Here is a 288,358-nt window from a genome sequence, read left to right as displayed (position 1 = left end):
CTTGGGCCTCTACTAGGCAAGATACTGCATTAGTCATACCTACGGGGAAGCTTACGTTTTGTGTCATGATTTCCACATAAATCCAGAGTTATAAAAGTAACAGCTGAACAAGTTTTAAGATTTGCCCATTTCGATCATTTTATAAAGTTGATAAAATTAGAGTTTTGAAAACATGTATACCGAGTACGCTTGCTCAAACATTGGGGGCGCCATTGATGTTTATTATTTTTACAAGTTCAAAACCAAACAAAGTCACAATAATATTATTCATTTAGAACAAAGTCTGACTGGATGTGAACTGCAGTTTAAAAGCCCCTTTCACACGAGAGCACTTAAGGGTCCCTTTTGAGTGCCAAATTGTAGCGTGGCTTTTAAATTGTACAACTTGTTCCTTGTGTGTGGAAGGACAACAATTCTGCTTCTATCCTGTCCAAATTCTCTCGCAAAATGTTGTCAATAGCTACCTCCTACAACCATGCTGACACCATTTAAGCAAGGGACCCCAGCTTATCGTGTGAATAGCACTTTAGTGGCGTTAAATTTGTTCATGATTGCGAAGGACATTTCTGATGACAATAATATTGTATAAATCTGTACTGAGGCCGTCGGTGTCGTAAGGAAATCTGTCTTGCTGGCTTTTTGTTATACTTCCTGATTAAATCGTCAATTCTGTATTAAAGCGCTTTAAGTTTCGTAGACGAAATCTAGCGCTATATATTGATAACTGTTATTTTCAATAGATCAGCATTCATAATTAACAATTGCACGACTGGATCAGAGACTATACATTAAAATCCATCTATAATGTGTATGACACATAGAAGTCTACGGGGTTTACTAATAAATGTTGTGATGTCTTGATGCGACAAGTTGCTGATTATTATTTTTATCATAACCTTTAATTAATAATAAGCTATGCACCCACCTTTCCACTTCTCTTGTGACTATATAAATATATCTCGATTGCCATAAAATAATCCTTAAAAACACTTAGGCAACATGTCAACTTATAAAATGACGTCATTTCTCCTAGCAATACGCCGTAGTGACGCCCCCAGTCCTTTCCAATCTGATGAAGATAAACAAGTTAAATATTCAACTTTCATCTAGTGGCTAAAATGTCTTCATCTGTCTGCCAATGGTTATGCGAAGCAAAATGTCATTGGTCTTGTGTTGAGTTGTGTTGATACATGATTTGAGTCATTGCATAGTTTGGTTTCCTGTAACATCATTTACTTTTGTCAGGTACAGTTCGTTGCTACACTCATCGATCGATCAAAGCCGCAACAATTATGTATTAACCCTACATCACTCAATCTACTTTATTCTGGGCTTTATTCGAGTCAGCAGTTTTTATACGGGCTGTATCTGCAGTTAAAGTTCAATCAACGGGGAACTCTAAATCAATTTTCTGGGTGGTGGAATAGATAACAACTCAGTGTTCTGACAATCGGCCGGGTTTCTCACTTTTGGGCTGGGCTAGCCAACAGATTCAGTAACAGTAATTTAATGTCAAATTTCCAAAGGTTGTCACATCCCAGGATGCATTCCCACAGACTGTCGTAAGAAATTGAGTTGCAAATAAAATTGCAAAGTAAAAATTGCATTAGGCAGCGGCTTCACAAGCTTGTAGTCTGTACGGGATTGAGGGCGTCCTTTACAAAGTACGGAGGGTTTCCAGCAACGTTTTTTTCTTTCCGCCGTTCAATTTCGTTGATACATATTTTGAGTCATTGCATAGTTTGGTTTGCGGTAACATCGTTTACTTTTGTCAGGTACAGTTCGTTGATACACTCATCGATCGATCAAAGCCGCAAAAATTATGTCTTAACCCTATATCACTCAATCTACTTTATTCTGGGTTTTAGTGTCAACAGTTTTTATACGGGGCTGCATCTGCTGTTAAAGTTCAATAAACGGGGACCTCTAAATCAATTTTCTGGGGGGAAAATAGATAGCAACTCAGTGTTCTGACAATCGGCAGGGGTTCTCACTTTTGGGCTGGGCTAGCCAACAGATTCAATAACAGTAATTTAATGTCAAATTTCCAAAGGTTGTCCCATGCCAGGATGTATTTCCACAAACTGTTAAAAGAAACTGAGTTGCAAATAAATTGCAAAGTAAAATTAGGCAGCGGCTTCCAAAAGCTTGTAGTCTGTACGGTATTTATATTGAGGGCGTCCTTGATAAAGTACGGAGGGTATCCACAACGATTTTTCCCGTTCCGCAAAATCAATCTATGGCAAAATCTAATAGCGCCACCATTAGTCAAAAAAGAACAACTTACGTATCCCGGCAATGCATCCTTTATAGCGCTTTAGTTCAATCTCAAAACTGTGGCTGGCTAAACATGACAATAAAAGTTTTAAGACATAAAAATTATCATGAAATAAACGTTGATGTTTCATGAAAATGTTTCATGCATTTGGATTGTTTTGCGACCACAAAATACATATTTCTGGCGATCATTGTCTGAGTTTGTGGGCGGATCGTTCCTGTGCTCTATGGATTCTACATCAAAATCCGCAAAAAATTGGGGGTGCTATGATTGTTCAATAGCGAGGCCCCTCTCGTAAACACCACCGGTCGGCCATTTTCTTTGAGGAAGTTCACGAACTGCACGAAACGAATTGGTTGAGTTTTTGTACACAGAAATTGACTGGCGTTAAGTGCGTAATCTATCAGGGCAATTTCCGGGTTTATTTTCTGGCAGACAGTTGACTGTTTTAATGCAACTAGTTTATATGAATTATAATTGTTAGAAAATGTTGAAAACGGGTATACAATTGGACAAGTAGCCTTCGTTGGGAGATATTTAGAGGTAAGTTTATTTTTCTACAAACTGGAATAATTGACTTGAAATTCTTCAAAATTGTTTTAGTTGTTGGGGGGTGTTTTCGTTTCAGATTGGTGACGTAGTGCATGCTGTTTTTGGTGACCGATAACACCTTGCTAAATTTGAGGTCATTATTTGTTGACATTCATGTGTCATGATAAATTTCTCAAGGCACAAGTCCGTCTGAAGTGAAAAATGTGAAAGGGGAAAGATGCCAACGTTAGAAGGAGAGGTCAGACTCGGACGGATGGGTCATAAAAATAAAATAATTACTAATTAGGCCTATGGGCGAGCTGAGTGAATGCACATGCAATGGGCAGGTTGCTTTAAGTCATCAGCCAGCATGGATGGTCAGTCAGTGGTCATGGTGGTTGTGGTTCCGGATAACATTCCGTATGGCGCCACCACTTTTTCACTAATTTTTACAAAAAAGGATATCTCATTGAGGTAAATGAGATACTATTTTATTTCATATCGAATGAAAAAGTGGTGGCGCCATACGGAAACTTTTCCGTGGTTCCTTTCCCTGCCTTCAAATTCATCTCTGACTGAGATGAAAATTGGCTGTCGGTGTGGGCCCCTCTGAGATGCACTAAAATAAATATAGACAACTCACGACCCCTAGGCCTAGCCTCACTCACAACAACTCACGACAACAAATTTTAAAAGCACATATAGAAGAAAATTTGAAGATAAAGTCAACGGTAAGGTAGATGTAGAAAAGTCATATGCATCTAAATATTTTAAATAACATTTTATTTTTATCTGTAAAAAATGTGTTTTTTTTACCGGAATTAGTAACGACCGGTAGCGGTACTATCCGCCATGTTGTCTTTCAACGTACCTGGACAATACCATTAAACCGCAGGGTGAAACATTTCTTTCATTTTATGTGCCCCCTCATGTTAATAAATGTGATAAAAAAATGAGGGTCACCTCTTGATAAATCTGTGATTAAAGATGGGAGGGCAGCTACTTGATCAATCTGATAAAGATGGGAGGAGCACCTACATGTACTTGATCTATCTAATAAAGATGGGTGGGGCACCTACTTGATCAATCTGATAAAGATGGGAGGGGCACCTATTTGATCTATCTAATAAAGATGGGAGGGGCACCTACTTGATCAATCTGATAAAGATGGGAGGGGCACCTACTTGATCAATCTAATAAAGATGGGAGGGGCACCTACTTGATCAATCTTATAAAGATGGGAGGGGCAACTACTTGATCAATCTGTTAAAGACTGGAGGGGCACTCAGTCTACTTGATAAATCGAATAAAGATGGGAGGGGCAACTACTTGATCAATCTAATAAAGATGGGAGGGGCACTCAGTCTACTTGATAAATCTAAGAAAGATTGGAGGGGCAACTACTTGATCAATCCGTTAAAGATGGGAAGGGCACTCGGTCTACTTGATAAATCTACTAAAGATGGGAGGGGCACCTACTTGATCAGTCTAATAAAGATGGGAGGGGCAACTACTTGATCAATCTAATAAAGATGGGAGGGGCACTTAGTCTACTTCATAAATCTAAGAAAGATGGGAGGGGCATTCAGTCTACTTGATCAATCTAATAAAGATGGGAGGGGCACTCAGTCTACTTGATAAATCTAATAAAGACGGGAGTGGCACCTACTTGATCAGTCTAATAAAGATGGGAGGGGCAACTACTTGATCAATCTGATAAAGATGGGAGGGGCAACTACTTGATCAATCTGATAAAGATGGGAGGGGTAGTCAGTCTACTTGATAAATCTGATAAAGATGGGAGGGGCAACTACTTGATCAATCTGATAAAGATGGGAGGGGTAGTCAGTCTACTTGACAAATCTGATAAAGATGGGAGGGGCACCTACTTGATAAATCTAATAAAGATGGGAGGGGCACTCGGTCTACTTGATAAATCTAATAAAGATGGGAGGGGCAACTACTTGATCAATCTTTAAAGATGGGAGGGGCACTCAGTCTACTTGATAAATCGAATAAAGATTGGAGGGGCAACTACTTGATCAATCCGTTAAAGATGGGAAGGGCACTCGGTCTACTTGATAAATCTACTAAAGATGGGAGGGGCACCTACTTGATCAGTCTAATAAAGATGGGAGGGGCAACTACTTGATCAATCTAATAAAGATGGGAGGGGCACTTAGTCTACTTCATAAATCTAAGAAAGATGGGAGGGGCATTTAGTCTACTTGATCAATCTAATAAAGATGGGAGGGGCACTCAGTCTACTTGATAAATCTAATAAAGACGGGAGTGGCACCTACTTGATCAGTCTAATAAAGATGGGAGGGGCAACTACTTGATCAATCTGATAAAGATGGGAGGGGCAACTACTTGATCAATCTGATAAAGATGGGAGGGGTAGTCAGTCTACTTGATAAATCTGATAAAGATGGGAGGGGCAACTACTTGATCAATCTGATAAAGATGGGAGGGGTAGTCAGTCTACTTGACAAATCTGATAAAGATGGGAGGGGCACCTACTTGATAAATCTAATAAAGATGGGAGGGGCACTCGGTCTACTTGATAAATCTAATAAAGATGGGAGGGGCAACTACTTGATCAATCTTTAAAGATGGGAGGGGCACTCAGTCTACTTGATCAATCTAATAAAGATGGGAGGGGCAACTACTTAATCAATCTTTAAAGATGGTAGGGGCAACTACTTGATCAATCTAACAAAGATGGGAGGGGCACTCAGTGTACTTGATCAATCTAATAAAGATGGGAGGGGCAACTACTTAATCAATCTTAAAAGATGGGAGGGGCAACTACTTGATCAATCTAACAAAGATGGGAGGAGCAAGTTCTACTTAATCAACCTGATACAGATAGAGGGGCAACTACTTCATTAATCAATAATAAAAAATAGGGAGGGGCACCTACTTGATCAATCTGATAAAGATGGGAGGGGCACTCAGTCTAATTGATCAATCTGATAAAGATGGGTTGGATGCCTGTTCAATGATTAAAAAGCCAAAGCTGTTTCTCTGCCAATACTTTTACATAACTTTCTCATTCTGAACTGAAAGTGATTGTTGAAGCAGAATACAAGAACACGCAATACATGCATTCATAGGTTTTCATCTATCTGGTGCTGGTTCACATAGCATAGGGATTAAATATGGTCTCAGTCAGGATGCAAGATTTCTTGCATCTTAAAACCTGCATCCTCCTACATCTTCAATCATTTCTTGTCACTACAATTTTTCTGTTCATGTGGTAGACATCACTATCTGTTGTTCCCTATGCGCTTGTGGCTAAAATAGTATAATGACTTCACTAAAAAAATACATAAATTAAAAACCAGGTCTGTCAGTGTCGCAACATGGGTATGAGTACGCTTGAACTCTGTTGCATTGTTTGTTGATACATGTACCATAAATTGCATAATGTACAGTTTTCAGCCCTGGAAATTACACCCCAACCACGGAGACCATGGCCTCTGTTTCAAAGATTGAAATTCCAGGCCTGAGTTTTAGAACTGGAAAGAGTCTCTTCATCACAGTTCTTTTAATTGTAGAGGTTAATCCAATACGATGCACCGTTTTAGCCCTCTCATGTTCCCATTTGTACGCCTGGGTTTAGAGTTCCAAAAGCAATTATGGTTCAAAGTGTAAGGCTAATTAAAGACACTGGACACTATTGGTAATTGTCAAAAACCAAACTTGGTGTATCTCAACATGCATAAAATAACAAACTTGTGAAAATTTGAGCTCAATCGGTCGTCGAAGTTACGAGATAATAATGAAAGAAAAAACACCCTTGTCACACGAAGTCGTGTGCTTTCAGATGCTTGATTTCGAGACCTCAAGTTCAAAATCTGAGGTCTCAAAATCAAATTCGCGGAAAATTACTTCTTTTTCGTAAACTGCGTCACTTCAGAGGGAGCCATTTCTCACAATGTTTTATACTATCAACAGCTCCCAATTGCTCGTTTACCAAGTGAGGTTTTAGGCTAATAATTATTTTGAGTTAGTACCAATCACTGCCTTTAAGTGCCTTGATCCAAGGACACACGTTTCATGATCAGAAACCAAACCCACAGCACAATTATTCAACCACTAGAAATGGGTTTGATACAGTAAACAGCTCAGTCAAGACATACCAAAGCATTCAAGAATTGCTAAAGAATAGAGCAATAAATCTCCTGTGTGTTTGGAAAATACTTGATTGTTATGGGTGTGTTCTTAGATGACTGGCAAGTGATACATGTAGGCGTATAATACATGTACTAGACCTTGACCACTGGTCCAGTGGGTTTTTCAGGCCCCCCATTCGAAGTCAAGCATGAGACCAGACCTCAAGCATGAGACCAGACCGCAGTTATTTACAACCCCTTGGTGGAAATTAGCATATTGCCGGAGGTAATCAAGGCAAACCATCAATGATAATCAGTCAACAATGATCAATGAAGCATTTTGTTTTCTGGAAACAAAAATCTAGTTATTTTGACTGGTCCTGTGGGTACACTTTGTAGGCCCTAAATTATATTTAAATATGTACTCAAAGTTCAGACACTTTATATCATTGTGTCTGAATTTAGTGGCTTGGCTTGGCAGTCATAGCCATGTCATAATTGGAGCATATGATTAGGATGCACATAATATGAAGCAGCAGCACCCAGCTATAGCCACGAGTTAGACACAGATAATCAAATGAAAGGGTTTCATAAATATACAAACATTTCCTGAACTGCAAAATAAAAAAGCACCATAAGAGTATGCTTACCAGAGTAAAAAATGTTACCAAGTCACATATTCATTGTGTGACTGGTGCCCTGCTCATACTGCTGCTCATTATCGTCAAAGCTGGATATTTTAACCGGTAGGCCTATTTTATGCTTTTTAAAAGCGCCTGATCAAATTGGGCTCAGGGTTTGATTTCGTAAAGGCAGTGGACACTATTGGTAACTACATGTACTCAAAATAATTATTAGCATAAAACCTTACTTGGTAACGTGTAATGGGGAGAGGTTGATAGTATAAAACATTGTGAGAAACGGCTCCCTCTGAAGTGATGTAGTTTTCAAGAAAGAATTACACATGTACTTTTCCACGAATTTGATTTTGAGACCTCAGATTTCGAATTTGAGGTATCGAAATCAAGCATCTGAAAGCACAACTTTGTGTGACAAGGGTGTTTTTTCTTTCACATTATTATCTTGCAACTTCGACGACCGATTGAGCTCAAATTTTCACAGGTTTTTTATTTTATGTGTATAAATTTTGAGATATACCAAGGTAGACGACTTGTCTTTGACAATTACCAATAGTGTCCAGTGTGTTTAAAGCCTTTACAATGTATTATAAGCATAAAACAATCAAATTAACTGGTTATCAATCACAATTCCATAAAGTTTACACTGTTGCAACTGATGCCCCACTTAGATTTAGTTTAGTATTTTCTGCTTTTACAGCGAAATGAGATTGAGCCCTGGTTACCATAGCTCTGAGTTCTTGTCAAGACTTTAGTCTTCCCTCAAGCTGTTTAAGTTAAAAGTTATACATAATATCTGTAAACTGGTGAACTCAAATATTGTTGGTGTACCGTCTTGATGTAGTGAGTAACGCTTCAAGGAGTCTAGACATCTCTTTCATATCAAAAGAATATACCCTAGAAATGCAGTTGTGGATTTATTACACATTGTGGGTGACTGTTTCATGTAATAAACAAAAATTGTATAGAATTGGGCAAGGTCAATTTTATGGTTCACTTTGTAGGTGACTCAGTGATCCATATGCAGTGGAGGATTTAAAGTCGTTTTTATTGAGTTTAACTGTATGGGTTTTAATAATTCATACAACATACCAATTCGTTGACTGCATTATTACTGGTTTGTATTTGTACGAGTGTATTCGTTGTTTTTGCATGCCTGACCAATCTGTGGATGCCATGTTCCAATAGAAACTAAACAAGGGAATCTATTTTTAGATTGAGACCATAAAAAGGGGGTACAGAATTGAGTCAATGCTAATGAGAGTGTAGGAATAATGCCCGGAAACATGTTTTAAAGCCTGTCAGATTTGGGGGGGGGGGGGGGAGGTCCATTTTTGTTTTTGTCGTACACTTTAACTTGTTGCAAAACTTACAGTTTGAAATCTTTGCAAGCAGGGTTCAGACTTTAAAATAACCAATGGCACCCACAGTAATTGCTGTTGTGCCCTCTATGCTTCTGCTGTAGTGCACTTTGCAAAGTACCAAAGTTGTCCTCATAGAACTAGAGTCAGTGCCCCTTACCATTGGACAATTGGTTTGCCTCTTCAAGAACGAAATTCAATACTTAGCCTACTCATTGAACTTGTTGAAGAGTGTCATTTGAAATCTTTATGGAGAACGCTGGCTCAATGTTGTCAAAATATTTCTCAAAATGAGTTTTTTTTTTTAAATTAATTGAGTGGATTGGTAATGTATAAATATGTATAGTCCTTGAAATGACTGTTAGCGCTTGTATTTTTTTAAATGAAAATCTTTGGGAATGATTTGTCAGCAATTTTGTAAAGCAAATGATGGAAGATGTTTTATGCTCATTGAATGCAGTATTGAGTGCTCTGCATGATTTTTATATTTATAGTGATCTTTCAGTAGCGATTTGTATTTTGTTTTGAATTTTGCTAAACTGTACACTAGACAAATTTCACAGTCATTTAGATCATTCAAATTTTTGATTCATCATGTTCATTAGTTATTTCAACAAGGTGTGTTAAAAAACAATCGTCTTCACGTGACCATAAAGTTCAGGGCCTGGCCCAGTAAACCTGGTAACAAGTTCATCCTCTTACATAGTAGTGTGTTTGAATTTATGACCATCAAGTTACTAAACAAACAGTTGACATGGTACAATGGAAATGCACTTTGTACCAAGAGATCAACAAGGTACATACATACATGTACAGTACCTCAAGTCAAGGTGTCATTATTTCCTTTGGAGAAAATTTACAATTGGACTTTGATCGTTAAGGGTTTAAACATATTGGCCAAACATTCTGTAGAAGTTTGAATTTTGTTGAAGTATTAAAAATGTTTTCCAATATTGATCATGCTTTGCTGTAGTTCATCGGACTAATTTCCGGGCCATTATATTAACCGATTTAAAAATGGGTAATACGTTTACAATTACATAGTCAACTCTTGCACTCTTACAAAACTGTTATAAGGCAGTTGACACTAAGCGTAATTGTCAAAGACTAGCCTTCACAGTTGGTGTATCTCAACATATGCATAAAATAACAAACCTGTGAAAATTTTAGCTCAATCGTCACACCTTGTCACACGAAGATGTGTGCGTTTAGATGGTTGATTTCGAGACCTCAAGTTCTAAATCTGAGGTCTCGAAATCAAATTAGTGGAAAATCACTTCTTTCTCGAAAACTATGGCACTTCAGAGGGAGCCGTTTTTCACGATGTTTTATACCATCAACCTCTCCCCATTACTCGTCACCAAAAAAGGTTTTATGGCAATAATTATTTTGAGTAATTACTAATAGTGTCCACTGCCTTTAAAGAGTGTATTTCACAAGTCCTTAACGTCATTTCTGCTTTGTTCTGCTGTCCTCTTTAATACGTTCCTGTTATACAAGAGATCGTTTTTGCCAGACCCAATGATGTTGTTATAATGAGAATCGGCTGTTAATTGATCAATGTGAGTTACCTTGAGTCGTCGTGTGACCATAGACTACATATTTGTATACATTGAAGGCATTCTTACTCTTGGTCACATTTTTCTAGCAAGTTGAACGACCATTTGAAGCCATTCAACTGCATTTGTGCTCGTCGCTCGGTGGATCGACTGTGCACTGAATGAATGGTGGATCAACTGTGCACAAAACTGTATGTCACCAAACCATATTATGTACAACATTCAGAACCATAGTTAAAACATATTAAGAGCTTGTTATAAAGAGGTTTGCTCATAGACAGTATTGAATATGACGTCACCATTCAAAAACCTGCCCTACAACATGGCGTCTGTGAGCGTGTGCGTGTATGCTGCGTGATGCGTGCCTCATCGATGTACTTGCTTGGACGCGTATACGGTTTGCCCTACAAGATGACGACTTTCATAGCATCAAAGGGGGGTGTTCAAACAGTCTATTTCTGAAGTCCGGAATCAAATTCTGCTTTGTGTTTCTTTGTTTCGCTATCTTTAAATAACAGGATTGCTGTTGAAGAGGTGATTTGGACAGTCCCTTTTCTTAAAATTGTTGAAAAAAATGGTCAGGCGATCATCAGACATTAAGCGAGTTAAAATTAAAATAACTTACTAAGCACATTTGGTACAGGTGAAAATACATACATTTGTACAGTCACCGATTTCCCTCCAGCATAACATAATGGTACACAAATTGTTTACAGTGAATGAACGATTTCCCTTGTATAGCAGAGCAAAATGCTACACAAATTGTATCAATTGCTACTCGAAAATCATCATTTGTTAGCATTTAGTGTCAAAGAAAATGTTTTGTTAAAATATTTTGCTTTGCAAATTTTCTGGATGAAATCGTTCCCTTCAAAATGTATCAGTTAGTACTCAAAGATCATCGTTTGCTGCTCATAAGCGTTCAGTGTTCTCAAAACAAATTCTGTCTTTGAAATATTTTGCTAAGCAAAATTGCTGGATAAAATCATTCCCTGGCCTATCCATCAAGAACATAAGTCGTAGCTTTGAATTGTTGCCTTCACTCAACATTTATTTTACATTTAGTATTAAAGAAAGCCTTTTAAAAACTGCAAATTCATCACCAAGAATTGATCACCAACTTAAGGGCCCTACATGTAGTAATCACATTGTCTTTTTCAAGTTGGTAGGAGGAACAAAATGTGCATCCAATTTAACTTGCATTTATGTGTGTGTTGTTTGCACACCGTACTTAAAGTCACCTGGAAATATATTTTTTTTCTTTCAAACATAAGAGTATATGCCTACGAACAATAAACCAATTTTTTTAGTAATTGTTTGTCACGATTTATATGTTTAAAAAATATATAAAGTTGTTTGGGGGGCTGACTTCGCCTACCCCTTTTGTGACGTCAATCGAGGCAGACTTTGCCTGCAATGCATATAGTAAACACACGTGCAAAGTACATTTACGTCTAAGTCGTGAGTTGGTACATTTCAAAAAGTGTTTTTCTGCATTCAGCAGCGATACACCTGGTCGGCATTGCCGGAAAAAACAAAATTGTCTTTTTTTTTAAACGTACAAACTCACGACTTGGTCCGTTCATGTACTTTGCAATTGTGTTTACTTTACGCATTACAGGCAAAGTCTGCCTCGATTGACGTCACGAACAGCACCCTCTCGGGTCGGGGTCTACTCTTAAATTTGTAAATAACATAAGAACTGATTTTTTAAAACCTATAGTTAACTGTTTATTCACATTCCACTCATCAAAACACATATATTAGTGACAAAAGCTTTATTTTGAAAAAATACCACTTCCAGGTGACTTTAAATGTTTACGTCTTTAAACAGTTCAATGACCTGCAATTTCTGCCAGAGATTAGGAGATACTTTGACGTAATTCATGCTTTGCTCCCATTCTGTTTATTACCCTCTTTCTTTCTCTCATTGTGTTTAAAATAACCCATGACATCTCAATAAATGGAAACAGGATCGTCTGATATGAAGGAAGTGAAAGTCTTGTATCATGGCCATTGCGTTTCCGCTCACTAAACGCAACTGAATAACAGAACTATGCCGTTTGTTACTAATTGAAGTTATTAGACTGGTGTACCAGTCAATCTTCGATCATCAGCATTTCTGAAGAAATGGGTCTATAGGCTAATTTCATAATGCTGTTAAAGCAGAAAATGTTTATTCAAAAATTTCTTTGCTAAGCAAAGTATTTTTGGGGCACCAGTTGCAACAATGTAACCTTTATGGAATTTTGGCTGGTAACCAGTTTCTGTGTAGCAAGACTCTTCTGTGCTTAGCAAGTTTGCCACTTAAATCAAGCCCTGCTCATTTTTTTGGGTCACATTCAACTCTAATATTAGAAGGTATTATTGAACTGGTGCTAGTCCATTCACTATGATTTTATGCCTGTCGTAGAATTGTGCACGGTTAGATGGTGAATAGGTTAATAGAGGAGTGACTGATGCAAGTCTCTTCCGGGGCTTGCCACAGGAAATCCTGTGTAGAAGTTCTCTTGAAGTCTACATGTAAAGCATCTGATACAATGGGTTATTAAAAAAGAACAATTCAAATCAAAATTAACCCTAACCACCACCAAGTTATCACCAACCGATCGTAATCCAACCGTATGATTTGTTTGATTAGTTGGATTGCCGACTGCACTGATTTACGTTACATTGGATCTGGCATACCCCCAACAATCAGAGTCTGACAGTCTGTGTGTTGATTTAGTACATGTAATTGATGTTGCAGTTTATTAGAGTGAGGAAGAAACCTACAGAGTAAATCGCTTACAAATTATTTCATTCTGAGAAACAATGAACGTACTTCCTTGTACATATTTTTAGCGCAACATGTATGCAAAAAAGAGACAGTAATAGACATTAAATGAACGCTGTCTGCAATAATGTTTCCTTAACTCTTGGGGTAATAGCAACTTAACATAAAAAACAACAGTAAACAAATATCAAAAACATGATACCATGGCCCAATTTCATACAGCCTGTAAGCACAAAAAATTGCTAAGCACAGAAGAAATCTTGCTTAGCAAAATAGGTTACCAGCCAAAACAGCGTACATTTACCATTGTTGTGATTGGTATCCCACTAATTTCTTGCTCAGCAAAGGAATTCGCCAAACCAATTTTCTGCGGCGCCTTGAGCACCCTAATTTGGTAGATATTTGCGTCTTAAAAACTACTCTATGTTATCATTAAACAGCTTTATGAAATTGGGCCCAGGTTAAGTTTGTATTACATTTTTTTAGTAATTTTTGAGAAGTGTGATTCCTAATGACTATCTCATTTTTTCTTGTTTCCTGCAGATTTTACAGTGGGTTGGGAAACCAGTAGCGTCTGTACATCGAAACCCTCCCTCCCACAATGCCTCCCCCACCCCCGCCCGCCCCGGCGCCCCCACCCCCTCCCCCTGCCAATAGTGCTCTTCCACCATCATCCAAAAAAGCGCAGAAAGAACGAGGAGCGTTGCTGACGGACATTCACAAAGGAGCCAGACTAAAAAAGACTGTTACAAATGATAGAAGTGGTCCAACTTTAAGTAAGTAATTGACTGTATACTCTGTTTTTACCGTTCAGCCTGGTTCATACTTCCTGCAAACGTAAATGCGATACGAATTGTTGACGTCACATGGCTGTTTTCGCAGCGAATGTTTCTTAAGATTTGTGCACAAGTCAACTGTTGCAAGTTATTCGTTGCGATTTTGTGATGTCAAAATTTGTATCGCATTCGCATTCAAGTATGAACCAGGCTTTTCGAGGATGTGTACTAAGCACTGGCAAATCACTTGGGTGGTGTTCGAACCCTCGGCCTTTGCATTGCTAGAGCAGGGCCAGCCAATTTCATGGCTCTGCTTATCCCCCAATACTGCACTCACGATCGCTATATTCCGCTAACAGTGCAAGTGCCAAATTTCTGTGCTAGCTGTGTTTAGCAAAAGATGTGGTAACGTGGAATATGCAAGGAAGAGATTGTTCAAATGAAAACAGTTAAGACGATAAAACTGTTCTTATTTTGATTCTAGTCTCTACTCAATTTGATTCTGATCTTATAAATTAAATCTAGTAAAGATTTTGAGCTATAAATAAGTCCTGCAGTCTGGTGAATTTTCCCCCACGATTGGGGCTCTGAACATCTGAGAGGTTCTGGGTATAAAACCCAAGCCTGGAATTTTCCAGGAATGTTCACACTTGTCAAATCTCACCCCTGATTAAAAATAGAAATAGTTGAAAAGTTTTGTCTGGATGTGCAGAATTCACGGACTTGATTTTGCTTACTTGTCATGCTGTTGCTGGAGCCCTACATGTAGTCTAATCTAGACTTTAGATTACTGTTACTCTCTTCCAGGTCTGTATGCTTCATTTATGGGCACCAGTGCATTTTCTCTTTAGTAAGGGGCACTTATATTAGGAAATAGTAAACATCTACTGGAGTATTTCAAGGGCACCAAGGCAATGACCAGGGGGGGCGGATAGAGGCAAATGCCTTTTTGCCTCTGTGAAGTATCAAAACAAATTGTCGCAACTAGTATTGAAGTCACAACTATTAGAGCACGACTGCATGTAGTTGAGGTGTAAGTTTCACTAGTCGCCTAGGCTTATTATAATATGACAGGTTTAAAAAACATGCCCCCTTATTTTGATGGCTTAATCAACTTTAGTTTCTTCCTCAAACTAACTCTTTTGTAAATCAAAATCAAAGATCAGGTTTTTGGGTTCTCCCATAATTCCTATGAATCCAGCTTTCTATAAAAGATACCTCTATGTCCTCGTTCTTTCAGATATTAAAACAAAAGAAGCCGAATCCTCAGAAGTCAATATCGACCCATAATTTAATGAGTGTCACAATTATTATTATTATTTTCTCTCGCAGATACAAAGAAAACTAGTGGAGGTGGAGGCGGAGGTAGGCCAGGAGGAGGGGGCGGAGGAAGTCGGACAGGAGGGGGAGGTGGTGGAGGAGGAGGTGGAGGTGGAGGTGGAGGTGGAGGCGGGGGCGGAGGCGGAGGTGGGATGCCAATGAGTGGAGGTCTCTTTAGCGGAGGTATACCAGCACTCAAGAAAACTGGTAGATTACCAGCGGGTTCAGGTAAGAATCTGCTGAAGCCCCAAAAAGTAGCTAAGCACAACAAAGTTATGCTAACCAGAATAAGGTTACCAGCCAAACTACCCTGCACATGTGCAAGTTGTGGCTGGTATCCTGCTTATTTCTACTCGGCCGAAAATTTAAAAGCACTATTTTCTGTCAAAGCACCTCTATGTTTTTGGGCACTGAAATTGGGCCCTTGGCCCAAACTACTTGAGCTAAAAATATTGCTTAACAATTTTTCACCAGGCGGAAATGAGCAGGATACCAGTCACAAGTCGTACATCTGACATGTTAGTTTGGCTGGTAATCTGTAAATTACTTTGCCCCTTCAAGTTGCCCCCAGTGTTGCTATAGAAATGTGTTAGTGAGAAGGTACTGTCTTTAAAGACAGTGGACTATATTGGTATTTGTCGAAGACTGGTGTACATCTCAACATACATGTATGTATAAAATAACAAACCTGTGAAAATTTGAGCTCAATCGATTATTGAAGTTGCGAGATAATAATGAAAGAAAAAACACCCTTGTCACACAAAGATGCTTGATTTCGAGACCTCTAATGTTAAACCTGAGGTCTCGAAATCAAATCGTGGAAAATTACTTCTTTCTCGAAAACTACATTACTTATACAATGTCTTATACTATCAACCTCTCCCCATAACTCGTTACCAAGTAAGGCTTTGTGCTAATAATTATTTTGAGTAATTGCCAATAGTGTCCACTGCCTTTAAGGAGCTAGGTCTTTTTTATTAGAAGTTGTTAGTGACTTTCATGAATACAACTAAACTCATTTTCTTGTGTTCATCTCCTCAGGTCCCACTCCATCAGCTAACCACAACAGTGCACCCTCGATAGGAAATGCTAAGAAATTTGGTTCACAACCTGCAAGACCCGGAGGCAATAATCAGAGTGCACCTGCTGTAGGACGTCTACCTCCAACTCCCTTTCAGAACTCCGGAAGGCAAGAACCACCTTCCCCGAAGCTTCTAGGTCGTCCCTTTCAAAGTAAACCTGCAGCTTCGGAGGATTCAAATAACTCACAGAGTAAACCGGCGTGGATGAACAATAAAAGCAATTCCAATATTACAAAAGGTTTCAACTCTGGCGGCGGTCAGTCGGGCGGGGCACCGCCTCCACCGCCCCCTCAACAAAATAAACCACGCCCTCCATCGGTTACGTCGATGCCTCCCCCTCCCCCACCAGGTAGAGGGAATCAAAATGGTAGACCAGCTCAAGCTCCTGGTAGACCCAGCTCAGGACGGCCCTCAGCACCACCAGGTCGACCTGTATCACAGGGAAGAATGGCACCGCCCCCGCCGCCCCCCGCAAGAGACCCCCCGCTCCAGCCGCCCCCCGCAAGAGGCCCCCAGCCCCAGCCGCCCCCTCCATCCAGGCAGCCCCCTCCATCCAGGCAGCCCCCTCCTCCTATTCGAGACCCTATGCAGGATTGTTCGCCGCAATCAAATGGACCAACATTTGGTGGAGCACCGCCCCCACCTCCACCCTCGAGGGGTCCTGTAGGTGGTCGACCCCCACCACCCCCAAGGGGGAATGACGGTCCGTCGTCGAGACCATCAGCAATGCCACCCCCTCCTCCCCCGGCAAGAAATACAGCTCGTCCAACGTCTGGTACCATGGCTCCTCCCCCAGTGCCTATATCAAGTAGACCACCTCCGTTACCACCCTCAAGGAACAGTGCACCACCCCCACCACCTCCTATGAGGGATAGACCGCCCTCTATTGTTGGGATGCCGCCCCCTCCCCCTCCAAGTAGAAATGGACGACCTTCGACCTCATCACCACCTGTCATCACTAATAATAATGGATATGGTAAGTCTAAACCTGTAATTCCCTCCTTTCTGCGCTAAGCAAAAATTGAGCAGGGCACCAGTTGCAAGTGTAAATTTTACTGAGTTTGGTCTTCCATTGGTCGTCGAAGTTGCGAGAGAATAATGGAAGAAATAAAAAACCTTGTCACATGAAGTTGTGTGCTTTCAGATACTTGAGTTTGAGACCGTAAAAATCAAATTCTGAGCTCTCGAAATAACTTCTGCATCGAAAAAACGTTTCTTCAGAGGGAGCCGTTTCTCACAATGCTTAACACAAACATCTTTACATTGATCGCTACCGCGTAGGTTTTTATGCTAACAATTATTTTGAGCAAATACCAATATAATCCAGTGCCTTTATGTGAAAAATGCATGTACATGTAAGTTTGAAGAAGGAAACAAATAAAAATACGCAAGTAAATAATTCTCTGAATGTTTCTTTTTGCCAACAATGAACTCCATTCACCTTGGGACCTATGAGGCTTACCACATTCGTGGTTTTAAAGTCTGTTCTTAACTGTGTTAAAGGAACTGGACACTACTGGTAATTACTCCAGATAATTGTTACTGTAGCTCAAAAACTTACTTGGTAACGAGCAATGGAGAGCTGTTGATAGTTTAAAACATTGTGAGAAACGGCACCCTCTGAAGTAACATATTTTTTTTAGAAAAAGGTAATTTCCCACTTAACTATAAAGAATTCAGGCCTGAAGCCCTTTTTAGGTATCTGAAAGAACACAAATTTGTGCAACAAGGGTGTTCTTTCTTTCATTATTCTCTTGCAAATTTGATGACCAATTGAGCCCAAATGTTCACAGGTTTGTTATTTTATGCACACATGTTGTGACACACCATGTGAGAATACTGGTCTTTGATGAGGTGTCTGGTGTCTTTAAATGGCAGGTCAAAATAGAATGCTATATATTTATTTTTGAAGTGTCCGTGCCAGACTTCAATTGTCTGGTTGTCTACTGAATCATATCCTGGAAAGAAAGACCAAATCCTGAGCTGAGACTTAAGTATGTCTTGCAGGCGTGTATGCTTCATTTTTGAAAGGGCAAGGGCACCAAGGCATTCTCACAAGCGTAAACATGGCTTGTTGTCTCCTTGGTAAAGGGCACCCTAATGAGGAAATTGTAAATTTCGACTTGAGAAGTTCAAGGGCACCAAGGCAACGACCAGGGGCGTGAAGGCAAATTTGCCTTTGTTGCCTCCATGAAGTATCACGCCTGTTTTTTTTTTCCTGAACAATCAATTGGGCCCTGTAGCCGATTTGACGAAACATAAGGATTAATGTTATCTTGAGTTAGGACGAGGATGGGTTCAATGTGTTCTAATGTCTATGGAAAGGGAACCGTGGTCACCCTGGTCAAGTGTTCAGACTGCAATCACAAGGTTGTAGGTTCGAATCCCTCAGCTAACAGCTGACTTCACAATGACTATAGAATAATTAGTGTCGTCTTGTTACTGAATCACAATTTCTTGATTTGGGCAGTTCATAATAATAGACATTAAAGCCATTTGACCCTTTCGGTACAGAAAAACAACAAATAAGTTCACAGATTTACAAATAATTTACAGGGTGTACAGAAGGTAATGGTGAAAGACTTCTCTTGAAATATTATTCCATGAAATGCTTTACTTTTTGAGAAAATATCAAAACAATATAAATTCTCGTTGGCGAGAATTACGGATTTATTATAAACACCATGTCATGACATGGCGAAACGTGCGAAAACAAGGGTGGGGTTTTCCCGTCATTTTCTCCCGACTCCGATGACCAACTGAGCCTAAATTTCCACAGGTTTGTTATTTTATATAGAAGTTGTAATACACGAAGTGTGGTCCAATGGCTTTAAACCAATGTTTGTATGAGAGCGATTGGTTGTTGCCAGCTTGGCGTTTATATCCCCCTTTGGGAGTTTGCCGAGTTCCCTTGACGGACGATCATCCAAACAAACAAACAACAAACTTTTCTCAAGTCCTAAGTCCTGAAATTAATCCCAAGTTTAATTTAGGAAGAGTTCGATGAAATCGACAGCTATTCACATACATGGGTGACGGATTTGAATGCTAAGTCATTATTAATCATGTAGAGCTGTAAGGGGACTATGGCTTTAGTTTGTTAACTTTCTGTTTACCTTGAAATGAAATTCTTTGAGTGTGTGACCTTAGACATCATCCTGTGTACAACCGTACCAGGAAATGATGAGTGTAAAAATACAGTGAATTCCTTTTAGCATACATATCACTACATGGAACTATTGTTCATGGGTTTATCATTTAGATAATGTAAGAGGCTGAAGGCACAGTGTACCTGTGGCTTTTGCAAACGTTTGATTGTTTTTATCCAAGAGAAAGTATACTTAAGGAAACCGATCTGCGAAAAATTTCGTTTTTAAAGCGCTCCGATCTTTGTGGGGCGCTATATAGACGATATGACCCATGTTTACATTTAAACCGCCCTCTGTTGAAAAACACACTTTATACGTCATGTTTCGCCGGGCAAAAAGACACGTCGTTATGGTAAGATAGCAGACACTTTCTAGGTGGCTGCCAAAACACAAAGGGTTTGCCCGGCGATATGCGCGTGAATCATGTTATGGTTTTCGTGTGACCTCAGAGGTCACATTGTCTATAAAAGCTTACATTATTAGTATTGTTATTATTATTTCAAAAGGTGGTTGTATTTTTGAGATACCGCCGCAAATCCGGCGTGAATATGTCCACCCAGTAAGAATTATCTTTAAAAGGAATACACGTTTTACTAAATGCAAAAATTGAACCGAAATCAATTTTGAGGTGTTAAAACTTGTGTCTGTTTACATAACTGCATTACTTCTAATTGAAATATTTCTCACAATGCTTATACTATCGAACAAGTCCCCGCTGTTGGGTTTTAACGTGATTACCAAACGCATACTTTCCCTTTAAATAGTGGTCATGTTTGAGACACTTGTGTTACCCAATAAGTGTCCTCTCATGGATGTGTACACATTATTCACAAAAGAACCGGGGTTAGGCTATTGTTAGCTATGACGCTTTCTATAACAACAGATTCAAAGGGTTAAAAAAAAACATTACCTGTTTGTGATCCCCCTTTTAAAACCAACCTTCATACACATGTATTGTTGACACTAACCATTGCTCAACAACGCTCTGCCTTTTCAATGAAAACCATTAAATGTCAGGCATGCAACTCTTCCGCATTTCCGCGTGAAATGTATGGGCACAGATTTTGGGGAAAATCCACAAGCCCTCAGGACTTAGCCGAGCATCTTTACTGGACAGTGTTTTTATTTACAAGACTAGAATCAAAATGAGAAGGGACTTGAATCAAAATGAAAACACAGTTTTATAATCTAAACTGTATTAGTTAAACAGACAATATTCGAAAAGAAGTTTTATCTCTTCTGTCATGTCTGTGGTATTGGTGAGATTCAGCAAGATCGAAAGATATTTGTGAGATTTGAACCCAACACTTGAACGTCATTCTTTTGAGACAAAGATCTAATGATTTAACAGAAAAGAAAAGACGAGTGGACTTGTCCTGTCCTGAGTTTACTGGCCCGACACTGAAACCACTGGCCCGACGCTACCATGGCACTGTACTTGTTGGTTGGTTGGTATTATGTACAGGCCTGTATCTTTCGTTTTTGAAAAAGCAAGGGCACCAAGGCAGTTTCTCCTTGGTAAAGGGAACCGTATGAGGACATTGTAGATTGCTGCTAGAGCATTTCAAGGGCATCAAGGCAATGACCAGGAGACATGGAGGCAATTGTCCTTCTATGTCTCCATGAAGTATCAGGCCGTGATCTCCTGTGTTGATATTTTTATGGTATAATAAAACGTGATAACTTGGTGACTCCCGGATTCTGTACTTCCTCAAAAAATGTTGATGTTTTACTTAAATTTTACTGTGTTTATACTGAGCTGTTGGTATAAAGCTTTTTTCTTTTCTAGAATAAACAAATATACAAATTTAATTGAAGTACATGTACCACTTGACACGAGCTACGTGTTTCCTTTTCTTCTTGGGTTAAAGATGAAGTTGAGTTATCCATAAATTTGAAATTTATGTTTTCATAAATGTTTTGACAACTCTGGACATATTCAAGAAGAAACTGAAAACTCATTTGTTTTGCTAATTATCTTTTTTTCTTCAGCTGTTTTCCTTATGTGTGTAGGCACCTTGATCAGGTTTTCCAGATAAGTGGGCTACATGTATAATAAATCTATATAGGATTCGAACTGCCTCTAGCTACCAGGCAATCTTGGTGGTCTAGTTGGTATGACACTGCTCTAGAATTGGAAGGGTTGTGGGTAAAGTACGGAGATAACAGTGCTAGCACACATTGGCGTATATGAGTCAAAACCAAAATTAATATTCTTTAACCCTGATCAGGCAAATTTACCATCTATTATATATTATTACTGTTATTTCAGATGATTCGTTTGAGAGCCGCTTTAAGTTCCGATCGTCGGATGAGTTTCCACAACCTGCACCTTACACACCGTCAAACAAGACATACCCAAGTAGATCGTTAACAAATAGACAAAGTAAGTATTGTACCCTGACTCTCATACAAAACATCAGAGCCCAATTTCATGGCCCTGTCTACCGCAAGCAAAGACATAACACTTAAGGCCGGTTTATAGTCGGGGTCGCGCGATGGTCTGGCTATGGAAATCTTGACGCGCGATCAAAAAAGACAAACTTTTTAGGCCTAAGCGATGACTATAAACTGCGTTGCGCATCAACATTTCCATCGCGCTTTCATCTTCCAAATGTTATGTTGGCATACAGGCCCCTTAAAATGGGGTAAGTAGATTATTGTTACAAGCTCTTGCCTTGACATATCCGAGGCCATCCAACAGACAGAAAGTTGTTTTCCTTGTATTTTCTATTTCCTTATATTCTTTACTGGCGTTGCAGGCAGTCGCAGGGACCATTATCCTTTCAATTATTTACATACAGGGAAATTAATCATTGTAAACAATATGTTGATACTTCCTAGCGGTTCCATTTATGCCAAGTCAGTTAACATTCATGGATCATAAAATACAAGTCACTATTCCAATAACATGCAATTACAGAGGCCACATCAAAACTATGGTTTGTTTGGAGGGCTAGTTAGGGGACATTCATTATTGTGTGGTTTTTTTCCTGATATTGTTTTACCCACTCACCCAAAATTAAAATTGTTAAATATATTTTATGGCTGCATAATGTTACAAAATGCATTTGTACACTGAAGAAGAAAGTAATGGGGCAAGTGAGCTAGATATATTTTAGATCAAAGGTCTCCTATAACAGTCACTTTCAATTGAATTTTCATATTAAATTCAGTGATTTCTTTTCACTTAGCCACAGTTCCGACAGTTTATTTGTAAACATTTTTGAATATTGTTAACTCTGAATGGCCTTTAGTGTGACTACCCTAGAAAGGTACAGGAAACGTAAAGTTAGCAGAATGAATGAATGACAAAATACCATTGGGCACCATTAACAGACGCAGTGCGCTACTTACCTGTAGACTCAGTTTATTACACAACGGAGCAGTTATCAGAAAACGCACTAATAGAGGATGGTGAGTGTTAAGTGCATGCTGAGGCCCGAGTGCATGGAGACACAAAACAGTCAATATCAGGGCTCCAATTCGGAGGAAAAACTCTCCAGAGTACAAAGCTATACACCTGAAGCTCAAAGCTAAGGTCTGAGTGCACGGAGACAAGACAGTCAAATCAGGGTGTTCTTTTATAATCGAAAGAAGCGCACAAGACTGCAGGGCTGGTAGCTCAAAATCGTTACTGGACTCTACTGGGATTTCAAAGGCTTGGGTGGTCCACACAGAAATTTGTGTACAAAGTCTTTGGGAAACTGTTAAGTGCAAGAACAATGACAATGAAGAACAACAGAATGCTCTTCAAGGAGGTGATTTTGAGACTGTGTCTTTGCTACAGATATGCATCATCAGCATCTTTAAGATTCAAAACATGCATGTTGTAAGATGGTAACTGTGTCTTAAGATGCCTGGGTTCACGGTTTTAGATGTCTTGAGTATTTTGTTCAAAGTATGATCTTTGAAAATTCAACATGATTTTGTCTGCATCTTGGTTGCACATGCTTGCTGGAATGGTAGAAAATCGTAACAAATTATAATAATACTCCTGACGATGACTAGAGCAAGCTAGTCGAAACGTTGAGACCAATTCAGAACTGACTCCGCGGCAGTACAGTTAATTACGATCCTATAAGCTAAAGTAGTAGTCCAGTCTATTTTCTATACCATCCGCCCTGGTAATAGTTAAAAAGCAGGACAGTTCTTTTCAGAACTGAGAAGTCTCCCGAACCTCCGATTATCTACTCCGCAGCAGTAGAATAAAGCAAGACAGTTCTCTAAGAACAACTCTACCTGGCAAGTAGACACACACATGGTGTTACCGCAAACCAAATATACATATAATAATACTATTAGTTAGTTTTTATATCACTTTGCAGCGTCCAAAAGCGCTTCACATTATTACCCCTAGCCACTGGGCAATCAGACAGATTTTCCACATATTAAAGTTAAATTTAATTAAGTAGCCCTTGTTTGTTATCAATAAGCTCCACAATGAAACTATGCCAAATAAGATATTTGTTGGGCTATTTGTTTTGCCAATGTCTGCTGGCTGTATTCTGATTTTGGCATCGTACTTCTTTTGACATTCGATAAATAAATTCATGCACAGTGGCAGTGGTCCGATCTCCAAATGCCAGTTAAAACACCTGAGGATCAGTCAGAAATCTCTCCGAGTGGTCTGGTGTTGAAAAGCATCCCTATTTCTAGCCTTTAGTCTCAAGGCGCACGCGGCACACCGGATAGCACGCACAGCCCCAACGATTTTGGTGGGAGGAAATGTAACGAATTTGCATCAACGGTTCTTGTGACGTCATGCAAGTAATTGTGGCTTCTTATTGGCCAGCAACTCACCACGCTAATGCATTATGCATTACATTTTCTCCCACCAAAATTGTTGGCAAATGTAAAGAAAAACATAAGGCCCCAAAACAAGTTGGTAAAGGCGCTTCGCCGCCCGCGGTGATAGTCTTTTTTCGTGCGTTACATTTTTGGGGTTGTGCGTGCCATCCGGTGTGCCGTGTGCGCCTTGACTAAAGGCTACCCTATTTCTTGAAACTTGGACTAGTTCAAAAACTTATGGAACTAATGAAATGACAAGCTAGTTGGTTCCGCTGGCCAGTCACTAAACAGAAACAAAGTTCATGGCTTGATGTTTTGACCCTAGCCATAGAAATAGAACCCGGAGAACGCTGAGCTCGGCCACCCTCTGTGTCGACTGTGGACGCGGCGTATCGATACCGCGCAATACGTGTGTCTGGCAAAATTGGCAGGATGTCAGCGCACATAGACCGTTTCTAGTGTTTTCATTGGTCAATGATGATGTCATTGTATGGCAAATCTGTATGACAAAATTTTTTGCCATACATGCGTTACAAAAAATGGCGTATGCGCATCCATAAAAATGGTCTCACAACGAAACCGCCTGCACAATGAGACACTCGACGTTTTTCGGGCTCTATTTCTATGACCCTAGCAGAGTCTTTTCTCAATGCATTTATACCATGGGCCATTTTGGTTGCTCAGACATATGCAACAGCTTAAGGGCAAACCCTGAGTGATTTGCAACGTTTCTTCTCAAGTTCCATTTATCTTGCCCAAATAAAAGTTTTCCAATGTGTTATTCTTAATTTCTGTGCAGTTGATATAAATCCCAAGTTGGAGAGACCAGGTAAACCTGACCATGTGTTGTTTGCTGAATTCCTCATTACATGAATCAACACATGTTCAACATCATGATCAAGCATTGCATTCTCGTTAGTATTATAAAACATTGCCTGCACAACAGCCAGTTCAATTCATCCTTTCCCTACCTTAATTGCTCCCAGGGGGGTGTTGGATCTCGCCTTGCTCATCCAAAACCCCTGGGGTACCTAGTCGTAATTAATAACTGGTTCGGTTAGACTTGCCATTGGTTAATCAAAGCAATCATTGGTTATGGCTGCGAAAACACACCCCTGGTATTGGTTCATTGAAGGGACACGTTGCCTTGGATCGGGCGGGTTGGTCACTGAAAAGCGTTTGAAACAGTTTGTTATAAAATGCACATGGTTTGAAAGATGTTTTTAAAGTAATATAACGATCCGCACAAGTATGCCTCGAAATTGCATGGTTTTTCTTAAACGTCGTGAACTAACTCGGCATGCCATTTTGTGAAGTCAAGTTTGTTACTCCATAAAATGGCCGACCATAATTAGTTCTCAAAGTAAAAGGAAAACCACGCAATTTTGAGGCATGTTTGTATGGATCATTATATTCTACTTTTTAATCATCTTTCTAACCATGTCGGTTTCATAACATACGATTTTAAGCGCTTTACATAGACCAACTCGACCGATCCAAGACAAAGTGTCCCTTTAAAGTGTGCTAGAATCTGGCACATTTTAATTTAGCATGTAGCCGATCCACTCTACGCGTCCACTCAAGAATGGTAACCCGCAAAAGAGGCATCAAGTCAAAGAGCAACTGGTCCCCTCTCATTCTTCTTTGATCGTGTGATATGTCTAAACTCTGTTCAGTTAACTGGTTAAGGTTGATTGTGATTCATTGAAATGGAATCGCGCCAAAATACTTTTTCATACGCACATCCATTTTCACACGTACGTACTAAGCATGAAGTGTCTGATGGGCAATGTGATGCATGATTATGCTACCTTGTATATTAATGATGTCGTCATGATGAATACATTGACCTTTGCCAGACAGCATTCTGTAATTGCAGGTTTCCTTCAACCTACATTTGATAATAAACTAAAGTGTCTGCTACTATTGAGCAGACAACATCCCTAAATGTCAAGTCATGTTCAACTTATACAACTGTTGATTTAGTACATAGTTTAAATCCAGTGTTCATGCTGTAACTTTAGTAGGTGGTGTTTCCCTTGACCTCCGCTTCCCTTCTACCCCTGCCCCAACACCCCTACCCCTTCCTCTCTAACCCCTCTACCCACACCCCTCTCTCTCTATGCACAACCCTTTCTCCTCTACCATTCACCCCTGTCCCTCTACTTTACCCTAACCTCTCTACCCCACCCTTATCCCTATCCCTGCCCCTCTACCCACATCCCTTTCCCTCTACCTCTCTACCCAACCTTTACATCTACCATACCCCTCTACTCATCACCCCTCCCCCTCTCCCACCCCTATCTGTACCGTTCCCTTACCTCTGCCCCTCTACCCACATCCCTTTAATAATAATAACTTTCGATTTATATAGTGCCTAATAACTAACACTTAATTCTCTAAGCGCTTTACATTAGTGCCCTGGTCATAGGGCCAATAACATCCCTTTTTAATGTTTCTCAGCTCCCTTGGGAGTATACAACCTGGGCAACAGTTTATATCGCTCCAAATGCTTTTTCATTCACAATGTCAACCTCTACCCTCGCAGGTACCCATTTATTCCCCTGGGTGAAGAGAAGCAATTATAGTAAAGTATCTTGCTCAAGGACACAAGTGTCACGACCGGGATTCGAACCCACACTCCGGTGAAAACGCACCAGAACTTGAATTCGATGCTCTTAACCACTCGGCCATGACACTCTACCTCTCTACCCAACCCCTACATCTACCATACCCCTCTACTCATCACCCCTGCCCCTCTCCCACCCCTATCTGTACCGTTCCCTTACCTCTGCCCCTCTACCCACATCCCTTTCCCTCTACCTCTCTACCCAACCCCTACATCTACCATACCCCTCTACTCATCACCCCTGCCCCTCTCCCACCCCTATCTGTACCGTTCCCTTACCTCTGCCCCTCTACCCACATCCCTTTCCCTCTACCTCTCTACCCAACCCCTACATCTACCATACCCCTCTACTCATCACCCCTGCCCCTCTCCCACCCCTATCTGTACCCTTCCTTTACCTCTGCTCCTCTACCCACACTCCGTTCCCTTTTCCCTGAAACCTACCTCTATCTCACCCTTTGACCCACACCCCTTTCCCTCTATTCCTCACTCCTGCCCCATACCCCTGCCCCTCTACCCATGTCCCTCTACACTACCCTTACCCATCCATCTCACCCCACCCCTCTACCCCATCTACCCCCACCCTGTCCCCAAACCACAGTATTGCATAACACCACACAGTCAAGTCTACATAAAACCACTTCATGGTCAACTGTCCACAATGTTTTTTCCATCAGTTTTCTCCATCAGTACAAAATTAAGTACATTGTTTGAGCTCAAGACATCATTTTCAAAATCCATTTTTATCTTAGACGTGTCAGCATTCGTAAAACTATACATAGTAACTATTTACACTTATTTAATTTTCAAGCATTGTTACACTTCCAGGACTTGAATCATTGGCTTTTCCCAAACCTCACATTTGGCCCCTGTTCCAACTTGGGCTCCTGCTCCAACTTGGGCTCTGTCACAATTGTGGAGCAGTGTGCATACAACTTTACTGCACTGTGTTTCCAACAACAAATGAAGGCTGGAGATGGAGCCCAAGCTGAGGTTTGGAAAAAAGTCCTTGTTTACATTTCCGCAATCTTTAATCTTCTCGTTTTGTTTCATTTATTGTAGGTGGAAAAAGAGCTCCACCCCCTGAACCTCCCCACTAAGGTCATGAAGAGACGGTGAAGAAAGTCTTTTGAGTCTACAAGACGGATGATGGCAAGCAGATTTCCCAGTCAACAGTCCATGACACAGTAACTTCACTTATCAACCACTTCACTTTATCTTACACCTGTTTTAGAAAGGCGCGCCAGGGTTGCTCCGAATCAAATCGATTAGGAGCGACTCTAAGACGACCCAAATGAGTGTTGGTTTCAGACCAACACGCCAGAGTCACGCCGAACGAAATAGATTAGGAGCGACTCTTGGCCGACCGAAATAAGTTTTGGTTTCAGACAAGTGCACCAGAGTCGCGACGAACCAACTAGATTAGGAGCGACTGTGGGTCGACCAAAAACAGGCGAACTACATGTAAACATAACATTTACATTGGCTCCGCTCATGACAAGATCAACGTCTGAAAGCAAGCTGCTCCAGGGTCATTCCGAACGACTTCAACAGTAGATCTTTCGACTTCTAGTCCAGTCGCTCCTAACTGTTACAGATGCAATTCTCATGTACTTATTTCAGAATTTGGTTCGGTGCGACTGTGGAGCGCCTGTCTGAAACAGGTCTAAGCAGCTTAAGATGGATTACCTCCTAACAACTTAAAGACAAAAAGTGGTGCAGTCACTATCACTTCTTGAACTCTTACCCCTATTTTTGGAAATCAAATCAACAACCTCTCCCTTTCCACCCACCCCCTGTGACCCATTCCTGGATTGATCACTGTAATTGATTAGTTGAGGTTTGCACCACGTGCAGGCTAGATACTTCACAGAGGCAATGAAGACGATTGCCTTCATGCCCTCTGGTCAATGCCTTGGTGCCCTTGAAATGCTCCAGTAGAAAGTTACAATTTCCTCATAGGGTGCCCTTTACCAAGGAGAAAATGCCTTTGTGCCCTTGCCCTTTCAGAAACAAAACATACAGGCCTGCACAAGTAAATGTCTTTTGAGTGGTGTTGGTTCTGAAAAGAACCGATGGTTGACAGCTCAACTCTTTGATTAGTATGCTCTGATCGTCTTCATTCTCCGGAAGACAATCGGAGCATTCGATTATCGAAGCGTTGAGAACTTGAGTTTCTTTTCAGAACCGACACTATTGACCCGTTTCACTTGACGTCATCGTCAGAAAAATCTTGAATGCGCCATACTGGTGGGTGGTATGCAATGAAGTGTGCATTTTTGGTGAGCGTGGCATCAGTCGCCACGTGTGAAGCTTGGTAAGGGGTCAATACTCAAAAGAGATTGTCACATTGTGTGACCACACCCTAACCCTCTTATGCTCCCTGTATGCAAAGTTTCAAATCCTTTTTAGTTCAACCTCATTACCAAGCAACGTGAATCACAATTTTTTTTTCAATTTTGTCGTTTTGAGTTCTGTATTTTGTTGGTTGAATTAGAAGTTGTTGACAACAATTTGAGGGATACTTTGAGGTGAAATCACTTCATTCTGTCCTCTTGTTGTCTTTTTGAAACCTTGATTTAAGGCCCGTTTATAGTCGGTCGCACGATGGAAATCTTGACGCGATGTCACAAAAAACACAGTTTATATGCCTCAGCGATGACCATTAAATGTGTTTTTTAGGATCACGCGCCAAGATTTCCATTGTGCGACTGACTATTAAACTGGCCTTTATACAAAAACATTCCAAGCTGATTTATCAAGACACAGGAGTCATTAACTAGTGTCATGAAACGCAGGGTCTCATTTCATGGCTCTGCTTACTGCTGAATTCTACGCATCACTCACCATTCTCTGCCTGCTGTGCAAGCGCTGAATTTCTGCGCTAGTAGTAACGTCAAGTACGCATGCGGACAAACATAAAGACTCTGCTTACCTTCGTGATACGCTTGGCGTAAGCGCGGAATTCCCAGCTTCATTAGTAAGCGCTGATTATTTGCTTGTAAGGTAAGCAGAGCCATGATATTTGGTCCGGATGTGGTTAGATGAATCCTTTAGTTCATAGTGACGCCATCTTGCACTTCCCTCCAATTAAGTTAGTGTGTTCAATGTGAGGCTTGGAGGATAAATAGTCTGGCCCCCTGCAATAAAAGAAGAATCTGTGTGATTGTAAAGACGGGAGACTTGACCAAAGAATCACAGTATAATAAAACATCCATTTAAAGATGAAAGGTCCAATTTTTTGCCGAATTTGACACCCCCCTCCAAAAAAAAAAAAAAAAAATACCCCAAAACGCCCAAACAAACAAAATAGATTAAAATTTTACAAAGCTATTTTTATAGATTCAAGAATGGCACTAGGAAAAAACTCCCTTGAGTAGTGGTAGTTATTTAAATACTAAAAAATTAATTATTGACTGTATAAAAACATCATTAGTCTCATATCCATATGCTAACATAGGGTGAGTTTGATTAACTCCCCCCCTGTCGGTGCTCACTCGGGTGACGATCACTCGCCCTCTCGTGGTGGCATCGTGCACCTGGGGCAAGCCCCAAAGTGACCCACTCTACAAGTAGGGCACATGGAGCTGATCCTGGTGAGCCCCTGGAATGACGTCACAGCTATTCAAACGTACCGGGGGCAGACAGGGGTTGACCCAGGGAAGCTAATCGAACCCACCCACGCATGTTTGGGCAACGTTTTTAGCATATACTTTTATATGCAAAAGTTTTGATTTTGAAAGAAAATACCAAAAGAAAAATTCTCCAAAAATCGGGCCATGTAACTTTGAAGCTAGTTTACCCCAAATACATGCTAAGCAGGTTTCCTTGTTTGGGTACTAAAATTTCATACTAACTGATTAACCCTAGCTGGTAGTATTAAGCCGGCTGGCGTAACGTTTCTACGGAGCCCGACTAAAAATTTGATCCCCGTTTTTGTACAAAATGCACCAATACTTTTAAGAGATAAATTATGAGGGATACAAACTATGATTAAGTAGCAATATTATTTTGATATGATTTCTTTCCAATGTGTAATAACTTAACACTCAATAATTTGTCTTCAGTCCTCCAGAATATTGTAGCTTTAGATTATATTATTAAGTAAGTTAACTCTACATACTCTAAGTATGATATTTTATTTCGGATCTTGGTTGCCCTTTACGTTTCAAGATTCCATATTGAGTGGAGATTGTCCACTTTACAAAAACTTCCCAAGCACAGAAAAATTATGCTTAGCAGAAACAGGTTACCGGCCAACATGCCATAAAATTTACACTGTTGCAACTGGTACCCCACTTTAGTTTTTGCTTAGCATTGTTTTCTGCAAGACAGCTGTATGCAATGGGAGACTTCGCATTGTTTTCTGCGAGACAGCTGTATGCAATGGGAGACTTTTGGGATGCTTAATGGCAGCAGACTTACCAGGTAAAATCCATTGTTCTCGGTCATGTGCGCACGCTCAGAATTACGTAAACAATGGAGACTAAGTCTGCTGCCACCTAGCGTCCCAAAGTCTCCCCTTGAGCCCTGTCCGAAAGCTCTCCTAATATTTAAAGGCATTGATCAGAGGGGGGAGGGTTGGGGTTCTACATTTTCATCACCATATTTTTTACATGTTCCCTATTTTCTATTTTCGAACCCCTCAATCCAAACATTGCTCAGAATTTTGAGTGTAACATTGAGTATAATCAGAATTTGTAAATAACTTTCAACTCAAAATAACCCAGTTTCGTGAAAAAACGTCTGATACGATTTTGAGTTCTGTAACATCACTGCACAGTTAACATAACGTAGATACACAAGTTAAGTGTAGAGGGATGGTATACTTCCTTAACCTGCAAGGTGATTGGTCAGTTCAGATTTGAAGTCAAAGGTTTTGATTGGTCACCGAGTTGATTATGCAACCCTTGTTGCTTAGTTGGTACTCGTGCTTCTTATCAATAATAGGAATGCCCTCACTGGTCCTCATATACATTGTACTCCTTGATGTGGGGAAGAAATTATCCATGAATTTGAAATGAACGGTGGGTGTAGTTTCAGTGAAGAAAATAAAAATACTTAATTATTATTTCCATGTACAAGAAAATAGTGAGGACTTTAAAGTTATTAAGTCAGGAAAATGTGGTATGTGTAACTTTGCCATCGTTTAGTTTGAGTTGAAGTATATGACCTTATGCAATAATTATCAGATAATTGCAGAATTATTTCAGATTATAATCATTTTCTTCCATTACCCGTTAATCATAGTTTTATTTGGTTCTTTATATTTCCTTTTTCAAACAATTCAGTATAGATTACATGTTGTCCTAAAAAATATTCTCGTTTATAAAACTACTAAAAAACAATCATGACAAAAATTATTGGAAACTTTCAAAGGAAAGGGTAATCTGTTTTTTCATTTGTTATTTTTTATTTTCTACTTATGTTTGGTTGTGTTGAATGAAAATTTATCCGAATGTTTCTGGGTGAAAACTTATCCGAGCCACAATACTACAAAGGGAATCCTGTCTGAAAATAGTTTAAAATATTTCCAGCTTCAGTGCTTCTTACTTAGCAACATTCTTACGTCCATTAATGTTGAGAGAAAACAGAATTGCTTTACTTCTGATAAAAATACTCACAGCTGACAGTCCTACAATTCAATCAAATAGTTAATGGCCTGACATTTTTACCCTAGCAGAGTCTTTCTTGAAGTTCAACATTTCAGAAGATCTAGCTTGAAGTAGTACAACCATTAATCAATACCGTACAAGACTTGCATCTGAACCCGCATCTGACGGATTGAAACAAAGGCTACTGGTCCATGAGAATAGACTATACTCCATTAGCTCGTAAGCTGGTAAGCAAAGAATATAGTTCTTAAGCAGAAATAACATGTGATGTCAAGTTCGGTATATCATGCTTACTTTTTTGCTAAGTAAATACAATTACCATATTCTGCTATAGCGGTATGAAATTGGGCCATGATCTGAAATAAGATGCCTAAACTTAAAGGCTCAGTCTTACTGCAGCCATAACGAAACTGATAACGTAACGACGCAAAGATAACGCATTCTATTGGTTGAATGAGCATGTGCGTATTCTGCATGGAGCAATTCAACCAAAATAGTGCGTTCTCTTTGTGTCGTGATCGTTTTTGTTTTTGCTGCAGTGTGACCTGGCCTTAAGACCGTAGCTATCTTAAAGACAGTTTCTAGACTTGACCAAAGTTAACGTGTCTTCCTTTCTTAATTTCAATGGTGATTTTACATATTGTACTGTATGTTTGATAGCTACATCCATGTAGTCTTTTGTTCATGATGTAACTGTAAACTTTTTGAGTTGTAGCTGAGGTGATAGTCAAGCAGGGTTGCATTGGCAGTCCTGACTAATTTCTATTTCGGTTATTAACTTAACCAATCAACAGGGTTCATTGACTGTTCCGGTTGACTTGGCCACTGGCTGGTTAATCACTGGCCAATGACCAGAGGTTACTGGTTATTACCGCCAAAACGCAACTCTGCATTAACCAATCAACAGGACTCAATCACCGTTTGGGTTGAATTGGCCAATGACCGAAACAAACATTGGTTATTGACCAACGTGTTTCAATACTCCCAATAAGGCCAGTGTGTAGTCGGTCGCGCGGTGGGAATCTTGATCTCGCGCGATGGTAATCATAAAAAACACAGTTTGTATGCCTCGGTGATGAACATAAGCTGTGTTTTTTAGGATCATGCGTCAAGATTTCCATCGTGCGACTGCCAATAAACTGGCCTTTAGACCATTGATGTACAATTTTGTTTGACATCATTCAGGACTCGGCAGTTGTCCACTGCCCATTTTAGTGTAAACGTATACTCTTGAAAAGAGACTAATTGTGCCCATTTGTACTGGTCCCCTGCATCATGTGGTTTAGTTGCTTGGCAAAAACGCACACCAGTTTGCATTAGTCTCCATTACAAGCCAACTATTACTGTTATTTATATTTTCTTTTTGATTTGTAGTAATGTATAAATGTGTATATTGTTTGGGATTAAAGGGGCAGTTTGAAGATATTAATTATTGATAATATAAAAAAAGAAAAAAAAGCCTCTAATGAATAATGTCAAGGCAATTGTGTATATTATTGTATGTAATTTTTTCTGATATTTGTAAAGTGATTTGTCTTTGAGAAAATCACATCATTGTATGAAAGGTTTACAGTCGATTTAAAGCAAAACCATTTAAGTGAAAAAATCTGTATTTTTTGCTATGCATATTGCTATTTCAGAACTAAGAGTGGAAATCGTTGGCATAGACAATGGTACACTATAGATATAGGTAAAAAATGTATAATAAAAAAACCCTTTTTTGATTATATTACGATAGTAAAAACTCTTTGTATATGGTCCTGTGACAGTGAAACGAACTGTTGAATAAATAAGGATTGATGCTTTAAGATAATACCTTGGTTCCTTCTGGTGTTGTGGCTATCTCAGGGGCCAGTTTAGTCCCCGAATCTAGTCAGCAGAGTGCGGGTTCGAATCCCCAGCCGTGACATTTGTGTCCTTAGGCAAGATACTTCAGCATTGCTTCGTCCTTCGGATGGGACGTAGAGCCGTTGGTTACATGTGTTGTGTAAGTTAAACGCATGTAAAAGAACCTTGTGCACTTGTCAAAAAGAGAAGGGGTTCGCCCCGGTGTTCCTTGATGTGGCTGCTGTATAAGGTGCTAAATAATTTGGTCTAAAAATTCATCACTGAAATAACCTATCATTCTGAAAGTTTGTGTATACTCAGCGCCTTGAGTACTTTGTTTGGTAGATACGTGAGCTATGTTAGACTTTGATATTATTATAATATTATTAGTCGCTTGTGGCCGGTCGCTGCTGACAGTTAAGAGCATCGGATCAAACACTAGTGTTTCTGAGTGTGGGTTCGAGTCCTAGTCATGGCACTTGTGTCCTTCAGCAAGATACTTAACCATGATAGGGGAGTACTTCGGATGGGATGTAAGCCCTAGGTCCTTGGTAGTGCACATAACAGAACATGTATCATGGAAGGGAAGGGGTTAACCCTGGTGTTTCTGGTTCACATAGCAAGCTCCCTTGTTTACAGGTTTCATCAGCCGTGCATTTTTAAGTTCACTTATGAGGCATCCTTGGATTCATTACCAGAATGTGTAATGACTTTGGCTAAGCTCATAAAATCATAGAATGTATGTATCTGCTTGATCCAACTTGATCATAGAGTTATATATAAGAACTAGAGGGCGCACGAGTGATGCTTCATGCACAAACGCCACGGGACCGCAAGGATACACGCGCGTGCCATTCTGTACGCGTGTTGAATATGAAACATACGTTGGAGGTGTGTGTTAAATGAACGCTACGCGATGCTGTTATGTTCAACTTACAAAATGGCCGCACAAACACATGCTGTGGGATGCCAGTTTTGTCAACTTAAAAAATGGCCGCCTGCGCGCATGCCGGAGCGCATATATAACCCAGTTCGCCCTCTAGTTCTTATATAACCCAGTTCGCCCTCTAGTTCTTATATAAACTCTATGAACTTGATCTACAAATATATTTTGATTGTTACCCGATGGACAAGTATTTTATACTCGATGCTTTCCAATTCCTTTCAAAAATAAATCCACAAACTACTTGAGAATGTACAAGGCTTATGCCATCACCATTTATGTGAACTTATAGTTATCAAAATCCAAGAAAGTCAAAGTCGGATATTGAAACGATGTTAGCTTCAGAACAATTTTATTTACACTACATGATTCACTACAACATTACACTCCTATGGTTGATTTCACAAAGGGGCGAGATTAATCTTAAAGGAACATGATGCTTTGGATCGGGCGAGTTGGTCTTGGACAAGCGTTTGAAACCGTTTGTTATGAAATGCATAATGTTAGAGAGATGTTTAAACACAGTTTAAAAATTTTGACTCCATAAAATGTCCGACCGAATAGTTGGCGACGTCAAAGGAAACCAGGCAATTTCGAGTGATACTTGTGTGGATCATTATATTCTATTTTCAAAATGTCTTCCTAACCATATGCATTTCATAACAAACGGTTTCAAACGCTTTTCAAAGACCAACTCGACCGATCCAAGGCAATGTGTTCCTTTAAGACAACATTGGTTGTGTTTATGTAGCCATTTGCAAGTTAGATTTGTTCAATGACTTGCTTAGTCACAAGTTAAATGGTGAACACCAATGGTGAACACCCAAACACAATTCTGAATGTGTAAGACAATGGTACCAGGGTTGAATCTGGAGGTCGCTATACAAAAGCTTGCCCTGAACCGTTCGACAAAGCAACTGTCTTAAGTCTGAGGAATTCAAATTTAAGCGGTAACGTGTGACTAACTAAGTCATTGTACCAGAACTTGTTGAAACTTAAACTCACAAATAGATTTATAGACTGTGTAAGTCTCACGTGTATTCTAGCATTTTTAGACCACTTTGGTCCCGACAAGGAAACAAACTCACGTTCTTTAACAGGTCCCAAGACTTGCGCATTATTGACAACTCATCTTAGTATGTTTTGAAATGGAGCCCTGGACACATTTTAAATTTCTTGAAAAAAGGAAAACATTTTAACACAGCATTATATAAAAAACATCCACTTATTAAAAAGTCACCGAGTTTTTAATAAGTTTTTTTTCATCTCGATGCTGATGACCCTGAGCTTTGCCTGCCACTACCAAGGGCAGAGGTCGTGCCCTCTGACCTTGGTGTGCCCTCTAACCTTGGGGTCATGTCAAATGATGACCTGGCTGTGTTCATAGCTAGTTGTGATTGGCTGCGGACATCTACCAGCTGTTCCATATGTCTGTAGTGCTCATTTGCATATTCCTTAGATCGGGCTTGGGATTTCCTGATGAGGTCCGAAGACAACTGGAGAACATCTGGTAAGAAAACAAAAATGAGAAGCATCGTAAATTGTTTTTTATTTAAAAACCCATAAGTTCCCACAGGACTATGCTACAAAAAGGTTCAACTAGTTACTGGCTCCTCAGTAAGCAAAAAATTTGATCAGAAGTGGAATCGTGTTGGCAACCTCAGAACCTAGCCCAGGCTGTCGGCCAGACATCTGGGAGCCAGCTATAAAGAACAGACGGCCTCACTTTATCAAAGGTTTAGATCTGGGTAAGTCCATGCAGTTTATCACTCCCTCAAAAAAAACCAAAAAAAATCCACAACTTTAGGACCTGGGGCCGATTTCACAAAGATCTAAGATTGATCGTAGTTGCCAAGTAAATTGTGATGTCACAATACAAATCACTATGGTGATACTGAAAATTTGTCTTGCGATGAATTTTATATTTTAAGAACCCTTGCAACGTGATAGTGGTCATCACACATTCCACAAAAAATGCTTCTTACTAATTTCCTCTTTACCATTAATGTCGTTTTCTGCAGAGTCGCCCTCCGAGATCTCATCCTCATATTCATCTTCATCTGAACTGGAAGAAGACGAAACCTCACATCCTGCCTCTTTCCTCTCGTATCTCATCACAGGGTCGCCATCCAACGTCTTGAGCTTTGGTAAGGATAGAAGGATCCTCTTTCTAAAGAAACGGAAACAAGCTTCAAGTAACGGTTGCTTCAGCCATTCACAGTCTACAGCAAGGCCTTATATTTCATAAAACAGATCTTTCTGCTCAGCAAGAATTGAGTTGGGTACCAGTCGCAGCAGTGTAAACTGTATGGCATTTTGGCTGGTAAACCACTTCTGCTAAGCAATGTCTCTCTGTTGTGCTTAGTAAGTTTTTATGCTTACATGCTTAATAAAATTGGGCACATGAAAAAGGCCTCCGCAGGGGCCAATTGCATGGCTCTGCCTACCGCCAAGTTATGCGCTAACAATATGTACAATCACCATTCTCTGCTTACTGTCTAAGCGCAGATTTTACGTACTAGCTGTGTAGAAGCCAAGAATGCATAGAAATAAGGAGTACACAAGCAGAAATTCCCTGCTTACCCATAACGCTTAGATGGTGTTATATTTTTTTACCTGTAGTCTGGCTGACAGCAACATGGATTATCTTCCAAATTCAGAATCAGCAATGACCTTGGCAGCTCCTCTGAAAACAGCATTTCAAAGGAAAAAATATTATACAAAATAAAGGTAAGCAAACACAAGAAACACACATACGTGTCCAGTGGAAGGAGAGAGGTGGGCCTAATGTCTTTAGCTACTAAGCAAGGAATGAGTTGGGTACCAGTCGCAGGAATGGTAACTATGCAGCACTCTAGCAAGTTTCTTTGTGCTAAAAGCAAGTTTTTATGCTTATGAAATTGTGCTTTATGAAATACACTTTAAATACAGAACATTTGTTTAAAAAAAAAAATAGTAAAGAAATCATTGTTCTGCTGAGAACGGAGCAACATTAACTCTCATGAGTCTATTGCTCAATCAGAGAAACAGGGTTTAACTTTAAACCAACTTGGAGCAAGTTCGAGTGTGCCCAATGGTTAACTAAAGGTTGACCATTTGCTCAAACCCAAGCTGGTTGACCATTGGTTGACTACTGTGGTCGACCACTTGGAACCAACCTCGAGCCCATGGTTTCTTCACTGGTCCCAACAGCATGTTCCATTCTAACATGTGTAAAGCGCAGAGGGGAACCTGTGACACTAAAAAGGCGGAAGGTTGACTAGACTTCCAAATAAGTCGTTCGAGTGACTGGTCACTGCGCAAGTACTTTGTATGTTGCTGGTCAGTAGTCAACAAAGGGTCAACTTAACGTGCCCACTCGAACTTGCTCAAAGAGTATTAAAATTAAACAGTCTTCCAAGACTTGTTCCTAGTCTTACCAGTGTTCAATTCTTGAATTTGATTTGATGACAAATCCAACAGCTTTAGCTCAGATAGCACCGTCAGATTTTCTACATGCTCAATCTGGTTGTTGGCAAGTGTGAGGAAGCGGAGAGACTGAAGCGACTCTAGGTTCTCCATTTTCTTGATACAGTTCTAAGAAGCGAAAAAAAGTCAACTTTTGAATTTATGAATTTAACAAGACCTCAATATCTTGAATAACACAATAGTCCAGGAGCCAAACCCCAAAATTTAGGTAAAAAGCGTAACATTAAGTACAATCCAGCCAGGAACACGGGGCGATCTCCTTCTCTTTTCGATAAGAGCGCTGGGTTCTTTAACGGCATTACACAACATGCAAGGCCAACAGCTTGACGTCCCAACCGAATGCCACAGCAATGAGTGTGGCACATCGGAAAATAACAACTACAGTGACAACTAAATTCAGGCATTAGTTCTCTCCTTACCTGTTGTAAATAGAGATTTGTAACAGGTCCCATCATTTCCAAATCGTCTATCTGTTGGATGTTTTCTCTGTCTAGTCGTACATGAGTCAGTTTACTCAAAGATTCTATTCTGTTAATAAAACAAGAAAACTAGAAATATCATAAACATGTATATGGAAATATTTTAAATGCAGTAAATTTGTTTTATTCTTTAAAGCCAGTGGTCACTATTGATAATTGTCAAAGATCAGTCTTCTCACTTGGTGTATCTTAAAATATGCATAAAATAACAAACCTGTGAAAATTTGAGCTCAATTGGTCGACGAAGTTGCGACCTAATAATAAAAAAAAAAACACCCATTGTCACACGAAGTTGTGTGCTTTCAGATGGTTGATTTCGAGACCCCAAGTTCTAAATCTGAGGTCTCAAAATCAAATTCTGGGAAAACTACTTCTTTCTCGAAAAACTACATCACTTCAGAGGAAGCCGTTTCTCACAATGTTTTATACTATCAACCTCTCCCCATTACTCGTTTCCAAGTGAGGTTTTATGCTGATAATTATTTCGAGTAATTACCAATAGTGTCCACTGCCTTTAAAGCAGTCTTTTTGTTGCTGTGGTGCCCCGTGATTTTGCTATGGTGTGGTGGTGCCCCTTGTCAGAAGAACATTGCTGTGCCCCTCCAAGAGAGAAGTTCAAGGCCTGTCATTACCTTTTTTCAGCTAAACTTTATTTTCAAACTAGCAGCGATGCAAACCAACTATTGATTCTATTCACTTACAATTTTTCTTGTTGTCCATCAGCGATCCCCTTGGGAAGATTTCTTCTTGCAATTAATGGAAGACTTATCTTCACTGGTTTCAATGGAACTAAATTAGAGAAAAGGAAGGGATAGTTATCTCAGAAAGTGTGTAATTTTTACTAGGTGAGATTTTATGGTAGTAGCACCATATGTAAATCTCTTTTGAGTAGTGTTGGTTCTGAAAAGAACTGGTGATCATCATTTCGATCAGTATGCTCCGATCATCTTCGGGAGAAAAACAACAATACATGGAAGGATCAAGCTACAAACCGTATTCACCGTAGGGTGTCGTGTCGAGCAGATAAGAGCATCGAACTCATGCTCTGGTGCTTCTGTTCAGCAGAGTGTGGGTTCGAATCCCGCTCATGACACTTGGGTCCCTGATCAAGCATTTAACTATAATTGCTTCTCTCCACCCAGGGGTAAATGGGTACCTGTGAGGGCAGAGATGGTTCTTAAGATTGATTTAGCTTTATAGTAGTGCATATTAATGTTGCACAGGCTGCATACTCCCCACCGGGGAGCCGAGATGGTTTAAGGAGCGATTTAAGGCCCAGTGACCAGGGGTAATAATGTGTTCCGCTTTGGGACGCCCTCCGGGTGTGAAAAGCGCTATATATAAAATCCCGGGTTATTATTATTATTTTTATTATTCATAAGGTGGTTGGGGCAGGGTAAGTAGGCGAGGTGAGGGATGGGGAGAGGGAATGCATGTTGGAGGACTGGGACTAGGGGGTGTTCTCATTATTACCAGTTGACATCTCTGATTCTTCACACAGTCTCTTGTACGCCTCTTCTCGTGACTGTAAAACCTCGTCTGCATCGGCTGAAGGACCCTTAGGTTCCACTTTCTTCTTTCCATCACCGGAGGGCGCTCTTGTTGGCTTTGATTTGGGTCGGCCAGATGTTGTTTTAGAAAGAGGTGTCTCTTTTGCTCCGGATTTAGGTTTTGCAGCAGTTGACTTTGCCTTCACTGTGGTCGGTGTGGACTTCTTCATTGTGATGTGATTCTAATGTAATAGAAATAGCACAAATGAAAATTCAAATAATTATACTGACAATTAATTAAAGTTTCAGACATTTTCTTGGCCAAAATTCATGGCTCTGCTTTACTGTGATCAAAGAATCAGCGTTTACGGAAGCAGGGAATTCCATGTTTACGTCAAGCGAACGAGTGCATACTCCCTCCACGTTACCCGGCATTCTTCGCTTTCAAACAGCTACCTTTTTGCTCATAAATGTAATTGAGTCTGTACTTATACGGAAGTAGTTGCGATAACGTAACCCTCCTCCCGATTACGTTATGTTATGTTGTCGCAACTAATACGGAAGAAGAAGAAGCTACCTAGTTAGCACAGAAATTTGGCGCTTACTTCACTGCCATGAATGATGACACTGACACCCAGAGCAACCGGTAAATAAAATAGTGAGCGATTGAATCACACTGCACAGAGTTCGCAGGTAAGCAGAGCCAGGAAATTGAGCCCTGATCTTGAATCAAATTAATAGTCAGTATATTATTATGGGAAATGTTGGAAAAGCTTTTAATATACTATGATAAGATAAAAATAAAGGGACTATTAGTAATTAGGCCGAATTCAAATTGTGAAAATTAGATTTACATTTAGATTTAGAAAATTAAAGTTATCCAACAAAAAGAACAAATACATGAAATACGACAATTTATGGCAATAAAACAACGGTTGAAACTTATAACATACTTACTCATGTGTTTCGGTTTTGTACAAATAATATAATCAGGGTTAAATGAAGGACATCAATCATCAGAAAATGTTAAAAATCATCATCCTTGACAACAGGACGCTCGATTGTCAAAATTCTTGAATGTCAATAAGTATCTGAACTCTTGAGGGCGCCCTTCATGAAGGCAAACAAAAAAGATTTACACTAGCACACAATTCTGCCAGCCTTGGTGGTCTGCAGTTCAAGAGTTCATTATTTTTCGTCCATCCAACTTATGTCGATAAACAATTTATGACTCCAATGTAGCCTGAGACAAGACTGCACAATATTGAATGTGAGTTTTCTGTATACAAAAAGTAAGTAAAGAAAATTAGAAATTGGCTCTCTCTCTTTTTATTGTGTTTTTACTTTTTATCATCATGTTTATTTATAATTTCAATTTTGTAATCAAATAAAAATTCGATGAGTAACTGGGAATCTACTCCTAAATTTCCAGGAAAAAATAAAAGTACAATGAATAAGTAGACCTATTTAGAGTGCAACAACCCTTAACGGTGTCAGTTTGTTCCGCTATCGTTTCCACGAGAGAGAATAATAATAGTAGTACATGTACATGTACGTAGTAGGCCTAATACTTATTTATTAGCGGAACGAGCCTCATCGACATCGTATTGTAGGACTAGCTGCATAGAGTACAACAACCCACGCTACATCATGATGTAATAGGATTTGGGAGTTGGCCTGGTATTATGTAGTTATTGAGGAGAGAAATTGTGGGGGGGGGGGGAAGGGAAAAAGCGAGTGAGTTTCGCTGATCTTATGATAAAAGTTATGTTCTATTCAATACTAACTAGGCCTATAAACTGTTCTTGTAAGGAGTGTGTTTTTTCATGATTTTTCTGTACCCTCTAAGTCCCTAGTCCTACATGTAGAACTACATACAAGTTAGACCCAGTGACTGGGGCGCTAGATTCCTTTTTTTTTCTTCGAAATTTTGACATTATCGGTCATAGATTGCTTTTTTCGAAATGTTGACATTAATGTCAACATTATCGGTCATGACCGATAATGTCAACATTTCGAAAAAAGGAACGTAGCGCCCCAGTCACTGGGTCTACGTACTAGTATGAGTATGAGGGTCATTCCAAGGTCGATTCTGATAGCGGATCGCATCTCATACCATGTCATACTATACTAGTTCTTCTAATTTCTAGGCTGTGTTACCCTAACATAACTGGTCCTACTACTTGCCGTCGACTCGCCGACTTGCCGTCAACTCTCCGTCAACTCATTTTCGTGCCGTCAACTCATTAAATTTTACATGAAAAATTTATAAATGTGGCACGGAAGTGTTAAAGGCAGTGGACACTATTGGTAATTACTCAAAATAATTATTAGCATAAAACCTTTCTTGGTAATGAGTAATGGGGAGAGGTTTGTAGTATAAAACATTGTGAGAAACGGCTCCCTCTGAAGTGGAGTAGTTTTCGAGAAAGAAGTAATTTTCCACGAATTTGATTTCGAGACCTCAAGTTTAGAATTGAGGTCCCGAAATCAAGCATCTGAAAGCACACAACTTTGTGAGACAAGGGTGTTTTTTTCTTTCATAGTTATCTCGCAACTCCGACGACCAATCAAGCTCAAATTTTCACAGGTTTGTTATTATATATGTATATGTTGAGATACAGCAAGTGAGAAGACTGGTCTTTTACAATTACCAATGGTGTCCAATGGCTTTAAGTCTGGGCTAAACTACGTATATTTCTCATGGTTTTCGGTAAAAATTCATTCACAAAAACGACTTTGTGTTGATAAAAAAAATTACCAATCATTGACATCTTGGGCCAAAACTAATCAATGTGAAAAAGCAAGATGGCGGCCGACGGTTTTGCTGTTTCGAGATAATTTTTTCACAAGAAAAAAACTCAATTTTTATTCCGAAATATGACCTAAAACTTTCATGAATTCTCTTTGAGCTGATACTTTACAGTTCTATGCTTCTTTTGTGGATTTTAAATGTATATTGGAGGAGTTGACGGCGAGTTGACGGCGCAAGTGAGTTGACGACGAGTTGACGGCAAGTAGTAGGACCCAACATAACTCCATCTCCAACACCCTAATATAAATCTATTCATGATTGATACCATGTATAAAGGGTTCTGATAAACAAATTTCATAATCTTCATGTGTTTTTTGTGTATATTTTCAGGTCCAACTTGGCAGGGGAAATTATTCCATCATGAATTTGATGTGCATGGTGTCCATGATGCTCGGCCTAACGGCTGGCATACTATCAGCTATGATTGTAAGTCAATACCAACATATATTTGACAAAAAAACCAGCGCCACGATTAAATCTCACGTGGTTCAATCGCCCGAAGAGCATATTGAAATTAATGGTGAATATGCAACAGGAGGATCAAGTTTTTACTTCGTGCTACCTGACAGACGCGGAGAAATCCCCAGCAACATTCTTATAGCTGACTCATTTGCAGATAAAGTCAACAGAGACTCCAAAAACAACTTTTTTGATCCTCGATTAAACGGCACGACTCTGTACAACAAGGTTAAAATCTTGTGTTTTATAACTCTACGGAAAAGTGAGATACTCAACTATGGAAAAGCTATTAAAGCAACGTGGGCGAAACATTGTAATAAAATGATCTTCTTAAGCAGTGAGTTTAACTCTGAAGTTGGGGTTATAGATATTGACTTACCAGACGGTCGTACGCAATCGTGGCATCGATCTAAGCTCGCCCTGCAATACGTTTACGATTCCTTCAAGGACCAAGACTTTGATTGGTTCGTCAAGGCTAACTTTGACTCTATTGTCATCTTGGAAAACCTTCGCTATTTTTTGCTGATGCATAAAGCCAACATACCGAACTATATCGGTCATGTTTTTAGTGGACCAAAAACTGGAGGTTCAATTTTCACTCTGAACAAAGAAGCTCTTGAACTGATAGTCCCAACGCTTAAAGACAATAAACCCCTCTTTGGGGGTGTGGCCGATGACTTGGAATTAGAGGGATGCTTCAAGGCGGCAGGGGCGTTATCCAGTAGTCATGGCCGAGATGTAGAAGGCGTTCAGAGGTTCCGTATGATTGTACCTGACCACAAACTACCTGACAATACTAAAGGCTACGCAACTTGGTACTGGCGCTACATTCGTTTGCCTGGTGAAAAGGTAAGAATTTGTCAAATATTTCATTGGTTTTTACTCGTTGATTCACATTGGTTCTACCCTGTACTTGCATTTCTTAATTAGTACATTTTGATGTGTTGAGATTGTAGTTTAAAATTCTGAGAACCAAGGAATGAAGGCTTGAACCTGGTACCAAACCGTTTCTTGTTGTCCAATGTGTATTGTTTAAAACATACTACATGTACAAAGTATAAGCCCTGATACTTCATGGAGGTATCGACTGCCTTTGTGCCCTTGAAATGCTACATTAGAAATGTAGAATTTCATAAGGTGCAGTTAACCAAGGAGTAAATGCCTTGGTGCCCTTGCCCTTTCAAACACCAACCTATTTTCTTCCTCCATGCAAAAACGAAGCATACTACAGCACTGATACTATAATTAAACAGACACGTAAACATCAATAAACACAACACAAAGGGATTGGCGTTATAAAAACAGCAGATGTGTTGAGTTGTCCTACCTCCATAGATGATCTTGCAAGGTTCTTGTTCTGTGGTTTTCAAAAAGCTTTAATCAGGGATTATCACACCTTTTATTCTCTCAAATCCCCATAATGGGGGATCACAAATTCCCATTATAAACATCCTTTGTCTATTTTGTATCATGGTTGTATTTGTTCCCTGTGGTCAGTTTATTATGAATGTTTTAATGTTAAATTTGCATCAGGGATCTAAATGTTGTTGTTCAATTCTAGGAAACAACAATACATAAATCTGTAAACAACCTTCTTGTGCATCACATCAGGGCCCAATTTCATGGAGCTGTTAGAAACTAGAAATTACTGCTTGCAAATATGTTTGATAAACAAACAATGAGTGTGTCACAAGTAATCTTTATGGCTGGTACTCAGTTTCTGCTAAGCATGATTTTTCTGCGCTTATCTCTGCTGTAACTCAACATGCACTAAACAACAAACCTGTGAAAACTTTAACTCAATTTGTTGTTTAAGTTGCGAGATAATGGAAGAATATATAACACCCTTGTCAGACGAAGTTGTGTGCATTCAGATGCTTGATTTTGAGACTTCAAAATCTAATTCTGAGGTCCCGAAATCAAATTCAAATATTATAGTGGAAAATTACTTCTTTCTTGAAAATTACATTACTTCAGAGCATGACAGAGGGAGCCCTTTCTTTAAATGTGTTATACTACATGTATCAACATCTCTCCATTGCTTGTTACCAAGTCAGTTTTTATATAAAGCTAACAATTATGTTGAGTAATTAGTGTCCAGTGCCTTTAAGGTGATTCCCCTGGCTGCCTGTGCCACTTCACAGGTTTAGTGTAACCATGGACCTCCATGGTGTAACATGGGTGTGATATGCATAGTATCCTGACATACATATATGTGGCTCAACAGTGCCGGCACATTGAACCAGATTTTAAAAACCACATTTTTTCTTAGCTTTACTCCAAATTCAAATACTATCACAAGTGTATGATATGGCTATCTCTGTGACTGATTAGTGATTAAAAACATAATTCAAAATTGAGGTTATAGTTTAATTTCAATTTGGTCAACTCTGTATAACAAATATTGATGCTATTTTTCTATTTTGCAGAAGTTTTTAAAAAGCCAATACATTAAAAAAGCAATTGATTAGTTAAACTTTAGATTAATAGTTTTTATGAGAAACAGATGTTTATAAATCGATAATGCTTCATCTCTTTAAATAACGTAAATAATATGGAATGAAACCAGTCGTTTGGAACGCTTGTTTATTGTTCACGCGCGACTGGCCGTTTAGTGATTGCACTACTTGGAGTACACAATCTTTGACGCACCAACAACCAAAATCGATTGGGGAAGTATATTTAAGATGGCGGCCACTTCGAGAGGAAACAGAGGTCAGTTTTTCGGCCCAACACGCTCAACTTTTGTCGCCTTTTTCGTCGCCTTTTTCTGGGGTGGGTTTGTTGTGTACGTCTTTGCTCAGTATTCAAACTTCAGTGAATATATGGTGAATTTTGACGGGAGGAGAAGGGCAGTTTCTGACTTGAATAATCCTTACGGCCACGTTCAAGTTGACAACACAAATCGCGTATCGAAAGAAGAAGTGGCTTCGTTCCAGTCACACACACATGAAAGGCAGTTTGGTAAGTAACGGGGTAATAATTAGACCGAGATCTAACATATTTTTCTTCTTTCTTCGGAGCGTGGTTTATTGAGAGATGTCCGTATCTTGCCACATTTTCTTCATTCATTGTTAAATAAATTAGTGGATAACTTTCCGTATGGCGCCACCACTTTTTCACTCATTTTTACAAAAAGGGATATCTCATTGAGGTAAATAAGATACTATATTATTTCATATCGAATGAAAAAGTGGTGGCGCCATACGGAAACTTTTCCAAATTAGTTTCTAGTGTACACAAAATGAGGCATTCTGATTTGGCTTTTTTTTGTTTTTGTAATTAGCCTTTTTTACCTGTTAATTTTATTCAGGGTAAAAATTTGTGAACAAAATGTGATGGGAAACGAACATGTTTACATTTCTTTCTGGTAAAAGTTAGTTAAAAATTAGTGGCAGGATACAATAGTCGTTACACTAGTTAGTGTAGATTGCAATTTTCACTCTACATAAACTTCCACAATGATTTGGCATGCCTGTATTTGTCCAGGCTTTTGTGTGTGGGAATTTGAAATAGAATATTGAAAGATTGCAATTGCAATTACTTGTGTCCAATATTATGCCATATTGTTTCTTCCAATACAATTTTTTGGGTTTTTGTTGTTTTTGTATTATTGAATTAATACTGTAAATTGTGTTAGTTATTTTATGTATTTTTTATTTGTTTATTTTAGATTTATTATTGTGTTTTCATTATTTTTTGTATTAGGCCCTATTAATTGTTTTTTTTTTTGGTATGGGGAGTTTTTCAATGCAAAGGCAATGTTCATTATTGATTATTTGTTTTCATTTGCATTGATGCATGATAAACCTTTTAAAAAGTAAGTACCTTGATATAAATTATATTCATTATTTGACACAACATTTATGATAATATTAATTTTGGTTTTACCATACACCGATGTGTTAGCACTGTATACTCAGTACTTTCCCAAGTCCTGTGAAAAAATATCACAGGCATGTTACTCGGGTGGGATTCGAATCCACGACCCTTGCAATTCTAGAGCAGTGTCTTACCAACTAGACTACCGAGCTTGCCCGGTAGCTAGAGGCAGTTCGAATTCTATGTTTTGGCAGCGGGTACCGCAACAATACAATAGATGTTAAATTTGCATCATTTATGATGATCTTTTTACCTCAATTTAGGTCAAGACGTGGTGGCCGACAGCCTTTTCAAAGATGTTAGAATCTTGTGCTGGATCTTAAGTTCTCCACAGAATCTTAAAGTAAAAACAATTCACGTTCAAGCAACATGGACTCGTCGTTGCAACAAAGTCATCTTCATCAGCTCAGAAGAAGATCCAAGTTTCCCAACGGTCAAAGTGGACGCTCCAGAAGGTCGTGCTTTCCTCTGGAAGAAAACGCGAGGTGCATTCCAGTACGTCTACGATCACCATCTCAACGATGCAGATTGGTTTCTCAAAGCTGATGACGATACATACGTGATCTTAGAAAATCTACGGTACATGTTAGCCGATAAAGACCCTCAAAAACTTGTGTATTATGGACGCAAGTTTAAACCTTACATAAAGCAGGGATACATGAGCGGAGGCGCTGGATATGTATTGAGTAAAGCAGCCGTGGTCAATGTAGTTGAGAAGGCCTTTAAGGACAATGCACTCTGCAAGAGTGCGTCTCAAGGAGCCGGATCTGCGGAAGATGTTGAGATGGGGAAGTGTTTGGAGAATGTCGGAGTTGTCGCCGGAGATTCACGTGATGATCAAAAGAGGGAACGATTTCATCCATTCATTCCGGAGCATCATTTGATTCCGGGGATTGTGCCGCAGAAATTCTGGTACTGGGATTACGTCTACTATGCAACATCAGCGGTAATTAATCAAAAGTATTTTTTTAAATTTCAAGAAATGTCAAGGAAGTTGTGTTCATTAAACCACAGGGCCCGATTTCATTCTGCTTAAAGGAACACGTTGCCTTTGATCGATCGAGATGGTCTTTGAAAAGCGTTTGTAACTGTTTTTTATAAAATGCATATGGTTAGAAAGATGTTTTAAAAGTAGAATACACTGATCGACACAAATTTGCCTCGAAATTGCTTGGTTTTCCTTTTGCTTTGTGAACTAACACGGTCGGCCATTTATGGGAGTCAAATTTTTGACTCCCATAAGGCCAAGTGAAAAAAGAAACATGTTTAGCATCCGGGTTTCTCAAAAAAAGGAAGGGGGAGGGGCTTTTTATTTTTTATTTCAAGATGGCCGCCATTCTTTTTATAATGTCAAATATCCATTGTTTTTTCTACTGCTCAAACACACAATACATAAATGAAACATTTTGGTCAAGACATTCAGACAACACATTCAAATTGTTTTAGCTGAGATCGTTTAAAATAACCTTTTTCATTATATATATAAAAAATAATTTAAAAAAAAGTAAAAAAAACCCAAAAGGGGCATAAAAAATAAAATAAAAAAGGAGGCGGCCTCTAAAAAGGAAGCCGGCGCAGAAGCTAAACATGTTTCTTTTTTTACTTGGCCTAAAGTGGATTTGCTATCAATGTCATTAAACCGGTTTTACTTTTAGTCAAGGTTGTTTGAAAAAATTGTCTGATGTGAGCATTTACGTTGTTTATCAGACCTTGGATGATAAATTATTTTCTTATTATTAATGTACAATGTACTGTGTGCTTGAATACAGCTACAGCTGTAATATCACAAGAGAAAAATTCCAGGGATGCTGGAAACAATAATAAGCATGTATAATGGGAGTTGAAACTGTGTGAAGAACTACATGTTACACATGCCTAATAACTGCAACCGGACGCGTTTTGATTTTGTCGTTAGAAGTTTGTTTTAATGAAATATACTGTACTTGAGGCAGTGCATAGTGAGTTATCAATGCATAACAAATACTGGAAAAATGCGCTTGATGCTTATTCAATGGGAGGGGGGAAATTGAGCGCGCTAGGAATATTCAACGCTAGAAGTATTCTCCTGTTTTAAGGCGGAAATATTGTTCTGATAAACGGTTTTAAAATGGCTGGAATATCGTCTTCCTCTGTGGCGAGTGTTTGGCAAGTTGTTATGTTGTTCATCTCTGCTTACTTAACGGGATTCGTTTTGACGTACATCTACATAAACCATACTGAGTTGCTTGAATCAGAGGCTTGTCAATGTCATCATGGTGGTGGTGTGGAGGAGAAAAATTACCCAGCAATTAAGAAGCAAGCTGGCATAGAACTTGGTAAGTTGTTAATGTTTTAGCGAAAGTTGTTTATCTGGAATGGTTAACATTTTGGTTTTACATTAAACTTACAGGGTTTGAAGATAATGATAGTGGAAAGCTTCCCTTCGAATATTACTTACTGAGGTGCTGTAGTTTTTGAGAAATGAGTAAAACAATGTCATGAAAATACGTTTGTAAATTATTAAAATAATCTTCGTCTCATGAGAAAAAATTTATTTTCATGAGACTGTTTTTACTCATTTCCCCAAAACTACAGCACCTCAGGGTCCTCAGCACGTAATATTTTCAGGGAAGCTTTCTACTATCATCTAACTGTGTAAGTTTAGTGTAAATCTTTTTTGTCCTACAAAAGTTACATACACCCTTTAAGTCAGACATTATTTGGTTATTACTCAGCATAAAAACTTACTTGGTAAGAGACGGCTCCCTCTGAAGTTTGTTATTTTATGCATGTTGACATACACCAAGTGAGAAGACTGGTCTTTGACAATTACCAAAGGATAGCACACATGTTTAAATAATGTAAGAACACGTTTTTTTAGAAATATTTGTAATTTTGTCACTCAAATATTATAACTCCAATCCACTTTGTTTTCAAAGACTAATTATTGTGTTATTTATTTATTTCTCTTTAGATAAGGATGTGATTGCGGATTTCCTCTACAATAGAGTCCGAGTCTTGTGTATGATAATAACATCGCCACAAAACCTTTACACCAAAACCAGCAGCATCAAAGCAACATGGGGTCGTAGATGCAGTAAAATCATTTACGTCAGCTCCCACTCTGATCCAACCTTCCCAACAGTCAAGGTAGATGTTCCTGAAGGACGTGACTTCTTGTGGCAGAAGGAACGAGGTGCATTCCAGTACGTCTACGATCACCATCTCAAAGATGCTGAGTGGTTTCTTAAAGCAGACGACGATACATACGTTATCTTAGAAAATCTACGCTATTTTCTTGCTGGTTTGAATCCGAACGAACCCGTGTATTTCGGACGCAAGTTCAAACATAGCGTGAAGCAAGGCTATATGAGCGGTGGAGCTGGTTATGTTATGAGTAAATCGGCGTTAGTCTTACTCGTCGAGAAAGCCTTTAAGAACCCGATGATCTGCAGGCTAGAAGGGAAAAGTGAAGATGTTGAGATGGGGTTATGTCTGGAAGGAGTTGGCGTGCTTGCTGGTGATTCCAGAGATGTTCTTCTTCGTGATCGATTTCATCCCTTCAGTCCAAATAAACTTTACCAACCAGGGAGAATACCTGCTGGGTTTTGGTTCTTTGATTATGTCTTTTATCCTACAAGCATGGTATGTTTGGCAAAATTCTGTCATTTGTTTTTGGTACTGTTTGTGACACAAAACACAATGTCCACAGATTTACATTTAACTTACACGGTTTGAAGAAAATGATAACAGAAAGAAAATTATTTCCTGGAATTTTTTTTATTCTTTTCTCAAAAAATACTGCACCTCAGTAAGTTATATTTTAAGGGAAGCTTTCTTCTATCATTATCTTCAAACTCGGTAAGTTTAATGTCAATCTTTGGACATCGTGTTTTGTGTCAACCAACAATTACCAAAACCCTTTAAAGATGGTGGACACGATTGGTAATTGTCAAAGACCAGTCTTCTCAAACAAACCTGTGGAAATTTGAGCTCAATCGGTTATCGAAGTTGCGAGATAAAAATGAAAGAAAAAAACACCATTGTCACACGAAGTTGTGTGCTTTCAGATTGTTGATTTTGAGACCTCAAAATTCTAAATCTGAGGTCTCTAAATCAAATACGTGGAAAATTACTTCTTTCTCGAAAACTACATTACTTGAGAGGGAGCCGTTTCTCACAATGTTTTATATTATCAACCTCTTTGACGTTTATGAAACGTTGTTTAAAAGCTTTTACTACATAAAAGTCAGAAGCTATAAATTCTAATGCTTGAAATAGCCAGTTGATTCTGGCACCAACTAAAGGCACTGGACACTGGTCAATTACTCAAAAGAATTGTTAGCATAAAAACTCATTTTGGTATTAACGAGCAATGGAGAGCTGTTAATACTATAAAACATTGTGAGAAATGGCTCCCTCTGAAGTAACAAAGAGGTAAATTCTCACTCAAATATTAAAAGACTTCCGGCCTGAAGCCGATTTTTTGGCGTCTGAAAGCACACACATAATGTGCAACAAGGGTGTTTTTTTCACAGGACTCGGGAAAGTACCGAGTATACAGTGCTAACACACATCGGTGTATGGGTAAAAAACAAAAATTATTAATCTTTATTCCGATGCAAATTTAACATCTATTATAAGGGTGTTTTTTCTTTTATTATTCTCCAGCAACTCTAACTGTCAAGCAGTGCTATGGATTATTTGTACTGTGGTCTGACAATGTGAAGCTGTGATAGAATATTAATATTGCACACATGTGGGATGCGTTTAATTAAAGTTTGAATAATTTATTTGATAGTTGAGACCAGTACTTTCAAGGCGATAAGTTCCCTAGAGAGTTTATCTGAAATTATATGACCAACCATTCCATCAGCATATGACTCATGAGCAATCAAGCAATAATTGTGAACCGACGACGTTAGACTTTAGACAATGAACTTTTAAAGGCAGTGGACACTATTGGTAATTACTCAAAATAGTTATTAGCATAAAACCTTACTTGTGTCACAATGTGGTTTAAACTGTGCCTTTATTTTCGTTACTTACCTGTAGATAAAATGGATTAGTCCTTATTTTAACTTACCTTCTTACAAACTTAATGGAACAGTCTTATTAGCATAGCCCAAACTAATTTAGATCACCAGCTACTCAGGCCGTGGTTTTTTGCGTGCACTGTCAACTATTGCACAGGTACATTTTGTAATTATTAGGTGTTCGGGCAACAGCCCGAACAACTCATTGTTTTTGTTCGTTTTTTTTTTTTTTTTTTTTTAGGTGTTCGGGCAATAGCCCGAACAACTCATTGATTTTGTTCGGTTTTTTTTGGGGGGGGGGGGGTTTTCTTATTCTTCTCGCTGTCGATTGTCCGCAAGAAAAAGCATAGATGCGAAGCTTGCATTAAGTTGAAACTTTGCACACAGGTAGACAATAACCAGTAGATGATGCAAAAGTTTTTACGTCACGATGACGTCATCAGTTGACGAGATACACTAATTCAAAGTTTATTATTTCAAAAAATCATAACTTTTGATCTACATGAGGGATTTTTACAATCAATAAATCATCGGAAAGGGCATTAACAACTCCGTAAACGCCTCACAGACATAACCACATTTTGATTTTGTCTTCCGGCTCAAAAGAGAGGTTGAAAACTTCAAAATTCACGTCTAAAGAACAACGTAAATCCCCCGTTGGTATGTGCATAAACATTACACTTAGGCATACACACAACGTGTAGTGTATTAGCTGTGCGGGAGAGTCACGCTCCAGTGATCATCCATAGAGCGCGAAAAAGCTTCATGTAGAATAGTCTTCGTTCAAGGCGTTTAACTTTTTGACCTTGTCTTCTGGTTCAAATCGAATTTATTGTATATTATCTACGACCGTACTGCGTTGATATGACCGGTTCCCGTCCGATCACTGAAGTTAAGCAAAATCGGGCTTGGTCAGTACTTTGATGGGAGACCAATTGGCGACCAAATTTTGTATTATTTATTTTTTTATTTTATTTTTTCTTCTCCTATTAGCTTCGTTTTTAGTCTGTTTTCAAGTCGTTTTCAACAAACATTTCTCTTCCGGTTAGTTAGTCTCTTCTCCAGTCGTCATTATGCATAAGTTCCTATGCTTATGCCCTCAACCACAAAAGCTATTTTGACAATCTACATCATATGAAAGGGCTTTACGTACGTAGTCTGTTTTCAAGGCGTTTTCAACAAACATTTCCTTTCCGGTTAGTTAGTCTCTTCTCCAGTTCTCCACAAAAGCTATTTTGACAATCTACATCTTATGAAAGGGCTTTACGTACGTATGTAGTGCCTTTAGAATGCTTTGAATGCTTTGAAAAAGGCGTTAACTAATGGCTTTTAGGCTGAAATGTACACATTAATGCTTGTGTATAGTCGCGTTCAAGGCGTTTTCATAAATACATTTCCCTCTTTTAATAAGTTAGTCTCTTCCACAGTCGTCAGTATTTAATAAGTTCATATTTCCTCAACCACAAAAGCTATTTTGTCAATCTTTACATCATACGAAAGAGCTTTACGTACTTCATAAAAATGGAGATGTTGGTGACCTTCTCTTGACCTTTTGACTTGTCTTAAGCAAGGCTATGAAATGAACAATTTGCTAGGTGCGCCCAGTAAGCACAAAATCGACCGTTAAGCAGCTCTATGAAGTTGGGCCCTGCTCTAGCAGCGGTAAGAGATCTGCTCCAGCAGTGCAAACCTTGTAGGATCAAATCCCACCAATTTTATAAAACACATTGTGTTAGGATTAAAGGGGTTAAGTTTTGATTTAAAAAAAATAGATATGTACACCGAACAAGTGTTTGTAAATATACAACCACTACATGTAAAGTTTTTCTTTATACATCTTTTTCGAAAGAGCCATATACCTGGAGATACTCGTGTAGTGGTTAAGAAATGTCAGTTTTAGATGTGGTAGGCAACCATTATAGAGGGAAACCCCAAACAATCACGTAGGGTCTGAACAATCAATCCACACGATTCAAGCCTTCGTCCCTAGATTTTAACTGGGGTGCACTAAAAGTTCACATGCTAAAATTTTCACCAAGTTTGTATTTGTTAATTATTCGTGTTTGGAGCATTATCAAGGGTTCCAACAGCCGGTGTGGGCGTTTTTTATTGTCATTTATGAGCTAGCAACTATTAGTGCAACTTTTGACATTACAAATAATATTAGCTCCCCGTTTAACTGTTTACATCTGTTTTCATAAATACACAAGTCATCAATACAAACTTAATATTTTTTTTAATGACTTGTATATTTATGAAAACAGATGTAAACAGTTAAGTGGGGAGCTAATAGTTGCTAGCTCATAAATGACAATAAAAAACGTCCACACCGGCTGTTGGAACCTTAACAATGCTCCAAACATGAGTAATTTATAAATACAAACTAAGGTGAACATTTTAATAATATTATCTGCGCAATTATATCAATCTGAAAAGTACAAATCAGTACTTGCAGTAAGTGGAATGGGAGGGGGGAAATTGAGCGCGCTAGGAATATTCAACGCTAGAAGTATTCTCCTGTTTTAAGGCGGAAATATTGTTCTGATAAACGGTTTTAAAATGGCTGGAATATCGTCTTCCTCTGTGGCGAGTGTTTGGCAAGTTGTTATGTTGTTCATCTCTGCTTACTTAACGGGATTCGTTTTGACGTACATCTACATAAGCCATACTGAGTTGCTTGAATCAGAGGCTTGTCAATGTCATCATGGTGGTGGTGTGGAGGAGAAAAATTACCCAGCAATTAAGAAGCAAGCTGGCATAGAACTTGGTAAGTTGTTAATGTTTTAGCGAAAGTTGTTTATCTGGAATGGTTAACATTTTGGTTTTACATTAAACTTACAGGGTTTGAAGATAATGGTAGTGGAAAGCTTCCCTTCGAATATTACTTACTGAGGTGCTGTAGTTTTTGAGAAATGAGTAAAACAATGTCATGAAAATACGTTTGTAAATTATTAAAATAATCTTCGTCTCATGAGAAAAAATTTATTTTCATGAGACTGTTTTTACTCATTTCCCCAAAACTACAGCACCTCAGGGTCCTCAGCACGTAATATTTTCAGGGAAGCTTTCTACTATCATCTAACTGTGTAAGTTTAGTGTAAATCTTTTTTGTCCTACAAAAGTTACATACACCCTTTAAGTCAGACATTATTTGGTTATTACTCAGCATAAAAACTTACTTGGTAAGAGACGGCTCCCTCTGAAGTTTGTTATTTTATGCATGTTGACATACACCAAGTGAGAAGACTGGTCTTTGACAATTACCAAAGGATAGCACACATGTTTAAATAATGTAAGAACACGTTTTTTTAGAAATATTTGTAATTTTGTCACTCAAATATTATAACTCCAATCCACTTTGTTTTCAAAGACTAATTATTGTGTTATTTATTTATTTCTCTTTAGATAAGGATGTGATTGCGGATTTCCTCTACAATAGAGTCCGAGTCTTGTGTATGATAATAACATCGCCACAAAACCTTTACACCAAAACCAGCAGCATCAAAGCAACATGGGGTCGTAGATGCAGTAAAATCATTTACGTCAGCTCCCACTCTGATCCAACCTTCCCAACAGTCAAGGTAGATGTTCCTGAAGGACGTGACTTCTTGTGGCAGAAGGAACGAGGTGCATTCCAGTACGTCTACGATCACCATCTCAAAGATGCTGAGTGGTTTCTTAAAGCAGACGACGATACATACGTTATCTTAGAAAATCTACGCTATTTTCTTGCTGGTTTGAATCCGAACGAACCCGTGTATTTCGGACGCAAGTTCAAACATAGCGTGAAGCAAGGCTATATGAGCGGTGGAGCTGGTTATGTTATGAGTAAATCGGCGTTAGTCTTACTCGTCGAGAAAGCCTTTAAGAACCCGATGATCTGCAGGCTAGAAGGGAAAAGTGAAGATGTTGAGATGGGGTTATGTCTGGAAGGAGTTGGCGTGCTTGCTGGTGATTCCAGAGATGTTCTTCTTCGTGATCGATTTCATCCCTTCAGTCCAAATAAACTTTACCAACCAGGGAGAATACCTGCTGGGTTTTGGTTCTTTGATTATGTCTTTTATCCTACAAGCATGGTATGTTTGGCAAAATTCTGTCATTTGTTTTTGGTACTGTTTGTGACACAAAACACAATGTCCACAGATTTACATTTAACTTACACGGTTTGAAGAAAATGATAACAGAAAGAAAATTATTTCCTGGAATTTTTTTTATTCTTTTCTCAAAAAATACTGCACCTCAGTAAGTTATATTTTAAGGGAAGCTTTCTTCTATCATTATCTTCAAACTCGGTAAGTTTAATGTCAATCTTTGGACATCGTGTTTTGTGTCAACCAACAATTACCAAAACCCTTTAAAGATGGTGGACACGATTGGTAATTGTCAAAGACCAGTCTTCTCAAACAAACCTGTGGAAATTTGAGCTCAATCGGTTATCGAAGTTGCGAGATAAAAATGAAAGAAAAAAACACCATTGTCACACGAAGTTGTGTGCTTTCAGATTGTTGATTTTGAGACCTCAAAATTCTAAATCTGAGGTCTCTAAATCAAATACGTGGAAAATTACTTCTTTCTCGAAAACTACATTACTTGAGAGGGAGCCGTTTCTCACAATGTTTTATATTATCAACCTCTTTGACGTTTATGAAACGTTGTTTAAAAGCTTTTACTACATAAAAGTCAGAAGCTATAAATTCTAATGCTTGAAATAGCCAGTTGATTCTGGCACCAACTAAAGGCACTGGACACTGGTCAATTACTCAAAAGAATTGTTAGCATAAAAACTCATTTTGGTATTAACGAGCAATGGAGAGCTGTTAATACTATAAAACATTGTGAGAAATGGCTCCCTCTGAAGTAACAAAGAGGTAAATTCTCACTCAAATATTAAAAGACTTCCGGCCTGAAGCCGATTTTTTGGCGTCTGAAAGCACACACATAATGTGCAACAAGGGTGTTTTTTTCACAGGACTCGGGAAAGTACCGAGTATACAGTGCTAACACACATCGGTGTATGGGTAAAAAACAAAAATTATTAATCTTTATTCCGATGCAAATTTAACATCTATTATAAGGGTGTTTTTTCTTTTATTATTCTCCAGCAACTCTAACTGTCAAGCAGTGCTATGGATTATTTGTACTGTGGTCTGACAATGTGAAGCTGTGATAGAATATTAATATTGCACACATGTGGGATGCGTTTAATTAAAGTTTGAATAATTTATTTGATAGTTGAGACCAGTACTTTCAAGGCGATAAGTTTACTATTGTTTAGTAAAAACAAATTCCTACGATATTGGCCAAGAGCTAAGCTATTTCTTTATTCCTTACGTTTCCTGACATTTTGTTCAAAGATCATTTCGACAAGCGTAATTACACCGACCGAATTCAAAGGTTAAGGAGTCTCGAAACGGCCTGAATTGTGCACCACTGCATGAAAACGGCTTTGATCTGTACCCATCATTTTTCATCTTTTGGCATCGGCTCGGAAATGCGCCCAACGTTTCCCATACTTTTTGGAAGCGTCTGGGATAAGCACGGACCCTACCACTTCTCAATGCTTACTTTATTGTACAATGCCTGGAAAATTGCTAGAATCATATGAAAGGGCCTCACGTATTCCACAAAAATGGGTATGTTGGTGACCTTCTCTTGACTTTTTGACCTTTTTAAACTGGAAGAGCCTGTAAAATGCTTTGAAAAGGCAGTATTTAAAGGCTTTTAGGTTGAAATGTACACTTTTTGATGCTTTTTTTTCAAAATTATTACACATTGAGAAAACTGTTTGGTTTTGATTTCTTTGTAATTTGACGAGCTATTAACAATACTTGTTTCATTTATTCAAACACTGACCCAACAATAGCCGAACACCTAGTGTTTGTTTCTACAAACACTATATCTATTTAATTTTTTTTTTTTTCCTTCTCCTATAAATAGCTTCGTTTTTAGTCTATTTTCAAGGCGTTTTCAACTAACATTTATTTTCCGGTTAGTTAGTCTCTTCTTCAGTCGTCATTATGCATAAGGCTCCAACCACAAAAGCTATTTTGACAATCTACATCATATGAAAGGGCTTTACGTACGTAGTCTGTTTTCAAGGTGTTTTCAACAAACATTTCCCTTCCGGTTAGTTAGTCTCTTCTCCAGTCGTCATTATTCATCAGTTCACATTTCCTCGACCACAAAAGCTATTTTGACAATCTATACATCATATGAAAGGGCCTCTCGTACTTCACAAAAATGGGTATGTTGGTGACCTTATCTTGACCTTTTTACACCGGAAGTGCCTGTAAAATGCTTTGAAAGGGCATTTAAAGGCTTTTAGGTTGAAATGTACACTTTTTGATGCTTTACCATAAAATTATTACACATCAAGAAAACTGTTTGGTTTTGATTTCTTTGCAATTTGACGAGCTATCAACAACACTTTTGATTCAAACAGTGACCCTACAAATAAGTACACATTTTACTATTTTGTATATTAATTAAAAAGCAGTCGAAAAAGTCAGTACAGCTGACCAGAGATCTGTATAATAATCAATTTGTTCAAGTACTTATAGTAACACCTGGTGATACACACTCTGTCTCATACAAACACCAGCAAGTATTTATTTTACCACAACAGCTGTTTGCCTTTTTATTTAGAACCAACAGCAAACATGTGACATCTGGTTTTGTTTGTCAGTGACCACATTCCCACTTGATCAACAATTGCAAGATCGGGATCCCGCAACAAGATTGGTTGCAGGCGTGAAATCTCGGTCGCGTTCCCACTCGAGTATAAGCCCGCATTGATCCCCCTTTTTGGGAACGGAAGTGGGTTAAAAAAGAACACTGTTTTGCTAGAAAATTGCGGGGTCTGATCACCCTTTGCGTTCCCACAAGACTTTTGATCGCCCATTGATCTAAAAGGGCGATCAGATCCCGCTTTAATCCTACTCCAGAGGAGGATCAAAATTGCATGGTTAGATCCTGATCGCCCTCGCGTTCCCACTGGAGCCTGTTTCTCATTGATCGCCCTTTGATTGCCCTTTCGGGGTCTTGATGGCCCTTTTCTCGAATTGGGAGATCATTGCGGGGTCCAGTGGGAACGGGGTCAGTGACAGAAAGAGCTGGATTGAGAGAAATGGAAACTGTGCTCCTTGTTTGTCAATAGTGATTTGGGAAAGGCTGTGGGTTCGATTCATACCCAAGTATCATGCTTGTAATTTTTGTATACTAATGTTTAGAAAACATTGGTGTGAGGGTTACCAAATGATATTCTTTATCCTGATGCAAATTTAACATTAATGAGTTGGGTAGCAATCTATTGTGTACACATTTGTACAGTTGACTTAAAGTGGCTCTGCTGGGCTTGAATTGTACACTGGACTGAGGCCAGTGGTTATAAAGTCCGGCCAGTAGACTTATGACCAGGGCCCAATTTCTTCAAGCCTGTAAGCACGAAAATTTGCTTAGCATGAAAATGTTTCCTTGATTAAAACAGTCTTACCAACCAAATTTCCACGTGATTGTTAGGATAAGCAAACAGCAGCTGAATACCAGTAACAAGCAATATGCAACAAATTAAAATTTGGTTGGTAATCTTGTTTTTATCAAGGAAGACATTTCATGCTAAGCAAATTTTCATGCTTACAGGCAGTCCAGCAGTCTTGATTTTACAATTGAATAACAATTTGTCACTGTGGTGTAGTATTTTTAACAGAGCTGCGCAGGGCTTGAATTTTACATCGTACAGTAGGCTTGAGGCCAGTGGTTTAAGCGTCCGGCCAGTAGAAGTCCTGCAGTCCTTTTGGTCAGACATGTCTTGCAGCAATGTGTTTTACAACTGAATAACAATACACCTCACTGTGGTGTAGTATTTTTAACAGAGCTAGAGGATCACAATGATCAAATACTCTGATCCTTGATAATAACAATAATAGTGGTTTCTGATATAGCACTCATGTGCGTCACGCAGTGACGCTCATGGTGCTTCAACATTATTACCCCTGGTCACTGGGCTTTTAAAATTATTCCTGAACCCATCTCAGCTTCATGGGGAGCATACTGACTGTGCCGCCAAATATGTAGCGCAATCAAAGCTAATCAATCACAAGAACCAACTCTGCCCTCACAGGTACACATTTACCCCTGTGTGGAGAGAAGCAATTATAGTGAAGTGTCTTGCTCAGAGATACCAATGTCACAACTGGGATTCGAACTCCGCTGAACAGAATGCTCTTATCCGCTCGGCCATGACTCCTTGTATCTTGTCCGTGTACCTTGTAATTCTGATTTACCATTTACGACAATGTTTTTCTTTCCTATCGTAATATTTATGTTTTGCGTTTTCTTAAATTTTTCTTATAGGGCCCAGAATGCTGTTCAGACTACTCCATCTCCTTCCATTACATCAGCCCAAACACGATGTATCTTCTGGAGTACATGATCTACCACATGCGTCCATTCGGCATCGGTCACTACACATGTCCAGCTAATATAGACACCATCTTGAAGAAGACTCAACTCTCTGCAGAGGAGCAACTCAAGGTCCTAAGCGCCGAGGGTAATGATGTAGAGGTAGCCAAGTCAAAGGAGAAACAGGGAGCAGTGAACTTGATGGAATGAAGAAGCTGATGGAATGAAGAGTTGCTGTAGCCTTGCATACAGGTGATGTGTTTATGTAATGGACCAAGTATTGTTTCTTGAGGAACCTGATATTGTTTCTTTTAAATAGATGGATTGCACATTGTGCCATTGACCACGTTGATAATGTGCAAGGCGATCATTAGCAGAGAGCTTAGCCTGTACATGTGTGCACTTTTCCATTGTTAACTATCAACTATGGCAGTCGATGATGCTTTGTGCAATTTATCTATTCCCACCAATAAGTTATGTAGTGGACCAAGTAGTGCTCCCTGTGGAACATTAATTACTACACTTGAAACTCTTAAATTCCCTCCAATTAGAGAAATCAGAAAGTTGTGTCATTAGATTTCCGTCCCATAGGCAGTCTTCTTTAAAAAAAACATGGTACACTTGTCTTATTTCATGTTTGTCCACTGCTCAGTCCATTTTGTTCTATTAAGCCTTTAAGGCAGTGGACACTATTGGTAATTCTCAAAATAATTATTAGCATAAAACCTTACCTGGTAACAAGTAATGGGGAGAGGTTGATGGTATAAAACATTGTGAGAAACGGCTCCCTCTGAAGTGAAGTAGTTTTCGAGAAAGAAGTAATTTTTGACGAATTTGATTTTGAGACCTCAAATTTAGAATTTGAGGTCTCGAAATCAAGCATATGAAAGCACACAACTTTGTGTGACAAGGGTGTTTTTTCTTTCAATATTATCTCGCAACTTCAAAGACCAATTGAGCTCAAATTTTCACAGGTTTGTTATTTTATGCGTATGTTGAGATACAGCAAGTGAGAAGACTGGTCTTTGACAATTACCAATAGTGTCCAGTGTCTTTAAAGCATTGTATTGAGAGTGGCATTTTGATTCGTCCGTATTTGTACTTAATGTGGTTTAATCAGGCGTGTGAGGCTTCTTTTTTCCAGCTGATTTCCTCTGTTTTGGTTTTGATTTTCCTCTTTTCTTCTTCAATTTCTGTGTACAAAAGGATAGGAATATTATCCTTTCCTCTTTTTTTTCTGGCCTGGTTTTCTCTTTTCCTTTTTTTTCATGGGTAGTAACTCACCTGCCTGTTTTATGGAATTTGCCAAATTTAGTAATAGTTGAAATTTTACTAGACCATTTAAGTTGTACATGTAGCTGAAATGTGATGTTTGTGTAGTTGTCGAAATAGTTTAAGGAGATCAAGAACGTGTATCATAGAAAGGGGGTTGAAATTTCACTATCTTTGTAAGGAAATCCTCTAAAGATAAGATAAAATGGGTGCTGTATAAAGTACAATCCTAGATCAGTGTAGGTCGGAAGTTTCAAACACAATCAGGAAAAGAATCCTGATTAATAACAAGGTGCTGAACAGTATGGTGGGAATTTGTCCAGTAGACCATTTCTTACCAGAATTAAGAGCCTTATCACACTTTACATGCCTGGTATTTCACGGAGGCAACGAAGGTCAATTGCCTCCACGCCAACTGGTCATGACATTGGTGCCCCTGAAAAGCTCCAATAGAAATTTACAATTTCCTCATACATGTACTATGTAGGTGCCCTTTACCAAGGAGAAAATGCCTTGGTGACCTTGCCCTTTCCAAAATGAAGCAACTGTATCTCTGCTCTTATCCCAGGTACCCAGCCCTGGGGAGGTCTAGGGGTTTTTGACCCCAAGGCTACCCCAGCGCGCTTTCACACACTATTCCCACCTAGGTTTCTATTCCATTGGGTTCAAGTTGCACAATTCAAATGCAAGAATACCCCAGGGTGGCACGGTTGGCTTGTGCGTAAAGCGCTCGCCTCTCACCAAGGTGACCCCGGTTCGATTCCCGTTCGGGGCCATATGTGAGTTGAGTTGTGCGTTGGTTCTCTGCTGTGCCACGAGGGTTTTCCAGACTATCCGGTTTTCCTCCCTCAGGAAAAAAATCAAACACTTTCGATCTTGGCTGTGCTCCGTGGTCATAATGGGTTGATGTGGCTAGCAGCTGAATGCGCCCTTGCATGCCTGCTTCTCAAACACGTTGTAGCCGCGTCCTTCGCAATTCAGCTCTTAGCTGCGAGTAAGGTAGATTAGCCCCCCAAATTATTGTTATTATTGTTATTTAACTGCTTAACCCTTCTCCAGAAGAGCAGGAGTGGCTAATCCCAGGGGTTTGCCCATTTGCTTGGGGTAGATCAAGGGTAAAGTGAACCAAGTGTGAAAGGGCTGCCCATTAGTCCCTAGGGTTGCCTCTGGGAATAGAGTAGTGTGAAAAGGGCATTTGAACAAATATTTGAGGGGAATGTCTTTACAATGCACTATCAATAGCAAACCAAGACTTCCATTTGTAGCTGGTAATTTGCATTTACCACACAAATCTCATTTCAAGATATATTGTACACAAAATGGCAACTTGGACCTTCCATTAAAGTGCTGCATTAATACACCGCCATTGCTGGGACTCTGGTAGAGCAAGGTTTTGTACACAAAGACTTTAAAAAAAAACTAGGTTATTTACTGAAGCAGCTTGTTTGTATTAAACGGTATTGAACTTATTGAACTTATTACAAATTATGGAAAAAAATACCATGTTTTTGGTGATTTGTGAGGAAATTTTGTCGTTGATGAAATGCTATTTTTCAGTGATCCAGATAAAAATTTAGCAACCCACCTAAACTTGTGTCTGTTTACATTGACATCCGGATCCAAAGGTTGCCAACTGATATCCTACATGTACAAAGTGTACAAATTAATGAACACATAAATGTATTCAGTCCTTTCTGTGTGTGTAGGAGGGGTTTGAACAGGAATACATGTCAGGAACTGTATTTTTTTGATAAAAAATTAGTAGATAAATGTTATATTTGTTATTTAGTAATTAGAGTGATCGTAGCTTAGTTTATGTCATTACCCAAGGATTCACAATTGTCTTTTATTTAATGGAAAGGTACACCTTTGATAACAACTCCTAAAATTAATGGCCATAAACAAGGGAATAAAAGGCCAGCGACGAGTTCTCTAACGGCTGTGAAAACCAGCAGGGGCTTGGTTGTGTGATAAAGGCCGAAGGCGAGGGCCTTTGTCGATGGCCACGACCCTGCAAGGTGTTAACAGTCGAGCAAGTCACTACTCTTTTATTCCCATTCATTAATGCCTTTTTGGTTAAAATGTGTAACAAATTAAGAAACGCTGTAAAACTTATATCCGTTTTCCGACGTCCTTGAGCTCTGTATGTGTGTTGCATTTTTATGACTGAGACAGTTTTCGGATATGCATTCGCGCATAGTCTTGGTGCAAGACGTTTCTCGTTTTCCTGTCACACAAAGCGCGGCCTACTGACCTACTCACCAACAGCGCCCGCATCGCCCGTAATGAGAAACTTCTTGCGCCAAGACTAGCGCGTAGTTTCCGAAAATAACCGGTTATAAACAGAGCTCCAACTGGTCGTTATCAATCGTTTAAACATCCCCACGTGACGCGCTCTCCACCAATAGGAATAGCGAAACTGTGCATGTGTATTTCTATAGCAGGGATTATTCTTCCTGCGTGGACATATATTGGCTCCGGATTTTAAAGGATATCTCAAAAACGCAACCACTTTTTGAAAATGAATTTTGCACATTTGATTGTTTACCTCTTAGGCCTATTATATAGGATTATATAAGCATACTTTGCCTTACTGGGGGAGGGTATAGAGTAAAGACATTGTTTGTTGATTATTATAACTGTTTCGTTATGGTCATTTCATTTGAACAGCTTTGTTTGGTTCATCTTTCACTTCTCACTATTTAGTGTGAGATGTTACTTTGGTACATGAAGGACAATATTTTGTGAAGCTGCCACATTTAATTTAGCTAAAATATTTGTCTAAATAGTTTAAGCAGGGTGCTGTTTACTTGCCTTGGTCGGATTTTATAAAGCATGTAAGCACACTAATATATTGCTTAGCAGAAATAGCTTTACCAGCCAAAATAACATACAGTTTACATTGCTACGACTGGTATCCCCACAAAATTCTCGCTTAAATAAGATATTTGCTAAGCAGTATCTATCTGTGTAACAGCTTTATGAAATTGGGGAATTGTGTCTTGTTGTTGGAATTTTAAAAAATTCAAAGAGTGCAATACATACATGTCCGGCTTCATAATACAATCTCTATAGAATTGGCTTCAAACTCCTTAGATTAGAAACTTTTCAAGTCATTAGGAAATAAAAAGGCCCTCATCCTCCTTTTTTTTATTGGCAAAACCTGGTCAGCCAATTTTAGAAGTTAAAATTTGGACTCAATAAAATGGTTGACCGTGTTAGTTCGCGACGTAAAAGGAAAACCGTGCAATTTTGAGTGATACTTGAGTGGATCATTATATTCTACTTTTAAAATATCTTTCTATGGAACGGTTTCAAATGCTTTTCAAGACCAACTTGATCGATCCAAGGCAACGTGTTCCTTGACCGATCAAAGGCAACGTGTTCCTTTATCTTAAAGGAACACGTTGCCTTGGATTGATCGAGTTGGTCTTTGAAAAGCGTTCTGTAACCGTTTGTTATAAAATGCATATGGGTTAAAAAGATGTTGTAAAAGTAGAATATAATGATCCACACAAGTATCACTCGAAATTGCGTGGTTTTCTTTTTACCTCGTCGACTAACACGGTCAGCAATTTATGGGAGTCAAATTTTAGACTCCCATAAATGGCCAAACGTGTTACAACTGTAGTTCGCAAAGCAAAAGGAAAACTGCGCAATTTCGAAGCAAATTTGTGTGGATCATTGTATTCTACTTTTAAAACATCTTTCCAATCATATGCATTTTATAACAGACGGTTACAAACCTTTTTTATAGACCAACTCGTCCGATCCAAGGCAACGTGTTCCTTTAAACTCATTAGATTAGAAACTTTTCAAGTCATTAGAAAATAAAAAGGCCCTCATCCTCCTATTTTGGGAGCAAAACCCGGTCAGAAAATTTTTTGAGTCAAATTTTGACTCAATAAAATGGCCGACCGTATTAGTTTGGGACGTAAAAGAAAAACCGTGCAATTACGAGTGATACTTACACACATGTATGTGGGTCATTATATTCTAATTTTAAAATATCTTTCTAACCATATAATATAACTTGACCAGACCAAGGCAACGTGTTCCTTTAAGTTGTTTATGATATTTCAGACAAACTATTCAGTTAGCTTGATCGCATTTACATACATGTATGATGTTCCTTGTCAAAATTTTAAACTTTTTTTCCCTTTTTTATCTTAAAGGAACACGTTGCCTTGGATCGGTCGAGATGTTCTTTGAAAAGCGTGTTGTAACCATTTGTTATAAAATGCGTATGATTAAAAAGATGTTGTAAAAGTAGAATATAATGATCCACACAAGTATCACTCGAAATTGTGTAGTTTTCTTTTTACCTCGTCGACTAACACGTTCGGCCATTTATGGGAGTCAAATTTTTTACTCCCATAAATGGCCGAGCGTGTTAGTTCGCGACGTAAAAGGAAAACCGTGCAATTATGAGTGATACGTGTGTAGATCATTATATTCCTACTTTGAAAACATCTTTCTAACGTTTTCAAACGCCTTTTACAGACCAACTTGTCCGATCCAAGGCAACGTGTTCCTTTAACTCCTTGTTTAATGTTCCATGTGATAAGAAAGAGACATTTATTATATTTTGTACAGTTAAGTTTAGTTGTATTACTCAGTCAAGTGTTCCATACATGTGAGGTGCGAGTTTGGTTCTCTCTCAAATTTTAAGTTGAACAAATGTCTACAGTCTTGCATGGTTTATTTTTGACTTTAAAACTTCAGCTTCCTTACAATTGATCGCTTTGGTATTAAACAGTACAGGGCTGTAGGTATGAAACATATTTTGCATGGTGCCATAACTTAAATATTTGTGCTTTAAAATCATTTGATATTATACTAATATATTGTAATATTAACAATTCCTATTTTATTATGGTCAACACCATTCTCCCGAAAAAGTATCCATGGCCCTCTTTCATACAGCTGCTGAAGTACAAGTAGCTAAGCACGACAAATATCTGCTTAGAAAAACAAGGTTACCATATACAAAACACTGGTATCCTGCTCATTTCTGCTAAGCGGTAAATGTTAGACAGTATTTTCTGCTTCAGTAGTCTTGGTGCAAGATGTTTCTACTCCAATTCACCAACAGCGCCCGCTCTTACTCGCCTGACTTAGTCCACTCACTGCCTTCTCGCAAGACAGTGAGTGGACTAAGTTGGTGCGGGCGCTGTCGGTGAATTGGCCGCAGCGTGCGTGAAAGGAAAATGAGAATTGTCTGGCACCAAGACTTCTCCTTCAGCAGTTCTTAGAAACTGGGCCCTGCTGGCTAAAAACCTTGGCCAAATTTCAAAGAGCGGTATAAGCAGAAAATATTGCTTAACAAACTGTACCAGTCACAGATGGTACTTGTGGTTGTAATCATATTTTGATTAGCATATTTGTGTTGTGCTTAGGTACTTAGTGTTTTTAAGCAGCTATTATGCCTAGCTTAATACTTCCAGTGCGGTGCGGCCTAGCCAGTCATGTACTAGTCTTATCACAAGATGATAGTGCTCAATATTGAATAGTGTACTGCGCTCAGTTGTAACTCGCTATAGCACACCCTCCTTTGACTGGAGATCTTGACTGCGAGTATTTGCTCCTCGGACTACACCAGAGACTAAACTGGGCCCCTGTCTGTATCTGCGCTGCCACTAGATCCAGTGATTCCATTGGATACAATGATATCATTGGATACGTGCAGTAACATAGATGCCCAAATAGTCACTGCTCTCAAGTCCGCAATGGAATTTGACTGCGTATCTATATGTGAGATGACCGAGGTCACAGGTTAAACTACCCGCCGGTTTTGCAATTTTTGAGGCTGGTATTTTTGAGGAGTTATTCTTGAGCCTCGAAGAATGACGTCAGACGTTCAGGCTAGCCAGAGACTGGCTTTGCCAGTCAAGTTCTCCAGCAGTCAAATGAGGGTGCGCTTTTAGCGAGTTACAACTGAGGGCAGTATACACTATCCAATATCGAGCGATACAGTCTTGGGCCAAGACTAGTCATGTACTGGTTATACTCTTAAGTTTATCAACAACAAAACATCTTTATAAAATGTTCTGTAGATTTTAGATTTATTATACTTATAATATTTTGCATGCATTATTTAAACTCCACTTTTTAACTTATTGTTACTTGTCAAATTGATAGTTCGTGTATGTACATTGTACTCCACAAAAAATGGTATTTCATGCTTAAAAAACTATTTACCTTTTTCTCTAAGAAAAAAAGGTTAGTCGGTGCAAATTATGTGTTTTAGTCACTTGCCACGTTCCATGTTAATTACAATCTCTGAATCATCTGAGTTTTAAGATCAGTATTTTTTTCAAATTGTTGATTTATTTGTTTGTTAGCAACTCGAGGGCCCAATTTTACAGAGCTGCTTATAATAATAGAAATAATAATAAATGATAATAATAATAACAATAATAATAATAAACATTATTGTATTAACATACATTGTTGCTAAATCCATTAAAATGCTCCTGGGAGCTTTACAACAATAACAACTTTTATTTGAACCACAACAGCTAAATAGTTAAAAGGTCAAATAATAAGATCCACAAAATATGATCATACAACAATATACACGTAAACAAAACTTGCTAAGCACAACAACATTATGCTTACTAGAGAATAAAGTTACCAGTCAAAATATCACATCACTTGTACATTATATATGACTGGTACCCTGCTCTCATATTGGCTTAGCAGGAAAATTGCTAAGCAATATTAACTGCTTTTAAAAGCAGCTCTTTAAAATTGGGCCCATGTTGTTGCATGATTTGTCCCCGCCCCTCCCACCCAAACTTTTTTTGTTTCAATTTAAGATGAATTCTACCAATGAGGTTAATTCCCATTATTCTTTTAGAGGGAAATTTTACTTTGTTATTATTATTACTTATATTTTTCATAACAGTTATATAGTGTAAGCGGTCTGTAATAAAGTGTTATTTAAAAATAAAAATAATTTATTGATATTGTGTCACAGGAAATTAATTTTGGTTTTTCAATTTGATGTCAAATTTAGATATAACTGCTGAATTGCCCCTTGAAATGTTTATAATAATTTTAGGCCCAAATTTGATTCAACTGCTGGATTTACCCCTCGTTATATTCAATTTTAGGCCAAAGATTTGATGAAACTGCTAGATTTATCCCTCGTTATTTTTTCAATTTTAGGCCCAAATTTGATTTAACTGAATGCCTAAATTTGATCAAACTGCTGTACTTCCCTTGAAATGTTTTCAATTTCGGCCCAAATTTGATAAAAACGCTGGATTTTCCCCTCACATTCGGCCCAAATTTAATCAAACTGCCGAGCTTGCCTCTTGTGACCATTGAAGTCCATAGATCTATAAATAGAGATCAGAAGAGGCGACGTTCTGACGTCATGCCATGACGTCATCCCCTGACGTCACGCTGAAGACAGTACACCAGTGCATCCTGACACGCTAAACGACTATTAGGCGTCGGGCACCAGTCATTTCGGTCGCCATTTTACTAGAAGAAAAAACGGATGACGGCAGTACCTCCCCGGCGTTTCAAATAATTTCTGTGCAGACGTTTTTGTACTTTTGGCGGAGAGTTTCGTTGCTATAATTACAGCAAAACTGATCATGGTAAGTTGATTATTATCTTTGTGGGGAAATTGAATTATTATTGAAAGTATTTCTTGGTGAATTTGACTTTTTGGGAGCGGGGCGCAACATTCGAAAAGCACGAGGGTGAACATGTGACTTGTTCGTACATCATACCCATGTACATGTACATTAAAATACACAAGTATCGATAAACCTGAAAAGAAATTTAGGCTCTTTAACGCGAGTAGGGATAATTTACAAATTAAAAGACGGCGCCATACGGAAACTTTTCCCAACATTGTTATGATAGTTGGAACAATGGAGGATGTGATATCTTCATTTAAACAAAATACGCGTTTTTTTAAATATTTTCTTTAGTCCCCCCCCCCCAAAAAAAAAAAATATATATATATTTGCTGGACTTAATAAATAAGGCCTACCTGTCAGCACCCCGATGAATTCCATAACTTAGGAACCCTAAAATCATGACACCGAAATCAAACACTTTCGACTCCTTCTTTAGTTACTATTATTCACATTATATTTACAATCAATCATCAACTTCACATAGAAATAATATGCAATTCCGAACTCAACTCAAAACTTCTCTTAGCATCAAAATGCAATCTCAACTTGTACTTGGCAATAATATGCCACTCCAAATTCCACTTAAAGATATTATAACAATATAATAATAATTTTAAAGATATTATGTCAGTTTTTTTGGCCCCAAACATTAAAAAAAATATTTTTTTGAGTGAATGGTATTTCAAAGAGTATCACCCGCTCTAACAAAAAAAGTTTAACTTTTACTTTTAATGGTCAGGAACTATGAAAACAATTTAAAACGTTTCTTATGAAACACATAAGAATTGGTCACATGATAAAATTATATTATTATTATTGTCGGGATCCCGACAAAAACTAATTTTGAGCACTTTATTTCACTGCTACTAATAATTGGCGGACTTTTACATGCAATGGCTTATCAATAAATGAAAGCTTGTAACATTCTCGACCCCCATCAAAATACCTATTGAATTTTGATTTAAAATTCAATAGGTTGAAAAAACTATTCAAATATCTGGTTAATTTTGGATAGTTTGCCAGCGGTATCCGAATACCAAAATTTCCCTTTTCGCCCAGCACTATTTGTGACACTACCCCTTGTGATTTTTATTATTTTTATTTTAGATCTAATTTTGATCAAACGGACTTGCCCCTTGCGATTTTGTCAATGTTTTATTAAAGTTTGATCAAACTGCTGGACTTACCCGCTTGTGATTATTTTATTTGATGTATTGCAGGGTTGTACTGTTGAGCTGAGATTTAATTGTAGAGAATCACTGCATGTACAAGGGATCGCTGACTTGACCAGGGAGTAAGTGTTAAAACAAACTAAATGCTCACATACACATGGGATATCTTGTTATAACAAAAACATGTGTCTGTGAATATAATAATTAATAATAATAGTCTGCCGGACTTCCCCCTTTTGGATTAATTTTTAACCCAGATTTGATAAAAATGCTAGACCTTACATGTACCTCTTGTGAGTTTGTTAAGTTTAACCAACATTTTATCAAACTGCTGAACTTGCCCCACCCCGTTGTGATTTTTTAAATTTCTTTTTACAAAACTGCTGAACTTACTTACCCCCTTGTTTTTTTTTAACAAAAAATTGATCAAACTGCCCAATTTTGGACCCAAATGATAAAACTTACTCTTTCCAATTTTTAACGAAAACTTGATAAAATTGCTGGACACTATTGGTAATTACTCAAAACAATTATCAGCATAAAACCTCACTTGTTAACGAGTAATGGGGAGAGGTTGATAGAATAAAACATTGTTAGAAACGGCTTCCGCTAAAGTGACGTAGTTTTCTAGAAAGAAGTAATTTTTCACGAATTTAATTTCAAGACCTCAAGTTTAGAATTTGAGGTCCCGAAGTCAAGCATCTGAAAGCACACAACTTCGTGTGACAAGGGTGTTTTGTTCTGTCATAGTTATCTCGCAACTCCGATGACCATCCGAGCTGAAATTTGCACAGGTTTGTTATGTTATGCATATGTTGAGATACACCAAGTGAGAAGACTGGTCTTTGACAATTATCAAAGGTGTCCAGTGCCTTTAACCCTGTGACTTTTCTCAATTTAGATTTTAAAAAGTTATCGAACTGCTGGGTTTACCCCTTGTGATTTTTTCATTTGATGTGTTGCAGGGTTGTACTGTTGAGATGACATTGCAGAGAATCACCACATGAACAAGGGATCACTGTCTTGAAACATGGACTTGTCCTCATGACACCTGGGATGTTGTTATTGTAACAACACATCTGATTTTTTCAGTTTTAACCCAAATGTTATCAAATTGCTGTACTTGCCCCGCCCCTTGTGATTAAAAAAAAAAGTACAACAAATATGTAATCAAACTGCTGGACTTAGATCCCTACCCCTTGTGATTTTTTTAATTTTAAGCAAAAATTTGATAAAACTGCTGGACTTTTACCCCTTGTAATTTTTTTTTAATTTCTACCAAAATTTGATCAAATTGCTGGACCCATTGTGATGTTTCAATTTGGACCCAAATATGATGAAACTTACTTCTTTAATTTTTGTCCGCAACTGCTAGACTAACCCCTTGTGATTTTTTTTTTCAATTTTAGGCCCAAATTTGATAAAACTGCGGGACTTACCCCTTGTGGTTTTTTTCTTCAAATTTAGGCACAAATTTAAAAAATCTTTTTTTAGACTTACCCCTTGGGATATTTCAATTTAAGGCCAAAATTTGACTTACTTACCCGCTTGTGATTTTTTTTAAATTTAGGCACAAATTTGATAAAACTGCTATCAATTTTAGGCAATGTCCAAACTGGCTTAAACTGCCAGACACCCCTGTGTGTTTTTTCCCCCATTTTTAGATGCAAACTTATTTTGTCTTTTAAAATGTTTTTCTTTGTAGTGTTAGTCAGCCATCATCATGAAGATGTCAAGAGATCACCAGTAACAAAGCTCAAAACGGTCTGAATATGATGCAGGCCTATAACTAAAAAGGTAAACACATAATTCTTAACAATTGTTTGAAGGATGAGTATGCAAATCAAATGGAACTAGTGCCCAGATTAAACTCATTTAGCTAAAGGCCAATCACCATGCAACGCCATGCAATTTAAGCTTAAAATAACTACAATTGTTTTTAAATTCACATATAAAGGTTCTATCAACTATGACCAGAGACAATTTGTACACCTAACTATGTCAGAACTGAGGTAGTTTGAAGGTGACACTGAGTGTTGTACCAGCACAAAATGTGTCATAAAAGTTGGGACTGATTAACAAACAATACACCATCCGAAAATCGGGTTGATATACAATAGTGGCTGCATTTCTGATAAAATTTTGACTTGGGGTGGGGGGGGGATGTCTGTATCATCCCCCCCCCCATCCCCAATTATAACCTCTTTAGGTCAGTATTCCACCCAAGTTATCTTGCACATTTAAAACCTTGACTTGACAAAATGAAAGACAGCAAAACATTCTTACACTTGGATTTGTTGTTGTCTTGTGAGAAATATGAGTAAGGCACAGACCATGAATCGCAGAACCTCCGGCGTTAGCCACAGCAGATAAATAGTCTGCCAGGGTATAGTGTAGAAATCCCAGAATGCTTTAATTTCCATTTAGCCAAATACCCAAATACAATGATAAACTATGGTGCAGCCTGCCTTGTCTGCCACGTTTGTATTATTTCTGCTACTTTCTTTCCCTCATTTAATGAGTGAAAAGTGTATCAGCACAGGGGCCTGCCATACACGTGGTTATTCACGTCACCATAAGCTTCTCTCCGCACCCAGTGGTAAATGGGTACCTGTGAGGGCAGAGTTGGTTCTTGTGATTGATTAACTTACATTATTTGGCGACACAGACTAAACTTCTCAGGGAGCTGAGATGGTTTAAGGAATGATTTAAGGCCCTGTGACCAGGGAGAATAATGTGGAATCGCCATGAGCGTCACTGCATTACAGACCTGAGCGCTACAAGAAGCCACCATTATTGTTATTATTATATAAAGAGGTGGTCTAAATTACCCATACAAGAGTTTGGAAAAATAATATTGGCTTACAACTACATAATTCTTACAAAATTTACCCAGTCAGTTTCCCTTGTGGTTTATATTGTTATCTGAAACAAAAAGTTGCATCCCCTTAAGGTGATCCCCTAACTGCCGCTTCCCAGGTTGTATCGTAATTTGGGTGTGATCCCTGGCTACACGGCAGTTAACGGTTGTTTGGCTTCTGACTGGCACCCGAACAAACATATTGACAAAATAGGGACACCGCCAATATAGGGCTAGATAGCTCATTTGGTAGAGCGCCGGCACGTTAATCCGGAGGTCGTTGGTTCGAATCCCACTCTAGTCAATTCTTTGTTCAACCCCCAAAATAACTACAAATTTCTATCTGTTAACTTGTCCTTTCAGGGCCAGTAGTTCAAAGTACGAATGGAGTATCCCCTACCGACACCTTGAAGGCTGCATAAAAAGGAGATCAACTGCCTTGGAAAACATCAGTTTCATCAAGACATCCTAGCAGCTCATCTGTGGATCATGAATGAACAAAAGTAAGAGATTCTATTTAGATGAGTACAGCGCTGTTCATACTTCCTGCGAATACGAATGCAAAGCGAACATTGACGTCACAAATTATCAACGAACAACAATAGCAGTTCAAATCTAATTAACTCACTTATGAATATTGTTGCGAAAAGAGGGTTCAAGCGTCAAATTCGCATTGCATTCGTAGGAAGTATAAACTGGGCTTTACATGTGTTGATATTTGATGCTTTACATGTAGTGGGTTGTTTTGGTGCTGATATTTGATGCTTTACATGTAGCGAGTTGTTTTGATAGCTCACTATACAGTTTGCATCTTGTAAATACGTACACCATTGCAAGCAAGCAAGCATAAACGCGTTTTTTGTTGGCGCTAACTTGGTGGTGCGTGCGGATCGAAAGAAATGGTGGTGCCTGCGGATCAAAATGGTACAGCACGGACGATTTCGAATAAGACTAAAGGGACCTGGACACGTGCACGTGGCATGTGGGGTCCTACTTCCGGCTCGGGCCACTGGGTGGTTGATCTTAAAGGTGCATTCGGGCTCCTCATCTGCTAGGATGGTGCCGGTGTTATCACAAATGGTTGACCAACGGAAGTAGTCCCTAAGTTCTTTCCAACTAGGGACCGCGATAGTACAGTAGGGGACTGTCCCTCCTTTTGGGACGGCGGACCTGACCCATCCGACAGGATGGTGCAAAGGCCCTGATGACTCTGGAAACCGTGTGGGGCAGGTATCCTGGGACCTTCACGTGGTAGCCCTGTTTTAGACGAACCTTACCAGGATGAATAGGCAAAATTTGAAACTGAAATATATTGCTTGTATGGGTGTACTTAGCTACAAGATTGCCCTACAATTGTATTTTGTTCAACCAGATTATTAAAACAAGACTAATGCAAGAATAAATGCTTTGTTTTACATGTGAACCAACTGCGAGGTGGCATAACAACTGCATCTCCTCAGGACTGATTGTCATCCATGAAACAGCACCAAAGTCCAGTTGTAAGCGAGGCCTTAATGAACGAAGCCAGGGAGATTCAAGCTCAACAGAATGGAGGGCTCACACCTCTTGCAGCCTCAGGACTATTTTGCGTATTTATCCAATTTCGCTCAAATTTTGTCCAAGAATTCCACAAGAGCCTTGCATATTTATCAAATTTTGCTCTAATTTTGCCCAAAAATTCCACAAGACTGTAGCCTTGGATTTTTATCAAATTTTGCTCAAATTTCACAAGACTGTAGCCTTGCATTTTTATCAAATTTTGCCCAAATTTTGCCCCAAAAATCCACAAGACTATAGCCGTTCATTTTTATTAAATTTTGCTCAAATTTTTCCCAATAATTCCACAAGACTACAGCCTTGCGTTTTTATCAAATTTTGCTCGAACATTACCCACAAATTCCATTAGACTATAGCCTTGCGTTTTTATCTAACTCTGCCCAAAAATTCCACAAGACTACAGCCTTGCGTTTTTATCCATATTTTCCCCAAAAATTCCACAAGATTATATAGCCTTGCGTATTTATCTAATTCTGCCCAGACATTCCACAAGACTATATAGCCTTGCGTTTCTATCCAAATTTTGCTCAAATTTTGCCTTCAGATTCCACAAGACTATAGCCTTGCGTTTTTATCTTATTCTGCCCAAAAATTCCACAAGACTACAGCCTTGCATTTTTATCAAATTTTGCTCAAATTTCTCCCAAAAATTCCACAAGACTATATAGCCTTGCGTTTTTATCAAATTTTTCGCAAAAATTCCACAAGACTACAGCCTTGCATTTTTATCAAATTTTCCCCACAAATTCCACAAGACTATAGCCTTGCGTTTTTATCTAATTCTGCGCAAAAAATCCACAAGACTATATAGCCTTGCGTTTTTATCCAAATTTTGCTCAAATTTTGCCTTCAAATTCCACAAGACTATAGCCTTGCGTTTTTATCTTATTCTGCCCAAAATTTCCACAAGACTAAAGCCTTGCATTTTTATCCAATTTTGCTCAAATTTTTCCCAAAAATTCCACAAGACTTTATATAGCCTTGCGTTTTTATCAAATTTTTCGCAAAATTCCACAAGACTATAGCCTTGCGTTTTTATCTAATTCTGCGCAAAAAATCCACAAGACTATATAGCTTTGCGTTTTTATCCAAATTTTGCCCAAATTTTGCCTTCAAATTCCACAAGACTATAGCCTTGCGTTTTTATCTTATTCTGCCCCAAAATTCCACAAGACTACAGCCTTGCATTTTTATCAAAATTTTTCCACAAATTTCACAAGACTATAGCCTTGCGTTTTTATCTAATTTTGCGCAAAAATTCCACAAGACTACAGCCTTGCATTTTTATCAAATTTTCCCCAAAAATTCCACAAGACTTGCGTTTTTATCTAATTCTGCCCAAAACCTCCACAAGACTATAGCCTTGCGTTTTTATCCAAATTTTGCTCAAATTTTGCCTTCAAATTCCACAAGACTATAGCCTTGCATTTTTATCTTATTCTGCCCAAAAAATCCACAAGACTCTAGCCTTGCGTTTTTATCCAAATTTTCCCCAAAAATTCCACAAGACTTGCGTTTTTATCTAATTTTGTGCAAAAATTCCACAAGACTACAGCCTTGCATTTTTATCAAATTTTGCTCAAATTTTTCCCAAAAATTCCACAAGACTATAGCCTTGCGTTTTTATCTAGATCTGCCCAAAATATCCACAAGACTATAATTATAGCCTTGCGCTTTTATCCAATATTGCTCAAATCTTGCCAAAAAAATCCACAAGACTTAGCCTTGCGTTTTTATCCAAATTTTTCCCAAAAATTCCACAAGACTATATAAATAGCCTTGCGTTTTTATCCAAATTTTCCCAAAAAATTCCACAAGATTCATAGCCTTGCGTTTTTATTAAATTTTGCTCAATATGATTGTTCAAGAATAAATGCTGATGCTATTTATGGACAAGTCAACTATTAGTTGATTCGTCTGAACTCGTAACTGTTGTCTCATTATTTGTCTCACTGTCTACTTGGCCGCCATGTTCTCCCACAATGCATTAAATTGGGTGTGTATTAATTTAATGGGAGTTTCCTTGCGCAAAATTACTTGCTAAAAGTGACTGATATACACACCCAATTGTACTGTGGGCAAAAATGACAGCCTGAGAGCCCATCGGGATAAGGTGGGCCCTCAATATTTAAGTTGGGGGGGGGGGGGAAGGGTTAAGGCAAATAAAACCGTCGTACTATCCGAAATGAGGCATTATCTCAAAAAGTAGCCATCGTAGACGACTAAAACCAAGATTTTCCTGCTCCTCGCCCTCTATTACATCTAGGTATGAAATTTCAGGCGATTTGGAAGACACAAATTTCGGCCGATTTTTGAAAAAACGACAAGAGGGTAAGCTTGACGTTTTTTCAGCCTCGGAAAAATTTTCTCTCCGAATTGCCTCAAAATTTTACCAAAGGATGTTCGTCATGTGTAAAAGACAGTCTCCAAGTTACAGGTTGCTGGAACAATAGGATGGGTCTCAAATATTCATTTTAATCTGGATTTTAAACCGTCGTACTATCCGAAATGAGGCATTATCTCAAAAAGTAGCCATCGTTGACGACTAAAACCAAGATTTTCCTGCTCCTCGCCCTCTATTACACCTAGGTATGAAGTTTCAGGCGATTTGGAAGACACAAATTTCGGCCGATTTTTGAAAAAACGACAAGGGGGTAGGTAAGCTTGACGTTTTTTCAGCCTCGGAAACATTTTCTCTCCGAATTGCCTCAAAATTTAACCAAAGGAAGTTCGTCATGTGTAAAAGACAGTCTCCAAGTTACAGGTTGCTGGAACAATAGGATGGGTCTCAAATACTCATTTTAACCTTGACTTTAAACCGTCGTACTATCCGAAATGAGGCATTATCTCAAAAAGTAGCCATCGTAGACGACTAAAACCAAGATTTTCCTGCTCCTCGCCCTCTATTACATCTAGGTATGAAATTTCAGGCGATTTGGAAGACACAAATTTCGACCGATTTTTGAAAAAACGACAAGGGGGTAAGCTTTGACGTTTTTTCAGCCTCGGAAAAATTTTCTCTCCGAATTGCCTCAAAATTTAACCAAAGGAAGTTCGTCATGTGTAAAAGACAGTCTCCAAGTTACAGGTTGTTGGAACAATAGGATGGGTCTCAAATATTCATTTTAATCTGGATTTTAAACCGTCGTACTATCCGAAATGAGGCATTATCTCAAAAAGCAGCCATCGTAGACGACTAAAACCAAGATTTTCCTGCTCCTCGCCCTCTATTACACCTAGGTATGAAATTTCAGGCGATTTGGAAGACACAAATTTCGGCCGATTTTTGAAAAAACGACAAGGGTGACGTTTTTTCAGCCTCGGAAAATTTTTCTCTCCGAATTGCCTCAAAATTTAACCAAAGGAAGTTCGTCATGTGTAAAAGACAGTCTCCAAGTTACAGGTTGCTGGAACAATAGGATGGGTCTCAAATATTCATTTTAATCTGGATTTTAAACCGTCGTACTATCCGAAATGAGGCATTATCTCAAAAAGTAGCCATCGTAGACGACTAAAACCAAGATTTTCCTGCTCCTCGCCCTCTATTACATCTAGGTATGAAATTTCAGGCGATTTGGAAGACACAAATTTCAGCCGATTTTTGAAAAAACGACAAGAGGGTAAGCTTGACGTTTTTTTAGCCTCGGAAAAATTTTCTCTCCGAATTGCCTCAAAATTTTACCAAAGGAAGTTCGTCATGTGTAAAAGACAGTCTCCAAGTTACAGGTTGCTGGAACAATAGGATGGGTCTCAAATATTCATTTTAATCTGGATTTTAAACCGTCGTACTATCCGAAATGAGGCATTATCTCAAAAAGTAGCCATCGCAGACGACTAAAACCAAGATTTTCCTGCTCCTCGCCCTCTATTACACCTAGGTATGAAATTTCAGGCGATTTGGAAGACACAAATTTCGGCCGATTTTTGAAAAAACGACAAGGGGGTAAAGCTTGACGTTTTTTCAGCCTCGGAAAAATTTTCTCTCCGAATTGCCTCAAAATTTAACCAAAGGAAGTTCGTCATGTGTAAAAGACAGTCTCCAAGTTACAGGTTGCTGGAACAATAGGATGGGTCTCAAATATTCATTTTAATCTGGATTTTAAACCGTCGTACTATCCGAAATGAGGCATTATCTCAAAAAGCAGCCATCGTAGACGACTAAAACCAAGATTTTCCTGCTCCTCGCCCTCTATTACACCTAGGTATGAAATTTCAGGCGATTTGGAAGACACAAATTTCGGCCGATTTTTGAAAAAACGACAAGGGGGTGTTTTTTTAGCCTCGGAAAAATTTTCTCTCCGAATTGCCTCAAAATTTTACCAAAGGAAGTTCGTCATGTGTAAAAGACAGTCTCCAAGTTACAGGTTGCTGGAACAATAGGATGGGTCTCAAATATTCATTTTAATCTGGATTTTAAACCGTCGTACTATCCGAAATGAGGCATTATCTCAAAAAGTAGCCATCGTAGGCGACTAAAACCAAGATTTTCCTGCTCCTCGCCCTCTATTACACCTAGGTATGAAATTTCAGGCGATTTGGAAGACACAAATTTCGGCCGATTTTTGAAAAAACGACAAGGGGGTAAGCTTGACGTTTTTTCAGCCTCGGAAAATTTTTCTCTCCGAATTGCCTCAAAATTTAACCAAAGGAAGTTCGTCATGTGTAAAAGACAGTCTCCAAGTTACAGGTTGCTGGAACAATAGGATGGGTCTCAAATATTCATTTTAATCTGGATTTTAAACCGTCGTACTATCCAAAATGAGGCATTATCTCAAAAAGTAGCCATCGTAGACGACTAAAACCAAGATTTTCCTGCTCCTCGCCCTCTATTACATCTAGGTATGAAATTTCAGGCGATTTGGAAGACACAAATTTCAGCCGATTTTTGAAAAAACGACAAGGGGGGGTAAGCTTGACGTTTTTTCAGCCTCGGAAAAATTTTCTCTCCGAATTGCCTCAAAATTTAACCAAAGGAAGTTCGTCATGTGTAAAAGACAGTCTCCAAGTTACAGGTTGCTGGAACAATAGGATGGGTCTCAAATATTCATTTTAATCTGGATTTTAAACCGTCGTACTATCCGAAATGAGGCATTATCTCAAAAAGCAGCCATCGTTGACGACTAAAACCAAGATTTTCCTGCTCATCTCCCTCTATTACACCTATGTATGAAATTTCAGGCGATTTGGAAGACACAAATTTCGGCCGATTTTTGAAAAAACGACAAGGGGGGTAAGCTTGACGTTTTTTTAGCCTCGGAAAAATTTTCTCTCCGAATTGCCTCAAAATTTAACCAAAGGAAGTTCGTCATGTGTAAAAGACAGTCTCCAAGTTACAGGTTGCTGGAACAATAGGATGGGTCTCAAATGTTCATTTTAACCTTGATTTTAAACCGTCGTACTATCCGAAATGAGGCATTATCTCAAAAAGTAGCCATCGTAGACGACTAAAACCAAGATTTTCCTGCTCCTCGCCCTCTATTACATCTAGGTATGAAATTTCAGGCGATTTGGAAGACACAAATTTCGGCCGATTTTTGAAAAAACTTCAAGGGGGGTAAGCTTGACGTTTTTTTAGCCTCGGAAAAATTTTCTCTCCGAATTGCCTCAAAATTTAACCGACGGAAGTTCGTCATGTGTAAAAGACAGTCTCCAAGTTACAGGTTGCTGGAACAATCGGATGGGTCTCAAATATTCATTTTAACCTCTCTTTTTGGAGGCACTGCTATATCAACAAGTAAGCGACATTGCGACAAGAACACGAATAGTCGGGTACCCTATAGTTGGTCTTATAACCCATGCTTCGTACCCAGTAATTTACCGCGTACACATGTATTCAAAATGATCTCCAACCATGCAGTTGACTCTGGCTGTCTCCGTGGACGATATTTAGAGCCTTTTTGATGTAGTTTTAATCTTCAGGGAACTGTTCAGGCAAGACTAATGTGTACTCGTTTATTCTGATTCAATATAAAGTCGTTCAAACCCATGGTAAAAGCAATGTTTGTGATTTGTTTGTTTCTATTAGCTATAGGTCTACACTACGTTAGCTGGTATGGGTATGGTGTGTTATTGCTCAATATAATTCTCTGTTATAGTTAGTAGGCCTGTAGGTTGCTGTTTTCCCGTTGATTATTCGGAGATTAAAACAAAACGGCCAGAAATTGGTGGTGAGGTCGTAAAATTGTTCCAATCTAATTATTCACTGCATACAATTGTACAGCCTATCTATGGCAATGCTTTGATGTTGTACCATGGATTTAAAACTTTGCATGGTGGAAATACGATATGGACAGGTTTGCGGTAACACCATGCAATGACTATCATCTCTGGGGTGGTTCTGAAAATAACCGTTGGTTTCAATTGACGTTTCGGTCAGTATTCTCTGATCGCCTTTGGAGAAAAACAAAATTCTTTTACGATGCACAAACACTTGACGTTTAAATTTTAAGTTTAATGATTTTAATTATTTAAATAAATAAAAATAAATAAAAAATTGCTGCTTAAAATAAATTTGAATGTGTATGTCAATTATTGTCTGAATTATTTTTATATTGATTTAAAGAGCAGTCATAATGTGAAATGTAGAAACTCAAACATTAAACAAATATTGAATTAAAACATAAAGAATACTCCGTCCCGTGTCTTATTTAGAGTTCAATTTCCTTAGACTATCAAATATTTATTACATATAATAATAAATGGTTTTGATGGTCACATTGTTACGCCCCCTGTTTGAATATGCCCCCCCCCCCATTCGCCCGATTCGCCCGGCTTCTAGAGACTTTTTCAATCGCTGATATTTTCTCAGTTAGATAGACCCGTTTTAGTCCCGTGCATTTTATTTATCTCAAACACCGTCGAATTTGTGCATGCATCAACTCTGTTGTACCCAGTCCCAATCTTTACATTACCTGGGGTACTATGGCATCGGGAAATCCTTGTAAAACATGCGAGTTGAAGGCACTCGCTATATACGTTTTGATTTAAAGTTGTCTACTCTAAGGTTTATAATTAAACTCGAACCCATTGTTCATAAGAAGAGCGGTGGCCCAGTGGTAGAGCTCCGGATTCTGAGCGCAAAGGTACTGAGTTCGAGCCACGGCGTGTGTCTTTTTCTACGCGTAAGAACATTGGTTTAAGCGGAACCCTATGGCATAGGGAAATCCTTGCTTTATACCTAATAAATAACATGCGAGTGGAAGGCACCCGCTATTACGTTTTGATTTAAAGTTGAATTCATTCTAAGGTTTATCTTTAAACTCGAACCTTTTGTTATGAAGAAGGACAGTGGCACAGTGGTAGGGCTCTGGACTCTGAAGCCAAAGGTGCTTGGTTCGAACCCCGGTGTGTGTGTTCTTTTTCTGCGTTGAAGAACATTGGTTTACGCGGTACCCTACGGCATAGGGAAATCGTTGCTTAACCCCTAATCAATAATGAATGCGAGTGGAAGGCATAAGGTACAATATGTTTTGATAGAAAGTTGTTCACTCTAGGGTATAAAATTAAACTCGAACGCAAATGAAGTAAGAGTAGTAGTGGCCCAATGGAAGGGCTCCGGGCTCTACACCCAATGGTACAGGGTTCGAACCCCGGTCTGTGTTCTTTTTCTACGCTTGAGAACATTGGTTTGCGCGGTTCCCTATGGTATTAGGGAAATCCTTGCTTTACACTTGGTAAATAATTTGCGAGTGGGAGGCAGATAATACGTTTTGATTTAAAATTGTTCATTCTAGGGTATAACATTAAACTCGAACGCAAATGAAGTAAGAGTAGTAGTGGCCTAATGGAAGGGCTCCGGGCTCTACACCCGATGGTACGGGGTACGATTCCCGATCTGTGTTCTTTTTTTTACGCTTGAGAACATTGGTTTGCGCGGTACCATATGGCATAGGGAAATCCTTGCTTTACACTTAATAAATAATTTGCGAGTGGAAGGCATAAGCTAAAATACGTTTTGATTTAAAATTGTTCATTCTAGGGTATAACATTAAACTCGAACGCAAATGAAGTAAGAGTAGTAGTGGCCCAATGGAAGGGCTCCGGGCTCTACACCCAATGGTACGGAGTTCGATTCCCGATCTGTGTTCTTTTAGTATGCTTGAGAACATTGGTTTGCGCGGTACCCTATGGCATAGGGAAATCCTTGCTTTACACTTAATAAATAACTTGCGAGTGGAAGGCATAAGCTATAATACGTTTTGATTTAAAATAAAAATTGTTCATTCTAGGGTATAACATTAAACTCGAACGCAAATGAAGTAAGAGTAGTAGTGGCCTAATGGAAGGGCTCCGGGCTCTACACCCAATGGTACGGGGTTCGATTCCCGATCAGTGTTCTTTTAGTATGCTTGAGAACATTGGTTTGCGCGGTATCCTATGGCATAGGGAAATCCTTGCTTTACACTTGTAAATAATTTGCGAGTGGAAGGCATAAGCTATAATACGTTTTGATTTAAAGTTGTTCATTCTAAGGTATAACATTAAACTCGAACGCAAATGAAGTAAGATGAGTAGTGGCCCAATGGAAGGGCTCCGGGCTCTATACCCAATGGTACGGGGTTCGATTCCCGTGTGTTCTTTTACTACGTTTTGGTTTAAAGTTGTTCATTCTAGGGTATAACATTAAACTCGAACGCAAATGAAGTAAGAGTAGTAGTGGCCCAATGGAAGGGCTCCGGGCTCTACACCCAATGGTACGGAGTTCGATTCCCGATCTGTGTTCTTTTAGTATGCTTGAGAACATTGGTTTGCGCGGTACCCTATGGCATAGGGAAATCCTTGCTTTACACTTAATAAATAATTTGCGAGTGGAAGGCATAAGCTATAATACGTTTTGATTTAAAATAAAAATTGTCCATTCTAGGGTATAACATTAAACTCGAACGCAAATGAAGTAAGCGTAGTAGTGGCCTAATGGAAGGGCTCCGGGCTCTACACCCAATGGTACGGAGTTCGATTCCCGATCTGTGTTCTTTTAGTATGCTTGAGAACATTGGTTTGCGCGGTACCCTATGGCATAGGGAAATCCTTGCTTCACACTTAATAAATAATTTGCGAGTGGAAGGCATAAGCTATAATACGTTTTGATTTAAAGTTGTTCATTCTAAGGTATAACATTAAACTCGAACGCAAATGAAGTAAGATGAGTAGTGGCCTAATGGAAGGGCTCCGGGCTCTACACCCAATGGTACGGGGTTCGATTCCCGGGTGTTCTTTTACTACGTTTTGATTTAAAGTTTGTCATACGAAGGTTTAAAATAAAACTCGAACGCCATAAAAGTAAGAGGAGACGTGGCTCAATGGAAGGGCTCCGGACTCTACACTCAATGGTGCGGAGTTCAATTCCCGGGTGTTCTTTTACTACGTTTTAATTAAAAGTTTGTCATACGAAGGTTTAAAATAAAACTCGAACGCATATTAGTAAGAAGGAGCAGTGGCCCAGTGGAAGGGCTCTGGTCTCTGGACCGGAGGGTCCCGGGATCGAATCCAGCTTCAGAAAAGTTGGAGATGTTTTAAAAATGTTTTATTTCGTATTTTTTTAAACTTATATAAAAAAGAGCATAGGTTCGTTTTAAGTTTTAAGTTTCTTTTCTAAGCGAGTGCTAGCGGTGAGTGCCACTGCGCGGTGTGTGCCACTGTCTGGTGAGTCGAGACTTCTCGGACGGCAACCGCGCTGCCACCACCGGGGTTCGAACCGGGGACCCTTTGCTTGGGAGGCCGACACCTACCCACGACACCCACTTGGGTCCCCCCCAGGATAATTCGCATTTTAGACCTGATAAACCTTCGGTTCATACTTTACACAGAGAGCTATGGCATGGGATTTCAGTGCTTTATACTTAGTATATAATTGAATACTCATCATAGGATACTATGGTATGGGAATATCAATGCTTTATACTTAGTGTATAATTTGCGAGTTGAATACTTTTCATAGGATACTATGGTATGGGAATATCAATGCTTTATACTTAGTATATTATACTTTATACTTGGTATATAATTTGCGAGGGGAACACTTTCCACATGATGCTATGGCATAGTAAAATCAGTGCTTTATACTTAGTAATTTCGAGTGAAATGCACAAGTTGTGGGCTGGTTACATAGGCATGGGAAACTCATTGGTTCGGACTTAAAACATATTTGAGTTAAAATCTACACACTGTATAGTTTAAAATGGGAAAAGGGGTACGCATGGTACTATGGCATAGGGAAATCCTTGCTTTGGACTTGGTAAATAATTTGCGAGTGGAAGGCATAATACGCTTTTACTGACGGGTATTGGTAGTAGATAGGGGACTCTTGTGTTCGGACTTAAAAAGTATTCGACGAGTTGAAGGCACACGCTGTAGGCATAAAGATAGACAATTAGTTTAATTAATGGGGAAATGGTACGCATGGTACAATGGCATAGGGAAATCCTTGCTTTGGACTTGGGTAAATAATTTGAGAGTGGAAGGCATACGCTTTACTGACGGGTAGACAGGGGACTCTCTGTTTGTGATTTAAAAAATTGGTGAGTGAATGGAAGGCACACGCTGTAAGTATGGCGCATTGGTTTACAAGGAAACATAGGCATAATAGGGGACTTACAAAATAATTATTTGAGTCGAAGGCACACGATGTCGGTATAGAAAATTTGTTCCCAGGGGAAGTTGGTCTGGCATTTCGATGGGAATTGGGGATTGTCGGTCGCTGTGGAAAGGGTAGCGGGGTACACGGGGGTTGGGTGGCTGAGTCTTTAGTAGGCTAGCTGGGATCAACATGACGGCGGGAATATAACTTCTTTGAATTTCCACCAGTGTTCTTGGTGGGTACTCGCCGTGATGGTACAATTGGTTCTATTGAGTTTGATACAATAATTATTTGAGACATTGTTATATCGAAAATCAGGCAATAAAAACAATTACATCAAAAAGTTACTAAGGTAGACGACTAAACCCAAGTTTTCAGGCGATTTTGAAAAACACAATTTTTTTCGGCAGATTTTTGAGAAAACGGCATGGGGTATCACTTGACGTTTTTTCACCCTCAAAAAAAAAATTCTCTCAGATTTGCCTCAAAATTTAACCAAAGAAAGTTCTTTATGTGCAAAAGACGCTCTACGGATTACAGATTGCTGGAACAATTGGAAGGGCCTCAAATTAATATTAATTTTAATCTTGATTTGGGGGCATCGAAAACTAGACAATTATCTCAAAAAGTTGCCTACGACTCAGACCAAGGTTTTTCTGTGCACCTCGTCCTTCATTACACATCTGGATGAAATTTCAGACGATTAAAAAAATAAAAAACCCGCCAGTTTTATTCAGACCATGTTCAGACTTTAAAAATTTACATTATCATTTGGCAGTATAGGTGGCAAACCAGTTTTAGATTTACAACTTGATATGAGTAAGGCAATCTGCAAAGGCTTAAACATGATGTATCAATTCTTTTGGATGGTAGGCCTACGACTCCGAATGTCAGAGCACCTGTCATTTTGGTTGGTAAACAGTTTACGACAGCTCAGTGTTACATAACATGTAAACAAAAACTGACATAGAAACACGTAGGAGTGGCCGAAACGAATTGAAGTAGATAATCTATAAGAACTACACAGAAAAGTCGATTGTTTCATCAGATCATGGAGGAATTCTTCATCCAGTATCTGATTGACGGCAAATTGGCAATGACAATGCAATGACCTATGCTGTAACGTTACAGCTACTTCCGGATTGCCGTTGTTTATGTTGAGCATGAAGGTGGAATAAAATTGCGATAAGAATTGCCCGTTTTATTACAAACTAGGTGGTTACACGCCTTCCACGAGGCCTTCATCCTATTCTACATTATGAACTTGAATAAACTACATGATAAAGCTTACCCATAGAGACATTAAATCGCATCAAATCATCCTAAGTATATCCATGGTGTTGATAAAATAAAGCATGGCTGGTGGCCATTTTGAATATCGCGTCACGGCATCAAGCCGTCGAGTACCCAGACCTCTACTACTCTGTTGATGTTTATTTCGCGTAGCGTGGAAATCGGGTACCTGTCGGTTGCTTTAGCTGGTTCCAATCACCGGTGCCTGTCCAAGATCAAAGGGGCAAACTGGCTCCCGGAAGATCTCGCGGAATGATTCGAAATGCGAGAATCGAAGGCTTGAATCATATTAAAAGTGATGAATAAACGCTTACACTGTAACTAATTGTGGTAATTAAACCAAGTAGCCTTACGTTTGTTTAACTTGAAATGATTTAGCGCAAAGTTGAAAGAACTAAAGGTAATATATGAGGTCTATTTTTTGTTCGTTTCTCAGCGTATTATTAATGTAGGAATAAATAACTTGTAGGTAGATTATTAAAAAGTGACCTTATTTCGTTGTTGAAAATATCTCACTCAAATTTGCGCCACCAAATAATCTAACTTTTAAAGCCTTCGGTACACTTCAACCACCCCCCCCCCCCAAAAAAAAAAACCGCAAGGCTTACCATTTGAATTTTTTAAAAAAAAAATTGCAAGGTTTTGAACATCCATTTTTTTGTAGGGTAAACCGTTTTTGTTTACTGAAAAAGTTTAAAGAGATGAGCCTTGTGCCTCAAAATAAATACATTAATATTTTTTTTTTTTTAATACAAACAAAACAAGGGGTAGATGTCCTACAGTTTATCAAATTTTGGGCCATAAATTTAAGAAAACACAAAGAGTTGTTTTTATTCTCTAAAATAATGCGATATAGGTACCTCTGACTCTGATGTGTTTTTAACTTGAGGAATAACTTTTATAAATAATATTTTCAACTTGAGGAATGGTTTTAGATATAGATTGGTCAACATCAAATCTCAATCTTAGAAAAAAATGAAAGGTACATGCCATCACTGAAGAAACCAGCTTCATTTTAATGCATACAAATCGAACTTCAAAAATGTGGTCAAATAATACAAATAAATAAAATCACAAGGCATAAGTCAAGCATTTTTTATCAATGTTTTGTAATTTTGTTTATTGGAATAGTACAATATAACACATTTGGCTTGATCAGAAATGTATAAGGTTAAATCACAATAGTTAAAGGCAGTGGACACTATTGGTAATTACTCAAAATAATTATTAGCATAAAACCTTTCTTGGTGACGAGTAATGGGGAGAGGTTGATGAGCAGAAGGTAGTTGTTGCTTGCTTAAATGAACTGGTGCCCTCAAGGGCCTAAGATTTCACCGATTGTTGTCTCGCAACCAAGCTGCACTGGTGGTGCTAAGAGGTGTCGACGCTTGTTCCAATGGGATCCTAACTTAACAGATGGTGACGACTTCTATCCAGATGATGATGTGCTGGTTGGAGAAACAATTTCTGCAATGGCCACTAATTTCCCCCTTGCTTTTCATGAGGCTGCAATTTTGACGTTCAGATGCAGTCAACGGAAAAAATGGCTACAAGTGAACTTGTTTTTGACCAACTTTGCGTTAAAAACAAAGTTGACAAATGTTTAAAACACTTGATATGAATCAACAAAAAGCTCTGAGAAACGCTTGACGTATCCACACAAACGTCACAATATTTTCAATAGTTTAGTTTAAGTACATGGAGTACGGCGAAAAGTGATGTTTTCCTCACTACACGTTTGCCAATAAATGATAACAAAGATGACATTGGACAAATATAACTTCTACCATCCTTAAAGAGACCAACTTTGACACATTTCAACAAAGGTAATTGTTCAAGACCAGGAACTTATTAGAATTACTTTCTAGACTACAACAAAATACTGCAATACTTTGTTGCATGTTCACCAAATTCAAATAAAACTGTCGACCCCTTGAGTTTTTTATAACCTGATGTGGTGACGTATTGTTAATAGCAAGTCATGCAACAGCAGTTGATTCTGTATATATTTTCGCATGCAAAAGCAGTTGACTGTTTACTTGTGCTTAGATTTTCATGGGCGACGCCATCTTGTTTTTGTGACGTGTGTGCCTGTGGATAGTGGTTTTTGACGCAACAGTTCGCTGCTCCTATCTTAAACTTTTAACTTTATTTATTCTTCACTTATGATTGAAAAAAACTCTGAATATTGTGGTTCCAAAGTGGTTTGGGCTTGTGTTGACATGATGAGAAAAAAAGAGCAACTTAGGATACAACTGTTTCCTAAATTGACATTTAAAATGGGATACTTTTACTTGGTTTTCGCTAACAACTTTTGGTTGTTCAGCAATAACCCTTACAATTTGTGATACTTATTCCTCCTCCAATTATTATCTAATAAAATGAGGGACTAAAGATCTTTCCAATTTAAGGCACAACTGTTTCCTAAATTGAAGTTTCACTTGGTTTGCGCTAAGCATGTTTGGACTAGCAGATAAATGAGTACCCCCACCCCCGGAAAAAAGAACCAAACCGATTGCGAACATGTCATTCCCCCTCAGATTATTATCTAATAAAATGAGGGACTACATTATTAGCAATTAGGGCACAACTGTTTCCCAATTTACAGTCTTGTTTTAAATATTTCATTTTGGTTATACATGTTCATTCAAACATTGTTGGCCACAAACTAGGGAAAAGTGACTTTGCAAATTGGGGAACAACTGTTTCCTAAATTGTAAACTGAAGTTTTTGAAAGGAATATTTAGGTTTGCACTAACTAGCTTTAAAGTACGACCAAACTTGATTTCCCCCTCAAAACATTATCAAACAGCATGAGGGACTCGATGGTTTAAATTTTGTCAAAGATTTACTTAAAATTGATCGCTCATTGCAACAGAAACTAATTTTGATATGTAAGTTTGCACCCCTGTTTGGGGTAACGCATAAGTTTACTCCTTTTTTCTGTGGTGAAATGACTCTTGGCCGCGTGCAATAATAACCCAATGCCAGATATGTGTGCTGTAAATTTACCTACAAAACTTGAGACAAATTGATCCCTTTGAAACCTTGAAATGACTGGTGACCTTTTATGCAATGACCAATTTATGACCTTTGACACAAAATGGAGAGTGAGTTGAACAAGTAAACACCTAACACCCTTAGCTAATACAGATTGAATGCTGACCATTTTTATTAAGTGCCTTGAACTTGAAAAAGCTTTGATTTAGTTCTACCTGGTCCTATTAGAAAAACAAATATCCTCAACAAAGATTTAACTAAAAACGTTTTACCGATTAGTTCTTTTAACCTGATATTTAAACTCAAATCATAATGTAAGATGTAAGTGTGATGTCCCAAGCTACCAACAATGCTTTGGACATTTGTGTTTATAGTAAGGTTTACCTAGTCTTATTGAAAAAAAAAAAGATCTAATATTAGAGTCAAATTTAGTTGTGAATGTCCCAAACTTTTAGAAAAATTTCATCTTTGATAATATTTATTTGTTTATCTGGCCTGATATATATAATACAAAAAAAAACAATACAAAAAAATATTCTCCAAAGATTGAAATGATAACATCGCAAGTGTTTTGATCCACAATTAGTTTGACTTTTAAATTCATACCCTAGAATAGGATTTAGTTGTGGATGTCCTAAACTTTTAGAGAAGTCTAAACTGTTATCATAAACTTTATGTTTAGATGTATTGAGAACTAACTAAGTTCTAAGTCTAAATGGGGGAAGAAATGTGTTCTCCAAAGATATAAATGTTAACCTTGCAAGATCCACATTTATTTTGATTTTAAAATTCCTATCCAAGAATACGATTTAGAATTTAGACTGAGTTGGGAATGTCACAAGTATAAACTTTTATAATAAACTTTTGTTTAGCAGCTGTGTTTAAGATGAACTTAGTTCTAACCTAGTATGATTTTAAAAAGCATGGTCTCAGATAAGATTTAAATGTTCATTTTAGTTGTAAATGTTGAAAAGTTTTAGAGAACTTCTATGATCAAATTTATGTTTGGCATTGCGTGAAACCTTAATTTGTGCTCTCCTGCAGTAATTTGCCCTTGACCATGACCAGACCCTAAGAACCTTGACATAGACCTGACCTTTGACCTCTTCTAAGATCAACCAATTCTAAACCATTACAAGTTATAGGAATCCAATGTCATCTTTGGTATCAAAAGGCAATAAAATTGGTGTTCTTACTAGATATTTTGGATGTGAAGTGGCATGACCAAGCAAAACGTGTTTCTCCAACCCTCATATCGTCAACTGGATAGAAGTCCTCATCGTCCACCGAGTCCAGATTCCATTGGCTCAAACGAAGACATCTCAAGGCACCTTTGATGATCTCAAAAGATCCCCAGTTCAAACCTGTTTACTCAAAAACAAAAGAATGACGTGACCAACAAAAGGCTAAATTATAAGGGGCCCTCATCCCGACGTCTTGAGAGATCTTGCCGACCAGAACGTTTTAGGGACCAACCACTAACTTCCAGCTCAGGCCCTACTACAAACGCATGCTTCTAAAAATGCTCGCTCTAGCTCGTCAAATTTTGTAAACCATTACACCAGTGAAGGAGAACACTAGTTGTGCATCTAATTGAATTTCAGTGAATAGAGAACACACCTTCCATTGCACCCGGGCCCGCAGGACCAACACTTGTTCCAGGTGGCCAAGGGGGTCCACCAACAGGCACAGGTGTTTGCACAACTCTGCATGTTTTTCAGAGGGTTTGGATGAGGCCCTAGCATACATAAAAATGAGCTGCTCATACATAACAAGTCCATAATTTAAAATCTTTAAATTTCATGTAAAAAAACAACCCCCGAACAAAAACAAAATGGAGAAAAGCAAAACAAAAATGTTGTTTCCCCTTAAGATCTGAACAAAAGTACTAACGAAAAAACAAATACTTTGATAAAAATTTTTGGAAAGATTGTAATAGTTTAAATGAAACAAAGTTAATGGCTTCGCTTGCAAGAAAATTCATAACTTTTTTTTAAAAGTTTACAGAGATTTCCATAGTTTTGTTTTTATGTTTGTTCAATGAAACAAGGTAATGGCTTCGCTTGCAAGAAAAGTCATTACTTTGTTTAAGTTTCACTCTTTTAAATGGCCTCATTTGTTAGTATGAGCAACTCGTACATTTAACAACGATATTAATACAAAGTTATATGATTCAGAACTGATTGTTAGTCAAAATAAATAAGAAATGGTTTGTATTTTTTTTTTAATCAAGAGTCAAAAGTTCTGCTTAGTTTTGTTCAAAATATTTTTGAACAGTTTCAATCAGAGTGCCCTCTGACTGTAAAAACTGTTTCCCAAGAAGACAATCAGAGTGCCCTGATTATCTGCAAAGGGAGGTTTCAATTATATTCATCCAAAAGTTCTGCAAAGATTTTGTTTAAAAATTCTTTAAACAGTTTTAGTCAGAGTGCCCTCTGACTGGTAAAACTGTTTCCCAAGAAGACAATCAGAGTGCCCTGATTATCTGCAAGGGAAGGTTTTTTTTTTATTTTGAAGATTTTGTTTTGTGAATTTGACATAAACAAATCTGAATCATTTACATTTGAGTATAACAGGGAAGGATCTTAATTAACTAAAGGGGGAAGATATATGATTCACAAATGATTGATAAGAAATAGTTTGTGTTTTTCAAATCAAGATCCAAATGTTCTGCAAAGTCTTGTAAAAATATCTTTGAACAGTTTCAATCAAAGTGCTCTCCGACTGGCAAAACTTTTTCCCAAGAAGACAATCAGAGTGCCCTGAGTATCTGCAAAGGGAGGTTGAAATTATGTTTATCCAAAAGTTCTGCAAAGAGAGTTGTTTAACATTTCTTTGAACAGTTTCAATCAGAGTGCTCTCTGACTGGTAAAACTGTTTCCCAAGAAGACAATCAGAGTGCCCTGATTATCCGCAAGAGAAGATTTTCTTTGATTTTCAAAGGTTTTGTGAATTTGCCATGTGTACGATTCTGGATCATATACCTTGGAGTGGGAAATGGATGGATCTTAATAACTAAAGGGGAAGTGTGGGCGATTCACTGCACAATGGAAGTGTCAGCAACTCATCACACAAGATTATTCACACACGCTGAAACGTTGACTATTCTACAAAATAAATGCAAAGTCAAATTTTTGTTTGACTCCTAAGAATTTAGACACTAAAGTGTCTTTTATTTCAGGCATGCAACTCTGTATTTTTTTAAATAAGATTTGATCTTTCCATAAATCAAGGCACAGCAAGATTTCGTGCTGTGTTTTTAAACAAAGGAAGTGTGAGTAATTGAAACTATGGGTAACTCACCACACAAGGGAAGTGTGAGTAATTGAAACTATGGGTAACTCACCACACAAGGGAAGTGTGAGTAATTGAAACTATGGGTAATTCACCACACAAAGGAAGTGTGAGCAATTGAAACTATGGGTAATTCACCACACAAAGGAAGTGTGAGCAATTGGAATTGTGGGTAATTCACCACACAAGGGAAGTGTGAGCAGTTAAGTCTAACATTTGATCCTTCTTGAACAATAATCTATAACTAAATACAAACTACAAACAGGTTGAGGCATCGTTGAGGCCAGGAGGCATCGATGAGACATCATTGAGGCATCGTTGAGACATCGGTGCTGAGGCATCGGTGCTGATGGTATGATGGGCAGCAAACGCCTACAGAAGGTCCGACACTCTCTGTCTTGATTGGTCGATATGCAGGCAATGGAAAAAGATTAAGAAAAAGATTAAAGGGATGGTACACGTTTGGTTATTACTCAAAACAATTATTAACTTAAAAACTGACTTGGTAACGAGCATTGGACAGCTGTTGATAGTATAAAACATTGTGAGAAACGGCTCCCTCTGAAGTAGCATAGATTTTCAAAATAGAGGTAATTTCTCACTAAAATAATAAAAGACTTCTAGCTAGAAGTCTTTTATTCCTTTCTTACAACAAGGGTGGTTTTTCTTTCTTCATTTTCTCGCAACTTCGATGACCAATTGAGCTCAAACTTTCACAGGTTTGTTACTTTCTGCATATGTTGAGATACACCAAGTTAGACCACTGGTCTTTGACAATTACCAATAGTGTACCTTCCCTTTAAACAAATTGCGTTGTTATAACAATCACCACTAAACACCGTGAAAAAAATGGTTTGTTGACAAACAATAGTTTCCTGCTAAGATTAACCTGAATCTAAAGACAACATTTCTTTTGAGTTTGTTGTAGGAAACTAAAAACAATAGACTTCTGAGGAATCCCAAGTACAAATCTACAAACCAAGTTGATATGGCAAGTTCTTCTTTATTTATCGCTCGGACAAAATATCTTTTGTTTTAGCCATAATGACCTTTGAATTTGTTTTAGGGTCTAAAATCAATAGACCTCTTGGGGAGTCCACAAACCAAGTTTGGAGTTGATATGCCAAGTCCTTCTTGAGTTATTGCTCAGACAACGTTTCTTTTGTTTTAGCCATAACAACCTTTGAACTGAATTGTTGTAGGGGTTCAAAAACAATAGGCTTCTGGGGATCCCTAGACCAATCCATGAACCAAGTTTGGAGGTGATATGCCAAGTCCTTCTTTTGTTTTAGCCATAACAACCTTTGAACTGAATTGTTGTAGGGGTTCAAAAACAATAGGTTTCTGGGGATCCCTAGACCAATCCATGAACCAAGTTTGGAGGTGATATGCCAAGTTTTACTTGAGTGATTGCTCAGACCACTTTTTAAAATTTTTTTTTTAAGCCATGACGACCTTTGAACCGAATTGTTGTAAGTGTCCAAAAACAATAGGCTTCTGGAGGATCCCTTGACCAATCCATGAACCAAGTTTGGAGCTGATATGCCAAGTCCTTTTTGAGCTATCACTCGGACAATGAATACTAGTACGCACTCGCACACCCCCAAAAAAAGGACAAGTCCAACATGCCCCTTTTGCTTGCCTCGCCGGCCGGGCATAAAAACATACCTGTGAAGTTGATTTGTTGCACAAAGCAAAGGTACTCCCACTGATGATCCGACACTTTCACCTGTCTAGATTAGTTGATCTGAGTAAATGAAAGAAGGTTTGACAAAGTTGAACATACCAACAATATGTACAGCTATAAAAGAGCAAATTCATTTCAATCTAAAGACCATTCTCCGAGTATTCTGGCAGGCAAGATACTACACTGGCCTTATGGGAAAGTTGACATTATGTGTCATAATTTCCACATAAAACCAAGAGTTATGAAAGTAAAAGCTTGGAAAGTTTTGAGATGTGCCCCCTTTCATCATATCAAAAGTTGATAAGAATTAGGCAGTGCAATCTCACTGGTTGTGCTATGAAACTGGCTGTTGATAACTAGCGATGCGACCATGCTCAGTAGGTTGATTCCAACTAGTCATAGACCAATTATCTTTGACTAGACAGAGTTTAGGCAAACTAAATCAAACCATGGTCAACAATAGTGCTTGCGCGTACTTGGCTCACGACAATGTTATTTTTAAATAATAACTCTGGAACCTCCAAAGGTTCTCAAAATCAATACTGCATTAAAGAGGCACAAGAAATTGTTTTGATTACCAGCCTAAAGTAGTATTAAAAAGTCCACATTAATCAAAAATTACCTGCTTGACGAAGTGAAGAAACGTCCAGGCCTTATGCTTCACGGAGGCAACAAAGACGATTGCTTCCATGCCCAATGGTCATTGCCTTGGTGCCATTGAAAAGCTCCAGCAGATATTTACATTATTCTGAAAAGGTGGCCTTTACCGAGGAGAAAATGCCTTGGTGCCCTCGCCCTCTCAAAAATGAAGCATACAGGACTGCTCAGACAGCATGATGATTTTGAGTCTCAGAAATCTACAAGTCGGTGTAAGGGTCAAACCAAAAGTTAATACACTTTTACAGTTTACTCCTTTCAAATTTGGGACAAAACCTTGATGATGCAAATCTCTTCAAATTGCTTTTTGAGCATGAACAATGATAACGGTTTGAAAGAAATTTACCTTTTACCGGAGAGTAAATCTCTTGTTTAGACCCAAGTCCTGGATGAAGGTAATATGCCTCCCTGCAAATAAACAAAATTTACATTCCAATACAATCAAACGATTCTTATAAAGGGAAGTTTAGTATACTTTCAAACTAAAACAATCCAGCTTCAAATGTTAAAAAAGCTCACATTACAATGTACTCTCACAGTGTTGTCTGCTGTCGTGCGTATGCCTATAAATAAATTTGCATGCAAGAGCCAAGACATAAATGTATGTAATTCTTGGTCACCGTATCTTGACTGCACAGCATTAACATGCAAACGCAATGCAAGATATGCGCGTCAAGCTTCTTGCATACGCACGGCAGACTGTTAAAATATGTTCAAAAACAGGGATTTTTTAATTTGGAAGCTGCATTATTTCACAAAAATGACGGAGTGTTGAGGGACATATGACGACCAAAACCCACCGCAGACAAATGTATGCTGCCAAGAAATGTGAATCTGTTGAAATTAGAGGCTTCTTACAGGTAAGATTTGAGTTATGAAGCTTTTAAAATTTTCCGCCCAAGGAATAAATCTTATATCCAGGATGCAGTGTAGTTCAAAACAAACCTGTAAGGCTGCGGTCAGGGCTAGTCTTCGACTCTGCTAAGCACAAATGTCTGCTAAGCACAACTGAGCAGGGAACAAGTCACCAACTGTGCACAAAATATGGCATTTTGGCTGATGGTAACCTCTTTCCACTACAAAGCAAGATTGTTTTGAGCTTAGCTGATATTTGTGTTTGAGCCTTAATGCAGCTCTATCAATAGTGGCCTCCGATCTCCATTTTAAAAAACAAGTTCTTTGTAAATAACCTTACCTGCGGTTAGTGAAGGCATGTTTTGTAAGCTAGACTGCTTGATGAGATTTGGGTCACAGGAATCTACTTGTTGATGGATAGACTCTATGACTTCTTGCATGACCTGGAGGGGTAAACAGAAACAAACCCTGTCACGTTATTGTGAGACACTTATTTAAGCCGAGTGAGCTTAATACTTCCTCAAACATGACAATACTGTTATGAAACTTGCATTTTAATTTCATTCAAGAAACTAATTGGATACTATGTGGTCCCTTGAAAGGTAAACAAGAAATGACTTGTATTTTTGGTTTGCGGTGTAACCTTGCAGGGTATATCAATATGTCCAGGCCTGTGTGCTTCGTTTTGAAAGGGCATTTTCCCCTGCATAAAAGGCACCCTTCATGCATGAGGAAATTGTACAATTCTACTGCCAGAGCATTTCAAGGGCACCAAGGCAATGACCAGGGCAGGGGGAAGGGGGGCAACTGCCTTCATTGCCCCTGTGAAGTATCTTGCCTGTTGATGTATGTCGGTTGTTTTTTGTTACGATGCGTTCTTTTTCTTTTTAAAATAATGCTACACAGGCTTTAATTATCTAGCAACTGCGGCGACCAATTGAGTTCAAATTAAACTACGGCTACGGGATTGTAATTGTGTTTAATTTCCATGAGACCAGGTGTATGCATGACAAACTTAGACTTAGAGATATAGAGTACCTACCGAAATTTGAATAGTTATAGTTATTGAAATTGATCAAGGAACTTAACTAACCCCCAAAAGCCAATAATTTAGGCTTATTTCCATTGGGGTCCCTACAAAAAAAAAAAAAACGGCAAGAAACATCAACAAGAAATGGAAATAACAAAAACAGACAAACCTAGCATTTTTTTAGCAAGCAAGGCCAAGAGCAATAACAAGGAAGTAGAGCAAAAGGGAAGCAAGAAGAGCAAGAAAACACAAACAAAAATAACAAAGTATCCAACATAAATTACCTACATGGATTTTTCGTCAAATTGCGTAGCTTTTGGAAGAGATAATCTTTAGTAATGTAAGAATCCAATACCAAGTCCTCCCTCTCGTCGCAGTTTAACCGCACATGGAGATACATTACAATGTTATGACGTGCTTTTCCTACCCCTGCCGATAGGTGGCGCTCGACCTAATTTCAACTAAACAGACATGTGTTTTTAAAAGTGCCGCCGGGTGCCAAAACATCGCAAATTTCTTCAAACATTGTTTATGAAAATCATTTTCAGCACAATAATTCCTAGGACAAGAACATTTTCAACTTACCACCACACTTTTGGGGGGTTTCATCCTCGGAACTGCGATAAATACCTGACTTTGTTTCAGGAAAATTTATGAGACTTTTATCCGGCGTCCATTTTTCTCCGTAAAAAAGCATGGTTGGCTGTTTTCAACAGCGCTTTTGCGCGGGGGAGCTCGCCCCTGGATATCAAGGGTAGTTCAGATTGCATGAGAAAAAAAACTCTACATTTTTAAACCTGTGACCCCAAGTTCCGGGGCTGTCTAAGCAAAACTAGTTGGTAAGCATAAACATTGAGTGTTGTCCATAGAAAGGAGCTGATTAATTTTATGCGACCAAGATCAAAGAAAACAGTACAATAGCTACAAGATACCATAATGTGTAGCCTACAGTTTGTTATGGCACTGGCGGTGGCATGCTACTCGTTTTTGCATAGCAGAAAATAGGGTGGGCACCCCACGTATTGGACAGAGCATGCGAGAGAGGGGACAGAGCAGAGAGTTTGAGGGGGTGAAAAGAGCTTCCCACACCAGCGACAGATAACACGGCTCTTTATTAAATACAATAATAATATCCCTTTCTAGAGAATGGAAGATCGGACGAATGGGGAGGGGGTCTCGTTGAATTTGCATAATCTTACCTATATAACACGAAAGGGTAATATAAAATAAAGTGTACAATTAGCTCAGTTTTTAGCCGTTTCTAGTGAGTGAAACCCCCACCCACCCTCCAGGTTTGTTTATTGTTTGTGCCCTGAAGGAAAAAAAACATCGTGCCCACTGCATTGTCTACTAAAAAATCTAGAGGGCGCTTTTATTTTTAGAATAATAATCATGATCAGTACCTGTATCGGAAAGAGAAGGTCTTTGTTCTACAAACTGAAGCAAAGGGCACTATTAAAAGTACCGGAAAGTTTACTCCAAACTTTGAAAGACAGTTTGAAAAACGATAATAAACAATGTCTGTTTGTTTCTGTTTTGTTTTTTAGAGCAATAGGTTTTTATTTTAGTGGGGGTAAAAACAACTACCTCAAAGTGAGGGCGAAAAAAAATCCTACAATACCAGGGAAAAATGTTTCTCTAAAAATAGAAAATTCTGTTCAAGGCCGTAGCCCAATTTCATAGAGCTGCTAAGCATTTTGCTAAGCATTTTGCTTGGCATGAAATTTCTTGCTTGATCAGAACAGGATTACCAACCCAATTTCCATGTGTTGCCTGTTGCTTGTTAGGGTCCCTTGTTATTGTAGCATGATTGTACAATTTTATAAAATAAAATGTACCTCGTGTGAAAGGACAACAATAATGTTCCTACTGTCCAAGTTCTCTTGCAAAATGTTAAACATTGCTACATTTTACAACCATGCTAAAATTAAGCAAGGGACCCCAGTTAAATTGCTGTCGTGTGAATAGCACTTAAGTACATGATATTATTGACTGACTACAGATATATACTTGTTTTTACGGAAATCAGAACGTCGATGTAACAGGTTGCAATTTTCCCTGTCCATGGTGTCCATGGTAAGCAAACATTACGCTGTGGCCGGGGTGAGGCATACATTAACTTTAATAAACCAACCCACACCAGCCACGATGACCTAAACAGAAAAAGCTGCAATGTGATTTGTCAATGTGATTTGTGTTTAAAGCCACGGTACATAGATTTTGGTTAAACCGTCCGATTGGTGTAGAGCGCATTATAATATTAGAGTCCCCAGCACCACACACCTGCAATCTAGACACCCAACATTGGGTGATTGCTTGCAGTAGGCTTATTGATGATCCAGATCAGCTCAATGGGTGATAGTGAGTGGTAAGTTTAGGTAGGCCTAAATAGAGGTATGCACACTTTCAGGCTCCTTCGCTACGCTCATACGCATAAAAAACAGTTTTACAACCAAAATAAGCACACAGATAAGCAGTCAAGTATATTCTACGAAATCATTGAAAACATGGGAATAAGGCCGGGATTCGGCCGCTGAGTACAACTTCGATGTTTCTTTTGTTTAACAAAAAGCACTTTTCAACAATCTCGACAATCTCTTCAAACCAATTTTCTCTTTTTCTTACCGATTTCCACAAAGGAAAACAGCCCTTTCGGCGCTTCAGACATCGGTCTGGAAACTAACATATTGAGTAAGCAGTTTATCAGTAAACATAACTCGCAACATCGCTTAAACCTCCATTACTTTGAGGAATTTCCATCCATAACAATCTGAAATCAGAGTCATATTCAGTAATGACCGGTGTTAATAGTATAAACTCAAACTTTTCTTATTTCTCTTTAACCGTCTCATAACCGAAAATGCAATTGAACTTATACATCTACAAAACTCTACTAAACTGCGCCAATAAAGTATCTAAACACTTACAAATGGTCAGATATATCGGAACCTGAAACAGTATGCCAAAAAATAATTATTCATTTCGAGTCACCGTTAATTTCTGCACATTTTGACACATCTTGTGTTGCGCTACGATGTTGTTTGGTGGATTTACGGGCACTTGAGTGGCTTAAGGTCGAATTTCAAAAGTTGCAAAAGCCCCTATTCAAGCTAAATCGTTGTATTGTGACGAGTAAGATCGGCGTTTCTTTTGCTCGCCTTTTATAAATGATGTTTTTTTGGTCGCGTTTTGGATAAATCGGTTGCGATGAACATACTCACCAATAATTGTCAGTAACCAAGCAAAGGGGTCAAAGATGGGAGGCATACAACAATGGTAAGACAGGGAAAGGTGTTTCAAGATAACAGGAAAGATGGCTCAAACGACCAAACAGGAAAGAGGACGGATCGTTGGTTTGATAGAAGCCGGTACGTCGATGCGAGCTGCAGCTCATCAGGTAAAAACGTCACCAGCGACGGTCAGTAAATGGTGGAATCGCTACCAAGCTCAGGGAAATGTGGACGACCTGCCAAGGAGTGGCCGTCCGAGGGTGACTTCTGCAGCAGAAGAAGAAAGTGAACATAAAGTCCATAAAGCCTGACACCACTCTCGAGGGGTTTGCGACGCATCCTGATCAGGAAATGGCAGGGGATTGACCAGGGACAGATCAGAGGTCTCATTGAGAGTATGAGAAGACGACTCCTTGCCGTTCAGGACAATGATGGAGGACACACCAAGAATGGGGGACAGGATAACAGCAGTTTTAGAGTTAAAGATACGGCAATTAATTTCATGGTCATGTAAACGAAACGAGTTTGTGTCTTTTGTCTTGACTTTGTCTGAGTGTGATGCTTATGTGAGTTCCCTTTTGGAATTGGGGTGAATAGGGGCTTTTGCAACTTTTGAAATTCGACCTTAAGCCACTCAAGTGTCCATAAATCCACCAAACAACATCGTATAGCGCAACACAAGATGTGTCAAAACGTGCAGAAATTAACGGTGAATAGAAACGAACAATTAATTTTTTTTATACTATTTCAGGTTCCGATAAATCTGACCATTTGTAAGTGTTTAGATACTTTATTGGCGCAGTTTACTATGTATACACTTCAGCAGTTTGATATTATGCTTCAATGAGTTTGGAATGTAATGGCACGATCAATCTCAGTATGGTGAAAGCGATTGCCAACGCCCTACGCACGTGACCCGGGGTGCTACACACACAATAATTTTGGTGTTCAAACAGACAAAACTAAATTTAAGGACGTAAAACTGTAGTTAATCAATAAATTGTAAGTCGAGTTGTAAGTCGAGATGTTTCGATTTTAACAATTCTATTACTTGGATGGCGGAGAATTATTGTTCATGATTATAGAGATAACACCATTCACATTAAACATGTCTTACTGTCATCACCTATTCGCTATTTTTGTAGTTTTCGTATTTTTTTATAAAAGTCTTTGAACAATAGAACATCAGAATTGAAGTGTCGTGTATAACTCATTCCAACTATTGAACCCTGTGTAAAACCACAATGAACTTAATCCAGTAATTTATAAACGACAATGATGGTTATCTGTTTGTCTTATTTTTTAGATTTTCACGATGATCACCGCAAAGCACCGTGCGTTCATCGCAGCCTGCGCCTTCGTTTTGTTCTCAATTACGGCGTTGTTTCTGCTTCTTCATCGCAACCACCGTTACGTTACTCAAAGTGAGTTTTTTTTCTTCAAAAACGACAGCTCTTATGATATCCTGTTCATGTACTTTCAAATTTCTTTCGGCACATTTTTGACCGATTTGTAATTTTTTTTCATAGGATTATCTACATTCAGCCGCCCGTTTCGTTACCGTCAAATTTTAGCTGAACAACAAGAGGTAAGCCCAATGTACAAAATATTTTGTTGTTTTCGCTTTGCGATAATCCCAATCCTTTATAGGGCTGTCTTTGTATGTTTGTTGAAAACTATAACAAAATGCTTCTAATGTATGCTTGTTAAATTTGCATCGGGGATAAATAATGTTAATTTTGGATTTACTCACACATCGATGTATGTTAGCAATGTATACTCAGAACTTTCCCGAGTCCTGTGAAAAAATATCACAGGGCATACTCGGATGGGAATTACTTCTTTTTCGAGAACTATTGTTATTTCAAAGGGAGCTGTTTCTCACAATGATTTATACAATCACCTCTCCCTATTACTCGTTACCAAGTAATTCCCACCCGAGTATGCCTGTGATATTAATGATGCCATTATTTATTGATTGACTGCTTGTTTGATTAATTAATTAACTTATTATTTATTTTTCACTTATTTGTCTTTTTTGTTTACTCTTAATGTTTTGTAGCGTTGTCGTTTCTGTTATGGGTTTTTTCCCTTTCATTGTTGCCTTGTTTGTATTTTCTGTACTTGTACTGTTGAGGTCAAATAAATAATAAGAAGAAGAAAGGTTTTATGATAGTAATTATTTTGAGTAATCACCAATAGTGTCCACTGCCTTTAAATGCAAGGCTCCGGTCCGGGAATCGAACCGAACCGGGGTCCACAGATTGGTGCAGGCCTGGACAAAAACCACTGAGAGCCAACTTATGCCAATTCAAACTACTGTTTTCTAAAACACAGGTACCAACGCCACCAGTCATCAACACCGATGAAGCAACTTTGACACTGACTCCTACTACCGTGGGACTTGAAGATAGCATGTCCAAGGAACAAGAACGCCGACAGCGAAGGCTGGCGGCAGAATGTCGGCATCTTAACATGTCAGAACCAACAAACAACGGCCTCACACACTTAATCGTCAACGATGATCATAAAATCATCTTCAACTTCATTCCTAAGGTGTCCTGCAAGACGTGGAAGAAAATCTGGGGTACACTTCACCAACGTAACAATACTGGGAAGTTGTCACTAAAATATTACAATAGAGAAGAGCAGAACGACCGGTTGGAAAACTATCGCAAAGTGTTGTTTGTACGAGAACCGATGAGTAGGTTGCTCTCAGCGTACATGAGTAAATTTCGCTGCGGGGTGTTGTATGAGCACGGGGCCCTCCAACGGATATGGGAGAGGTCTTTCGGTAGAGACATTGTCAAGCGTTACCGAGGTGTTGACGTCATTGAAGATGGGAAATGGTTAAATATTACACTAACTGAATTTATCCAATACATAACTGATCTTGGAAGTGGCATCAGACTCACTGCGTTTAACGACCATTGGATGCCACAGTATAAGGTTTCACGGCCTTGTCACATTAAATACGATTTCATCGGCCATTTTGAAAATCTTGAAGTTGAAGGTCCATTCGTACTGCGATGGTTAGGGGTTGACCACATCGTCCAGTTCCCAGAATATAAAAGTCCAAACGCAACAAAACATTTTGTGGATTATTACAAATTGATATCTTTGGATTTGATGCGGAAACTGACAGACTATTACCGTGAGGATTATAAGTTATTTGGATATTCGCCCGATGACGTCATGAGTCGCGTTTTAAGGGGTGTATTTGCTGAGGACAACGCTCCTATCCAATGAATCTTGGAGCGCAACTTGCGTCTTTGACGTATCAACCCCCCCCCCCCACACCACCACCAAAAAGGGGGGGGGGGGTAGTTCTTTGAGGCATGACATGAGCTAGTCTATTTCCTATCAACAATTATTGTGTGCTCTTACTCACCGAGTGAGGGATAAACAATGGTTGCATAGCAATCTCACAGTATTCGAGATTGCAAACTATACAGAGTAACTACAGTAGGCCTATAAAATAACCAACTACCAGCTAAATAGATACATTCAGTTCAACTAATTTAGCATCATGGTATTGTATTATAAAAATGGTAGTTTTAGGTTTTTAGTTCTGAAATTGATTTATTAGTAGTGGAATAATGATATTGAAGAGAGCAAACAATGTCTGGCACGATCTCAGATATCACTGGTTTTTAATAACTTATTTTTAATAACATGACGTATTTAAAGCGTACCATACAAATAATTATGCTACTTTTCATTAATGTTGAGGATGGGAAAGCTGTGTTGGACCAAACGGACTCGATGAAATAAAATGTATTTCCATAAGAAAAATGAGTGCCACTCCCACATCACACACAGAAGTCGTGTCCAGTCAAAGCCCGCCCTCTTGTGATGACAAATTATCAGGCATCGTAATGTCGATCTGCAATAATCCACATTCACGACGAAAAACTACCTCGTTTTTACCATCAAAGATTTAATATATGTAATGGTTAATGGATTCTCTCCAACAGGTAAGTGATGCCATATATCCTCCTTACTAACTATGTTGGAAAAATCTTAAAGTTGGAGTTTTGTCTGTTCCTGAACACAACATTTGATTATATTGTGTTCACACCACTTTCCTCCGGGCTACACCCTCACCAGCCCAGCCAACCGTACCGTGTCATGCACGCTACGGACGGCAGTGACTGCCTGCTCTGTATGCGGTGTTCTCGGAGTCTGTCTGTGGCCAGCCACATCAGCAAGTGTGTGCTATAGTAGTATATGGGGATATGGGACTAACGTGTTGTTAATGTTAGGCAGGGTCGAAAGGTGGTTTTCCCTGGGTGAGAGAGGTCGCTAGTTAGTTGTCTCATTTGTTTCCTTTAATTTAATTAATCATCATATAGCATAAAATATAAATTAATAAAATAATATTGAATATTAATTATTTAGTTGATCCTCCATTATAGTTCTTGCTCTATGGTTTAGAAGGGGTTAGTATGTTAGCCAGCCGAAATCAGTTGTTTGGTAGGCCTACTGTCTGGAAAAAACCCAGCCAACTACAAAACTACATACTGAATGGTCAACTTACATTACAGTTACTGGGGCGCTGTACTCATTTTTTTTATATTAACGGTCGTACTAGCTAGCGATAATGAAAAATTTCGAAAAAAGAAGTACAGCGCCTCAGTTACTGGGTCTAACTTAGACCTACGACCCAGTATTAGTTAACTGAAATTTGTCTATATCGGTCGTACCATGACGGTCCATGCATGGAGGTATTAGCAAGAGAATGACAAATTTTTAAAAGTCTAATTAAAACTAATGGTAGCAATTTACTAACTAAAAAGATTTTTGTCAAGGTGGGACCAGTAGCAGAAGGAATCCGATATGGTGATGTTAGAAAAAAAAAATTAAACAAAGATATTCAGATAAACAAACTGTGTCATCAAAATGTGTTTTTGAAAATACTGGGCCTCGACTTTGGCGCAAATGACAACTAAGTAAGCATTTTTTTTCTTTTATTGATTAAATTAAAATTAACATCATAATTAAATTTAAAATTGTGCTGCGTTATGGTCACTCTTATCTAAGTGCATCTCACTAATTAAAGCAACCATTTCTGTCGTATTATTTCAGTACGCAGGTTTTGATGAACATTTCTGCCAAGCATCATCCAACTTTACGTGGAAGCATCATCTAATAAACATGAACAGGAAATGACTGAATTATTCTGATAAAAAAACTAATAACCTTAAACAGACTGCAATAGTTTTAAAAAGTCCCATGAGCTTCGGAAGGGTTCTGTGGAACCAGATTGTTTATCCGGTCGCTAGGGTCGGAGTTGCCGTCACGTGTGACGTCTTAGCGATTATGGGTTGTAACTGCACGAGGGAGCGGTTGGATTTTGAAGGACGACGGTTCTATGTGCTAAGGAGACTTGGGGAAGGGTAAGTGAAACACAGGGCCCAAGTTCATAAAGCTGCTTAAACACAATAAGTAGCTAAGCAAAAACAACAATATGTTTGTCGAGAACAGCAACCAACATACCATGTCACATTTTCAATTGGTGACTGATATCCTGCACATTTCTGCTGAGCAGTCTTCTGCTTAAAGGCACTGGACACTATTGGTAATTACCAACAATAACTGTTAGCTTGAAGCCTGAAGCCGTTTTTAGACCTGAAACATTACACAAAAAGCAGCTAGGCACTACATTACGCTTGTCCAAAACAGGGTTACATACCAACCAAAATACACAATTGGTGACTGTTACATGTACGTATTCCTACGTAAGTGGAAAGCTGTTCAGCAATTTCTTCTGCTTAAAGCCATTGGACACTTATGGTAAACAGTATTGTCCACAGGATTTACCTTCTGTAAATCCTGTAAATTATTTGCAAATCTGTGAACTTAAAAAAAAAAAATTTGTACCGAAAGTGTCCAATGGCTTTAAGCAGCTATATGAACTTTGGCCCAAGATGGAGAGAAGTTATCTGTATCTCAGACAAAGCATTCCAAGCTTGTTATTGTAGGCTGTCATGGCTGAGTGGTTTAAAGCGCAAAATTTAAGTTATGGTGGTTAAGTCATCCGCTTGTGGGTTCGAATCCTGGTCATGACACTTGGTGTCCTTAAGCAAGACGCTTTACTATAATTGCCATTTTTCACCCAGGGGTATTATAAATGGGTACCTGCGAGAGTAGAGGTTGATATTGTCTATAAAAAAGCAACTGGAGAGCCAAGGAAGCTCAGGGCTGTATACTCCCAAGGGAGCTGAGAAAGATTAAAAGAATGCATGTTATTGTCCCAATGACCAGGGCACTAGTGTAAAGTGCATTGAGACGTTATTGTGAAATGGTATAAGACTAGTTATTATTACTATTAAATACATTTGATTTTCCCAATTTTTACTTGTCCTTTAGGGGTTTTAGTGTGGTGGATCTCCTCGAAGACAATGACACCGGGAAGAAATTTGCTCTGAAACGAATCCAGTGTCACTCAAGAGAGGATGAGCGTCTCGCCAAAGAGGAAGCCGAATACCATCCAAAAGTCAACCATCCCAATCTGATACCATTAGAGGCATGGAAGGTTACCAGGGGTACTGGGGGTGTGACGGAAGTTTTAATCGTCTTACCATTTTTCAGAGTGAGTGTTGACTTTTTGTTCAGGGTCGATGTTGCAAAAACAAACAAATCCGGGAGCAATCTTCTTCGTCCTTTTTATTGCAGCCTTCATGATTGAAGATAAATGCACTGCCATACACACAGAGGCAAACGTCCTCTGTTTGGGATAAGTGTGTCCTTAACATTTTACATGCGTTGATAGTTTTTATAACACTTATAACAACACAGGAACTACAGGTTTGTGTCTTATTTGAAGGATGAGGCAATGGTTAAGTGTACTGCTTAAGGACACAGTGTCACGACCGGGACTCGAACCCACACTCTGCTGATCAGATACATCAAAGCTTAAGTTCAGTGCTCTTAAAACCCTTGACCACGACCAGACATTCGAGTAACTATCCATGAAAAAAAAGGAAAAGAGAAAACCGGGCAAGAAACAAAGAGGAAAAGATTATTCCTATACTTTTGTACACAGAAAGTAAAGTAAGAAAGAGGAAAATCAAAACCCAAAAAGAGGAAATCGGCTGAAAAGAGAAAGTCTCACATGCCTGCACGACACACCACAATCACAAACTGTAGCAATCGTCCGTAATTTCTACTGGTATTTTCTTTTCAGAGAGGCACATTGCAAGATGAACTCGACAGACTAGCTACAAAAGGAGAATTCATATCGGAACACAGACTACTCAGATTGTTCAGAGGAATGTGTGATGGAGTCAGAGCACTACACCAGGCATCCCCGGTACCTCTTGCTCACAGGTAACATGTTCAAGTAAAGTAACTTAATAATTCACTTTTCATTGAAGTTATTACAGATCTTGCAACATCTGTTTATAACAGTTGATAGAATTTGACACAGTGTCCTTATTTAATGATGCTTTGTCCTCCGGATGGGTTGTACAGCCACTGGTGTGTTGTGTAATGCATATAAAATAAAACCAGTGCCCTTTTTGGAAAAGAGAAGGGGTTCGTCCCGGTGTTCCTGGTTTGATTGGCAGCATATTGTGCCACAGTACCTTGTAAAACCATTACAAAGTTGCTATGTTAAAAGAGAAGGTCTCATTAATCAAATGTATAGTCCCACATAATAGGGTGTCGTGGGCGAGCGAATAAGAGCAGCGAATTCAAGCTCTGGTGATTCTGTTCAGCAGAGTGTGGGTTCGAATCCCAGTCGTGACACTAGTGTCCCTGAGCAAGACACTTCACTATCATTGCCAGAGGTAAATGGGTACCTGTGAGGGCAGAGATGGTTCTTGTGATTGATTTAGCCGAGCAGCACATTTGTTGCACAAGGCTGTATACTCCCCAGGGAGCTGAGATGGTTTAAGGAATGATTTAAGGCCCAGTGACCAGGGGTAATAATGTTTGACCGCCATGAGCGTCATGGACCTGAACGCTATATAAGAAGCCATTATTATTATTATTATTATTATTACATACCTTGCAGGAAAATACTGTATGTTTAAGCTCCTTTGAGCGTCACTGAGTGACAAATATGCGTGCTATATGTGTATGCAACAACAAGCCACTATTATTTATTTATTCATGCCTGCTGTCAAACTGTATGTAAATGTTTACTTATTCTCTTCAAAAATAAATTCCCCAATTTGACCAAGTTTAAGAAGGCTGTTAGGATCTTTGTTCTGTTGTGTAATTAAAAGCCTCCACAGCTGTGTGTGTATGCCTACCCAAATTTCAGTGTGTACTTTGTACACGCTAACTGAAGTGGTAAATAAACTGTAATTCTTGTGTTTTAAGACCAAGATTGTGTTTGTCTTTTACCTTGGTGTGTTGACACAGCTGTTGGACTGTGTGACAAATCGGAAGAACCTAAGAACAACAGATGTTCTTAAATCAATGACATAATCGAGTTTGATTTGGTCTCCAACACTCAGTTATTGACACATAAATAATTGAGTGCGTTTGCTCTGATGTTCTGTTGACAGTTGATTTTCATTGACTCAGAAATCATTTCTGACAACTAAATCTGTTTTTGTTTACTTATTATAGAGATATTAAACCAGGAAACGTTCTTTTGTCGGACAATGGCACGCCAGTCATCATGGACTTTGGTTCAATGGCACCTGCACGGTTAGAGGTCAAAGGTCGATCGCAAGCTCTCGCTGTACAAGTGAGTTGTTGTAACGGGGAGAAAAAGCTGTTACTTTTGTGACATGATACTCGCGTCACACCCGAGTAGCAATACATGTTACTAGCCAGATGTTTGAAGTGTTGTGTGTTACACAACACAAGTGTCACGTGTGACAAGCAGTATGAGCACAGGTCACAAGTGTTACATGTCACATACTTAACACATTGTTAAGTGTTACTAACTTAACATTACTAGCATAACACACTATTAGCATTCACTTACTCAGGCACACATGGCCTGAAGGCCTCTGCTGGGCAACAATCTTTTTTTGTCCAGGGGTCGTTGCCACCTACTCATGGGACTGACACAGGGATACCTCCAGGGATACAGTCTAAACGGATATAGGCTTGGGTATCATCCGTCATAAGCCTGACTGGTAGTTTGTCACTTAATACATTAATCTAGTCAATTCTTTGTTCAACCCCCAAAATCATTTCAAAATTTACCCAGTCAGTTTCCCTTGTGGTTTATATTGATATCTGAAACAAAAAGTCACATCCCCTTAAGGTGATCTCCTGGCTGCCGCTTCCCAGGTTGTATCGTAATTTGGGTGTGATCCCCGGAACAAAGATATTGACAAAATAGGGACACCGCCAATAAAGGGCTAGATAGCTCAGTTGGTAGAGCGCCAGCACGTTACTCCGGAGGTCGTTGGTTCGAATCCCATGCTAGTCAATTCTTTGTTCAACCATAAAAATCATTAATACATTATTAGCGGTACACAATAGTGCCACACATTTTAAGCACAAATGTACCAGTTATGGGTTTTACATAGTGTTACAAGTTTGTAGCATTACTCCTTACTATTATTATTTTTATTTTACTAGAGTCAAACAAAAATGGTACCAACTACCATGGATTCAAACTGCCTCTAGCCACCGGGCTAGCTCGTTGGTCTAGTGGTAAGACATCTGCTCTAGCAGTGTAAAGGTTGTGGGTTCAAATCCCACCCAAGTTATTGGCATGTTGATTTCTTTTCCAAGAACTTGGGAAAGTACTGAGTAAACGGTACTTATAATTAATACACATCAGTGTTAAGGTATAATGAAAAAATTATATTGACATTTCTTGCCATTTAAATTTTTAATTTTTTAGGACCTTGCAGCAGAGAAGTGTAGTATGCTGTTCCGAGCCCCAGAACTCTTCCACGTTGAAAGTCATACAATAATTGATGAAAAAGTAGACGTTTGGGTGAGTAAAAAAGGACCTTTGACCTTATCTTTTGTATGACCTTTGAACTTTTACTTTCATGTCAGAAGCTCCAAAAAGTTTGCTTGTCATTTTATAAACTTAATGACTTCTATCAGTGTAATGATCAGGAATGTACCTATTGTGTGTCTTGGATGATGCACCAGACTGAAGTATTTCAATGTTTTGGGTTGTAAGTTAAGTCTGGTGTCCTTTTACATTACGCTTTACTAAACTTGCTACAGCACTCTGATGTCATTTTACAGAACTCGAGCCCTCTATGTTGAACACAAAACTAAACTAAAACTAAACTTGCTCCAGTCCTCTGACATTTAATCCCTTTATACATCTAGTCATTGGGGTGTCTTCTCTACGCGATGGCATTCCTACAATCACCCTTTGAGCCAGTCTACCAGAGAGGTGATAGCCTTCACTTGGCCGTCCTTGGACGTAACTTCAAATTTCCAGACACTACAAGGTAAGCACTCAATCTTATTTTCCAAAATTGGTTTAAACGGTTTTGATTCCTTTTCTAGATAATGTTTTTGTCGGTGACACAAACCCCTTCTCAGTGTGAATGAAGATGTTTGTAATATAATTTACCCGTAAAAGTTTCAACTTTAGCAGGAAAAAAGTTAAAATCACAGAGCAATGTTTTGAGGAGAGTATCGTAAATCCGTTATACATGCTGATACAATGTTTGTCTCGGTGTGTGAAATTGTTCTACTCATTCCTCAAACTATAGCACCTCAGCAAATAATATTTACGGGGAAACTTTGCACCATCAGTATCATAAACCTTGTAAGTTTAATGTAAATCTGTAGACATTTGTGTTTTGAGTCTTACAAAAAGTACCCAACACTTTAAACAAACCCCAGAAACTAATACACCTTCCTGCGACTAATTCTATGAGATCTTACGGTACTTTTGAATGTTGAAGACAACCCCCTCTCCTAAACAAACTTGGTTAAGAAAACTATAAACTTGTTTCCACTATTAGCCCCAGAAAAGCTGTTAATTTGCAAGGTCCTTCACATCAAACAAGCCACTACTACGATCTCAAGTTTCAAGACTCATCTCAAAACATATCTTTTCAAATCTTCATATACTTAACTATTCTTTTGTTTCCCCTAAACGCTTAGAAACTTTCTTTTGGAGGTGTTAGGCGCTATAGAAATGCGGTTGTAATTATTATTATTATTATTATTATTAATTATTAAATAAGCCAAATACTTTGTTTCTTCTTTTTTTTACTACACTTTTTGATGATTGGATGGTAGGTATTCCCCTCTGGTGCGCAACCTTATAACATCAATGTTGATTATTGATCCCAACCTTAGACCCAACATCATCCAGATTCTTTACTCCATACATGGCGTGGATTAGAACCATGGGATTATCTCAAAGCTAAAATGTGAAAATTCAGTTTCTGAGTGAATATCAGGGTTTTTTTGTCATCACTTTGCGACTGGTGGTGCATTTCATACATGAACCGATATGTTATTTCATGTACATGTTATATGCCATACATGGTGTTGGATTAATGATCGCCTCCTGCCACTGATTTCACAAAACTTTTTTTGCGCAAGTTGGGCATCACACTTAAACAAGAAATCTTGCGCGATGGACTTGCACAGCTGTGTACATTTTTGTGGAATCCGAAGGTCTCTTAAATGTCAGTTTCTTTTAAAGACTGTCAGTGTTTACATTGTACCAATTGGTAAATCGCTGGTGATGCTTTTGAGAAGTGTATACATGTATTTTGAATATAGTGGGCATTGGTTCATAGATTTAGAACAGACTCTATGATTGGTTGCACTGCACTTACAGTTTAAACAGTTAATACAAACTCATCCAATGTGTCAGATTTATGTTGTAAATATTATAAGTAGTAGAGCAAAAGTTTAAGTCGAGTTCAAAGCTATTGCTTGCAGGCCTGTTACTTCATGGAGACATCGAAGGCAACTGCCTCCATGCCCCCTGGTCATGTGTTATGTAACTCATGTAAAAGAACCCAGTGCACTTATCGAAAAGAGAAGGGGTTCGCCCCGGTGTTCCTGGTTCGATCTGCAGCAAATCGCGCCACAGTACCTTGTAAAAGCATTACGTGGTGTTATCAGCAGAATTAGGTCTCATAATTCAAACGAAGTCCCACATCTGGCAGGAAATACTAATGTTTCAGCGCCAGGAGCGTCACTGGGTGCAAACAGGTGTTCTATTATACCACAATTATTGCCTTGGTGCCCTTGAAATGCTCCAGAAGACATTTATAATATCCTATTTTTACCTAGAAGAGAATGCCTTGCCCTTTAAAAAACAAAGCATACAGGCATGTGGTTGTTTTGAGAGGAAAGGAAGTTCTACCTTTTTGCTCAAGTTTACTTTGAAAATCTTTTGAACAAAAGTTTTGATTGTGTTATGGTATTTTTCTGTACAGGTACTCGTCTAGTTTGAAAGAACTTGTGTCTTCCATTATCGTGGTGGAGGTTATAGAGAGACCCTCAGTGGCATGGATTGTAGAACAGGTTGATATAATGCTACAAGAGATGGAGCACAAGGTGTAGGGGGGTCATGGGTTAAAGGTCAAACTAATGCATCTAATGGTGTTACACTATGGTAGCACTCTGGTATTTCATAGGATTGCAGGTGATGCTCCACCAGGGTGGATTTCAAAAAGAGTTAAAACTAGTCTTATCTCGAGTTGGGATGAGTTACTGGTCCGAACTTAAGACTATCCTTGAGTTTTTATTAACTCCTGAACAGTCCTAGGACTAGTCCTAAATTGTTGACTATCTTTGTGAAATCGACCCCTGGGGTGGGGTTTAGAGTTACAATAGTGGGAAACTACACTTTAAACTTCTCTCAAGTTGCCATTGTAGGTACAATGCATGCAGAGTGGACAAGTCACTGGGGTTTTAGTCAGTTAATGTTCGAGCTTTTTAAACATGCACCCTGAAGAAAGTGTCAATTGCCAATCCAGTGAGATGGTTATCGCAAACAGAATATACCAAGTTGATTGGCACAATCCTGGTGAGCGAGGGCACACAACAATATTCTGAGCTCAATCTGCAATGTTTTTAGGTGGAGTGCATACAGTTGATATTTATACAAACAAGGACTTGACAAAGTCAGCCTTGAGTTAAGTCTACATTTGGGGTTCAACCTGCCACCTATTGCCCACAAAAGTCACCAATAAGAGTTCACACAAAAACTGTATGGACAAATGCAAGTGCAAAACCCAAAGAACTTTCAAGGTATATAAGAAATAATAACCTCAACATAGTTCTTAAGCTTTAAGCTTAACCGGATGAAAAAGGACTAACCTTTGAATTAGTAGAAAAAAATTCGCCTAAAAAATATCTGCAAAACGCTGCAATGTGAGCCTGTTTTTAAAGCTATGCCATAAAAATTTCTTGGTTGCAAGTTGAACTTTGAACTTGTAAAATATAATTTTGGAGCTAGTTGTTCTTGAAAGACACTGAACACTATTGGTAATTGTCAAAGACCAGTCTTCTCACTTGGTGTATCTCAACATATGCATAAAATAACAAACCTGTGAAATTTGAGCTCAATTGGTTGTTGAAGTTGCGAGATAACTATGAAAGAAAAAACACCTTTGTCACACGAAGTTGTGTGCTTTCAAATGCTTGATTTCGAGACCTCGAATTCTAAACTTGAGGTCTCAAAATCAAACTTATGGAAAATTACAATAATCTTGAAACTACGTCACTTCAGAGGGAGCCATTTCTCAGTGTTTTATACTATCAACCTCTCCCATTGCTCGTTACCAAGTAAGGTTTTATGCTCATAATTATTTTAAATAATTACCAATAGTGTCCACTGCCTTTAAACTAATAAATATTTAAGATGCAAAGCCCTTTGTTGTTTCAACCTCTTCATAAATCTGTTGTTGAAATTGTACATTCTTAAAGAAATTCAAAACTATCAACACAACACAATGTTTTGAAAGCTTACTTTGGGCTGGTGAAAGTGCGTGCAGTCTGAAAGACTCTTCTTGTTTTCTGAATCAAATCTTGTCTTCGGTTCTCTAAGTCAAAACTCTTCTTGAGTTCTCTGATCCCTAAAGAGAATGAATATAACTGGCATAACTTAATTGATCACATGAATGTTCAGATTTCTCAAAAATAGTATGAATAAAATCAGTGATATGTCTTTCTTGCTCCTTAAGTTTAAAACCATCGGTTTAAGCTGGCATATCGCGGCCAACTCAAGCTCTGGTGTTTCTGATCAGCAGAGGGTGGGTTCAAGTCCCAGTCATGACACTCCTCTCTTTAGGCAAGACACTTGCATTTCACCATTATTGCTTTCACTTTGGATGGGACGTAAAGCTGTTGGTCCTGTGTGTTGTGTAATACAGGAAAACCATTATATGGTGCTACAGAATTGGTCTCATACTTCAAGCTCCACAATACCTTGCAGGAAAATACTGAACGTTGAAGAGCTTCGAGCATCACTGAGTGACGGTTTTGAGCGCTAAATAAGAAGCCACTATTATTATTTTTTTCTTCTGAGTAACAATGATGTACCTTGATCAATGCAATATGTAGACCACTTGGTCCGTGGTTCCAATCCTGTTTCAATCCTTCCTCTGCAAAGCAAATTTACATAGCCATTCCTGGTTAGTTAAATAATGTGTTTCAAATATACTTTCTTTTTATGACATTGTATATAATTTATTATATTTACTTCACTTTACAAATTTATTCTTTAATCTTTACTTCCCATCTCTGTAATCCAGCAAGATTAAGTTATATTTTATTGGTGGAATATGAATTGTACATTTATTGTAAAACGTAAAGCTTTTAAGTGAATCTATAAACATCCACATGAAATAAACTTTACTGCTGAATATACCACTTTGTGTGAATAAGCCTCATGAATATTTAAGTAGTCTTATGAATATTCAAGTATTTAAATTCACCGAGTTATTACCTATGAATATGTGGTATTACATAATTGCCTTGAATTTCGGTTGAGTACTTTTGTCATGAATATGCAAACTTCTGTTATCTTATCATGAATATTTAAATAAAATTTCCAATTTTGCCTGAACATTATTCAAAGCAACTAAAGACCTTTTTTTAAATTGTTTTAAATTCAACAATTCCAAATAAACAATTTAATACTCAAAACTTGTTACTCGTAAAATTAAAGGCAATTAATTGCTAGAAACCATTACTCAAATAAATGAATTTAACTCCCTATTGGTTTTTAGTTAAAATTTTAACAAACAATGAACATTTCCATGGCAACCAGCGCCATCTTGTAAATGGGCAAAATATCTTGACAGTGAAGTGCATAAGTTTACGTTATTGTGAAAAGGTCTTATACTAGAGCACATAAGCTTGGGCAAAGAAAGAAAAACAATTCTAACTTTGTTTAAAAAAAAACTTCATGTTGAGTTACCTACAATAATAAGCAAGAAATATTTGTCTTTGAAAACTTGCATTTTAGAAAAAGAAAACAAAATAATGCTGGGAAAAAAAAAGTTGCCATCTGGCAAATTTATGCTAAATATATCACACTTTTATAAGTAGGGTATATTTCTGAGCCCCAATCCATTGAAGTTTCTATTAATCAATTTAAAAATAATCACTTGACTAAAAGTAACATCAACATTTTTACCGTCCCTGTCACCAAGCTTTCCTGTACATTTCTTTCTTACACATATTTAATATATAATTTACAGAACTTCTATACAATATATAAATATTTGTGCTTGGAGCCAAGACAGTTATCCAATGAAATCACATCTGCCTCCATGTTTAATTTAGGATAACTGTCGGGCATGTTATGGTTATAGGTACAATGGAACATTTAAAGTCACCTGGAAGTGGTATTTTTTCAAAATAAAGCTTTTGTCACTAATATATGTGTTTTGATGAGTTGAATGTGAATTAACAGCTATCTAAGGTTTTAAAAAATCAGTTCTTATGTTATTTACAAATTTAAGAGTAGACCCCGACCTGAGAGGGTGCTGTTCGTGACGTAAATCGAGGCAGACTTTGCCTGTAATGCGTAGAGTAAACACAATTGCAAAGTACATGTACGGACCAAGTCGTGAGTTTGTACGTTTCAACCAGCAATGCCGACCAGGTGTATTGCTGCTGAATGCAGAAAAACACTTTTTGAAATGTACCAACTCACGACTTGGACGTTCATGTACTTTGCATGTGTGTTTACTATACGCATTGCAGGCAAAGTCTGCCTCGATTGACGTCACAAAAGGGGTAGGCGGAGTCAGCCCCCAAAACACTTTATATATTTTTTAAACATATAAATCGTGACAAACAATTACTAAAAAAATTGTTTTATTGTTCGTAAGCATATACTCTTATGTTTGAAAGAAAAACAAATTCTATTTCCAGGTGACTTTAACCAATCCAAAATTTGAACTCAATTGGTCGTCAAAGTTGCGCTAGAATAATGGAAGAAAAAACACCCTTGTTGCATAAGTTGTGCGCGTTCAAATGCTTGAATTCGTGACCTCAGCTGAGGTCTCGAATTTAATTCAAATATTTTAGTGAGAAACTACTTCTTTCTCAAAAACTACGTTACTTCAGAGGGAGCCATTTCACACAACAGCTCTCCATTGCTCATCATTACGTAACTTTTTATGATAACAATTCTTTTGAGTTACCAATAGTGTCCAGTGCCTTTAACTTTGTCAAATTGTAACTTTGGACTCAAAGAACATTACTCCTTTTGGATAAAATTTTATCCAAATTATGGAATTACTAAATTGATAATCACAATCTTCTAGCACAACACTTGAGGTCTTGTCACACGAGGTATTTTTCACTGGCAACTTGGAGGCAACCAACTGCAGCGCATGCTACAGGACCACTTTGGTAACACAAGAGTCATTTTTCAAACTTTGTCTTACAATCCACAATAGTTATAAGTGAACATTAAAACGGGAATGCATTCATGGAGATTGCCTGGAACTGGTTGCCTGTAAAGTGCCCGGTGTGACATGGCCCCTTACAATCGTATGTTTTAAATTTGATAACATTTGGCAAATATTAATTGTTGGTTTTACCTATGTAAGCACTTTATACTCTACACCCTCCCAAGTTCCAAGGTGAGATTTGAACCCATGACCTGAAACGTAACATCTATTAAATCGTTGCGGTACCTGCTGCTGAAATATAGGATTCAAACTGCCTCTAGCAACCGTGCAATCTTGGTCACCTGTTGCTAACACCAATAGTGTCCAGTGCCTTGAATCATTAATTTGGCAACTCAACCCTGCAACCTACCTAATGCTCCATCTTCTCCTCTTCCGCCTCCTTCCCTTTCCTCTTCCTGTCCATCACTTTCTCCTCATCATCGTCTGAATCATCCTCACTACTCAGGACATCCTCCTCTGTTACATCACTGTCTGACTCCTCCTGTTTCTTGAGCCAAGATTCATCGAGACCCTCGCCTGGTCCTAAGACGGAGAGAAGCTCCTCAGTGTGAAGTAACACCGGCTCATCATCACATCTCAACTTGAGATACAACTGAGTCAAGAAAGAACAAATATCACTTTGATGATAGAGCAAGAAATATGACAAAGATTGTACCATCTGATTTATTTATTTCTTTTATATATTTTTTGTTTTAAATCTGTACACATTTGACACAACTTACACATTACCGATTGAAAATTTGAATGGTATTAATGGGATTCAATGGAATTGGTGTGGAATTTGGTACATATTCAATTGGATCCAATGGGATTCAATGGGAATTTACCTCGGTAGGCAGAGATTGAAACAGGAATCAATGAGGAGTAAAGCCTGGTTCCTACTTCCTGTGAATGCAAAGCGAATTTGGCGTGAATTAGAACGTCACAACTATCCTTTCGCAGCAATATTCGCAAGTGAGTTGAGCAGAGCTGAACTACTGCGAAATTCATTGCGAATTTTCTGACGTCAACATTCGCTTCGCATTCACATTTGCAGGAAGTATGAACTGGGCTTGAGGGGGAAGGGGTAGGAAGAGGGGGAAGGGGGCAGGAAGAGGGGAGGAGGAATGCATTACCTTCTTGGCCATCGTGAGGAAGAATCTTGCAGGCGCTTTACTTTCCACTGATTTCTTCTCAACGTTCATCAGACCCAGCATGTACCAGACCTGAATAACTTGATCATCTTCCTGCAAGAGGCCTTCCAGAATCTCTTCTGCAATCTGTTAAAAACAACGCCACCATTAAAGTCAAATATCAAGCTTGGACTCATCTGGATTACAGTCTCATTATTGCAGGTAAATGTTAAAGCCACTGGACACTATTGGTATTTGTCAAACACCAGTCTTCTCACTTGGTGTATCTCAACATACATGCATAAAATAACAAACCTGTGAAAATTTGAGCTCAACTGGTCGTCGAAGTTGCGAGATAATAATGAAAGAAAAAACATCCTTGTCACACAAAGTTGTGTGCGTTTAGATCGTTGATTTTGAGACCTCAAATTCTAAATCTGAGGTCTCGAAATCAAATTCATGGAAAATTACTTCTCTCTCGAAAACTTAGTTTCTTCAGTGGGAGCCGTGGCTCACAATGTTTTATACTATCAACCTCTCCCCATTACTCGTTACCAAGAAAGGTTTTATGCTAATAATTATTTTGAGTGATGATCTTCTCATCAAGAGACCTCAACAAACTCCCACAAGGGGATACAAACACCAAGCTGGCAATAGCCAATCTCTCTCATACAAACATTGATTTAACTTCCATGATTATGAATTGCACAAATCAAGAAATTGTGATTCAGTAACTAAATGACAAAACTTATTCTAGTCATTGTGAAATCAGCGATTAGCTTGGTAGGAATTGAACCTACAACCTTGTGACTGCAAGTCCTGCAGTCTAACCACTGGACCATGCTGATGGGTGTTAAGATCTTTCACATTTGCAAGCACCTACACATGAGACCAATCTCTTAGAGATAGACTTCAATGAGGCTCCAAGAAGAGCCTTCAGATTCTCCTTTCTTTGGTTTAAGGAATCCACAAGGTTGTTTCTAAATCTCTCATCTCCAACTTCAAGAAATATTGTCTCAGTTTAAAGTGAGTTTGGTGGGAAATGAACAACTGTAATTTTTGTCATATAAGCTGCAGCGTATACATTGATTTGGGCCCCAAGAAAACTTTCTGCGGCTTATACCCCAGGTGGCTAAGCCGGGTTCATACTTCATGCAAAGCAGATTTGGGTGACGCAATAATTGGTACACACTCACTTTCAAATTGTGACGAAGGAAGGCCACTTCGCACGAAGTATTCGCAAGAAGTACGAATTGCACAAGGCTTTATACAACGACACCTAAATCTTGTTTTGACAATGTCGACGAACGGCTTATTTGCCGAAGATTAAGGTAGTTTTATTGGAAGACAAAGATTTCTTACCTCATTCATCTCCAACTCCATCAGAATCTTGGCTGTACCGATTCTATTCTGATAGGTCATTGAACAAGGGTTCAAGGGGTCAAAGGTCGGTCCTTCTGAGCTCAACTCGTCCTCTTCAATAGCTTTCATCTTGGGTAACCATAGGGATAGACTCTGCTCGATAAACTTCTTGGCTTTCTGGAAGTGTGTAAAAATAAGTATCAAGCTAGGATTATGAAAAATATTGAAATCGGTTCAAAGATCAGAAGTGTCAATCCAAAAATATATTTTAACATGTTGAATTTATATGGGATTTGAGGCATTTGTAACATTCAAAGAGCAGGGCTCAATTTCGTGGCTCTGTTTACTATAAGCACAGAATCGGTGCTTGCGGAAGCAGGAAATTCTATGCTTACGGCAAGTGTATTTCACGGGTTAGCAGGGATTTTTGTCTTCTGCGCATGCATACTTCTCGTTACTAGGCATTCTACGCTTACACAGCTAGCGCAGAAATTCAGCGCTTGCATGTAAGCGGAGAATGGTGATCGTAAGTGCAGTATTCGGCAGTAAGCAGAGCCATCCAATTGGGCCCAGATGTCTTACCATGTGTGTATCTACTCGCTGGGTAGATTAAGTTCGTTTGAGAAATTGTCTTTCTATATTATTCTTCTACCGCAGAGTAGATTGAGGGGAATGTGGGAGACTTCTCAGTTCTGGAAAGAACTATCCTGCTTATTAACTACTAAGTGGGCGGAGAGTGGGAAATCGGCCGGGACCTACTTTCACTTAGTGGATCGAGAGGACTTCTCATTATTAACTTCACTAACTCGGAGTGAGTTCTTATTTGTTCTCAATATTTCAAACCAAATACACATTTTACCTTACTGATTTTAATTCAATACTAGGTGAAGCGCTTACCTCTTTATCGTCTTTGCTCAGCCAGTAGCTAGCCATGATTTGATACGCCTCTGCGCTGTCTTTATCAGTCTCAATGGCCTTCTCCAAACACTCTTTGCAGCGTTCCTCTGCATCTGCCGCAAGACTGAACAAAAAAAGATTGGTCAAGACGGAGTTAGAATTCTACAGGTCTGAGACACCATGAAGGCTGCAAACAACATCACCTCTAAAGCCAATGTCATTTAACATTGTGTGCAAAGCCTTTCCTACGTGAATCCTTTAGGTGGAAAGATGTCAGGCCTGACAAAGGCAATTGCATCAACACCCCCTGGTCATTGCCTTGGTGCCCTTGAAATGCTCCAATAGGAATTTCCAATTTCCTCACAGGGTGCCCTTTATCAAGGAGAAAATGCCTTGGTGCCTCTAGCACAATTGCCACTAGCCCACTAGCCCGAACTACCAGATTTACAGCCGGGCTACTCATTCATCCAGTTTGATAGCCCGGCGGGGCTAGTGGAATTATATTGCAAAAATCAACATCACAAACAATAATGAACTGTGCTGATGGTATTGTAAAATGAAACACTTTTGGTGACCAATTTGTGTTGTGACTCAAGACGTAATGCGTTTTTCGGGCCACCAAAACCTCATCAGCTACTAATAATTCTGGGTGACTAGCCATGCTGACTACCAAGAAAATACACTTAACTTCGACCCCTGATACAGGCCTGAGTTGTGCTTGGTAAATAAGTACAAGAAAAAACACAACTGCGTAGAGCTAATGAGTGTATACATGTAGCTACCGGGCAACCTCGGTAGTCTAGTTGGTAAGACACTGCTCTAGAATTGCATGGGTCGTGGGTTCGAATCCAACCCGAGTAACATGCCTGTGATATTTGTTCACAGGACTCGGGGGGAAAGTACCGAGTATACAGTGCTAACACACATCGGTGTATGGGTAAAAACCAAAATTACTATAATACATGTAGTTGAAGGTTTCACTGCGGTCACCCTTCTTGAATATAGGGGCTAGGTGTGCAATTTGCCAGTCCTGAGGAACCTCGCCGCAATCATAGGATTTAGGTCGACAGTGCTTATACTTACCATGAATCTGTGAGGTAGACTTCCGCCATGGAGCAGTAGGCACTAGCTATATCTCCATTTGTTACAACTGTTGTTTTATTGTCGGCACATGCTGCTTCAGGCTAGGAAAAACAAAAAACATTGAGGTACATTGTAAGTTTAAGCTTTGAATTATTTTGTTTTCCCCTTACACCCTTTGGTGCACAGATTAATAAAAAACAAATTAAAAACATGTTCAATCGTGTTTTTTTTTCAATTTTTTTTAAAATAACAACCCCTGTTGAACATCACACCAAACGAAAGCTCAACAATCTCTCCAAACAACTGAATGAGGGCCATGATGTGTGTTGTTTTTAAATTATGACTTGTTTATTAAAGTCCAATTTCGGTAGTTGTTTTTGGTGGGTGGCCTTGTGCACCAAAGGGTTAAATGTCTCATAGAAACCAAAATTAATAGTCTTTATCCCCGATACAAATTTACACTATTATATCGTTGCGGTACCCGCTGCCAAAACATAGGATTCAAACTGCCTCTAGCTACCAGGCAATCTTGGTAGTCTAGTTAATAAGACACTGCTCTAGAATTGCAAGGGTCGTGGGTTTGAATGCCACCCAAGTAATATGCCTGTGTTATTTTTTCACAGGACTCGGGGAAGTACTGAGTATACAGTGCTTTTACATATCAGTGTATGGGTAAAAACCAAAATTAATATATAGAATCAGTTTTGCCAACATAATCTTGTGGGGTGGTTCAAACTTCATCACAGTGTAAATCAAAAGGAAAGGATTGGAAGAGCTGAAAAAATACTCCCAGTCAGTGTTCATGTTCTGTGTGATCAACCACTCGGATGAAATAACAAACCTGCGATAAAGCATAATGACTTGCAGACGCAACAACTTGTTTTCCTGAAATATGTGTTGTTGTTATTTCGGTTTGGTTTTTTTCAGGGGGGGGGGGAGGGGGGGCTGATGGCAATTGCTGATTAAAGCCATTGGTCACTTTTGGTAAACAGTATTGTCCAAGGCCCACACTTCATGTGCCAGAACTTACTATATAAAATAACAAACCTGTGAAAATTTAGGCTCAATCGGTCAACGAAGTCGGGAGAAAATAACGGGAAAACCCACCCTTGTTTCCGCACGTTCGCCGTGTCATGACATGTGTTTAAAATATATCCGTAATTCTCGATATCGAGAATTGATATTGTTTTAATGTCTTTTCAAGAAGTAAAGCATTTCATGGAATAATATTTCAAGAGAAGTCTTTCACCATTACCTTCTGCAAATTTTGTTATTTGTAAATCTGTGAACTTTCATTTTTTTTTCTGTACCGAAAGTGTCCAATGGCTTTAAACAAAAATAATTACAAGGCTTCAGGAAAACACAATCAAGGAGAAATAAACAGGTTCATTGGCTTCATGGGGATTGAATCTTTGCCCGAGGGATTATCTTAAAGACCTGCTTGAACGAAAATGTCAAGTCGTGAACTTTGCTGAATTCCACTTAAAATGTTTTCGATGAATAAGGAAATCGAGTCATATGATTATAAATAGGTTTCAATTGTGTAAAAAAAACAATCATTTTGTATGCCCTTGTCCAGAGCTTTTCTGTGAGATTTGCGAAAAGCCCCGTTACGTAATCACTCTCAAAACGTCATAAGTAGATAAAGCCGCTTTGTTGCAGCGTGGATGTATAACAAAGCAAACTCCCACAAATGGCGTCAGCGGCATTGTCCTTTGACGCCCGCTCTCAACGGCAGAAGTGTTTTTAGTTTTTCAAAAAACCTTTAGGTAGGGGCCTGATTTTTTACTTGATAATTACGAAAAGTTCAGAAGTGTACACATATCAAAATTACATTAAAATGGTGAACAAGTGCATTATAACCAAGTAAAAATACCATTTCTGTTGAAAACATTCCGCTCAGGTAGCTGTTTAATGTGATACAGTGCTTTAAATAACATCAACGTGTCTACAAAATGCAAATCACAAAACACTCTTCCCTTAAAATAGCTTCAATTTACAACAACAACCTGCCTTTGACAAAACAACACTTGATTTTGCATAAAAACTGTTTATAGAAAGACAAAAAATATTTTACTATTAAAGTTTCGTTGGGCACAAAAATATTGGCTCAACAATATGATCAACACGACTGGGTGGCAGTCTCTGCTTAAATAGTTCTGTGATGAGAAACTTTTTATGCGTATCTGTTTTAAGTCTCTGTACGTGTATATCTTGAAGGTATTATACAGGATTGGTAGCTTTACAGTTTTCTTGGCTAAGCAAGAAATGACCGGGTACCAGTTGCAGCAGTGGTAACTGTATGATGCTCTTGCTGATAACCTGTTTTTGCTAAGCACCAGTATTTTGTGCTTAGCAAGTTTGTGTGCTTACAGGCTTTATGAAACTGCGCACTGATGCTTTTTGGGGAGGTTTTGAAATATAGTTATTAGAAGCAATTATAGTAAAGTATCTTGCTGAAGGACACAAGTGTCACGACCGAGATTCAAATCACACTCCGATGACTTAACCACCAGAACTTGATTTCAAAGTTCTTAAACACTTGGCCATGACACTCTGGTTCCACAGTGGTTCTTGGTAGGAAGGAGAATATCAGACAGTCCTACTTCACTTACCTCCTTCTCTTGTCTCTCCTTCTCTTTCTTCATGAGTTCAATCCCGGTCTTGAAGTACTCCACGGCTTCATCCCCTTCAAATAGTTGACCCATATACATGTACTTAGAGTGACCAGCGTCAGGTGACAGGGTTATTGCACGTCCAAAACAGTAAGATAAATAATTAAGGACAACTTCAATATGTCAACCATATTCAGAATGAGATTAGAGAGTGGTCAAAATTCCTGAAAAAAGTCTTTCGGATCTGGGTCCCTCTAATAGACCGATCCACTAAGCTCCGCCCCATTGCGTATCGACCAATCACAACGCAACAAAGGTCCGACAAATAAGGTCCGACATGCGTGCGCGTATCTTGGCGTGTGCGACAGAGTTGTGCAGAAAGGCATGGAGAGGCTCACGTGTTCTTGCTCACACGTGCGTCGTGGGCAGAGCCTACTGGATCGGTCTATTCTAGGAACCTCACAGATGTTAAAATTCAGGAGGTTTATAGACTCTGGTCTCTGTGCAACACCAATTTTATGGCTCTGCTTACCGCAAGCAGAGAATCATCGCCTACGGAAGCAGGGAAATACGTCAAGCATATTTCATGGGTTACATGTAGCAGGGAATTTTTGATTAAAAGTGCGTGTGCATATCAACGCTACTCCTCATTCGTAAGTGCAAAATTCGACAGTAAGTAGAGCCATGAAATTGGACCCAGATTGGACACATTGACCAGTGACTGCTTTACTTCTTACAAGAAAACCTGAAGCTCAAGGAGGCTTTGAGAAAATCCTGAAATCAGGAACAAATTAATTTTACTTGATGAAAAACATGAGCCCCACCCTGAAAACATTTACTTGAAGAGTTTGTAAAAACTGAGTTGGGTAGCTTGAACTTCTTGTCCCATGACCAAGTCAATTTATTATTAACCGATTGAGCATATTTTCTTACTAACTGAGGGCGCTTTCATTCCTGAAAGTGCGAAAATATGGATTGGTTTTTTGTATGCCACCTTGATTTACTGAAAGGATATTTGTTTTGCCTTCTCTAGTTCGCCAACTTCTATGAGGAGATTGCCGGAACATTCTAGAACCTGAAGATTGTCTGGTTCGACCTCAATGGCCCTCTGGAGGAACTTCTGTGCCAGCTCATAGTTAAATGTGTCCATGCAGTCTGTGGCCTGTAAAATAAAATAAAAATTTAATTCTTAACTGCTCTGACAGTGTGATCCCTCAGTCTGCTCAGTCAACAACCCACTGGACTGGGACAACAGAAATGTATCTTGGCATTAAAAAGAAGACGAAATTAACATATCAAAATTTGTGGTGACAAAATGTAGATAAATTATCTGTTTTGAGTGATGTTGATTCGGAGAAGCGGAAGACTCAACATTTTGGAAAGTACACACTCTGTCGGTTGTCAGAGGAAATTGCTCAGCGAAAACTATCCAAGTTGTTATCCAGTTTCTATGATCAAAAAAATACGGGAAGTCAATCAGCAGATCACCTCATAACCTCATAACCAGCATGTCTGCGATGGGAAAACATCCACTTCAGGTGATCCCTTGGCAGCCGCTCTTAGCTGCCGCTTCCAAGGTTGTATCACAAACTTGGGTGTGATTATGTATATATGGCAGTAACAGTTGTATGGCTTCTGACTGTCACCCCCGACAAAGATATTGACAAAATAGGGAGACCGTCAACATCTTAGGGCATTATTTAGGACCAGTTAGCTCCAGATGTTAGAGCAACCGCACATTAATCTGGAGATCGCAGGATAACTTCCTGCTCTAGTACATGTAGCTACTTTTTTGTTTTTGTCAACCCCCAATTATCAGAAAATTTCACAACACATTGGTACCAGTTGTCCTAATTTTAAACTGCATGCCTGGTAACCCTTTTCTGCTATTTAAATTCTGTGTCATCCATGCATTTGACCTATTGACCTTTCATTATAATTTCTTTGTCTCACCTGTGATAAGAGCTGCCTGACAGAGTAATTAGTTTTAGATTGTGTCTCAGTTTCTTTATCCTGGCTCTTCCGCCTACTTTGCTTGCCCTGTGGATTCTTCTTGGGCTCCTTGGGTAACTCAGTCAGAGCTGTTAAAATAAGATCAATATGAAGCCATCAAAATCTCTGATACAAAGTTCATGTTTCTGAAGTGATTTATTCGTAATCACAAAATCTACACACAGAGTTTTATTTGGGCATCACAAAATGAACCAATGGAAGACAACAAGTTTGCTAAGTGATGTTTTACCTTGAAAATATGTATGGATTGACAGGCTGGCGGGTCACAGTGCTTTTGTAAATCCTGGCTGGCTTTAAATGGGTTGTCTCTGTCCCTAATTCCCTACATGTTCCTTACATGTATGTCAGTCATCTTAGTTGCTATTTAGCCTGTATGCATACAAGTAGTTCTGCTTAACATGTTTATTTTATTTTGTTCCTTTAACTTCAATTTTATTTGCAATTACAAGTATTGTTTGTACATTGTGAAATGGCCGAATAAATATTATTAATAATAACGGCCCGTTCACATTGAGTTTGGGCCTCAAATTTGGGTGGAATTTGGGAGGAAATCCACAATAACGTCGGGTACTTGTAACTCAAAATGTAAACTGGACCAGAATGTTTTGTACAAGACCAATACGGAAAGGGGACATAAACACCAAGTTTGGAGACAATTGCGTTTTGACAGGCAATAATTAATAACTTTACCAACGTCAGCCTTTGACGAAATAGTCTAAAAGTTCCTGTTATTGGAAAGAAGATAATTTCAGTTATACATGTTTGTACTAGACTTAACTTGTAAATGTGGATTTATTAATTGAAAAGTAAACAAATTCCAACAACACTTAGAAAGTTGTGTTTCATGCAATAATTGGTTTTGACTTTAGTATCTCTACAAAGTAAATATTAAATGCATTTTAAGAATGAAACACTCTAAAAAGTACACCAAATCTCCATGGAACCACTTCTGAAATAAGAAATCCTGAAAAATCTTCATAAATTCCATCAATAATATTATCTTTAATTGGAAAGTTGTCATGTATTCCTGCAGAATTCCCCAGGGTTTTGACAGCAGGTTTTAAAACTCACAAACAACTACTTTAGTATTCATGGAACCTAGGCCCCAGGGGTTCAACTCTCAATTAGTGGCCAAGAGATCAGGTGTTTGAAAACATCTCACCCTCCGTTGTGGCTTAATCTACAGATTTATCTCTCATTTGCAACTCTAACACTTGTCATTTCTTCTCATGTATGATTTTGTCAAAATAAAAGTTGTCTCTGAAGATTAAGATATCATTGAGAGTGGACATTTCAGATGGGAATTGTGATGCCTCAATGCCTTCATGCAATGAGTAAACATAGCATTGTGTCAATCCGATGTTGTTACTAATTTGTTCACAACCCTAGCCTTTACTCCATTGGGATATTTACTAAGATCCTCACACTTTTAATACAATTCAACACTACACTGAATATCAACACTATTTAGTGAAAACTTTTCTTAAAGACACTGGACACTATTGGTAATTGTCAAAGACTAGTCTTCTCACTTCGTGTATCTCAATGTATGCATAAAATAGCAAACCTGTGAAAATTTGAGCTCGACAGGTCTTTGAAGTTGCGAGATAATAATGAAAGAAAAAACACCCTTGTATCACGAAGTTGTGTGCTTTCAGATGCTTGATTTCGAGACCTCAAATTCTGAATCCGAGGTCTCAAAATCAAATTCGTGGAACATTACTTACTTCCTCGAAAAACAACGTCACTTCAGAGGGAGTCGTTTCTCACAATGTTTAATACTATCAACCTCTCCCCATTACTTGTTATCAAGTAAGGTTTTATGCTAATAATAATTATTTGGAGTAAGTACCAAAAGTGTCCACTGCCTTTAAAAATGCTACACAAAATGTATCAGTTGCTACTAACATATCATCAGTAATGTCATCAAATGTGCACAAAATAAGTTCACTCTACTATTCAAAAATTGCTGGACGAAATTGTTCTCTGCTATGGTAACTCTTACTCATTATTCAAACTATTGGACTTCACGGTGGTATTCCTGATGCCAATATAAAGAATTAGTCAATTCACAGTCCCAGTGCAGGCCTGTATGCTTCGTTATGAAAAGGGCAAGGGCCCCACAACAATTGAGGCATTTTCTCCTTGGCAGTTCAGGCAAGGGCACCAAGGCAATGAACAGGGGGCAATGAGGCAATTATTTTCTTTCCCTGCCTTTCACCTTTGTGGGTCCCTGTTCAAATCCCACCTCAGACAAAACCCTTGCATTGGATTGGGGTTTCGGTCCCTAATAATAATAATATAACCACAAGACATTATGGCGTCTATAGAACCTGGTGTACGTGTATGTATCATAATCAACAACAGAATTATGTAATACAAAGAAGTATGCATTAAGACTTGTAAACAAATCATAACCCCTACAAGCCCTGTGGTCTTATTCCTCTCAAATTCAACCATGTAAATGTAACCAATACTCTTCTTCACACTCTCAAGTCTGCATACACCAAGAAAGTCAATTAGCAGGTGTCCAGAAAAATCATCTTTTATATCAAAGTTAATACAAGTTGGTGTTGAATTACCAATTACCAGATTGTGTTCATTGTTAAATTAGGGATCCAGGGATCAATTTCCTAAAAATACTGAGGAAAATAAATGTTTTGTGTAGTTCACTGATAACAGTCTGAAAATAAATCCAAGTTGGGAAATAATTGTTTTTTAAATGTTAAACAAAACCTCCACCAAAGGGAAATTGAGTTAATTTATTTATTCTTTTTGCATTGTCAGGGAGGCAAAATTAATCACCATATCAATTGGTTTAAATTATAGCTTCATTGAAAACATTTCAAAAGTCACGGCCAGAGGCTGAATTGAATTTGCAAAAAACCCTAGGAGAGAAGACAGGGGAGGAAGTTTCAGCTTTTGATGTGAGAGAAAACCCCACGAGAATTACTCCTGGGAAAAACCACAAATTCATAGGAACTGAAAGCTCATTCCACATTAGGGGGGGGGGGGGCTATATGTTATACTTTATAGGGCCCCAACAGGATATAAACAGGGGGTCCTAGAGGTGGAAGACACAGACATGAGGGAATGAAACTTTTACTCCAACCCGACTGCCCTGAGAGAACTAAATTCCCAAACTAGGACAACCTGACACTCAACATACTCAAGGATACATACGTACATTGTACATGTACACACTGTAGCAGCCTCCCCCAGTCCCTGCCCCCTGATCATTCAAACAAACAGAGAAGCCTGTCAAAATGACCTGGCAAGATTGATACAATCTGATCAAGAAATTTCCTATGATATTTAGTTCTGTTTTCAGGTTTCTTTCCATGATTTTTCAAGGGCATTGCTGATCCAATATTGTGAAGTTTGACCAAAGAACGTAGGATTGAAATGAGACCTTCAGAATGTTTTCTACTTGGTGTATGTATATCTTGATTTTTGTGTGTGTTAAATTCCCCCCCCCCCAATGTCCTTGTACACGATCTGCTACGTGTACATGGTGTACATGTAGCTCCTAGTTTGTGTATGGGGAGAACTCTGTGGTTTTACACTATCGCAAATACATGAAATACTGTGGTTGACACAGGCTATTCATTCCTAATTGTGTGGATAAAATGTCATGATTGTACATTGTACATGAAAATTATTAGTTGGCCTAATAATGCATTGCATGTCCCTCTCTGGGAAATAAAGGCAAAGCAGGGCAACCAGTTTGTTTAATGTACCAACAAATTCCTGTGTGTTTTCAGCAATTAATTTACACGCAGGTGTGTACAATGTTGGGAATGTGAATGGGGATTTTCACCGATTACCAACTTAACGCAGAACACCTACATGTACATTGTAATGAATGTTTTCCTTCATTTTCAATACATTGTTCGATTTTCACTATTTTTATGTTAAAACTAAAAATATAAAAAAAACTCCAGTTTGAAATAGTGAGATCATTCAGACTAACTTGCATCTTAAAGTTACCTGGAAGTGGTATTTTTTCAAAATAAAGCTTTTGTCACTAATATATGTGTTTTGATGAGTGGAATGTGAATAAACAGTTAACTAAGGTTTTAAAAAATCAGTTCTTATGTTATTTACAAATTTAAGAGTAGACCCCGACCCGAGAGGGCACTGTTCGTGATGTTAATCGAGGCAGACTTTGCCTGTAATGCATAGAGTAAACACAATTGCAAAGTACATGTACAGACCAAGTCGTGAGTTTGTACGTTTAAATGTTGTTGTTTTTTGCGGCAATGCCAACCAGGTGTATTGCTGCTGAATGCAGAAAAACACTTTTTGAAATGTACCAACTCACGACTTGGACGTATATGTACTTTGCACGTGTGTTTACTATACGCATTGCAGGCAAAGTCTGCCTCGATTGACGCCACAAAAGGGGTAGGCGGAGTCAGCCCCCAAACAACTTTATATATTTTTTAAACATATAAATCGTGATAAACAATTACTACAAAAAAAATTGTTTATTGTTCGTAAGCAATATACTCCAGAGATGCCAACATTGAATTTTAAAAAAGAGTAGCATCTCCCAAATGTTAAGGGCGAGCGCAGCTTGGGCCCTAAACCGATCTTTCTATTACTCTCTACAATGCTAACTAGCTCATTTTCAGGCATTGTGAAATAACAATTACCTGTATGTGCATCAACAGAACAGCTACAAATGTTTATAGTGGCCAGTGAAAAAAAAATTGAAAAAAAAAACTGATTTCCCTCATCTTCTGACTATGTTTCAAAAATAAATGTAACATAAAAAAGGGTGGCCTTACTTAAATGTAACATAAAAAAGGGTGGCCTTACTTAAATGTTTTTGTTTTAATGATCAGAAACGCAACAACAAGCTATTGGGAGAGAGAGAAAAAAAAAAAAAAAAAAAAAAAAACGTGTCCGGATTTTGGGCAAAAAATACGTGTCCGTATTTTGGGCATTGTCTGGACATCGGCGCTACAATTACTGGTAGGAAAACATGGAAACTGTCTAGCTTAGATCTCACAGGCCACTCAGTTGAAGGTATTTTTGTTCAGAAGGTCTCCTTTTTTTGTCGCCATTATTTCGTACTTTTTTTGCCAAGCTTCGATGAAGTACATGTACAGCCAGCGTGGGCACAATAATAGTGGATACATGAGGAATGAGGTTACTGTGACGACACGTTAGCTCACACACAACCTCATTCCCCACGCACGTGTGCACTATTCCCCATCGTGTAATAGAGATCAATGGGTACGATCTTGCAGAAATGCACTAGCGTAAAAAATGCACACTCAGCCGGCCAGCCAGCGGGGGAGGGCACGCAACAATCATTACGTCGAGACACGTACATTGTTCGAGTGAATTCGCCGCTATTATTCAACACTGCGTTCTAAAATTAAAAGTGTTTTTTTTTCTTTTCTGTTACAATTGTTTTGATATTTTTCTTAATTTTTATTTCCACTTAATAGTTCATTAGTTGTTTGCATGTTTGTACGATTTAATAAAATTATATTGGGCGGCTTGTTTAGCGTGTTTTATTGAGTATTATCGTAGCGTCGTAGTCACGGCTCGAAATCGTATTTGCTACGCCCAAATCGTGTATGTTGGTATCTCTGTATACTCTTATATTTGAAAGAAAAACAATTATATTTCCAGGTGACTTTAATTTTGTTCGATTAGAAAAAGCAATCATGCAAAATCTCACAATCTGGTTAAAATTACATGTTCAGCTTTTTACTTTCAAAGCATAGAAGCAGTTCAAAGCATTTAGTGTATTATATTAGGTTCAAAATTGCTGCATTTTGGCTAGACCATTGATAGTAAAGAACTGGCCCTGGTAGGCAGTAGGACGTCCGTCAGTGCCACTGCACTGACGTCCTGTGAGTCAGCTTTCTGAGTAACATGTAGGTACAAATATTTTTTTAAATGTTGTAAATTTTTACACAATGGTGCAGGACTCCATCGCATTGCCTGCAACGGAGGAGTCCAACATGGTTTTCGTTGAGAACATGTCTACGATAAGTTGAAAATGCCAATGAAAATTTGCTAAGAAGGGTTAATTAATTTAAAGTCACCTGGAAATAAAATAAAAAATTTCTACAAACAGTAGAGTATACGTTTCTTAACAATAACATATTTTTTTGAGTAATTGTTTTTAACAATTCATACTATGTAAAAAAAAAAAATTGTGTGGGGACTGACTCCGCCTACCCATTTTGTGACGCCAATCGAAGCAGACTTTGCCTCGATCGAACACACGTACGTGCAAGTACATTTAAGTCCTAGTCGTGAGTTTTTACCTTTCAAAAAAGTTTTTTTCTTGCATTTTTCTGGCAATGTCGACCAGGTGTATTACTGCTGGATGCAGCAAAACAACTAAAGATGGGGTCAGTTTGCAAAGTGGTCCGGTCCGACGTCTTTTCCAGCGCTGTGTAGCAAATACTTCAAGCCGTCGTGCTTCGAGAGTTCGGAATACACCACACATTTTGACATGAAGGAAAAGTTCTTTTCTAATACATGACGCCATCCTAACAACTTTTCCAGCTAGTGAGAAGTCGAAGAAGGTACCTGAAAGACGTAACGAACCTAAAGGAGCATTTGCCTAACATGAAAAAATCAGGTATTGTTTCAAGTTTGAGGGCATGTTTTTAGCTTGCGCCAAGCGTCACTATCTTGTGTTGGCACTGCATGTGATTCATTGCGCCTCAATTGACGTCACGAACAGCACCCTCTTTTTTCCCAATAATGTAAATAACATGGAAACTAATTTTTTAGAACCTTAGTTAATTGTTTATTCATATACCACTCATCAAAACACATATTTTAGTGACAAAAGCTTTATTTTGACAAAATACCACTTCCAGGTGACTTTAACTGCAAAGTGCAAAATAAAAAGGATGTTTCTGTCAGCGTCTCACGTCACCACTTCTTTACTCATTTTTATACATAGAAGGGACATCTCACCGAGGTAAATTTATTTAGATACTGTAATTATTTCATATCTAATGAAAAAGTGGTGGTGCCATACGGAAACTTTTCCAATAAAAATGTAAAGTTAAATCGACAGGGTCACGAAAACTAACTAAAGGTTTTTTTTCCCGGTGAATTCTCTTTTAGTAGGTTACTTTGTAGGCCCTACCATAACCATGAGACTTACCTTAGGCATACATGTATTTTAAATTTTTTGTAAAAATACAGCACTCTTTCCCATATATAAATTATAATCATATTTTTTATATATCAACAAAACAAACGGAGTGATAAACCTTTTTACATTAAACCAAAAATACACTTAATTTTGTGAAAATCTTTAAAAATTTGTAAACGAAGTAAATAATGTATCCTACATCCTACTAACAAAGCAAAATGAAAACCTGTACAACACATCTTGCACAACCGCACAGCTTGCAAGAACAATATCTTAAGACAAAACATAAATAATTGCTGTGCATGGTCATGAGGGCTGTGAGTTGCGCGGCGCAGCGCGCGACCAGTACCTCGCAACTCCAAACTCCAAACATAAAATGCCAAATAAAATTTAACTGCACAAGAAAAAAGTCAAAGAAGCGCAACATACGCCAAATGTTTTAAGGAAATATATTTACCTTTTCTGTCTCCTCGTGTGCTCCCTCTCTTTGACCTTCTCCTTCCCTTCACTTTGCTCGTTCCTCCCATTATAATCTAAATCCAAATAACAGACAAGTACAACAAATTAAAACTTTCAAAACTCTCACAGTTTTCAGACAAAAATTTCGACACGTCTGCTCAGCAGCTTAACACGTGTGGAACTGATTGACCTTACGTGACGGTAGATGACCCCATCCTCGTTCAGTACTATTAAATTCCACGTAGTTTTCCCCCAGGCCAAACACAGATGAAACAGATCCCATTGGAACTTTTCTGGTTCAAATTTGTTTAATAGTTATTTTCGAAAGAGTATGTTTGTTTGTATGAAATAAAAATCGTTTAATTTTAGTTTTATTGGAATGAAACGACTCTTTTTATTTTGGACAACTGTCAGGAAGAAACCACTTAAAATAGGGTGAATACATTTCTTTCAACCATTTTGTATTATTTACATTTTTATAAAAATGCAATGACACATCTAGAAATTGTATCTAAAATAAATATTATATAGTACAGGATATATATATTTTTTTAATGCCGATATTATAACAAGTTTTATTTATATTAATCCCCCTCTTTACCTGTTTATACGAATGAAACCGTCCATTTAAAGGCCAAAGTTTGTTTCTATTTTTAGATTCCGGAAACACATTTATGATAGTCTGTCTCCCCTTTGTGTTGAGTGATAACCAGACGAATCAGGATACCATACATTGAAAACAAGTATTTTTTACGGGTGGTATTGTCATGCAGTATTTGTAAACAACTATTTCGTCATCCTACTTCAGAAATACTGCGTTTAGACTGCCATTTTACACAACTTGATGCTACGAAAAGGAAACTATTATTCAGGACCATGACATTACTGCTACGAAACCTGCAAAAGACGGTTGTTTTCGACCTGCCAAAGTTGAAAACGGACATTAACTTGTTGAGGCGGATCTTCCGAACTGAACGGTATGACTTGGGAGTGATTTGCATGGAGGATGGGCAACTACGAGAAATGAACAAAATGTACAGAGGGAGAAACGAACCAACGGATGTACTGTCTTTTCCATCCCATGAAGTAGGATATATTCTTAAAATCTTAATCCTTGTTACTACAATTTGTTTATTTAATTTCAAAATATATGAACTATCTTATTCTTAATAAAATTATAACCCTCATCTTTGTCATTGTATTGCTTTTGTTTTAAGGGCCCAGCAATCTGGACTGTGATCTATTCATCCAAGTTTGTCATTATGCTATAGACCTAATAAAAGACAGTTTAATGTTTGTTTTGTATTCACTGTGTCAGAGCTGAAAGTAAAGCAAAGCAAAGTGAATTTAGAACACTTTGAACTCTTGATGAAATTATGTACATATTCTCCTTCTAGAATTTTAAGTTTTGTTCCACCTCATCACCAGACATCATAGTTCTAGTAGGATGTAACTGACTAGCTGCTTGTATACATGTTGCACGTGACAAAGTCCTAGTGCTAGTGTTGTATATCTTTAGTGTGGAATTACTCTACATATCATTGGGTTAATTTTTAACTACTCATACAATGGTTGGTCGTGTACGAGGTGTAAATAATGACTTTGACCTGAATCAGATAATAGAAACCAACAATCAATTGTAGAATTCTTGACTATGTATTTCTATTGTTTCTCTTTCAGAGTTTAGCCCCTGGCCGCTTACCTGACCCCTGGAGTGACCTCGCTGACCTTGGAGACATCTTCTTAGGGATGCCATATATTCAGAAACAATGTGAGCTGGATGGAACGGATGTCGACACAGTATTGCCTGTAAGTCTTGAAGTGTACGCGGTTGCACAAAACTTAAAGGGAAGGGATACATTTGGTAATCACTCTGAAAATTTATGGCAATAAAAAACTTACTTGATTAGACGTACAGCAGCTTTCAATAGTAAAATCATTCTGAGAAACTTTCGACTTCTAAGTGATGCGACTCTACCCTTAAGAATTCTTGGTACAAGTGAGGACAATTTTATTTTAAAATCTGTAAGGCATGTCATTCTATGGTTTGTAAGGCAGAGGTCGGTCTGAAGCAGTGGTTTGGAATAGCGTCTGTTTGTTTTCTCGTTTGGCTATTCAGAATATCTCAAATGAAGTCTCACTGTGTTGTCAAATTGATGTTTTTTTTTTTAAAGGTACTTGTGACGCATGGAATTTGTCATCTCATCGGCTACAAACACGAATCAGAAGAACAATTCAGACAGGTACAAATTAAGGGAGTCAAATTTTGAAGAGTTTGTCAAAAATGTCACCTCATCAAACAATGATAGGAACCTTGGGAGGACAGTAGTCACAATCGTAAAACATACAAGTTCTATGTGTTACATTTTTCTACGCATTTACCTTGGCCTTATTTCATAGAGCTGTTTAAGCACAAGTAGCTTTTATGCACAACCAAATTGTGCTTACCAGAATAAGGCGACCAGTCAAAAAAACATTTTAGATATACCATTATGTGACTGGTATCCTGCTCATTTTTTGCTTAGCTTAAGCAGCTCTTTGAAATTTGGGGGCTGGAGAGCCTGTTGCAACTAAGAGTAAAGCCCCCATCCTCCTAATAATTTGCAATTTTATTCTTATCCATCCTTTTCTCTGCAATTCAAATCAACACAAAAGACAATTGTTCTACATGTTTTAAAATGTTTTGAATTTCTTCCCAGATGCTGAAGAAGGAATCAGATATCTTGAAGGAGTACAACAAGATAACAAACAGTAACTTGAAGCCACTCACCAAGAATGTGGAAAGTCAGTATCATTGAGTCGCGACAAGATGCAAGAAGGAAACTTCTAACATTCCTCTAATATGCATAAACCGGCCATTAGAGCTTTATCACGTTGTGGCCATCTTGATTTTACTCCATTCCAACTCATTGTAACCAAACTGAGACTGGAGTTAACTCGTCCCAAGTCCTAAGATTAATCTTAAGTTAGAAAGAGTTATGTGAAATCGACGGCAACTCCATTACTACCAATCAAGTTAAAATTCTGAAAGCATTCACAGGGTTTCTTATTGGGACTATAAGACAGTGGCTGAAGAGAACCACTCCCACCCCTTCTGAAATAAATTCATTGATATGAAATATTATTTATCATGTTCTTGCTAATAATCAGCTAGCCTTCAGTTCTTATATTTAGATACTGATAGCTTTTTCATGAAACTCTTCACGTTGTAATTAAATAGCTAGATCACTTGTAATAACTTATAGTTGAGCAATACTAAGATTATTAATTGTACTTTGGAAAGTTGATTGTAAATATTTTTATACAAATACATTTGGTAAATTTCCAAGGGATTGTTTTTAAGTTGGAACTGTTTACTTCAAAATAAATGAGAATTGGTGCAAGAGAAATAAAACACAGTAAAATATAATCTAGCTTTTTTTGAATATTTTATTTCTTGTTTCAGTTTTAACATTTTGTATTTAATATTATTATCCGATCTAACAGTGGATTTTAATACACTGAGAAGTTGATGAATAATCAAGAGATTTTAATTAACAGGATTACACCATGAGTAAACCCCCCTGAAGGAAAAATGGAATCTTCCCAAAAAGGTTCTATAACTTAATTTAGAATACTGTTAAATAATTTGTCTGCCAAACCCTACAAATATTTAGGGTAAAATAATCTACAATCTATAATACAGGACTGAGGGTTCATTTATTTAACACAAATAAAAGTAAGTTTAATTATTACAACCCAAAACAATAAAAGAAATTAATGTAAAAGGACTTGTTTGTATTCCCAGCTGTTTCAAGCGTCACATTTCCAAATCCTTAATAGTTTTAAGAAATAATGCTAAAATAATAGGGATTGTTAAATGCCAATATCTTCAGAATAAGGATTTAGGTAACCCTTTGTAGTGACTACCTAAAGTTATTCCTTTGAACAGTGGTCTGACGTTTCTGTTATGCATCTATGGATAATAATTTGGTTTGCTGCAATAGCGTGTGTGTGTCTACCTGCTGGGTAGATAATGTTCTTGGAGAATTTCGTCTTGCTTTATATTCTACTACAGCGAAGTAGATTGTTCGGAATTTGGAAGACTTCTCTACTACCGCATACTCTCCCCAGAAGACTCCTGAATTCCCAAAAATCTACTCTGCGGTAACAGAATATAAAGCAAGAAGAGTTCTCAAAAGAACATTATCTACCTAGCAAAGAGCTACGCACATGGTGTTACTGGGGTCCTAACTTAGGACCATTCATAGGAGATATTCAAAACTTAAGGCTTGTCCTCTAAAGTTAGACAGGTAACTAGTCTCAACTCGAAATGAGATTAGTCTTAACTCTTCGTGAAATCCACTCCTGCAAACCAAATACATGTAGATTGATACCTCATCATGCAATGCATCTACCCTTACCCCACCCCCTGTTTCAAGGGTTTCTTAACTCAAACGTCCCTGGGCGAGGATAATATGTGGGAGGGTTTTTCTACTCATTTTTGAAATGTTAACCTTCTAACAACTACAATTGATATTCTAGAAATAATTTCAGCAGTGATTTCTGTCGTCATTAAATTGAACATCACTATTTTATTATAGTCTAACTAGAGTATTTGTTTAATATTAAATGCACACATATTACATGCTTCACTGAAACCACAAATATCCACAAGTATTTACTTTTTATATAATATTAATAATTAATATTTAACAACATTATCTTCTTAGTCATATTCAGCATAGTGATCAACACAAAGACCGACCGCAGTTTTACAATTCTAGCCGCCGAATCTTAATTTGTTAAGCTGTACAGACTTAAGATCGACCTAAGATGATTACTGTTCCAAACCTGATTTCCATGACAACACATTTTATTCCACACTAAAGCATTTTTTTTATACACCTAGACATTTGTCCAATTTTACAGCAAGTTCCTTAATAGAATATCTATAAGCCAAAACGCATGGACTTGAAGTATTTATTTAACATCAACACTAATAGAAGGAGTAACTATTGATACGGCAATATATCGATTGTTTCCCACATCTGGACTATCGCACAGCATGAATATTGAGTCGGCATATAGCTATGTACATTAACATTTTCCACAAGTTAAACTTGGCTTTACAACTTGACAACCGTTGAACCATCAAAAATCATTTATAAGTTCAATAAATTTGATAAATTATAATTTACAGTATTATCATATTTAAACACTGATTCTCAAAATCTGACTTCTTCCTACTTGCTATTTCTTTAACACTATTTACCAATTTTTACCAGCATTACAATAAACTTTTGCCGAACAGCGGCCATCTTGTTTTTGGTCCCTCATTGATATATACAGCCAACAGCTATAACTGATAAAAAGACTGGTGCCTTTGACAGTTAACACAGTGACCTATACTAAGTCGTCGAGGTGCCAGACAAAATGGCTGCAATGTTAAAGCATCCATTGATGTTTTAAAGCTTATTCTATTTTTTGTCTCAGCAAACATTTTATATCTCCACTACATTTTGTTTAAAGCTTTCTAGTGTAGGAAAAAACACCATCACACACACACCATTATAAGAAATGAAGATTTAAGTTTTTACAGCCATACAGTAACATTTTGAAGTACAAAAAATCAAAAAGGGATTGTCCAGGGATCGCAAACTAATTTATTTGAGTCGTGGGGTTCCGAGACGAGTCTAAGGTTCTGTGACAGACATTCACTCAAGTCTTTGAATGATTCCAATGTGCACACCACAATCACGAGGTACACATTTTTGTTGTCCATTTTATAACAACAGAAGACGATCAGAGCATACTGATCGAAACGTTGAGTTGAAACCAATGGTTCTGTTTTCAGAACCCCCTCATTGAGAGATATTCATTACATGGCGTTACTGCAAACTTGTCCATATTGTTTTCCCACCATGCAAAGCTTCAAATCCTACTTAGTTTGAAAACCACCGATGGAGCAGTTATCTGAATGTTATTATATATCAATTAACAATCGCTGTGTCAATGTTGACTAAAAAGTGATTGAGTTTGTTGAATACAAGATCAGCAAAGATGTACACAATATTCAGCTGTTGTTCAGTTGGTGTCTTTCTAACAAAAGGTGTACTCATGGTTGTGTATGGCATTGATTCATGATAGGTTTACAATGAAAACTGTTTAAATGCAGTGGACACTATTGGTAATAACTCAAAATAATTTTCAGCATAAAACCTCACTTGGTAACGAGTAACGGGGAGAGGTTGATAGTATAAAACATTGTGAGAAACAACTCCCTATGAAGTGACATAGTTTTTGAGAAAGACGAATTTGATTTCAAGACCTCAAGTTTTGAATTTGAGGTCTCGAAATCAAGCATCTGAAAGCACACAACTTTGTGTGACAAGCATGTTGTTTTCTTTCATAGTTATATCACAACTCCGACGACCAGGTTTATTTTATGCATATATTGAGATACACTGAGTGAGAAGACTGGTCTTTGACAATTACCAATAGTGTCCAGGGTCTTTAAGACATTTTATTGATGGAGTGGAGTGGAGCTGTAAGAAGTTCCTGGTGGAATTTGTTTCCTCAAAATAACATCATACTGGGATCTAATTTACATCTTTGTAAAACAATATTAGGCATTTTTACCTCTACTTGTGGTGTCAGAACCCTACAACAACCAAAGAAAGTCAGAGTAACTCAACACAGTTTCCCTTCCAGAAACCCTTGAGTTTACGCATCACCTCAAAAACATAACACCTTGGTACAAAATTTGAGAAGTTAGACAGTAGCATTATATGAAAAAGCACCAAAAAAGGGACACAATAAGAATTTTTTGGCATTGAAATAGAAATTGAGCGATTATACAGACATGGTTTCTAGAACTAGCTTGAGTTTTCAACTACTTTCATATTGAAAAAAAAATAATAAACAGGTGTGATTATATTTCTGGAGGAAGGTTTACAGAATAATTTGATGAAAAACCAGGACTTGCAACATCAACAAAATAAAATTGGGGGGAAAAATACATCTATATATAAAATTGCCTCTGAAGAAGGTCTGGTTTGGATCATAAGCTAAGGCCATCTACACTACTCATTATATAGAAAATTGTTTATTTTTAAGATTTTACTGATGAATGGGATGTTGAAAATTACTCGAATTTGGGGCAAATATTGAAAAAATGTATTATTTTTCTTCATCCTTGACATCTGCAGGGAAATAAATATTGCCTCACTAAAAAATCTACACGGGCGTGAAGGCGAAAAGTTTAAAACTCTACCCAACCTTTTTACCCATTAAAAATCAACATGATCTCATCGCAATACACAGATGGTCTTTAATTACAAAGCTATCATTCCATCACATTAGTGATTTATTGTTGGTTACTCTAACGAGATGAAAACAAGATTAAGCTGTCCACTTTACTGTACACTTCTTAATCTCTATGACCATCAGATTAAGAGATTAACACCAGATTAAAAGATAGAAAGAGTTCTATGGAAAATCACTGCACGTTTAGTTTCTACTGCGACCAAAGAAAGGGATGGGATATGTCTCATTTCCTGAAGACAGGAAAGTGAATAGTCGTTGTTTTGAACACAAAGTCTTTCATAATGCAGCAGGGGAACCAGTCTACTGATATTCAAATCTTTCAAATGGAGACATCAAGAATTTAGAAGCTATTTCAAAGAATTATTCAGAAAAGGATGAAATATCCTACAAGAGCCAAATCCAACCCCCCCCCCCCAACATCAAAACAAGCATTTGCTCTTACACAGTATTTCGACATGACTAAGCTCACAGAAAATAATTTCTAAGCCACAGACAACAACTTTGCAATGATTTCAAATGCAATGACACAATATTTCATAGGTCAAATGAAAGGTTGGAGGTCAACTAAAAGGTCGACTGGCTCAGGTAAGACATGCATCCAAAACTGGGGCCAAATTCTAAAATTTGATACAGATTACCAGCCACACACAGTGTGTAGATTTTGTACACAAGATAAGCTGGTAACCGATACAATATTTCAAACTGACCAGTACTTTGAATGGAATCGGCCGAGGAAAGCATTTCACCCAAGACCAGTTTCTTCAAGATACAGAGACGATAAAAGACTTCAGGATTCGAACATTTGAAATAAACGTAAAAACGTAAGACAATAGTTGAAAACTCAAGCAGGTTCTAGCACGACACACCTCACATGGTAAGGTATTTCACTTGAACACTGCAAAGGAGCTGGTGAACGAGAGGGGGACGAATTTGGGGTTGGACTCATTAGTTTAGGGGGGGGGTGGGGGTTGAGGTGAAAGGTTAGTGTTAGGGTTAAATGTCAGGGGGAGACATTTGGAATGCGAAGGAAACTAAAAAGGAATATCTGGGAGTAAGCAGACAGCAGAAAATTAACAACATCAAGACTTATTGAATGCAATACACAAACTGGAGCTGGGCTGGCAGGATTAGGGTAGCCTGGTCGAATGCAATACACAAACTGGAGCTGGGCTGGCAGGGTCAGGGTAGCCTGGTCCCCTGTCTGTGGTCTTATAGGCTCAATGAATTCATTGAACACAATAATTCCATTGGATAACCATGCAAGCTTTCTATATCTGTGTTATGATTGATCTGAGGTGATGTAGTGTCAGCTTGCACTTTCGATCGTCTGCATGCAGCAGGTGCATAATGTTTCAACATGCATTTAATATTGTTTTGTTCACTATGTGTACATGTATCCGTGATCTGACTGTGAATCTCCATATGAAAATGGATGCAAGGTCAAAGGTACATCTGGCAGGATCCTGCCAGGTGCTCAAGGCAGGTATCTGGTCTTACATCATGGCTCAATTTCATGGGTCTGCTTACCGCCGAATTCTGCGCTTACAATCACGATTCCCCGTAATACATGCAAGCACCTTATTTTTCTGCATTAGCCTTGAAAGCGTAGAATGCCTAGTAACAAGGAGTACGCATGCACAGAAGCCAAAATTCGCCCCTAACCCTTGAAATACGTTGCTGTAAGCACAGAATTCGCCGATTCTGTGCTTATCGTAAGCAGAGCCATGAAATTGGGCCCAGAGGTTCAGGCTAGGATCAGTGATGAGCTACATAAGTGAGGAACTTTTTGGCTCCAGAGGGCGCTATATTGTGTTAACATTCAAAAACACTATCTGGTCATCCAGAGTCTACTAAAGTTCGCTATATCTACAAAAACTGGAACTCCTTTAGGAAATGCCTGTGCGTTTTTTGACATGTGCGTATTTGACTGACCAATTAACTTTCCCAGTAAAAAGTCGCTGGACAATTTCTCGGAAAGTTAAAACATGTTGCCCTAATCTAAAAGACTTACAATTAAATATACTTTGTTTGTAATCACATTTATAATTTAAAACAGACAAAAAAGTTGTATTTATACAAATATTACTCCTCTCAAGTTTCTATCTTTTCGAAAAAGAAAACAAACTTTTAAAGAGAAATAAGGTAATTTTGAAATTATTTATAAATTAAACTAGTTTACTTTTTTATGATAGATGTAATTAATGATTTGAATCTACACATATCTGCTGCACACATAAAAACTCAATTACTTGAAATATTGAGGTGAATTTTCATTAAACCTGCTAAGCCACAATGCGTCACTAAGCTTTGCATTCGCAGGTTACAGGCTAAAGCTGTGCTTTTTTAGGACTGTCTGCCACTGGTCCCCAATAGAAACTGTTCAGCACATTTTATAAGAATGCTTTGCCACTAAATGGATTTGGACACAGTTCAAAGTATTACAGAGATGTCCAAACAATCGCAGAGTTTGCATTTAATTTTTTAAGTTTGTTTTCTTCCCTTGATTTAAGCATGGCAGTAACAATGGGATACTTTAAAACACTAGATGGCAGCACACTTACCAAGTAAGTTTAAATTGTTTACGTAGTTCTGAGCGTGCACACTTTACCGAGAACAATGGATTTACCTGGTAAGTCTGCTGCCACCAAGAGTCCCAAAAGTCTCCAATTATTTTGGAAATTGTATGTACTTGTTTGTATGTGGAAACAGATTTGAAAGCAGAAACAATTTAAGTGATGTTTGAAGCTTTGCTTGGTGTGGATGACACGTTAGCTATAAAATGTAAACCTGTAGGTAAACTCATGTGCAAAACCTCCTTTCGGAGAAGTGTTGAGAAGAACTGGTGTTGTCTTGACATTTCGAACAGTATACTCTGCTCGTCGTTAAGAGAAACAATTTCTTGAGAGATGAAAATGAAGTATACAGCTCTTGACAATTTCATTTAGCTTTAACTACGACCGATGCATCAATCTTTGTATCAAAAGAATTATTTTTCCAAACTCCACATTTTATATCCCGTCATGATATTGCGAATCCTAACAAATTGTTGAATAGAAAACAAAATATTGTGAACAAGCGGTCAACTTAATGTTTGTTGTGCAGAAACTTTCAAATGTTACTTGTGTCATTTTTGTTGCCCGAAATATTTGAACATTATCAGATACAATGCATACCTTTGTTTATAAGCTACATGTATTCACTTTCTAGTAGACAGTTTTACGTACAAAGAACACTTTTGGACAAAACTGTTATTTTTTTTTTTTACAAAAAACTTATTCCAATACATTTTGTTAGGTAATAATTTAGCGTTGAGTTACACACCAAACAAGACTTCATTATTAACACATGCAGGGAGTTTTGTTGTTATATTTTTAGAGATGTTTTCAGACATCCAAATTGTGTTATTATTATTTATTTTTTTAATCCTACAGGAAGCTTCTATTTATCTTTTAATCTACTTGCCAAAATGTCACTAAGATTAGGCTCAGATTACTTACAAATTTCCCATATTTTATACAATTTCATTGAAATAATGTGAATTGCCATTACACCAAGTTAATGTATCTTACTTATAGAACCAGTTGTACATTTTGCCGTCAGTAAATCTCTTATTTTTGTAGTCGTTAAAACTCATCTAGATTGTGTTTTTTTCTACGCCTGTCTTAACTACCAAGGTTAAGCCAGCGGCCATTTTGAAATAAGCAGTATGGCAAGATTCAGTCTGGTGACAATGATGTCATGTATAGATTCATTGAAATCCAGGATGTGCAGTCTTGGAAAGTGACCAATGTTGTCTTGACTTGAGCAAGGTTGGCTTGAATTGAAAAGTCTGGCGCTGTGATGTACATGTATGAATAAAACTGTACCACCCACAGTCAGGAAGCCAGACCAAATTCATTAAAAGCCTAATATAGTGCACCTTAACTTTACTACATTAGCAGTGAGTTTCAAATTTCATTAACACTAGGTTTTTGTCTATATTTTTTTCCTTACTTTTTTTGTTATCTTTCTTTGTGATTTGTTTGCTGAAATCTACAATCATTAGCTTGCTGGTTCACCGGTGGCTGTAAATAAAAACAGGAAAAAGAGGTTTTAATTTCCAGTCGCAAAGGATTGTTTTTTTCTAATAAATACAGCTTAAATACAAACCTAAAGTATCAACATCAAAATATATAAAAAAGACTCGCAATTAGTAATTCAGCATTCTCCTGAAGAAAGAGTAGTGCAATTTGAAAGTGTTAGGCTTGATATTGTATACAGAGCCGCCATAATGGATTTGGTCAAGACTGGTGCCTTTTCATTATGGCTATTCCTGCATTGGTTTATTTGAATGAGCAGTCTGGGCACCAGATTAATATTACAACCTACCAGTCATGGGCGTCTTGCTTGTGTTATTAGTAGATGTCTTTTGTCGTCCCCTTGCCTTCATTGCTGCAATGTCAGCTGAATCAAGTTTAGCTGAAAAGAAAAAGACACAGAGCTTAAGGATCTATCCAAATTGACTGCTGCGACTTAGGCTGAAAACAAGAGCAACTGAGCAAAAATAATAATAATAAGGCCACATAAAAAAAAAACTGATGATCGTCCCTAGCCGACCGTTCAAACCCCCGCACCCCATTTTATTTATTTTTTTCCCCCATTTCTGGATATCTCTTTATACTTTTACTGCCAAGATATTTCTTTATTTTTGTTTTCATATTTGGCATGTCAACAAAACTATTAAAAAAAATAAAATAAAAAAAAACCTCCGCCCCCCAAAAAATGACGGTCTATGTGGCCTAATAGTGGATTCAGTAGTTTCCTGCAAGGTATTCCGATTTGGCTTACAAGGTGCTGTGGTGCAATATGCTCTCGATCAAGAGAGTTGTGAACACAACTTTGGCTGCAGATTTAGCGAATGTAATTTGTGTCATTTTCACCAATGAATGTCAAAGGTGCCTAGCCTGGTTGTCATACCTCCAGGAAGCTTGGGTAGCCTCTTGGCCTTTCTTTCCATGTTCTCCACATCATTCTGGTTGGAGTTCAGGTTATTATAGCTGCTTGATCTGTATAGGAAACAAACATAAACCAAACTTCATAAATAAAGGATAGCTCAGTTGGTAGAGTGCTGCAGCCGATTTCACGAAACGCTATCTCGAGTTAGGACAAGTAACTCGTCCTTACTTAGGATGGGTTCAATGCGTCCTAACGTCTATGGATAAGGAACTTTTAAAACTCGTCCTAAGTCCTAGGATTAGTCCTAAGTTAGAAGGAGTTTGGTGAAATCGACGGCTGGTCAATTAATCATGGTAATCTGTAGGTCATTGGTTCAAGTCCCAATCAAATCTTCTTTGTTCAACTCCAAATTAAAATAAGAAGTTGTGAAAGTAAAACCATTATTATAAAGAGTGTCACAAAATGTCACAGAAAAAAACCCATATACAAATCCGTTGTCACCCCTTTTTTAAAGACATTGTTTCAGGTTTTAAAAGTAACTGATGGGAAGAATGAAGAATCCAAATTTTAATGTGATTATCAATTCAGGTTTCAAAAATAAAAGTACAGAGCGTTAGAGTTAAAAACAAAATTGATTTTGCAGCATAATATTTCATGCATTTAACGGAAACAACAAAAGAATTTGCATAGCAGGGTTTAAAAACAAAAAAATGATAAAAACAAAAACAGAACCAAAAAAAATACCAACGTTGATAAGGGATCTGATTGCGCCCCCGTAGCCCCCTCTGATGCATCATGGGACACATTGGGTGATGATGCATGCTGGGATTGTCGTTGGTGGTGGGAGGAGTTGGGGTTGTCTTGTTTGGAGTTTGAATGCGAGCGGGCACGATGCTGAGAGTGATGTTTCCTTCGGACGGGTTTGTCACTGGCCGACGGCGACGGGGTACCAGCGGGAAAGTTGAACACATTGCTGTATAAATACGGTTAGATACAACGTTTGACAATACATGCATCATGCAAACACAAATATATGAGACAATGGCGGCCATCTTGGTCATGTCCCAAGAGGTCAATGTGAGTGATACCATCATAGACTATATAAGTCAGTGTCTCACTACAGACCTTTCTTTTGCAACAACGCAGCCAGAGTTTTTGCCAACCCAAATTTATAAAAACTATGGAAAGTGCAAATCAAGAAAAGATTGCTATTTTTTAAAACAATGTAACCAAGTTTGTTGATTTTGTTAAAAACAAAACAACTAATTATTAGAAGTATTTTATTTAATTGAAAGCTTGCAGACCATGCCAACCAAGGCGGTTTGTTTATCAACAAAAGAAAGGTCTATAGGAAAATCTTCTTTTTTAATGTCTGTTGGCTTTGAGGTAATAGTCTCCCCAAATCTAGCCTGGGCCCAATTTCATGAAGCTGTTAAGCAGAAAATACTGCTTAGCAAATTTCTATGCTAAGCAAAAAATGGGTGGGATACCAGTCTTAACAATGCAATCTTCATGGACTTTTCTCTGGTAACCAGTTTCTGCTGAACAGTATTTGTCTGTGCTTAGCAAGTTTTTGTGCTTACAGGCTTTATGAAATTGGTCCGAGATGTATTGGTCTAGAAATAGCCAAACATAGCGGGAGGCAGGCTACAATCCCTGCCATATCTCAATGGGTCCTAGCCCATGTTCAATACTGGCTCTCATTGCACTGTCTGCACTACAGCTGGGGTTAACAACATTGAGCGAGGTAACAGGAGAGGGGCTGTTTAATGTCACATAACCATAGAGTTAACTATAAGACCAAGAGGGCTTACTGGCCTATATACGCGCCCCAGCATGCGCGCAGGCGACCATTTTCTAAGTTGAACAAACAGGCATTGCTTAGCGTGTGTTTTTGTGCGGCCATTTTGTAAGTTGACAAAACAGCATCTCGTCAGTGTTCAATAAAAAAAAACTGAACGTGTATATCATGTTCAACGCGCGTACAGAATGGCGCGCTTGTCATCTAACGGTCCCGTCGCATTTGTGCAAGCAGCATCACCAGTGCGCCCTCTAGTTCTTATGTATAACTCTATGCACATAACCCAATTATTTTGACCGGGATTGCAGCTTCATGCATTATATTCAACTTCATGTTGAAATCCAAGATGGCCGCTACCCACACAACATCAACATATCAACATTTTAAACAATGAACTGAACCAAAACTTCCAACAGCATTTTTAATTCAAAAGCAATACTAACTTCCACAACCTTCCTTTGCAAAACAGACACTAAAGCCAGGTTCATACTTCCTGCAAATGGTGAATTTTTACATCACAAATTCGCAACAAATAGCTTGAATCAGTTAGATGTGCTCAACTCCTGCAAAACATTCCTGTGACATCCAAATTTATATCTCATTTGCATCCGCAGGAAGTATAAACCAGGCTTAATACTTTAAGGAGCAAGACAAGTACTTAACGACAACCTCAGAACTTCAACATTTGTACACACCCCAACCTTGCACCTCCCAAAGAGCGAAAAATCAGTGAAAAGAAACTTACGATTTGTCCAAATTAGCTTGGCCGAACTGTTGATTGTGATTGACGTTACCGTCTGGACTCTGCTGGGGGCTCGACCTGATTGGCCCCTGCCCTCCGCCCCCACGGAGCCCGATGACCTGTCCTCCACCTCTAATGCCCATGTTGCCCGGAGAGAGGGGCGGGTGACCTGCCCGGATGGCCTTGGCTGAAGTAAGAAATCACATTTTTATTTTTATTTAAAATTAATGGTAATAAAAACTGGTTAAAAGTTAGATCGAATAGAAGTACAGCAGCTTCCAACCATAAATCATTTCAAATTGAAGAAATGTAACTATGCAAAAATATTGGAATCTGAAAGATTTTACTGACAGATTGTGTTCTTTTAAGAATTTGTCTTGCTGCTACCCAGAGAGATTTCTCTACTACAGCGAATCATATTTTATGAATTTGGGAGACTTCTTAGTTCTGAAACGAACTATTCTGCGTTTTAACTACTACCTAGGCGGAGAAAAGGAAATCAGCAGGGACTACTACTTTCTCTTAGGAGATAAAGGAACTTCTGGTTATTTACTTCACAACCGTGGAGTGAGTTTTTCATTGATCTAATTTTTTTTCAGCTTCTCCAAGTCATCGTCAGGAAAACTTTATTTATTACAAACCTATCTGTGGGGAGTTGCCTCTTCTTGCACTGTTCCTCTGACGGACTGCTTCCTTGATCCTGTCCACTTCTTGCTGGTACCTAGACTCACACAATAAGAAAAACAATGGTTAGTCTAAAAAGTACCAGTTCACAAAACTGTTCAGCAGAAAAATATTCTGCTAGCGAAATTCTATGCAAAGCAAAAAATTACCAAGGTAATATTCGCAGCACTGGCAACTGTTTGGTGTGTTCTTGCTGGTAAGCTGCTTTTGCTTACAAAAATGTTTTTGTGCTAAGCAAAGGTTTATGCTTAAAGACTTTATGAAATTGGAAAAGGTATCAGGTGCCGATTTCACAGAGCAATAAATTCATGGCAAGACGAATTGTCAGAATTACCATAATGATTTGTATTCTAACATCACACTTTACTCAGCGACTACAATTGATTTGCAGTTAAGATCAATCTTAGCTCTTTGTGAACTTGACCCCTGGTTTGAAAGTTTGGAAAAGTAAATTTTGTGGTCAAAATGTTTCTGCACAATATGAAGTATTTATTCAGCCTTCAACAAGTTTCATTCAAGGACAGTGAATATGAATAAATAATTTGACACCAATTAGTTGAGATTACCTCTTGCGATCACGCATAGCGCCCTCTTTTGTTTCTTTCAGGGCAGCCTCGAGTGACTTGACTCTCTCTGAGGTTGCACGTAGACGTTTCTCAAGCTTCGGCAGCTCACAGCGTAGGTCGGCGTTATCACGGACGAGCTGGTAACGACAAAAGAATAATAGTGAGCATAGATGGTTGAAAATAAAGAGAATAAATGCCAGATTAATTTGTTGCCTGTGTGTTTATACATTTTATATATATTCTTTTGTTTAATATAGAAATGATTTTAATGACTATTTTTGTAAACTGTACATTTCGACTTTTAGCCGCTGTATTGCAGTGTTTTGATAAATAAACCATGCAACCATTATATATCATGTTTAATAAAAAATGAAAAACAAAACTTGAAGCCAATTACATGTTTGTTTGTTAACTCTTTCAGTGCCAAGGTCATAACAAGTATGATTTATTTTATAAATTCCGAAAGTGCCATTATTGTACATGTGTATGTCCATCTTTAGTATGAACTCAATCGTACATGTACTACCAATAATATACATGCTATCACAAGAGGGCATTATCACTCAAGAAACAGCATTATCTTTGTGATGTACATGTACCAAGGCAAATTAAAGCCAGCAAGATTCATTGTAAAGGACATTTTGTTTGGTGAGAACGACATTTACGGTCTCTAATACCGAATTATCGAAAAGCATACACATACATGTAGGTGAGCATTTTAAATTCAAAACACAAAACAAAAGTTGGCACAAGAAGAGTTCAGTGATAGTTTTTTAATGCCCCTTATTTTTGACCGCGCGAGGGCGCTATAAATAGTATTTTGATCACTTCCGGGGGTACACGCGATTCGCCCTGCACAAATTAATAGGCGTTCTGTCACTTTTGTTGCGCCGTAGTTTCAATTTGCTTTAGAGGTGGATTATAACGGCTCCTTTAAAAGTCTTATTGTCTGTGATGGATTAGATGTCTGTGGTTATAATGTGTTCCAATCTTTAAAAACTGTTTTGGGTATGAATGAATATACCCCCGGAAGTGATTGAGAGCGCCCTCACGTGGTCAAAAATATGGCCCATTGAGTTGGACCCTACATACACGATCTCTAGACATCTATCAGCAATACGCTCCATGTTCCTCGAACTCGCCTGGCCAGTTACGGGGACAGGGCTTACTCCAACATAGCACCTAGACTCTGGAACTCACTTCCGGAATACATCAGACAAATACACAACATCACTCTCTTCCAGCAGAAACTCAAAACACACTTGTTCTTGCTTGCTTTCCAACATCTTGAGAAAACTTGACCGGCGCCTTTGAATGTTTCTCTTTTTCAGTAAAGTGCGCCTTATAAATGCTGTAGTTTATTATTATTAATATTATTATTATTATTATTATTATTATTATTATTATTATTATTATTATTATATTCTTGCCATAGAGGGCTCCCTACAAGATGGCTGCCCCCGGTGACTCACCTGCTTGTGTACTTTAGTCAGCTGTTCCAGATTATTCTCCAGGAAGGAGATCTTCTGTTTCTGTGCCTGGCTGCCTCCTGCGTCGTCGTCCCGATCGCTGCCTTCGAGGGCTTTCTTGACTCGGTTCTGCAGATCCTGCACAAAGAGTTTACGCAGGTTGTGCAGCGTCTGAAGCTCCTTGGCCTGATGGGAAAGGTCAAAGGTCATAGATTAGATTGCCGTCAGGGGTGCGTTTTCGCAGCTGTAACCAAAACTGTTTCAGACATTGGCAAGTGATTAACCAATGGCCAAATCAACTGAAACAATTATTGGTTACAGCCGCGAAAAGAATCGTCTGAACAATTACTCCAATTTAAAGGCAGTGGACACTGTTGGTAACAACTCAAAATAATTATTATCATAAAACCGTACTTGGTTACTAGTAATGGGGAGAGGTTGATAGTATAAAACATTGTGAGAAACGGCTCCCTCTGAAGTGACATAGTTTTCCAGAAAGAAGTAATTTTCCGCAAATTTGATTTCCAGACCTCAGATTTAGAATTTGAGGTCTCAAAATCAATCTTCTGAAAGCACACAACTTCGTGTAACAAGGTGTTTTTTTTTTCTTTCATTATCATCTCGCAACTGCAACAACCAATTGAGCTTAAGTTTTCACAGGTTTGTTTTTTTATACATACGTTGAGACACATGAAGTGAGAAGACTGGACTTTGACAATTACCAATAGTGCCCTGTGTCTTTCAGTGCTACAACTACCTTCCTTGTTTCTTATCTAACTTAAAGCAACTTGTGTCAATAATATAATATACTTACCACTGTTTCTTCCAGACCCTTCAAGTCTTGCTTAGCTTGTTCCCTTCGGTCAGCTTGTTGACTGAAAGTAAAAAAAATTAATAATACATCAGATCTAAATATAACTTAACCACAAGAACATGAAATCGATGCTCTAAACCACTTGGCCATGACATCGTACAACAGACATCACAGAGGTACAATATTTGTCCTATACATGTACACACCTGAGTTCATTGAGTTTACGGGATTTTTCTGTTTCTTCTTGCTTCAGTTTCTCGTAATCCAGGTGAAGTTTCTCCTGCTGTAGAGTCAGATTCTGATTCAAGCTAAAAATGAAAGAAAACACAATTTTTTGTTAGCCTTTTACTTGTAACCTTAAGATTCTGTATATATAGAAAGGTTTGCGGTAACACCATTTAATTACATCATGTAATTACACCATCTATTTCCCGCCTTTGTGCATCACCAATCCACCTCCACAGTACTTAAGCAGCATGCAGCATCAGATTCCAGCTTTCTCCAGAAGACGATCAGAGCATACTGATCGAAAACGTCGAGTTGAAACCAACGGTTCTTTTCAGAACCACCCCAACTAATTAGAGATGGTCACTACATGGTGTTACCGCAAACCTTTCTATATCCTATTTCCACCATGCAAAGTTTCATATCCTACCTTAAGATTCTGGTTGACCTTAAGGTTCTGAGCAATCGAATTGAAACCAAAGAATTGATTTAAAACAAGACCGATCTTCATGTAGATAGATTCAGATATATTAAGAAAGCAAACACAATTGTTCTGTTTTTTCTTAACTTGCTTAGTATTTTTAACCTCTGTGAAGCGCCCCCAGAACTTTAATAATAATAAAAAAGAAGAACACTTATAGTGCGCCGGTATCCACCACAAGTGATGCTCATGGCGCAAGGAAGACACACAAAACTAGTGAAAAGCAGCTGTAAAAAAGTTGGTTTTGAGGGCCTCTTTGAACTTATGAATGGAAGACATGTTACGAATATTAAAGGCAGATTATTCCAAAATACACGTAAAGGACCAGCATGAGAAAAAAGCCCTGTCACCCAAATTGTTGTGGGTTTGGGGGAAAACCAGTAACGAAGAAGTTGATGATCTAATATTAATTTTGGTTTTTACCCATGTGTGTTAGCACTGTATACTCAGTACTTTCCCCGAGTCCTGTGATAAAATATCACAGGCATGTTACTCGGGTGGGGTTTCGAACCCACGACTCTTGCAATTCTAGAGCAGTGGATGATCTAAGACATTTAGAAAGATTGGAACGAGTAATTAATTGACAGATCCATGTAAAGAATAAAAAAACAAGCAGAACTTGAAAATGGACTTACTCTTTGAGTTCCTCAATCTGGTGTTCCTTCTCTGAGATTTCCGTTCTGAGACTAGTCAGGAGTTGGTGGTGAGCTTCCCGATGCTTCTCCATCTGAGCTTCCATCTTAGCCTTCAGTTCCTTGGCCGATTCCTCACTCTCCCTAGCCTTGTCTTCCAGAGCCTTCCCTTCCAACGTTTTCTTTTGGGCGGCTGCTAGGAAAACCAAACAAAAGCACAGTTGAACAACTCCTCTGAATAATAATAATAATATTACTAGGTTCTTAAAACACAGAGCTTTATCCCACCCCTGAGTTAATAAAGCGCTCAGAGTTATTACCTGCAAGGTATGTGGAGCTACGTGTTGAAGTATGAGACCTATTCCTTTATAGCAACGTGTAATGGTTTACAAGGTGCTGTGGTGCAATATGCAGCCAATTAAACCAGGAACACCGCGACGAACCCCTTCTCTTTTCAATAAGTACACAGGTTCTTTTTATGAGTGGTACACAACACCCAGGATCAACGGTTTTACGTCCCATCCCAAGGAGAAAGCAATGGTTAAGTGTCTTACCTTCAGACACAAGTGTCAAGACCAAGTTTGTACCCACAGTCTGCTGATCAGAAACACCAGGGCCCAATTTCATACAGCTGCTAAGCATAAAAATTTGCTTAGCATGAAATTTCTTCCTTGATGAAAGATGGATTACCGACCAAATTTCCATTTATTGTATATTGCTTGTTACTGGTATTCAGCTGTTTGCTTATTCTGAAAATCACGTGGAAATTTGGTTGGTAATCTTGTTTTTTTATATGAAGGAAGAAATTTCATGCAAAGCAAATTTGTGTGCGAAGCAGCTCTATGAAATTGGGCCCTGAGCTCCAGTCCAGTGCTGTCAACCGCTAAGCCATGACATACCACAAAAAGACAGTTTGCTCTTCTTCGGAAATCAATATGTCTGGTTTCAGCCTCACCTTGTGAATTGACTTGCTCCAGCTGCTCATTCAGAATGTCCAGTTTGTCCTCCAGACTCTGTTTCTTAAACTCTACTTCACGGAGATTCTCACTCACTGTTTTAATTTTAGCTTCATGCTGTTTAAAAAATAAAATAAACATTTCCAATCATTCTATGTTTCAATTAATCAAGAACAATTTTACACAGTTTATAAATAGTTTTTAAAGAATTAAAAAAAAAGATTAAGAAACTTTAGTCAAAACTTTAAAAATATTTTCAAATGAGTTGACAATTGTTTTCACAAAAAAAGCTTCTTGGCGTTAGTTACTCCCAATGACCCCTGACCTACCTCCCTTGACCCCCGACCTGACTCCTCCTTACCTGCGAGATAAGCATCCTGCAAGAATCTAGTTCCTTCTCTTCTTCCTCCAGCTTCTTGGCGCTAGTGGATGACGTCATCTCTAAGACCTTACAGCGTTGATGGAGCGTCTTGACTTCAGTCTTCATCTTACTAACGTACAGACGAGCCATGGTGAACTCCTCGTCTACCTTGTCAATATTCTCAACATTCAGCTGAAGATGGGACGAACAAAGAAAGCCTTATAAGAAGTTGGAGTTTCTGGTTAAGATTTAGCAATGGTGAATGTCGTCGGCTTAGTACTATGAGGTCATTGATTTTAATTTGATAGCCATAGTTATGTTTAAACAAAAATTGTAATAAATTTGAAGAACTAAATCAAATACATTCATATCAGGTACATTTCCTTAACCCATCCTTGACCCATCCCCTTCCCGCCATATCTCCTTTCCAACCCCATACCTTCATATCAGCTACATTTCCTCCCAGCGCACACCACCAAACTCCCCAAGATCCTTATCCAATCCTTATCACATCCTTATCCCATCTCCTCCCCACCCTATCTCCGTTCCACCCTCCCATACCTTCATATCAGCTATATTTCCTCCCAGCGCACCACCAATCTCCCCTAGATCCTTAACCCATCTTAAACCCCTCCCCTCCCCGCCCCATCTCATTTCCATCCCCATACCTTCATGTCAGCTACATTTCCTCCGAGCACACCACCAATCTCCCCTAGATCCTTCAGCAAGCTTGTCATCATCTCAGTAGTCCTATGTCGTTGATGTTGCTCAACTTCTTGAACTTTCTCCAACTGTGCCGTGATGATATTCAGGGAATTCTGAATAAAGAAGGCACACAAATACTTCAGTTACACTACACAGATTTTATGTTGTGTTGTCGTTTAGCTTTCAAGAAAGACTTTGCTAGAATCGAAATGTCAGGTCATAACAAACAAACAAAATATATAATGAGGAGGGTAGATGGCCTTAGCTTTCAATCCAAACCGGACCTTCTTCAGAGGTTTAAACAAGTACAAACAAATACATCCATTTATAGAAAAAAAGAGGAGAAGGGGATGTAGGGAAGGATCCAGAAAAAAAACAGTAAATTCTTTTACATCTGAAAGTGAGTACGAGTTCTTTCGTAAATTGATATTACCAAGTGAGAGTTCTCACAAGTTTTTCACCGACTTCCTCCGTCCATGACTCATTAACGCAAAAACCTCACCCGATTATACACCCAACGTGCAAAGTTTCAAATCTTAATAACTGAAATCTGGTATCTACTTTTACATCTGAAAATGAGTACGATTTCTTTTTAAAATTGATGTTACTCAGTGAGTACTCACCAGTTTTTCACCGACTTCCTCCGTCAACGACTCATTAGAGCGGGCCTTATCCTCGAGTTCCTTAGACTTCTCATCGTAGTTGACAGCCATCTCCTCCAACGCTTGCAAGACTTCCTTAGCCTCTTCCTTAGCAGCCATGTTCTCCGTATCAAGACGAGTCATCTGAGTTTGAAGATACTCACACTCCCTCCGGATTGAGGAAAGAAGCTCTTCTTGGTCCAGCATCTGCTCCTTGAGTTTCTCGGTCAGACGGGATTGGCTGTCGATCTCGCTGTCCTGATGTTCAGAGAAAAAATGGGTGAAACATTAATACATTGCATGTCAAAATATGAACTATTATAATGTCATCATTTAAGGGTTCTTTGTTGAATTCATATTGTTGATAGATGTTTTTCTTTCATACATTGCTGACCTGTCTTTGTTAGTTCTTGTCCATTGTTTGTTTGTCTGTCTAGATTACTACTTTCATTGTAAGCAGTTTGTACAGCGAACCTTCTGGATTACACCTGTCCTTTCATTTGTTCTACCTGGAGTGAAGCTGTTAAGCAGAAAATTCTGCTAAGCATTTTTTTGGCTAGACAAGGGGGTAGCAGTCGCAGCAACGATAATCTTATGGTATTATGGCTGATACCCTATGTTTGCTAAGCAAAAGTTTTTCCTGCTAAGCAAGTTTTTGTAATAATAATAATAATAATAATATTGAGTTTTTATATAGCGCTTTTTCACTCCCTACGGGTGTCTCAAAGCGCTTCAGGATATTACCCCTGTTCACTGGGCCTTAATTCACTCCTTAAACCATCTCAGCTCCCTGGGGAGTATACAGCCTCGTGCAACAAATGCGCTACTCGGCTAAATCAAACACAAGAACCGTCTCTGCCCTCACAGGTACCCATTTACCCCTGGGTGGAGAGAAGCAATGATAGTTAAGTGTCTGGCTCAGGGACACAAATGTAGCCCCATGCCCTGTGAATGTCTCCCATGGTTTCTCCAACACCCAATTTCAAACAAGGTAAGTTAGCGGCAAAAAAAACTTGTCCTGGACAGTACTTATCTGCTGGTTAACCTAGACTAATATTGACAAGGGACCTTACCTTTTCATCGAGTTGTTCAAACAGCTTAGCTCTCTCCTCCTCCCATTTAAGACGTTCTTCTTCAGAGACAGATACAGTCACTGTTTGTACCGTGGGTGGCATCAATTCCTTCAAGATGTTCTGGTTCTTGTTGCCTTGCTCATTCTCTGGTACAGACTCTCCTGAAAATTAACAACCAGAAATGCCTTGTAAACATTTTGGACGAAAGAGCATTCTGCTCTACAGGCCAGGCTCAAAGTGGATGATACCCATGCCTAAATCCTTGACATCCTTTTTTCCTTGACTTTGCTAAGCGCCTCGCAATAGGCAACTAGAATTATGGCATTCTACAATTTAATGCTTGATGGTCGATTGATTGATTGATTGATTTATGATTTGATTGATTGATTTTATTAGTGCCGTGTCACTTGAGAAATTAGGAAGTAGGAATGTGGTAACAATAAACAGCTTTGTGAACAGCCCTGATAATTCGCACAGGCAACGGAGGTAATCGTCCCAGGTCATTGCCTTGCTTATAGAAGTGCCCTTTTACCTTGGTGTCCTCTTTCAAATACAGAGCATCAAGCCTGCAACATATTTCAGTAATTTTCTAGGTATATTCTAAGGAAATTTATCCTACCACCGCGCCATCTGCGTAGCTCGGCTTCTGTCGCTTGTAGCTGAGTCCGTAATTTAGTCACTTTCTCTTTTTCCTTCTCGTATCGGTTACGCCATTCCTCGGCCGTCAACTCGATGTTCACAGTCACCGTGTTCTTCACCGTCTTGGCTCTGAAGTACAGAAAAAAAAGATCCCAGCGATGTTATGACATCCGAGTTAGGATGAGTTACTCAAAATAACTTAAATTTACTTGTCCTAACTTCTGACTCTGGATAAATATTCTCAGCGAGAAAAGAAGATGATGAAAAATTTAAGTTTTAGATGTGGGAGGAAAACCCCACAGAATTATTCAAGGGGGAAACCCATGCAGTCAAGTAGAGGCTCAATCAAAACCAACACCACATAGTGACCCCAGTGGGATTCGAACCACTGTCCCAGAGGTGGAAGTTGAGCTTTCCATAGATGCCCAAACAGTACTACTGTATCATGTCCGCCATAGAATTTGACTGCGTATCTCTACATGTGAAAAGAATGTAGGTCAAAGGTGCATGTACACGCAGGCTGGAGGCATGCACAACACCAACCTGACCGTCTAAGGATTAGCCTAAGTTTTTCAATCACTCCTAGGACCAGTGAAATCGACCCCCGGGTTCTTTACCTCTGTCCGAACATGAGCGTTGATTTGGTCTCTGAATCGTTGAATGAGGATGGAGAGCAGCAGATGACGATGGTTGTACGAGAGTTCCCTCCCAGAGATTCCTGCAGGATTCTCGTCATTTTACTGTCTCGATACGGGATGTGAGTTTTCTGGAAAAATATAAAATGAAAAGTCAAAAAGTAAAGTACAGAAAATGAAGGTTGTCTTGGGCCTGTAAGCATTAAAGTTCGATAAACACAGAAAAGTATTGCTTACCAGAAATAGGTCACCAGCCAAAATTACATTGTGATTACACTGTTGTGACTGGTGCCCAACAACTCAGTTTTTGCTCAGCGAAAAAACAATTTTAAGCAGTATTTTCTGCTCAGCAGCTTTATGAAATAGGGCTTGATGTAGGCTCAAAGCAGGGCCCAGTTTCATAGCGCTGCTTAGCGGCCGATTTTGTGCTTACTGTCCAATTTCTATTTCATAGCGCTGCTAACCGTAAGCACATGAAAAGGCATGCTAACCTTCTGGTGCTTACCGCACGAAAATAAATGACGTCACAATGCAAATCCATAGTAAACACGCACTATGGCCGCCAAATTTTTCTGCTAACCTGTGAAATACACTTGCACCTTAGCAAATTTGCTTACCATTAAGCAGCGCTATGAAATTTGGCCAAGATCTCTGGCGTAATTCACAAGCCTCGACGTCAGGTGTGCACACTACCTTTAATATAGCCTGAACATCTGACGTTACACTAGGAGGCTCATGAATAACACCAGAGACCGGCCTCCAGCCGGCGTGTACATGTACCTTTGATCTACATTCTTTTCACATAAAGATACGCAGTCAAATTCTATGGCGGACATGATAGTACTACTTGGGCATCTATGGAAAGCTCATGTCACTGTGCACGTACCCAATGATTTCATTGTATCCAATGGAATAATTGGATCTGAGTGGTAGGTACCTGTCTTTATCCTTGTCCAGTCTACCTTTAATATAGAGACATTGAGCCACGAGAGGGCAGCAGACAGCTAAATAAACAAAGAAGCAAGGTTTGAAGGAAGTGGTTAAGGACTCACCCTTCCGTCTGCTAAGGAAGAGATGACGTTCCCAAGGGCCGATAGAGACTTATTGATATTCTTCGCTTCATCCAGGACGGTTCCCTCCGCTCCTGTCTTGCTGACCTACAAAAGTAGAATTATACATCAGACACATTTTTACATCCAAGGTAAAGTTCCTCCAGACAGACATTCACTAAGTTGTATTTTGGTCGTTAAACTGGGTGAATATTTTGTATTAATTATATGTTAGCAGAAATGTTGTGTTTGGTCACAACATCTGTTAACACCATTGAGTGTTCGTTCTGTTAACATTCGGCCGTCCTAGCCAACCTGCCTGGTTTATTTATCAACTATGAAAAGGTCTACAAATTTATGATATATTTGTGGGATTTCCTCCCAAGATAGTTGAACTCTCAAACTACAATTTTTGTTTTATTGAAAATAAAATAAATTGGGATTTTAAATTACTTGAGAATTGAAATGAGTACAGTATTTATCAACTGAGCGTATTTCCCTGGTGTTCCGATCATGTAAATGTACACTATGTACAACAGTGTGTATTAGAAACACTGCTCCTTGGATAAACAGAAATTTACATAAAAGGCGCCCTCATACTTCAAGGAACACGTTGCCCAGGATCGGTCGAGATGGTCTTTGAAAAGTGTTTGAAACCGTTTGTTATGAAATGCATATGGTTAGAAAGATATTTTAAAAGTAGAATATAATGATCCAAACAAGTATCACTCGAAATTGCGTGGTTTTCCTTTTACCTCGTCGACTAACACCAACGGCCATTAGTGGGAGTCAAATTTTTGACTCCAATAAATGGCCGACCGTGTTAGTTCGTAAAGTAAAAGGAAACCATGCAATTTCAAGGCAAATTTGTGCGGATCATTGTATTCTACTTTTAAAACATCTTTCTACCCATATGCATTTCATAACGCGGTTTCAAACGCTATTAAAAGACCAACTCGACCGATCCAAGGCAACGTGTTCCTTTAATGTTATACCGTTTGTTATGAAAAACATATGGTTAGAAAGATATTTTAAAAGTAGAATTTAATGATCCACACCAAGTATCACTCGAAATTGCGTGGTTTTCTTTTTACCTCGTCGAAAAACACGGTTGGCCATTTAGTGGAGTCAAATTTTGTTCGCAAATGTTTGTTCGAAAAGTAAAAGGAAAACCATGCAATTTCGAGGCAAATTTGTGTGGATCATTGTATTGTACTTTTTAAACACCTTTCTAACCATATAAATTCTATAACAAACAGTTACAAACGCTTTTCAAAGACCAACTGGACCGATCCAAGACGGCGTGTTCCTTTCAGTGCTCTGAACTGACAGTCCTTCCATTGATTTACCTTTTCGCTACCAGCTAAATCCACCAAGTAGAGTTTTCCACTGAGTTTCTTCTGAGTTTCGACGTTTTCTTGTTTGACTTGGATCAGGAAGATGCTGTGACTACGGGAACTATGCTCATTCATGTCTGATGAAAGAAAAAATGTGAAAAGTTAAACTCAAAATTTACATTTTCAACATTATTCATCCCCAAAAAGGTCATTACTTTTGAACTAAACATCATTCAAGTGTGTATAAAACCCAACAAGTCATTGTCTCTATTGAGACTCATTTTTGCAGAGCCCGTCACATATGTCTTAAGATTTCAAACCCAACATGGGTGTGGTGTTTTGAAGTATCAGACATTTACCTCCTACATGTATTACAAGATTTCTTCATGCAGACAGACTTAGTCTACTTGTGACCGCTATGTCTGTTGAATTTCATAACCTACTAGTGAGTGGTATTTAAAAGGATCAAACAACTACCTCAAAATACTCCACCCTTCAAAACCAACCAAATTGTGGTGTTTTGAAGTATCACACAACTACATCATCATGCAAACAGACTTACTTGTGACGGCTATATGTCTGTTGGATTTCCCTTCATCAATGACCTCCATGACCTCATCAGGACTAGAGACAAAGCGCTCCGAAGCACCCTTCACATAAGGGACCCTGTTCTTATCCTCATGGACGGAGAGATTCGTCTTGGAAACTGTAAACAAACAAAAACAAAACATAAAAACCCTTTTCCAACTAAAGACACTGAACACTATCGGTAAGTGTCAAAGACCAGTCTTCTCACTTGCTGTATCTCAACATATGCATAAAATAACCAATCGGTGACAATTTGAGCTCAATTGGTCGTTGAAGTTGAGAGATAATAACGAAAGGAAAAAACACCCTTGTCACATGAAGTTGTGTGCTTTAAGATGATTGATTTTGAGACCACAAATTCTAAATCTGAGGTCTCAAAATCAAATTCTCGAACACTATGTCACTTCAGAGGGAGCTGTTTCTAACAATATTTTATATTATAACACCCCTTGCAAGTATTCTGCCTGCTCATTGGTTTAGAGCGCGTCACATGACATGTCTTAGTTTCGCTAGACGACGGCCGTGTGATAGTGCGTCGGTTTGCCATGCGCTAGTCCGAAGACTAGCACACGGCTCCGTGCGCTAGTCCGACAGACTAGCACACGGCGTGCAGTACCCAGACGTCCGTTGCGTGTACGAGGGTGATAAATTAATAGTCTGTAACCATTTCGGATTGCACGACACTACATGCAACACAGTAAGTAAAAGTGTTTTCAATCTGTATTCGCGTCGTCCGTGGATTGTAGCATTCAGGTCTGTAACTTAATAATAATAGTCCAGTATTTAGAAATGTTTGGGGTGTTATAAAACAAATATTGACTGCTTTTACTCGTGCAATGGTTAAAAACTATGACTCCCTTGGTGATCCCCGGAGCTTTCTATTTTCCCGAGGCGAAGCCAAGGGAAAATAGAACGCTCCGGGGATCACCTCGGGAGTCATAGTTTTAACCATAGCACTCGAAGCAGTCAATATTTGTATACTATCAACCTCTCCCCCTTACTCGTCACCAAGTGAGGTTCTATGCTAATAATTATTTTGAGGAATTACCAATAGGCCCACTGCCTTTAACCCTAATCAACATTCAGCATTTTTTCTACAGGTCCTACACTGGGTAGTAAATCGTTCACAGGAGTGAGAACTAAGAGTAAGGTCATAGATTGCATTTTATAAATGTATTATGCTGATTTATCAAACAAATTATAAAGGAAATATACAATAAATGTTCCTTCCTAGGAGTTTCGAACTAGAAGTGGGGTCATAGATTGGATTTTATTAATGTATTATCAACAAAATTATATAGAAAGATACAATAAAAGTTTCAGCTAAATTTACGGCCATTAATTTTTTTAATTATTTACCAAAGTCTATGATAAGTTGTTTTAGTTTTCAAACTTACCATCCAGCAAATCCCGAATGCGATCCATGTAAATCTCAAAATAAGAAACCTGAAAGGAACGAAAACAAACCTCAGTTTAACTGATGATTAATAATCAATTATTCATTTTAATTGCCAATCAAAAACCGACTACATACTTTTAAGAAAATTGTAAGAAATTGAACTCATGAATAATACATGAGTAAAGAGGGTCAGTATTGATTTGCCAATACTGAACTGGCTACAGCAATGCATGAGTTGAACTCATGAATAATGCATGAGCTTAATTAATGAATAATGCATACCTTGATGTGGAACTCCAGGCTTTCATCCATCTGGTAAATGTGATTAAAGATGTCTTGAACGATACGAGGAATGATTCCCATGTACAAGTCATCATTGAGGACACCCTGTCAACAACAAAATCACATCAACATTACAACTTTAATATCATTTTTCAAGTTTCACAGATTTTAAATATTTATTGAGGTGATAAAAAGCATAAATTAAAACTTATCGTAGGAGTACAAATTAGGTGAGGTCTGCGGTAGCACCAAGTGTAAATCTCATTTGTGGTTGACAATTCAACGCTTCGATCAGAAAGCATCTAAGGGCCGTTTTAAGTGTTCTCAGGCCTTGAACTTTGCTCTTGAAGGGGTACAGCAATTTCCTTCTTGTAAGGGCACTTCTGTTAAAGGCAGTGGACACTATTGGTAATCGTCAAAGACGAGCCTTCACAGTTGGTGTATCTCAACATATGCATAAAATAACAAACCTGTGAAAATTTGAGCTCAATCGGTCATCAAATTTGCAAGATAATAATGAAAGAAAAAAAACACCCCTGTCACACGAAGTTGTGTGCGTTTAGATGGTTGATTTCAAGACCTCAAGTTCTAAATCTGAGGTCCCGAAATCAAATTCGTGGAAAATTACTTCTTTCTCGAAAACTATGGCACTTCAGAGAGAGCCGTTTCTCACAATGTTTTATACCATCAACCTCTCCACATTACTCGTCACCAAGTAAGATTTTATGCTAATAGTTATTTTGAGTAATTACCAATAGTGTCCACTGCCTTTAAGGAAATATAAATTTGTAGTGTAACCTTGCAAAGGGCACCACAGCAAAAGTACAGGGCACTAAGGCAATCAATGTGGGTGCCATGGGTTCTTTGGAGTCCTGCATTGTACATGAGGCAATTTAAACAGACATGCAGCAGAAGGTCAAAAAGAGGAAATGAAATCAATCTCACACTTTGTACTGTGTTTTTCAGTTCTCAATGATACAGTTTTTTTACAGTGTGAGAAATCACAATTGAGGATACCAGCAGGGAGCGTGCAAAATTGCTGGACGACAACGGGCGAAATCGTTCCCTGGACATTAAATTACCAATTATCATGAGAGCTAGTTCAGTTTAGAGTGGTTTTTATCTTTCAGTAAATAGGGAGTTGTAGTGTATAATAGGGTGTTGACATAAGCTTTTAGAAACATTGCTGGCATGTTTCTGAGTCTGAATTATGCAAAACCTTTCAGCTATGGGTATTATTATTTAGACCCTTTCACACGAGAGCACTTTAGCAAGTGTCCCTTGCTGAAATGTAGCATGGTTGTAAAATGTTACAAAATGTTTCTTGTGAGAAAGGACAACAATAGTTTCTACTGTCCAAGTTCTCTTGCAAAACATTTTCTAACATTGCTACATTGTACATGTATGTACATTACATCCTTGCGGCAGGGCATTACATGTTTCCTTAACCAATATGGAGACAAACTTTTATTTAAATGCCTGTTTACTTCCCTATTGGATAATTTGGTGGGTTATTTTGCACAATTGTTATTACAATATAGCAACAAGTTTCCCCCTAAATTTAATGAGAAGGACAACCAGAACAACATGACCTCTCGTAAGACGACAGCAAGAACATTAGACACATGACTCGAACAGACGAATGTTTTGAAAGAATCAATTAAATGATTCTCTGCTAAACTTAATTGAAACTGAAGGCTGTCTTTGATTGCTTTAATGTAAATGTCAGGGAGAAAGGGAAGTCAAGATGCTGTCTTAAAGGGGAAGGCTAAGATGCTGTCTTAAAGTGGAAGGCTCCGATGCTGTCTTAAAAGGGGCAGGCTAAGATGCTGTCTTAAAGAGGCAGGCTATGAAGCTGTCTTAAAGGGGTAGATTAAGATGCTGTCTATAAGGGGAACTCTAAGATGCCGTCTTAAAGGTGAAGGCTAACATGCTGTCTTAAAGAGGAAGGCTGACACGCTGTCTTAAAGGGGCAGTCTAGGATGCTGTTTAAAGGGGCAGTCTAAAGGGGAAGGCTCAGATGCTGTCTTAATGGGACAGTCTGAGATGTTGTCTTACAGGGGCAGGCTAAGATGCTGTCTAAAAGGGGCAGGCTTAGATGCTGTCTTACATGTAAAGGGGAAATCTAAGATGCTGCCTCTCCAAAGCCCAAGAACACAGCCACACCCTAATTAGTACCTCTCCCTCAAAACTGTCCACCAACCTTGTATACAGCCACCCAACTCATATAAACACCCTTATCCAAAACAGTCCATCACACAACCCAGCCAAAGAACCCAAGAACACAGTCCTAATCCAATCCAATCCAAGACCTTCTCCACAAATAGACTAACACTGAACCCTGCCCCAAAACCCTCTCCAACCACCCAAGAACACGGCCTCAACCCTCCTTACAATCCACCTCATCCCGAACCCTTCTTCAAACCCTCCCCCATCCATACACCAGAGACCTCTGCTCACCCCCCCCCCAACCCCATCCATGCAACAGAATAAACACATCCATATGTCTCCAAGATTAGAATGCAACAAGATATCTTAATTATTGTCATCATCATCAACAAACTCAAACATGACGAGATGAGACTGATTAACATAATTAATGATGAGGGTCAGCTACTCCCAGGGTAGTCATTTTATTTACATCCACTGGTTTACACAGCCACCATTTCCAGACAAACAAATGTCAACACCGACTACTTTAAGTGCGGAGCCCGGAAAGATATGTTCAGCCCTTTTCTGGAAAAAAAATTCACAGTGATAAATTTACGGGATTCTTACAGTGAAGTGCTATTCACACAACAGCAGTTTAACTGGGGTCCCTTGCTTATTTTTATCATGGTTGTAAAATGTAGCATTGTTTGACAAGATTGTTCAAGAGAACCTGACAGTGACAATAGAAACAATTGTTGTCCTTTCACATAATGTACATTTTTGTAAAATTTAGCAACCATGCTATAATTTAGCAAGGGACCCTGGCTAAATTGCTCTCGTGTGAAAGGGGCATATAAGGTTCATGTTCTCCCAGGACAGTAATTTTATACTGTATCAATCCAGACAATCAAACATCCAACACTGTCTACTTTAACTGTGGAGCTCGGATGCACAAGTTAAGTCCTTTGCCCTTTTCTGAGAAATAATTCACAGTGATAAATTTACAGGACTCTGACAAGTTGGACAGGAAGGAAGATCTTGCAATTTATCTTGGGGGTTAAAAATTTAAAGATGGGTGGAACTGTACATGTTATTCTAAAGGCAGTGGACACGATTGGTAATTACTCAAAATAATTATAATAACATAACACATTACTAGGTAGCAGGTAAAGGGGAGCTGTTGATAGTATAAAACATTATGAGAAACGACTCCCTCTGAAGTAGCGTAGTTTTTGAGAAAAAAGTAGTTTACCAAGAATTTGATTTCGAGACGTCAGAATTAGATTTTGAGGTCTCGAAATCAAGCATCTGGAAGCACACAATCAACTTCATGTGACAAGGATGTTTTTTTCCATCATTATTATCTTGCAACTTCGACGACCAAATGAGCTTAAAGTTTTACAGGTTTGTTATTTTATGCATACAATGTATGTTGAGATACACCAAGTGAGAAGACTAGTCTTTGGCAATTACCAATAGTGTGCAGCGTCTTTAAGGAGGGATACATGTCCATTTTATCTTTTTGGGACAGGCCAGAAGTTAGGAGATGAGAGGAGGAGGGGGGGGTAAGTGTATAAGAGGATACAAGGACGGGGAGGAAGGAAGATGCGGGGGGAGGGGGAGGTGGGTGAGGAGGGGGTTGGTAATGAGAAATATGAGAGGAGATTTCTAGAATTACCTCCATAGTGAACGTCTTTCCACTGGATGTCTGCCCGTATGCAAATATAGTCCCATTGTATCCTTCCAAGACATCTGCAAAATAACAATAAACAAATAATTATTCATTTCATAATTCTCGAAAAGATAAAGGAAGACTCACATAGGAATTTCAATTTGAAAATTTTAATTGATTTAATTCACATGAAGATGTTGAATGTAGAGTCGGCAGATGATAGCACATCCATTGCAACTAAGGGATTAATGGCACTGGTTACTAATGGTTATTACTCAAAACAGTTGTTAACATAAAAACCTTACATGTACTTGGTAACGAGCAATGGAGAGCTGTTGATAGTATAAAACAATATGAGAAACAGCTCCCTCTGATGTGACATAGTTTTTGAGAAAGAATTAAATTCTCACTAAAATATTTGAATTGAGGTCTCGAAATCAAGCATCTGAAAGCACACAGCTTGTGCGGCAAGGTGTTTTTTGTTCCAATATTCTCTCGCAACTTCGACAACCAAGTTAGTTTATTTTCATAGGTTTGTTATTTTACAAATTTATGTTAAATTTAGTATTTAAATTGACGCTCAGTTGTTACAGCTATATTGTAAAAGCTTTATATGTTCATGGTAAAAGCAAAAAGCATTATGAACTTGCCCTACATCTATGTTCTTCAAAACATTCTAAACTGAGGCTTCCACACTTTGATCCTGGTGTAAACTGATGTTAAGACTAGCATTTAAATTGGCATTCAGTTTTTTCACGCAATTGTAAAAAGCTCCATGGTAAAAGCAAATAGCATTATCATCTTGCCCTTCGTAGGTTCTACAAATAATTCTAAAGTGGGTTAGAGAAACACTTTATTTCCATTTATTGTGGAGTGTTTTGGTAGGTTTATTATGAATTTAGGTCACGCTGACGACCGTTCGTGCTCTGCATGTTTCATAAGAGTGTCTAGGAACTTCGAGTCACACGTGACAGATGGTTGGGAGAGAGAAATTGGCCTGGGTTTGCGTCACAGTGTCTGGGCATTTTAAATGAAGATACACATTAATCTCTGCAGATCGTGTGTTTGTTTTTTCCTCCTCGTCTGTTTGTATGGTATGTTAAACGTTTCTTTTCCTGTGAACTAAGGGTTTTACACTCTGGCGACGATTCACAGAAGTACTATGCACATGAACTTGCTTAGTTCAGAAAGTCTTTGCTTAGTGAAAGAGTTAACCAACTAGCTTTCCATGTGTTGTTTACTGTTCAAGACTCACTCGGACAATTCTGGTTAGCAATTTATTTGTTCTTGGCAATGTTTTATGCGAACCGTGCTGGCCTGGAATTACATTTTTAAAGGGGCAAGGCCATTTTTGTTTTTGTAAAGGGCACTTTCATTGGACAACCTGACAACCTTTTTGTCTCAGGGGAACTTTTGAAGATGCAAAGACCAGGGCCCAATTTCATGGCTCTGCTTACCGTAAGCACAGAATCGGAAGCAGGGAATTCTGTGCTTACGGCAAGCCTATTTCACGGGTTAGCGGCGAATTTTGGCTTCTGCGCGTGCGTACTCCACGTTACTAGGCATTCTACGCTTACAAGGCTAGCGCAAAAATTTGGCGCTTGCACGTAAGCGGGGAATCGTGTTCGTAAGCGCAGAATTCGGCGGTAAGCAGAGCCATGAAATTGGGCCCTGGGCAACACAAGCAATGGCCTTCGTGGCCTGGACAATTTATGCTACTCTGAGGCCTGCTCTGTGACGCTTTCTTTCATCATTTGTTTGAGGGTCTTTCAAATCCTAACCATCCCAATCCTTAACAATCCCACAGCATGGTTAAAATAATTGTGTTTGATTCTGTTGGATTGAAGACCGCTAATTGGACTAAATGCTTTTAACATTGAATCAGGTATACATGCACCACCATGTCGGAGTCTAAAGGGCCAGTCACACTGCAGCGATAGGAAAACATAACGATAACAACGCAAAGAGAACGCATTCTATTGGTTGAATTGCTCAGCGCCGCACACGCTCATTCCACCAATCGAGGGTGTGCCTTGTTAAAGTGATCGTTATTGTTTTTCGTTATCGCTGCAGTGTGACTGACCCTTGAGAGTTTAATTATCGTGGAATTACAATAATATAGTGCTGGATTCTGTTGGAAATACAGAAAAAGTGCCAGTTACATGTAGTTTCGAATCTCAATCTCATAATTCATATCAGAAACTGGACAAAGATACAGGAAACCCATCAAAGTATCAGTTTTACTATTAAAACACTTGTATGGACAGGTTTCTAATGCGCATGATAGTCCAACCTTGAAGCGATTTCAATTTATTGTTTTGTTATCAACAACAGAGACATCTGCGCTATGTTCATGACATTCCTGGAACTAAAAATGGATTCATTTTTATCTGGTGGGAGTTTTGATCGATAAAGATATAGATTTTTGTATTCAGTTTGTATTCAAAGTGGAATAAATGATTGCTGTTGTTAGTGAATTAGGAAAATAAATAGGGAAAGATGTTTCAAACTGTATACAGTACGTGTAGCTGATATATTCGTTTTGTTAAAAAAGAGTTTTCTTAAGGAAATTGTATGCTTTTTGTTTATGTAGACTAACCTTTCGACTGCTTTATTACTCCTACAACGTACATTGTATAACTAAAATTCACAAAAAAAATAAACTGTGAAGTGGTCATGTTTTTGAGATATCGCCAACAATCTGGAGCGGTTTGTCCATGCAGAAAGAATAATCCACAATTTTAATACACAATTTCGGAAGTGTTTCTGACAGAAATGCTTTGCAGATTAAATTTTGAGGGGAATAAAAACTGATATCTTTCTCCCTACTACTTTACGCCGAAGTGAAATGTTTCTCAAAATATGTTTTAACTATTGAAAGCTGATGAACTTCGAACCAAGTATGTTTTTTATTGACATTTATTTTAAGAGTGATTACGAAATGTACACCCCTTTAATGGGATTGTCTTCCGAGAAAGATTTCCTGGAAATGAAAAATAAAACAAAACCAATACAATGACATAACTTCCTTGTTTTCAAAGTGTTTACGATGACTTTTGATTTCAAATAAAATACACAATTTTGAAATCAAAATGGTGTGGTGAAGTCTCATTCCTTCAATAAAAAAAAAATAGACATAAAAAAATAACATCATAAGCTGAGGTGGTGCTATATTTACGCAATACAAGGCGAGACGGTACATGTACATGTACAATAATGTCCGACCATTTAACAACATAAATTATTCACTCAAAAACCACTTGTGGTTGAGCCGTTATGCTGTGCATTTTTCCTTATTACGCATACAGAAATTTATTTGCCTTAAGGTTACATGTTCACGGCAAGGAGGTGGTGAATGAATAAATCTGACTCATTCTTCACCAAAGAGAGGACTTAAAAAATAAGAATCTATGGTGCATCTTCATTAAATTCAACATCTTGTGAATTAGGATTTGTGAAAACAAATTCATAAATGCTGTAAAAAAAAATATAAAAAAATACAGAACTTAAATACTATAATGGCTTTGGCAGTTGGGAAATGGTTTTTGGAAAGATAGAATTAATGTAGGAAATTTTCTAAACATGCTCAATGAGTCATGTCTGGAATTTTACCATCAAGAAAAGGCACCTCCAATGAAAACCCTTAAAGTCCATGGCAAACTTACGAAGGGACAACAAGGCCAAGACCAGGGCAACAGAGGCCATGCCCTGACAATCAGCAAGATTATGATTTTAGTTTTGGTGTTTCAGTTGATAAAACAAGCTTTAACAAATTGGAAACATATTCAAGGTTTTTGCCTTTAGGGTGTGGGACTCGCAGCAAGGAGAGTTCATTCTAAACAAATCCTGCATGACTTTTCATCCTTGCTCCTTTCCTTTTCATCAAAAAGAAAAGATACAAAGACACACAACCCACTAGTCTGTTTAATAAGCATCAAAGCCACACTTCTTGGATTGCAGCGCCTTGTTTACACAAAGAGCTATTTACAGCATACGCCTGAAACTTAAATCCAAAATATTTCAACTAAAAAAACATCATCTGGACTTTGACAGGTCAAAGGTCAACTCTGAAAACAGCATTAATCTGTTATTTCCTCATCGTTCACAGGAGCTGTCTTGTCACACAAAACATTTTTTAATTCCGTGCAGTGCTTGAATTGACAGCAGGCATGGATTCTGACTTGCTCTAAACATGGAGGTAGCTTTCAATGAGTAAGACATCAACTTGTACTGTGAATCACTGTGTCTTGGTAATTTACTTGGCTTTTGTACAATATGGAAATAAACGTGAAGTGTCGATGAGTCTTTTTAAAACAGTTCAGTATGAATCATTCATACTGGTTATAATTGTGGCAACGGTCTCTGCCTATGAAGTGTTGTTATCCATGGCTTTAGGGCTGTTGGATGCTAAGAAAGTACATGTACATGGCTGTGGCTGTTGACTTCTGAATCCATGTTGGAGTACATAATAGTCACTGACTATAGCCATACCAGAGTGTCTTTGGCTATGGTGTTGGTTGTAGGGTTCAGAAGCCATGTTTGGCTTCAGCAACCATGTTTTAGTAGACAGAACCCATTCATTCATGCATGTGTACGAGATGTAGCCACAGCTCTGCGACGTTGGCTGTGGTGTTGGCTTTAGCAGCCATGTTTGGCTTTAGCAGCCATGTTTCATACAGTAGGCAGAACTTAATACAGTCACCTACATGTACCCACAAAACCCATAGCCACAGCTTTGTGTCTTTGGCTATGATGTTGGTTGTAGCCTTTAGCAGCCATGTTTGGCTTCAGCAGCCATGCTTCAGTAGGCAGAACTTAGTCACATTTATGAACCCATAGCCACAGCTCATTGTCTTTGGCTATGATGTTGGTTGTAGCCTTTAGCAGCCATCATGTTTGGCTTCAGCAGCCATGTTTCAGTAGGCAGAACTTAGTCACACTTATGAACCCATAGCCACAGCTCATTGTCTTTGGCTATGATGTTGGTTGTAGCCTTTAGCAGCCATGTTGGCTTCAGCAACCATGTTTCAGTAGGCAGAACTTAGTCCCCTTTATATACCATAGCCACAGTTCATTGTCTTTGGCTATGATGTTGGCTTTAGCAGCCATGTTTGGCTTCAGCAGCCATGTTTCAATAGTCCCCTTTATGTACCCTTAGCCACAGCTCATTGTCTTTAGTTATGATGTTGGCTTTAGCAGCCATGCTTGCTCCATCAGCCATGTTTCAGTGTGTACGTGTACATGGGCAGAACGTATATATTACAGTAATCTGTTCATAGCCACAGCTGAAGCCAAAGTCAATTAATTTGTTTGTGGCTGTGGCTGTGGCTGAGTGTGGCCACTGACTCCTACAAGTCCTAGACAAGGAAGCCAATGTTTCGCCAGAGCCGAACACTTGATAAACTAAAACAAGCATTTACATTTAAAATTCAAACTTGATTCAAGTTTTCCTCATGCTTCAGTTTGGATTAAACAGCTTAACATGAAACATAATCAAGATGGCTGTTTTTCTTAAGAAAATATATCATATGACCTATGACCTAGTTTCAAGTCCTTACAGTACATCCGATGATTTATAAAATATCCTCCTGTCAGATTGAGCTGTCTCTTTCTAAGAGATGTCTGGGAGTCAGGAAATATTAGTTAGTATATTTCTTGACTTGTTCTTACAAGACCTCCTTGTTCAAACCCCCTGCTGGTGCATGGAGTCTATGGATGATAAGTGGGGGGGGGGGGGGAGGGGAAGGTCCATGTAGCGGAACAAGCTTCCGAGAGAGACCCCATGAATATGATGAATGTTGTTAAAGGCAGTGGACACTATTGGTAATTACTCATAACAAATATTAGCATAAAACCTTACTTGGTAACGAGTAATTGGAAGTTGTTGATGGTATAAAACATTGTGAGAAACGGCTCCCTCTGAGGTAACGTAGTTTTCGAGAAAGAAGTTATTTTCCACGAATTTGATTTTGAGACCTCAGATTTAGAAATCAAGGTCTCGAAATCAAGCATCTGGAAGCACAAAACATCATGTGATAAGGGTGTTTTTTCTTTCATTATTACTACTTCGACGACCAATTGAGCTCAAATTTTCACAGGTTTGTTATTTAATGCATGTTGAGTACCAAGTGAGAAGACTGGTCTTTGACAATTACCAATAGTGTCCACTGTCTTTAAAGATTTTCCAATGGAGGTGATCTTTGCAAAATGAAAATGGCCCTGCCCTCTCAACAGTGAAAATCCAGGCTTGTGTTTATTAGAAAAACATTAAACATACAAGTAGGTAAGCACAAGGAAATTGTGCTCACCAGAATAAGGGTATCAACCAAACTACCATGTCACATGTACAATTTGTGATTGGCATCCTGCTCATTTCTGCTTAGCAGACAATTGATTGAAGAAATACTTTCTGCTTATATTACATGTAAGCAGCTCTACATGTTTGTCTGCTTGTGAGAGGTAAATGTAATGAGAGGCAATGACAAAGGAAAGTAATTTACAAGATTAAAAAAAAAAAAAATTTTGCAAAGTAATCATACAAACTGCAAGCAGATAATACTTTTTTTTAAATAAAATAAGTGACAAACTCATCAAAGAATTTTGCAATCTACAAGTGTGGACTAACCATGCGGGTGTCCGTTCCATTCGATCTGTACACACTTCTGTCATACCAGACCTTTGACATTTTCACTGTAATCTATAGCGCATAATAGAGCCCCTAATACAATATACAAGGTGTATAGGAAGCTAAGGGCCATGGATTTTATACAGGATTTCACATGGCGAGAATTTCTTGTTTCTAAAAGAAGAATCGATGGGAGGCATTTATGCTGCTCAAGTAGGTTATGAGCATCGGAGGACAAAAAGTAAATCTCTGCGACCTTTTCGTCTTGCTCTCAAATTATTATTAGGGACAAAATAACCATGGATTTGGATTAATTTGCAACAACTTAACAGGCCTTGTAAACCACAACACCTACAGCAATTGCCGTGATGCCCTGTGCTTTTGCTGTGGTGCCCTTTGCAAAGTTCAAGAAGAAATTTACATTTTCCTCACGTAGAAGTGCCCCTCACCAAAAGAAAATTGCTGTGCCCCTATAAGAGTGAAGTTGAAGGCCTGACTTAACTTACAAATACACATCCAAATGAACTTTGGGGCATACTTTGGGGCTCAGGTTGGCTCGGTAGTTTCTTAATAATAATAATAATAATATTTATTCGGGCAATCACATTTAACAAGAACATGTACATACATTAAAAATATTTCAGAAAACAAAGTAAAACAACAGTGGGGTGCCCAGGAGAGCATAAAAATAAAAACGATCGCCAAAAGGCGTATGTCTCCTAAATCCCCCAAAATACCAAATTCTTTCCCTGCCTTGCACATTAGTGGACCCTGTTTTGAATCCCACCTCAGACCAGAGCCTTTCATGGGTATTGAGTTTTCAGTCCCTACCTGATTAAGTGGGTTTTCCCCATTCGGGTTTTCCTCCCACATCTAAAACTGAATATTTCTTCTCATTTCCTATACACCCTGTTATTGGCGCTAATTAAAGGCAGTGGACACTTTTGGTAATTACTCAAAATAATTGATAGCATAAAACCTTACTTTGTGAAGAGTAATGGGGAGCTGTTGATAGTATAAAACATTGTGAGAAACGGCTCTCTCTGAAGTAAACATAGTTTTCGAGAAAGAAGTAATTTTCCACGAATTTGATTTAATAACCTCAGAATTAGATTTTGAGGTCTCAAAACCAAGCATCTGACAGCACACAACTTCGTTTGACAATTGGGTGTGTTTTCACACCAAGTGAGAAGACTGGGCTTTGACAATTACCAATAGTGTGGGATGTCTAATAAAAAATAAAAAATAAATGTACTACGGGAAGAAGCATTAGAAAACCCATTACAAAAGCTGCAGGCAAAATTTTCTCTTCCTCTCTACATTAGTCTACAGCAGATGTTTGGTCACTCAGTCACGTTAAAAAAAAATTCATTTTTCTACCCAAGATAAACACTGCATCTCTCTGACTTACGTAGGAGTGCGTGTTGCACTGAAACATCTCGCTCCTGAAAGGATTTTTGTGCCTTTTGAAGATCAAGTTTTTGGCCAAGACATGAATTCTTACTCACTGTGATTTAAGATGTATATATAATTTACCTGTTGAAGCTTTAGCTTCATTAGTCATCAAGTTTTTGAGAATTTTTATTTAAAAATCACAGAGCAATTATTTCAGGAGAGTCTGGTGAATCCGTTGAACATGGAAAACAAATTCTTTCGTCAAAGAGACAAAAATTATTTTTGTGAAATTGTTTAACTCGTTTCTCAATAATTACAGCACCACAGCAAGTAATACTTTAAGGGAAGCTTTCTTCCATCATTATCTTCAAACCGTGTGCAACTTTAATGTAAATCTGTGGATTTGTGGTGTTTTTTTTCTCGTCAGTCGTACAAAGAGTTCCCAAACCCTTTAACATGTTTAAAGCCCACAGATGAAGTCATTACTCCATGCATTACGTTGATAAGTAATATTTTAAGGGAAGCTTTCTTCCAACATTATCTTTAAACCGTGTGTACATGTAAGTTTAATGTAAATCTGTGGACTTTTGTGTTTTGTGTCGAACAAAAAGTACACAAACCCTTTAAAGCGCACAGATGAAGTCATTACTCCATGCATTATGTTGATTTTAGAGCCTTAGACGCTGCGATGATTTCTCATTCATGTCTAAAACCACAACACGCTCTCACTGGAAATGTCAAATCTGTAGAATATATATTCCAATCAAGAAAGTGATGTGTCGATGCATAGAGTAACCTCAAAAGCTACGTCTTAGAATGAAAACAAAATGGGAGTACGTCATAGCTAGGAAAGCAGTAAGAAGGAAAAGAATCTTCTGTAATGTATCGAAGGGATACTAAAAAAAATAATTCATAACATGTTTTACAAAATCTAATATTTGAGAAACCTGTAAAAACAAGTTTTTCAATACCATATTAGAAGACTATTTTTAAGTGGGTGATGGGTATCAAAGTGATGTTTAGATGACAAATTTTACATTGTGGATGAGGATTTTGTATGAGGCTATACCCAAATTGATTGCCGTGGTGCCCTGTGCCCTGTGCTTTTGCTGTGGTGCCCTGTGCCCTGTGCTTTTGCTGTGGTGCCCTGTGCTTTAACAGTGGTGCCCTTTGCAAGGTTCCAATATAAACTTACACTTTCTCAAACATATAAGTGACCCTCATCAAGGGAAATTGATGTGCCCCTTTCAAAAGCAAAGTTCAAGGCACAATTTCGAAGTGTCATGACCAGGATTTGAACCCACACCCTGATGACTTAGCCACCAAAATTTTGAGTCCGATGCGCAAAACCGCTCATCAGCTGGTAAAACACTAGATTCAACATGGTGAATTAGGACACCAGAAAACAAGCAAAAAATTCAACAGAAATTACAGTTCCATTTTATCAAAAGTGTTGAAAATCTATCTGCGGGATTGTGCTTTATCCCAAGGACTAGAATCCTGAGGCTACCCTGGTTATGGGCTCTGTTGCCCTGGTCTTAGCCAGAAAGTTTCACATAGACTTTAAGATTTTCCAATGAAAGTGCCCTTTGCAAAATGAAAATGGCCTTGCCCTCTCAAAGATGAAATTCCATTCCAACTTCTTTTAATTTAGGAAAGAAGATTGATTCTACTTTCCTTTAAGTAAAAAGTAAATATACATTTGACAGCATTTTTATTCCACAAGTTTGACTGATTGTAACAATTATTTTGTTTAACTCAAAATTTCTTTTCAATTTCTAAGAACTGTATTTTCAAGGAATCTTGTTCAACATTATAAAAATGGTTCACTTAACGAAAACATTTCAAAATATGTTACATTATCTCAAAAGCCTGTGTTCAGCTGAATTTTACATCAAAAGTATTACCATGGTGACACTACAGATCTATAATTTTGTTGATCTTATAAAGTTGATCTTAGAAAGCAGACCTGTATGAGAGCGACCTTCTGTACCCTTGTGAAGATCCAAAATTGCTTGCTACAAATGTTTGACCTTAAGGGTATTGGGGGTAATTGCAAAATGATATGTGTACAATATCTCCAGTTTCAGACGGTTCCTGCATGCTTCACTTTTGAAAGGGCAAGGGCACAAAGGCATATTGTCCTTGGTTAAGGGCACCCTATAAAGAAATTGTAAATTTCTACTGGAGCATTTGAAGGGCAAGAAGGCAATGACCAGAGGCATGGAGGCAGACGCCTTCGTTGCCTCTGAAGTATCTCAGACTGTGTATTCCAAGAACGGATTATTTTTCCGGCATGGACATGACTGAGTCATGACTCGGGACTGATACTACGCAGAGGCAATGAAGGCGATTGCCTCCATGCCCAAAATCATTTCCTCATAGGGGAAATTTCCTCACAGGGGTGCCCTTTACCAGGAGAATATGCCTTTGTGCCCTTGCCCTTTCAAAAACAAAGCAGAAAGGCCTGCGATTGGTTTGAAAAACCAAAGTGAACAAATGGATTATTTGCCTTTAAAACAGGCTTCCCCGGTAATGTCTAAAGAAAACACACACTTGGCATTGAGCATGAGCCACCACATACAGTTTTACTTCTCTAACATTTCCCAACCTTGACATTATTCCCAGCGCTATCAACCGTCTTCTGTTTCTTGACAAAAAGAATCAAATTTACCCACCCCCGTAATGTCCTTAAATCAACATGTTTAGAATAGAAGTCATAGATATCCGTGGACCGTTACCAAACCATTGTAAATAGTGGAACGGTTTGGAAAAAGAAATGAAGTGTGAAGCGAGAACTCAACAAAAGTGGGGTGTGATCAAAATACGTTGATGGGAGACACTGATACACTGGGGCATTATGTTTAGTAAAGACAGACTATTAGTGCAAAAAATATACTAAGTAGTTTAAATGAATGAAGAAATAGCCTAACCAAGTGTTTTTCCAAACCCATATAGGTTATTGTAGCATTGTAGATCTTTTCAATGTGCATTTCTGTCAAGTTTCCTGGCGAGTAAAATGTAACGAACATTAATCTAAGAGAGTATGCAGTTCACTATCTTTGTAATTTCATTTTATGTTCTCTTTTTAATCAATTCTTTTGGAACATCAAAAGTATGTTGGGAAGTATTGGGTACAACAAAAAGGTCAAACTAAATTCCTTGTAGAGTGCATTCGTCATGCAATGTTTACATGAGGTCTGAGTAAGTTTGGCCGGAGCAAACACATGTTCAAGTTTGTTTCAAATGCCACTCAAGAAATAATACAAGTTGTATTATGCACTACTTTGAAATACCATGTACATGTGTATGATATGATGTGTTTCACTATATTTTACAGTGTGATGTCAACAGTTAATTAAGTCTGCAGTTTTGTTTGTTCTTTCTTCTGTTAAACTTGTACTGTAAATTACTTTTCCCCTCTTTAGAGTACAGCTTGGTATTTCATTTCTTCCTTTAATTAAACTGTTAAAAATGTGTACAATTTTTGTGATCACAGGTCTCTAGCATCTGTTCATTCACTTTAAAAATTTTCTTCCATCCACCAAAAAATCGACCCCAGCCTCAATTTCATATTCTCACTTAGCAGCGATAAATTGCTTAGCAAATGTTGTATGAACCTATATGTACATACACAAGTACATGTTTTTGATAAATCAATTTCACATTCTTGCTTAGCAGCGATAACTTGCTAAGCAAATAAATGTTGTCTGTTCAACATAAAATTTAAGCTACTGGATACTAAGCATAGGAAGTGCGTATATATTCGCAGACAAATCGTGCACGTCATGTTTCATGTAAATATCGCCCGGGCAAGACAGCCTACACATACACACAATTCCTTGTATTTTATGCAGCCCACAGTCATCCCTCCGTCATCTTCAACAGGGTACAGAGTATCAGCGATGAGTCACTAGCAGTCCGCTTAATTAAAATTCGACCTCTATGAATGACCTCTAGACTAGCTAGCCAGCACGTACACATCTAACTTGCATACATGATCACTTGTTTCATGTCATTCATGTGGAGTACATGAGAAACTTCTCGCTAATTAAAATATGTTACGTCAGTTTTAATGCAATACATGTCTGCATGAGTAGGTAGGACAGACGTCATGTACTGTATAGCAACTAAATGTAGGTAATCAGCCGTCGATTTCACAAAACTCTTCCTAACTTAGGATTAATCTTATGACTTAGGACGAGTCCCAACCCTGCACTGTAGCATGCAGACCTTAAGATTAATCCTAAGTTAGGACGAGGTCCCCTTCCTTACTCGAGATAAGACGAGTCCTAACTCTTTGTGAAATCGACGGCAGCATTTATGGAAAAGAAAAAATACAAAACTTTAAGTTTGAAGTACAGGACTTCTAAGTTTTAACTAATATAAATTAGATTAATTAATTTCAATCTAGTTTTTAACCATTAATTAATTAACTTAATTAGTTAATAAATTAAGTGTTTAATATTGTTACAAGTCATATGAAGAAGTATGCTCTTCTTTAATAAATTATTGTTAAAATTAAGGAAACTATTTGCCTACAACTGACGATCCAAACCCTCACAAATCACCCACGACTTGAACGCAGGAAACAACAAAATTAATTCACTGATTTTTTAAAAAAAACATAACCAGCAAATGTGATGATACGTGTATTTTCACAGATCACACTCAAGAATTAGTTTAAACAAATAAATAAATAAATAGAAAACCATCCCTTTAAACTAAATCTCATCAAAAAATAAACTATTTTATAACCTGCCTATTAACAGCTTCAGCCTCATAAAGGATTGCTTTCAATTTTCAAAGCAATTTTCAATTTGTTTCATCGCCAAGGACGTTGCTTTTGAAACTGAAAGTGCAATGTTCATGTTGACAAAAAAAATTGTTTAATATCATTGTGATAACGGAGTACAGTTATGATCAGATTGTAATTAAAGACCAAACAAAGGTTTTTTATTGTTTAATGTTTTTTTCGGAAGAAACAATGTAAATATTGACTTTTTTCTTTCTTTCTGAGTGACCATGTTTTGGATCATTTTCAAAAACTTTTTTGTTTGAATTTTACAAATATATGAAAGGAAAACTTAACTCAAGTACACAGCAGTGTGCTCCCCAGGATTTTTCATAAACTGTGTGGCACTCTGAACCCAATTTTTGCAAGTTTGGCTAAAGTAGGCTGAATTGAAAAGAGCTGAATTGAAAAAAATACAATTGATTTTTGGGGTTGAACAAAGAATTGACTAGAGTGGGATTCGAACCAACGACCTCCAGATTAACGTGTCGACGCTCTACCAACTGAGCTAGAAAAAGATTACGCGCTGTTACTAATAGCTGTGAATTGTGTTCCGCGTGATAATCTTGCGTGCCCGACTCGCAGAGGCAAGCCGGTTATAAACAGCTCAAGCTGGTCATTATCAACCGTTTAAACACCCCCACGTGAGGCGCTCCCAAGCAAAAGGAATAGAGAAACTGTAGGGTATTTATGAATACCTTTTATTATATGATTTGAGCGATTTTGATCTTAATTCTTAAAAGAAAAATTAACAATAATATATTTGTTGTTGTCTTTTATATTTTACTTGGTACTTATTTGTGCATTATGGTTGAACATTAATTCATTAGAAATTGATGTGTATTTTTATGTAGGGTCAACAGTATTAAGTGTTAGGCTGCCAGCTAAGTTTTAGTATCGATATGAAGTATGAAATAAAGAAATTGAACGGTCCTTCCAAAACAAAACAAAAGTTTCTTAATAATTGGCTTGCACCTGGACAGTTTCTACCGAACCAAACCAATTCAAGCCCAGACTAGAAAATTGAAACTTATCAAGAAGACAATCTTTGCCGTCTAAAATCATATTACTAAAGATTTTTAAGCAAGCAGGTAACCACATTGCCTTAAAGTCAATCAGAATTCTGAAAGTAAAATAAAGCGACTTGTTTTTATTGAGGACCCATCCACCTCATAAATTTGGGAAATGAAACATTGCCCTTGGCTTGCATCAACGACGCCTGCCGTACAACGAAAAAAATCAGAACAGCAACAAAAAAATGCCTGAAACTTGTCTGGGTTTTATAGGTCTCTTTGACGCAGCAGCCAGAAAAAATTAAATTAGCAAAACCGAAGTAATTTTGGTTTGGTCTTCGGTGCGGTCTTCTGTCTTGCAGTGAAAGGAATTTGAAAAGGCCCAGAGTGTTTTCATAGAGCAGTATCGCAGTTTTGCAAAGATGCATTGTTTTGCTAGTTATTTCTAATAAATAAAAACAATTAATAAAAAAACAACGTTTTAAATGAGACAGAATTTATTCCCAAACAGATCTCTACTCTGTTGTGAGAACTAAAAATAAATTAAAGGGAGGGAAACCTTTGGTAATTACTCAAAAATATTTAAGACCATAAAAACTTACTTGCTAAGACGCACTGAAGCTTTTGAAAATGTGTAACATTTTTAAAAACAATTCCTTTTAACGGATTGTGGTTTTAAAAAAGAGGGATTCAAAAACCGCTCCAGATTTTCAGCAATATCTCAAGAGTGCCAACTCTTTTTGAAATGAAATTTTCACAGGTTAGCTCATCTAGATCAAAAAAAATAACGGTTATAAAAAAGAGAGGAAACTTTGCCTTTAAAAGATCCTGAACACAACTTGATAATATTTTTGTCATCATAAATGCTTCTGGGAGAATAGGAACCTCTCATATGGTTCTGGTGAGGGGTTCTGGTTACAGGATATTATTGAAAATCATCCGGGACTTGACAAGTATTGCCACTGGCAAAGTGTCAAATGTTGTGCCTAAAATGCAAAGTACAAAGCTAACAAGCATTGATCAGGATTGATTTTGTAAGCAAAATTATTAAAAATGAAAAATATTAGGACTGAACTTTGTTTTATGTAAACTTAGTCTTAAATTAAGTAGCAAATTGGTGTTTTTACCTAGTCTGATACATTTGTGTAGTCACTATTAGACAAAATTCATTGTGCATATTAATCAGGCTTATTTGAATACAAAACCACCGATTAAAAAATAGACTTTTATCCACAGAAAATTTGAAAATCACTTCCAACTGTTGCTAACTTGTACACATCTGTAAAAGTTTAACAACATCAGAGAAAGACAGAAAAAGCAATGTACAGCATATCCATACCAAGTTAACTTGGATATAAAATTATTTACTAAAAACTCTCCCATTTCGTTTCACCTTTAAACCCGAGAGGAATTTCATCAATATTTTTTATTAATTGTATTGTCTCCCAGTAAATAATTAAAGACAATGGACACTATTGGTAATTACTCAAAATATTTATCATCATAAAATCTTTCTTGATTACAAGTAATTGGGAGAGAAAGATGGTATAAAACATTGTGAGAAACAGCTCCCTCTGAGGTGACGCAGTTTTTGAGAAAGAAGTAATTTTCCACTAATTTGATTTCGAGACCTCAAGTTTAGAATTTGAGGTCTCGAAATCAAGCATCAGAAAGCACACAACTTCGTGTGACAAGGGTGTTTTTTTCTTTCATTATTATCTCGCAAATTCGACGACCGATTGAGCTCAAATTTTCACAGGTTTTATGCATATGTTGAGATACACCAACTGTGAAGACTAGTCTTTGACAATTACCAATAGTGTCCACTGTCTTTCAGGGCTGTATGCTTCGTTTTTGAAAGGGCAAGGGCACCAAGGCATTTTCTTTTTGGTAAAGGGCACCCTATGATTAAATTGCAAATTTGTACTGGAGCATTTCAAGGGCACCAAGGCAGAGACCAGGGGACACGGAGGCAATCGCCTTCGTTGCCTCCGTGAAGTATCAGGCCTGGTGTTTAAACATGATCAAGGTTTAGGCCATGATTTGGTAAAAAGGGTGTCCACATTTGTTGGATTTAAAAAACTTGGTTTCAAAGTTGCTCGACGAATACATGTTCAATGTAAATAACAGATAAAACAGAGTGTCCAAATTAAAAACAAGGTCTCCAAAAGACACCCAGACTACCCTCCAGCTAACACAATGATCATCGTTCGTGCGAGAAAAGAAAACAAAACATCATAAGAGCATTTTTGGTTTGGAAACAATGGCACAAAAACCAGACAACACCTCTTCTACACCTCACAAAGATTTTGCGTTTATATCCTTTCATTGGATGCACTGGGGCATTAATTAATTTTCCCGACAGCTGTTGGGCATATTGGCAAGAGCGTGTGCCATTTGATCAACAACAGAACAGAGAACGGACAAAAAAGCCTGCAAGTGTCTACAACGAGGCAGAAATTCTCATTTATAGAGCCTCATAAAATGAGTCAAGTTTGACTGTCAATGAATGAGTTTATTTTTCTTTAGATTAAAAAGAGTTTCAAAGGGTTTTGGGTGGTTACTATACACTTTCATTTAAGATAATCTCTTGAAATGTTTCGCAGGTCATGAAAGCATTTATTGAGACAATGGAAAAATTGTACTTTTTATATTATGAGTGTGCGCTGCTCAATTACCACAAACAAGGGAATGTATCATTTATATTAATCTTAGTAATTAGTTTAAATTATCTTTCTTAGCTAATCGTTGAAAGTTTGTGTACTGTAATAGAGATTAAAACATAAGGGAAAGACAAGACTTTGCATGTTTTTGGGGTTTACAGAGTGTTGGTAAAATTACATCATGTACAGGAAATATCTCTCCTTGCAAGCCATTTTTTATTCCATCCAAACCATTGTACAACCAAACTGAGGCTGACAGGTAAAATAGTCTGGTTGTTTTTCTGATGGCAATTAGCATACATAATTGCTCAATGCATACAGGTAACCAGACTAAACAGCCACAACAAAGGTTATTGGTTAGCATGGAACTGTACAGTGTGTTAACGTAAATATTATAATGTTATTGTAGTTGATCTACCTTTACAGGGCTGCTCTGTCCCATGCTTGTTGTTCTTGATACAGAAACAACATGTGCTACCTCAAAATTGTCAGACACCTTTATGCAAATTGAGCTGCGTCGTCAGTTACAATACATAAAAACCCCACTATTATTTATAATACAGTTTATGTTCTCTTTATTGTTATAGTACATACAAATATGGATTCACATGGCATTGATAATCAGGCCTTGAAATTTTTTCTTGAAGGGGCACAGCAATTTTCCTCTTGTAAGAGGCAATTCTATGAGGAAAGTTTACTTTTAACTGTGCAAAAGGGTACCATAGCAAAAGCCCAGGGCACCACGGCAATTGCTGTGGGTGCAGTGGGCTTCGAAGCCTGCTGAAGTACATGTATACATGTGTACCTAATTTAGGTCAGGTACTGTAAAGTTTGGCAATAAAAAATAATATGTTAACTACACACAGCTGCCACTGCAAGATCAATAGAATTAATAAATTACAGGGTCAAAGGTCATATATCTCAAACCAGGGCAGTCAATGGTAGAATTAGAAATATGCATGAACAATGAAGTCTTACATTATGTAAGGTTGTTAAAAAATTGTATTTGAATATTTGGTATACATTTATGTAACAGTCAGAGCTAGTCAGTTGTCAATTGGTATGTAAGTATTAGAGGGTCTATGTAACTTTTGTAGGACAAAAAACACAATGTCCACAGATTTACACTAAACTTACACAGTTTGAAGATAATGATAGTAGAAAGCTTCCCTAAAAATATTACGTGCTGAGGTGCTGTAGTTTTGGGGAAATGAGTAAAACAATGTCATGAAAATTATTTTAGTCATTTACAAAAGTATTTTTATGACATTGTTTTACTCATTTCACAAAAACTACAGCACCTCAGTAAGTAAAATTTGAAGCTTTCCACTATCATTATCTTCAAACCCTGTGTAAGTTTAATGTAAATCTATGGACATTTTGAAAAGGTATCCAAATCCTTTAACTGAAAGTTGTAAGCATGTCTGCGAAAAGTTCATTTTGTCTGAAAAGTTTGAGAGTAGAACAATTTGTTTTAAACTGATGGAATCATGAACATAATTGTACCATTCAATCTTCAGCTGATGATGCATCATAATCATTCATTGGTTTTGATATAAATTTCTTTATTCAAATAAATAGGGAAGAAAGTGACATAAACAGTAAATAAAAAATAAGATTGTGTACATTTTTAGTAATATTATGTAACTCTTTCTCCTTGGAGCGATTTACAAGGATTAACAAAATCAAACACCATATGGTACATTTTTGTAACTCAACACCCAAACTGTTGGAATTTATCTGATTACGGTACATGTAGTGTGATCAGTGTGTGTCTCACCCCAAGTAACGCATTACTAGATGTCCAATGTACAAATAGTGCAGTCTTAAGTCCAACAGAATCAAAACAAAACATACTAAATTGGATTTTGATGGGTTGGGAATGGTTAGTTAAGAAATTACTAACAAAAACCTCATCATGGGCATTCATTTATCTTCAATTGACTGTATCCGTAGCTAGGGTTGGTATTCATTTCCTAGCAACAGCTTAGCAAAGCATGTTAAATACCTGCCTGTCTGTCTGTCTGTCTGACCTTGCCTATAAGCGCCATTAGAAATTTAATAAGTGTACTTAAATAAGGTTACTTTAAATGAATGGTTAAGTAAGGACTGACTCATCACGAGTACATGTACATGTACATGTATGCTCGTTCATGGAATTGAGGAATTTGTAATGAAAAGGTTTTTTTTATAAGTGCAATGACACCATCATTTCCGACATAAATGGCTTCCATGAATATTAGTTTATTTTTTATTTATTTCCTAAAAACCTTAAAAAAATGGAGAAGATAAAAAGGTTTATAGAAATTACATCAAATAAACAGTATAACTGACATAAACACGTAAATAAAGAAACAGGATAACCCTGACACTCTCGGACGACCCCCAGACCATCTTGACAAAGTATGAAACATAGTAGAAAATATTATCCCACTGTCCATTCTAGAACAAAGCAAAAGGGCAAAAGTGTCTCTAGCCAATTTTGTTTTATTATCAAAATTATTCATTGTTTATAACAAGTATTATGTAACAAGTGGACATAAGACTTCATGAGATGCTGTCATGTACATTGTTTACATAGGTGAAGGCCCGGAACTTCAACTTTGAAATGGCAAGGCCATGTTCATTTTGCAAGAGGCTCTTCCATTGAATATTAAAGTCTATGGGAACTTTTGAAGGGGCACCAAGGTCAAGACCAGGGGCAAGAGAGGCAATGACCTCACTGACCTCCTTGTAATTTATTTCTATGATTTGTTTGCCATTTTATATGTATCATGTCTGAAGGTTAGTGACCTATCACGGGTAAGAAAGAAAGATTTATACCTTTGACGATGGCTTTGGCACATTTGTTGTACACTTCTTCCTGTGTTGATATCGGTCGGAAAACTCTGTCAAAGACAAAAACTTTTCCCTGAGGAATAAACAAACAACAACAAACAACATTAATCAAGTTACATGTAGAAACATGTATGCACCTAAACTTTGTGTACAATTATTGAAAAGGGGCAAGAAAAACCTGCAGATTTGACAGAACAATCACACCTGGAATTTCATCTTTGAGAAAGCAAAGATGATTTCATTTCACCATAGAGTTAGGACAGAGATGTCATCATGACATCAAGTTGGATTAGTGGTTACTTTCCCTGCCTTTCACATTGCTGTTGACCTCGTTCGAATCCCACCTCAGACCAGAGCTCACATGTGGACTTGGTTTTTAGTCTGTATCTGATGTGTTGAATCCCACCTCAGACCGGAGCTCACATGTGGATTTGGTTTTTAGTCTGTACCTGATGTGTTGTGCAGGTTTTCCCCACTGAGCTTTGGAGGTTTTCTTTCCTTCCTAAAACCGAACATTTCTTCATGACTTCCCATTCATCCTGTTGGCGCATGGATGATTGGATGAAAGGTGCACTTACATGTACTTGCACTTATTTACTACTAAAGCACAACTTTACACCTGTTTCACGCACACCTACATAACATTGTAGTCTTCACCTCAGCTTTTACAGAATAAGTGGACTTTGCCGAGTATCGAGAAGATGTAGATGTGTATGAACTGTTGGTTATCATCATGAACCAGCGTTGCATGTAGCATACCATACTACCAGATTGATCTCTTCAATCCAACATGCAGCAAATCGTATGCTGGTATCAATGTCATTCTGCATGCAATACTGGTTCAATGACTCAACCATTTATTGAGGTTCAAGCACCGAGTTGCAGACGGAAAAAGATTGTTCAAAATTAAAACTCAGCCTCTTACCCTGGGCCTTAAACATGATGGCATGTAAAGTTGGATTATTTATACGATGATTGCTAGTTAAAAAATATCTTTTAATTAAATACACATCATTGACATTATCATAATCATAATTTAGATTATTTGACAGCTGTTCAACACAACACTTTTAATAAACAAAGATAAATAAAATAACATTTACAACACAATACTTTCATTTGTTAAACTTAACCGTTATAACATCTTGATGGAAACACATAACAAATGAAGTACAACAACTCGCAACTTACTCCCATAGAAACAGTATCATCTCCTTGGAATTTGGTGGCAACAGTCGACTTTGACGCCAACTCGCTGCTGTTCATCGGCCGCACCCGACATACCACTTTAATATTGCACTCATCCGCATCAGCCATGTTTGTTCTTTAGTTCTCAGTTCTGCAGTAAAGGAATGTAGCCCAGTTTCAATCTTTGTTGATATTTGACACAAACTACACACTCAATATTGTTGCAATGTCAATGTCACTGAGTCAGTGCTAATGTAATTCAATGGGATTTTATGCACACAGCCGGCGATTTTCTGCACATCATCATCGGGTATAAAAACGTAAGTTTCACCCTTGAATCGCCGATATTGAGACGTCAGAAGTGTCTACGGACGCCGTGGATTCCTCAGCACCGACATGGCAGGATTACAGCGGCAGTTTACGACACTTTTGTTAATAAATTTGCTATTTACACTGCAAAGTCGGCGAGACTTCACAGAGTATCCACCTACTTTTTGCCACTGAGCTAAATGAATGACATCATGTGCTGTTTAACAATTCTCGCGAGGTTTACGAAAGCTCATTTAATTTATTTCAGTTATTCACTAAAAAATCCGTTTAAACTGAAAAAAAATCTCAAATTCTTTACCCAAATTCTACCTGCAATATGTTTTTATATTTTCAGACGAAAACACAATCTTTTACTGAAAACAAATTGTTAATTGTCTGAGATTCTCGTTTGCCTGTCACGTGGCAAATAAATTAAAGATGGCGGACCCAAAATACGCAAATTTGCCGGGAATCGTAAGTAAATCGACGTGAAAATGCTGATTGAGAACATATTTTTAGTCTGTTTTATGAATGTGTATCGTTTATAAGAACAAGAGGAATAAGCTGCTCCATTTTTGTGTTTAGTGTTAAATTTTTCGACTTTTTATGACAGGTTTTAGATTTGTACGTGTGGGCGCGGCAACGTTAGGACTCCGGCGCACAGCCTCGGGGGAAGCAGGGCGGTTCGGCAGTTGTGTACCGAGTGTACGGCACGTGAGACCGGTGTCTTTCGGCCCCATCATGTCAATAGCCACACTGTTCTCGTAGTTTATACCAACTCGACCTCATGACCAACCGTACTTTTTCTGGATCAAAACGGATTTCATAATTTTGTTTATTTTAAATTTTAAATGTGTTCAGCTTGCTAGCTCAGACTCAGAGGTCTTCTATTGAGACTATTCAGTGATTAATTTCAAATAAATTAGGTAATAAAGAGAAAAATTTATAAATGATAATTTAAGAAATTAAATAAGATTAAACTATTTAAACAAAAATTGTGTCTTTGGATGATGTTGAATGCAAAGCTCAAGTTATAGCCCATTCCTATAAGCAAGTTTGTGCTTAACATGAATGTGAGAACATCCCCATAGTTAACCTCATTAATTTAATTTTAGTCTTTTTACAGAAAAAGATGACTATTGACATTAATATTTTTATAAATTAAAAGAATTATTGAATAACAAACAAGTTTTAAAAATGTCCATGGTCTTGTTTTTTTTAAAGGATACCCAACCGGACCTGTACGAGACGACTGATCTACCAGAGGATGACCAGCAGCATGGCGGGGTAAGGCATTCAAGTCAAACATACAAATCATTGGGTTGGATGATTACGATTAATATTTAATATAAGACTTATTTAAAACTTTGTAGTAATACTACAAGAATAAGTTAAGAGTGAGAGAATTCTAGTTTTCTTCCAAATGAAAAAAAGAGCATGCTCATCACATTATTTAGAAAGTTAGTAGCATAGAAATATGCATTTTCTTTTGCTGCCAGTACACTGTGAATGTATCAAAGAAGTTGTTAAAACAAAATGTTGATTATTGTTTCTTCTTCAACAGGAAGAGTTGATGAGTGAGAGTGTTGAACAACTCAATGTGGACCCAAATGTTGCCTTTGGCAAGTTCAAAGACAAGAAGTTATTGAGCGGTAAAATAGGTGAGACACAGTGACTTCTTCCACTTATTGCATTTTTATGAACACAGCAGAGTCCACAGTCCTTTATTTTACTTGTTCACAGCAAGACTTGACCATTGTTTTTATTAATTGTTTGTATTTGAAAGAGCCATTTCGCCAAACCTGGATTTAAATGAATTGAGTCAACTGCATAACCAATGTAAAGTTGCCCATTGTCTTACTTTAATTTGTTTCAGATTTCTCTGATCGTGTCAGCCACTCAAGGAGGACAGGATACTATGTGCCAAGAACAGAGTATGAAATTGTAAGTACATCAAGGAATAATGACTTACAGTTAAAACAACCTACATGGGATTGTATTGTCAGATACTTTTACAGGCCTTGTCGAACCACAGTAATTGACTTGGTGCCCTTTGCTTTTGTTGTGAAAGGCCTGGAATTACATGCAGGTCATGGCCTCTGTTGCCCTTGCTCTTTGCCTCGGTGCCCCTTCAGAAGTTTCCCATAGACTTTAACAATTTCCTTTGGCTGTGCCTTTTACAAAATGGAAATGGCCTTGCCCTCTCAAAATTGAAACTCCAGGCCTTGTGTGGTGCCCTTAGCAAAGTTCAAATACATTTGTCCTTATAGAAGTGCCCATTACCAGAGAAAATTGATGTGCCCCTTCAAGAAAGATTCCAAAACCTGAATTTATCTTCTAAAACACACCCATCAAGTGGAAATTAAAACAAGAACTGTTTTTGTTTCCGCAGCTTGAGGATGGCACAGAGGTTAAAGAGACACCTGTGCAGAAATTCCAGAGATTACAGCATGAGATTCGAGAGCTGTCTGATGAGGTTGAACAACTCAAGGTAAGCAGTACAATACTGCTTAGCAGTGATAATCTAGCTTAGCAGTATGCCGTTACCAGCTATGGACTAAAGCTATTGTACAAAAGTCTGTTGATTTTCACTGGTTACCTTTCAATTTTTACTAAGCAAATTCTTTTGTTGAGTGAGCCGTTCTACTCTGCAAACTCTATTTCATTTGTACGTAGTTATTGCAGTTCCTGGGTCCAACTTCTTAGAGCTGCTTAAAAAAAAAAAAAAAAAGAAGAGCAAGCACAACATTATTACGTCTACTAGATTAAGGTTACCATCCAAAATATCATGTAACATGTAATATTTGTGACTGGTATCCAGTTTAATTTTGTTAAGCAGAAACTTGTTAAGAAGCACAATTGCCTACTTTAAAGCAGCTATAAATTGTCAGGGAAGGTCTAATGTTTAAATAGCAGTCGGTTAATAGAACCCTCAACTGTTTGGTGTTTTGATATTTGACAGCAAACGGCAGATGATTCCAAGTCTTCCAGTGTGACTCCATCAGTAATGGTGGAGCAGGTTGGATCTCTACAGGAGCAGCTGTACGGCCTTCACTTAGAGAAGATCCTTGGATCCGATGCTATGGTGGAAGCTGCCGACCCGCAAGGAACTCTACCAAAGTAATATGGCGGACGGGTTTTCTCTCCTTCTACCTCTGGGACCCCGGTTTGAATCACGCCGGGGACATTATGTGGATTGGGCTTTCAGTATAAAACATTGTGAGAAACGGCTCCCTCTGAAGTGACGTAGTTTTCAAGAAAGAAGTAATTTTCCACGAATTTGATTTCGAGACCTCAGAATCAAACATCTGAAAGCACTCAATTTCATGTGACAAGGGTGTTTTTTCTTTCATTATTATCTCAAAACTTCGACGACCAATTGAGCTCAAATTTTCACTGGTTTGTTATTTTATGCATATGTTGAGATGTGATACACCAAGTGAGAAGACTGGTCTTTGACAATAACCTATAGTGTCCAGTGTCTTTAAGATCCTATCTCTACCCTCATTGCAGGAAGCTCATCAACCAGCTTGAGGCCTATAAGAATCTCAGTGTGCAATCATCAGGAGCAACTCCATCCAAGTCCGGCCAGGCAACCAAGGATGGCTGTATCACATATGAGCTTCACTACACTCCAGAACAAGCCAAGTTTTCCCAGCTCTCCAAGGTGAACATTTAAAGCCTTGTTTTCTGCATATTGTTATTCTTCAGCATAATTTGTAATTCTGTAATTTCTCACACAAATATTTTTTACAGTTATGAGCGAGTTCGACAAAGCAAATTTGATGGACAATAGATATTAAATTGAATTGAATTGATGGTCTCCATGAATGTGTTTCTCAGGTAGCGGAGCTGGAACAGAGGCTAGCTGGCTTAGAGGCAGTTATTGGAGAAGATCCCAAGAAACTGGTAAGAAATATCTCTTCTTTTGTGGTTACATTTCTCCCACCATCATTTTCATTGTTCATGTTTACTCTTTACTTGTATTGTACAACTAGAAGTTTGTCCTCATGATTCTGACTCTTTGTATTGTGAGTGCGGAAATAGATGTTTCATTTAGGTGGGAATCGAATTGAAGTGTACTCGTGTATCAAGACAGGGTTTTTAAAACTTCACAATTTAAGTAACTAAATGATTCACCCATGTTTACTTCTGCACCCTTTCGTTAAAACTTTGTTATGATTTTTGTTGACAGTCTTTTATAACTGCTGACACAACCTCCAAGACTCTTATGGTAAGTATGAAAAATTACAACTTTTAATTTAATGAATTTAACAATTTGAAAACTATTCTAAAAATGCTACCTTCATTGCACTTCTTTTTTTCCATTGATATTCAAGCGCTTAATAAATAATTTCTATGCTATAAGCAATTTAGTGTTTTAACATCTAACAATATCACGATATGACGATTCTTTTTAACAGGGAGCAGTGAGTCAGCTTCAGACACAGATGAATCTTCTGGACCCCGTCCAGGTGGACCACGTTGACGCTCGCATCCAGAGTCTCCTTCAACATCTCAATCAGGTCAAAGAGAAGAAGAAGACTGCTGAGGAAGCTGGCAAGGAAAGCAAGGTCAGGGGTCAAATTCTAAGTAAATTACTAAGTAACGAGTGTTTAATCGAGCGAGCTTTCTGATGTTGGTAGAACAGGTTTTTGTTGATTCCACAAAGCCTAAAACATTTATTCAAATGAAAACAGTTGAATGCACGCTGAATACTGTGTCAGCTATGTCAGGGGTCAAACTAAAATATGGCCGTGTCTGAATTGGCGGCTTTGGCTATGTTTCTGGCTGGATCGCTGTGTCATCATGCATTGAAGTATAGGATGTCCTTAGCAACAGCCTTAGCCACTTTTCATAGCCGTAGCTGTTGACGCCAATTTGGATACTGTCTAACCAGTGTTATCCAAGCAAGCTGTCGGATTTCAGTAGAACAGTTTTTCTTGTGAATTCAATCGATCTAGTTTGTTTCAACTTTAAACAATGTTGTTGGGTTTGGACCTGTGAACTGCAAGTTATAACAGATTTCTAGTGTCTTAATAATATAAAAACTTTCATTGTTTTGTGTGGTCAGAGGGACATGACCGGGAAGTGTCACCACTGGGATTCGAACCAAAGTCACGTCTGGGATTTGAACCCAACGCTTTTTAGGCGGACTTTGAGTTTGTTTCCCCAGACCACCCAACCTCAATACCTACATAAATGTATGATCATATTTTTGCTGAATCATTTATTTGCTTACCTCCTATGTTCAGGAGCTTTCTGATAGTATGGAAATAAAGGTATATTCAGTCCTATCACTAAGAATAAACTGAGTTGTGCATGAGTCATGGTGATCACTTTTAAGAAAACTATTATTTAAAATATGGAAACCATATCAAATAATATTTCATCCCAAAAGAGGTCATTTATTTACAAGGTGTGACCTGCAACTCCCATTAATTCATCTTTGTTTACGAATAATTCTGTGTTCTTAAAAATAAATCCTGCTTTTGAAGGTTTATATTTCGCTTTGATTTAATTTAATGTCCTGGATTTTGCTGTGAAATGCTTGGTTTATGGATTTATTGGGACATTTTTATAATTTTGTGAGGTGGTGTTCATTTTTGCATCAAATGCATCCTTGATCCCAAGCATGTTCCTGTCTATTTCTTTGTAAAAAAAATAACACAAAATTGTTTTAAAATGTATTATTATTACTGTATTATTTTCATTTCTTGGTATTCCATGCTTTTGGTGATAGGTCATACTAGTTGATTGAATCATTATGCTTTGATTTCAAGTTTCATTCATTACCAAATGTTTATAAAATGTCAGTGGCTCATTGCACTTTCACGGGGCTAAAAAACCTGGTGCTCACTCGCTCCCTCAAAGATTGGTTACCATGGAAATTGATTAGAATCCCCAGGGAAATTAGCCCAAGTCGAGTCTTGCATTCATTTCCCCAAACACCTTACCCCATCGTGGTTGAGCGAGGATCGTAGCGCAGTGTGTTTACACAATGAGTTCAGAATCAGATTAGTATGCTTGACAAGTCCCAAAACACGGACCTCACAATTGTCTGGAGAATCTGCTTGTGATCCAATTTTGACGTCAAGAATATAAAAGCTGGAAAATTCTTCTCATTGAAATGTTGTCTCAATATTCCCAAAGCTATTTATTGGGGGACAAATCTGGAAAAAGAAATTCTCTTCAAAATTTTGTCTCAAGATTCCTTAAGCTGTGTAGTGAAAAACAAGTCTGAAAAATTTATTTTCTAAAGAATCTAAGTTTGTTGAGTTTGTTTCACAGTTGACATGAAAATTCTTAGAACTGTACAGTTGAAAACTTCTGAACATGTTTTTGTGCAAAGACATTTTTTATTATAAGCAACAGTCACTTGAAACATTGGATCACTTGCAAAATAAGCTGAGTCCAGTATTTGTGTATACATAAATTGGGTTTTCATATCTAACAACCCAGGTTTGTTTCAATCACTGGAATTTCTTTAATCCTTTTTTTTCCTCATGTCATTGGCAAATTTTTATGTCTCAGAGTCTTCTCAATATAGAAAACAAAAATGTGATTTTCTTTGAAGTCTAACTGACAATTATTTGGTTTTCCTTTTGTTAGATTTCTGAGCTGTATGACGTGGTGGAGAAATGGGATGGTATTGCAGATACTGTACCTTCCGTTGTAGAACGTCTTCATGCACTTAAAGATCTCCATGAACAAGGTATGTCTGAAGATTTTTCATCTTGGCTCATACATGAGTCTAGTGCAAAGAAACTTTTGACTTGAAATCAATTCAATAGAAAGTGCAAGTCTTGTAACTGGCCTTGAACTTCACTCTCTAAAGGGCACTGCACTTTTCCTCTGGTTAAGGTACACTTCTAACAAAAATTTGTTTTGGAACTTTGCCGAGGACACTACAGCAAAACTGTACCCTGGGCATTTGCTGTGGGTGCCAAGGGTTATTTCGAGGCCTGGCTAGGATTCAAATAGTGGGACCAGTTGAAGTGTGCGAGTCTGTTTTTTTCACACATTTGAAGCCATTGTGATTTCATATTCACTACCTTATGGAGACCGAGAGCATAACAGAAAAGGCACACCAAAGGTTGTCGTATGGGTATTCTAAACACTGGGGTGCACCAAAAGAAGTTTTGAAATTTGGTTGCAGCCTTGGGTTGGTAGTCAAGGAACTAGACCAACACTCCACCCATTTCTCTATTCATTTTTTATTACAACAGCTTTGCAGTTCAGTCAGGCTCTTAGTCATCTAGATACATCGCAGCAGCAGTTGACATCAAACCTCAACAATCAGGACACACTACTCAAAGAGGTTAGTCGCTAAATCTGTACTTTTCAAAGAGGTAAACTTTCACTCCTATAGGATTTGAGGCATTGAATGGTGAGGTTTCAATATACATGTCGTTTGTGGTAACATCATGTGTATATCGAGAAATTCTCTTGTACCACAGAGTAAATTTTCGGAATTCGGGAGACTTCTCATTTTGAAAAACTCACTCGTTGACAAACCAAACATCAGTCTGCTTAGTGTGGTGGTTCATTCACTCCTTTAATCTCTGTGGACCTGGGTTCTATTCCCAACTGGCCCTAATTTCATAGAGCTGCTTTAACACAAAAAAGTAGCTAAGCACGATAGCAATATGCTTACTCTGAGGGCAAATTTACTTTTGTTTTTGTGTACAAAACATTGAGCTGTATTCCTAAAACCATCGTTACTTTACCAACTTATCTTTGTTTTTTTGTTTTTTTCCAGCTGAGGGATTCGTTCGGCGCAAACATGGCTGCTATCCAAGCTAACTGCCAATCATTGGAGGAACGGATGAGCAAATTCCAGAAGTAACTCCAGACGGAGAGACTATTTGAATATTTATTTCCTTGTAATGAATATGCGCATATTCATGAACCAGGAGTGAGCGAGATGAAGATTTGCAAAATGAGAAACAAGGGTTCATTCTAGGGCTGCTGTTATTGAACCACTTTGTAACCATCGAGTGTTTGTTCCTGTTGCGTACTTCCCATTTTACCAATTTTGCTGAAATTTATTTGGTTTGTGAAGCGTGTTTGTTAAAGCCATCAAGTAATGACCACAATTATAATGAACGCCCTCCCTCCCCCCCCCCTCCCCATCATTCCGGCATTCCAGCTTTCACATGATTTGCTTTCAGATTTCCTCTGAATTTTAATCAAACCAAATTTAACTAAAATTGACACTTTCATCTATTTTATTTGTTGAACACGCGCCACATGTTTGCCATTTTATAGCTAGCTATTATATTCTTTTGGAATGCAATCAGTTTTTTTCAGTCAATTTTTATCAAATGATAGATAACTCGACAACAAATTTGCGGAAAGGTGAAGGGTCATGAAGACATATTTACCATTTGGAAGCGATTGCAATAATTAATATTTTGCATTTTGGTCAGTTAATTTCATTTATTTATTCAAGTAACTTTGTGTTACTTTTTCGTTTCAATCATTCTATGATTTTTTTTGACAATCATGTCAAAGTTGGTTTGAATTTTGAATTTTTATTTATAATTCCCCGCAACAAAGGGAATAAATTATTATAATTAAGGCTATCCGTGGATTTCACAAAGAGTTAATACCAGTCTAATTTTGAGTTAACTCAGGACTACAACAGAGTTTTAAGAATAGCCCTAAGTGTGGACCATCTTTGTGAAATCGACCCCTGGAATTTCATTTTGGTTAAGACAAGATAAAATCTTAATTTCTGAGAAAGTTTTTTCAGGACTAAAACATGGACAAAGTGAAATTCAAGGCACAACCTTTAGTTGAAAAATTGTAAGAAATTATGTGCATAAAAATCTAAGATATATTAAGAAAAAAATACTGCAAAGGCGATTTGTAAATAATGTATTATCCACTGTTAGTACTAGTAGTGTCTTAAATGTGGTGGTTAGTGTAGTTAAGAATTTGTCAGTGTGATCTCAAGAAAAGCTGTCAACTACCCTGTGTTCATAAACACAGATGCTCATTATACAAATCAGGCACCAGACTTATTATGCTAACCTGCCTCAGTCTGGACGCACGGATCTGATTGGCTTAAAATTCAAGATGGCTCATTCACCGACTATTCCCATACTTTAGTCAATTAATTACCATGGTGTACATTATAATGTGTCTGTTATAAAATGATATGCTTAGCCCTTCCTTGTACATTCTGTTTGGTTCCCTGTGTATACATAACATAATGCAAGTTCTAATTTCATTTTCTTATGACAAGGATCAGACCAAGGATCAGACTAGTTTGTCCTCTCAGCCTCGATTCCAATTTACAGAATCATATTGCTAGAAAAGCAACACAAACATACCATGAATGTCTGAATTCCTTATTGATTTCTTCGGTTCAGTCCAGACTTGAAATCACCCTCTTGAATGTTCCCCGAGCAAACTAACTTCTAGGTCAAAATCTTTCAGTGTAGCTGGGCCAATGATTTGGAACAATCTTTCATTAGGGAATAATTGTACTCAATCTGCATTTTGTTAAAGCCTAAAGACTAACCTTTTTCCAGTTTAATTTCTTTCTAGTGCGCTATGATGTTGATGGAATAGTGCCTTTTAAATTTTAATTATTTTACGTTGTCCCAAAACCAGGGGCGATAATCATTGCTGGCAAGGTCTGAAACTAAGACGAGAAGTTTAGGAGGGAAGTTAGAGTGATGGAACTTCCACCTTTTGGCGGCTTCTGGGTTGGTCTTTTTCCAGGACATTTTGGTTAGTCTGAATTCTGAGATTTGTCATCCCTTCAAAACTACACATCATGTCCCCTGCAAATCCATCCCAACATTTTTGCTGATTGATGGCTTGAAATATTGTAAAAATTTGCCTTTGTCGCGTTGTTAACATGAATAAAGGGGTTGGTATGTTTAAAATGCTCTAAAAAGTTAAACACCGTTTCTCCTTCGTCATTGATGTTTTATGTACTCATTTTTTCTTCTTGTGTGAGTGGAGGAGAAAGACGCGAGAAGACTTGAGAATATTTGAGAACAAATGTATTTCTTGTCAAGGTTTTGGCTAATTGTATAAAGGTACAGGACACGTTTGGTAATTACTCAACAATATAACCATGTACAATGTACTGTACATGTAATTACATAGGCCTCTTACTTGGTAACAAGCAACAGAGGGCTGTTGATTATAGTATACATGTATACAAACACGTGAGAAATTACTTCCTCTGAAGTAATGTAGTTTTGAAAAAGGCAATTTCCTCAAAAAAATATTTGAATCAAAGAAAGACTTCTCAGGCATACGAGACAAATTTGTGCACAAGGGTGTTTTTTCCTCCATCATTGTCTTGAACTTCGATGATCGATTGAACCCAAATCTTCACAGATATTACTTGATGCATATGTACGATGGGACACCTTAAGTGAGAATAATGGTCTTGGACAATTACCGAACCTGTCCAGTGCCTTTAAGAACATAACACCATAGAATCACAACGGACACTCAAGATTTGTTTTACACTACAATAAATGTACGTGCCTTTATTTTATTAACTGACCAATAATCTTACGCCAGCAAAAACATAATTTACAGACCGCCCTAGATTCGCTCTCGACGTCCCAGCATTTAGAACCTCAGCTTGGTGAAGAACCACTTGTTCTTACCAGTCTTGTATCTGAAGAGAGCGGAAAAGTAAAAACATGAGATGAGAAAAACGGTTTTACGGAATGATTTGAACTCGCGACACCCACCATTTGCAGTGGTGCCCTTTGCAAAGTTTTAACACAAATAAACATAGTCCTCATGGAAGTGCCCCATGTCAGAGGCAAATTTCTGTGCCCCTCCAAGAGCGAAGTTCTACCAAATGTCCATTAAAATAAATGTCCAATATTTATGTACCAAACAACTAGCATCCTAGCCTTTACCTTTTCAAAGTAACCCTTCATGTTAACATGTTGCATATTATTTATACAAGATAAGAAGTCACATGGCTGCTTATGCAGCAAATGTTTTGCAACTGTTGAACATTTAAACACAGTTCAACTTTGAGTTTGTGACGCAACGGTTGTATCGCTTTCACAGCAAGTATGAACTGGACTATAGTATAGTCTCTAGTTACTGAATCACAACTGATTTGTGCAATTCATAATCATAAACATTGATCCTATAATTGAATGAAAGAGATTGGCTGTTGCCAGGTTGAAGTTTATATCCCCATGTGGGAGTTTACCAAGTTCCCTTAACGGAAACATCATCTGAACAATATCCAGCTTTTCTATTTGACTGACCTTTCCATGAACTTGCCCTTGACCTCACGCTTGGCTTTGCGTCTCAATGTGGGGTCCCGGAAGGCATCTTTGTTGACGACCTGCTTGTCTATGTTCACATCAACGGAGTAGCTAGACGTTCAAAACAAACAAGAAACACAAATAAATCTGTTGTCATGTAATTATCGTCCACTGGTTTAAATTCTCTCAAACACAAGTCGTAATTGCACGTCAATATGACACTCTGGCCTTTGACCAGGGCCCAATTTCATAAAACAGTTAACCAGAAAACTGCTTGAAAAATTGGTGCACCAGTCTTAATGTTATTTTGGTTGGTAACCTTTGCTGCCAAGCAAAACTATGCTTTGCTTGGGAAGTTGTTGTGCTTACAGGCTTAATGAAACTTGGCCCTGCAACTTGGAGATTACCAGAAATGCCTCCTGGGCCACCTATTCCCAATGTTTCAAAAATTATTCCCTGTCCACTTCCCCCGCCAATAAACATTCTCTCTTCTGTCCCCCATCACATAGTTGACTGGAACACAGGAGACTGTGCAATGGAATTAGGCGTTTTCTTTTAGATTATAAAACAAAAATTGTCTTTGAAATGCTTTAGATTGACCTATGAACTATGACCTCGGACGAAGAGCTTACCGAGTTGGCATGAGGTGATTGTAGTTGAAAACCTTGACGAAGGACTTCAACTTTGACCTCTGCTTGATGCGCTTCTTGCTCATGCGCTTGGTGACCTTGCGAGGGTACGTGGCTACACCAGCTACGAGGGCATGACCATACGTCCTGTCAGTACTGCCATCATCGTGGTTCTATAGATAAAAATTACATGTTTGTAAAAGCTGTTCACATTTTTTGCAAAAACTTCGTGTTGAAAAGCTCAATGACATATTCGCCAATCTACCTGGATGAATTTGCTGAATGATCGAAAGGCATTGTGGGAATGAAAAAGGGGGTACAGTAAGCATGTTCCTTCCCACAGCGCCTTTTGACTATTCAGCAAAATCAACCAGGCGGTAATCGCAATACGGTCTAGGACTCTAGGTTATCAGAGGCTCGTGCGAATGATGGAATTACCTTGACTATGACAGCCTTGCGTCCTGCGAAACGTCCAGAGAGTACGAGAACGACCCGGCCTGGCTTAAGAAACTTGCCCATGGCTGTTCCTGCACAAAGAAAGCAAACGCATGAAAGTAATTTTACATTTTAAAATGTTTTACATCAACATGATGACAAAGTCCAAAGCCAGAGCTAAATAGTTAAATAACTATTTATTAACATCGACTACGACGGCCTAGCATGGCTACACAAATTACTTTCTTCTTGTTTACCGTCACGTCAGATCAGAGTGACCTGGGCTGTGGTGGTGACCGTGTCACTGTCACCTAAAACAAACTAAACCAAGTCAACCGAACCAGTACGTCAAACGTGTGTCGACAGGTTTTGATTCCATTTCATTTTGTTTTATTCTGAACCTGATTCTAAAGTTATTGATGTTGACCATTTGATGTTTTTTCGTATCTAAAAATAAAGTTTAAAACAGCTTAAAATAAATTTACACAACAAACAAACACGAACAGACACCCTTCATTTCAAACTGCCAACACTCAGACTCAAGGAAGGAAAGGAGGTAATAAAAGGGAAAGCTTGGGGACAGATAAATGAACGAATTTATTTTTAAAAGGATTAGGTCCTAACCACTCCTCCTCCGTTCTCCGGGCCATCAATCTCATCTGCCTTCCCCCAAAACCTTTCAGTTCTAAAAAATATCATTGGTAATAATACGACAAAGAAATTCCCGCAATCAACACCGAAATATTCATTATAAAATATCATTAATCTTTGTTAAATATGTCGTGACAACAACAGCAAATTTAACCCCAACATGAGTCTATTCGATACGACGAACATCGATTTGTACGTAAATGGAACGGCGATTTTCACCGTTGAGCACCAACCTGCACTAGGGTTTGTTTTAAGTAAAATACAAATATTATTTGCAATAAAATTTATTGTAATAATTAAAGAAATATTAAGTAACAAACTGAGTTCAAATTTAAAATGTATTTCTTTCTCTAAATGTGGATGTTGGGCGATTCTTTTCGCCGTATTATTACTGTCTTTACCTCATCTATTTGGCGAACCGGAAGAAAAGGTCAGTTACAGAAGTGCATTGTGGGATCAAGACGTGTTTTTTATACCGACGGCTGTTTGGTGTATTCTTGAGTACCGTTATTTTGTAAGGGCGCCCTCTATAGCTAGCTGTTGATGTACCGATAATTTTTTAAAGCGCTGTTCATGTTCTAGATGTGTCTTTTGACAAGTCTCTTGTTCTAGACACTGTATGAACTAATTATTCATAAAGTGCCCTTCTACTAATCTGTTTTCCTCCTTTTTTTGTACAACACTGAGTGATTAGAAAACAAACTAGTTCACACTCTAGTCAGACATGATTTAGCAAAACAAAACAAAAAGTAAATAAATGAATTAATAGGAAAACAACAATAGTCATAAACAAAATTAATACAAATAATAGCCCTAAACCAATTAATAACGATACAAATTGTCTTATGCTACATTTAACTTACTAGATCAATGTCTTTGCTAAACAGTGAATTTCAGAGGACAGATTCAATATGCAGGTATAATTTTTGACACTAGAAAAATCTTTCAAGTGTAGGCCTACCAGCAAACCTGATTATTCGGGGCAACATCAAATTACTCATTGATTGAGTGAAGCACAAATTCTTTACCAACTGTACTTTGGTGGATTTGACGTTTTCATTTAGTAAGACAAGAAATTCATGATGTTGCCTCTTTTACAGTTGTATTTATTTATTGGGCCATAATCAAACAAGGGCCAGATTTAATATGCTGGTACTTTAGTGATAACGGGGGCATGATTGTACAGTTATACCCTAGAGCAACAAGCAGAACAGGGTTTCTCTACAATAAGCAATAATTTAATGTATAATAATAATATCAAAAAAAATATTATAAGTAACAAAATAATAACTATGTGATTACTTTATTAGGTAACACTGTCAACAATATAAACAAGATTCATTGATTTATGACAATAATTATTTACTCCAGCAAACATTATGTCTACTTTGTTTTTTTGTTTTGAATTGTCTTTCTCCTTATTAATAATATTATAAAACTCATCATTTTGTTGCCACCCAAATGGAAAAAAAGGGTGGGTGGGGAAAGCAACAGCCGGGAAGAAATAATCGTGAATTAGAAATACATATTAAATACAGTATAAATAAGTTCTCTAAACTCCAAAATTTCACATTGTGAGTTGTTCCTGTTAAAAAAAATAATGAGCCAATCAGTCAAAGTGAAAGTAACATTGTTTTTCTCCTTAGAGAAGCGATGACCACCGCCCGTCCGGCTTACGTGCGCCCTCACCCTTGATCTTGGTAAAGATCTTGATCTAATGAACCCATCTGACAATGAAACAATCCTAATTTATTTCTTACACTCCCGTAAGTCACGGTTGAGTAATGAGTAATACTCCGCGAGTAACAAAGAAACTCATCTCAAAATAATTAATGCTCTAGTCCAACCACAAGTCTTCGCTGCGGCCCCACCCCGTTTTTTAGGTGAAATCGTTACGGAGTCAAAGACGATGTCAGACGTAAAATATCCCTGGTACTCTGTTTGAATGTACTTTGCGTATGATGATACAGCCCACCAGTGAGAAACTCGCGTGATTCAGTGCGTGATTGTACGAGAATCAATACACTCAACGAAAAAACGTCATTCCATTCACATTGCGTGTACGAGACATGTGCAACAATGGCGGGCGGTTTAGCTGCGTATGTTTTGAACGAGCGATTTTGGTTCCCAGCTAATGTTACTTGGGCCGATCTTCGAAGTACTGATGAGGCAAGATATCCACAGATCGATGATTTCAAAGTTGTTCTGATGATGGCCATTAGTTTGGTCTTCATCAGACTATTCTGTGAGAGGTAAGTGGTGATCGGGAGTTGCGAAACAGAGTGTCAATATGAGATGATGATGAACTGTATCTTCTTGGTTGGGCAGTGGAGAGTGGGCTGAGTAGCGTACGTCGTGTTGTGGAAGATCACTGTTTGTGTATGGCGATGCCTGCTGTCAAACATATTTTGTGGTTGTCAATTTTCATCATGGAGGAAGAACAATCGGATCCGAACAATCTTCCATGTTTCTAGAAAAAATATGAAAGGCATTTTTGTTTCTTGTTGTGTGATTACCGATTGTCTTGGTTGGTTTGGCCTTGGGGAAGGTAGAAGAACAAGAAGGAAGAAGAAAAAAGGGAAATGTTTCCGTATGGTGCCACCACTTTTTCATTCGATATGAAATAATAAAGAATCTAATTTACCTCAATGAGATATCCCTTTTTGTAAAAATGAGTGAAAAAGTGGTGGCGCCATACGAAGAGTTATCCGAAGAAAGATTTCCATAATCCTGCCACCACTTTTTCACTAATTTTTACCCCAAAACTAATAAAAGGAATCTGACATTAGTCATTTTTGGTTTGAACTTTGATTGATTGAGTAAGATTCTATCCCTAATTGTATTTCATGACAAAACAAATAAAACTGTACAGTGTGTGGCAGGAAACATACATTTTCCTGTTAATTTGTGTTTAAAAACAACAACAATGGGATAACTTTCCATACAGCGCCACCACTATTTCACTCATTTTTACAAAAAGGGATATCTCATTGAGGTAAATTAGATACTATTTTATTTCATATGGAATGAAAAAGTGGTGGCGCCATACAGAAACTTTTCACAATAATGAAATATCAGAATCATGATGAACGAGTTTTAAAAATCAAAATTTTGATAATTATATTTTGAATGGAGTTTCCTCAATTTAATTCACAAAATGTACGATCATGATACACATAGTTCCTCTGCATGCTCTCACACCCTTGCAGTCTTCAGACCATCCCATGCCGGGTTAAAAAAAAAGTGTAGCAATTGTATATCACTGAGGTGGAAATAATTAAACAATAGAGTAAAGGTTATTGTATTTCCATCAACCGGAAGTTCATACCTCTTAACTTATGACCGGTGTTAAATTCAAGTTCTCTATTCAATTGCTGTACATGACAAATAAAACATTGTGTTACTGACCCAATCATGCCATGCCTGTACATTGATTGTGACTGGTATTTAGCTGTTAGCACTTAGCATAACAATTGAGTGGAGTCTTGGCCGGTAATGATTTTACAAAGCAAGGATTTTTTTGCTTAAGCAAAATTTTGTGCTTAAGCAGCTCTATGAAATTGGGCCCAGGGGTCGATTTCACAAAGAGTTAGGACTAGGAGATAGACAACTCGTGTGAATAGTCCTAAGTTAGGACGAGTAACTCGTCCTAACTCGAGATAAGACTAGTCCTAACTCTTTTTGAAATCCACCCCTGGTCTTTGACAGGTACCAAATGTGTCCAGCGCCTTTAACACGCTAGCAATACCAGTGTTCTGCCTGAGGGGAACAGATCTATCACTGGGCGTTTTTAACTAATGTTTCAGAATTCAAGTACTGCTCCTAAAGTTTGTTATGAGGTTTTCCGCTATCGTTTCCATGGAGACGACAGCTTAACAAACCACATAGTTCTTGTAGGATGACCAGTGTACAAAGTACATAAATGTTATATATAACTGAATGTTTTCTGACATACAAATGAGAAAGTTTTGTGGTTTGATTCAGAGAGGGAAACCTGACGATTTACCCCAAACTTTGACATTTACTGGCTCTGTTTCCATACCTTTAAGTCGGGATGAGATCTAGTTTGAGTTTTTATTGATAACCTGTTGATCTGCTTTGTCAGGATATCCTTTGGAGGTTAACTAGGTCAAGGTTGAAAGGTCATTGTAAAGTGGCAGGGTTACATGTCCTTACATTTGTCCTTGATGTGTGTCAATATTGTAGTTTGTACAATCGTCCTTGCTTTATGGTACAATCAAGTAGGTCCTATATACATGTATAATAAATGCGTAATCCCAACTGATTAGAGAGAAACAGTCCATTCAACTACAGATACGAGTACAACATGTACGTTGACAAGGACCTTCATGTACACGATGTTTGCAGGCCTGATACTTCACAGAGGCAACGGAGGCGATTGCCTCAATGCCCCCTGGCCCTGGGCCCAATTTCATAGAGCTGCTTTAAAGCAAAAATCATTGCTTAGTATAATCAGATTACCGGCCAAGACTCCACTCAATTGTTATGCTAAGTAAACAACAGCTAAATACCAGTCACAAGCAATGTAGATGGCATGAAATTAGGGTGCACTTAACCAAGGAGAAAATGCCTTGGTACCCCTTGCCCTTTCAAAAAGGAAGCATACAGACCGATTTGTGGGTTCACCAGTGAGTCCGCAAGTATTTCACTCTCTGGTTCATAGTAGTTTAACTGGCACTTGGCCAGTGAATACGTAAACTCTATAAAGGGAAAACGTTGGTTTTATCTTAGCATTATTTGTACAGTGCTGAAAATGTTTACCTTATGAGATATGGCATCACAATGCTAGGACACTATTATGCATTTTATGTAGGTTTGGGTAAATTTGTATTAGTCACCTAAAACAGTGCTCTTCTAAAACATTTGTGTCCACCACAACTCGAAAAGACCATTTTCTAACTTGAATTTGCTTCAATGTCCGTCGTGTGCAACCAGTCCCTTTAGCTAGACTGATATTTTTAGTGTCGGGCCCTAAATCCAATTTAGTCCATCAAGGGGTGAGTGGTTCAACAACATGTTTCATGTTACGATTTATGGGGCCATCATTGCTGAAGTGCCATCTGGGGGAAACTTGGCAGCATTTGCTCTTAAAGTACTAGCTGCGAAATTTGTGAGATCTGGGCATGCCTGCCCAGCTCCGCCCACTGTGCTAAACCACTGCTTACAAAATGCACTAAGCATTGTTTACCTTTATGGTTTTGAATTGGTTTTTTATTTGCACAGTGAAATACGTAATTGTGGTTTCCCTGAATCCATGGGCCTTTTTGAGACAGTTGAACTTGTTGCCATGGCAATGACCTTGATTCCTTTGTTGTATACAAACCTTGATTATGCCAACTTCTTAAATACTTCCTGTTTCGCAGTCTGCTTATCCAAGCCCTCCCCTTGATTGGTTTTTAAGATTTACAAAACTATACCAAAACGGGCCCAAAGAGATCTCTGCTCTCTAACTGCTCTCCACGAAGCAACCACAATATAATAAACTGCTTTCCACAAATTTTGACATTATAGCTGAAACATCTACAATGCTGTGGGCATCAAATCATGAATGGACATTTTGTGGACTCTCTGCTTGATTTATGATTTCAGGAAATGCATCACGTTCACTTCTGTGTGCTTGCATAAATAAACAACTGGGTTGCTCAGAAGTCCCCACTCTTCTTTTATGTAGCACTAAACATTCATATACTAAGGATTTAGAGCTTTTTGCTGGTTAAGCATAAAAGCAATTATTAAGCTAATTTCAGCTGAAAATTTGCATTTTAAGCACTTGTGTATTTCATAAACGATCAAGAGTGAAACCTACGTAATCATGTACATTTCAGGCCTGTATACTTTGTTTTTGAAAGGGCAAGGGCACCAAGGCATTTTCTCCTTGATCGAGGGCACCCTTTAAGGAAATCATAAATTTCTACTGCAGAGCATTTCAAGGGCATTATAGAGCCATTGGACACTTTTGGTAAACAATATTCGTGTGTCACAACTTATATATTAAATAACAAACCTGTGAAAATTTAGGCTCAATTGGTCATCGGAGTCGGGAGAAAATAACGGGAAACCCGTCCTTGTTTCTGCACGTTTCGTCGTGTCATGACATGATTGTGTTTAAAATAAATCTGTAATTCCCGATATCGAGGATTGATTATTGTTTTAATTTTTTCCTTAAAAAGTAAAGCGTTTCAAGGAATAATTTTTCAAGAGAAGGCTTTCACCATTACCTTCTGTAGACCCTGTAAGCTATTTGTAAATCTGTGATTTTTTTTTTTTTTTTTTTTTCTGTTCCGAAAGTGTAAAATGGCTCTAAGGCAATGACCAGACAGGGCATGGAGGCAACTGCCTCTGATGCCTCCGCTGCCTCTGTGAAGTATCGCCTGATGTGTAGAATTGAGTTTAGGGCAAAGATCCATTTATACTGCAGGGCTTGTAGCTCAACTTTTATTGGACCAGAGAATTTGTTACAAGATAAATGATCCAAATTAGAATAACAGTTTCACATTTGAGCTGTATTGGCAACATTGGGTTGTGTTGGCTTCATGAGTGTTTTTTCTTTCATAATTTTCTCGCAACTCCGATGACCATTTGAGCCCAAATTTTCACAGGCTTGTTATTTTATGCTTATGATGGGATACACGAAGAGAGGACACTGGTCTTTGACAATTACCAAACTATACCTTCCCTTTAATGGCAGTAGACACTATTAGTAAGTACTCAAAATAAATGTTAAGGCAAAACAAAAACTTACTTGGTAACAAGCAATGGAGAGGTGTTGTGAGAAACGGCTCCCTCTGAAGTAACGTTGTTGTTGAGAAAGAAGTAATTTTCCACTAAAATTTTTAAATTTGATTCCGAAAATCAAGGATCTGAAAGCACACATCTTTGTGACAAGGGTGTTTTTTCTTCCATTATCTCTCAACTTCGACGACCAATTGAGTTTAAATTTTCAATGGTTTGTTTTTTTATGTACAAGTTGAGATACACCAAGTGAGAAGACTGGTCTTTGACAATAACCAATAGTGTCCAGTGTCTTTAAAACTAGGCCCTATTGTTTCTGTTCATTTGTAAATTTTTATTTGAACCAATTATATCAATATTTGTATTGGAGTCTGGTACTTTTTCTTTACCTTGCTAATGCTAGACTCTCTATGTTTGGCTAAGGGATTAGCAGCTAAGAGACTATCATTAAACCAAGGTGTTTGATCAGTTATTTCCTGATTAATGGTCAACACATGTAAATGTATACAATCAAGTCAATACTGAATGACGATTACAGGTTATGAAAGTTGCTAAGCTTATCAGAGTGCTTGTTGTTAGGGCTTAGGGTAATTTGATACATCTGAACCAGTAGTGCTGCTGGTCATTGCAGGACTTTACTGTCTTTGCTTTATTTTGATTTTAGCTCATGGTGCACTGTCAGTGTCAAGTAAAAAGTTGTAAGCTTGTCATTGTGTTTGTCATCTGGGCTTAGGTGGATCCACAATTGCGAGATCGGGATCCCGCAACAAGATTAGTTGCAGGCGTGAAATCACGGTCGCGTTCCCACTTGAGTATGATCATGCATTGATCCCCCTTTTTGGGAACGGAAGTGGGTTCAAAAGAACATGTTCTTTTTTTTTCTAGCAAATTGCGGGGTCTGATCACCCTTTGCGTTCCCACTGGACTTTTGATCGCCCATTAATCCACAAGGGCGATCAGATCCCGCTTTAATCCTATTCCCAAGGAGGATCAAAATTGCACGGTCGGATCCTGATCGCCCTCGCGTTCCCACTGGAGCTTATTTCTCTTTGATCGCCCTTTTCTCGAATTGGGAGATCAATGCGGGGTCCAGTGGGAACGGGGTCTTACAATTACTGTCAGTACTTGCCCTTAACACTTTGTCATAGCACAGAGGAATGAATGATCATAGAAAAAACTGCAATGGACTGGGATACACCACTTTTCGATTTGCCATGTGTTCTACTAAAAACTGTGGAACCAATTTTTTAGTAACCTTTTAAAACAGTTATTGTAAACATTACTTTTTTTTGCCAGTAGACTGGTATGTTGTGATTTCTACCATTAATACATTACAAACATCGGGTGAGGCCTGACTTGTACTCAGCCAATGTGTAATGGTCACATTCAGTTGGTTGTTCATGTTGAAAGGGAACTTAGAAAAGTCACATTCAAAATCCAACATCGTGTTTGGTTGAATTCTCCTTGCTCTATGGTTGGGGACTGTACTGGTCCTGTCACTGACAGACCAGGCAGTTGTGTAACCAAAGTCCTCTTATTTCCTCTTCTTCTACTGTGTCATGTCACTTCACACCAAATTGTGTGGGTAAGACTTAAATGCTTGACCTTGTGATGAGATGTTGTTAGGGGCCCAAGGCCAAAAATAAAAAAAAAACTAGTTTAGCATCCTGCCTTTTTGGAAAAAGGGAGGAGGGCCTTTTTTTATCTCTCCAAAATGGCCGCTGAATATTTGTACAGACAAATGGCTGGGCTATTTAAAAAAGAACCCTTCACTTTGGCACTTGGTACTTTTACTGGACTTGTAGGGGCGGGTAATTGAATATTATGCTAAATTTTAGGCACTTGTACTAAAAACATTGAACTGTGACTGCATAATGTCAGTCCACAAGCTACCTATAGTTGTGTATAAAAGGCCAAGTAAAAAAATATTAAAAGATTAATAAGTTAAATGCGAAACGCACCAAAACTTTATCTTTGTAAAGAAAAAAAAGTTAAGTAACAAGCAATAAATAAAAGGATGCAGCCTTTGAAAAGGATTAGGGAGGGGACGATCTGCTGGTATTTTTTTTTGTATGCTGTGTATGCTTTCACGGAATCCGCTTTTACTACATCATTGTTACATAGTATTTGACTCATAGTGTATGGTAACTCAAAACCACTGCCGAATGAGGGTCAAATTGCCATATGGGATTATGATATTTTTTTTTTCACCAGGAAAGATCAGGTGAGATCAAATTTTCGTAACGGAAATAGTGACAAATGTTAATTTGTTCAAATACAAGGCATACGTTGTATCTGAGCCGCCATTTTAAAGGTATTTATACAGGGTTGGTAGAATTGACAAACTACTTGTAGTTGCAGACAGTGTTCTTGTCAACCATAAACATCAATCATCAACCAATGAAGATGTTTGCTTTGCTGTTGTGAGATTCAGCCGAAAATAGTGAAAATCCAAGCACAATTTTCAGGGTGTGAACAAATTGTCCGTGGTTGTAACAACCAATTTCAGCTGTTTCTTTCAGGTTTTCTTATAGAGTTTTCTTGAATATGTTCCACCTACTTGGCCTTGGTGCCCCTTCAAAAGTTTCTCCATTGACTTAAAGAATTTTCAACGGAAGTGCCCTTTGCAAAATGAAAGTGGCATTGCCCTTTCAAAGTTGAAATTCCAGGCATATGTATACATCTACCAGTACATTGTATAGGATTAAAGCATACTTTGCCTCTAAATTTCATTTGTGGTTGAGAAATAAGATTTGCATTAAACGTGATGTTCCTCTGCAACGCATTTTGTTGTCAAGACACTATGCTCCTAGATAGTAAGCATATTGTAAGATTGTATGCATTATTGTGTCAGACGTTATTAGTAAAGACATTTATAAAACGCTAATGCAAAAAGCCTGTAAAGCTGTAAGCGCACAAAGAGAACAATAAAATATACAATGAGAGAAAAATACAATTACAAATAAGCAGATTACAAATAAGCAGCTTCAAACAAACTTTTTAAACAGACTTAAAACATTGTAAAGAACTAGCCTGGCAAATATGCACAGGAAGACTGTTCCAAAGAAACGTTGCAGTGTAAGAAAATTATATGTGGCCCTAACCTTGAAGAAGCTCTTGTACTTGAAAGCAATGACTGTTGAGATGATTAAAGTCACGCTTGTAGTTGATTTTTTTTTTATTGCATAAAACATTTCCCGGCCATTGTCGACCTCCATATGACACAGCTACATGTAAGTGCTTTCAAAGTGACATTTATTTGATACTGACAAAATTTTATCAAATACTGGGTGTTTTTTTTAGTCGCACAGAAAGGCCCGAAATGGTTACCTTGGCAACAGTCTGGGGCTGTCATGCAATTGCTTTGATTTTGAACTCAGAGAAATAGGTCATGGATAAGTCAAACTGCAAGGCACAGTATGTAACTGAAACTGTTGAAGGGTAGCCTTGTTTCCAGTAGATAGTGAACAAATGAAAGTGAAATCAACATAGCTATGAAAACATAACAAGCTACATGTACATGTAAGTAAAACAATTAACTATCGAATTTAAAGGCAGTGGACACTATTGGTAATTACTCAAAATAATTTATACTATCAACAGCTCTTGGGCGATAGCCTTGTTTCCAGTAGATAGTGAAAAAATGAAAGCGAAATCAATTTGGTCTGTTAAAACATTACAATCTGACAAAAACAATAAACAATTGAATTTAAACATGTAGCAAGCGGATTAAAAAGTATTGAATTTTTTAGCTAATTTTGAAAATATAACGAGCATAATGTAAAGGATAATTAACAAAAGGTTACACAACATGTAATGAGCAAACAATGATTACTATTTGAATAAACTCATCATCTCAAGTTAGCAGAAAAATTGCCATTGAAATTAAAAACCGAATGAGCCAGATGAATATATTGACATCATTCCAGACAAAAATGTTTTGGGAGTAGATCTGGTTTCCATTTTTCATTGTAACAATTACATCAGTTGAGTATTCTATGACCATGATGACCGGTATTAGTCTATGGACAAATGTGTTGATGTATTTGTTAATGGGCATGCATTGTCACTTGACAATCCTTGGGACACAATAATGGAAATTTGTCATTATTGCGGGGGAAGAATATGAAATTTCGAAATAAATTATGACAAGTGCATCGATCATGTCAATACAATTTATTTGCACAACTTGATCAGTACTTGATATCATGGTGATGAGAAGTGAAGGTTGGTATATCAGTTACCAGAAACAATTTTCACGTAGAATGTTAATCACTACCTAAACATGCTGCTGGAAAATGAAAAGAACAGAATCAATTATAGTAAATGATGAATATGAATACAACATTGTCAGCATTACTACTTCACAGGCCTCTGGTAAGGGGCATCTCTTTGAGGAGAATGTAGATTTGTACAGGAATCTTGCGCAGGGCACCACAGCAAAAGCACAGGGCACAACAGCAAAAGCACAGGGCACCAAGGCAATGGGAGACCTTTGGGTGATCCTTTTTAATAATAATATTTGAGTTTATATAGCGCTGTGTCACTCCCGAACGGGTTTCTCAAAGCGCTTCAAATTATTACTCCTGGTCACTGGGCCTTAATTCACTCCTTAAACCATCTCAGCTCCCTGGGGAGTATACAGCCTCGTGCAACAAATGCGCTACTCGGCTAAATCAATCACAAGAACCATCTCTGCCCTCACAGGTCCCCACTTACCCCTGGGTGGGGAGAAGCAATAGTAGTTAAGAGTCTTGCTCAGGGACACAAGTGTCACGACCGGGATTCGAACCCACACTCTGCTGAACAGAATCAGCAGAGCTTGAATTCGGTGCTCTTAACCGCTTGGCCACAGTTCTTGCCAGTAGTGCACATGCTCGGACTCTTGCTCGCAATACTGAGCATGTGCGTGCATGTTCAGAGTCAGAGCACCCAAATGGACCATTCTGTCACCAGCGTCTCCAAAGTCTCCTATAAGGTTATTAGGATTCAGAACGGCAATGTGTTATGGGTAGGCCGAGGGGCATTCAACGACTGCCGTGTATGTTGTCATGCTCGACGTGTGCACGCATGGCCTATATCTCTTTGTATGGTCATGGTTTCATTTTGTGTAGGCGCCTTGATCGGTTTTCTGGAGAAGTGTGGTTGTAAATCCATATTATTATGGTGTGGGTTCAACAGCGCCCTCTCTTGATATTTTTGCCATTCGCGATAAACCTTATTTATGTGTGTCTTTGGGTTAAAATTTCGAAACCAGCAACAGCTACATGTACTGTGGTGGATTTTCAATCGTAATCAATTTTCATTTTTTATGTCTATTTTAACAGGTTGATATTCTCTCCAATCGCCGTGGCGATCGGAATCCGCTCAACAAGCGGCTACAAACCAGAGCCTAACCTCATCTTGGAGAAAGCGTTTCTGTCCGTCACGCGTTCCCCCGACCATAAACGTCTTGAGGGCCTTGGGAAGCAGTTGGATTGGTCAGTGAGACGAGTGGAGAGATGGTTCAGAAGGAGACGGAACCAAGATCGCCCGACACCACTCAGGAAGTTCACTGAAACCTCGTAAGATTCACACAAAATTTCATTATAAATTCCTTGTTTTTGTGTTTTGTAATATGACATCTTACTTTGCCACTCAAGGAGTTCACTGAAACCTTGTTATAAGTTCACACAAATTTTATTTAAATTCACACAACATTTGTGTATTTTTGATTCATTTTTTTGTTGTTGTATGGCAGTACATGTATTAGTGTTTTAGGAAATAGACAATGTGACCTCTGACGTCACTCGAAAAACCGTTTGATTCACGTTGACGCGCATACCTACGGGCAAAACCTACGTGTTTTGACAGCCAGCTAGAAACTACACGCAATATTACCATGACGACGCATCTTTTTGCCCGGCAAAACATGACTTGGAAAGTGCTTTATCTACAGAGGGTGGTTTGAATGTAAACAGAGGTCACATCGTCTATAGAATTAGCTGTTTACCAATGCAAACATTTTTAATGACCTGATGTTTGACCCGAGCAGAGTCTTTCTAGAAGGCTAACAACAAGTGTTTTTCAAGTTTTCTCCCAGGAGTTGGATGGAGTCAATACGACACACTGTTTAGGTAAACAGTTCCTCACAGACTTATTAAGATTCTTTTCAAGATTTTATGGAGGCTATATTTTCCTAATGATCTTTTTTCCTACTTTTGTCTTAAGGTGGCGCCTTGCATTTTATACGGTGGTCTTTCTGTATGGTATTTATCACCTCCCCCAAGAGGATTGGTTCTGGAGCTCCCGTCTATGCTGGATCAACTTCCCATACCATGTAAGTCTTTGTCTGTTTGTCTGTTTGTTTGGATGTTCTTCCCATCAAGGGAACTCAGCAAAAAGGGGATGTACATAAACACGAAGCTGGCAACAGCCAATCTCTCTCGCGCAAACATTGGTGTAACTGTAACGTCTATGGTAATGAATTGCACTAACCACTAGATTCAGTAACCAGAAGACAATGCTTATTTTTGTCATTGTGAAATCAATGAGGAAAATGTAGGGAAAACGTTTTTTGACACTTGTGTCCTTAAAGACACTGGACACTACTGGTAATTGTCAAAGACCAGTCTTCTCTCTTGGTGAATCTCAACATATTTGCATAAAATAACAAACCTGTAAAAATTTGAGCTCAACTCTTCACCAAGTAAGGTTTTATGCTAATAATTTGTTTGAGTAATTACCAATAGTGTCCAATGCCTTTAACAATTTGCTCTACTATACTCGCTTCTCTTAACCCAGGGGTATAACTGGGTACCTGCGAGGGTAGAGGTTAATATTGTGTTTAAAAAAGCTGTTGAAATGCCACGGCAGTGCCCAGTGGACTACTCCCCAGAGAGCTGAGAAAGATTAAGGGAGTGTTATTCGCCGAATGACCAGGGTATTTAAATAAAGCACTGTTATTGTAAAATGCGCTATATATACGGTAAGAATTAGTTATAATTATTATATATTTTTTGTTCTTTGTTTTCAGTCGCTCACCACACCCCTCTTCAACTACTATCTGATAGAACTGGCCTTCTATATAGCTCTGCTGCTCTCCATTTTCACAGATGTCCGAAGGAAGGTGGGAAAAACTTAAATATTTTAAGCTAAAAATATAGATAATGGCTTGTCGTTTCAACCGTTTTAAAATCTCTCTTAAAGGCTTCTTCTTTTATCCTTTGAGAAAAAAATCTGCTTGCAGTGTTTTTCTCAAAGGTTTCCTCGTAAAGCCTTTCGAGAGAGCAGAAACATTACTATTGCTCCTTTTGTTTGGTCAGCAGTTTGCAACAGCTAATTCCATTTTCTCATTTTCAATTCAATTAAATTTTGAAAAAACCTTTATTGATACTTGTTTAGGCAAATACATGTGATCGGACATCCCAAGGTTTGTATTATAATAATAATAAATAATAAGAGTGGCCTGTTATAGAGCGCTCTAGTTCGTCAGGTACGACGCTCATGGCGCTGTACAAGCAAAAGAATTTGCTAGAATCTCCTGCTAAACCGGCTTGTTACCAAACTCTTCCCTGCTAAACCTAACTTAGGATTAATTTTAGGACTTGGAACGAGTCCCAGCCTCACACTGTAACATGTAAACCTTAAGATTAAACCTAAGTTAGGACTAGTCACTCATCCTAACTGGTGAAAGGATATATCCTAGCGTTTTGTGAAATCAGCTGCAGGTTGCAGGTTCAAATCCTGTTCTGATAAATTTGTCTTTGATTACCCTAAAACTGATTGGAAAAAACCCATAATAATATCTTTATTTCCTTGATTTTCCAGGACTTTGCTGCCAATTTTGTGCACCATATTGCCACAGTGGTGTTGATAACGTTTTCCTACACATGTAACTTCACTCGTATAGGATCCCTTGTCATGGTCATTCATGACATCTCCGATATCTTTCTTGAGGTAAGAATCAACTTTGGAATCATGTCTTTACTTCTTCGTCATCTGTACATATTTTCTTAAAGGGAAGTGTACTGTCCTCCTTGAGGTGTTTCTAACCAAAATTAGACAGCCAGCCAAACTCTATGAAAAAAAACATCAGAGTCAGGAAATAGCCTCCAAGCTCCAGCAGTGTTTTATTCAAGCCAGAGGTATGACGTCAGTGATGAACAAGGAGTGAAACTGTAATACAAGAATATAGGAAAACTATGTAACGAATGGCTTAAAGAATGCTGAAGCTAAAAAGCAATAATAAACAGACCTAGAATGGAAAATTGGGCGTGACCCAGGCAGTAAAAACCCACATGCATATCCCCTTAACCAGAAACGATATGTAAGCTAAATGTGTACACAAATCCATGTGAATTAAGACAGTGTCACAGTTACCTGTGAGTTTTGTGACTAAAGCCTGGTTCATACTCTCCTGGCGCTCCCGTCACGTTTGTGCAAGCAACATCATCAATGTGCCCTCTAGTTCTTATATATAACTCTAAGGTATGTTCAGAGTTACGTAAACAATGGACATGTCTGTAGTATGTCTGGCGCCACCTGACATCCAGAAGCTACCGATTGGCATAATTAATACAAAGATTGTAGTTTCTGACAATCGTATACCTGATCTTTTTATCTCTCTTTCATCAACCTAAACTCCCTCCCCCCTCATCCATTTCCAGGGTGCAAAGATTGCGAACTACTCGGGCTACAGCATATTGGCCCATATCTTCTTCGTCACATTCGCTGTTGTATTCTTTTTCACCCGAGTTATAGTGTATCCATATTGGTAAGTTTAAATTATTTGGTCAATTCAGACATTCTTAATATAAAATTTGTTTACAGGTTACAGGCTACACAGTGATTGTTAATTTTGCTGGAAGAGTAGGGGTTAACCCTGGTGTTTCTTGCTCATAGCAAGCACCCTTGTTAACATGTTTCCTTAGACTTCCAAGCTACACAGTGATTGTTAATTTTGCTGGAAGAGTGGGGGTTAACCCTGGTGTTTCTTGCTCATAGCAAGCACCCTTGTTAACATGTTTCCTTAGACTTCCAAGCTACACAGTGATTGTTAATTTTGCTGGAAGAGTGGGGGGTTAACCCTGGTGTTTCTTGCTCACAGCAAGCACCCTTGTTAACATGTTTCCTTAGACTTCCAAGCTACACAGTGATTGTTAATTTTGCTGGAAGAGTGGGAGTTAACCCTGGTGTTTCTTGCTCACAGCAAGCACCCTTGTTAACATGTTTCCTTAGACTTCCAAGCTACACAGTGATTGTTAATTTTGCTGGAAGAGTGGGGGTTAACCCTGGTGTTTCTTGCTCACAGCAAGCACCCTTGTTAACATGTTTCCTTAGACTTCCAAGCTACACAGTGTTTTTAACTGGCTTAACTGTAAACCTCTTTTAGGTATACTTCCACCCTGCACAGTTTCAAATCTTACCTCTAAAACATGCTCTTCTACTTTGTTACAGGATAATATACAGTGTGTTTATTGAGAGCGATGAGATCATTGGGGCGTACCCTTCCAAGTATTTTTTCTCCTTATTGCTGTGTGTCTTATACCTGCTTCATATCTACTGGTTCAGCCTGATCGTCATTATGGTGTATGGTGGACTCAAGGCAAGAAAGGTGGGTGTAGTTCGAATCCAAGTTATGACACTTATGTCCTTGAGCAAGATACTTTACGACAGTTGCTTCTCTTCGCACAGGGGTATAAATGGGTTACCTGTAGGGTAGAGGTTGATATTGTGTATGAAAAAGCCTTGGAGCGCTACGGTTGCCCAGGAAAAATAATAAAAGGTATTTAGTTGTTCTGTTAAGTAAATGTTCCTCAACTAGCAGTGATTTTCAAATTTTCAAGCAGCGTTGCACTTGATGCAAGAAGTCTATTACTGAAATCGACTGGTGAAATTTAGAGTGATAGAAATGTAACCTGTTGATGAAGTAAACTGAGTTTAAAGAAGAGTCTGGGTACCAGATTCATAGCGCTGCGTAACGGTAAGCATATTTTGTGCTAACTATAGCAGAAATTTGCCCAAGTGTAAGTGTATTTCACAGGTAAGCAAGAAAGTTAGCTTGCGCGCTCACCGTGGATTTGTATTGTTATGTTATTAATTTCCATAACGTCAGCGCCATAGGGTGAGCACAGCTTTTTCATGTGCTTACAGTTAGCAGCACAAATTGAAATGGAAATCACACAGTCATGACAGTAAACACAAAATCGGCCGTTCAGCGGCTGAGCCCAGCGGCTGATTTCACAAAGAAAATCGGACTATTCTGATATCTATGTGATTTTAAGACTATTCCTAGGCGATATTAAAACTTAAGGTCTTAGTTAGGATGAGTTACTCGTCCTAACTCGAGATTTGTCAAATCCACTCCAGGATTTCTTAAACAGTTATCATCGGGTGCTTTTCTTAAAGAAGGCACAAATTAATTTAGAAAAGTGATATTGTTATAAATTCGAAGTAAACTTTGTCCTGTCTTTTTTTATATTCCTTGAAGAAACTTGATAAAGATGCACGCAGTGACGTGGCAGAAAACACAGACATTGGAAGCTCAGAGGAAGCTAATGGCACAAACAATCACTCCAAGACCAATTCATCTAACTCGGTAGCCAATCACCATTAAGAACAAGGTACTCATTTACATAGTGGGTGTGGCCAACTGTACATGGACAAAGACATCATAAACGGTAGCCAATCAGCATTACGGACAGCTGTCAGGAAGGTTCTCATTTACATAGTGGGTGTGGCTTGATCATCATGGATGGATACTTTATACTTGGTATCCAGTCATCTTAAAGAAAAGCTTTCAGGAAAGCTTCGATTGCATAAGGGGCTTGGCCAACTTTGTAAGTATTACAGAGATATGCTAAACTTTCTGTCAGTACTTTATTCACATAATTGATGGGATCAACCAACTGTTCATGAGGTAAATTTGCATAATGTTTTGATGTAACTGTGATTAACTGTACCATAACTGCAAAAGTAAGCGAAGAAAATATTGTATGAAGAAAACTTTTGTAAAAATATTGGGAAGACAATTGGGATGCTCCTGCAAAAGGAAAAATCATGTTTCAAGTTTTATTTAGAACACGTAGTATATAGGAAGTTTTAATGTTGCTGTTGATTTCATTTTTATGAAGATGGCACCAAAAACGTTTTTGCGTATTAACATTAAGTTTCCTTTACAGCACACGTTTGAAGTTATGTTTTACACAGCACAAAAGAAAAATTTCACAAATCAGTCAAGCAAATTAAAAAATTGAATTATTTTATGCAATTTTGAAGTACATTATTTTGAACTGCTGATCACTTTAAAACCATGTTCTGTAAGAATTCCTTGGCAACACCCTGAGTAAAAGTCGTAGCCATAGCTGTGTCCACAATTATGGATATGGCTTCAGTTTCCACAAAGAGGCTGATCAAATAGTTTGGTGCCTTACCATCTACAATTAAGGCAAGGTACCAGACTATTTTCTATTGGTTGTTTTACTTCTCTTCAAAGTCAAGTGCCCTTCCGCTGCTACAACGTACTTGGTTTTGATTGCAAGATTCTATTTGATTCCACACTTCCATTTATTCAGATTAAACTTTTTGTTAAGTTTTCACAGCTGTACGAACTTTTTCGCTAGAGCAGCAAGGCATTTGAAAAGTTTGTGAAAGAGAAGCATTGATTTAGACGGAATGAAAGGCCTCTAAAATATACTTTCTGTACTTTATCACAACAATTTTTCACAATTTTGAAAAGCTATGAGTGTTTGCAAACATGTCTTCAAATCAGATCGTAATGTTGCCTAAATTTTTAAAAATAGCAGGCATCGATTAACTTGACCACCGAAGAATTCCGGCCCACACATTTCTTTCATTCTTAATTTAAATTTGTGTCGATTTATTTAATTATTTTTCAGTGTTTTGTTTCACTGTGTTTTGTTTTACATCCTATAGTGCGAAGGATTTTATGTACTATTACACATCAATCTGAAATTCATGATTTTATAAAGACATGGCAAAAAACTAAATTGATGAATAACAAATATTATTCCAATGCCCCCCCCCCCCTATTAATCACAGTTTAAATTCTAGATAGGCACATCATCGAAATATTTTGTTAAGTATTTCATAACAAAAATTACCACAATTTTGTTGCCCGTTTCATGGTGAAATACTTAAACATAATATAGGTTGCGGTCGTTTAGCCTACCTGGGTCGACCCCGGTCTGTCCCGGAACGATCAAATAGATTCTACAGGGCTCACCCGGGTCAGCCCCCAGTGCCCTGCTTGTGGAGTGGGTCACTTGGGAGTGGGTCACCACGAGAGGGCACGTGTGATCGTTCGATTAGCTCTTGTCAGGGGCTCACCCGAGTGAGAACTGCAGGGTCGACCCAGGGAAGCTAAAGGAACGCACACATTAAACAAAATTGCTGGAATAGTTTAGTCTGTTGGAAGATTAGGTATTATATCAGAACTGATATTCTCCCTAAAATAGTCTGGTTTAATTTGCTTTCCTTTCTGCCCTTTGGGGAAAACCTCCCCAAAATGTGATTAAATAAACTGAAAAGTATATTTAGAGCCTACAAAAGAAGACCATGTGTAAAGTAGGTCAAACAGGTACTGGATAAAATATGTGTATCACGTTTGGTATACTCATCTAGTAATTATATCTCTTTGTGAGACAGCTTCCATGAATTAAAAAATGCCTTTTTATTTATTGCCATCAGTACTTTTAATTCAACTATGTGAACCTTTGGTAATTAAAATGTAGGTAAAGCTCGGAGAAGTATGCGCCATGGTACGTTGTAAACTATTGGAATCTGTCACAAGTGTGGGTCTTGTAATAGCTCTAAGAACCTGAATAAAAAATAACAAGCGCTTTAAGACTCAAACAGGGTTTGGAAATGGGCTATATAAGAACTTTATATTATTATTGTTATGGCAAACTTAACAATTTCTTCCTGAAACAAAACACTAAGGAAAATGTTCAATCTTCCATTGTTTTAATCAACAATCAATTAAGGCTAAACGATATTTTACCAAAGTTTGACATCAATCATGGGTGTAAACAAAGATTTGCCAGTAAGCATTTAAATATGTTGAAGCGCTTACTTAGCTGTCAAGTTCATATTGCATTGGTCTTCTGAACTTTCGTTATTATCAAAGGTTTTCATGTAAAGATTTATCTCAAGTTTGTTCTTTCATCTGCTATTACTATTAGTTACTTTACTAATGCCATTATATTGAAATGTATAATAACTTTACCTTTAAAATTATTATGAATTTGAAAAGCAGAGTTCTTTTAAATATTTCTATTCCGGTTAGGGGAGTTTATTTTTGTTTTGAGAATTAAACAAAAGAGGGCGCTATATCGTAGTTTATTATCCCAGACAACTTATTTAATACTTTAGTATTATTTCAAAATTTCACATCTTTGTTTCAGACCAAATGCCTCATAATATTGCCTCTTGATATGGCCGCTGAAGCACTTCGGAGAAATGATAAACACTTATTTTTTGACCACCGTGTTTCTTATATAGCGCCCTCTGTTGTTGTAGGTAAAAACAAATTAATGTACGTGACTTGTTCGAGCGAACGTGACTTGTTCATTGATAACTATGTTGGGAATTGTTATAATTTTACGTAAAAACACCTGCTGCCGTTTGAACAATAGTTATGGTTTAGTATACTTAATTATTTTAAGAAATATTTTGCCTTGTTTTGGTGGTTAAATGGTTGAAAATCATTGGACTATTATTGTGCCTGTGCCATGCACAGTCCAATCAAATAGTGTGTTAGATTGCACTAGTGCTTGTTCGTTGACGTATGCACTATGTCACAACGGCTTTGATTGGACAACAAGAATTGGTAACTTTTAGGACGAACTTTATCGTCTGCTCACTCACATTCACAGTTTCATACAGTACACAACCCTATCGCTGTCGGCTATTGTCAAAATAGCCTTTACTTTTTGTACATAGCAAAGTGTAAAAGAATTGTTAACAAAGTTGCTTCAAAGTTCTCGGAAGGAACAGGTATGTACCATAATTCTTGTTGATTTTTAAAGAGAATTTTGTGATGTTTTGGCTGAAGGCAACCAATTAATTAACTCTTGGAGTTTTTTTTAACTCGCTACCTGCGGCGCGGATTTTGAATGACTCAAAATCTGTACCGTATCTAATTGCGATATTTGTTCAATAAACACTATAAACAGTGAGTGTTTATGAAACTTGTTAAAATGACCATCCACATTAAAAATTTGAAAGGAAAGGCCGACAATTTGTTTAAGGTATTTTTTATAAAGATTGTTGGTTGGCCCCTACCCAAAGAACTTTATATTGGTTAGCATCTTTTTTTTCCTTCGGCCATTGTGTGGTTGGCCATATAAATTTCATATAAGTGTTTACACAATTATTGATAAACACAATTTGAAACCGTTTAGTGTAAACACTATTGTGTTTACAAAGGAAAGACTTGTTTTGGTTGTGGAGAATTACCACATAATATCTTGATAGGGCCTACAATATTTCAGACTAAAGTAAATAGCTCAGGTTGGACTGCTCTGTTGCAGTGCAGTGCAACAGAGCGGGACGTTTCACCAGTAGCGGCGGTGCTACGGTGGATTAGATGCATATCCCCCTACTTCTAAAACTTTGAGGTTCATTTCGCTATTGTGGAGACATAGCATACTGAATCTGTATGAGTTTATCCCCCACACCCAGCTAATTTCTTTGGCCCCCCCCCACCTGCCCCCCCTCTAATTCACACCTCAATTTGCTGATGACCAAATTTAAATCAAACCCAAAATCATTTGCACCCAGAGTTATTTAAGTGTAGCCCTTGAAAGTGCCCGTCCATGGGATTGTGATAATAGGCGATGGCTCATTAACAAAATTATGCAATTATTTTGCTTTACCCCTCCTCAAGAATGACGGTGATATATAAAGCCTGTCATTGTTGTAAGTCTGTTTTCTTCAGTAGTACGAAACTACGTAAGAAATCAATGTTTGCCCTCTTTAAATAAAGCCTTCCCCCCCCTTTTACCGCCCCACCCCATCCCTGATTAACAGAACTGGCACCGCTGCTGCATTTAAGGGTTTATGAAATTGTCAATTTCCAATGTTTACCTCGATGTTGTATAAAATGTAAGTGTTGTGTTAGTTTTAATCAAAGTTTCCTGAAATTTCTGTTTTTGTTCTTTACCCTGCCTTGATATTTTCAATGTTTTGTGCTAAAACAATTAATTTGATCTTGATGAATGTTTATTTTTAAATGGTCATTTTTAAAAATGTGTTTGACATGTGAGTTCAGATTTATGCAGCTGCAATTGAAGATACAGAACTGGGCCCACTTTTATGGCTTTACTTTAAATGGTTGATATTGTGCTTACTGCACAAGTTTTTGTTTCATAGTGCAAATTCATGGCAAACGCGTAAGCTGGACTTTTTTCGCGAACTTGTAAAATACGCTTTCTGCTATAGTTACCGTGAAAATTTGCTTTCTGTTAAGCATTGCTACGTACGTAATTAGAAGCTTGAGGCCAATATTTGAGGTTCACTGATACTATTGTCAGTTACTGACCTTAGAACCTGGAAGAATCCTGCCAGATTTACCTTTGAACTTGCAATGCTGACCAGTTATACTGTGTGTACGCATGCGCACAAAATGTGTGTGTGTATGCGCACACACCATTCTTATGATATAAATACTATCAGCTTGGTTGCTCTGAAAGTTACTCCCGGTTCATACTTCCTGCAAATATGAAGCATTTGTTTACGTCGCATGGCTGTTTGCAGGAGTTGAACACAGTTCAAACTGTTGCGAATTATTCATTGCAAAGTAAAAATTTGTATCGCATTCACATTCACAGGAAGCATGAACCGGGCTTTATGCATGTATAGTTCGGACTATCCGATGAAACTATTAGGTTTGTAAAACCAGTGCCTGTCTTCATTGTGTATACAAACAGGGGACCAGTCTAAACACAACATTTCTGTGCTCTTGCTGCGTAAGAGAATATTGCTTAGAAATGTGAAGTGTGAACGTTGTATGCGAAAGCAACAGATTTGTGCATACTTGTTTAAAAAAAAAGAAGAAAAAAAGCCTACGCTTAGTAAAAGTAGGCCTACATTGTAAGCAGAGCCATCAAATTGGGCTGAGATTTTGATAATTCAGTTCTGAAGTAACTTCTGAATTTGCTTGTTGCTTGATTTGACCTTTGGCTTGCATAAAATATGCAAAAGATAACGAGTAAACCAGTAATGGTATTACAGTAGTATGGTGCCTATAGAGTATTTACAACTTCTTGTGCACAAAACGTGTGAAAACATATGACAGTCAGGAGACAAGACACAAATTTAAGTTTCATTCTTGCTTTATGTTAATTTGTAAAATATTTTGTACTGTTGCCATTGATTAATACATGTATGTTATCCGACTTATTAGCAATATGTAATAAATTGTTCATTGTAGAGTGAAAAATTCTTGACACCTCGAGTCTTAAAATAATTGTTATGATGACATATATCTCCCTTTGTAAAGTGGTTGATTTTCCCCTCCACTCCCCTCCCCATAATTAGTGACCTCGCCAAAATGAGTGAACATTTTTCCTGGCCTCTGTTGCCCCTGGTCTTTAGCCTTGGTGTCCTTTCAAAGTTTGTCCATAGAATTTAAGATTTTCCGATGAAAGTCTGGCCTTTACCTCTCTAAGTTTTTTTTTCAGGTTATGAAACTTTCCTGTGAAATAATTTCTCCCAGAAGGAAGAATCATGGGACCAAAGTGACACTAGTTCGATAGTGTTGAATGTATGTTTTTGTACAACTCCTAACTCAACTGATTGATTTTAACTTTCAATTATGCTCGTGTAAATCAACCAATCAATCACAAATAATTTGTAGAGCGCCTAAATCAAAAGTTTGCTGAGGAGTGCATCACTAGCCGATTGTACAAAGAACAACAATTAGCACTACGAGTGCCTCTGGTATATGCCTGTAATAGCTTCTAGATAGTATCACTTTTCTATTGTGTGGATGTTGTCACTTGTCTGGCCTGGGTTGACAACGGATTGTCAGTGTGTCAAAAGAGGGCGCTGTAAATAACTAATGTCCAGCTCGGATAGTGTCAAAATTTCAACACAAACTTTGTTAGTTATAGCTGTAGGGTATTATAGCCATGGGCCATGATCGTTTTATGATATTATTCTCGAACATTTTCAACAGCTGCTTTTCCCATCAGAGTCACAACATGTTTCCGGAGATTAAGCCACAACATTCCCCATTTTCTAACCCACTACATTTCCTTTCTGATTTATAAGAAAATTTGCTTTATAAACAGGTTTTCTTTTATCAACCGGATCTTTGTGAACTTGAGATTGGTCCGTTAAAGGGAAGCTGAATTTGGTTATTGGTAGAGGTGCACCACGTCTCCTAAACCCCCTTAATAAAAACTTAAAATGTATTAAAGAAGCAGTTGTTGACTGAGAAACAAGTCCTTTCTAGTTAGAGAAAAACAATTTCGCCACGAGAACGTTTCACCCAAGAAACGTTTCATATACTATGTATTCCATTTGTGGATTAATCTTCCTACGAAAACCGCGACGGATTTTCGGTGATGCCTAAAAAACGCGACCACCTTTTGAAATGATGACTGGTAATTTTATAGCCAACATGTTTCACAAAACAAGTATTTTCGGGTGGGGGTAGGCTGAGTTGTGCTGGGGGGGGGGGGGCACACCCTACGTCATCTCCAAGTTGTATTATTACAATTAGATAGATAGATAGATAGATAGATAGAAATATACATTATTCCTCACTTGGGAAATTAAAATGGGCTTGTCAAAAAAATGTGTGCAAATACAATACAAACGATCGGTAACTATACAATAACACTATATTATACAAGTGGAAATTCTCAAATCATTAAATAAGTATACTGTAAAAACAAAGATCTAGTTTATATTCGCATTGGGTTTTATGAAGACCTATAGTTTCCAAAATAATACTTGAATTGTGTATTAAGTTGACCATAAATCCATAACGAGTTTGCAATAACAATCACAAACCATTAGTTGGGGAAATTATTTCTTATTCGTTAATTCTGGTTGTTCGTTAAACGCATGCATAAAATCAGCAACAAATTGACATAAAAACCAACTTGAGAAAAAATAATTGAAATAAATGAATAAATACATAAATAAACAAACAAGTAAACAGATAATACTTTAACCGTGTCATGAGAGATGAGCACAAAGTGAAAGAACTAATTCACATGGTTATCAAGTTCAAAATTAAGGGAAAAACACCGGAAAGAAGTTCAGATTGAGTATACTGCGGTAACGACAAGGCTTACACCCGTAAGTGTGGTGGTAACCCAACGATCCAGTGAATCATCCAGAAGGGGTAACTAATACACGGAACGATTTACTAATTTTTTATTTAAAATACGTAGGCTTTCATCACCGTCCATGAAGCCCAATTTGATGTAAATTAAGTTTTAATTGTTTCAAATGACCCCTAAAATGTGTCGTCTGATTTTGATAGTTTGTGTTTGGTAGATATGAAGTATTACGGTTTTTGGCTTAATTTTTTTTTTTTTTTTTGGGGGGGGGGGGGGGCAATTTAAAATGCACACTTTTATTTACATCTTGCTAGAAGAGCTTTTTGGGAGCTGACATATCTATGGTGACAGTTTTGACCCGAACAATTTAAAATGTACTTATGTCGGAAAATAAAGGACAAGAACATAGATATGGAAACAAAGAATTATAAGTCTTTTTGAAATTTGCCCTACTGCACCCCTTAAGTTTCACTCTTGTTTGAAATGGGAGCCTCATAGTCAATGGATGTCGGAACGCGAACATTATGAAACTGTTTCCCGAACCCGGATGGGGTTGAAAAAATAAAGGATCGTGCGTATAATCATAGAGCTATAGCTTGCCAACTTCAGATGTTTTTTTAATAACTTAACAATAAATAAATCAAAAATCAAAACAGTAATGCAGCAGATGAAGTTACTTCCTTATGAGAGTTCCATAATTGAATTACACCTGTAGGCCCCCTAATTCATGGAGACAGTAAATAGCTGCCAAAAAAATTCACAGAGCTTAAAACAAAAGAGAATGCATTCATATTTAAAGGCAATAGTAGGCTATGTAACAAAATAAACAAAACCGTTACCCTGCATTAAAAAGACACAAGAATATCTGATTAAATGTATTCATATGATAATTCTGAATAATAACATAACATGATCTGTAACTAACCACTCATAATCAAACAACAAAGTATTTATAATCTGTACATTGTTTACTAGAACTCCGTAATACAGAACGGATGTATGCCCATGTTGGTATGTCCATTGGCATGAAACAACTAGGAGATCTGAAGTTTAGTTATGATAATTCTGTTAATAACATGGTAATCAAACAACCGCATCCATAATACATTGTTTACTAAAAGTACTCCATACAGAACACGTCTTGGCACTGGCCTGAAACAAGAAGCTTGGCTAGTTTTCTGTTCACCATTTTTCTTCCATTCTGTGTATAATTGCGCGCTTTTAGCCATTATGTAAAGGGCATTATGACAACTCGAATCCACCCGAGTGAATTGCCTCTTCTCTTTTTTTGTTGTCAACGATCTCGAACGTATTGGGAAAACAGATTATAAAATATGTATACTTATATGTTAAAATAAATCCGTATATGCTTCAAACAAAGTCTCATCATGTTGAAGCGGCACCAAACTATGAATGTTTCGTCCAACCTCATGTGGTTATCTTGAATAATGTAACAAAAACATTTTCAGATAAAAGTTTGGTCTCTTGATTTATTTGCAACAAGCCGTCAGTTTTTTCAAGGCATCCGACGGCTCTTCTATCTCTGAATGTTTGCATCGCAGCATTAGACGCAGAACCTTCTTAAACTGTGGGTGCTTTGCTGCGTATATAATTGGGTTGACGCAGCTGTTGCACAAGAAGACCACACCTCCAAACAACAGGAAACGGTCGTTGTTCGGAATGAAGAGGGCCACGCTGTAAGGGGTTATGCAGATGAAGAAAGCACAAACTGCCATAAAGAGATTTTTGGTGATCTCGAGTTGTTGTCGATTGAGGCGATCCAGGCGACCGGCACGCAAGACGGCAGTGCTGTCTGACGTCTGGAAGGTCGGATTGACCCCAGAACTGGAAGAGCCTGTGCCTGGGTTAGTGACGTTGGTTTCGTTACTTATCTGCTTCTTGAAGTGACGACGGACGTGAACGAAGATGATGATGTAACTGGTGATGATGATGATAAATGGGATGGGGTAGGAGGCAAAAGTTTGAATCCTTTCAAACGTCTTGGCCTTCAGGTGGGTGTCGAGGTCGCTACATGTATGGTGCTGCTTGTCGTAGCCAAAGCTGCCAATTTCTAAAAGTGGAGGGACCGTCATGATGGCAATGGCGACAATCCATATGACAACGACATTGATAACGAGGTTGCATTTGGTGTAAAGAATACGGTACCATTTCATTGGGCTCTTGATAAGAATCAACCTATTGAGAGCGATTGAAGCGAGGTTGAAAAGACTGGCACTAGAACTTGTGTACAAGAGCAAACCTGCGATGTAACAAGGAGCTTCCGTCGACCCCGGCCAGCTGTTGCCAGGGGTGAGTAAAGCAACTGCACTTATTGGCATTGCCAGTCCTGCTAACAGGTCTGCAGAGCTGAGGCTTACCACGAAGACATTTGTTGATGTTCGGAGTTTCTTGCTGAAGATGACAGCAAGAATGACCATGCTGTTACCGGTAATGTTGATGACCGCGATCAGTAGGAAGAGAAAGCCTGCAACGACTCTTTCAGGATAGCTGTGAAGAGACAGGCTGGCCATTGTGGTCATTGTTGTGTTGACCGTCCATGAAACTGCCGTAGAGTTTGATATTTTCTCCGAGTCGTTGATATCCATGAGTTTAGTTTGGTATCCTTGTGCTTATGAGAAAAATCACTTATAAATCTGCAAAGTGACAAAGTAAAAAAACTAAATGTTAAAACTAAAAATTTAATGTTCTCTGTAATTAGGTTTCTTTCAACCTCGAGATGTTTGAACTCAGTCTGTTATTCGAAAAACAAAAAACTAAAAACTGTATCCCGGTACGTCCATACTTTATCCATATAATTATATAAACAAAGGCTACCCTGGGTGTTATATTAAGGGAGCAGTGTGAGCTTTGATAACCAAAGTTGGACCGTGCCAAACTCGGTATTTAATAGCTGGACTTCTGACTTGAATTACCCATCACAGACAGTTCGGAAACAGTTAACGAAAAGGGACAACACATTGATTCAAATAGGCTCTTTTGAAATAAAAAACAAACATAAAATTCTGAATTAATTAATTAAACAACTAACCTTTATTGTCCAGACAGAACCGCTTAACTTTAAACCAACTTTCTAGAACTGAATGTTTCAACAAACGAACAGCAATATCAGGATACATGTATCTGGATTGCTTGAAGTTGTTGGTCAATCTATGGTATGGAGTCAGTCGCTTAATCGCGGCTGCTTAAATACAGACCGCCAAGATCACGGGCAAGTTTCCCGGAAGTTTGTCTGGTTTATTACCAATAAGAACCAATAAGTACAATTACATGTAAAACGAAAGTATGACGTATAGGTAAAGGATATAGCCAATGAAACCACAGAAAAATAAAGGGTCCTTACTTCCTTATTTCAAAACAATAATATTGTTCAAGTATACATTTTTATAATAAAGACGAGCAATATCAAAGATCGTGCCGCTATAGTTTACAATTGCACTATATCGAAACTTGTTTTCCCGGGTATTTGTGTGTGTGTACAATAGAAAAAAGGTGCGACCAATGTCATGTGAGCTAGGATGTAACATCATCAAACAAGACGTCCTCAAAAAGTGTCACTGCAGTTATTGTTTGCTCGATATTTTCTGTCTAGAATTACCAGTTGCCTATAATGTGAGCAAGAGTCTATGACTGAATACAACAGTAAGAACATAATTATAGCAAGTCTTTCAAATTATACAATGAACGGATGACCATGTGAGCACATTGTCATCACAAGAATAACACTATTTTGAAGTGGAAATCGATCCAAAAGAAAATTCACTTCCAAAACTATGATTTTTTTTTTCTATTGAGAAATATCTCAAGGCTAGGCTATACATGCTACATTATTGTTATAACATTGTTACCCTCCCCAAGGTTGTGGGGGTATGTTCCAGTTTGGAATAAAACATGATACAATACAATACAATATAATACAATACAATACAATCCCATTACTAACTATTTTTGAGAAAGATAATTGCTTATAAAAATAATTATATCATTATAGTTTAAAACACCATCAGTTACTCACAAAGTGTTTATAAAATAGTTTTGTATTATTATTTATCTGACAATTTACACAAAATACAGTATACCATTAGTATAATAAAGCTCTAAAAACATTGAACGGAAACCATCAAGATGGTACAGGGGCAGGCAGAAGAAGTTGGAAAACAAACTGGACTAAGTACAGTAGAAATGACAATCCTGGTTTGTCTGACAAAAGTGCTTGTACATAAGGCACTGTCACGAGGGGTGTGTCAGTTGTTACCAATGTTAAAGAATTATAACAAAATAGAACAACCCATTAAAGGGTCTGGGTACATTTTTCACACAATGTCCACGGATTTACATTAAACTTAAACAGATTGAAGATAATTACAGTAGAAAGCTTCCCCTAAAATATTACCTGCTGAGGTGCTGTAATTTTTGAGAAATGAGTAAAACAATGTTACAGAAATAATTTTATTCTAAGTTTTAGCATGTAAACAACATACCATAACTTACGTTTTTACATGCAAACAAATTTCTCACTCGAAAAGTGAGATTATTTTCATGCCTTATTTCGTAACTTTTGACTATCTGCCAATCACCAAGAGAGGGCGCTCTTCACCAGGTAATGTCAACAACTTTAGGAATAGGAGAAGCATGAGTGACGGTCACTGACAGCAAATACTTTGTGTTTTGCGTGTCTTTGATTTTGTATTTTAGATTTAGCCAAACTGTATTTTGTTGTTCATAACACATTGCCAGCATAAACCAAACTGTTCTGGAACAGGACGTACTGGACACGAGTTCCCCAACGATAACAAGCGGTGTGCATGAGTTTTTGGGAGTGTTTCTTCTCGGGTAATTAGCAAAAATTCCAAAATGCTGACCTACCAAAAATTGAGAAGAAATCTTAAGTTTAGTTGTATGACAATGTATCTGATTTAATTTTCAAGAGGCTGAGAGACTTCTAAATATTTTTTGAGTATTTTTGAATTTTTAGCATTTACCATTGTTTACTGTACGAGTTGTGCACCCTTACCTGGTAGGTCTGCTGCCCTCTAGTGGCAGAGCTTTCAAAAAGTCTCCCATTGAGTGTATGCATTCATTACAAATTTACAGTTAAGTGTAGATTCTTAAAAATAATCTACACTTTCATCAATAGAGTGACGTCACAGAAATAGTTGAATGCGGTACCCTTGATTAAGCACAGAAGCATTCGGTTGTTTCCGATAAATTGTATTTAATATAAAATAGTTATTACATAATAACAAACCTCACACCTTTAAACGAAACATTAATATAACATGTACTGCCATCTTGGTTAAGCATGCTGTTCATGAATACGTTTAAAACCGGGCAAAATTGTACCAATAACTTTGATCAGTATTTCTCCTATATAGTAATATTGTTAGGCACTATTTTATAAACAAATGCTTTGAACTCGAACTGAGCTATGGATATAAAGTATGAAAACTTATACACAAACGTACAAAACTGGCCTTGCTCGTTTTTGGACTGATTCCCCAAACCAGGGTACCAGCTTTTTAAGCGGTACAGACCAATGTTTCATCTAGTAACCTCATTGTGATTATTTTCAATAATAACAAAGCAAACAAAAAATTCCAGCTTCTGTTTATCCTGACCTCTCAATTATTTATGATTTGCAACAGCATTTGGCTGTCAAGTATTTGATGGTATCCGACGGCTCTTCTATCTCTGAGTATTTACATCGCAGGATCAGACGCAGAACCCTCTTAAACTGCGGGTGTTTTGCTGCGTATATTATTGGGTTGAGGAAGCTGTTGCTGAGGAATACCACACCACCGATCACCAGGAAACTCTCGTTGTTCGGGAAGTAAAGGGCCACTGCGTAAGGGGTTATACAGATGAAGAAAGCACAGACTGTAATGAAGAGATTTTTGGTGATCTCGAGTTGTTGTCGATTGAGCCGATCCCGGCGTTCGGCACATATGACGACAGTGCTGTCTGACCTCTGGAAGGTCGGGTTGTCCCCGGACCTCTGGAAGGTCGGGTTGTCCCCGGAGCCGAGAGACTCGTGCTTAGTGTCAGTTGCCGCATCCATCTGCTTCTTGAAGTGGCGACGGACGTGATAGAATATCATGACATAGCTGGTTATGATGATGATTAATGGGAGGGGGTAACCGGCGAAGAGTTGAATCCTTTCAAACATTTTGGCCTTCGGGTGGGTCTCCAGGTTTGAGCACGTGTGCTGCTTCTTACCGTAGCCATAGTCACCAATGCCGCAAAGAGGAGGGACTATCAGAATAGCAAATGCTACAATCCATATGATCACGACATTAATAACGAGGTTGCATTTGGTGTACAGAATACGGTACCATTTCATAGGACTCTTGATAAGAATCAACCTATTGAGAGCGATGGAAGCGAGGTTGTAGAGACTGGCACAGGCACTTGTGTATAGAAGCAAGCCTGCGTTGTAACAAGGAGCTTCCGTCGACCACGGCCAGCTATTACCAGGGGAGATCAGCGCAACTGCACTCATTGGCATTGCCAGGCCTGTCATAAGGTCTGCAGAGCTGAGGCTTACCACGAAGACATTAGTTGATGTTCGGAGTTTCTTGCTGAATATGACAGCAAGAATGACCATGCTATTACCAGTAATGCTAGTGACCGATATCAGGATGAAGCAAACACCCAAGACGACTCTTACAGGATAGCTATGGACAGCCGAGATACTCGTTGTAGTCATTGTTGTGTTCGGCAGCCATGAAACAGTCGTAGAGTTTGAAGTTGTCTCGTTGATATCCATTTTGTGTTCACAGTCATTGTTCTCAGTTGAGAAAACTCCTTGAAAAATAAAAAATTGTAAGGAAGTTATGTGGAGAATTTTGTAGTACAAATACTTGTTGTTTCTTGTATTTCAACTACGAGATGTGTCAAGTATAGTTTAATCCGAGAGGCACAAAGTGAAACACAAGACTTTATGTCACGCTAAAAACGGTCATGTCTGAAATTAACAACTTTTTAGTTTTTATTATAGTTATAAAAATGGAAACAATATGGGTTTTATTCGAAAAGGGAATGGTATGTGTGGGCTTTCTTACCAAAGTTGGTATCCCTACCACAGCTGGTGTATTTGAGCTGAGGTCGTTTTACCATTAAGCAAAACTCAGTTTCCCCATAGTTTATGCATGCCCACTGAACCCCGGTTCGATTCCCGAACCGGAGTCTTGGATCTTGATTTGGGGTTTTCGGTCCCTACCTGGCTCCTTGGGTTTTCCTTATGAATAGGATTTGTGTTCTCCCACGTCTAAAACGGAAACTTCTTCCTTGTCTTCTTTACAAAAAGTTTGTGTGAAGATTCAATACGGTGCTAATGCAAATTAATTTTTTTTCTTCTCTTTTTTCTTTGTCGCTGTTTTAATTGTAAACCATGAGTAATTCAGCTTTTGGCTGCGATTCATGTTCTATTTAATATAACATTTTGAAATGAAATGAAATGCTTTGCCTACTACATAATTCCAATTCAAGTTCAGAAGAAAATTTTGGAATGTAAGCTCTAGGTCACCCATGCCCAACATCCTAAGCTGGTTGTTCTCTTTCGATCTTTCGAAACAGTCCAGGACTGCATTGCCTACAAAAACACCTTGCCTTTGTCAAACCACACCACAGCTCAACTTTTACACAACGTTTGAAGTCAACAACATCGAAGCAACATTGCCTCGGCATTAACGTTGAGTGCAATAGTAAGTTTTACTCAAATACATGAAATCAGTCTTCTGGCTGTCGATTGTTCGCGTATTGATACAATCAACGTCACTGGCAGGTGACATTCAGTATTTCCCAAGGTTTGGCAGCCATGATTCCATTTAGACGCTTTGCCGACTGCATAGTTCAGATTCAAATTTAGAAGAAGAACGTATGGATCGGAAGCCCTAGGTCCTCCATGCCCAGAACTAATTAAGCTGACTTTCTCTTTCTAAAAACAGAAGTTATGACCGCATAACATAAAAACAGCTAACCCCTTTTCAGACAACACCACAGCTAATTATTTTATACCACGTTTGTGGCCCGCACCAAATCACAACAACATTTCCTCAGATTTACCGTTGCCGATCGTTCGCGTATTATACAGTCAACGTCACTAGCAGGTTCAGAATCATTTAGCATGTCCCATGGTTTTGCTTTGAAAAACTACCAAAAGGCTTGGTGGTAACAAAATATATGCAAATAAGCCTGGAGAACATTTCGAAAGGTGAGAATAATAATACTGTATAGAAGGAATGCGAGTCACTAAAGAATCATATAGGCGTATTATGTATACATGTACTCTAATAAAAGAATCGAAACCCAGTTTGAACTTGTTTATTTGGACAAACCTTGTTTTCCAGGGTACTTTGGTAAAAAACCTTGAAGTTTTGTTAAGTTGGAATGTTTGAAGAGTTGTTTGCCAAGTACTTTTTATAGACGTATAAGGAAATAGACGGTTTTAAAGTTAACATTAAAAACCCAACTCGGTGTACGACATTGTGAATAAAATGAGTAGGGTAGATGGCCCATGGAGGAATATATGTACTTATTCCTTTATGGACGGCCTCCGCTTTCGATTAAAACCGGACATTCTTCAGAGGCATAACCAGGTTCAAACAACATATCCAGTAAAAAGAGGGGCAAAGGATTATAGGGAAGGGATCTAGAAGAAGTGGGACATTTATATCTTTTCAAAGTTTCTTTTCTAGAAACACTTGGTGGCTATGAACCAAGGGGAGTATACTGAGCAAACGATATGCAGTACGTTTCATCCATTATGAATCAAATAATAATAATAATAATAATTTCCATTTATATAGCGCATTATATGAAATGGTGATACCAATATAAATTGGAGAGACTATGAGCAGTGACTCACAAATTGTGTATAGAAGCAAGCCTGCGTTGTAACAAGGAGCTTCCGTCGACCACGGCCAGCTATTACCAGGGGAGATCAGCGCAACTGCACTCATTGGCATTGCCAGGCCTGTCATAAGGTCTGCAGAGCTGAGGCTTACCACGAAGACATTAGTTGATGTTCGGAGTTTCTTGCTGAATATGACAGCAAGAATGACCATGCTATTACCAGTAATGCTAGTGACCGATATCAGGATGAAGCAAACACCCAAGACGACTCTTACAGGATAGCTATGGACAGCCGAGATACTCGTTGTAGTCATTGTTGTGTTCGGCAGCCATGAAACAGTCGTAGAGTTTGAAGTTGTCTCGTTGATATCCATTTTGTGTTCACAGTCATTGTTCTCAGTTGAGAAAACTCCTTGAAAAATAAAAAATTGTAAGGAAGTTATGTGGAGAATTTTGTAGTACAAATACTTGTTGTTTCTTGTATTTCAACTACGAGATGTGTCAAGTATAGTTTAATCCGAGAGGCACAAAGTGAAACACAAGACTTTATGTCACGCTAAAAACGGTCATGTCTGAAATTAACAACTTTTTAGTTTTTATTATAGTTATAAAAATGGAAACAATATGGGTTTTATTCGAAAAGGGAATGGTATGTGTGGGCTTTCTTACCAAAGTTGGTATCCCTACCACAGCTGGTGTATTTGAGCTGAGGTCGTTTTACCATTAAGCAAAACTCAGTTTCCCCATAGTTTATGCATGCCCACTGAACCCCGGTTCGATTCCCGAACCGGAGTCTTGGATCTTGATTTGGGGTTTTCGGTCCCTACCTGGCTCCTTGGGTTTTCCTTATGAATAGGATTTGTGTTCTCCCACGTCTAAAACGGAAACTTCTTCCTTGTCTTCTTTACAACAAGTTTGTGTGAAGATTCAATACGGTGCTAATGCAAATTAATTTTTTTTCTTCTCTTTTTTCTTTGTCGCTGTTTTAATTGTAAACCATGAGTAATTCAGCTTTTGGCTGCGATTCATGTTCTATTTAATATAACATTTTGAAATGAAATGAAATGCTTTGCCTACTACATAATTCCAATTCAAGTTCAGAAGAAAATTTTGGAATGTAAGCTCTAGGTCACCCATGCCCAACATCCTAAGCTGGTTGTTCTCTTTCGATCTTTCGAAACAGTCCAGGACTGCATTGCCTACAAAAACACCTTGCCTTTGTCAAACCACACCACAGCTCAACTTTTACACAACGTTTGAAGTCAACAACATCGAAGCAACATTGCCTCGGCATTAACTTTGAGTGCAATAGTAAGTTTTACTCAAATACATGAAATCAGTCTTCTGGCTGTCGATTGTTCGCGTATTGATACAATCAACGTCACTGGCAGGTGACATTCAGTATTTCCCAAGGTTTGGCAGCCATGATTCCATTTAGACGCTTTGCCGACTGCATAGTTCAGATTCAAATTTAGAAGAAGAACGTATGGATCGGAAGCCCTAGGTCCTCCATGCCCAGAACTAATTAAGCTGACTTTCTCTTTCTAAAAACAGAAGTTATGACCGCATAACATAAAAACAGCTAACCCCTTTTCAGACAACACCACAGCTAATTATTTTATACCACGTTTGTGGCCCGCACCAAATCACAACAACATTTCCTCAGATTTACCGTTGCCGATCGTTCGCGTATTATACAGTCAACGTCACTAGCAGGTTCAGAATCATTTAGCATGTCCCATGGTTTTGCTTTGAAAAACTACCAAAAGGCTTGGTGGTAACAAAATATATGCAAATAAGCCTGGAGAACATTTCGAAAGGTGAGAATAATAATACTGTATAGAAGGAATGCGAGTCACTAAAGAATCATATAGGCGTATTATGTATACATGTACTCTAATAAAAGAATCGAAACCCAGTTTGAACTTGTTTATTTGGACAAACCTTGTTTTCCAGGGTACTTTGGTAAAAAACCTTGAAGTTTTGTTAAGTTGGAATGTTTGAAGAGTTGTTTGCCAAGTACTTTTTATAGACGTATAAGGAAATAGACGGTTTTAAAGTTAACATTAAAAACCCAACTCGGTGTACGACATTGTGAATAAAATGAGTAGGGTAGATGGCCCATGGAGGAATATATGTACTTATTCCTTTATGGACGGCCTCCGCTTTCGATTAAAACCGGACATTCTTCAGAGGCATAACCAGGTTCAAACAACATATCCAGTAAAAAGAGGGGCAAAGGATTATAGGGAAGGGATCTAGAAGAAGTGGGACATTTATATCTTTTCAAAGTTTCTTTTCTAGAAACACTTGGTGGCTATGAACCAAGGGGAGTATACTGAGCAAACGATATGCAGTACGTTTCATCCATTATGAATCAAATAATAATAATAATAATAATTTCCATTTATATAGCGCATTATATGAAATGGTGATACCAATATAAATTGGAGAGACTATGAGCAGTGACTCACAAATTTTTGTTTAAAATAGTTTATTGTGGTTTTTTTATTTGACAATTCACACAAAAATACAAACATGATAAAGCCCTAAAAACCTTTATAAACATTTAACTGAAACCATCAAGAGGAAAGGTATAATAAAGAGCACCATGGGTACATCTAGATTTTACAAAAGGCAGACAGATAAGAAGTATGAATAGCAAAGTTATACCCAGAATGAGGTGACAGTATAGGGTTTGTTAGGACAGTCAAAAATGAACGCACTGTCACCATTTTATGAAAACGTTGAAATTCGGGGGAAATTGTACAAATAAGTTTGATATTAGGCCTAAGGTATTTCCTTGTTTGTAGTGTTTCGTATGTACACATAACGGATTTGAACCCAAGCTATGGATTTAAAGTATGACAACTAACATAAACATAACATAAACTTCAGATGTTTTTTAATAACTAAACAATAGAAAAAAATCAAAAAATCAAAACAGTAATGCAACAGATGAAGTTACTTCCTCATGATAGTTCCATAATTTGAATTACACCTGTAGGCCCCCTAATTCATGGAGACAGTAAATAGCTGCCAAAACAAAAATCACAGAGCTTAAAATAAAAGAGAATGCATTCATATTTAAAGTCAATAGTAGGCTATGTAACAAAATAAACAAAACCGTTAGCCTGCAGTAAAAAGACATTAAGAATATCTGATTAAATGTGTTCATATGATAATTCTGAATAATAACATAACATGATCTGTAACTAACCACTCATAATCAAACAACAAAGTATTTATAATCTGTGCATTGTTTACTAGAACTCCGTAATACAGAACGGATGTATGCCCATTTTGGTACGTGCATTGGCATGAAACAACTAGGAGATCTGAAGTTTAGTTATGATAATTCTGTTAATAACGCGTAACCAAACAACCGCATCCATAATACATTGTTTACTAAAAGTACTCCATACAGAACACGTATTGGCACTGGCCTGAAACAAGAAGCTTGGCTAGTTTTCTGTTCACCATTTTTCTTCCTGTCTGTGTATAATTGCGTGCTTTTAGCCATTATGTAAAGGGCATTATGATAACTCGAATCCACCCGAGTGATTTGCCTCTTCTGTTTTTTTTGGGGTCAACGAACCCGAGAAAGTATCGGGAAAACAGATTATAAAATATGTATACTTATATGTTAAAATAAATCCGTATATGCTTCAAACAAAGTCTCATCATGTTGAAGCGGCACCAAACTATGAATGTTTCGTCCAACCTCATGTGGTTATCTTGAATAATGTAACAAAAACATTTTCAGATAAAAGTTTGGTCTCTTGATTTATTTGCAACAAGCCGTCAGTTTTTTCAAGGCATCCGACGGCTCTTCTATCTCTGAATGTTTGCATCGCAGCATTAGACGCAGAACCTTCTTAAACTGTGGGTGCTTTGCTGCGTATATAATTGGGTTGACGCAGCTGTTGCACAAGAAGACCACACCTCCAAACAACAGGAAACGGTCGTTGTTCGGAATGAAGAGGGCCACGCTGTAAGGGGTTATGCAGATGAAGAAAGCACAAACTGCCATAAAGAGATTTTTGGTGATCTCGAGTTGTTGTCGAATGAGGCGATCCAGGCGACCGGCACGCAAGACGGCAGTGCTGTCTGACGTCTGGAAGGTCGGATTGACCCCAGAACTGGAAGAGCCTGTGCCTGGGTTAGTGACGTTGGTTTCGTTACTTATTTGCTTCTTAAAGTGACGACGGACGTGAACGAAGATGATGATGTAACTGGTGATGATGATGATAAATGGGATGGGGTAGGAGGCAAAAGTTTGAATCCTTTCAAACGTCTTGGCCTTCAGGTGGGTGTCGAGGTCGCTACATGTATGGTGCTGCTTGTCGTAGCCAAAGCTGCCAATTTCTAAAAGTGGAGGGACCGTCATGATGGCAATGGCGACAATCCATATGACAACGACATTGATAACGAGGTTGCATTTGGTGTACAGAATACGGTACCATTTCATTGGGCTCTTGATAAGAATCAACCTATTGAGAGCGATGGAAGCGAGGTTGAAAAGACTGGCACTAGAACTTGTGTACAAGAGCAAACCTGCGATGTAACAAGGAGCTTCCGTCGACCCCGGCCAGCTGTTGCCAGGGGTGAGTAAAGCAACTGCACTTATTGGCATTGCCAGTCCTGCTAACAGGTCTGCAGAGCTGAGACTTACCACGAAGACATTTGTTGATGTTCGGAGTTTCTTGCTGAAGATGACAGCAAGAATGACCATGCTGTTACCGGTAATGTTGATGACCGCGATCAGTAGGAAGAGAAAGCCTGCAACGACTCTTTCAGGATAGCTGTGAAGAGACAGGCTGGCCATTGTGGTCATTGTTGTGTTGACCGTCCATGAAACTGCCGTAGAGTTTAATATTGTCTCCGAGTCGTTGATATCCATGAGTTTAGTTTGGTATCCTTGTGCTTATGAGAAAAACCACTTATAAATCTGCAAAGTGACAAAGTAAAAAAACTAAATGTTAAAACTAAAAATTTAATGTTCTCTGTAATTAGGTTTCTTTCAACCTCGATATGTTTGAACTCAGTCTGTTATTCGAAAAACAAAAAACTAAAAACTGTATCCCGGTACGTCCATATTTTATCCATATAATTATATAAACAAAGGCTACCCTGGGTGTTATATTAAGGAACAGTGTGAGCTTTGATAACCAAAGTTGGACCGTGCCAAACTCGGTATTTAATAGCTGGACTTCTGACTTGAATTACCCATCAGACAGTTCGGAAACAGTTAACGAAAAGGGACAACACATTGATTCAAATAGGCTCTTTTGAAATAAAAAACAAACATAAAATTCTGAATTAATTAATTAAACAACTAACCTTTATTGTCCAGACAGAACCGCTTAACTTTAAACCAACTTTCTAGAACTGAATGTTTCAACAAACGAACAGCAATATCAGGATACATGTATCTGGATTGCTTGAAGTTGTTGGTCAATCTATGGTATGAAGTCAGTCGCTTAATCGCGGCTGCTTAAATACAGACGGCCAAGATCACGGGCAAGTTTCCCGGAAGTTTGTCTGGTTTATTACCAATAAGTACCAATAAGTACAATTACATGTAGAACGAAAGTATGACGTATAGGTAAAGGATATATAGCCAATGAAACCACAGAAAAATAAAGGGTCCTTATTTCCTTATTTCAAAACAATAATTGTTCAATTAGTATAAACTTTTATAATAAAGACGAGCAATATCAAAGATCGTGCCGCTATTATCGAAATTGCAATTATTACAATTGCACTATTATCGAAACTTGTTTTCCCGGGTATTTGTATGTGTACAATAGAAAAAGGGTGCGACCAATGTCATGTGAGCTAGGATGTAAGAGTCTATGACTGAATACAACAGTAAGAACATAATTATAGCAAGTCTTTCAAATTATACAAAATGAACGGATGACCATGTGAGCAAATTGTCATCACAAGAATTACACTATTTTGAAGTGGAATTCGATCCAAAAGAAAATACACTTTCAAAACTGTACGATTCCTTTTTTTTTGTCTATTTGAAATATCGCAAGGCTAGGCTACATGATGCTACATTATTGTTATAATATTGTTACCCTCCCCAGGGTTATGGGGGTATGTTCCAGTTTGGAATAAAACATGACACAAAAATGGGTGCGTTCGTTTAGCTTCCCTGGGTCGACCCCGGTGTGTGGAGTTTTTTTTTCCCAGGACGAACGTGTGCAGATAATTACCCACGTTCGTCCTAGAAAGAAAAAAAAACCCCGCCACACACCGGGGTAGACCCAGGGGAGCTAAACGAACGCACCCAATATACAATACAATACAATACAATCCCATTACTAACTATTTTTGAGAAAGATAATTGCTTATAATATTATGATATCATTATAGTTTAACCCTCTAGTCACTGCACCGCCCGAGTTTCTGAAAACCAATTTTTCAAGATTCTTGCAGTAAACAACTGGAATCGTAGTTCAATTTTTAAAAGATAGTTTAATATTTATGCACAATTTTTTACCCTTTCGGTAATGTTTGTATAAAAGTACAAGCTCCCATTGGGAACAATAATCGGCTCTCGAATATTTTTTGTAAGGATAAAATGGACACAATAGCTTTTCAAGGCTTTTATCTGGCTCAATGCTCATCTAATTAAATGCGAAGGCGTTAGTTTTCGACAATATCATCATTAATTATGAATAAATACAGTTTCCGTTGTGTTTACTAATTGGTATGAGCTAAATTGTTATAGAAGGGCAGGCAGAAGAAGTTGAAAAACAAACTGGACTAAGTACAGTAGAAAGGACAACACTGGTTTGTCTGACAAAAGTGCTTGTACACAAGAAGGGGTGTGTCAGTTGTTACCAATGTTAAAGAATTATAACAAAATAGAACAACCCATTAAAGGGTCTGGGTACATTTTTCACACAATGTCCACGGATTTACATTAAACTTAAACAGATTGAAGATAATTACAGTAGAAAGCTTCCCCTAAAATATTACCTGCTGAGGTGCTGTAATTTTTGAGAAATGAGTAAAACAATGTTACAGAAATAATTTTATTCTAAGTTTTAGCATGTAAACAACATACCATAACTTACGTTTTTACATGCAAACAAATTTCTCACTCGAAAAGTGAGATTATTTTCATGCCTTATTTCGTAACTTTTGACTATCTGCCAATCACCAAGAGAGGGCGCTCTTCACCAGGTAATGTCAACAACTTTAGGAATAGGAGAAGCATGAGTGACGGTCACTGACAGCAAATACTTTGTGTTTTGCGTGTCTTTGATTTTGTATTTTAGATTTAGCCAAACTGTATTTTGTTGTTCATAACACATTGCCAGCATAAACCAAACTGTTCTGGAACAGGACGTACTGGACACGAGTTCCCCAACGATAACAAGCGGTGTGCATGAGTTTTTGGGAGTGTTTCTTCTCGGGTAATTAGCAAAAATTCCAAAATGCTGACCTACCAAAAATTGAGAAGAAATCTTAAGTTTAGTTGTATGACAATGTATCTGATTTAATTTTCAAGAGGCTGAGAGACTTCTAAATATTTTTTGAGTATTTTTGAATTTTTAGCATTTACCATTGTTTACTGTACGAGTTGTGCACCCTTACCTGGTAGGTCTGCTGCCCTCTAGTGGCAGAGCTTTCAAAAAGTCTCCCATTGAGTGTATGCATTCATTACAAATTTACAGTTAAGTGTAGATTCTTAAAAATAATCTACACTTTCATCAATAGAGTGACGTCACAGAAATAGTTGAATGCGGTACCCTTGATTAAGCACAGAAGCATTCGGTTGTTTCCGATAAATTGTATTTAATATAAAATAGTTATTACATAATAACAAACCTCACACCTTTAAACGAAACATTAATATAACATGTACTGCCATCTTGGTTAAGCATGCTGTTCATGAATACGTTTAAAACCGGGCAAAATTGTACCAATAACTTTGATCAGTATTTCTCCTATATAGTAATATTGTTAGGCACTATTTTATAAACAAATGCTTTGAACTCGAACTGAGCTATGGATATAAAGTATGAAAACTTATACACAAACGTACAAAACTGGCCTTGCTCGTTTTTGGACTGATTCCCCAAACCAGGGTACCAGCTTTTTAAGCGGTACAGACCAATGTTTCATCTAGTAACCTCATTGTGATTATTTTCAATAATAACAAAGCAAACAAAAAATTCCAGCTTCTGTTTATCCTGACCTCTCAATTATTTATGATTTGCAACAGCATTTGGCTGTCAAGTATTTGATGGTATCCGACGGCTCTTCTATCTCTGAGTATTTACATCGCAGGATCAGACGCAGAACCCTCTTAAACTGCGGGTGTTTTGCTGCGTATATTATTGGGTTGAGGAAGCTGTTGCTGAGGAATACCACACCACCGATCACCAGGAAACTCTCGTTGTTCGGGAAGTAAAGGGCCACTGCGTAAGGGGTTATACAGATGAAGAAAGCACAGACTGTAATGAAGAGATTTTTGGTGATCTCGAGTTGTTGTCGATTGAGCCGATCCCGGCGTTCGGCACATATGACGACAGTGCTGTCTGACCTCTGGAAGGTCGGGTTGTCCCCGGACCTCTGGAAGGTCGGGTTGTCCCCGGAGCCGAGAGACTCGTGCTTAGTGTCAGTTGCCGCATCCATCTGCTTCTTGAAGTGGCGACGGACGTGATAGAATATCATGACATAGCTGGTTATGATGATGATTAATGGGAGGGGGTAACCGGCGAAGAGTTGAATCCTTTCAAACATTTTGGCCTTCGGGTGGGTCTCCAGGTTTGAGCACGTGTGCTGCTTCTTACCGTAGCCATAGTCACCAATGCCGCAAAGAGGAGGGACTATCAGAATAGCAAATGCTACAATCCATATGATCACGACATTAATAACGAGGTTGCATTTGGTGTACAGAATACGGTACCATTTCATAGGACTCTTGATAAGAATCAACCTATTGAGAGCGATGGAAGCGAGGTTGTAGAGACTGGCACAGGCACTTGTGTATAGAAGCAAGCCTGCGTTGTAACAAGGAGCTTCCGTCGACCACGGCCAGCTATTACCAGGGGAGATCAGCGCAACTGCACTCATTGGCATTGCCAGGCCTGTCATAAGGTCTGCAGAGCTGAGGCTTACCACGAAGACATTAGTTGATGTTCGGAGTTTCTTGCTGAATATGACAGCAAGAATGACCATGCTATTACCAGTAATGCTAGTGACCGATATCAGGATGAAGCAAACACCCAAGACGACTCTTACAGGATAGCTATGGACAGCCGAGATACTCGTTGTAGTCATTGTTGTGTTCGGCAGCCATGAAACAGTCGTAGAGTTTGAAGTTGTCTCGTTGATATCCATTTTGTGTTCACAGTCATTGTTCTCAGTTGAGAAAACTCCTTGAAAAATAAAAAATTGTAAGGAAGTTATGTGGAGAATTTTGTAGTACAAATACTTGTTGTTTCTTGTATTTCAACTACGAGATGTGTCAAGTATAGTTTAATCCGAGAGGCACAAAGTGAAACACAAGACTTTATGTCACGCTAAAAACGGTCATGTCTGAAATTAACAACTTTTTAGTTTTTATTATAGTTATAAAAATGGAAACAATATGGGTTTTATTCGAAAAGGGAATGGTATGTGTGGGCTTTCTTACCAAAGTTGGTATCCCTACCACAGCTGGTGTATTTGAGCTGAGGTCGTTTTACCATTAAGCAAAACTCAGTTTCCCCATAGTTTATGCATGCCCACTGAACCCCGGTTCGATTCCCGAACCGGAGTCTTGGATCTTGATTTGGGGTTTTCGGTCCCTACCTGGCTCCTTGGGTTTTCCTTATGAATAGGATTTGTGTTCTCCCACGTCTAAAACGGAAACTTCTTCCTTGTCTTCTTTACAAAAAGTTTGTGTGAAGATTCAATACGGTGCTAATGCAAATTAATTTTTTTTCTTCTCTTTTTTCTTTGTCGCTGTTTTAATTGTAAACCATGAGTAATTCAGCTTTTGGCTGCGATTCATGTTCTATTTAATATAACATTTTGAAATGAAATGAAATGCTTTGCCTACTACATAATTCCAATTCAAGTTCAGAAGAAAATTTTGGAATGTAAGCTCTAGGTCACCCATGCCCAACATCCTAAGCTGGTTGTTCTCTTTCGATCTTTCGAAACAGTCCAGGACTGCATTGCCTACAAAAACACCTTGCCTTTGTCAAACCACACCACAGCTCAACTTTTACACAACGTTTGAAGTCAACAACATCGAAGCAACATTGCCTCGGCATTAACGTTGAGTGCAATAGTAAGTTTTACTCAAATACATGAAATCAGTCTTCTGGCTGTCGATTGTTCGCGTATTGATACAATCAACGTCACTGGCAGGTGACATTCAGTATTTCCCAAGGTTTGGCAGCCATGATTCCATTTAGACGCTTTGCCGACTGCATAGTTCAGATTCAAATTTAGAAGAAGAACGTATGGATCGGAAGCCCTAGGTCCTCCATGCCCAGAACTAATTAAGCTGACTTTCTCTTTCTAAAAACAGAAGTTATGACCGCATAACATAAAAACAGCTAACCCCTTTTCAGACAACACCACAGCTAATTATTTTATACCACGTTTGTGGCCCGCACCAAATCACAACAACATTTCCTCAGATTTACCGTTGCCGATCGTTCGCGTATTATACAGTCAACGTCACTAGCAGGTTCAAAATCATTTAGCATGTCCCACGGTTTTGCTTTGAAAAACTACCAAAAGGCTCGGTGGTAACAAAATTTATGCAAATAAGCCTGGAGAACATTTCGAAAGGTGAGAATAATAATACTGTATAGAAGGAATGCGAGTCACTAAAGAATCATATAGGCGTATAATGTATACATGTACTCTAATAAAAGAATCGAAACCCAGTTTGAACTTGTTTATTTGGACAAACCTTGTTTTCCAGGGTACTTTGGTAAAAAACCTTGAAGTTTTGTTAAGTTGGAATGTTTGAAGAGTTGTTTGCCAAGTACTTTTTATAGACGTATAAGGAAATAAACGGTTTTAAAGTTAACATTAAAAACCCAACTCGGTGTACGACATTGTGAATAAAATGAGCAGGGTAGATGGCCCATGGAGGAATATATACTTATTCCTTTATGGACGGCCTCCGCTTTCGATTAAAACCGGACCTTCTTCAGAGGCATAACCAGGTTCAAACAACATATCCAGTAAAAAGAGGGGCAAAGGATTATAGGGAAGGGATCTAGAAGAAGTGGGACATTTATATCTTTTCAAAGTTTCTTTTCTAGAAACACTTGGTGGCTATGAACCAAAAGGGAGTATACTGAGCATACGATATGCAGTACGTTTCATCCATTGTGAAATCAAATAATAATAATAATAATAATTTCCATTTATATAGCGCATTATATGAAATGGTGATACCAATATAAATTGGAGAGACTATGAGCAGTGACTCACAAATTTTTGTTTAAAATAGTTTATTGTGGTTTTTTTATTTGACAATTCACACAAAAATACAAACATGATAAAGCCCTAAAAACCTTTATAAACATTTAACTGAAACCATCAAGAGGAAAGGTATAATAAAGAGCACCATGGGTACATCTAGATTTTACAAAAGGCAGACAGATAAGAAGTATGAATAGCAAAGTTATACCCAGAATGAGGTGACAGTATAGGGTTTGTTAGGACAGTCAAAAATGAACGCACTGTCACCATTTTATGAAAACGTTGAAATTCGGGGGAAATTGTACAAATAAGTTTGATATTAGGCCTAAGGTATTTCCTTGTTTGTAGTGTTATCGTTATGCGCTGTTTCGTATGTACACATAACGGATTTGAACCCAAGCTATGGATTTAAAGTATGACAACTAACATAAACGTACAATACATTACAACGAAAAAAATATATAATTATCAAAAATATATTCAAGCCTAACTATATTTTGGACTGATCCCCCAAACCAGCTATGGATACAACTATGTTTCATCATTGAAGCGGTACCAGACTATTTTTTCACCCGACCTCATTGTGATTACTTTAAATAATAAATAAGCAACAAAAAGTTCCAGCTTCTGAGCATTGTTCTCCGACTTATGACTTGCAACAGCAAGCTTTCAAGTGTTTTATGGTATCCGACGGCTCTTCTATCTCTGAGTATTTGCATCGTAGCATCAGACGCAGAACCTTTTTAAACTGAGGGTGCTTTGCTGCGTAAATAATTGGGTTGACGCAGCTATTAATGAGGAAGACCGCACCTCCAAACAACAGGAAATGGTCGTTGTTCGGAATAAAGAGAGCCATGCAGTATGGAGTTATGCAGATGAAGAAAGCACACACTGTCATAAAGAGATTTTTGGTGATTTCGAGTTGTTGTCGGCTGATCCGATCCCGGCGGGAGGCACGCAATACGGCAGCGTTGTCTGATGTCTGAAAGTTGTCGATGCTCCCGGAACTGGAGGAGACTGGGATCGTGATGTTGCCATCGTTATACATCTGCTTCTTGAAGTGGCGACGGACGTGAACGAAGATGATGATATAGCTGGTGATGATGATGATAAATGGGATGGGGTAGGAGCCGAAAGTTTGAATCTGTTTAAACGTCTTGGCCTTCGGGTGGTTGTCCAGGTCAGTACACGTGTGCTGCTGCTTGTCGTAGCCATAGTCACCAATGCCGAAAAGTGGAGGGACTGTCATGATGACAATGGCGGCAATCCAATTGAATACGACATTGATAACGAGGTTGCATTTGGTGTACAGAATACGGTACCATTTCATTGGGCTCTTGATAAGAGTCAACCGGTTTAGAGCGATGGAAGCGAGGTTGAAAAGACTGGCAGTGGAACTGGTGAACAGAAGCACGCCTGCGATGTAACAAGGGGTTTCCGTCGACCCCGGCCAGCTGTTGCCAGGGGTGAGTAAAGCAACTGCACTCATTGGCAACGCAAGTCCTGCCAAAAGGTCTGCAGAGCTGAGGCTTACCACAAAGACATTTGTTGATGTTCTGAGTTTCTTGCTGAAGATGACAGCAAGAATGACCATGCTGTTACCGGTAATGTTGATGACCGCGATCAGTAGGAACAAAACACCCACAACGACTCTTACATGATAGCTGTGGATAAACGGTATACCGATACTCATTGTTGTCATAGTTGTATTTGGCAGCCACGAAATAGTCGTAGGGTTGTACATTGTCTCGTTGGTATCCATTTTGTTTTCACGTTCTCAGTTGAGAAATACTCCTTGAAAAGGAAAAAAAATAAAATAAAATAAGTGAAAGTATTATGTGGTGGGTCTACTTAAGCTGGTCTTTGCACCAATTGATGAATTCTCAATTCAGTAATTTAATACACTCACTTCATTATTTCGACGGACATCTCATCACTTTAAATATTAAAGCGGAGGTATCTCCATGTTTTTTCAATAAGGTTTGCAAATGTTGGATTTAGTTATCAAAGTTGCTACAGTTGGTAATTTCTAGAGTCATTTTTGTTGTGAATGTTAATGTGAAATTATTATTTTGTAATACGTAAATGTCCACCAAGGACAACATCTTCCGCTCATATTTAAACCCAAATTATTTTAAAGTCAAACAATAACGCAATCGTCAAAATGGCTCCTTGGTCCCAATAAAATAGTTAGATTGATTTGCTTTTATTTCATAAACATCAGCACAAAAAAAAAAAAAAACGATGCAGAGATTCCGATTGAGTATGTACGAGCATGGAGAAAGATATACGAAGTGTCTATAAGAAGATACGAAGTATCTTGTAAAAAGGTACGAAGTGTCCAAAGTAATTTCGTACCTTGCAAAGGTCAAAGGTTCGAAGTGTCCAGGGTACGAATTGTCCTGACACCTCCTAAACCAGGAGCAGAGAGATCACCAAAGTCTCACGCAAACTCCTGTAATGCTCAATTGAACAATGGAGGTAGATTGAACCACAAATGGCGGAACAATTATTTGATTCTGAATATGGTCAGCAAAGCAAGCCATGTAAACATCATAACTGAGCTGATAGTCGTCGTCTCTCCAAATAGTCCTGAAAAATGCGACTGCATATTTCTACCTCCATGATTATACCATGGCAATAGACTTACCCTTTTTTCAGATGACAACACCAATCAATCGAAAATCCTCCCTCAACAGTCACGTCGATGCTATCAACTCAAATAGTGTCAAGCTGGGTAATCACGTCTTGATAGTTAAAACCAATGGCATGTTTAAACTCACAAGTTTTTCAGTAACAGGATGACTCCGCAATTCGTGGCTAAGCTTGAGAGATATTTTGTTCACCACGAACGACGCGTACGAGTACATTATGCAACTTATGCAACTTAGCGTGGTATCGTTTAAGATGGTTTAAGCATATAGAGCAAGGACCAGTTTAAGCCCGTGTCCCAATTGGCGGCTACGGTCTATTGGTCTAAGTAGCCATCTCGCCATTCATGGGAACAATAGCATGACGTCAAAGGTGGAGTTTAACTTCCAAAGATGAGGGAGTTTAACTTCCAAAGATGACGAAAAAGCCAAGTAGCGGGTAACAAAAGATGTATACAAAATTAGCCTCTATGACAGTACCAAAGGTTATAAATAGAAGGATGTGAATTACAAACAAAATACGAGCAGCTTAGGTAGTGTGTATTTCACTTTAAGATAAAAGAACTTGTATGTACTTGCAGTTCGGACAAGAACTTGTTTACAGAACAAACCGTCCTCATTTCCAGAGTACTTTCCTGTAATAGCCCTAAGGTTTTGGCAGCCAGTTAGGAAGTACACACAATCTTACCATGACTACGCGTCTTTTTGCCCGGAGAAACATGACTTGGACAGTGTTTTGTCAACAGAGGGCGGTTTGAATGTAAATAGAGGTCACATCGTCTATAAGATTGGCTCTGTATTATTCCAGTTTACCACAGCATCTGGCCACCTACAACAACAACAAAACAAAAGAAACAATGTCAATGTCATGAATCTGAATTATATACCCGGTACACAGCAAAAATCCCTAATGAAAATATAACACCAACTTGTTGTAGAGAAGACATAAAGAAATTTCAGTTTATAAGCCAGGTAGTGACTGAAAACCCCAAACCCCATGCAAGGCTCATGTCCAGACTCGAACCAGGGTCCACAGAGGTGAAAGTTATAGGGGAAAATAATTGACTGCCTTAATGTTAGGTGGGAATGTCTGGGTGGGTGAAGGCGGGGCAAAGTCTGGGTTGGAGGCAAGCACAAAGAATTTATACTGACCCTTATATAAATGTTCTAAAAAGTCTAGGTTGCATCTGATGAAGTATTTGTTGCTACCACAGCTCATGCAATTTTTGTTATGTTATTTGTTAATCTTTTAGTAAGACCACTATCTTCCTTCTTTTTACCTATCATACTAACACAGATAGTTTGTAGTATTGTCTCAAAATTCTCGAAAGAAGAACAAAGTTTTAATTTCAAATTTGTAGAAAAAATCTTTTTGGAAAACAGTGAGACACTGCAGGGAAATCAATTGATGCACTATACAGAGTTGTTCTTTTGGTACTCTGTGTAGTTGCTTGTCTAGATGTGCTTACAGGAGGGAAATTGTGGTTTGATTTTTCTGTAGGAACTGTACTTACATGACTTATGGTATATTTTGACATTGTGGGGGGCATCCCACAAAGTTTTTTATAAGGAAAGATTAAAGAAAAGGAATCATAGACAACACCTAGGGAAAGCCCACAATGCGGCCGTACTAAGCATGACTGCCAGTAAAAATTGCCTTGTGTTGGGGTCCCAGGCACAAACTTTCTGGCAGATAACTGTTTGGTTTTAAATGATATTTATAGAACAAATAAGGAAACAAAATTAAAGATGTTCTTACTTGGTTCTGATGCAGTGCTCAAGTGGAGGTACAAGGTCGTCATCATTGTGATCTGGGCAGTTCTGAGTTGTGTCTATGAAACGAAAAAAAACAAAAAAAAAATAACAGCTAAATCTAAATCATAAAAACTTTGATTGGTACACGAGAGCGGTAGGTGACAGAAGATAAACTAAAGCAGGAACAGTTTTTAATCAAATCCAAACCTCCTCAACCATGGAAGACAATATTAATTAAGAATTAATATATTAATTGATTTATTGCTAAAATCAAATTGCAGCCAAAAGCTGATTTATATGAAATTTAAAATATTGAAAACTAAAGCACTTGGCGTTTAAAAATGATTGCATTTGTGTCAATGTACAAGTATTCTTCAATACTCAGACTGAAAAACAACTGCACTCATCCAGTCCTGTATTTACTGTCTGATGCTAAAATCACTCGCCTCGGCTTTGTGGTCTAGCACAAGTTTTGAGCCCTGGCTCATGTTTGTACATTTGTAAATAAAGATTTTACTGCAAGCCGAAGCATAACTGATTTTCCACCATAAAACATCAAATTATATTACACCGAAAAATTTCCCCCAGGGCCGGCCCCTCAACTCTCAAAAGCTTCTCAACTCACCGATACTCAGCCTAATCTCATCCTGCTGTCTTGATAATCCGTCGTAATAATACAGATCAAAACGACGTTCCACCTTCCAATCACCGAGCAACTCTTTCTTTAAGCAGAACAGAACGCTGAAATGACTCTCGCTGCAGACGACCCAGATTGGATTACGCGGCGTCTTATAATTACTCCCAACCTGAAATAGAATCAAAACAATAATAAATTTATGGATTTCCTTTGAAAGTGGAGCCGAGTAAAAATTTTGAAAAGGAAGACGTTGTTAACCATATCTTTTCTTCCATGGGATTGGGGCGGGAAGGGGGTGCTCAGTGATCAGTCTGATATAACTCTGCTCTGTGACTTAAGAATTGTGACCAACAGTTTTCCAGTCTTTGAACTTGTTTCTGATATTTAGTTTGAACTCCGTATTTTGACTTTGGACTTGTTTCTGTCATCCTGTCTAGTTTTAACTGGTTATTTCAGTCTTTGGGCTTGTGTTGCTGTTGATCTAGTTGAAACTGGTTTTCTCAGTCCTTAGACTGTTTGAACTGACTCTCAGATGTCCAATATCCTCACCTTGACCGACCCGTAATGTTCGAACAGCGAGAGTAGTCCAATATCACTCCGGCTGTTCACACCTCTCAGTATCATCTTATCCTCACTCCCAGAGTCTAACTCCATCACATCATTGAAGACATTGGAGACTGCTCTGCCTGTGAGAATGAGGTTGACCATATCCTGTACAAAAAACAAATTATAAACTGGCATAGGAGGTAAGGGGCCCTATTTCTGTTCAGCAGAAAATATTACTTTTAACTCCTTCGCAAGCAACAAAATCAAGGGTTTCAACAGTGCACAGTGTGTGCTTTTGTGAAAATGTATTTCTATAGAAACCAACTATATAAACACAACACAGGCCTCAAAATAACCCACGACACCCACATCAATTGATGTGGTGCCCTAAACTTTTGCTGTGGTGCCCTTTGCAAAGTTCCGACACGACCTGGCAATTTTCTCATAGAAGTGCCTCTTACCAGAGGAAAATTGCTGCGCTCGTCAGATGCATGGATAAAGGCCTGTGAATGTAATCATTTTATACCTGTGTACAATAGCCATGCGCTCCCATCAGCTTGTTGGTTGGCTCATCCATGTCACCAATGACCCTGGGGAAACAATGCAAAAATAATCAAAACCAAAATAAGAAAATGTTCAAGAAAACAAAGTGATATGAGGCTTCTCCATTGTAACTTACTCCATTGTCTTGGAGACACGCAGGGTGGAGTACACTTTCCGGAGGAATCGGAGCTAACCTTCCTCACAAAAACGATTTGCATATGGTTCTACCCACAAGTTTTACTAGAAATTCCCCCCCCCCCCCCTCATGCTGGGGTCAATTCCATAGTAGCGTTGTAGCTAGGGCAATTTTTAGTGGTGGGCATTCTGATTCGAAAGTTGGCAAAGTCAAGACTAGATGTTGAGCAGCGCACGCAGCAGGACACCACCATGCGGGCATAAGGAATGGGTAAGGCCATTATAGGGGCGCCGCCCACCGTGGCTACAACGCTGGCACTGCTTAATGTTAAGCAAATTTCGTACTAACTGTGGCAGATGTTGGTGGCCAACATTCATGTCCACTATGGATTTGCACTGTTATGTCATTCATTTTCAAACAGTAAGGTGAGCATGCATTTTTGTGTGCTTACAATAAGCAGACTCCTATAAGTTCAAAATTTGTGAGAAACTTGAATGAACGACCAAGATGACTTACTTCTCTATGGTCCTTGAAAATATTGTAGAGTACAGAGCCAGTATACAACCACTGCATGTGTTGGATTCATAAACGCCGATATGAGCCGAAACAAACTCCAGCAGTTCTTCTTTCTTCTTGAAGTGATTTAGAACCAGCTGAGGATATAACAAAAACAGTCATTAGCAAAAATTAAACAATATTGTACTAGCACAAGACTATCCAAGTTTTGAAAAGATGTAATATTATTTGGTTTTACCCTATGTGTGTAAGCACTGATTACAAAGCACTTTTTCGAGTTCTGTGAAAACAATCACAAGCATGTGGGATTCAAACCTATGACCTTTACCAATTGAGAGCAGTGTCTTACCAACTAGGCCACCGGTAGCTAGAGGCTTTTTGAATCCTATGTTTTAGCAGCAGGTACCTAAACAATTTGATAGATGTTAAATTTCCATCGGGATAAAGAATGTTACTTGGTTTTCCAAATAATACCATGTAAAGATGTTTCAAGGGACTTTCAAATTCTTAAAACAAAAATGTCATTATGTTTGTTTATGAGAGTTAACAGTTAGTAATCTCTTCAAAAAAACTTACATTTTCTGTGAGTCCGTCATTTTTGTATCTCCCTGAAGAAGTAAATTGTGACCTTGATGAGAGTCTGAAAGGGCAAATTAAAATGTATTCATACATGTATCTTAAGAAATAACTTGTTTATGAAAATATAAAAAAATCCTTGCCAAGAGTTGAAACTCTCTTTTGATAAGTGTTGATTCTGAAAAGAACCGCCAGTTGACAATTCAAAGTTTCTTTCTCCTGCAGACACTCGAACCATACTGATCAAAACGCTTGAGTTGTCAACCACCAGTTCTCAAAACTCAAATGATTCTACTCCCACATGCAAAGTTTCAAATCCTACTTCAGAACTGAAACCAAAACCTTGTTTTCCACCAAGTTAAAATGACACTGAAAAAACTTGAGGCAACAAAATAAATTCTGAGTTTGAGGCTTACGTGACAATGATGGCGTGTTTCTTTTCTCCTGCTCTCCATACAATGTCACAAAGAGCCAAAGCTAAACACTGACTTCTTTCTCGACTTGTTGGCTGTAAACTGGCTACAGTGGAGATCTTGTTTTCTCCAAAGAGTAAATGTTGCATAATGCAGGCTTGGATGGATGCCAATACACCACACGGTCCACCCTAAAGCAAAACAAATAACAAAAGATTTGCAGATCAATGAGCAAGTCCAACACACGCTGTCTTGTCATTCGTTGTCTACCATTATATTTCTGGATAAATGTCGTCTTAAGTGTCTCACTTTCAGAGAGGTTGCAACTTTGTTGTTTTTAAATATCCTGTGAGGAGTTTGTCAGACCGGCAGCGCCCTTTTCCAGAATTGTTTAAGGTCCATTGTTTAGGTTTAGATATTTAAGTGAAGAATTTAATGATTCAAGCTTAAAATTTACTTTGTTTGAAACAATCTTTACATGCAGTACAGGACTAGCTGTTTGCTGAAAGAGACCACAAAAGACTAATAACTGCATGGTGACACTTAAAGTAGAGATATGATTCCGGATTTTTACCTTGTGTTTATTAAAAGTTAAAGTATTTATTACTTCTCTGCTTTCCACAGACCAAACTGTTCTTGACAAGACAGACACCGAAAGGGAGCTACCGTTGTCACGAAGACACAAATCAAAGTAAAGACATGGCTCCTAATTACCTTGTGTTGTACGATACCAAACTCCAACTTGTTGATGTCATTAAATCCAAGCCCTTGCATCTTCCATTCCTCGTTGAAAGAGCCAGACGTAGAACCAAACAACAGATTCTTCAGATCCTGGATATAAATCAAGGTAAATAATATTATCATTATTATAAGCTTCTACCGATGATACCAAAGATGCCTTAAAAGTATTCACTGTAGCTCACAAGCCTGAGGAAACACTGGGGTACATGTATATTATACGTCTACTCTTCCAGCTAACACCGTAGCTTGAAAGCCTGATAAGACCTGCACAATTAAGTTTCCTTCAGACATTGCAACCAATTCGTACTATTTTTATTATAAATTTTCCGAAATGAAACGATGGTTGCCTCATAAGTGAACTCAAATGCTGTGGCTTGCAAGCCTGAGGAAACTTGTAAACAAGGGTGATTGCTACGTGAACCAGAAACACTGAAATTAGCCCCTACTCTTCAACACTAGTGTTCTGGGCTCTCTTAAGTGCACTACCAATCCTGGTACAGCTCATGTTGTCCAATCCAAAGTAATCAATTATGCTAAAGAATCTTGCTCTAAGACACAAGTGCCATGACTGGGACTCGAACCCACACTCTACTGATCACAACACTAGAGCTCCAGTCTAGCGCTGTTAACAGCTCGGCCCCCACATCCCATTACTGTTCATACCACAAACAAGTACATTCTAGGTAATAAAAAAAATAGTCATATTTAGCTTTTAGCATCAGGACTGGGTTTGTAAAAATATTGAATATTGCTTTCAAAGACCAGACACTCCTAGAGACTGAGATGTTTTTCAAGGATCATACATTCAGATACATCTAACGTCTTATAAAAACAATGCCTCATAATGTGAGAGAGAAAACTACAACATTAGGTGCTAATTTATCTTGTCTTACAATTGCCTGCTGTTGCGTGATGGGTCTTGAATCTGCCACTTTTGTAGTAGTTTTGACTGTGGGTCTCAGCTGCAAATTATTAAGATCATCATCAAGGTCATCTATATCTCCCAACTCTATGTCTCCGAGGGTCTGCTTCACTGTCGAGACTCTCCTAAGAAAAAAAAAGAAAAAATCAGATTTCTTTAAAGGCAAGAACAGCAGTGGCTGAAAGTATATCACTCTTCAAAGTGATAGATAAATAGAAGATTAATGTCTTCAAAAAGTAACTGGGGTAATATTGATTCTGTGCCTACAACTAAAAGAATTGCCAAAAGGTCTCCTGACAACTAGAGAAAGCAAGTAAAAAATGATTAGGCCAATTAAGAACTCATTCCAAATCAAAGGTAGTGACAGTAATAATGAATCCCCTCGATCTACTAAATGAAAGTAGTAAAGTCGCAGCCAATTGCTTTGCTCCGCCCAGGTGGTAGTTAAAAAGCAGGACAGTTTCTACAGAACTGAGAAGTCTCCCGAACTCCAAAAATCAACTCAACAGTAGCAGTTAGTTTTCAAAAGAAAATGTACCTAGCTAGTAGATATACACACGGGGTTATCGCAAATTAAATATTCAACTGAAAGAATGACATACCCCTTTTCTGTCTCTACTTTCCCCTTGGATGTCGTCACTTTTGTTCTCCCTGATTCTGGTCTAGGTCTCCCGGATGCAGAATTACTTCTCTCCCTTCCTCCGTCTACATTCTCGCCTTCCATCTCCGTCACAGACCTGCGGTTTCTAGACTCTGGGCGTCTTGTCTCAGTTTTAATGATGGACTCATCATTTTCAGAGTTTTTTGAGACTGGTGGGTCAAAGTTGAAGCCTAGATCTTTGAGACGGTTGCGATTTGCTGAGGGTTTCTCAGAATCAAGTTTGATATCACGACTTGAATCAAGGGACGAGTTGAAGTTTGTCTTAGCTGGTGTTGCTTTCTTTGATGATTTCCTCCTGTCAGAGCTCTGAAGTTTAGATGAAAACAAATTCTCACAGACTGATAATTTTCTGCCATTTTTCACAAAATTAGTTTAGCAGTAAAAAGTTCTCTACTTTTTGAAAGCAATTCTCAGTAGTCTGAAATTGCAAGCTTTTGATAAGACATCATTTTCTACATTTTTGTGATTAGACTTTTTAAAGGCCTTGAACTTAGCTCTTGAAGGGGCAAAGCAGTCTTCTTCTAAGGGGCACTTCTAATGAGGAAAATGTAAATTTGTATTGAAACCTTTCAAAGGACAATGCACCACAGCAAAAGCACAGGGCACCATGGCAACTGTGGGGGGTTAATTCAAGGCCTGGAATATGTTTCCAGCCAAGTTGTTAACTTACATCAAGGCTGCTAGTTATCGGACCACCAAGACCTCTACTCCTAGAGGCACTTCCTGGTCGAGCACTACTCCTCTTTGGTACGGCTTCTTCTTTGACAGTAATCCCACTGCTGCTACCATTGTATGGTTTCCCAATCAGTCTCTCTTCTGCAGAGCCTGGATAGGTCTCAGGTTCTTTGACCATCGGTCGTTCCCTCATTGTAATGACCGGGGTAGGGACTCTATTTGGTCTGTAAGTACCGCCTACGTCTTCTTGAGGCAGGCCCAGCCCAGGTTCTAAATAAGAAAATCAATAATACAATCTGTTTAATCTGAAATCTTTACTGAAAGACAGCTAAGAAAATGTACTAATTAAGTATGGTTTGTGGTAACACCATGTAAAAACCTCCTTTGTGAGTAATGAAAGTTTTCTTCAGCTCGGTTTTCGGTCAGTGTTGAGTAAAGATTTCATTACAAATTTATGGGTAAATTTGCGAAAAAGCATTAACAGGGGTGGAAAGTTTATTGATGGAATACTTACCGAGCTCATTCATATCATATAGTGACGATTTAGCTGGCTTAGTTGGAGAAGTTTTCTTACTCCCTCTGCTCTTTTGACTACTGCTACTGTTGTTGATTTCCTCTGAAGAGGGCGCACTGTCTCTTGTCTTTGATGATGACCCAGATGATGATGATTGAAGCGGGACGTAGTCTGATTTAGAAGAAGAGTTTAGCGCCCTCTCTAGAAAATATTTGGTGATGATTTCAATCATGGATCGTAGCGGATAGGAATGCTCCTAAAATAAAAATGCAAAAAACACAACACTTGTTTAATTTTGTTCAGGTTGATTGTGGCCCTTATAATGTTTCCCATAGACTTTCAGACTTTCCAGTGCGAGTGCACTTTGCAAAATGAAAATGGCCTTGCTCTCTCTAAGATGTTGTGTTTAAAGCTCAGAATGTTTGGGATTCTTAGACAGCTTCAGATGTTAGATGTAATCGCTGGATCATGCTAGAAGAAATTCCAATAATAATATATAAAAATAAAATAAAGACTCAGTAGGCATAAATTGAAGGAAAAAACCCATCGAATTTTGAAATTACACTGTAGTTTCATTGCCGACAACTAAACACCAATTAACCAGCCACTAAGTTCAAGTAAAAATAAATTCAAACAACCCAAGAGTTAAACAATTAATTAAGATTAATAAAGTTCTAAGGAAAGAAACAAACTAACTTTATTTTTCTTGAGTAGCCTCTCAATGTTTACTTCCCTTGCTAACTGCGCTCTGTTGCTGATGCTACCTTCTCCCCTTGGCATTTCTTGATCCATTGATGAAAGACTCGATTTAAGTCCCTGTAAACGGGATGACAAAAACCACACAAATATCAGTAGAATTACAAAGCCTGGGGTAAATTCCTCCATTTTCTCTATTCTCTAGCAAAATAAAGTTTTAACTTGTTCCAGTATTCGGTATGACTTGAATGCTGCATTCAAAAAAAGTCAAAGGTAGGAACAAACTTTGTTTGGTGTCAATTAAATGACACTGAAAAATTGTGGAATTTCTACTTGTTAACTTGACCGTCACCTTCCTGACCTTGCCAAGTTGCCTTCCTTGACTTGACTTGAGCATGTTAAAGGCAGTGGACACTATTGGTAATTACTAAAAATAATCATTAGCATAAAACCTTTCTTGGTGACGAGTAATGGGGAGAGGAGAGTTTTATGGTATAAAACATTTTAAGAAACGGCTCGCTATGAAGTGCCACAGTTTTCGAGAAAAAAAGTAACCTTAACGCACAAAACTTTGTGTGAAGGGCGTTTTTTTTCTTTTTCATTGTTATCTTGGAACTTCGATGACCGATTGAGCTCAAATTTTCACAGGTTAGTTATGTTATGCATATATGTTGAGATACACCAACTGTGAAGGCTAGTCTTTGAGTTTGACAATTACCAATAGTGTTAAACTGTTAGTGTCCATGCACTGCCTTTAAGTTAGCCCCACTTGTGTGGCCAAGGCTAGCTGAATCCTTAGTCTCGAGTTTAATTAGTCTTAAGTTTATTAGGATAAAATAAGGGAGTAATTGCAGAATGCCCCGCAGCCCGAAAGAACCTTTGGATAACTTTCTGTATGGCGCCACCACTTTTTCACTCATTTTTAGAAAAAGGGATATCTCATTGAGGTAAATTAGATACTATATTATTTCATATCGAATGAAAAAGTGGTGGCGCCTTACGGAAACTTTTCCGAACCTTTTTTTTACCAAGTGGTAAGTAAACAAATAAAATCTGTAGCGAAATTATGTCCCCTTTTTGGGGCTTTTGCCTTTTTTGGTGGAAGGATTACCACGTTCTGTCACATACAATCATATCATGTCTACACCAGTTTTTAATTGCATGGTGTCAAGGTTTATTGCAAAAAAATTACTTTAGAATGTTGATTTTCGGCGTTTTCCCCATCAAAAAGCTATTGTCCGGAAACTAGGCCAAGCTATACGTTCACGTTCACGTTGGCCGTTGGCGTTGGCGATGACACTTTTTTGTATTTTTTAAATAATTACCTTTCTACTAAGATATTCTCGGACCAACGACGCAGCCACATTCTCCACATATTCGTTTTCGATCATCGTTTGTGAATCTGAATCACAATCAGCAGTTTCAACTGTAAAACCATACAAATCTCAGATACAATTTTGCGTAGAAACAAAACTTGTTTACCAAACGGGCGGCGCCATATTGGTCTGGCAATCGACCCTACTCAAACTAAAACCATTCGATTACTCGGTTACTGGAGTCGATTAATTGGCGGTCATGACCTCTATGGTCATGACTCACTGCTCTTTTAAAATTGAAAACAACAGAGGGCGCAATGACTATAATTCCTACTATCCTTTTTCTGTGTTTAAAGTTTTGCAAAACAAACAAGGGCAGTACCGTTGTGGCAGGAGATCCCCCTATTATGGCGAACTATGTACAGACGCCCTCTTTTTAATTATCCATCTCCGGCCCATTTTTAATTCCCCATAACCCCACCCCCCCCCCCCCCCCCCCCCCCCAGTGCTATCAGCTGACTGCCTTTTTAATTGTAAAGAATATAATTTTTTATGTTGGTTTAATTGGGTAGGACTACCGCATAGCTTTTTTTGTTTTTGTTTTCAAAGTAGTGTGACAGTTGAAACTGCACACTCGCTTAAATATAAGTGAGTCCACAAGGGGGTGGGGGCAGGCGTGTTTATTGTTTCGTTGTCTGTTTACTCATGGAGGAATAAATTTATTCCTCCATGGTTTACTGTATCAAATGAGTGCAGACGGTAAGCCCCCATCCATTCACCGGTCACAATATTTGGATCGCAGAGTACGGAGATGCACATGCACTGATTGATATTTAAAAAAAAATGGCTGAAGATACCTCATGTCAAAATGAAACAATGGTTTATAAAGTCAAACAATCCCAGAGTGATGCATTGCGTCCTCCCCTTGCACTTTACTCTACCCCCACTGTGCGCTAAAACATGGAGGAAAATCCGTCATCCAGAACTCAAGCCTTTGTACTCAGTCATTATGTGAACTCAAGGGGGTTAACGTGAATAACCCTCTCAAAAAAAACTTCTTCGTATTCATGATGCTTACAAAAGCCACTGATGTATAGCAACAAAGAGGGGATAAAACCCTCTCATGGCCACAATTCAGTCTGCTCAAAGGACGGGGAGTTGACCAGAAATCTGCACTATACATGTACAAGGAGTTGAAGGACTAATATTTAGCAAGATGGCGTCGAATCGCTTCAGTTTTCTTCTACCAGTTGTTGTTTTATTACTGGCTGGAGTGGGGAGTCTGATGTCCATATCGTATACAAATGCAGGTAAGGAACACCTTTTATTAATCCAGTTATGTGCAGAGTTTTGTCCAAAGAAGACATTATTTTATAGAGTTTACATAGCTTTTATTTAGCCAACGTAATTTTGTACTGTTTGGTTACGACTTTCGCCAACTCATTGGCATTATTTAACAAAACTCACAAACCACCAACTAGCTATGGAAACAAAGTTCATGAATTCTACCCATAGATATTTATTTATACATAACCATTGTTGTATCTTTAATAACATCTTTAATTGTTGGATAACATGTTCTTCTTTTTCCCCCTTCTTATGACTCCTTTAAGTTTGAAGTAGTTTCATGTTTTTAAAGGAGTTCACGAAGTTCCTGTTGCTGTTCACAAAAAACGTTTTTTTTAATCGGCATGTTACCTGGCCTCTTGTTTCACACCTACAATATTATAATTATGTTAACCGCTTTGGCGTCTTTTAGGCGAATTTTGGCGCCATATAAATACTGTTTATTATTTTTTTAATTAATGTATAATATTATTAATATAATTTCTTTTGCATTTGTATCCAGTAACTACGCCACAGCCACGAGAGATTCAGTATTATGGGACGGAGCGAGTCGGCACCATGGTGGCAGTGATCATGGCGTTTGTTATCGTACCATTGGGAGTCTTTGGCTTCATTATGATATTTATCTGTAACATGTAAGTATAGCTTTGTGTTTAGATTAATAAGTGGACAAGTCCAGCAGTCTTGTGATTTTCATTTGAATAAAAATAATTGCTTAGATGCAAACTTTAATCGGGGATAAGGGATAATAATTTTTGTTTTACCGTTTTTTTTTTTACACCGACATGTATTAGCAGCGTATAGGCCTACTTAGTAATGTCGTCGTGGGTTCGAATCCCATCTGAGTAAAACCTGTGATTTTCACATTTAGATTGATTTGGTAATATAGTGTAATGTCCACAAAGATAAAAATGAGAAAACTTCTCTTCTACAATAAGTCATTGTTCAAATAAAGACACTGCTGTGGTCTTTAGAACAATTATGCGTATCCACATCTGGGGTTAGTGAACATTTTGAGCAACCACAACCATATTGGTCATGCAAATTTCACCACTCGAGGAACAATAGCACCATACTCTATTATTATATATTTTTTCATATTTCAAACAATTTTTTTCTTCTCCATATCATGGGATGAAATTCGGCCAAACCCACTCACTAAAACAACAGTACATCTCTTGTGTGTTAAACACAAATTATTGTTTGGTATGGTGCCTCAATCATCATAGGAAGTGAAAACAACCAAACATGTGATGAGAGATATATGTACATCAAATGATCTTCATTGGGATTTGAACCCAAGACCCCTGACTCTCCGGGCAGATGCTCTACCAACTGAACTATGATGCACTATACACACCCTCAGGTTTCCCATCACACTTTACGATACGTGTTAGTTATAGTCAATAATAGTTTAATTATTCGATTAATCTTACAGAATAATCTACTGCAAGAAATCCCGCCAAGCCAAGACTCCATCCTTCGAAACGAAGCCACCATTCGACGATGACATACCAGATGAAGTCAAACAATGGAGTGATACGAGCGACACAGAGGACGAGAAAGAAATCTCAACCTTCTACATGTTTATGGAAACGAAAAATGACATACCTGACATTTTGTCGCCAGCAAATATGTAACATTCTTTCCCCATCGATCAATATAATTTTACATATTTTGGTAATAATTGTACGTATTATGGTAATGATTTTATCAAAATGGTGTGCTAGAATGCGGTACTATCTAACAGAAATGAAATGGTTAAAGATCAATGCCCAATAGCAGAAAATCTCCCCTTCTATGTTTGTTGAAACAAAAAATTACACAGCTGACATTTTGTCACCAGCAAATATTTTAAACCTCAATATTCGTATGTCATATTATTTGCTAATAATTTTATCAAAAAAGTTAACTAAGAAATGAAAAGGTTTAAGATCAGTGCCCAATTTCAAAGAGCTGAAAAATGTCTTGCTAAGCGAAAATTAGCAAGATCAGTATCAATACATGTTCAGTACAAGTTAGATAACATTTTGGCCAGCAGGCCTATCCTTATTCTTGTATTAAAACATAATTTTGAGTTTTGTTTGGATTAGGGTGTAAATAAGGGTGAGCCCAGACATGTTGGGGGGGGGGGGGCATAGCTTGTTAGAGGGGGTGCGAGCCTAGTTTTCGATTTAGTCAGTAAAGGGGTGATCATGCTTCAATACAAAGGTTTAGGATAAAATAAACCAATAATTTTAAGGTTCTCACAGTGTTAGCCAATAAATGCAACTTTCAGCTGTGCCGTTTTGGACAGAATATTTTTGATAATCATCATTTGAGCCAATTAGGCCTATGTATAAATAGTAAAAAGTAAAAGTTTAAACACTAATAATTTCACCTGTAGTGGTTTTAATCATCTCAACCGTTGTAACCTTTTTAAAAATAGATATTTTTTACCAAATATTAACAATGCAATAACAGTAATGTTTTGAATGTACTGGCGTGGGTCATTAACTTTTTTTATAATTTTTTTACTGTAATAAACACGTGCTCTGTGAAACTTCTTTGACATTCTTCTGGTCTTTTTGAATAAAAATATCGGCAAGACAACTACTTAGAAGTTCAATGTACATTGTTCGTTCCTATTCTTGAATGGTCTCTACTTTCACATGATCGTCATAATGTCAGAGTTAAAAGGCAACACTTTTTTCTTTTTTTTTTGGGGGGGGGGTTGCAGCAGTTCTTGTCATATCTCATGTAGGCAGACAAAATTGGAATAAATGCAACCAGTCTTGTCGCATTGTTCATCTGTAACGCGCCCTATCAACTGGTAGACCATACACACCTATTTGACTGAATCGGTGAACCATTATCAGTTTTATCAATACTATCATTGTGTTTAATAACTGTCCGTGTCAAGCACAAAAAAAAGTGAAACTGCGACTTGGAGAATGGGATCGCGAAACAGTTCGAGGTCCACTCCCGTAGCGTGAAGCTAGAGGGTTCACATTGACGTGAGGACCCGTTGGAAAGATGGATAGTTCTTGGTGTTGTCGCTTGCTGCCGGCGGTTGTAACACTTACTGGAGTTCTGAATGATCTTGGATCATGGATGGTTACAGGTGCGTCTCAATTTTGTGTAATTTTATGAGTAAAGCCTACTTTACTATTGTGTTTAGTGTTTAAATTGTCCATGCCTTGATGCGTTTTGTCATAACATGCATTACAAGAAATCAACATTGCTTTAACCGTGTCCAGCCATTGTTGTCTTTTAATGGCACTGGAGACTATTGGTCAAGGACCAGTATCTTCACTGTAGTATCCCAAAATATGCATGAAAGAACATTACTTGTTTTGATTTTTTGTTTTTCGAGACGCTTGCCCGGCGACCCGTTAGGGCCTATAATGTCCCAGAAATCAACCCCACTATCCAAGTCCCCATAATTTTTAAATCAAAAGTTTTCGATTAGAAAACTTGTGTGAACATTTTTTTGGCACGTGTTTTATTATTCTCCATCGTATAGCTTACGAACCGGTGGTTCCACCACAGCAGACCCCCCGACCAATGCCTTATCAGTACACTGGTATCAATAGAGCAGGAACAGGCGTAGCCTTGGTTCTAGGCTGTTTAATCGTCCCAGCTGGACTCATTGGCTTTCTAGTCTTGGTCATCCATAAATGGTAAGTGTTACTTTGGTGTCAAATTTTATAAAGTTTATGGTTAGCAAAACCAAATTCCAATAGCAACTGTTAACTCGCTGCTTGCGTCATAATGATTTAGTATCGTTTCTGAAATTATAGTTCTATATACATCGACAGTAAAGTTAGTTTGGTGTTGGATATTGGACATTCACATTACGTTTATAAGCAACATCGATATTCGCTATACACACATTATTTATCTGAATGTTCAATTCAATAACTAACTTTACTGTCATCTCTATATCCATTCATTCTCAGCCATGAGTAAATAGCTTCACCTTTATTTGAAATCCCCCTCTTAAAAATGATGTCATGTTTTAAAAGATGTAAGAAGTTTGATTTTTTATATTGTAGTGTCACTGTCTGCAGAGAAATGAGAAAATCAAAGACCAAGGACGCACCAATCTTCAAAGATCCAGATGAAAGAGTCAAGTGGCAGTCAGCGATGTTGCTGTATATAGATGACAAGTCTGAAAAAGCGGGAAAGAGTGACGAGGACATCTGCTTTGAAGAGACAACTATGTGAAGGGCGCCACCAAATTACTTTAACTCTTGAGCCACAGAGGGCGCCGGAGGAGCAGCGGATAGTAATTAGGGCAATTGACGAAACATTATTGTAAAGAATGTAAGTTGGGTTTGCTAAGTCATAAAACATCTTTCATTAAAAGCAAGATTTTTGTGAATTTCTTAATAATTATATTTAAGAGGGCTACTTTATCGAAGTATTTATTATAAACATATTTATTGTGTTCTATTTGAGGTAAAGTTTGTTCACCCCAGTGCATTTACTAAATATTTTGCTGAATGATTATTGTTTTCCATTATATGGTGCTTAACTGAGAATAATAAAAAAAACATTGTGTTTACTGAAATTAAGGAAGAAAACTGTTTGCATTATTTTACTCTCTGTTTGATTCATGAATTCAAATACATATCTTTACAATTCGCATTTCAAAAGGGCTCGTGCTTAATTTTGTGCAAAGAACATTTTTATAGGTGTGAGTCTTCTAAAGTGTGAGTAAATACTAAAACTAACAACACGAGATCTATCCGCTATAGTATCTTATTGATCCTGTGCATTGGCTGCCATCTTTGGTGTCAAACAATGGATAGGAGACGTGTACGCACTGCATGCGCACTACTCTCAACCAATGATAGCTCTTCATTTACCTCAGTAAGGCGACTGTTTGGGGCTTATGATGACGTCGTATAAGGGGCCTATCGCGACTTATCGCGACACCGTGAGGGCTTTCCTCATGGTGTCACGAACACCCACCTTCCCTCTGTCCTCAAATATGTTATTACCATCTCTCAATCTAAACTACATCTTAAAGCTACACGATACGATCGTATATCACTCTTGTCGTGCCAATGTTTTAGTCTTGTCAATTCTTAAGCTTCGATGACCGACAGGCTCCCAACGCTGTCCCCGGACACATCCGTTGCCTCCGGGCACAGAAACACGCAAGCTTCTCCTAAAGGCCGTAGAATCACATCTAGACTGAGGGCCGTCAGCAACTACCACTCCAGTCGCTCTCGCTTCGTATACACACCATAGGATAAGCTTATAGATTTCTTATAGGTGGGAGGAGTATCGCCCCCCTCATCTTAACAAAACATTCACTCTAGAGGCTTCAAGTGAGTCAATACTTGATGTAATACTACAAATGGTGTTGTGCGCACGTTCTCTCTTTACCCTGACATTTAAAACCGGCTGCTGCAATATTAATGACGGGTATGAGCAGGTGTTTTGGGTACGAGGTTATCATCAGATATTGAAATGTGTCTATAGCTAGTCTGTCAAATGGCTGGGAGTCTAGCAAGATATTTGAATACATTTCATTAAGAACTAATAAAGTACATGTACTGTATAGCGATAACAATTACTGTCCGTTGAGAACATGAGCACTGAGTTCTGATTGTTTTTTTATTTTTATATTTCTATATCAGGCCTGTATTCTTCATTTCTGAAAGGGCAAGGACACAAAGGCATTTTCACCTTGGTAAAGGGCACCCTATGAGGAAATGTAATTATTTTTTACTGGACGATTTCAAGGGCAGCAAGGCAATGACCGGGGGCATGGAGGCACTCGCCTTCGCTGCTTGCAATTTATATCTAGTACAATAACATTCATCAAAATGTTTTTCCTCGTATACATTATTGTCTCTTAACTAAAGTTAAGATTTGCATCGGAGAACATGAAGATGATCCCTTTGTACTGATCTGTGCCATTTACAATCGAACAACCATCTTGTCCACTCGAACCAGAACCAATGTAGCCAAAGGGGTTCACAAACAGGACCTTTTCTCAGACTAATGTTATTTCTTACATAATACTTAGTAAATATGTTGCATATGGCTAAAGATGTATACAATGTACATGTACATGTATACCCAGTGTACATGCATGTCATTCATACCCAACCATAAATGTATGAACCAATTTACACAAACATGGCTCGTACACAGGAACTTTTCTCAGAATAATGTTATTTGTTACATATTTATATAGTAAATCTTTTGCATCTTATGGCCGAATACCCAACCGTGAAGATGTTGGTTTGAACTAGCCTAGGTTGGAGAGTGCAGTGGCACTGACTGACGTACTACCAGGGCTAGGTTTGAACCAATGTACATGAACGGGCATGGAAGGAATTTTTTCAAAGAATCAATGTTATTTCTTACATTAGTATTTCTTATACCTACTGCATCTAGTTATGACTTGGATGTTTCACTCCGTATCCCAATGCATGTCATTAATACCCAACCGTAAGTACATTTATTCAATCCAATAGCATAACTCGATAGCGAACTTCATCAGATTGACCTCATTTTTTTGTGTCCGTCATGCAATTTTCATTACACATTATAATGGGTAAATCAATTACCCCATAAACACAATGAAGTTCTAGTGTGATGGCAAGCATAGAGGTAATTTATCAACACATTTGCCTGATAAAGACACCAAATAGATAAATTTTGTTTTTCATTGAGGCGTGCACATTGAGGCTATTTTATAGCTTATAGGTAAACTCATCATTAGAATTGGTCAGAACGAAAAGCCTTGCACATAGAGACGCAGCAGAGTTGCCCTGTTATATGCAAACAAAATGTTTAAAGAAAAATTTCTTACACCAAAGCTCAACTTTGTGTTAGGTTGTTTTAGAATTATCTGATCATCAGTAAGTGTATGCACAGCAAAAACAGATCCGCAGTGCTCGGTGGGTCTAAAATGACTGCATGACCGACAAAGGGTCACCTGCTTCAATACGAGAGAAGTTAAAACAATGTTTTTAATTGGATCCCTAATCGTTATTACAAAAACCATCTCTCACCAGGTCTTGAAAATTGCAGCAATTATGTCCTGAATAGCCGGTCAGAATGAGAGGCTATAGCGGTCAGTTCCTTTTAACTCAATTAGATATGACTTGCTGCAGTCTACCACCACTAAGAATTTATGCTGAAGAGAGCTTATGGATTAAGCCAAATGATACCATTCTCGCTGCCGTTTTAGTTCTGCTGAGAGTCTTTACAAATCCATTTCAATTTCTAAGAGCTGGTTGAATTTTATAATGTTGCTTACCAATGTGTTTAGCAAACATAAACGGGTACCAGTCTGAAATAGTAGGCCTAGAGTGAAACTGTATTAATTTGAGAAAGTAACGTCACCTTGACAAGCATAATTTTGTTGTGCTTAGCAGCTCTATGAAATTTTGCCCACTGTTGCCCCAAGATCGGATTGCTCAACACACTATGATGACGCCAGATAGTGCCCATTTTACCATTCCAATAGATCATTGCCCCTTTGAGATCCGCATACCGTGTGGTACCGTCTAGATGGTTCATAAATACTATGAATTCACTTCCTTGTTTCTCCTCTGACAAGTAAGTAACCCAAACACTCTCCAATCATGCCCAAGATAATGATTTTATGTAAAACAAAATGCTGTCTTTGAGTAAATATCGTACAGGAGGAAGAACAGGAGCAAGGAAGAGGAAACCCCACTTGAAGTCAGTTCCCCTTGTACCGGATTTCCTTACCCTATCGAAAATTCCTTCAGGACAATTTATAATTATCTCCCACTTGTGAAAGCTCCCGACGCAAATAATGACGTTACTATCGAAAAGGTTTCTGAAACTGTTTTAACAGGTCGATCTAGGCTACCAGAGACGTGCGTAACCTTGGAGGAGGATAGGGTGATCCGTTTTTATTTGATTACAGACCTTTTTTTCTTTCATTTTTAAACCTTTTTTTTATTTACTTTCAGGTGTTTTCACCTTTAGATTACAGGTTTTTCAGTGTAGACTAAATTTTACTGGAAACCTTTCGGTCTTTTGGAAATTTACAACTATAATTTGGTTTAGTCTTTAGCCGTCAAATTGTAGTCAATTGTTACCGTGTTTATTGTGGGTTGTGTTAAATTTCTTTTTAAAATAGGCAAAACTTTAAACTAGACATGTTCTCAAGCTCCCTCACCGTATACCACTACACTGAAAAAAAGTACTTCACCTTAGGTCATTCATGATTTCACCAATGCCGTACTTTATCTTGATTCTATATAATATACTAACCACAAAAGGAAAGGACTCTCCCATCTCCATCAATATGCCAGTACTTCACCTCGAGTCTTATACAGTGGCCATTGGTCATTCGTGAGTTCACCAAGCTCGTACGTACTTTATCTTGATTCAAAGAGAGTAACCACAAAAGGAATATCACTGTCTCCAGCATTTTCAGTGCAGCACCGGTAGTATGGTATTGTGTCTAAGACTGCACCTAGGACGGTATTGAGTCTTAGACAGGGAAGCAACCATTGGTCATTCTTGATTTAAAGTCACCTGGAAATAGAATTTTTTTCTTTCAAACATAAGAGTATATGCTTACGAACAATAAAACAATTTTTTTAGTAATTGTTTGTCACGATTTATATGTTTAAAAAATATTTGTGACGTCAATCGAGGCATACTTTGCCTGCAATGCGTATAGTAAACACGTGCAAAGTACATGTACGTCCAAGTCGTGAGTTGGTACGTTTCAAAAAGTGTTTTTCTGCAATACACCTGGTCGGCATTGCCGGGAAAAAAAACAAAAAAATCTTTTTTTTGAAACGTACAAACTCACGACTTGGTCCGTACATGTACTTTGCAATTGTGTTTACTCTACGCATACAGGCAAAGTCTGCCTCGATTGACGTCACGAACAGCGCCCTCTCGGGTCGGGGTCTACTCTTAATTTGTAAATAACATAAGAACTGATTTTTTAAAACCTTAGTTAACTGTTTATTCACATTCCACTCATCAAAACACATATATTAGTGACAAAAGCTTTATTTTGAAAAAATACCACTTCCAGGTGACTTAAAAAAAAAACGTACCTTCTCTTGAATCAAAGAGAGTAGCCATAATTTATGAGCAGCACTCTATCAATATCAGTGCTGCACATAGTACGATATTTGGTCTGAGACAGTTAAACAACCATTGAATTCTTGATTCAAAGAGAGTTATCATAAAAGGAACAGCACCGTCTCATCAATCTAGTGGTGCACATATAATGAGTCTACGGGCCATGCCATACGAGGCATTTACAGGCAACCAGTTCCAGGCAATTTCAAATGAATGTTCTCATAATTTTCTTGGGAATCGTAAGACATTCCTCCAAGTTACCTTTAAGAGTTGCCTCGTGTGACAAGACCCTAATATATTAAATCAACCACTGCTAACTTTCGACTTCATCAATGCTGTACTTGATCTCCTGCATGTAAAACTAAAACCTCACCTCCATCCGTACCCGAACAATTTAAAAACATTGACATTTTCAAGAGTTGATCGTATAACTTTCTCCCGAGACCTATTTTGCATTGTGCCTGCGCAAGTAACCGAAAATTATACACGCTGACAGTACTCGAGTAGCCCTCGTAACTTCGCCTATGCAGTCTTGGATAATTCCGCTACACTAGATTTACATGAGGATACGGTAGAGACGGACTGACGGGAAAGTGGAACCGTTTTGGAGCCTAATTTTCCCCGGCCATATTTAGCTAAATTAATCAACCCTGTCAACGCTTTGCTATTTGGTCCGAACCACCAGTGATGATAAATGCCTACACTGAGTTGATCAAATGGTCACGTTGTTTTTCTTTCTTCTTATAACAGAACCTGTGCCTGAGAAATTGTACGAACATTTGAGCGTATGTTGCAGCAGACACACACTCCACTGGCTCACCCACCGTTAGTGAACGTTGATTAACTGCCTCACTGTATGAAGCTACGCCCACTGATTAATGTTACAAGTGGTCGACCAGTCGCAGTCAGATGTAATTTTGAAGCCGTCATTTTCCGGAAAAACTGCATGCGGAGTTCCCTTCTTGATGATTTAAAGGTAAGTTTCTGTCACTTGTTTGTTTGTTTGTTGGATGTTTGTTTGTTTGTTTGGGGTGTTTTTTTGTCCGCCATACAAACAATGGTTTATCGTAATGTGGTTATGAGTTGTACAATATCACGAAATTATTGTGATTCAGCCTAGACTTATACTATTGTCCTTGTTCGCAGTGGCTAGCTTGTGTAATAAATTGCAAGTCATGCGGCCTAACCACTGGACCACATTAGGTTGGTAATTTCTGTCTCCAAACATTCAACACAAAACAAGAAAAACAAATAATTAGAAACCCAAACTAAATGTTGGCAACTACTTCGAGCTCAACCATGCAAAATAGAAAAAGTGCTTTTTATCTTGCACTTCTGTACTTAGGAGCACCACATTTGTATTTTCTTCCCAAACTGAAGTTAGTGATACAGTATGAACTGTTTCTAAAAGTCAAACAAGTGTTGACATATAAATCGAATAATTGTAGATGCAGGTATTTTCTCTGCCAGATAAAACTATTTTACAATATCGAAAGTGTGACTTGTGAATGTAAATTTAAAAGATAGTAACACGGATAACACTATCCAGCCTACTGAACCTACGTCAGTATCTGGACCTACATAAAGAAATTATGGGAAAATGATCAGGTGTTAGAGGCATTTCAATTCATGCCACTTGGTGATGTTTATCTGAGCTGTATTTTAAGTTCGTATTCTTCGATTCGTTAACGTAGTTGATTGTGTAAACCATTAATTATGGAATTAATTTTCACATTAGTGTATGATACTACGTCCCAAGGTCTATGAACAAAGGCGTGGCTATGTGTTGACTTAGCATGCTATCGTATTGCATTGACAAACACAAACCAAGTATGGCCATGTTTAGACTTCAACCTAGTCGATTGTTCAGCAAGATCCTTGCGATTCGTCAACAACCCACAGAGTGTGAAATGAAATACGGGTAGCTTCCGCTCAATGTAAACAAAAGCCCCTCTTCCCACTTCAGCAGGAGGACTCTTTGCCAGTCTAACCAATCAATACAACTGCATTAAAATCATCTGCTTCGCTTCTTCGCAACAGCAGAAAAAGAAGCGCCCCTTACGGAAATAAAAAAAGCACTTAGAATTATTTACTTAATCATTAGCTTTACATCCCTACTGGAACAGATTTCTATAATCGTAGAATTTTTCCGCACCATTTACTGATGGAAGTATAACCCATTATATTAACCCATCTATGGATAATGACATTGTGAATGTCTCAAGAGTGCAATATACATTGCATAATTATTTGAGAGTTTTTTGAAGTGATTTCGTCGAGGTCGTTGCGCGGGGATGTGCCCCGCGGAACGCAGCGCGATGACCGCCCACCAAGTCTCGGATTCGCGGACATGAATTCCCTGTCGTTAAAGGCACTGGACGCTATTGGTATTTTTAACTCAATACTATCATAAAAACTTACTTGGTAACGAGCAAAGGAGAGGTGTTGATTAGTATTATGTGATACGACTCACTCTAGAATAACGTAGTTTTTGAGAAATAGGTATATAGTTTCACACTAAAATAAATAAGTGCCTTTATAGACGCGTTAAAGATCATGCAGCAGCGTTGACAAATAAATGTTTTGAAAAAACCTTCTTGTTTGCCGGTCATAGTTTGTAGAGTGAACCTATATACTCCAAGACTCACATGTAAAAATTAATTCCCATAGCATTATTTTCGGAAGAGAAAGTTATTATCGAGAACTTGACTTGTTATTTTTACGCTACGCTTTTAAAGCAAACTTTCGATATTAAATTGAAACTGACTATCAAACACAATATTATGACAAAATGTTATAATATTTAATAATATTTATTCGGGCAATCACATTTACAAGCACATGTACATACATTGAAAATATTTAAGAAAACAAAGTAAAACAACAGTGGGGTGCCCAGGAGAGCATCAAGTTAAAAAAATAACTATCGCCAAAAGGCGTATGTCTGCAACCTTTCCCACTCATTTGAATCTGTTTTTGACACCAATTTTGTTTAAAGTATTTATTTACGCACCGTCTTTAAAAGGACCGGCAGAAACCAATCATGATTGTGTCGAAGGTGCGAGTTTCACACAGTGCACGAGAGGGATCGTCGCGCCATCATCTGTAAAAGCAACTATGAAATTAATACCAATAGACAATAATGTTCACTCTTTGTTGCTGGTGGTTCTCAATAATGTAGTATTTCTTTGTGGTGCGCCTTTATAAGGACCGTGAAAATGAGAGAAATTATGTGCCGAGGGATACGGAATTCACACAGTATGGGATGGATCGTAGTGCTTTGTCTCCGTTGTATACAAGTAGCAATAACGAATACAAATTCTCGCAACTGTCCATGACTCCACCTTCAACTATATCAATCCTTGATTTCTATGTTTGAATGACGTTTCGTTTCTCCTTAATCGGTTATTTTGCCTACAAATATACGTCAGCAAAAACCAAACGACGACTCTACCTTCAACATTACTAAATCAATGGTTGATTTATATTTTTGAATGGTGTTTCTTTTCTGATTGATTGGTAACTTTGGTTACAAAAATACGTCTGCCAAAAACAAACGATGACACCTTCAACTGTATCAGTGGTTGATTTCTATGTTTGAATGATGTTTCTTTTTTGGTTGAATGGTCAGTTCTCCACCTCTTTTCTCCCTCTTTTCTCCAAGTTACCACGATCTGATGCCGTTTATCTTTTGAGAGTAAATTCTGATCCAGATTAAAGGATGTTATTTCAGGACAGACGATGACATTGTGTTACCTTCAACTGTATCAATGGTTGTTTCTTTGTTTGAATGGTCAGTTCTCCACCTCTTTGCTCCCTCTTTCCTCCAAGTTACCACGATCTGATGCCGTTTATTTTTTGAGAGTAAATTCTGATCCAGAGTAAAGGATGTTATTTCAGGACACTCGGTCGTCTATACGTTAACGAGATTACTCCAAATCGCCAGAGAGAGAGGCTCGACCGTCTGTCCCCGTCAATAAGTCCCCTCAAGTCAACTCCCTCGATACCCAAAGAGTTTTCGCACCATTGCTTCCCCTCTTGAAGTTTTCTTTAAAGGCACTGTATGCACAATATTGGTACTAACTTAAAATAGCATAATAAACTTACTTGGTAAGAGAAGTTAATAGTGTCAAACATTGTGAGGTACAACTCCCTCTTAAGTAACGTAGCATTTTAGACAGACGTAATTTCTGACTCAATAGTAAAAGACTTCATGCATGAAGCCTTTTTTGTTTATAGACATCGTAAAGCACAGGGCAACAAGGGTATTTTTTCTTTAATTTTTTTTCTTGTTTAATCTGTACACGTAATCGTTACTGGTTAATAAAGCAGGATCAAGTTATTTGATACAAATAAATATTATAAACAAATCTTGACTTAGTTATTTATTAAAAGGTTATTGTAATTAATAGTCAAAGTAAAACAAAAAAGAAGGTTCACCATTTACTTTTTGTGGCTTACAAAAATAAAATAACAATGACAGATTTATAGGTTCAAGGGTCACACTCTAACCACAAATATGCTGCAATGTAAAAAGATTGTTTTTATAATCACATATAGATTCTTGTTTGTCATTTGCTTTCCAAATTCACCAGGAAAATCAAAACTGCACTGTGACAGAGCAATGCATGCGCTATGGCCCCAGTCTTTGCTGAAAACATGGATGCTGGGATGCACCAATTCCGTGTAACATCACGTTTTGTTATAGCCCAAACAACAACTATGTAAATAAATTTTGTTTTGCACTTTATGAAATTGAAAGTGTAATTTTACCTCGGGTCTAAAAGAGAGAGAGAGAGAGAGAAAGAGAGAGTTAAGAGAAACAAAAATACATTGAAACCTTTCAGTATAATATACCTCTGGGCGCCATTTTGTTTTTGTGTTCAAATCAAACTTTTTTCCCAGCAGAGCCCCACATGCTTTGAAAAGTTGTTTTCTGCCTGTAGGTTTTAAAAGCTTATTTCTTCAAAAATTAAAGAGATGAAAAGAAACTCGTCAAAAACAACTTTTGTTTGTTTTCTGAAGGGGATACGAACACGCAATGAATTAATGTTTGTTTTTATGACATCGCACTTAAGAACTCGGGGGTAACAAATTAACTTAAACTGCTTCCCCGAATCTACTTAAACTCAAGAGAAATGGCATGAATGGATATTGCCAAATCAGAAATAATGAAAAACTGCAAGAAGGATAGATTAAATAAAGTGATTAATTGCTACCGATCTAAAAAGGCAAGATTTCTGGATGATGGTGGCCGTTTCTAATGGCTTTCAGTCTCCTTTTCTCTATGGCCAAAGTACGGATGTACAAGTGGTTTGGTTGTGTCAATATACTCCAACCAAGATGTTGACAAAACATGAGATCGCCAATATTAGGCTAGATAGTTCGGTTGGTAGAGCACCGGCGTGTGAACATGAAGGTTGCTTTACTTTGAATAACATTCCCGTTGAAACGCAAGATGGTAAATAAACTTGTTTTAAAGTCAGTGGACGCTATTGGTAGTTGTCAAAGACTAGCCTCCACAGTTGGTGTGCATAAAATAACTAACCTGTGAAAATTTGAGCTCAATCGGTCATCAAAGTTGCGAGATAATAAGGAAAGAAGAAAACACCCATGTCACACGAACTTGTGTGCGTTTAGATGGTTGATTTCGAGATCTCAAGTTCTAAATCTGAGGTCTCGAAATCAAATTCGTGGAAAGTTACTTCTTTTTCGGAAACTATGGCACTTCAGAGGGAGCTATTTCTCACAATGTTTTATACGATCAACCTCTTCCCATTACTCGTCACCAAGTAAGGTTTTATGCTAATAATTATTTTGAGTAATTACCAATAATGTCCACTGCCTTTAATCCGTACACTGTTGATATACATTATTTTGCAAAATGCTACACGTTAAATTGTACCTTGTGCAACAAAATGTTCACAAATTTCAATTTCATGATTGTTGTTAATTCTCATAAAAGGAGGTATCAAAGTTCACACACTAGAAACTACGTGTTAGGAATTGTTCCGGATTGCGTGACAATTACATTGCCTCACCCGTTTCTACCTTTTAAATTGTTGTATCTTAATTCGGATTCCTAAACGGATCTGGTCCCGTGGCCATAAATTTAGGGGCGTTTTAGTGCATTTCCTTTTCACCATCGTCTTCTATACATGAACTTGAAATAATGAGTGGAAACAAAACAAAACAAAACAATACAATAAATAATTCCCAGTCCTATCGTAAAAGTTTGGTTACAAAATACATGCATCCCCATAGAGGGCGCTACAATTACAAATAAGCAATTTGACACGTCATAACAAATATCAGAATCACGCCACAGCAGTACATCTTTATAGAGATGAATTCTGACATTTAAATGGCTTTCTCAGATACATCAGATACAAACCTTTCTGCTTTTAACACACATACATAAATCCTATAATGGATTGGAGTAAAGAAATTGACAGAGAAAGGCCTTTGACGTGTTAGGAAGAACCACTAATGGAGAATTCTCTTCTCACACTGTGATGTCTCACACATACTGTGCATACATTCTTGACACCAATAATCAGTCTTTCTTAAAGGTGTTCAACTGAATAACTAATGTAGACAGGTGACACTGTTTGTTAGTGAAAATTCATGATGTTTTGGCAACGCTTAAAGTAATGTTTCGAACATAGGAAAGCTATATGTTGTAAAATTCCCAGTTAGGAAATTGTAAAAGGTGGGGTTCACTTGACCCGTTTGGGTCAACTCTGTGACCCGTTTGGTTCAATCAATGGTGTTTGAAGCTTTGCATGGTATGACGAATAAACATGGTTGTACCCTCAAGTTTACTATACATTGATAATAGTTACTTTTGTGATTTTTCCCATACTTGCTTTAGACCGTGCAGTTCAAAAGTATTCAACCATTTTGTGAAACCTTTTATTTTAAGCTCAAGTTCTGGTGTTTCTGATCAGCAGAGTTTGGGTTGAGTCCAAGTCGTGACATCTGGTGCTGCGTCCTTTGGATGTGACGTAATGCTGTTGGGCCATGTAAGAACCAAATGCACTTTTCGAAAAGAGAAGGGGGTTCACCCGTCGGAGTTCCTGGTTTGATTGACTGTATATTGCACTGCAGCCTCACTACAGCCACAAAGTCCTTCATACCTTGCAGGAAAATACTGAATATTGAAGCTGCTTGAGTGGCGGATATAATGAGCGCTAATAAGAAGCCACTTTTGTTACCATCTAACGACAGAAACAAAATCGCGTAATTTAACGCGTCTTAACGCGAGAATATGTGTGAGTCTGTATGTCACGAGTTCACCAGACTCGAGTTGTTGACGCTAAGTTCGTCTAGACTTGATTCCAATCCCCGACTGTAATAAACACACAATTTAGTCGACATGGGTAAAAAAACAGCATTGTGTTCGCACAAAGTCACCCTTTTTATCACATTCAACGGTAAACTACCAAAAGTAAAAATAAAATCTGTTGATGGAGAAGTTCGTATTCTTCGATCAATGAACTTTGCAATAATATTGGCAACACAATGCAGGAAGATAAATCAAGAGAAAATGCCAAACAATCATGATACTAAAGCATCCAACTCGATTCATCATTCTGGCCCGTATGCTTCGTTTTTGAAAGGGCAAGGGCACCAAGGCATTTATCACACTTTAGCAGTTTTTTTTACGAAAATCAAAACTCATTAATGCATTTGACTACTTTCGTCATGGGGCCTGTTTAAGATGATTCGAACTTTACAAGTAACACGAATACAAATACAACTCCTCTCGCGTCTTGTATCAACTTGCTGATTGGCAACATAATGATGAGATAAATCAGGACAAATGCCAAACGATCATGAGACTTATTTAAGCAACAAATCATAAGCATCATACTTGAGTAGTTTTTTAACCGAAAGTCAAAACGCATCAATGCATTAGAAATGCTTCTCTCATCATTTGGCTATTTGCGATGACTCAAACTAGGTACCACGAGTAACTCCTCTCGCATCTTTTGTATCAACTCACTGAAGACGTCTTTGAAATAAAAGAGATCAAATGACATTGCGTCTCTGTCCTCCGTCCCGAAAGACGATGAAATATGATGATGTTCAACCGCCTCATTGTGAAGTCAATTTTGCCCGTTCAAGTCGTCACACGCACCTAGTCTGGGCATTAATTTGTCCCAAACAGCAGGGATAGATTCGGTAATTTTATGAAGTGCTTGGATTAAGAGACTCTCGATCGTATTGTTGCCATTATTTGGTTAAGTTCCACGACCCTTGAGTTCAATAAACAATACTGTAATTTGTTCACTTCGAAAGTAGTAGTCTTGGACCGTGTTTGAATGAATGGAGTGGCTTTGTAATGGCTTTGGCTGTTGACTTCGTAAGTCATGTTGACGTGTTACGGATACAACCTATCCATAGCCATGTTGAAGCTTGAGCTGAATGGCCTTCGGCTACGACTGTGGCTGTTGACTTCAAAAGCCATGTTGACGGATGATATAGAGATACGGTGATATACCCGAAGCCACAGTTGAAGCTATTAGTGGAGTGGCTTGGAGTGGCTTATAGCCATCTACCAACAGCCACAGTCAGTGACGTCAGTACGGAATACAACATACAGTGTTTGTCTACAGCTTGATGTGAGCCGCTGGCCAAAGTTAAACTGCTGTCATGAATGGCCATTTATTAAAACAAACTTGGGTTTTACCCGAAGCCATTATTGTAACAAAAAAAGTACATGATGCGGGATAGAACAACGGAACATGATGTAACAAATGGCAAACAAACAGTATCCTGGTAACATTATAATAAAAATGTTGTAAGCTATTTTCAATGTGCAAGTGAGTTACCAAAGGAGCGAGCAAATGTTTTCCTCAAATTAGTTCGGCCATTATAGCTTTCAGATAGTCCCGTCTCTTTAAATTTTGATTGTATTATGAGTGAATGTACTTTCCCAAACAGCTTTCTCCACATAACATTTAACCCCATGGGCAAAGCCAAATCAAAATTGCCATCCACTTCCCTCCAAGTGTTTATTTATCCCGCATCAATTGATTCCAATAAATCAGATGTTCCGCATTGCCCTGGAACAAAATTATGACTACACGTGTCAAAGATCAAGGACTACCCCCAACTTGAGAATGGACTCGTCCAGGTATCTCCTTTTTTTATATTAATGAATGTTTTAATGAGACTTGGCTTGGACAACATCTTGACTAAATGAAAGGGTGGAATAGCAGCGAGAGAACGGTGAAGTATTTAACCTTTAGATCTGCCTTTGGTTGGGGAAGTGTTGAGGATCCTTGAGTGTCACAACATGTCCAAAGGGCCGAACATGAGAATGTATATGCAAACTTCTGTGATCCAACCCGCTATAATTGGAATTGGTTAGCAGGTCGACCTTTGTGCAACCATACAACAATCATAACTGCACTTGAATGATGAACCGTTGCAGTCATGCAATAAAGAATGAGATAATATAATTAAAATACACTTTTGGGAATTGGGTTGTCGTGAACAAGTTTTCGGTTTAAATATTGTCACTTCCTCTCGAATGGGGACATGAGTAATGTAAAGCGAGATGGTTGTAATGTATAGGCACATGAACAAGTGGAATTTTACCATGAGCCGGATGTACCTTATTTCCATCTAGAAAGTGACAGGAACATTTTAATGAAAACAATGTTATGTTTTTAATCTTAAAAAGAAATGGCAGCAATATTAACACAATAATAATTTCGATAGAACTGATTGTGTAATAATTAAGGCAACATTTGTGTTTTTAGATGAAATATTTGCACTAACCCTAAACCCTAACCCGAACCCTATTAAATCGTTTGCAGTACCCGCTGCTTAAACATAGGCTTCGAACTGCCTCTAGCCACCACCGGGCAATCTCGGAGGTCTTGGTATGACACTGCTCTAGAATTGCAAAGGTCATGGGTTCGAATCCCACCTGAGTAACATGCCTGTGATTTATTTTACAGAATTCGGGTAGATACTGAGTACACTGTTAATACACATCGCTGTATATGGTTAAACCAAAGTGAACATATGTGTTTTTCAAATTTTGCAGAAAAGCAGATGTACCATCTTTAAAGTATATGCTTCTAATGTTGCTAATCCGATTACAGTTACTATGTGGAGCCCAAACTTTGGGTGATCTTTGTTACATTTCTCAACCCCCAGAGCATCAATTGACCCAGAATTGAACAGATCCGTGTCGTCGTAATTTCGATTAGGTATGCAGGCCTAGGCACCATGACCTAAGGCTAAAACAAAGAAGTCATTTCTTTCATTAAAATACTAACATGAAAGCATTTCTTTGAGACTCTTTATTCGCTCATAATAAGTTCCAATGCTATCCTAGAAGAAGGTGATATTAGTTATGGGTCCTTCTTTGGTTGTGCTTAATCTTCTTTGGTCAAAATAAGGTACAGTTTTTAAAACTGTATACTTTCTGCTGTGCTTATGATTTTGTGGATTCACGACAGATCAAGGTTGTAAGTTGAAGGAAAACTGTCTCTTTCTGGTGTTCTTAATTTCGTTCATTCAAGACTAGATCGAGGTTGTAAAAACAGGGAAACTGTCACTTTTTTGTGTGCTAAATTTAATGGATTTAGGTCAAGATCAAGTTATTGTAAATGGCAGCAACAATTTCGCGTTCTTTTATTTCGAGGGGTGTCCTCCGTCAAGGATGTTACGGCTGAGTTGTCCCAAGATTGCCCTGTCCCTCATGCATTGCAAGCAGGTGTTTCTCAGCTGCAACAAACCCAGTGTCTATTCTTATTGTAAATCAAAAGAAACTACTCTAGTGTCATATTCATATTAAAGTAGAGAGCTAGGATATTTGTATCCTAAAGCAGTGGTAGATGAATTATGTAATTGAACCTGTTTGGAATGTTGCAATAAAAGCTGACCACGAAGCTTATTTTGAACCTTTTCGAGGATTAAAAATGGTACAGAGATTATTTCTCCGAGTTAGAGGCTTTCTAGCGCAAAAAACTACCAAGCTCGAAAGAGAAATCTTAGACTTTAATTTGTTTTGTAAATGAGTAGGTCTATAAACAGTGTACCGTACAACACAAAGTGTAAGTCATCGCTTTTGCAGATTGATAACTGTTTTAACAATCCTCAGTGAAAAAATGATATCCGAAGAAATCTGTTGTAGAATTAATCAAGTCTTTGAGATGCCTATACATGGCTAATCCAGAGGTGTATGTGTTGTATACCTTGTGCGTGTGGGTACATGCAGTCTTCAATGTAACGTCCCACAACTAGGTCTTAAATTCCAACGCGCCCTCTGGTGGTAGGGAAAAACAAAACAGTCGCAAAAAACTGTTCCACTTTAGTTCCCGCCAATATGTTCAGTAAGGACGAACGATGAGCTTCTACGCGTGCCGTTGCCATCCGTGTGTTAATCACTAGCTACCCTTTGGTTCAATACGACTCTTAATGAAGGAATGTTCATACCGTAACACGTCCTAGCCGCTGGCAGGAACAGTTTTCAAGAGATATTTAGAGAGATTTCGGAAGCTATTCCCGAATAGGTTGTATCCGTTGAGAGGGCGAGCTGGCATGAATACGGTAAGATTCGATTAATATACTTATACTCCGTGCCGTCAGTCACCGGTGATGGGGCCGTTGCGATTGGCTTTTCTTTTACTGAGTGTGAAGTAGACCCCGGAGATAACATTATGGATTTTCCTTTTCAAAATGTTGACTTACTTCACTTAGACCCTTACATGTTGGTAAGTTGTAAACTAAAAACGCAGACAGTTGTGATTCAATAAATTAGATACAATTGTTTTTGAACCGAACTATTTATAAGACCGCGAGTTTTCCTAAAACACAGGCTACGAATGACGTAGCGTAAGAATTGGAACTTACCAACTGCCTGTTTAGAAAATTAGCTTCACAATGCTTTCACAATACTAAAATTAGTTTAGGACCTTTTTTCACGGCTTTAACGGCTGTGTCGATAGGCGATTGGAGGGGCTCGCGCATTATAGAGTTGTAGTGGTGGTGACGAGGTGGAACGAGGGACGTGGTTGAGCATTGGCTAGAATCAGTCATGTGATTATCGGTTTGTAACTTTACTTCTCGTGTCCATGTTGAAATGTTACGTTGCAGAAGGTGATTATGGCAGCTAAGGATTCATCTAAGCCGTTAAATACAAACTATTTGATAAACTCGCAAAACTGTTCCATACCTAATGATATACTAAGTTTATTTTTTGTTCAAATGATTTCCATTGATCAGAACTAAAGTTTCACTGTTCAGTGTTTGATGTACTTTCGTCGTTTAAATGCCATAAGACCGTTGTAAGCGAACATTAATACGGAAATGCCAATCACAACGCTGACAGCCATGTACACCACAATCACGTTTCCTTATACATGATCCATTCATTAGAACACTATCTCATTCAGCAATTCAGAAGTTGTATTCGTTTTACGTTTTAACAGACCCCGAAGACGTAGTTACTATGAGTAAACGCTCATAGGAACGGGAAACATCAATAAGCGCGAGAAGATTTCCCGCCATTGACCTTTTTCTCCCGCGCTTTTTCTCCCGCGCTTAATGTGAAAGCGATTAGGAGAGAGGAACCCTGCTTGCACCTTGCCTCGATGCAGGGAAGGATAATGTAAACAAGAACAACATTAAGAATTCACTGTGTGGTGCGAATTGCAACATAAGAAATCCATAATGCAGCCCTGATATGAATTCATATTCGGTTGTTATCTCTATACGGCGTCTCTATGGTATTGTTAAAGGCACTGGACACGTTTGGTATTCTGTCAAAGACCAGAGCCCAATGTCATGGCTCTGCTTACCGTAAGCACAGAATCGGCGCTTACGGAAGCAGGGAATTCGGTGCTTACGGCAAGCGTATTTCATGGGTTAGCGGCGAATTTTGGCTTCTGCGCGTGCGTACTCCCCGTTACTAGGCATTCTAGGCTTACAAGGCTAGCGCAGAAATTCGGCGCTTGGACGTAAGCGGGGAATCGTCATCGTAAGCGCAGAATTCGGCGGTAAGCAGAGCCATGAAATTGGGCCCAGTATTCTCACTTGGTGAACACCATGCTCAACGTTTGCATAAAATAACAAACCTGTGAAAATGTTGGCTCATTAGGTCATCGAATTTGTAAGAGAATAATGGAAGAAAAAACACCCTCGTTGCATTACTTCGGGTGCTTTCATCAGATGCATAATATCAGGCTTCAGCTGAAGTTCTTTATTATTTGAGTGAGAAATTCCCTTTCTCAAAAACTACGTTAGTTCAGAGAGAGCCGTTTATCACTTTGTTTGATACAATTAACAGCTCTCCATTGATCGTTACCAAGTAAGTTTTTATGTTAGTATACTTTGAGTAATTACCAACAGTAGTCCAGTGCCTTTAGGTGACGTGAGTTTGCAAAGATCATAGTAGTTTTACATCTTAAGATCATAGTAGTTTTACATCTTCCTACGATGGGAATATCCTTTGTTCATATTTATTTGATTACACACCCAAGAGTCTCAATTGGCGCCAATAAAAGGATAACAAAATATGAGATAATAAAGAAATTTTCAGTTTTAGACGTGGGCTGAAAACCCACGCAATTATGATAAGGACTGAAAACCCAATTCACAAAGGTCAACTGCAGGACTTGCAATCACAATGCTGTAGGTTCGAATCCAGTCAAGCATCTCGGCTAAATTCACAATGACTAGTATTGTCGTCTAGTTACTGATAAATTCTGTGCAGTTCATAATGCAAGACGTTTAAATAATGTTTAAATAATGTATATGAGAGAGAGGTTTTTTGTTGTTGCCGAGCTCCCTTGTTATGGAAGATCATCTTTCCCAGCCTTTCAGCTATGTGGACACCGATTCAAATCCCATCTCCGGTCAAAGCCAATGAGCCACACAAAGAATTAATGAAGAAAATGCACTCGTCACAAATTTCAGCGCTCAATTTAACTTCCCCCGACTCCGCCCTCTCATTTTGCAAAATTCTCACCATAATCATCTCGACCTTTCCGATAAAAGTCTCTAATGAATATGAAATCTGAAAACAGTCCCTAGAACTATCAGATTTAATTGCCGAGACTCCCTTGGTATCCCTCTAGCTACCTGTATGTGTTTATTTTGCTACGGGTTTTGTGTATAGATTACACATGATGCCCAACTGTGGCTAATCGAGCAATAGGGCGCTAAGAGCTTTTAGATGTTTGCATAAGAAGGAGTGAAGTGAGCAAATTTTATCAATCTTATCAATCTGAAGTACTGAAATGTGTGTAGTAAAAATATTGACGTTTTTGAGGGTTTGAGAGCATCTGTGAAAGCAATTGCTGATATAATTTAATCTTCTCTAGAGTGGCACTATCTTATGGGAGAGCTTTTTTATCTTGAGATGAAACGGGGAATTATAAAAAGAACATTCGGTTCTAGACATCCCGATGAAAAATTTTAGTCTTAGAAGTAAGTCATTCGATGACTTCATGTGAGCAATCTTTGCAATGTGTCGTTTTGATCGGAAAGAACTGATGGTTTAATTTGCCGAAGTTTCGATCAGTCTGCTCTGATGGTCTTCAGGAGAATTGATCTATTCAAACAACAATTGGCAAGTTTGAAAAATAAAAACGCATAAAAAACACAACCCCCCATATAAACCACAAGATCAATTATAAAGACATGTCAGGGACCATGTTGGCTCAGTGGTTTCTTTCCCTCCCTTTTCACCTCTGTGGACCCTGGTTCGAATCCCACCTCAGACCAAACCCTTGTATATATGGATTGGGTTTTAAGTTCATCCCATTTCACAATAAATGTCTCAATGCGCTTTACTGAGGTTGGCTCAGTGGTTCCTGTCCCTTCCTTTTACCTCTGTGGACCCTGGTTCGAATCCCACCTCAGTCCGGAGCCTTGTATATGGATTGGGTTTTTAGTTCATCCCATTTCACAATAAATGTCTCAATGCGCTTCACTGAGATTGGCTCAGTGGTTCCTGTCCCTTCCTTTCACCTCTGTGGACCCTGGTTCGAATCCCACCTCAGTCCGGAGCCTTGTATATGGGTTGGGTTTTTAGTTCCTCCCATTTCACAATAAATGTCTCAATGCGCTTTACTGAGGTTGGTTCAGTAGTTCCTGTCCCTGCCTTTCACCTCTGAAGACCCTGGTTCGAATCCCACCTCAGTCCGGAGCCTTGTGTGTCGGGTATTCAGTCCTTTCCTGGCTGTGTTGATTTCTCCATGGGGTCTTCCTCCCACGTCTAAAACTGAACAGTTCGTCTCGTTTCCTATCAATTAAATCCTTCTTTTCGTGCTGTTGGGGTTATAATAAATTATATGTATCTTTTCACTAATCTATATTTCAAAGGTTCAATAAGTAGAATTGTTACAGAACAGTGAAAAGAAAAAGCAATACCTCTAAAGCCGCGGTTTGGCTAACAAGTAATTATTTCTATTGGCCAGACACAAGATGGCCTCCACTTCTTTAGTTGGTTCCATCTGCCGATTTATAAAGTCACCACCCTGAGTCTATCTGATATACACTGGTACCCGTGTGGTTTAATCCAGTAATCAGCATTGACCATAATACCATCATACTATCCCAAGGGAGTTTGATTTCATTGATCGAAGTAAATCTAGGCAGCACAACACACTATGAAAAAAAACAAAAAATATTACACTGAGGCTCTTTGCTATAGCCACGATTTCATGGCCTAGGGAATTAAAAACCACCAACTATTTAATAACGGCTGTGGAAATCTACCGTCAGTCTGTAGCTCAAGCCCTTCGATTGGGCAAAGTCTGCTATTGTCATCAGTAGACTTTTTGAAATCTGTAACAGGCTCAAATTTCGTCTCAGACTTGCAGAAATTTGTACCTGTATTCCCAAGAAATTAGATTTTTCTTTAATCACATATCTGAGCGCGGGTAGGATTATTGCGTTTAAGGTGAAGTCAGACATGGTCGATTGAATAATTTTTTCAGAAAATCACAAAGAAAATGATAATTATGATTTGTGTGTGAATTTTTTTAGCCATACTTAGTGATGGCGACTCAATGATGACCGCTAAATTATCCCGGGTGTAGCGTAGAGTCCAACACCTTGTCACATTTCACATCGGATTCCATAACTTGGTGTATGGATTATAATATTCTTAAATTAGACTAAATCTCTAAGAAATTATATTATTTGTTATATTGGGGGGGTGATAAAAATTGTAACCATACGAAATATAATGCTGACTATAAATGGTGACAACTAAACTATCTTGGGGGCATCAGTATGGGGGGGGGGGTCTAACACCTTATAAATGTATACACATCACCTCTGAGTTCAGTTTTCATAATTTAGTGCATTGATCTTAAATTAAAATAAATTAAATATTTCTACAAACAGTATTACAAAATCCCACAGACATTCATCAAATTAAAGAGAAATTGTCTCCATTCCTGAGAGTTCATGTGGAGGATATTTGCCATAATAAGCAACTGTGTCTGGTAACTGATTGTCTCTCTAAAGGCACTGGACACTATTGGTAATCGTCAAAGACTAGCCTTCACAGTTGGTGTGTCTCAACATATGCATAAAATAACCTGTGAAAATTTGAGCTCGATCGGTCATTAAAGTTGCGAGATCATAATGAAAAGAGAAAACACCCTTGTCACACGAAGTTGTGTGCGTTTAGATGGTTGATTTCGAGACCTCAAGTTCTAAATCTGAGGTCTCGAAATCAAATTCGTGGAAAATTACGTCTTTCTCGAAAACTACTTCACTTCAGAGGGAGCTGTTCCTCACAATGTTTTATTCCATCAACCTCTCCCCATTACTCTTCATTATGAAAGGTTTTATGCTAATAACTATTTTGAGTAATTACCAAAAGTGTCCACTGCCTTTAAATCAAATGAAAGTGGGTAAATATGCATGCGGAGCTAAATAATGCTTAGCGAATCAATGCAGATCATTTCCCCGACGAAAAGTCTCTGAGGTGATTAATCAGAAGTTCGAATCGACATTGTGTGGAAATGTTTTATTTGGATTTTATTATTGTTAGTGTTGTGTACACTAATGACAGAACAGCATTATCACAATCTCCTTTGTATTTCCATAAAAGAATGTCAATCAAAAACATAATACACGTATAAGCACTGCCACTATTTATGATTGTCAATTTATCTTGTGGTTTCAACAGAGACAAATTGGTTACTGTTTAAAAGACAGATGTGTTTAAT

General features: G+C 38.2%; 19 protein-coding genes and 1 long non-coding RNA gene across 28 annotated transcripts; 9 read left to right on the top strand and 11 right to left on the bottom strand.

The window, feature by feature from the left end:
* The first annotated feature begins 2,609 nt into the window (after positions 1-2,609).
* On the top strand, positions 2,610-28,945 carry LOC117299868 (WAS/WASL-interacting protein family member 1-like). The gene is made up of 6 exons (XM_033783447.1): positions 2,610-2,821; positions 13,808-14,040; positions 15,373-15,588; positions 16,402-17,418; positions 21,864-21,977; positions 28,074-28,945. Exons 2-6 carry the CDS (start codon positions 13,866-13,868, stop codon positions 28,109-28,111), a joined length of 1,560 nt encoding a protein of 519 aa, XP_033639338.1. The 5' UTR covers positions 2,610-2,821; positions 13,808-13,865; the 3' UTR covers positions 28,112-28,945.
* A 7,108-nt stretch (positions 28,946-36,053) lies between these two features.
* Positions 36,054-41,898, bottom strand: LOC117300106 (leucine-rich repeat-containing protein 46-like). The gene is made up of 8 exons (XM_033783799.1): positions 41,791-41,898; positions 40,817-41,075; positions 40,045-40,132; positions 39,284-39,392; positions 38,816-38,972; positions 38,013-38,082; positions 37,397-37,566; positions 36,054-36,903 (listed from the first exon to the last, which is right to left on the bottom strand). The coding sequence occupies exons 2-8, from the start codon at positions 41,061-41,063 to the stop codon at positions 36,659-36,661; spliced, it is 1,086 nt and encodes a 361-aa protein (XP_033639690.1). The 5' UTR covers positions 41,064-41,075; positions 41,791-41,898; the 3' UTR covers positions 36,054-36,658.
* Positions 41,899-41,968: 70 nt separating this feature from the next.
* On the top strand, positions 41,969-62,150 carry LOC117300207 (glycoprotein-N-acetylgalactosamine 3-beta-galactosyltransferase 1-like). Of its 3 annotated transcripts, none has more exons than XM_033783935.1 (3): positions 41,969-42,103; positions 43,979-44,956; positions 61,357-62,150. In XM_033783935.1, exons 2-3 carry the CDS (start codon positions 44,009-44,011, stop codon positions 61,612-61,614), a joined length of 1,206 nt encoding a protein of 401 aa, XP_033639826.1. In that variant the 5' UTR covers positions 41,969-42,103; positions 43,979-44,008; the 3' UTR covers positions 61,615-62,150. The 3 variants fall into 3 exon arrangements, with proteins under 3 accessions (XP_033639826.1, XP_033639825.1, XP_033639824.1); XM_033783934.1 differs by having other exon boundaries at positions 41,969-42,125; XM_033783933.1 differs by lacking the exons at positions 41,969-42,103; positions 43,979-44,956 and adding exons at positions 46,794-47,071; positions 48,253-48,935.
* Positions 62,151-89,027: 26,877 nt separating this feature from the next.
* Positions 89,028-98,987, bottom strand: LOC117300089. Of its 4 annotated transcripts, XR_004520139.1 has the most exons (6): positions 98,607-98,707; positions 97,629-97,731; positions 96,780-96,841; positions 96,399-96,633; positions 95,758-95,836; positions 89,028-94,486 (listed from the first exon to the last, which is right to left on the bottom strand). It is a non-coding gene; the product is annotated as an uncharacterized LOC117300089 (long non-coding RNA). The 4 variants fall into 4 exon arrangements; XR_004520140.1 differs by lacking the exon at positions 98,607-98,707 and adding an exon at positions 98,904-98,987 and having other exon boundaries at positions 96,399-96,841; XR_004520141.1 differs by having other exon boundaries at positions 96,399-96,841; positions 98,603-98,707.
* A 4,976-nt stretch (positions 98,988-103,963) lies between these two features.
* Positions 103,964-104,855, top strand: LOC117300288 (carbohydrate sulfotransferase 14-like). The gene has a single exon (XM_033784023.1). The coding sequence runs from the start codon at positions 103,964-103,966 to the stop codon at positions 104,795-104,797; it is 834 nt and encodes a 277-aa protein (XP_033639914.1). The 3' UTR covers positions 104,798-104,855.
* A 574-nt stretch (positions 104,856-105,429) lies between these two features.
* Positions 105,430-114,662, top strand: LOC117300371 (serine/threonine-protein kinase 16-like). The gene is made up of 8 exons (XM_033784147.1): positions 105,430-105,525; positions 106,637-106,947; positions 107,921-108,143; positions 108,738-108,880; positions 110,132-110,252; positions 111,369-111,464; positions 111,815-111,939; positions 113,899-114,662. Exons 2-8 carry the CDS (start codon positions 106,784-106,786, stop codon positions 114,023-114,025), a joined length of 999 nt encoding a protein of 332 aa, XP_033640038.1. The 5' UTR covers positions 105,430-105,525; positions 106,637-106,783; the 3' UTR covers positions 114,026-114,662.
* A 3,412-nt stretch (positions 114,663-118,074) lies between these two features.
* On the bottom strand, positions 118,075-135,243 carry LOC117300135 (probable assembly chaperone of rpl4). Its single transcript, XM_033783846.1, has 9 exons — positions 135,076-135,243; positions 127,418-127,545; positions 126,480-126,626; positions 125,465-125,614; positions 122,850-122,950; positions 121,767-121,890; positions 120,870-121,046; positions 119,511-119,654; positions 118,075-118,987 (listed from the first exon to the last, which is right to left on the bottom strand). The coding sequence occupies exons 1-9, from the start codon at positions 135,143-135,145 to the stop codon at positions 118,745-118,747; spliced, it is 1,284 nt and encodes a 427-aa protein (XP_033639737.1). The 5' UTR covers positions 135,146-135,243; the 3' UTR covers positions 118,075-118,744.
* A 567-nt stretch (positions 135,244-135,810) lies between these two features.
* LOC117300062 (endoribonuclease YbeY-like) lies at positions 135,811-140,173 on the top strand. The gene is made up of 4 exons (XM_033783735.1): positions 135,811-136,163; positions 136,758-136,886; positions 137,252-137,320; positions 137,777-140,173. Exons 1-4 carry the CDS (start codon positions 135,954-135,956, stop codon positions 137,873-137,875), a joined length of 507 nt encoding a protein of 168 aa, XP_033639626.1. The 5' UTR covers positions 135,811-135,953; the 3' UTR covers positions 137,876-140,173.
* A 2,578-nt stretch (positions 140,174-142,751) lies between these two features.
* Positions 142,752-189,237, bottom strand: LOC117299843 (kinesin heavy chain-like). Of its 3 annotated transcripts, none has more exons than XM_033783390.1 (26): positions 188,743-189,237; positions 187,537-187,624; positions 168,229-168,302; positions 164,400-164,504; positions 164,116-164,164; positions 162,693-162,836; positions 162,143-162,267; positions 160,797-160,901; positions 159,727-159,875; positions 159,090-159,238; positions 158,471-158,631; positions 157,380-157,655; positions 156,720-156,869; positions 156,052-156,243; positions 155,690-155,807; positions 154,738-154,930; positions 153,603-153,704; positions 153,397-153,457; positions 152,586-152,768; positions 151,114-151,250; positions 150,505-150,584; positions 149,867-150,050; positions 148,069-148,293; positions 147,342-147,430; positions 146,754-146,843; positions 142,752-146,449 (listed from the first exon to the last, which is right to left on the bottom strand). In XM_033783390.1, the coding sequence occupies exons 1-26, from the start codon at positions 188,866-188,868 to the stop codon at positions 146,427-146,429; spliced, it is 3,378 nt and encodes a 1,125-aa protein (XP_033639281.1). In that variant the 5' UTR covers positions 188,869-189,237; the 3' UTR covers positions 142,752-146,426. The 3 variants fall into 3 exon arrangements, with proteins under 3 accessions (XP_033639281.1, XP_033639282.1, XP_033639283.1); XM_033783391.1 differs by having other exon boundaries at positions 154,738-154,927; XM_033783392.1 differs by lacking the exon at positions 148,069-148,293.
* A 225-nt stretch (positions 189,238-189,462) lies between these two features.
* Positions 189,463-198,967, top strand: LOC117299964 (dynactin subunit 2-like). Of its 2 annotated transcripts, XM_033783589.1 has the most exons (14): positions 189,463-189,522; positions 190,273-190,335; positions 190,613-190,709; positions 190,925-190,992; positions 191,441-191,539; positions 192,011-192,168; positions 192,562-192,715; positions 192,892-192,957; positions 193,244-193,282; positions 193,473-193,622; positions 194,304-194,330; positions 195,661-195,763; positions 196,278-196,369; positions 196,811-198,967. In XM_033783589.1, the coding sequence occupies exons 1-14, from the start codon at positions 189,487-189,489 to the stop codon at positions 196,895-196,897; spliced, it is 1,239 nt and encodes a 412-aa protein (XP_033639480.1). In that variant the 5' UTR covers positions 189,463-189,486; the 3' UTR covers positions 196,898-198,967. The 2 variants fall into 2 exon arrangements, with proteins under 2 accessions (XP_033639480.1, XP_033639481.1); XM_033783590.1 differs by lacking the exon at positions 194,304-194,330 and having other exon boundaries at positions 189,464-189,522.
* A 569-nt stretch (positions 198,968-199,536) lies between these two features.
* Positions 199,537-202,515, bottom strand: LOC117299963 (60S ribosomal protein L27-like). The gene is made up of 5 exons (XM_033783588.1): positions 202,432-202,515; positions 201,383-201,471; positions 200,948-201,117; positions 200,316-200,426; positions 199,537-199,702 (listed from the first exon to the last, which is right to left on the bottom strand). The coding sequence occupies exons 2-5, from the start codon at positions 201,461-201,463 to the stop codon at positions 199,654-199,656; spliced, it is 411 nt and encodes a 136-aa protein (XP_033639479.1). The 5' UTR covers positions 201,464-201,471; positions 202,432-202,515; the 3' UTR covers positions 199,537-199,653.
* On the top strand, positions 202,191-221,076 carry LOC117300287 (ceramide synthase 6-like). Its single transcript, XM_033784022.1, has 9 exons — positions 202,191-202,273; positions 204,001-204,282; positions 214,111-214,347; positions 214,994-215,102; positions 215,799-215,891; positions 216,593-216,721; positions 217,432-217,538; positions 218,222-218,378; positions 219,255-221,076. The coding sequence occupies exons 1-9, from the start codon at positions 202,191-202,193 to the stop codon at positions 219,378-219,380; spliced, it is 1,323 nt and encodes a 440-aa protein (XP_033639913.1). The 3' UTR covers positions 219,381-221,076.
* A 6,264-nt stretch (positions 221,077-227,340) lies between these two features.
* On the bottom strand, positions 227,341-230,877 carry LOC117300410 (beta-3 adrenergic receptor-like). Its single transcript, XM_033784196.1, has 2 exons — positions 230,132-230,877; positions 227,341-229,736 (listed from the first exon to the last, which is right to left on the bottom strand). Exon 2 carries the CDS (start codon positions 229,686-229,688, stop codon positions 228,573-228,575), a length of 1,116 nt encoding a protein of 371 aa, XP_033640087.1. The 5' UTR covers positions 229,689-229,736; positions 230,132-230,877; the 3' UTR covers positions 227,341-228,572.
* Positions 230,878-232,295: 1,418 nt separating this feature from the next.
* Positions 232,296-235,197, bottom strand: LOC117300409 (rhodopsin, GQ-coupled-like). Its single transcript, XM_033784195.1, has 2 exons — positions 235,080-235,197; positions 232,296-233,904 (listed from the first exon to the last, which is right to left on the bottom strand). Exon 2 carries the CDS (start codon positions 233,864-233,866, stop codon positions 232,730-232,732), a length of 1,137 nt encoding a protein of 378 aa, XP_033640086.1. The 5' UTR covers positions 233,867-233,904; positions 235,080-235,197; the 3' UTR covers positions 232,296-232,729.
* Positions 235,198-239,318: 4,121 nt separating this feature from the next.
* Positions 239,319-242,146, bottom strand: LOC117300411 (beta-3 adrenergic receptor-like). Its single transcript, XM_033784197.1, has 2 exons — positions 241,297-242,146; positions 239,319-240,904 (listed from the first exon to the last, which is right to left on the bottom strand). The coding sequence occupies exon 2, from the start codon at positions 240,854-240,856 to the stop codon at positions 239,741-239,743; it is 1,116 nt and encodes a 371-aa protein (XP_033640088.1). The 5' UTR covers positions 240,857-240,904; positions 241,297-242,146; the 3' UTR covers positions 239,319-239,740.
* Positions 242,147-243,751: 1,605 nt separating this feature from the next.
* LOC117300407 (rhodopsin, GQ-coupled-like) lies at positions 243,752-246,759 on the bottom strand. The gene is made up of 2 exons (XM_033784194.1): positions 246,536-246,759; positions 243,752-245,360 (listed from the first exon to the last, which is right to left on the bottom strand). The coding sequence occupies exon 2, from the start codon at positions 245,320-245,322 to the stop codon at positions 244,186-244,188; it is 1,137 nt and encodes a 378-aa protein (XP_033640085.1). The 5' UTR covers positions 245,323-245,360; positions 246,536-246,759; the 3' UTR covers positions 243,752-244,185.
* A 612-nt stretch (positions 246,760-247,371) lies between these two features.
* Positions 247,372-249,191, bottom strand: LOC117300412 (rhodopsin, GQ-coupled-like). The gene has a single exon (XM_033784199.1). It carries the CDS (start codon positions 249,173-249,175, stop codon positions 248,060-248,062), a length of 1,116 nt encoding a protein of 371 aa, XP_033640090.1. The 5' UTR covers positions 249,176-249,191; the 3' UTR covers positions 247,372-248,059.
* Positions 249,192-250,721: 1,530 nt separating this feature from the next.
* Positions 250,722-260,888, bottom strand: LOC117300047 (probable ubiquitin carboxyl-terminal hydrolase MINDY-4). The gene is made up of 15 exons (XM_033783718.1): positions 260,721-260,888; positions 259,396-259,515; positions 258,700-258,955; positions 258,181-258,455; positions 257,452-257,816; positions 256,821-256,974; positions 255,901-256,017; positions 255,190-255,377; positions 254,774-254,837; positions 254,198-254,334; positions 253,529-253,592; positions 253,006-253,167; positions 252,445-252,625; positions 251,824-251,896; positions 250,722-250,893 (listed from the first exon to the last, which is right to left on the bottom strand). The coding sequence occupies exons 1-15, from the start codon at positions 260,784-260,786 to the stop codon at positions 250,845-250,847; spliced, it is 2,271 nt and encodes a 756-aa protein (XP_033639609.1). The 5' UTR covers positions 260,787-260,888; the 3' UTR covers positions 250,722-250,844.
* A 992-nt stretch (positions 260,889-261,880) lies between these two features.
* Positions 261,881-264,004, top strand: LOC117299803. Its single transcript, XM_033783326.1, has 3 exons — positions 261,881-262,021; positions 262,561-262,693; positions 263,497-264,004. The coding sequence occupies exons 1-3, from the start codon at positions 261,928-261,930 to the stop codon at positions 263,696-263,698; spliced, it is 429 nt and encodes a 142-aa protein (XP_033639217.1). The 5' UTR covers positions 261,881-261,927; the 3' UTR covers positions 263,699-264,004.
* A 1,060-nt stretch (positions 264,005-265,064) lies between these two features.
* LOC117299784 lies at positions 265,065-266,373 on the top strand. Its single transcript, XM_033783299.1, has 3 exons — positions 265,065-265,161; positions 265,564-265,720; positions 266,096-266,373. Exons 1-3 carry the CDS (start codon positions 265,074-265,076, stop codon positions 266,265-266,267), a joined length of 417 nt encoding a protein of 138 aa, XP_033639190.1. The 5' UTR covers positions 265,065-265,073; the 3' UTR covers positions 266,268-266,373.
* The last annotated feature ends 21,985 nt before the right edge of the window (positions 266,374-288,358 follow it).

Source organism: Asterias rubens, chromosome 15, assembly GCF_902459465.1.
Source record: "Asterias rubens chromosome 15, eAstRub1.3, whole genome shotgun sequence".
In the NCBI taxonomy this organism is placed as follows: Eukaryota; Metazoa; Echinodermata; class Asteroidea; order Forcipulatida; family Asteriidae; genus Asterias; species Asterias rubens.
This window is presented reverse-complemented; position numbering and strand designations above follow the sequence as displayed.

Coding starts and splice junctions, on each gene's coding strand:
- LOC117300410 (XM_033784196.1), bottom strand. CDS start 229,688: ATGGATATCAACGACTCGGAGAAAATATCAAACTCTACGGCAGTTTCA.
- LOC117299843 (XM_033783390.1), bottom strand. CDS start 188,868: ATGGCTGATGCGGATGAGTGCAATATTAAAGTGGTATGTCGGGTGCGG. Junction 152,769..153,396: donor AGGGTCTGGAAGAAACAGTG/GTAAGTATATTA, acceptor CTTTCCCATCAG/GCCAAGGAGCTTCAGACGCT. Junction 151,251..152,585: donor TGACTAAAGTACACAAGCAG/GTGAGTCACCGG, acceptor TGTCGTTACCAG/CTCGTCCGTGATAACGCCGA.
- LOC117300047 (XM_033783718.1), bottom strand. CDS start 260,786: ATGATCGAAAACGAATATGTGGAGAATGTGGCTGCGTCGTTGGTCCGA. Junction 257,817..258,180: donor CGATAACTAGCAGCCTTGAT/GTAAGTTAACAA, acceptor TCTAAACTTCAG/AGCTCTGACAGGAGGAAATC. Junction 251,897..252,444: donor TGAGATTAGGCTGAGTATCG/GTGAGTTGAGAA, acceptor TTCGTTTCATAG/ACACAACTCAGAACTGCCCA.
- LOC117299784 (XM_033783299.1), top strand. CDS start 265,074: ATGGATAGTTCTTGGTGTTGTCGCTTGCTGCCGGCGGTTGTAACACTT. Junction 265,162..265,563: donor TGGATCATGGATGGTTACAG/GTGCGTCTCAAT, acceptor TCCATCGTATAG/CTTACGAACCGGTGGTTCCA. Junction 265,721..266,095: donor GTCTTGGTCATCCATAAATG/GTAAGTGTTACT, acceptor TTTATATTGTAG/TGTCACTGTCTGCAGAGAAA.
- LOC117300135 (XM_033783846.1), bottom strand. CDS start 135,145: ATGGGAGGAACGAGCAAAGTGAAGGGAAGGAGAAGGTCAAAGAGAGGG. Junction 121,047..121,766: donor TGAGCAAAGACGATAAAGAG/GTAAGCGCTTCA, acceptor ACACACTTCCAG/AAAGCCAAGAAGTTTATCGA. Junction 118,988..119,510: donor TCCTCACGATGGCCAAGAAG/GTAATGCATTCC, acceptor TTCTTGACTCAG/TTGTATCTCAAGTTGAGATG.
- LOC117299803 (XM_033783326.1), top strand. CDS start 261,928: ATGGCGTCGAATCGCTTCAGTTTTCTTCTACCAGTTGTTGTTTTATTA. Junction 262,022..262,560: donor CATATCGTATACAAATGCAG/GTAAGGAACACC, acceptor ATTTGTATCCAG/TAACTACGCCACAGCCACGA. Junction 262,694..263,496: donor ATGATATTTATCTGTAACAT/GTAAGTATAGCT, acceptor TTAATCTTACAG/AATAATCTACTGCAAGAAAT.
- LOC117299963 (XM_033783588.1), bottom strand. CDS start 201,463: ATGGGCAAGTTTCTTAAGCCAGGCCGGGTCGTTCTCGTACTCTCTGGA. Junction 201,118..201,382: donor GCAAGGCTGTCATAGTCAAG/GTAATTCCATCA, acceptor TTTTATCTATAG/AACCACGATGATGGCAGTAC. Junction 200,427..200,947: donor AATCACCTCATGCCAACTCG/GTAAGCTCTTCG, acceptor TTGAACGTCTAG/CTACTCCGTTGATGTGAACA.
- LOC117300409 (XM_033784195.1), bottom strand. CDS start 233,866: ATGGATATCAACGAGACAACTTCAAACTCTACGACTGTTTCATGGCTG.
- LOC117299868 (XM_033783447.1), top strand. CDS start 13,866: ATGCCTCCCCCACCCCCGCCCGCCCCGGCGCCCCCACCCCCTCCCCCT. Junction 15,589..16,401: donor TAGATTACCAGCGGGTTCAG/GTAAGAATCTGC, acceptor TCATCTCCTCAG/GTCCCACTCCATCAGCTAAC. Junction 17,419..21,863: donor CACTAATAATAATGGATATG/GTAAGTCTAAAC, acceptor CTGTTATTTCAG/ATGATTCGTTTGAGAGCCGC.
- LOC117300287 (XM_033784022.1), top strand. CDS start 202,191: ATGAGTCTATTCGATACGACGAACATCGATTTGTACGTAAATGGAACG. Junction 202,274..204,000: donor GAGCACCAACCTGCACTAGG/GTTTGTTTTAAG, acceptor ATGATGATACAG/CCCACCAGTGAGAAACTCGC. Junction 218,379..219,254: donor GTGGACTCAAGGCAAGAAAG/GTGGGTGTAGTT, acceptor TATTCCTTGAAG/AAACTTGATAAAGATGCACG.
- LOC117299964 (XM_033783589.1), top strand. CDS start 189,487: ATGGCGGACCCAAAATACGCAAATTTGCCGGGAATC. Junction 190,336..190,612: donor ATGACCAGCAGCATGGCGGG/GTAAGGCATTCA, acceptor CTTCTTCAACAG/GAAGAGTTGATGAGTGAGAG. Junction 196,370..196,810: donor AGGACACACTACTCAAAGAG/GTTAGTCGCTAA, acceptor GTTTTTTTCCAG/CTGAGGGATTCGTTCGGCGC.
- LOC117300411 (XM_033784197.1), bottom strand. CDS start 240,856: ATGGATATCAACGACTCGGAGACAATATTAAACTCTACGGCAGTTTCA.
- LOC117300288 (XM_033784023.1), top strand. CDS start 103,964: ATGTCCAAGGAACAAGAACGCCGACAGCGAAGGCTGGCGGCAGAATGT.
- LOC117300062 (XM_033783735.1), top strand. CDS start 135,954: ATGACATTACTGCTACGAAACCTGCAAAAGACGGTTGTTTTCGACCTG. Junction 136,887..137,251: donor ATGTCGACACAGTATTGCCT/GTAAGTCTTGAA, acceptor TTTTTTTTAAAG/GTACTTGTGACGCATGGAAT. Junction 137,321..137,776: donor CAGAAGAACAATTCAGACAG/GTACAAATTAAG, acceptor ATTTCTTCCCAG/ATGCTGAAGAAGGAATCAGA.
- LOC117300407 (XM_033784194.1), bottom strand. CDS start 245,322: ATGGATATCAACGAGACAACTTCAAACTCTACGACTGTTTCATGGCTG.
- LOC117300106 (XM_033783799.1), bottom strand. CDS start 41,063: ATGAAGAAGTCCACACCGACCACAGTGAAGGCAAAGTCAACTGCTGCA. Junction 38,973..39,283: donor CAAATCTCTATTTACAACAG/GTAAGGAGAGAA, acceptor TTCGCTTCTTAG/AACTGTATCAAGAAAATGGA. Junction 36,904..37,396: donor TGCAGAAAACGACATTAATG/GTAAAGAGGAAA, acceptor TTTTCTTACCAG/ATGTTCTCCAGTTGTCTTCG.
- LOC117300371 (XM_033784147.1), top strand. CDS start 106,784: ATGAGCTTCGGAAGGGTTCTGTGGAACCAGATTGTTTATCCGGTCGCT. Junction 106,948..107,920: donor CTAAGGAGACTTGGGGAAGG/GTAAGTGAAACA, acceptor CTTGTCCTTTAG/GGGTTTTAGTGTGGTGGATC. Junction 108,881..110,131: donor CCGGTACCTCTTGCTCACAG/GTAACATGTTCA, acceptor TACTTATTATAG/AGATATTAAACCAGGAAACG.
- LOC117300412 (XM_033784199.1), bottom strand. CDS start 249,175: ATGGATACCAACGAGACAATGTACAACCCTACGACTATTTCGTGGCTG.
- LOC117300207 (XM_033783933.1), top strand. CDS start 46,795: ATGGCGGCCACTTCGAGAGGAAACAGAGGTCAGTTTTTCGGCCCAACA. Junction 47,072..48,252: donor CACACATGAAAGGCAGTTTG/GTAAGTAACGGG, acceptor ACCTCAATTTAG/GTCAAGACGTGGTGGCCGAC. Junction 48,936..61,356: donor TCTACTATGCAACATCAGCG/GTAATTAATCAA, acceptor TTTTTCTTATAG/GGCCCAGAATGCTGTTCAGA.